Source organism: Ursus arctos, unplaced genomic scaffold (genome assembly GCF_023065955.2).
Source record: "Ursus arctos isolate Adak ecotype North America unplaced genomic scaffold, UrsArc2.0 scaffold_10, whole genome shotgun sequence".
Taxonomy (NCBI): Eukaryota; Metazoa; Chordata; class Mammalia; order Carnivora; family Ursidae; genus Ursus; species Ursus arctos.
The window spans coordinates 52,549,404-52,837,761 of NW_026622764.1; the positions used below are offsets into that span (position 1 = coordinate 52,549,404).

Genomic DNA, 288,358 nt, shown 5'->3' on the forward strand with positions numbered 1-288,358 from the left:
CAGAGACAAGGAATCACGTGGACAAGTGAAGTATCCGAAATGTAGGTACACGAGTCTACTGATAAGCCCAATATTGGCAATTTAGTTTCAATAAAACATCACCTAACATATGAAATGAATGTTATTAATTGGATGCTATTGACATATTTGTCTTATTTGCATTTAATTAGATTTTTTAATGGTTGTGTAACCAATAGAAGCATACAGAACTTAGTTTACTTTCATATTTTTGCATTTTTATATAACCCCCTATAAAAAGAATTTAGTCAACACTTGGAGTCTTTTAGAAGAATTTTTTAAAAGGTATTTATTACTCAGTTTTTCTGGATAACACATTATATGAACTTAAAATTTATTTCTTCATATATCAAAAGGAGATGGTAATTATTTTGTGGAGCTATTAAGGGGATGAAAAGAGGTCTGGAAAGTTTAAAATGCTAAGTAACATCAAGGAGATAAAACAGTATTTATTACAAAACAGACACGAGTGAAAAACTGAAACAGCTGCCCAGTATCTACCTCGCAGCCCACATAATCAGGGCTCTTGGCAAAACCGTTTTTATGGGTAAAGAACAATGGCTCACAATTTAGATGTGTTCCTTGGGGAGGCCGTATATGCAGCAAAACTCTACCTGCCTGACTGTATCATTATCCCTGTAAGTTCGCAGACACTCCTGAGTTAATCAGGGCTCCTTTGAGCCCTTTGAAACAAAAGCCAGCCCAGGGTAAATGCAGAGGCCAGATCATGAACCTGAAGCCTCGCAAAACTCTTTGCAAGCAGCTGGTGACGGAATGCATCTTGAAATCTAAGTTGGAAAGTCTTTTGACCGAGGCAGGTGGGCAAGATTTTCTATAGGACATTCTTTGGCATCAAGGAATCCAAATACGATGCATCTCATAAAACTCTTGATTCAAGCTGGGCTAGGGGAGGTGGGTGCATGCAGGAATCACAAGGCAGGCGTGGGTCCAGCTATGGACCTACGGACGGTCGGCGACGGGGCTGCAGGATTTCCGCATGAAATTGCTCACTGATACCCACGCACTAGTATTTACTGGAGAGAGGGGTATCACTGCCACCAGTGAAAATGAAATTTGGATAAATCAAGAATTAACTAGTAATTTCAGGAGTTTAAAATTTTATCTCTAGCACCAAGGTGGCAATTCTTTTTTTTTTTTTTTCCAAGGTGGCAATTCTTTATTCAAGGTGAGTCCATTCCCATTTCTCAGGAGTCCAGGGAATGACTGGTACTGAAGTTTTTGACTTCCAGTTGTCCTATTTCAATGACAGAGACATTTTCCTGACTGACAGAAGTTTGTAGAGTCTCCAAGACTTTTTTTGAACTTCACAATAAGGTGGAATTACGATTTTTAACTTGAGATAGATACTGCTGAACTATTATGCTGGGGATTTTTTTCCAAGTCGCTGGAGAAAAATCAGTCCTTAGAATCACTGTTTCCTTCATTCTTCTCAAATGCCTGACGGCTTGCTCTCGCTAATACACTCTCGTCAACCCGTGTGCTTTCCCAGTTCACCGCTGGGGAAAGTCTGGGCACCCGCACCACCACAGTCTGTCGGGGGCTGTCTACTCTCCACCTCTCACCAGGGCCAGGGGCTCCTTACGAGGTGGGCGGGAAGTGATCGGGTTTCAAAGCCCCTTCTCACGGCCTGCTTTCCTGGGCCACTCCTGGTACCAATTCTTGCAGGTTGGCAGTAATACTGGATTCTTCAGGACCAGACTTGGAAATGGGGTTTGGCATACATGGTATTTATTAGGGCTCAAGAGCTGTGGAAGTGAGGGGGAGGGGGCAGGATTGGTCAGAGGGAGAAGTCACACCAATACATGCCCAAGGAAACCTTGGCTATACCACTAGGAGCTCAAGAGTGTACGTGACCCATGAGGGAGACCCCTCATGGGGCTGGAATGGCTGGCCCTATGCCCCCCACAACCAGTCAGTGGCTAGGCTGCCATCGGATGAGGCAGATTTGCAATGATGGAGGCCTGAAGACATGGACAGCTGGGGAACCAGTCATTCCTCTTAGGGACCCAGGGGATCCTCAGCATCTCTCTCTTCAGGCACCCCTGCATGACTCCTCTTACCCACAGCCACCACATCGGTGGGCCCCTGTGGCTCACCTGGGGTCATGACCCAGACCCTCCTCCCTGAGGACTTTGAGTCCCCACTGTGGAGACTCTCTCCTCTTGGGCCTCTACTCCAAGCATTTAAACTTTGCCATCACGTCATCCTTTTCCAAAGTGAGATTCCAGTTTTCAAAATCCAGTTTGAAAAAAATCAGCCCTTAAGGTAGCACCCTGCCCCTGAGCCCCTTCCAACCTCTGCAATGATCCGTGGGTGTGGGGCTCTGCATTTCCCTCTACCTGTTTATTCCCGTGGCAGGCCCAGCCGTTCCCACCACGGGCTCAAAGGAGGCGAAAGGAGACCCAGCAGGATAGGAGAAGTACTATTTTCACTCCAGAGAACTGAAGAAACAAAAAGCTACCTGCATAGAAATTCATAAGAAATCCCGTAGAAGCTCTCTCATCATGAAAAATGTCTCATTCATTTCAGCATTAAAATAATGTTCCATCAGAATGGTTTATGGGAACAGTCTTTTATTATCTTTGAAATGCGTTTCTAGAGCACTGTTATATCTCAGAGTCCTCCCATCAGCTCTTTGAGGTAGATGTCATTATTTTGCCAACTTTTCAGAAAAAGAAACTGAAGTTCAGAGTGGTTCAGTCACTTTTTCACAGCCCATGCATGGAGGGAGTCTGAATACAGAGGCCTTACAATCTTCTGGGGACGATAGGGCCCTACAGAGAAGTCTCCTTCCGTGCCCTCCTGCCACCACTGCCTTGAAGGGCCGGGGTCTCATCAGTGGCCCCTCCAGGAAAGGAGATGGTGTAGAGTCCCTCCTACCTCTGTCAGTGCCCTCTGAGGGCCCCCCAGTGAGTGCAAAATAGCCTACTTGCTTTGGAAACCCAGCTTCGCCTGGAACTTACCTCCATGCCCCTCCTATGCATTGACAGGCCCTCTCTTGGGGTTTCACAGCCAGGATTTACGGCACCCTGTGATAGTCCCCACATGGGTGAAGGCTTGCGGAAGCTGAGACAGAGAACTCTCTCGATCCCACTCCTCAGCCACAGCCTACTGCCATGTAGCTGAGAATTTTCTCAGGAGACAAAACTGTTCTCACCTTGTTCCGTCCTTCCCACCTCTTTCATGGGCAGCTCAGTAAGCCCCGACAAATGTCCTGGCTCTCAGAGGCTCCCCATAGTTCTGGAGAAGTCCTGCTGGGGGTCCCACAAGCACCTGCTGGGAAGATGACCACCTTTTTAAAGATGCCTCCCTGGGGCCCCATTCCCTCCGCTGCAGCTCAGGCCCGAGCCCTGCGCTCTCTCCGCTGCTCTGATAACCTGCCCACTCCCCCGGGGGGAGGTCTCTTTCACAGTTTTATCAGCCGTTTTATTTTAGGATGAATACATTTCAGAATCTGTCCTGGGGATAGTTTTGACAGGAAAACTGCACATGCCCACAGAAAGAGAAACGCGTCCGGGGGAAAGGCAGAGCCGAGAGGAGTGGGGGGAATGGGGTCTCCCACTCGGGGAGGACGGCCCCTCAGTCCTGTTCGCTGCAGGTCTGGAGTTCTCTCTGGGAGGACGGAGCTGCCAGGGCTGGTGCTTTGCAAGCCCCAGAAACCGGGGTGGGCTCGGCTCAGCGGGAAGGAGTCGATGGGAAGGGTGTTGGGGAGAAGACCGAGGAAAGTGGGTCTAAGAAGCTGAGTGTGCAGCCAACCACCCACCACGGGGACGACGGAGTTAGGAGCTCGCTCTGCAAAGTCACGGGCGGTCCCCAAACTTCTGCACGCATCCCTCCCTGCCGCCGCCTCCACCGGGACACAGTGCAGGGGAGAAGCCCCCCGAGCGCCGGGCAGCGTCCTGCTGGCAAATGCCCCCCAGAAAGTGGAAGCTCTGCTCCTTACCTCTGTTCAGGGGGAGAAGCCGCACTGAAGAAAAGCTTCGCCTCTACCAGACCAGGGGGGCACCAACCTCCCGCACAAGCCGGTCCCAGTACAAGGCAGCAGACGTGGCACAGATTTAAAATCAGACAGAGGGGCTCAAATCCTGGCTCAGCCACTTACTGGCTGCATGACCTCAGGCAACTGATACAACGAGGGAGGGCCTCAGTCTTCTCATCATTTGATGGGGGTAACATTTTGTACCTCACAAAGTGGTTGGGGAGAGTTAAGAAAACAAATATATAGAACAGCTGGCCCAAAGCATGAATTCGATCAATGTTCTTTCTTCTTTCCTCCTTCCATATCCCCATTCTCTGCAGGTCATGTCGTGGGCCCATCACGTGTCCAGCCTGGGGCGCAGTGAGAACCGTTCTCCACAGCGATGAGCCGTCTTTGTTAGGTGGAGGGAGCGGGGCTGAGCCCACATCAGCCTTTCCGCAGCAGCCGAGGACTGGAATCCAGGACTTGGACCCTGGTGGTGCACAGGGGCCCCATATGACAACCTGACACACACCACCCCGGGGCCTCCCGGAGCCAAGAACACCGAGAACACACACCCCGGCAGCCCTGATGGCAAAGGGAACTCCGGTCCAAGTGACGGGGCTCTGTAGAGCTGACCACGTGGAGCTCGTCTTAGGAAGGCACAGAAACAGAATCAAGGGGGGGGCGCCTGGGTGGCTCATCCGTTAAGCGTCTGCCTTCGGCTCAGGTCATGGTCCCAGGGTCCTGGGATGGAGCCCTTGCTCAGCAGGGAGACTGCTCCTCTCTCTCCGTCTCCCCACTCGTGGTTCTCTCTCTCAAATAAATAAATAAAATTAAAAAACAAAACACCAGAATCAAGGAAGGACAAGTTACTTTTCCCAGTCCAGCATTCCTAACTATTTAAACCAAACAAAAGATCTACTTCTTAATTTTTTAACCTGGAAAATCGATTCTCTTCCCACTGGAAACAAAAAGGCGTTGCCTAGAGAAAAAAAGGCTCCTTTTCACATTTTCTTTGCAGGATGAAAGTCTGAACGTTAGCACAAACAGATAGAACCCTAAAGAAGCCCCTCAAAGGCCTCCCTGGTCGGAACATGTCTGGGGAGAAAACCATGTCCAAGACAATCTACAGGCCTCCTGTTTGAGAGCGTGGTGGTCACACCCCAGGCCTGAAGTTAGACGAAATATTTATATGTCTGCAGGTTTTAACTACAGTCCTGATCTCAAATATTCCATGCCGTTGCCCCACAAACAAATATTTGCCCAGGTGATAAATTTGAATTTAGAAAATGCGGCGGGGCAAACATAGGCCCGCTGTGCTCAGAGGCCCCCCTCCGTGCCGGCTTTCACTGTTGGGCCTGAAAAGCTCCTTGTCGAGTGTGTCCTCCAGGTGCTAACAGGACGCCGGCACCTCACCTTGGAGGGCGCTGCTTTCTCCACAGAGCTGCAGGCCTAGGCCTTTAGAAAACACACACACGCTTGTCTATGGGAATGTTAGTAGTTACTGCGTCCCCAAAAAAATTTCCAACAGACTAAACCTATTGGAACATTTAGTAGCAGTTTTTCTCTCGGTCTGATGTTTTGTTTTGTTTTGTTAATTCTCGTACCCAGCCTGTTGGGTCCTGTCATGGGAATAAGAGACAGGCGGGGAGGGGGCCTGCAAAGCCCTCTCCACTCTGAGGTTCAAATGGTACCAGGCCAGCCGGCAGGCCGCTGGGCCCCCACAGCCTGGATCGGGATTAGCTGTTCGGCTTCTAGTGGCTGAATGGCTCCCCTTGCAAAATTCAGTTCTCTTATCTTAAGGCTGTGTTGGTGCCCATTTCTTTGAGAAAGCTGTCCTTTAGCAAAACTTCACACACAAGTACAAATTAGTTAACCCGGGGGCGCCTGGCTGGCTCAGTCAGTGAAGCGTGTGCCTTTGGCTCAGGTCATGATCCCAGGGTCCTGGGATCAAGTCCCCCATCAGGCTCCCTGCTCAGTGGGAAGTCGGCTTCTCCCTTTCCCTCCTTGCTTGTGATCTCTCTCTCCGTGTGTCAAATAAAGTATTTTTTAAAAATTAGTTTACCCAGTCGTCCTTCATCAAGAACTATTTACTTCAGTCTTCTGTTGTATCCTTTTGCATAAATGATTTAGCTTTCATCTGAAATATCGTTTACGATTTCTTTACTAACCTAATCAGGATGCCGTCTAGGTACCCTTACCAGCAGTAACAATAGAAGCAGAAGAAGGTGAATAACGGCTCTTGAAGTGGGGCTTCAAGCTCTCTTCCTAGGCCTAGAAGTTTTCATTTGAAGTCCCTTTATCATCCTAGCCAGACAAGTGGTTGCTCAGTGACTCCACTTATCAATGATTTAGGTTTTCTCCTGATTGCCTTGTAAGAAGACAGCACCTTGGGTACTTTCTATTTCTTCCTTCCCAGCTGTAATGAGAAACGATTTTGTAAAAGGTCACTGTCCAGAAATACATTCTCATTTATAAGCACAGCCTCTCCCTCGCGCGCAACTGCATTGGCTGTCGTACAATTACTGTTCCGCTTCCAACGGTGGTTCTCAAGCCTTAGTACACATCAGAATCTTCCGGGGAACTTTTTCCAAGTACAAGGCCCAGGCGCTCTCCGATTTCGAAGCGCCCGAGGCTCGCCATCGTCTCCTCACCCGCCAGCTTGGAGAACCACCAGCGGGGCCCACGCACTTGCGGCGGGATCACCAAGTCCTGCGGTTCCCAGGCTAGCCCATGCCCATCAGAACCACCCCAGGGGCCGAGCTTCCACACGGAGCTCTAAGGACGCTTCTCCAGAGCGTCATCACCACCCCGGCCGGCACAGAGCCCTAGAGGCCCGTGTCTGCACGCCGCGGCCGCGGAGGGGCTCCGAGGACAGTGTTGGGCCGTGGCTCCCAGGAGCCGCGTTCTGCGGGACGGGAACCCCACAGGGAGCAAGCGAAGCGGCACCGAGGAGAACACGAGGCCCGAGGCCCACTTTGTCCAAAGCGGAGACTTCCGTGAGCTGGCAGAACTCGTTTTGCAGCAGGTGGATTCACTGAAATCCACGGCGAGCACAAAACCGCCCGGCCTTGGCTTCTCGGGCCGTCTCGGGGTCCGGAGGCCGTCTCTCCCGGGTCGTTTCGAGCGCAGATCTGGCGGCATAGACGTGCCTTGAAACTCTGTGACCTGCAGAGAGAATCGGGCTGCGTCCTGGAATGGTGTGGAACAGTTTCTCCCTCGGGCACTGGATCAAACAGGCCAGTCCCACAGAAATGCAACTTCTCTAGATACGCGCAAGAAATGGAAAATCTAGAGAAAGATGGTGGAGGCAGAACATAGTCTCCACCCTGACAGAATTTCTGCCTCCACCTTAATCTGCCCCTCCCCCCTGCAAAAAGAGCAAACTGATCCACCTTTTTGCTTTTTTTTTTTTTTAAGGAAAGAAGTTCACTGAACTATAGTTTTAAAATGAGGTGCCTAGAAAACGGGTGTCATCCTTCCCTCAGCTAGAGAGAGCCACAGAGCAGACACTCGCCACCACGCTGCCCCTCAAAATACAGAAGGAACAGGCTCTGGGTTCACACAGAACTGAGTCTGAGACCTGGTTTCGCCACCTTCCAACTGCCTGATCTCAGGAAACGTTGTTCAGCTTGTCCAGACCTCAGTTTGCTCATCTGTAAAATGACGCAGTGAAAGTATCTGCCTCATCCGTCGTTGGGAGGATTAAATTCAATGACATGACGCTGGGAACGTGGCACCCGCACAAAGAGAGCGCTCAGGAAGTGTCAGTCACCATTTTGGATCTATAAGGAAACAAGAGGACTTTATACTTTAAGCAAAATTCTTGAGTCATTGTGAAGAAAGAAAATGGAGTCATGGAAGGTGGTGGAAGTATCCTGCCTGTTACCCCGTCTAAAAATAAAACGTATAGGGAACTTCATTATCTATTGAGCATCTGAACTACATGCCCAGGACTATTCTTGGCATTACTGAGGAATCAAATATGGTCCCTGCCCTAGAAGAGGCTACAATCCAATTGTGTGGACAAACCATATCGCTGTCTAACAGTACAAAGAAAAATTAAGTACAAACTAAATGATATGCTCAGTAAAGAAAGAATGAGAAAAAATGAGATCAGTGCCAGCTTGGGAAATGCTTTTTGAAGGTAGTGGGTTTGGGGGAGGGCTGAGTAGTAATTAAGATGTCTCACATCTCTGTTCTCATCAGTCACCATGGGACATCCAATGTCCCACGCCCATCCATGCCCATCTCCTGGACAGTTCAGTACACCCCCACGCCGACTCAGTCTCACCCTTTTCCTACACTACCAAACCCTTGCCTTGTGCACTCGGATTTCATGATGTGAAACACAGAAATCTAAACCTCCTTTCTGATAGCCCTTGTCATCTTCTTGTCCGAACTATGCCTAGCTCCCTCCTAAGGAAGCCGCTTCCCCAGCAGCCCTCTCAAGCAGCAGCCCTTTCTCACATACACACCCCCCCCCAAGTTCCCTGCCTGGCTGGGGTCTTCAGGGCCCCTCCGGCTTCTCCCAAAACCCCAGCGAGTCTAATGCACAAACTCTCAGACCAACCCCCCTTGTTGCGTCACCTGCACGCAGCCTGGGCTCCTCCCCACTCCTTCAGGGTTCTAGCCCTGGGAGGATAGTTATTCTCCTCAACATTTCTCCTGTCGTAGAAGAATGCCTCTCCTACACACACACACACACACACACGCACAGAGTTGTCCATGTCCTAATTCTTGTAAATTTGTTACCTGATGATAGGGCCTGAATTGCATCTCCCCCAAATTCCTGTGTTAAGACCCAAACCTCTACTCCTCAGAATGACTGTATTTGGAGATAGGGCTTTCAAGAGGTGATTCCATTAAAATGAGGCACTCAGGTTGGGCTGTAATCCAATCTAAATGGCATCCTTACAAAAAGAGGAAATTTGGGCACAGAGAGACATCAGGGATATGCACACTAAGGAAAGAGCTTAGGAGGAAACAGCCATCTGCACGGCAAGGAGCGAGGCCTCAGGAGAAACCAAACCTGCCGACATCTTGATCTTGGACTTCAAGCGTCCAGGACTCTGAGAAATAAATTTCTGTCGTATAAGCACCCCAGTCTGTGGGATTTTGTGATGGGATCCCGAGCAGGCTAACACATATGGCAAAGTTAAGGTTGTAGATGAAATTAAGATTGCTAACGAGCTGACCTTAAAACAGGGAGATTATCCTGGGTTGTGCAGATGGGCCCAATCACAAGTGTCCTTACAAATGGAAGAGGGAAGCAGAGAGGGCAGAGTGATACCATGAGAGAAGGACACAGCCGGCTGTGGCCAGCTTTGAAGTGGAGGAGGGGCCACAGGCCAAGGGCTATGCAGGTGGCCTCTAGAAGCTGCACAAGACAGGGAAACAGAGTCTCCTCTGGAACCTTCAGAAAGGAGCACAGGCCTGCCAACACCTTGAATTTACCTCATGAGACTTGTGTTGGCTTTCTACAGAAAAGTCAGATAATCAACTTGTGCTGCTCAGAGCACTACATTTGTGGTAATTTGTTACCTCGGCGATAGGAAGCTGATTTTAACATCTGGGCTAGAGTAGACAATCCATCCAATATCGTCCGGTCCCTCTGTCCCTTGGGTTCCTCTCCTCCATAGGCCCCGTTCCCGCCATCTTGTCACTGCCTATAACTGTAAGTTGCTCACTTCTCACTTTCAAGCACCACACTCTCCAACCTCCACCCGTTGTCTTTCCGCCTCACTCCCTCAAACCCAGATTCCAAACATCTGGCAGCCGCACTCGCTCTCTCCCTCCCGTTCTTCCCAGCTGAGGGGCACTGGCCGTAAGCACGACCAGCCCTTACCATCTTCACTTGTTTTTCCCTCTTTCATACTCACGTGGAAGCGCCAAGCCCTGGAAAGATCCTACCCTCCACCTACTCCCAGCCTGTATCCACACATCCAAACATGGCTAGAAGACAACATTCTGTCAGTCCCAATCCATGATTAATAATCTCAAAAGGACCCGCAGTGCTGCCAGGCAATCCTACCACATTTCCCTCCATCTACTCTCACATTCTCCACGATGTGTATCTCATACCTGAATACTGACCTTGAGCCGTCCCCTCTTCTAGGAATTCCTCCTGACCTCTTCCCAGGCCACCCCAAGGCTGACTGAGGTACCACTCTGCAGGGGTCTTAAAATATTCCGCGAGTGTTATTGCACTTATCATCTTGGATTATGATTACCTATACACTCCCTGGATAGTGAGATCCCTGAGGACAGAGCCCAAGTGCTTTTCCAGGCCCTACAGGAAGCCTGGTGTCCAGAAGCCAGGTACTCAGGAAATGCTTGGTGAATGGATGAGGAAGTGAATGAATGAACCACCAAATAAAGTGGAAGGAAAAAGGCATGGAGTGAGCCAGGCGACTTGCAACATTACATAGTAGTTTTTTAAAACTCTGAACCACTTTTTCCCAAAAGAACAGAAGCCAGAGTGGCTGGCTGACCTCCCAAGGCCATTAGCGCACTGGGCAAACATCCTGAGACAGCCGTTGGAAAGCGAGTTGGATATATTTGTTTAAATCAGGATAGATTTCATTTGGAGATGTTCTCAAGTCTGGAGTCATGAAATCTTAGAAGATGATGGGGCTTTTGAGGTCATTTAATTTCATGCTCTGAGCTTGTCCAGCCTGACGTGAGGGGTGACCTTGGCTTCAGAGCAATATTGTTGGTTATTTTGGTGGGTTTGTTTTTATATCAATTATTTGAACCCAAGTTGTTTAAAACATGAAAAAGACACTGGAAAAGAAAAATATTCACCTTAAAAGAGGCCAACTGGCCACTTTCACACATTTTCCGGATTTGAAACATTAACACACGACCAGAGGCAATGGAGAGATGTGTGAACCAAAGTCAGGAAATCAAGGCCTCTAGGCTCATGTGTGTCCTTGTGCAAACCACTGAACCTTACTGAGGTTTCATTCCAGACAATGGAGGTTCCTGTACCTCCATTCTCCCCGCCAGACCTGACTGCATTAGGTAATGCCTGTGACTACACTGCGCTCCCAGGAGAGTGGGTATGAGCAAAAGTTATACTGCTGTAAACATTCCAGCAACAGTGAGAGGCGAATGGTCCTTTCGTGTAATTTTTTAAAAATCGTAAACCACATGATTTGACCCAGCCAAGTTGTGAAAAATGTCCCTCATGATTTGACCCAGCCAAGTTGTGAGAAATGCAGCTCACCATCCTAAGACTTACGGGATAACAAACGGAAACTTCAGGATTTTGGCTGCTTTTTACTAGAAAGAAAGTCAAATGCAAAAATACAGAACACACAATTTCTCTGAGCCAGGCCTTCGAGCTTTTCTTGGTGAACATTTATTTGTTAGGGGGAAAAAAACAGAGCAAAACAAAAACAACGTGTATTCAACAGCTACTAAGTGCCAGGCACCGTGCTGGGCCGGGCCCAGGTGGATGGGGAAGACCAGTTACAGCATCTTCTCTGGAGACGCGCGCAGGGTGATGGGGGTGGGGGTGGGGGGTCACAAGGGCGACAAGCGCTCCCGGAGAGCCACTATGGGCACGTGAATACCATCTGCTAACATTTCTAGTCCCCCTTCCAGGCCGGGGGCGGGTTGGTTCGGTCAATAAATGCTAGAGAAAAAGATACGGAGGAAGCATTTAACTGCCAGCGTGAGACTCGGCGGAGTGTCACCCAGTATCTTGGGGACCCGGGGGGGGGGGGTACAAGCTGCAATTCAGGGCAGCCCTGAGCAACGCCTGAGGTCAGCCCGTCCCCAGCCCCACAGCGACGAGCCTCAGCTGGCGCTCCGCGGTTGCTGTGCGGGACCTGGGAGGCGTGGGGAGGGCTTGCTGTCCCCCTACCCCGACCGCAGAGGGGCCCCCGGCGCAGGAAGGTGTTTGAGAGCAGCTCCGGGCCAGAAGGGATGCGAACCAGAATCCTAGCAGAGGCGCCAGCCCCACAGCAACTCGTGCTGCCTTTTGTCGTTTTGTTCCCGGGGTTCAAGGACTGCAGAGTGTCTCCGCAATCCGCCTGCGTCACGGACACTCTGTGTTGCTGCAGGGCTGCTTCTGTAACCTTCCGCGGGAAATAGGTCTTCACATGCTGAAGCAGAGGTGCAAAGAGCAGTCTTCTCTTCTTGGGCCCAAAGGCCCTCACAAATGCCAAAGGCCGTGACTCCATCCCTGGCGAATTGGAACCCAATGGCGTTCTTTTCAGTTATAAAGAGAAGACGACGTACGAGTTCAGTGGCTTCCTTGAGAGATTTCTCCTCCGCTTCTCCATATATGGTATCTTAAGAAATCCTCTTCTGCAGAAGTCTGGAAAACCGTGTACACCCTTTCCCTTCGGGAGTCCAGAACATCCCTAAGCACAATTGGAGGACACACAAGCAGGTTGATCCACTTGCGAAGATGTCGCCGCCGGACTACTAATGCAAAGTGTTGGAATGTCCTGGCGTGTCAGGTACTGGGCGCAAAGCTGTATCCCACAGAGTAAGATGACTTACAATGTGTTAAACACAACACGTATTTTTTCAGGGTTTACTGAGATGTAATTTAGATATTGTGAAATTGACCCTGGTGTAGTTTGATTATGACGCAACCCACACAGCTGTAGCACCGTCACCTCAATCCGCGTCTGGTGCAGACCTATCACCGAAACTTCCCCACACCTGTGTGCAGCTAATCCCCGCTCCCGGGCCCACTCTCAGCCTGTAGCTTTGTCTTTTCTAGAAATTTCGTATCAATTGAATCATGCAACACGGAGTCTTCTGTCTCTGGCTTCTTTCATTTGAAGTTTCACCCGTGTTGCTACACGTTTTTGTGGTTCGTGCCTTTTTAGGCCAAGCAGTATTCCGCGGTGCGAATAGATCATATTTGGTTTGCCCGTTCATCCGGTGATGGACATTTGGACTTTGGGCTGTTATGCATAATGCTGTTCTGAGCATTCATGTGCAAGTCTTTGTGTGGATAGATAGTAGCATGTCTCTGGAGTAGAAACCTAGAAGTAGAATCACTGGGTTGTAAGGTAAATTGATGTTCAGGGGGTTTTTTGTTTGTTTGTTTTTTGTGTTTTTTTAATAGGCTCCAAGCCCAACATGGGGCTCAAACTCGTGACCCTGAGATCAAGGGTCATAAACTCTACCAACTGAGCCAGCCACATGCCCCTAAGTTTAAGTTTTAAAAAACAGCCGAATTGGGGGCACCTGGGTGGTTCAGTGGGTCAAGTATCTGCCTTCGGCTCAGGTCATGGTCTCAGAGTCTGGGAATCGAGTCCCACATCAGGCTCCATGCTCAGCGGTGAGTCTGCTTCTCCCTCTCCCTGTGTGATCTCTCTCACTCTCACTCCCTCTCAAATAAATAAATAAAAATCTTAAAAAAAAAAAAAAAAAAAGCCAAACTGTTTCCCAAAGTGGCGGTACCATTTTACATTATTACCAGCAAGGTATGAGAGCTGCAGTTTCTCCACATTCTCTCCAAAACTTGGTATTGTCAGTCTTTGGGATTACCAACGTTCTAGCAGGTAATGATTGATCATGGTAAGCATCTTTTCATGCACTTTTTTTTTTTGGCCATTCATGTGTTTTCTTTGATAAAATGTCTATTCCATATCTTGCCTATTTATTTACAGGATAGTTTGTCTTATTGTTGAGTTGCAGAAGTTCTTATATGCTCTGGACGTCAGCCCCTCATGAGAGCATATGATCTGCAAATCTTTTCTCTCCGTCTGTGGTTTGCTTTTCATTCTCCTAGAAATGTTATTCGAATTGTCAAAGTTCTTAATTCTGATAAAGTCCACTTTATCCTTCTTTTTTCTTTTATGGATTGTATGTTTAATGTCATATTTAGGACATTTTTGCCTAACCCAAGGTTGCAAAGATTTTTTTCCTATAATTTTTTTCTAAAGGTTTTATAGTTTGAGCTCTAACATTTAGATTTGCGATCGATTTTGAGTTAATTTTTGTGTATAGAATGAGGTAAGGATCTAAATATTTCGTATTTGTTGCTGTTGTTTATTTTGCATATGGATATCTGATTTTTCCAGTACCACTTTGAAAAGACTGTTCTTAACTCCATTGTTGAGAAGACTATCCTTGCTCTTTTATACCCTTTTCAAAAATCAACTGACCACAAATGTGTGGGTTTATTTCTGAACTCCAGTGTCTACCATTGCCCCACGTGCTATCCGTATGCAAATGCCACGTGTATTTGATTACTGTACCTTGACAGTAAGTTTTGAAATCAGATAGTTTAGGTCCTCCAACTTTGTTCTTCTGTTTCAAAATTGTTTTGGCAATTTTAGGTCTTTTGCATTTCCAGATAAGTTTTAGGATAATCAAACACCTTTTCCCCCCCAAGCACTACAGTTTCTACCTTATGGAAACAATTCCGCATTTCTTCCATGTCTTTTTTTTCTGAGAGGTCAGAATTCAATCTGACTTGAACAAGAGAGATTGTCAGTAGTGTAAAGTGTTTAAGATGATGCCTAAAGTCCAACAGGCACAAAAGACCGATGAGTGCTTCTCCCTTCTCTCTTCCACCCCTCACTTGCCCTTCCGCAGAAGGTGGGAGTCAAAACAACACAGGTTTAGAGCCCGCTTCCATAACTTACCAAGTGAACAATCTTAGGCAATTCATTTAACTTCCCTGAGCTTCACTGTAAAATAGAGATTATAATACCTACCTCCTAGGGCTGTTCTGACAGCAACAATATGCCAGGGAATTAGAAAGGTTTGACAAATATGTTACAGGTAAATGAGTAAATAAATGGAGAGCTGGTGATTATTCAAGCTTTATGAAAAAATGAACCAAAAACAAACACTCTATGGCTTCATGATTAAAGAAATATTTGGGAGAAAGAACTCATTTCCTGGTTTCCCACTGATATTCCTGGTAGGAAACAAACCTATCTGATTCTACTTACCTTTGGCAATAGTAGAAAGGGTATTCAGCACTCCTCCCTCAAGGGTCCCAGCTGAGATGTTCTGAATCGAGGGATCTGCTTTTCTGTTTCCTGTGTTCCATACAATACCCTCGTGGCTCAGTACTGCCTTGAGTCCTGGGCAAGAGAGAGTACGCTCTTGGCCTCTAGGATGGCCAGGTTTAGCAAACATAAATACAGGATGCTGAGTTGACTTTGAATTTCAGATAAACAATGAACAATTTTTAGTATAAGTATGTCCCATGCAATTCTGAGGCTATACTTGTCCTAAAATGTTGGGCATTGTTTATCTGAAATTTAAGCTGCACTACACATCGTGTGTTGTATTTGTCCCAAGCTTTAGAAAGCTTTACATGATATAAATACATGTAACACAAACAAAAAATGTGGTAAATACACAGGCCCTCTGTCATCTGTTATGCAGACCCGGCGTTTGTCGGTGGCCCAGCATAACCTGTCACTATAAACCTTCTCTCTCGTAAGTAAACCATTCTCCTAGCGAACACCCTTCGGGCCCCGGGGAATCACGCCTCCACTCCTCTTGCCCTTTTGTCCTTGAAACAGAGGCCGCTGCGTCCAAATGCTGTGAAGTTTTGTGGGTCGAGCCACTGCCAAAGTCAGAGGTGAACACTGCTTCAAAGTGCCCGGCGTTTTTGAGTGAGAGAAGCATGAGGGTAAAAGACAAATTAACTTGCCAAGACCTTCCTTTCAGAGAGCACGGATGACATAAATTAAATATTGCCTCACAGTAGTGCCAGACGGCTCATCTGTGTTCCAGTGCACCTTCTGGAGGTACTTGCAAATTAGCAGGGCGCTCACAACATGCTGACAGAAAAACGTTTTGCAATATTAAACAGCTCATATTATGCTTACATTTGTGTGTTTATTAATATGCCCATGACATACATAAACCACGATGACCATTCTTTATGTTGGCAACTAAAGAGACATTTAACACTAGAAATACGAACAGATTTATTTTTCATAAAATATTTAACGGGACTCAAATATTTGAAAAATTAAATTAAAAACTCAGCTCCATTTAAATCATTTTGAGTAGAAGGGCCTCTTAATTTTAATTTGCCTCTTAACTGTAAAAGGTAACTGTGACTATTTTAGGAGAAAAATAACTATTAAAAAATGTATGTAAAATAAGTACAAATTTTCACATTTAATTCATTATTTTTTTAAAAGATTTTATTCATTCATTTGACAGAGAGAGAGACAGCCAGTGAGACAGGGAACACAAGCAGGGGGAGTGGGAGAGGAGGAAGCAGGCTCCCAGTGTATGAGCCTGATGTGGGGCTCGATCCCAGGACTCCGGGATCACGCCCTGAGCCGAAGGCAGACGCTTAACGACTGAGCTACCCAGGCGCCCCAATATAATTCATTTTTTAAATAAAAATATTTACTTCATCACCTTCAAATAATTACAATGCATTTTAATCCTGTATATCTTTATTATCAAGTGAGGATAAGTGATGTGAAAATCTTGACTACAACATGGGTGGTTGAGCTGAAATAAGGCAAGAAAAATAAAATGTATGCCATAATTGTATAATTTATTATGATTTAGGCCTCTACTTCTTATTTATCCAAACATTGCCAGCTCATCAAAAGATCACCCAGACATGTACTCTAACAATTAAATTCAGTCATCCTTAATATTTTGCCAACTATCAGTCAAGTAAAAACTATAGCCTTACGTGTTTTTTTTTTTTTTAAAGATTTTATTTATTTATTTGAGAGAGAGACAGCACGAGCAGGGAGGAGAGGGAGAAGCAGGGTCCCCCCCGCCCCCAAGCAGGGAGCCTGACACAGGGTTCCATCCCAGGGCCCTGAAGGCAGACGCCCACCTTACACGTATGTTTAAGGTCTGTTGCTGTTTTGCATGGTAAGCAGACACAATGTATTTTCTTTACCAGTTTGCTCGCGCCATTGCTGAGCTTTCTGGACACAGAAGTGCAGGCTGTGCTTCTCGCTCTGGGCCGGCGGCTGTCGGAGTCGGGCCTGCCTAAGCAGTTCAAACAATCGAGGCAGGGAAGGGTAGTGGGCCCAGTGCCTTAGCACCCCTGAAGGGAGAGGAAAAGAGAAGGACCCGTGGGCTCTTTCTGCGGCTTGATGTCAGGGAGGTCTGGCTCTCGTTCCCTCGTGAGACCAAAGACCCCCCAAGGTTGCGCTGCGGAGCCCCCGTCAAGGCGAACGAACACGGATGGGCGGGCCACACAATCGCCAAGTCCAGCTGAGTCCAGGGATGGTCCGACAGGCAGTCCTCGGCCAGGGCCTGGAACTTCTCCACGGCATAAAGTAGGGGGAATATGCCATGACACCCTGTAATGAGGATGCTGAGGTCTGGAACGTGCAGAAATCCAGGCTGAGGACGAGCCCAAGGCGGGTGGGGGCGTGTGATCGGAAGGACAGATGGGAGGCTCTGAGAAATGACTTCGGATGGACACCTGACTGCGTAGAAGAGCCGACTTCGCAGGGGTCAAGGTACAGAGGAGGTTCGCTTTACATAATTGACTAGAAGCCGTGGACTGGCCCGCATGACCCGATGATGGCAGAAGTGTCTGCTCCTGCTGCCAACAGCGGCCAACATCCCTTCCTCAGCGGGGGCCCCTCACCGCCACCAGGAAACCCACCCTGCCCTGCTCTCCCACCTCCCCGCTTCATCTGCCCGCCCCCGCTTCCTGGCGCCCCACTTCATGCTGAGGGTCACCTCCCATGCCGCTCCACAGCCAGGGGCTCTTCCCCACCTTGTCATCCCCTTTCACCATCCCTCCTGGTGGAGCCTGTACACCTTCCAGACCCAGAACAGTGCCGCCCCCACCCACTGCCATCCCACGCTGGGGCCGTGGCCTTCTGTGGGCCCTTGTCACGCAGGATGGACTTCGGTGTCCTGGCCATGCTTTAGTAGATGGAACAGAGTCTGTCCCCGGTCAACCGGGAGCATCTGAGGCTCAAGGACCCTCCCATCTTTCGTTCCCAGCACCAGCGTAGTGCCTGGCACATAGTCAACACCCGGTAAATATGTGTTGCACGAACTGAGCAATAATCTCACTTGAACTTCATAGCACCCGGTAGTAATTGACATACTGTCATCTTATTTATATGGGTGAAAACAAAGGCTAAAAAAAGTTAAGTTCTCTCACCAAGGATGTTGGTATTAAGTCTTCTGATTTCTAAGGCCACACACAGGACTTTCTACTAAACTGTGAGGGCTAAATCCAATGGCACTTTTTTTTTTTTTTTTTTTTTTAATTTAAGGAGGTTTCTGTAGCTGTGAATTTTGTTCGAAGAACAAGGGAACAAGTGGTTCTCACCTTTGAAGCTATGGAGCAATAGTTACGCACTTGGGAATATTCCTTGGCCAATGAGAATTGTGTTTGAACCTTCCCTTTGCAGGAAGTTGAGTTGGTATCCTTAGTTGAGAAATGATTATAGTACAGAACACTCAGCCCGCAAGAGCCTTTGTTGTTGTTGTTGCTTTTAAATCAAGCCTTTACAGGAAGCTGGTTTTCACCCAGGTAACCGCTGCAAAATATTTATCCAGGTAAGAGAAACATTCCTCAGCCAATCAGAGCATCTCTGTTGTGTGACCTCACCTACCTCATTACCATTTACTACACCGCCAGCTGCAATTACCTCCAGTAGGGAACACATCCTGCTTCCGCTTGCTCAAACTCCCAGACTAACATTTTCTCTGACTTCCAGAACTGGGCTGGGAAGTCTGAGCCAGGTAAATAAGTAGCCTGACTCTTGAAGCTCGAAACTCCTGCCTCCCATCATGTTGGGGCACAGACAAGCTTAAAGAAGCGTTAGAAGAGTTAGTGTCAACTCTTCATCCCTGAAGAGTTAGCAGCACAGGTAGCGAGGTCCTTGATCCTTCAGGAGAGCCGGTCACTGAAGGAAGAGGTGGCCCCAATCAGGGACTTGTAAATAATGCTTTGGGGCTCACACAGGTGCACCCCACCCCACCCCAGCTCTCCCCACGAGCAGACCTAAGAAGCGGTAACAATGCCAGAACATCAAGGTGGAGCCTTAGCAGGATGGACCCCAAAACCGCCCATAAGCTAATTTCCTCTCCTTCGACACAACATAACAAACACAAAAGGCTGAGGAGCTCCACAGGGCCGGCCTCAAATACCAACTCTGCCTTTTTGTAGCGGCGTGACCCGGAGCAAGTTATTCAACTTACCAAGCTTGCTTAACCGTTTGTAGTATGTATTTTGTAATTTGTACTTGAGGATAATAGCATTTACCTCACAGCTATTGTGAAGATTAAATAATACAGGGTGTGGAAAGTGTGGGGCACAAATGTCTGCCCTGAGCTGGCCCATCACCAAGCCCTACTTCTCTTCCCTCCTTCCCACCCCCATCCCTGGAAGCTCGGAGAACGATGGCTTAATCCGCATGAAGGAACTTGAAGACTGGCGAGCACAAAAGCAGGAGATGGAAATTCAGCTCCCCGCCAGGGCCAGGCAGAGGTGTCAATAAACACATCCAGTGTGCCGGCATGGGGGCTACGACCAACAGGAGAAAGTGTGCCCCATGGAGAAGGGCCTCTTGGGATTATCTTAAATGCATAGGCACCTGACCCAGTTTTACCAGAGCTTCAATTTTTTTAACGATTTGATTTGTTTATTTGAGATAGAGAGCGCGTGGGGGTTAGGGAGAGGGACAAGCAGATGCCACGCTGAGCACAGAGCCCCCCAGGTGCCCCCAGAGCTTCCATTTTTAAAGAGAAGCAAGAACCCATGATATGTATTTGAAAGTTCCCAGTTTTTAAAAGTTGAATCAAATTAAAATAAACAGTAATATCTTACAAGTCAAATAAAATACGTTCCCTCGGCCCTCCACTTTGCCATCTCTATTCAGGGTAAAAATACAAATGGCCCAGTACGTTATATAGGGAACTCGGAGACCAGTGCAAATCCCGTGGCACTCATGTCGTTTACTGTGACCGGTAACCCCAGTTATAAGTCTGAGAGTTATCACCACAATTCGCCAACATGTAATGAGCTCTTACTGTGTGCCTACATGACCTCACCTAGTCCTACCTAATGCGGCAGGTGTTCTCACGGTCCTCATTTTGCAGACGAAGAAATGCAACTCAGAGAGACATAACTTAGCCCAGATCATCTAAGCAAATGTGTGCCCCAAATCCCAGTTTCCTCAACACTACCAGGATCTAACACTTCGGTGAACTTGAAGCGTTAAGGAGGAGAGGCTCCGGGAGCATCACAGCCAGCAAGTCATGGCTCCCATGTCTACTTCGTCACTGTGCGACATAGATTCTCCAGAGACATGGAAGCAGAATGTTTCCTGCCAAGGGCCTTTGGCTAGAAGTATTTTCTGTCCCACAAGTTCACTGGGCAGAATGGCTCCTGAATGTAACCAACCAATAAACAGAAAGAAGCCTACACTTAAGAAAATTAGGGTCAGTGTTTGCTATGTACGCGCAGTCCTGTCAACTAACAGGACATGGGTATAGAAGCAGTCGTCAGACTCAGAGCAGGACATTCTTCCACACACACCACGGCCACACCCCGGCCTGCCCGCCCCCTGCCTGTCTGCCTCGGACACTCAGGTGAGGATGGAGGGTGGATGGTGTGAAGCCTCAGGAGATCCTCAGGAGAGCAGAGCCTCAGGAGAGGCTTCACACCATCCCACTCATCAGATTTGCAAGATTTGAAAAGTTTGACAACACCAAGTGTTATGGGAGGTGTGGGGGAAATGGGAATACTCCTACACGACCGGTGGGAGTGTGAATCGATTCAAACATTGCAGAACGTTTTATGAGGTTGCAGATGCCCACGACGCTGTGGCGCCCCAGGTGTGGAACCCTAGAAGAAACGCCCTCCGTGCGTCCAAGGAGCCACACACGACAAGGTTTACTGTAACATTCTAGGGGACAGCCCAAACTAGGGGAGCCTTAACTGGTGATAATTTTTTTATTATTTCTTCTTCTTTCTTTCTTTCTCTCTTTCTTTTATTTGAGCAAGAGCATGACCATGGCGGGGGGAAAGCACAGAGGGAGAAGGGGAGTCTTAAGCAAACTCCACCCTGATTGTGGAGCCCAATGCAGGGCTTGATCTCACGACCCTGAGATCACCACCTTGATATCATGACCTCAGCCAAAACCAAGTAGGGTACTCAACAGACTACCACCCAGGCACCCCTTCTTTGGTATTTCTTAAGCCCACCACATAAAGATATGTTACAGCAATGGGGTCTCTGGTTCTATTGTAGTAGTTCCTGACCTTTGTATTTCAAATAGTAGTTATGTGTAAATCAAGATAAATCAGTACATTATTAGGCTATTAGCTAATCTATTTTCCCAGCCCTAAGAAAAGTGCTAAGAAGAACTTACCTCATTTTAAACAGTCATGCCAGCCTCCTCAGACATAGAATCAGGTTCCCTCCTGGCCCTAGACAGATTGTATCTCTAAAATCAGTCAGTGTACTTCAGCCTACTTTCTGGATCTCCTGCAGGACTGCCGGCAGGACAGACAGACATCTCAGAAGAAAGTGTTATGTGCACAGTAACCATTGTGAAAGAGCCCCAAGCTCATCTTTTCAATAAGCAACGGACGCATTCGCTAAGCATTTCTGAGAGATGAGAGGGAATTTGGACAATTTTTGAAATAGTAAAAAAAACATAATTGGGAAATAAAGAGTAAACCCCGGAGAAATGTGTATAATAAGAACACATATTATGCTTTATATTTTTCAAAGATTTTTCATCCATTTAATGTGATCGTCACAACAATTTCATGAATTAAGAGAATAAATATTGTTATATTATTCTCATTTTACAAATCAAACAAATGAGGCCTAGAAATAAGTGGTTTGTTAAGATCACAGAGCTAGTCTAGCTAGAGTTGAACCCAGATGCTCCAATTCTCAGTCTAACTTCTGTTCCGTCAACTCTAAGAGCGGCCGGAAGAAACCTCTTACAAAGATTTTATTCTGTGATCTGTGATAATGCGCTCATATGCCAAATATTTTATTAGATTTGCTGCTCTTCTTTTTTTTTTTTTAAGATTTTATTTATTTATTTGACAGAGATAGAGACAGCCCGAGAGAGGGAACACAAGCAGGGGGAGTGGGAGAGGAAGAAGCAGGCTCCCAGCGGAGGAGCCCGATGTGGGGCTCGATCCCATAACGCCGGGATCACGCCCTGAGCCGAAGGCAGACGCTTAACCACTGTGCCACCCAGGCGCCCCAGATTTGTTGCTCTTCTGATCCTCCTTTCAACCTATTTCATAAGCAGTAGCAGCTGAATTACTTTTCTTTTTCCTTCTTTCCAACGTATGAATGCACACGATCATTTCTTTAAAAACATTTGACAGTGTGTGGTGAGCGCGCGAAAGCCAAAGAAGCCGCGTGGTCACATCCCAGCCTGGCAATTTGCCTGTGTCTCTGGGCACATATGAGAAGATGGACTTCCTTATAGCACTGAGTGAATTCCCCTGCCCCGTTAATCTGAAGTTTTATCTATCCAAGATGTCAACTTGATATCTTATTTCCCATCCTGCCTAACTGCCAGCAGTACAACACATCAAAATGGAAATGTGCCTCAAAAATGCGGGCATAAACGTGGCAAGTGTCTCACAGGGTAGAATTTTTTAAATACAGCTCAGATAGGATTAGGATATACGTAATTGAGAATACATCTGTGCTTTTATTTTTGAACCAGGAAAGTGAGATCCCAAAGGTTTTTAACGTAGAGATTTTGATCTTCAACGAGCTTGTGTTGGTGGCCCATCGCTAGTCAGTAAGTCATTATTTTCACATGCAGGAATGATATGAGAGATGAACTTGTACGCTGTGGAAACTCCAGTCAAACGGTTAAAAATAATTCCTACCTTTCACTGAATACCTGCTATGCACCAAGTGTTGTACTCTACCTGAGGAGATTAAGTACTATTAAGTTGGTTTTACAACTGGTGAAGTTGAGGTTTAGAGAAGTTAAGTAACTTGCCCCAGGTCTCCCAGCTAGTAAGTAGAAACTCAAGATTTGAACTCTAAACCTATCCCCCCTTAAACACTCTGATCTGAATTTAATTTGACCTGAAGTTTTGTCTTTAAAATGGGGTTTGAAGATTTGGAATCTGGAATTTCCATGGGATGTTGAGTGGCTCTTGGTATAATCCTATTAATATTAGTATGTTCCATCTTTCATATATTCAGTCTACTGATACCATTTCCTTCCTTCTTCTTGGTCATGGGATAAAATGCTAATAGCAGATATGGTATCTGTCTTCATGGAGTTTACACCCAGGAGGGGACACCAGCTGCTAATCAAATAATCGCACGAGTAAATGCCACCCTACCCTTCGACACGCTCCACCACATTTAATCTGATAGAGGTGCATGGTGCGTGTTCAGGGGGACCTGACCGAAGCCCAGAGGTGATGACAGGCTTCAGAGCAGGACGTATTGAGATTCACAACCTGCAAAGCACGGCACTTGGTTGGTCGTCGCTCCTAAAGCTGGGGAAACAACAGGAACGACAACAGGATTTCCAACTGAGTCCGGTGGTCGGTGCTCTCAAACCAAATCTCCTGTGTCCCCTACTGACTTGATCCCCTGGTATCCTCTTAGAGCGAAAGATGTCTCCAGTTCTTTCAGCTGAACCGGAGTATGTTTGAATAGCACACTCTGTTGGTGCCTCAGACGTGGAGGAGAGCGGGGAGAACAGAGTCAAGGAGGACTCTGAAGGTACAACCGTGGGTAGCTAGGACCCAAGCACTTCTTCACCAGCAGGGGTGGTGTGGAACAGCAGTGAAGGTCTAGGGGACGCTTGGATTGCAATGATACATACTCCATTTGAAGCTAAGACATTCGACGATAGTAAACTATCCAAGGGGAGACACCTTGCAGACTGGGGTGGGAGATAAGAACAAATGATAAAACGGAGCCTCAGATGAGAATTTATCTGCTTTCAGTAATAATAGCTCTTGATTATTACATAACCATCATCATCATTTCACATGGGGCTTACTCCATGTCTACACACATATTAAGACTGTTGGAGTCTTAGAGCAAACCTGTGAAGCAGATATTATCATTTCTGTTCTACAGATTGGGAATCTGAGACACAGACAGTTCAAGTGACATGGCCAAGGTTCAAACACAGGCAAAACGCCCCCAAAGCCACATCCTTACGTAGCCTTACAGGTTACCACGCACTTGTCCACCTGTCCCATGCTTATTCCCACAGCAAGCTGTTCCCCTGGGAGAGGAAGTATTGTTACGCTTAGCTTTACCGATGAGAACACAAAAGCCTCCCGAGGACGTAGGGTTTCAGAACCTGAACCCATATTTTCTGGTTCCAAATTCAGTATTTTTTCCATTGCCCTTGAAATCTCTTGGGCTCCCGCCTTAAGCAGCACGGAAGGGAGAAAGGGAATTCTCGCAGGTGTGGAGGAGAAAAGAGGGAAGGTGTAGGCAAAGAATGAAAAGTGAGAAAAACAAAGCCTAGAAAGCCAAATAAAGATATTTTCCCTTCTCGTAACAGTCTCACGAAATTGTGAATGATGGCTGCCTGTGAGCAAAGGGCTATGTTCAGTGGTTAATAAAAGCTTGTCCAAGATCAGATGCAATGGTAAACACCTTCCAGAAGACCCGATTCTTGTCCTCGATGAACTTGCTCTCTGTCCCACTGGGAACTAAGTCAGGCTTTAAACATGGGTAAAGAATTTTTTTAAGGCAATCGTACTGCAGTTTGAGTGACTCAGAAAAGAGCAGGAGGATTTCAGAGAAGGAAAAGTTACAGGCTGAATTGTTACAGAAAAGTTACAGAAAATGCTTCACGGGGGAACATGGGTCCTGAGCATTCTACACAGAGAAATGGTTCTGTGCTCTTGCTCTTCTGTTTATCTTTAATTACGTCCGCACATTTTGTCTTGATCCTTTCTGGACCAAGATGGCAGAAAACAAACTCATATCTTTTCCTCTATCCTTCCTCTCTCTCACCAAAAAATGAAAAATAGTGACAACTTCTCTAAACACAACATTGAGGTGGTTACCTGAGTGGCCCGTTCCAGTTCTGGAAGCTCTCTTTCCCATACTACAAGAATAAGTTTTATTTATACTCTTATCCCAAAGGAATTTGAAAGCGCTCTGAATGAGCCCCAGGGGCCACCCTCCAACCACCGTTAACTAAGTCAACAGTCCCTCGAGGAAGTAATTTCCCTTTTAGAAATCTGCAAGCCCCCACCTGTAGCCAAAGAAACATGTGATTCCTATTTCCTAAGAAGAAACTAACCCAGTATGGACATTTGTTAAAGTGGTTTCCTTATCACTCTAAAGAAATCTCAAAAAGCCAATCTATAACCAGGAACCTGGTTGTAAATCTCTCCTAGTCCACCTGTGTGAAAACAGATGCCTGAAATAAAGTCCAGAAGTTTAACAACTCCCTTTCCCCTTGATGTGAAATCCCATCGCTGCAGTTGAACAGGATTTATAGACATTGAGTCAATTAAAGGGAATTATATGCAGCACCTAGAAAGGCAAATTCATAAAGACAGGAAGTAGAATGGTGGTTACCAGAGGCTGGGGAAGGGGGAGATGTGGAATTGTTTTTAATGGGCACAGAGTTTTGGGGAAAGATGCAGATGTTCTGGAGGTGAGTAGCGAGTTGGAGCACAGCCATGGGAATGTTCTTAATGCCACAGAACTGCACACTTAAAAATGGTGAAAATGGTAAATTTTATGTTATGTTTATTGTGCCAGAATTTTATTTTATTTTTTTTAAAGATTTTATTGATTTGAGAGAAAGAGAGCCTAAGCAGGGGGAGCGCAGAGGGAAAGGGAGAAGCAGACTCTGTCCTGAGCAGGGAGCCCAACACGGGGCTCAATCCCAGGATCCCAGGATCATGACCTGAGCTGAAGGCAGATGCTTAACCGGCTGAGCCACCCACGCACACAATTTTAAAAAAGGAGTAAAGGAAATTTGTTTCAAAACCTAGAATCTAGACTCTTCTCCTAATAACAGTGACTGGGGCAACTGCCACCTTTTTATGGCAAACTAGTTTTTAGTAAACTATTTTTAAAATATCATAAATGAAGGGGAGACCGACATTAAGGCTTTTGAAGAGCATAATATGAAGAAAAGTCAAACTGTTCGCTAGCCATCGTATGAGTAGTTCAGGTGCGCCATCGGTTCCTGGATTATTCAAGGAACCACACAGCCTGCCAGATGGTCATTCCCCAGCCAATAGAAGCACATTGAGGCTTGGAGCCAATGATTACGCCTTTAAGGAAACTAAGACTTCAAAACCATATTTCAGTACCTAGAATAGGCAAACTCATAGAGACAGAAATAGAAGTTACCAGAGGCTGGGGAGAGGGAGGATGGGGAGTTCTTGTTTAGTGGGTACAGAGTTTCTGTTTAGCATAATGAGAAAATTCTGGAAATAGTGGTGATGCCGCTGAATAGTACATTCTAAAATGGTTAAATTTGTTGATATGTATATTTTCCCACAATTTTTTTAAAAAGGTAAACCATCCCAGCCCCTTGAAATAACAGTAAAATGAAAATCCTTTCCAAGAAAGAAGAAGTGAGTCCTAAGGAAAATGACTAATAAAGAATTGGTAGTTGGTAGACGATGGGAGGGAAAAAAAAATCTTTATTTCACAAGAGGGCTTCTCTGGGTGTGAGACAGCACTTAGCCAGTCTAGGGTAGACTACAGGGGCAGACATCTATCACGATCCTTGGCTGACAAGGCCCTATTCAGCCAAAAGTTTTCCAAGTGGCCCAGTCCCTCTTTCTCTGTCCTCCTGTCCCCTTCCTCCCCCTCCTAAACTATTCAGAGCCCTACCCGGTTATTTTCTTTCTTTTAAATTGGCAACCGCCCACGTTGGATAAACAAGATACACAGGACGGAGGGGGCGGTGAGGCGGAAGCACATTTCAGAGCTAAGAAAACAAATAGCCAATGAAGCCAAAGAAACCACAATTTGACTTAGACAAGTTCAGCTCTGGAAAGAAGTGTCAGACGAGTCAATTATTTCCAGATCCCTACAGGCCAGGGACGGAGAAAGCCAACCATACCATTTGTCGGAGTGAGTTCCTATGAGGTGGAGTCCAAGTCAAAGGGATGGATGGAGAGAAACAAGAAGGGGAGTTACGGTCCCTTTTCATTAAGTTGTCACTGGGAAAGCCAAGTCTGTAATAAAGCTTGTTGGGTACTGATTAGACTCTGTGGGTTTGGGCAGGGGAGGAAAAGGATAAAATAGCAGTCGTGACATGACACCTTCTCCCTGACGCTCACTGGAGCAAAGCAGAAGGATGTGGACCACACCAAGCCCAGAGGCCACAAAGCCACATGGCCACACACGGAGAGGTTCCCATGGGCTGCTCAGGTCTGAGCATCTCAGGAAGTCAGTGAAAGCAGCCGCAGGAGCAGATACGGGTCACAGGCAGGTGAACGGGCTCTGCTTCCTTGGAATTCTTAGCCATGGGAGATACACCCAGGTGGACCTTGCCCTTGCACGAGCTCTTCACGGAGCCATGAGCACAAAGGCATCTTAGAGCCTTAAAAAAAAAATCAGTTGTGGTTTACTGTAGATAGAGTTGAGTAGGGTCCTCCTTCTCAGATTAACAGAGCAGCAGAATGAACTAGACGAATTGTTTTTTAAGTCCAACCTACGGTAGCAACATAAATGTGCAGCTCTTTCTATCTCATGGAGTCCAAATGTGGGCTGCACGTTCAGGCGATCCTATTTTTAACATAGGCCAACTTTGCTGATCTGAACTACATTGCCTGCATGTCAGGGCCTTTGAAACGTCAACGGTGCAAAATGCTGTGAACAGCAATGCAGGGAAGGTGACCAGAGAGAGAGAACACAGATCATGCAAATACGAACCATGTGGATACACTCGCGGAATACCAATTATGACAAAAGATAATCCACCCAAGGGGCATCAAGGCACTAAGGGACCAGGGAAGACATTTAGGTGGAAAACAATCATGGGACTTTCCTGGAGAACCAGGCTTGCCAGTAAAATTGTGAAGTTTTATTATTAAAACAGAGACACCCATGTTAACTGCAATTGATCTGAAAGAAACATACTTTTGTTCCTTCAGAACAAAGGAGCAACAAAGCCCTCAGCCGATCGGTCACATTTTCTTCCTTCTGGACTTTGTTCCTTACATTGCCAAACTCCGTTTATGGCTTTTACTATGGAATGATGACTAGCCGTGTTCAAAAGAAGTAGTTTATTTTTACTACATGCCTTACATGTTATCGAAATGAACAGAAATGAACTCCAACCACCCCCCCACCACACACACATACATGCTCAAATTCTTTGGGTAAGTTTTTGCATATGAAAATGACCTGTCTCAGTTACAGGGCGCCCATCAGGATGAATTTTCCTTTTTTGGCATCTCCCTTGTATCCCCTTTAAGTGAGAAGTTGGACTAGATAATCTCCAAGGCCCTTTTCAACCCCAGAGTCCACGAGTCTAGGCAGGAGGTGGGATCGTGCGCTGTGAAATGGGGAGCTCTGACAAAGAGCAGAGAGCCCGGGCCACCTGAACCCCGACCCGATGCCACCACTGGCGTACCTGGGAGAACCCCCGCTGGCAAAGTCACGGCCATCACTGTGGCCAGTGGGAGTGCCAGGGATGCAAGTCGGGCAAGTCTGGGGTTCTCTCATTTGTCTACAAAATTTTTGCAGGCAGGACTTCAGGACACACTCCTACCACCACCCGCCCCATCCCTCTCCTGAGCAGATTGTTACCCCTAAGGCCCTCCCGCAGAGAAATTCAGTAGCGGTCACCATCTGTGTGCTGGTTTCTCAGCCGTAAACCTGGGATGATAATAATAACATTGACCTATCTCCCCACAGTGGTGTGGGGATTGACTGATTAAGCCCTGTAAAACGCCTTGAAAACTGGACAATAGAACTCTCGGCATAACTGTCAGAAAGAATTCACACCATCCCCTAGGCCTGACCCGAGGGTGATGGTGCAGCTCTGGTCACTCTCTGCTGGTATTTTGTCACACTTGGACGAAGGGCTCTGGGGTCAAAGGGCAGCTTAAACCACCCACCCAGTATCTTGCTCCGAGGAATTCCTGCGAATCCGCTTAGTGCTAATGATGATTGCCAAATGCTCTGAATCACTTCCTTTCCTCCCCCAGACTGGCTTTTTCTTGATTTCTGCTCCTGGATGAAAAGGACGTGCACATGGGTGTGGGACCAGGCCTGTGGCCCCAGGCTTGTACTTCCAGGTGACATGGTTGTTCTAATGCTTTCACAGTGACCCTAATAGGGATTCCCTGCAAAGCTTCCTCTTCCTTGTCCCTCTCTCCTAATCCGGGTTCAGATTGCACTTTGATATTTAACAACGGGAGGGCAGCCCCTGCCTGGCTTGCTTGCATTTCCACCCAGCGGAAGCTGAGGACACCAGCGTGGCCCGGGGCCCTCCACAGACAAAGATCAGGCAGGGACGTGGTGTGATTGAAAGCTGCTACGGTTTCGGTGCAAACAGCCTCGCGCAAACATCTGGGCCTTCCGCAGATGGTTTACTAATCCATACATATCATTGCCAATGAGCTCTTTGTGAAATCCTTGTAACGTATATCAGATGGGACAGGTTTCCAGAAGCTGGCATCCTGGGTTTAATGTGCTGACATTCACAAAAGCCAACAGCATTCCTGATCATTCAGGAAGCTCCTTTCAAGTGACTTTGGGATGCAGTCATTGAAAAGGCTGGACTTTTCTTTGAATCAGACCCGGCAGAGATAAATAATAATAATAATAATAACAACAACCATAACTATAAAAAGGAGTAAGTGAATTGGATGAGGAAAACATGAATGTTATTTAAAATGGTATAATTTAACTTTTAATTTAGATCCAAGAGAAGCAACAAAGGCAATTAAACGTGGGCTTACATTGTTATCTCTCTTAAGAAACCAGGGTCACGACTCAGTATGAATCTGTTTTGTGCACCTAACACAAGTTGATTTGCACTCTGAATGAGTGAAATATAAACCAGATAAAACACTGAATAGATATTTATTGTAATTAATATCCAACCCCCTCCCAAATCCTCGCAGTTTTCCACTATCCTTTCATTCAATACCCACTGAATACCTAATGTTTGCCGGCATCACAGCCTCCAGGAATACAACGAAGAGCATCCGTGGTCTACACCACGAAGGAGCTAACAGTTTATGAAAAGTAATTTCTGTGCAAGAAGGATTGTTCATAAATATAAGCCCTCTTTCTCTAAATTGTTTAGAGCATTATACCGAATATAAATGTCTCGCTACGAATAATGAAGCTTAGAAAACAGAGCAATATTATCACTTTTAAAAATTTAAGTCTTTCAATAATTCACCGTTAGAAAGATACACTCTTTAAATCCAGAAATGGTCAAGAATATTGCCTGCCTGTCCATTTTCTCCTCTAGTCCCTCTTGGGACTCACAGGCCATGGAAAGAACTAACCCTGATCAAAGAGCCAGCAAAGCTCATTCACTACGTAGTGGACAAATTCACGACCTCGGCCACATTAGCCTAGCCCTCAATCTAACTAGCAAATATAAAGAAACAAAAAGAAGCAATGCTACTTAACCAGGATTGTTTGCACGATGCCATACAACTAAGAAATAATGGACTGAACACGCTCATATACATTATGGAAGAAGTATACATTGATACAACTTCTCTGGAGGGTAATTTGGCAATATCCATTACACATTTATGCACATAACTTTGGATCCAGTAATTACACTTCTAGGAAGTTCTCCAACAAATATATGCATGCATATTTGCAAAACACATATACAAGGCTGTTCACAGATACACAGTAGCAAAAAAAAAAAAAAAAATCAAAAAAAACCTGGAAATACTCTAAATATCCATCAGTAAAAGGTTGGTTAAATCAATTATTATATCTCCATACCGTGGAATCCCATGCAACCATTTTATTTTATTTATTTTTTTTTAAAGATTTTATTTATTTATTCAACAGAGATAGAGACAGCCAGTGAGAGAGGGAACACAAGCAGGGGGAGTGGGAGAGGAAGAAGCAGGCTCACAGCGGAGGAGCCTGATGTGGGGCTCGATCCCATAACGCTGGAATCACGCCCTGAGCCGAAGGCAGACGCTTAACCGCTGTGCCACCCAGGCGCCCCCCATGCAACCATTTTAAAAGAATGTAATAGATCCAATATAATGATGTATATCAGCCTAAATGATAGACTAGCAAGTGAAAAAAACAAAAACAAGGAACAGATCATATTGAATAAAATGGTCCTACTTGAGATTTTTAAAGGGGGAGTAAAAGGATTTTGTAAAGAGCTTAAATATATTACATATAAATAAACATATATATATATGCATGTATAAAATGCATTTGCATATGTGCTTGAATTTACATAGAAAGACACAAAGTGGTTGCTTTGAACTTAGGTCAGGAATGAAAAAGACCAACTCTTCTCTATATGCCTTTGATATGGTACTTGATCTTTTTTTTCCAATTTTAAAATAATTAAAAAGAAAAAAATGACCTGGAAAGATCGTCCACAAGTCCTGTCTCTCAATTCAGTGGTTTCTTGTGTTCACCCGCAGCTACCAGTTGGGCAGTATTTAAGAACCGCAAGAAGACTCCAAACTACCTGAAGGCGGGGGCTGTTTGCTCATCGTCTTGACCTTCCTCGGGCAAGTTACATAACGTTCGTAAACCTGTTGCCTCAATGGTGTATGGAGATAAAGTGGTAGCTGGCATTTATCATGTGATGACCACGGGTCCAACCTCTGTGCTCGGTGCTTTTAACATAACATCTCAAAACAATCGTGTCTAATAAGCATTACTGCTTTTCCCATTTTATAGATTAGAAAAGAGACAGATCACAAAAGTAGTAAGTGGAGGGCCCGGGATTTGTCAGTTCCCAGGGTCCATGTACTTCATAGGGTTGTGTAAGAAGTGAGAAAGTGTAGGGAAAATACTTGGCAAGGTCTGGCTCTTCGGGAAGTGCATAGGAAATGTTTGATATTATCACCGATGTTGTTTCTTCCCTGCCAGGAAACTCTTCCAGCCATTAAAAACACGCACCCAATTGAACTGAAACAAGGTGGCTTTGTCCTGACAGCGCTGTGGCAATCTTAGCAAGGGCACGGTCACGAGCGACGCACAGCCAACAGGGGGGTTCCAACGTGTGGAAGCAGCTCACATCTCCTCAGCCGGGAGTGAACTGCCGTGGGAAGTCACTAGGGAAAGTACTATCGCGGGGTATGTGCTTTCCCCTTGGGATATGAAGGTTTGACTGCTATTAATAACAGATGTGGCCAGCCAATTACAGAGTGGAGATGGGTAATCACATCTTGCATTTTAAGGCTTAATCTGATCACCTCTGGGGTCAAGGAATTACATAGTTATCGTAATGGTTAAAGTCTGTTTGGGCCACCACTTATGGACCAACATTCAAGCCTTGGAGGTCGGAAATGGAGTTTATCATGCACAAGTGCTCATGTGTGTGTGTGTGTGTGTGTGTGTGTGTGTGTGCGTGTGTGTGTGATGTAGTTTCTGTGCACGTAGGAGCTGCTCAAAGCTCAGCCCTGTCACCCTGGCTCCCTGTCGAGTGTACCTGGTAAATGTTTCCCTTGAGAGAATGGGAAGCCAAGAGGCCTCGATTCTGCCTTCAATTCTGCTACAATTTCTTTGGCAATCCCTAGGCTTTAGCTCATTGATGAAATTAGGGCAGCCTCCCAAGGTTTGCTTCTTTGTCTCCTCCACACAACTGCGAGCTCCCTAGAGGCAGAAGTTCTTGTAGCAATCATCGACTTCTCGGCGTTGAAAATAGTGCCTGGCATACAGTAGATGCTCAATAAATACTGAACAAATGCCTGAGTTTCCTTCCAGTGACAATGTGGCATGACTCCACGAAATCAGAATCCAGTGCATTGAGTTGATTCCAACGCATACAGCAGATAACGTTGGCCGTCAGCCGTCTTCTCATTTTTCTCTGCCTACTGTTGAGACCCCTTCGTGAACATTTGCACCAGAACATCACACGTACGAAAGGAGACGATGTTGAGAGCCGCCAAATTGTTCTCTTCTCTGGCAGTCCTGGAAATGATTTGGATGAAGAAGAAACTGCAAGTATTGAAGTGTTGGTGATCTGCTGGCTTTATTCAAGCTGGTGGTCTGCCTACCGTCCCCATCTGTACTCGGGAACCAGCCACCCACAACACTTGTCACCAAGGCCTCTAGACTCAGTCCCCCTTGGTGAGAAAAGACCACTGGCTAACAATGTTTGAAGGCTTCAAGCAGTGACATGACAATCATTCTAGATTTGGAAGGAGAAATGACCAAGCAAGACCGTCTGGGTTTTTGTCTGTTTTCATGCACATGAGTCAGTGTTCTTGGACGTAAACACCACAAATAAACTCTGGCTTATGGAAGCAGAAGAGGAGTTTAAGAATTTCAGGTACCATGAAACAAGTGGGCTCTACCAACGCACCCCCACCCCCTCCACCCCTACCACCCCCCACCGCTGAATACTGCTTACCTTGTGGTACCCCACCACCAGGGTGAACATTAACTTGTCTTTTGGTTTTTGTACTGCTTGTTCAAAATTCAAGGTTCTAAAGGGAGCAGATGATTGGCCAAGCTGGGCCACACCCCCCAGCCAAGTACAGGAATAAACCTCGGCGATACCGCAGGTTCCATCCGGGCTCCTACAATAAAATGGATAAAGTGAGTCAAATGAACTTTTTTGTTTCCCAGTGCATATCAAAGTTATGTTTACACTGTCCTGTAATCTATCAAGTGTGCCACAGCATCACCTCCAAAAAAATGCACACACCTTACTTTAAAAATACTTCATTGCTAAAACGTGCTAAGTCGTGAGCTTTCGGTGAGTTGTGCACAATGATCACAGATAACCGTAGCAGATAAAATAATGAAAAAGTGTGAATATTGCAAGAACTGCCAAACTGCAGCACAGAGACCTGAACTAAGCAAATGTTGTTGGAAAAAAGGCACCCATAGACTTGCTCGATGCAGGGTGCCCAGAAACCTTGCTTGTAAAAACCATAATATCTGCCGTGATGCGTGATAATGCAAAGCACGATGAAACAAGCTCTGCCCTGTGTGTCCCATTGGGCTCCCACAGTGGGAAAGGAGGTCCTACCTCACACAGTGGGGGAGTCCCCCAAATAGAAGAGAGATCGGCGTGCTGGTCAGCCACAGACAAACGACGGGCATCTACCACATCAGCACTTCACAGTGTAGCATCTGTGCACTTCGATAACTCACCATTTGTGAAGATGGGTAGGACCAGTGTCTACAGTCGCGCCCCCCGTACCTAAGCGGCGCAGGCTCCTGATTAATGTAGGTAGGGCTTGGTAGGATTCTTGCTCTAAAGGTCGAAAAAATTACTGGCCAAAATTAAATCTTAAACATTTAGCCGCTTCCTGCTACTTACCCCGGGGCAATCTTAGAAGCTGTGCATAAACACCGCATGCTACCAGCGTGTTATAAAATTCCTGCGGCCAGCACAAGTCAACCCAAGGGAACTTTGAACTCTTGATCAAGTTTCCACTCCTCCCCGAAGTCCTCCCACCTCCAGAAAGCAAGATGACCACAGGTCTGGCTCCTTCTTAGCCCCGTGGTTACTCTGGAACTCCCCAGGGACACGGCTTCAGGCCCTGGCCCCAGCCTCCCTGCAGAAAGGCCTCTGGGATGAGCCAGCTCAACTTCCAGTTCATGTCAGGCAGAAGGCCAAGTAGAGGAAGGGACAGAATCCAAGGTGGAAGGGAAAAACCTCTCCTGGCTAATAATGCTGATGTTCAGGCAAGAAATAGGCCTGAAATCTACCCGGCAGGCCTGCCTACAGAGGGCAAAGGGCAGGTATGGGATGGACGGGTAAAGAGGAAGTCACGGCAGGTGGGCTCGTCCCAAACCAGCATCATCCTCTCTACCAAGGGACTTAAAAAGGTGCCACAATGTCCCTCACAGCTGTCTCTTGCGCAAGCACATAAAGGCAGATGTGTAGGGACGTGCACCGAAGCACTGTAGGCAAACACACACGCACATACACACTGCAAGTAACTGTCTAGCAATAATTCAATATATTCTGTATAATCACGCGAAGGGCTATTATGCACGTGTGAAAAAGCAGAAATGAATTATAAGTAGGTGTGATAGCACGGTCAATAAAGTAAGAGAGAGGAGTGAGTGACAGCGTACTTTGTATAGTATGATTTTGCTTGTTTTTAGAAAGGAAATATACCGGCAGCTATACATATGAATAAAACACACTGGAAGGGTAACCTAGGACCCATGGGCATTATTAGTGAGGGAGGCAGAGAAAAACCTTTAGTTTTCACTGTATACCCTGTTTCTGTTTGCATGTCGACTGCTGAGTACTCAGGCTATGTATAATTAAAACGAACAAATTTAAAATGATGTAAAAGTGAAGCGTAGCCAGAAAAAGGAGTAAAATTAGCCACTATCAAGCAGGAATCAGGGGTCAAGAAAGAACTTTTTACTGAATGGAGGGCTCACCTGAGCCTGTGGGAAGGCAGGCTTCTCTCCGTTAAGAACACGTTTCTGCTGGCAGGCCCAAAGGGACAACCATCTATGTATCTTTCCCTTACTGTTCCTCAGAGTCAGGCCTCTACTCAACTCAGGCAGGAATCCACCTTCTACCAGGCACTTGGGCAAGACCTGAGAAAGGTGACTCAGGGAGAGGCACTTTCCGGGCCTCATACTGTGGCAAGGCTCAGCACGTGTCCCGGAGGCAGGGGTGGCCCTCTCTGTTCTCCCCACCGAAAGAGCTAATCATTACTAAAGGCACAAGTCTTGCTTAAAATGGGCCTGCTTGGTTTGTGGTCCTGTAATAGTGGTGGTGATGTTGGTGGAAACTAGTTTGGAAACTTAACCGACCTTCAGAGTAGAACAAGTAATGACCCAGACTTACTAAACGATGCTGGGTGGATTCTGTCTTCTTCTGGGTTACCAAAAGCAGCCCCCAGACTGTCTATATTAAAGTGTGAACGACGGCATATGGGGAGGAGGGTGAGGACAAGCTTAGTAAAGAGCCCTTGAAAGCAAGAAGGAGCTCTCTCTAAATTCCTACTGACATCAGGAAATTCTATCCACACAGAACCCTATGGATACCTGCAAGGGAAGGCCCAGGGTGCGGTAGCGAAAGTCTAATACCCCAGTTGTTCCCCACCGTTTCCCACCGCCCCAAATCTTCCAGGCTGATGTTTCCCTTCTCCACTCTTCTGAGCTTCTAAGAGCTCACTTTAAGTCATGCAGCACAAGGAAAAGTGAGGGACTGAACCCCTTCCCCTTGCCCCGGAAGAAGCCATGTGTAGGGCCCTGACACCAGGGTCTGTGAGTCACATACACTCCCGTTTTTATGCCTCTAGTGCAAGGAACGCCCAGTTCACATCCCTCGGGACAAGAGTGGCTGGAGGAGGTTCAAACTGCCCCAGGCCGGTGGGGAGCCAAAGCCGGTCAAAGCCACCCAACTTAGGGTAGTGATGGTCAAATCTGGCTGGGCTTCAGCCCGGCAGCCTTCCTCCACTTTCCACTCAGATGGGTTGCTGGCAGTCCTCCTCCTCGTAAACCCCTTAGCTACCCAGGCAAGATGACCTACCCCAACTCCATCCCACTTATCCCATCCTCGGGAAGTTCCAGCCCTTTCTGCAGTACTTGAGAAAGGTCCTGCAATGGGTTTCCCTCGCGCAGGGCCCGTCTCCAAACACCTGAGGGGAGATTCTCTGGACTGTCCCCCAACAGCATGGGCCCAGCCTTGCCCTGGTTCTACTTGTCTTTTGAGGACCCCCCTAGGCCCACCAGCCGCCGTCTCCAGTGCACTCTCGGCCTGGAGTCAGCGGTGCAGGGGAAACCGCACGACCTGGCTTAAAGCGCGGCCGCTCCAATCCGGGCCCCGGGCCTCGGTGGGTCACCGGCCCTGGAGTCCCGGAGCAGTGGCGCCCCCGCCCCTATGAGCGCACAAAGCCGGGGGCCCGCCGGAACCCTCGGCCCCGCCGCGTTCGGTCCCGGGATCCCGACCCGGCGGCTGGGGCCCGGGCCGAGCGGCTCCGCGTGCTGCGCTCTGGCCGCCCAGTGCGGGGAGGACGCGCGGCAGCGCCAGCCTCGGGGCCGCGCTGGTTAGGTAGCAGGGGGGACCGGAAGGATGGCGAGGAAGTAGGAGAGGGTTTCCTGAGATGAAAGATTACTTCCGTCCGGGCTCTGGCCTCTCTCTGGAGCCGGCTCATTGGGGGCAGGGGAGCGGGGCGCGCGGGACTCGGGGGCCGCGCCTTACCACCTGCAGCGCCCGCAGCGGGCGGGACGCGCGGCCCTGTCGGGGGTCTAACGCGGGGGGATTCTTGCAGGTGGGAATCGAGAGCTTTTCCTCGAGCCCAAGCCATGGTGGCCAAACAGCGGATCCGGATGGCCAACGAGAAGCACAGCAAAAACATCACCCAGAGGGGGAACGTAGCCAAAACCCTGGTAAGGCGGGGGCGGCGCCGACCGGGCCGAGCGGGGCAGGGCGGGCTGGGGCGGGGCCGGCCGGGCGGGTGGCAGGCGCAGGGCCCCGCTCCCCGGCCCCGGCCCCGGCCCCCGCCCGCCCCTCCCGCCGGGTCCCGCAGAGTGGGCGCTGAGAGCCCGGCTCGGGGACGAGAGGACCTCGCGGTGCTCGGGTGGGCGGCGAGGGCCGGGGTGGTGGTGGCCCCTCTGGGAGTGGCTGCTGGGGCTACCACCGAGCCTCCCCAGGAGAGAATGGGGCCTTTGTCTCTGGGAAAAACGGAAAGTCACATCCTTAGGGAATAGTTAGACCAACTGCGTGACAAGGGGCTCGGAACCCAGTAGGTGCTAGAACGTTTGGTGAATGAATGAATGAATGAATGAATAGGTAAATGGACGCCTCTTATCAAAACCTCCTTCCGGGCTTTGACCCCTGAGCTTCACCCTCAACAGACACCCACAAGGATAAGGTTTTCTCTCCAGCCCTTTGTAGTGGGTTTGTATAAGTTAGAAGGGCTCAAAGTGCGAAATGAGGTTCAGACCCATGTTTCCCTCCATCCTCCTTTCTCCCCTTTGCCTCTTCCCTAGTGAGGCCTCTCACCACTGGGCTGAAGTTTAAATGCAACATTACTCTTGTTCACGCTGTGAGTTCTGGCTCATCCTGATGGTATGATCCAGAACTTCGGAGACTAGATTAAAGCTTTTATAACTGGACTTTAAAATAAAATCTGGGCCTTATGCACAGGGGGTTCTTTTAGCAAAGCAGAGTATCTTCAAGAGAAAATGCCAGGCCCGTGATTTTGCACATTCAGAGACATGCCTGGGATGAGTTGTTGGGCAGTGTTGGTCTCCAAGTCTGTGAGCCAAGGCGCCTGGAATCTTTTATCCTAGACACTTAACCAAAGTCCAGCTGAAGCTTGGGGTTTGGCTGGAAAAGCTTGCAGACCTGATGAGGCGACTCCTGTTAGCCAAAGAAATGATGCGGATTTGAGTGAGCAAAAAGCTAGCGCTGCAATCAACACAGCAGAATTCCTACAAAACTGAGCAGTACTATGGCAGAGAAGTCTTAGGTTCCAACTCCGCTGGATCCAGAGCTTCATACACAGCTCCAGACTTAAGCTACGCTTGACGGTCTCTCATTGGGTGTTAGATCATGTCGCTGTGACTGAGCAGTAAAACGCAAATATGCCATTGAATCAGAACCACTTTGCACATAGATCTGTTTTCCCTATTTGCTTTTACTCACAAAAACATACCTTGCTGTCCAAATTGACCTTGAAAAACAAATTTTAATTGATGTTAAAGCACTCGGGGTTTTATATTCCTAGGAGATCACTTCGTCCTAGATATCATACAGCTTAGCTGATGTACTGAGAATCTCTAGGTGTGTGGTTCTTTTTAATGGACCAAGAAACTAAAGAACTGATGGGTGCCTGGGTGGCTCAGTCGTTGAGCGTCTGCCTTCGGCTCAGGGTGTGATGCCGGGGTCCTGGGATCGAGCCCCACATCAGGGTCCTCCACTGGGAGCCTGCTTCTTCCTCTCCCACTCCCCCTGCTTGTGTTTCCTCTCTCGCTACCTGTCTCTCTCTCTCTGTCAAATAAATAAATAAAATCTTAAAAAAAAAAAGAAAAACTAAAGAACTGAGAAAGTTATTAACTGAACTCAGTTGGCAAGTATCACCTGCAAAAGTAGCAACTTGGGAACTGATCTGCAGAGCCAATATATCCATTAGGCTTGGTAAACTCAATGTCTTCCACCTCTAGCTTTTCAAGGCCATTAGAAGGTGTTTGAGACCTAGGGGAAAGAAAAAGTTACTGTCTTCAAAATAAAAGAAAATTTAAAAATTGGAGGAAAACGCTTAAATACCTAGAAAATGTACTTACCTTCATTTCAACTCAACTAAACTTTCAGAGCTACATTCAGATTTGTTTAATCTATGATGTGAGTGAATTTTAATAGGTTCTGATAGACCATGGAGTGGGCTCCTCAGAAGTGCCTGGCACCTATGAGGGTGTTCAAATGGCCCTATTACATTTGTAATGAAAGTTTTCCAAACCAAGCCATGATCTCTGTTTATTGTCAGGTGGTTAGAAGGGCTCTTTGGTTAACTTTATTGTAAATGGAGTGTCCAAAAAGAAAAATGAAATTTTCTTTCACTTTAAACCCTAAATCTCATTTTCCTAATTACAGATCAAACACAATTGTACTTTGAACGAAGTAACTTGCAAGGGATAACCTGTTCCGGATGAAATTGGGGACATATGAACAGATTCTAACTGTAAATTCGGAATAATCATTCAGAAATAAACCCCTTCAGTTCTATGCAGATCCTTCAGTATTTCCTTAGCTAATGGCTGTGGAGTGAATATTATTCTCCCAGATTTATCTTGGATAAATCCAGGAAACAAAGAAATAGAATAATCATTTTGTGATTACACAGTAGTAACTTCTCCAGAACGAAGGGGATTTAAATTTCTGAGTTCGGAGTTACCCTGCTGGTATATAATCACAGGGAAAGCCAGCCCCTGACATTCCGAAGCCTCAGGAAGTAGCAAACTCCTGCTTGAAATGAACCGTGTCATTTGCAGGATTCTACTGCTTTTCTTACCTTTCCCAACGATGGATTCAGGATTAGGCACATTGTTCCAATGGGATTGTGCTGGGTCCTGCTTCCAAAAAAGAGGAATTTTAAGCGCTCAGAAAAAGGATATATTGCTGTTCGTGAGCTCTGAAAATCCCCAGAGAATATTGATTCACTGGAAAATGTCATCCAACAGATTTTTGTGTTATATAGTCCGAGCTCTGCCTGTTGATAATATGTGTTTCCTGCAAAGGAAAAATAATGGACTCCATTTGGTATCCGCGCTAGACCAGTAATTCATTTACAAGGCTCCTGAATCCACTTGTTGGCTTCGCTGGAGATAGAGCTAAGTGAACTTTTTATATGGCGTCCATGGGATGAGAGCAACAGAGCTGGTTTCTGGTCAGCTGTGACAGATCGTTAGGGCGCTAGTGAAAGAGGGTGGGGAGGGGTAAGTGCCACACTCTGTTCGGGTCACTTTATTTCATATTTCGATTGTTTGCTTGATCTGCCCTTGATCTGGTGTTAAGGGCCCAAGAACGACGCGGGAACAGTCCTGGGTACAGTTATGCAGCTGCGTAAGACTGATTTCGTCCTTGTCTGGTCCGGAGAGGCCACCTGTTCCCTTGCAGTGTGCTTGGTTCCTGCAGGAGCGGTGTTAGATACAAGCTCGTCAAGGACAGAGCACTGAGGGGTTTTCATCTAAGCGTCTACCTGCCATTAGCAATTTAACCTGTACTTCCCTAGTAAGAGAGAGGCAGGGACAACCCTATCACCAGTTAGGAAGTATGTATTTAAAAAAAAGACGATATCCTTCCTAGACCCTGTCTCTACTCTACTTGACCTAAGAAATCAAATTTAATGAAGTTTGTATGCTTGTTCATTCTTCGGTGACCACGTATTAAGCACCTGCTATGTTTAAGCCCTCTGCCAGGCTCTGCCGTGCATTGTCACGGGAAAGAGACACGGTGCCTGCCCTCTGAGCCCATAGTCTGGCGGAGGGACAGACAGCACCCACGGCATCATGACAGTAAACAGATACAAGCTGTGATAGGTGCCATCAAGAAAAAGCACACGGCGAAATAGGAGTGGTCAGTGAGCCCACTTGAGGTAGAGGAGAGGAGGCTCTCTCAGAATGTAACAGGTGCGCTGAGAACCAGAGCATTGTTGCCTTAGCGACCATAAAATGAGTTCTCTAATTTACATTGGTGATGGCTTGGTTTTGGCTCACACACAAAGGAAACGTTAGGGAGTTCTTTATTTTTTTCACGCCAACTTCTCCCTTTTTATTTGAGAAATTCACCGCTTTTTTTAGATGCTTCTATCCAAAAATAGTTTTTCCATTGATCGATTAGATTTTAAGGACCAAGCCCTGCCTGCAAAGAGACCCAGAGGGGTTGTGGATGGTCGTTCTTACTACGTCTGTGCTAACGGTTTGAGGGGAGCAGAGGTGCGCAGGGCTCTGGGTTCGTGTGGGCACCAGAGTGCCCTTCCACTCCCCAGGGAACGCGGAGATTTCGCCCAAGGGCAAGCTTTGCTGAGGTTCAGGAGCTTTATTACAAAATGCTGCTTCCTTCGCGTATCCACTCACGGTCCTGCGGTGCTTTGGCCAGTCCAAGGATTTCCACGGCACCGACTTGCCAATTTTTTTTGGCACGTAGAAGGTTTTGAGAAAGTGGCTGTTCTGTGACCTTACTTGGAATCCACAGATTCGGGGAATGAAAGATGACTCTATTCATGGAAAACACCCAGGTTCTCTACTGGGGCAGACCTCCATCCCAGCCCTTGCTCAAGTGAACAAACTTCGGGTGTCCGTCTCCCAGCTACAAAGTGGAGATAATAATTTGCCTTGCGCGCAGCTGTGAGTGGTGGAGACGGGCTGTCGATTGCCTGGGAGAGAGCCTGGCCTACAGTGTGACTTCAACACCGAGTTCACTGAGTTACAGGAGTATTGACGAATCTTTTCATACCTGTCTGGACCCTTTACAATTGGCTTTTTTCATCCATCCACCAGGCATTGAGACTGGATCCGTCTGACTCACCGTGGCATCCCCTGCCTTTAGAAGCGTCTAGTAATCGCCCACAAAAGTTTCCTGAATCACTGAACCTAATCTTACTTCCCCCATTCCCTTTCAGAGGCCACAGGAAGAGAAATACCCCGTGGGACCATGGCTGTTGGCACTGTTTGTGTTTGTCGTCTGTGGCTCAGGTATGGGTTTTTTGCTGATCTCACAGCCCATGTTCCTCTCTGTCCTTCAAAAACACGCTTCCCAAGTAAATAGATGAAAAAATATATTGGTCTGGGATTGAAGTTAATCACTGCCTGAAGCCCTCATCTTAGCAGGTTTGATTTGGTCTCTAGTCCAGCGGAGCAAATACGAGTAGAGACAGAACTGATGTACTATCAAGTCCTGCTCGTAACGCGATTACCCTGAGCGATTCAATTGTCTGTGTACGCTTGAGTGTTCAGTTAAACATAGCCTAAAAAGGGCAGTTAGAACAGGAGCACCTGTCTGCCCAAGATAGATCCAGATTCCAGAGAAAGGGAGAGGCTTTCTGCCTTAAGAGGAAATACCACTTAGAGCTCCTGGATAGAACTGAGCCTTTGACCTGAGCCTCAACGTACAGTCACCTCATACTGGAAGGTGGTGAGGGCAGAGAGCGTTGCTTACACTCACGTGCAAGCACACACGCACTCAGGGGAGGCTTGAGCAAAGGATCGTGCGTTTGTTTCTAGTTGACCTGTTATTGGGAGTAATTCCTGGTCCCCACGGGTTGGGTCTTGAAAATAGTGGTAAGTGAGGGGAAGTGAGGTCACTTCTAACAAGGCAGGCCTTCCGAGGTTTCCAAGATCTCTCACCCAAAGAAACAAAACTGTACCCCATTCCCAAGGATGTGACTCGAAGGAAATCTTTTACCCAACATGGGGATCCCTTATCTTTAACAGAGGTTACCCAGTCTCTACTCGAACACTTCTGGGGTGGAGGGCTCGCTGCTTCAGAAAGCCTCTCCCATTTCTGTAAAGCACTAATTCGGTTAGAGACATCTCCCCTCTTTTGAGCTACACTGTGCTGTCTTCTCAGCAGTTCAGGTGTGAACTCCTAAAACCGCAAGGCATGGGCTCATTCTCTTCTGGACATCTTGAATCTTCGGCTATTTTAAAGATGAGTTTAAACTGCAAACTAAACTCCCCACCTTCTCTCAACCTCACCTCATGTGTTTTCTAGACCCCTCTTCTGGATACACTCCATGACTCTCTTAAAATATATAGCATTTGCAGCCGGGGTAGTGGGTCTAGAAATGGTGTGACTGTTACAGAGGCAGTAGGACTGTCACTGCCCTTGCTCTCATCGCTCTGCTCCTATTAATATGACCCGAGCTTCAGTTCATTTTCAACAGTCACAGCACATCCTAGACTCACTTCGAGCTAATGACCAACCCAGCACCACCAGGCTCTTCTTTATATAAATGTCCTTCCGGCTTCAGAGATGCGTCTCCACAGCTGCCCCCAATCCAAAGTTGTCCCTCATCCCCATCGTACATTGTTTCATTGTATTCAGAGTCCTCATCAACATATGAAATTATTTCGTTTGCTTACTTATTATCCATTTTCCTCTACTGCCACCAGCTCAGGGAAGGCAGTGTTTATTGCCCACTAAATCTGTGCCTTCTTGTATTTAGCACCCAGCGAGCGCTTAGTGTGGTTGGATGGATTCAAGGGGGTGCGGATGGATAAATGAAGCCAGATGGTCCCCATGCTGTAGACAGCCAGTTGACTTTTTTGAGACCTCATATAAAGCTTCATGAATATTTCTATTAAAATTTTATTGTTGGTTGTCAGTTGATTTTCTGCAGAGTAGCCACAAAGAGTAGAAACAGAAGAACAGACATAATGAACGGCTTGCCGATCTTACATTATACTGTACCATGTGGTCGGTGACCTCACATGATCTGGGCAGTGTATCCCCTTCACGAGCAGTGCGTAGCTCAGAGCACCGTACAAAATTGCAAGGAATATGGTGCATTAATGCCACATTTCCATCGGCACCTGCATATTCCTCTGTTGCGCATTGTCTCAGGTGATCTGTCTCTGATTTTCACCCCAAAACAAAACAAACAAAATACGCCTTTAGCATGCCACACAACTATCAAGAAAAAGAAATCTATATAAAAAAGTAATCTGGGGGCGCCTGGGTAGCGCAGTCGTTAAGCGTCTGCCTCGGGCTCAGGGAGTGATCCTGGCGTTCCGGGATCGAGCCCCACATCGGGCTTCTCCGCTGGGAGCCTGCTTCTTTCTCTCCCACTCCCCTGCTATGTTCCCTCTCTCACTGGCTGTCTCTCTGTCATATAAATAAATAAAATCTTTAAAAAAAAAGAGTAATCTGCATTTGCAGGCTTTATGGCCAGCCTGTACACTGTTCGATCGTGAACCTTGAGCCTTTTATCTAATCATCTTCCTCGGCCAGCTTTATAGTCTCTGAAAGTATACTATTCCTCCAAGTCACTGATCAAGTCTAGACCTGGAGAAGCCTACGGAATGCAGTGAGCAACAACTCCCTTCAGGTTGACCTTGAACCTCTCTGCAAAACTGGTGCAAACAATCACCACGTGTTGTGGGTCCCCCGTGTGCCTGGCACGGTGCCGGACTTTGGGAGCACAAACGCCTTCAGGAGCCTGCAGGCCCGGAGGGAGGCAGAGATGGAAGCTGTCTGTCGTACCTGGGGGGAGAGCTCTGCCATAGCAGCGTGCCCAGCGTGCTTGGTGGGCACGGAGAAGGGACTGTCTTAGTCTGTTCAGGCTGCTGTAACAAAATGCCACAGACTCGGTGGCTTGTAAACAGCAGAAACGTATTGCTCAGCGTTCTGGAGGCAGGAAGTCAGACTGGGGTGCCCGCATGGCCGGGTGAGGGCCCCCTTCCCGGTCACAGACCTCTCCTTGTACCTCCATGTGGTGTCCTCACGTGGCAGAAGGGCTAGGGAGCTCTGTGGGGTCTCTTTCATGGGAGCACTGATCCCATTCGGGAGGACTCCCCCCTCATGACCTGATCACCTCCCAAAGCCCCTCCCTTCCACCACCGTCCCGTCCCGTTAGACACTAGGATTCCAACATGTGAATGCGGGAGGACGCAAGCCACCAGACTAGAGCGGGGACTTCTAAACGATCCTGGGCAGAGGAGGAAGCTTCCCAGAGGACGTGCCACTTGCACTGAGTGATGAAGGACAAACAGCTTGAGATGGTATGCCAGGCTCCAGAACGGCCAAAGCCCCGCTGTAGGGAGCCAGGAGCCCAGTCATCCCGCAGCCGGGGTTGTCAGGGACTAAACAGATACACAGCCAATATTGTTTTCTTTTTTGATGTCAAGATACACGTTACCTGCCTGCATTATTAGCTGGCCCATTGGGGGGGGGGGCGGTTAAGTCAATAAAGTGATTTGGTCTGTTTTTCTCAAACCTGTGTTCGTTCTCAATACCCATCCTTTTCGAAGGGCTTAAAAACCTTCTCTAAATTACATTTTAATTACAATCTTGCCAGGCTGTTGGTCTGTATAGTGGGAACGGTGTCTTTTCCCCCTGGGTGAATTGGGACATCTGCTGACAACAATCTTTTGGAGCCCTCCCAGCCTCCAGTTGTTTTTTCAGGGATTAAATACATCGGCTCTGTTATCCTTTCTGTGGGTTTGTCCTGGGGCCTGGGATGGGAGGCTGCAGAGCCCTGAGATGCGGATTTCAAGTGGCTAAGAGGACACAGCCCCCCACCCTCCTTCAGGTCCCGTGCTCTTCCATTGAGGCTGTTTTTCATCTTTCTAGTCAAGACCGTGTTGCCTTTTTAGCGAGGCTAGTCAGGGATTGGGACATCTTACTTTCTCTGTGTTCCCTTAACATGCTACCATGATTCCTAAGTCTAGTTTTTAATCATAACTAAAAATAACCCACTACCACCACCTTCATTTTTTTTTTTTTTTTTTTTTTTTGCAAGCCTCAGCTCAAGCCAGGCACTGTTCTCACAGAAATGTGTCACTCTTCTCAACTTGTCCTTGGTACTGTGCCCTCCTTCTATCTTTGTACGTGTTCTTCTCTATCCAAACATGTCATAAAAAACACAATAACTCCTTTAGGTCTGTCCCTGTTGCCACCTCCCCGGGATGAGTCAGGATTCTGTTCGACTTGCAGAGCCCCGGTCCCTCTGGAGTTTCTCCTCCCGAGGGTTGCGGCCGGTGTGTTCTCTGCATGTGAAAAGAGGGCGATTTCTGCCAAGTCCAGCCGGGCCGGCTGTCAGGTCCTCTGCTTCGGGTCATGAGCCTTCTCGGTGTTGGGCTGATTCAAGCTCCCGGTCAGTGTTCTGAGTCCACGTGGCTGGTGGTTCATAGTTTGTATATTTTTATACAGGAAACTTACGGAATCTTCGAAGATGAATGAAGGCGCTGATCATTGATCTGATTCTCTTGAAAGACTTGCTCTCACTACCTCACTCTGTTAACCCACTTTTCTAATGATGGTTGGTCGGGCAAAGTGCTCTTTTTAGAAGTAGTGTCGGTATACCTAGGATAAATAAATATTCAGATCAGGCGAGTAATGAGGAGTGCACATCTTATCTGTTTTCTTAGCTAGACTGTGGGAGAGGATTAAGACTGGGAAGATGTCGGCATTTAAGTAGGTGCTCTCTTATTGGCCACCCTTACTCCATTTTATGTGGAAAAACAAATTCCCAAACCTCCAGGAGGTTCCCGGACCCTTTAACTATGGGGAGCTGTGTGTCACAGCAGTCTTGACCCCTTGCTTCTCGGCTTCTTTGCTGCGGCCTTCCTCATTCTCCACACATGCCTCTCATGCCTGCGGTGCTGATAAGAGCAAGATAATGAAAAGGAAGGGAGAGGAGTCAGGAGAGTGGGGAGGGTACAGAGCGCAGGCGCCCAGAGTCCCCTGGCACAAACACGCACCCCGCCAACGCTCACCCCCCAGCAGGAGATCAGATAAGCGCGCCAGAGCTCCTGGGGCTGCCCGGAGTCCAGGCACACGGTTGTAACGTCTAATACATTGTCCCGTAGAGCTGCAGTTGGAAGAGGCTCTCTAAATACACCCCTCTTCAGAGTGAGTAGATTTCCACTTTCCATGATTGCAAAAGGGCTCTTGGGCAAGACACTTCTTTGAAACCTGACCAATTGGTGGTAACAGGATAAGAGGTGAAGAGGCCTCGGCAAGGGGGGATGGTTCTGGAATGTGCCAGATGTAGGTTCAAAGCCTACATTCACTATCTGCTGGACAGCTTTGGACACATGATTTACTCTCTGTATCGATTTCCTTATTGATCAGAGAGGGATAATAGCAGCCCCTCCACCCACAGCAAACGTGAATCCTGCAGCTTCTGTCAACGCCCTCACTGTAGGTAGCCGTGGTGGGGAGGAGTGGTGCTGTGGATGGGACTGGGGTGCCACAGAAGGAGGGCTTGGCTTCCGTATGCCTTTCCTCCTTCCAGGCTCAGCCACTTGCGTCGGTCTGGATCTTTCAGAAAGCAGTAGGCCCTGCCTCTCCACTCCAAGGATGTGTCAGCAATTTAAGTGATAACATTCGGGTGCGTGCGGTGCTGTTCCCATGATAAAGCACCAAAATCTTTCAGACCTCCCCGCACAGGAAAAGGGAAGCACCCACGTGCAGAAATCAATGAATAGGGGTTTGTACTGTAAGTTGAATATCAGAAATAAAATATAAGTTGCATTTCCTTAACGCAAGCTGAATGCACCACTGTTCTGCCCTACAAGTTTTCTTTGTGAAGTACAAAAGCTTTGGGAACAGCGTGTGCTTTTGAGACACAGTATTCTCCAGATAGGACATCTCAGGGCCAGACTGTTCTTTGTTTTATTTAATTTGGTAACCAGCTCTATTGTTATTCATACTATATACATGCTGTCAGAAATCTAAAACCTGTTTCTCAGAAAGCCAAATACCTGTTTTGAGTCTCCTCAGAGGATTATTCCAAATAGGCCAGAAATTTTCTTGTTCAGGTCTTGGCCTGGGACTTTGTTTTGCTTGGGCCTTTGTAACTGCTCGCGTTTGTCTTTACTTTCCAAGGATCCCAGACGCACACTGAAGCCCAAAGCACTCAAGCACCTCCCCCCTTAGAGACTTTGCTGGGTTTTTCTCTCCCCAGTTTATAAAAACATTATCTTCCATTTCTGCAGGCGGTGGGGCCTCTTTCCAGATAAGCAGCTCGTCCTGGCTGTCCCGGTCCCCGGTGGCAGACCTGCTGCCCTGAGAACGGTGTGATAGCTTCTGAGGAGTGCTTGTTTTTTATCTGGAGACTCAGAGACAAGCGTGACCCAGAATGTCTGTCTGAGGCGGCAGAGATGTCGTCCAGATAGGCCGGCTGCTATCTCTGGGAGACACTTGCGGTCCTGGTGCGCTGCCCCAGACCATTAGTGAAGCTAGTCACCGCTGCTTGCAACCCAGAGCCCTCGCCCCCGGGGTTGTCCTGTCCCCTTTGTCGTCAGCAATTTTAAGGGCTTTACTGGGAAGGGTTCGGAGGCCACACCAAGCTCTGGGGGAAAGTACACTGCAGCTGACCAGTCATGTCCGCCATAAACCTGGTACGGACAGCAGGGGCCCGTGCTCATCTCTGCCATCCCTGGACGAGACTTTTCTAACATTGGGGCCACAGTGTGGAAAGGACAACTGTCTTCAGCATGTTTAGCTGTCCTCTTTGACTAGAAGGGCTCCTGGATTCAGTGAAATTAGATCTTTTCCGTGACGTGTTGGCTGTTCAGACAGTTTGGTTGCTTAGTCAGCGTCTACACACATCTTGTGACCCTGAGGCACTACGTACGTTTTCTGAGCCCTGGTGTGAAACCACGTTGACAGCAGCAGACTGAGATGGCGCTCCGTGCAACATGGCCGTACCCTTCTCTGTCCTCGCCCCTCACTGAGGTTTCCACTGGATTCATGGAGTCGTCATCTCATTCCCATGATCCCTTGATTCCCAGAGGGGAACTCTTACGCACCGGCCATGCCCCGGTCCCTCCCTCAGACTATTTCTCCCTCACGTATTTCTAATTTCAATTTTATTCCTCTCGCTCTGGCCAAGCCTGATATTCATTTCCTAATTAGAGATTATGAGAATTTTAATGGCTACAGAAGCCTGGGTATTCTTGAAACTGATGAGCTTATATCCCCCATCAAAGGGAAACCTCTCGGGTAATAGGATTAACCAATGACTGTTATTTCCCTCGGACTTTTCTCTATTTCCCAGTTTTGTCAATGAGCATATATTACTTTTATAAGCAGAAAAAAATTAAGTGTATTTGAAGAAGAAAACATCTAGACTAGTGGGTTTTAGCCTTTAAAAAAAAAAGAGCAGCTGAACTTTGTTCAAACGTTAGAAATAAATGAAAGAGCAGCTGTTCTTGTTGAAGTGGGATCTGTGTGTGTCTGTGTGTATGTTTGTGTGTGCATTTGTGTGTGTGTGACTGTGTATGTGTGTGCACGTATGTAGGGGGTACTTCCTATGTTGTTGGATATTCTGAGTTTTTCATCCCAGGAAGGGAGGAGACGTCTGGACCCTCTTTGCCCATCAAATAGGAAACTGCCTCTGGCCCAGCACTGGCCTCTGCCATGACAGAGCTATTGGCTCTCAGCAAAGGGCCTGCTGGGTTTATTGGCACATGAATTGTCAGTAGCTGCACTGTTTCTGGGCAGACACATTCCCTTTGTCTGTCACTTAACAGACTATACTCTCCTGAATCCTCCAGGGACCCAGCCTGCCTGTGGGCGCAGGGCGGGGGTTGGTGAGAGCATGTCACGGACAGGTCCGTGTTTCAGGACAGCCTACTCAGAACCGCTATGAAGAAGTGCTTCCCTGAGCTGTTCTTGGCTGGGCCTGAGCCCCTCCTCTTCCCCCTGCCTCATGTTTCAGGTGGTCCAACTGTCTCCCTTTACATAAGGCCTCTCCATTTCCGGAAGGGGCAATACCCCTACCCTCCCTAGGACTGGCTGCTTTTGCTCAGAACGGTGTGGAGAAGGGAAAGGGCCAAGTCACGTGTGTGCCAGCTCTGGGACCAGGCTCCCTGAGTTTGAAACCTGGCTCTGCCGCCTACTAGCCATGTGGCCTTGTTCAACTTCCGCCCATTCTAAGCCTTGGTTCTCCCATTCTTAAAAGACATGGGGATGGTCTCTAACTCCTAGGACCTTAGGAGCTTGTTGTTAGGGTCCTTATGTTGATGACCCTTAGTCACACTATCTCCCCACCTCTCAGCCTCCCAGGCAAGGTTCTGACCAAGATTCTGAACGCTTACAGAGAAGGAAAGAGAACATTTGGATCTTTCTAGTGACTTTGCTTCATTATGGTAAGAAAACTTGTACTGGGATCGACAGCTCTGAGGTCCTGAGGAGGCTGTGGCAGAGCCAGCCCCCCACTGGACAGGTGGGGGACAGGTTTGTCAGCCAGAGGTCGGTGGTGTCACCTCTGCTGGGGCAGCTCGAGCCTCTTCTCTATTTCTAGAAAGAATTCTTTACAACTGTCTTGGCTACCATTTCCTGAGTCCTTATTATAACACGAGGCCCTATGTGTACCTTTGTCTTCTCGCCACGTAATCCCTACAAAAAAGCTTTGGTGCTCCTTTTTCCTGGTCATGAAACTGAGGCTTACGGAGGAAATCAGCCGCGTCCCACAGCTAAAGAGTGAGAGAGCTGTTACCCAAACCTGAACTCTAAACCCATCCACTTCCTATTACCCCGCCTGCCTTCTCTCTCACCACTTCCCCCCAAAGTACAACCAAGCGGAAGTTTTCCACCAACCTTGGGCCTTTAGCGTACAACTGCATTTTGAAAACAGCTCCTGTTGCAACATCTCCTGCTTTCCCTGCCAGAGGTTCCAGATGCACAGCCATCCTCGGTCTGCTCCCAGGTGGATAAAACCTTGACCCAGCCACGGGCTGCTTGCTGACAGGGCTACCCGGCCCTCCATCACCTTACTCTTTTCTGGACTTTGCTCCAGGACAGATTTGAATTCACCATGTCTGCGGGTCAACCAATAAACACTGGCCTTTCTTGGACACCTCCAGAATGATCTGGAAATTGTGACACCCAAGGTGGTTGTCACACCCCCTGAGACTGACTGGCCAGCAGGGTGTTTGAGGGACAGAGCAGGCCTGGAGGAGGCCTTCCGTTTCACCACCGAGGATGGACTGAGGACATTCCTCTGCTCAAGAACTCCTGACTCTGGATCTGAGATGGACACTCTGGAAAAGATGTCTCATCTGCCACTGGCTCCCACGAGGTGACCTGTGACCTCCCTCACACTGTGCCGCCCTCTGCCCTGCGCCTCATGGAGCATTTGGGTTCGTGTATGGTCTGCCGCTCAGAAGAGCGTTTCTGCTGTCTGCCATTTTACTGGGGATAGAGGGCATCCCATTCTTTGCTAATAATATCCCTTCTTTCCACAGTGCCTTTCTGCCCTCACGTAGCACCCTGGACCTCTCTCTATCTTCCCTCTTCTCCGTCTGTGGAGAAGCTACCAGGAAATGCTGCTGGGAATAGTATCCTGCTTTTGACTCTCTTTGTGCTGACTCTTCCTGAGAGCTTAATGACTCACCTTTGCAATGTCTTATTTCTTGACATTTCTACTTGTCTTTCACAGACCCTGTAGGTTTTCTTACCAGCTTTTTTTCCCATTTTTTTAAATGAAAAATAATCAAAATTATGTCATTTCTAGGGTTGTCTTATCCTCCTAAAGATATTCTTCTGGCCTGTCTCAATCTCTCTTCTCAGTAACTCTCTCAATCTCGCTTATCATCAACCTTATTTTCAATACAAGTAGCCTTCTGAAGCTTCCTGCTATCTGGCAGGCAGCCCTCTGGCAGCCTCCTCTCTAGCTGTCCGACAGTTTCCTGGGGGATCCCTTCCTGTCATCCCCGTGTCCTTCTGGCACTCCCAATTAGCGGGGGTAGTTCAGTCCCAGGGTAAGAGAGGGGTGGGATGACACAGTCTCAGGACTTAAGGAGTTTATGGTCTTTCATGATTTTCCTTCTCCTTCAAAGACTGGGCTCTTACAACATTGGAATTTAAAAGTAGTCATTTGATGTTGACTCTTGGTTCACAAAATAATTGTTTGAGGTTTTTAATATGCGTTTTCCTCCATGCTTTTTGCAATTATTCACCTTTTGTTCCTCCAATAAATATTTACTGAGGAACTACTATGTGCCTGGAGCTGAGCTAGGCCCAGAGGTATAGTCGGGAGCAAAATCATCCAAGGTCCCAGGGTGCCTGGTTTGCTGAGTCGGTTAAGCATCCAACTCTTGGTTTTGGCTCAGGTCATGATCTCAGGGTCCTGGGATCGAGCCCTATGTCAGCCTTCACGCTCAGCAGGAGTCTGCTTGGGTATTCTTTCCCCTCTGTAACCCCCCCACTTGCATTCTCTCTCTCTCAAATAAATAAATCTTAAAAAAAAAATCATCCAAGGTTCCTGCTTTCCTGGAGCTCACAACCTAGTGTGGAAGCAAGATGAGTTCACCAAGTGGTCATGCTGAAACATGTGAAATTTCAGCCCTGACAGAGTTTGAAGGAGAGGCATGTAATATGTGAAAGCATATAACACAAAGTGCTAGTATCCTCTGGGTAAGTGGTTCTCCAAGTGGGGTCCCTAGACCAGCAGCCTCAGCATCACCTGTGACCTGGTTAGAAATACACATGCTCATCTCCCACTCTGGACGCACTGGGTTAGAAACTCTGGAGGTGGGGTCCAGCCTCTGTTTTCACACATCCTCGGGAGACTATCGTACACATGCAGCTTTGAGAACTCTTGCTTCAGATGGTCAAAGAAGGCCTCTCTGCAGATAAAACTTTTGGATTAGAAAGGAAAACTAGGCAATAGGGCAGGGTGGGAGAAGTCTTTCAGACAGAAAGCATGGCATGTGCAAAAGCCCTGCAGTAAGAGCAGAGAGCTTTTGAAAACACGAGGAATTACCGCAAGAGAGGGGAGTAATACAAGATGCGGCCGGAGAGGTTGATAGGGCCGGGATACGAAGGTCATGGAGGTCTCAACAAGGATTGGGCAATAGGAAGCTTTTGGTGTGCTTTAAACACATGGATGACACGATCTTACCTGTTTTCATTTAAAGAATAGTTCTAGCTACAGTATGGAGCAAGGACCGAAGAGGAGCAAGAGTAGACCTGTTGGAGGGCATCGCAGGGGTCTGGGGAAAGATGGCAGGAACTTGCACTAGGGGGGTTGCCGGATGCATGGAAAGAAAGGTGCACAATCGCAAAATCCTTAGGTAAAGTCCACAGGTCTTGGGGATTGGTTGGAGGTGTCAAGAAGGACTCTGGCATTTTGGGTTTCCCTGCAAGATGGAGGATAATGATCCTAAGTTTGGCGGTGGGAAGAGATCATGACAAGGTCCTGATGTGTTTGAAGTGTCTTTGAGCCACCTATGTGTGGATCTCCTTTAGATGGTGGAAGATGTGGGTCTGAAGCTCTGAGGAGAAGTCAGGGCTGGCAGGACACATAGGTGAGTCATCAAAAGCTAAGTGGCAACTAAAATTGTGGGCCAGGGTGAGGTCGCCCAGGGAGAAAGAACGTAGTGAATAGAAGAAAGCCAGAATGCTCATTGAGGAGGAATATTATTCTTGTTTACTGGTCAGGTGGATTTAGAATGACCCCTGTTGAACCCATGTAGTGTGAAGAGCCAAAGACAAGGGAGAAAACTAGAAGCCAGGGGAATACAGTGTCCCAGAGGCCAAGGGAATAGAGGGCTGAAGGGAGTTCTCGACAACGGCTAGTAGGGAAGGAAGATAAGAGGCAGCTGGAAAATGCCCACTGGATTAAGTGACACGGAGGGAGCTTTGTGGCTTTAGCAAGAGGTATTTCAGTGGACTGAAGAGAGCAGAAGCTAGACTGAAGACTGCGGTGGGGGTTGTCGGGAAGGGAAGGGAGTAAGTGAGCAGAAGCAACCTTCTAGAAGAGGTTGTAGGGCGGAAGGTTGTAGAGGGGAGTGTTGGCAGATGTGGAGTCAGGAGGATCGTTCTGGTTCATTTAATTGTTGGGTGTGAATGGCTCTTGCCTGCGAAAGACTGAGGATTTCATTGCAAGGGGATATGGTTAAATAAAAGAGAGACGTGACCGTCCAACGTCACCTACCGAAGATCGGGAAGCAAAACAGGTTGCAGAGGGCAGAGGCTCCGGGATTCCGCGGCTCCTGCTCTAGCCTGGATTTTTTTGAACCTCAGTGACCTGCCTGAGGCCAGATGCCCTGACCTGGAATGCCCGCCATCCCTCCTTTTCTTGGCATCTCTCCTCCCTGCTGTCTGGCTTACCCTCAGCCCCTTTGCTACAGCCTGCTCAGCTGTTTTCTCAGCTTTGTTCACCCACTGTTAAGTTATTAACTTGTCAGGCTCCAGACTCCCCACTTCCTTTCCCACTTGGAACCCACTGTTGGCTCCCTTCCTGTTCGCTGCCTCGCAAAGTCAGCATTTGGAAGCCCGGGGTTATTCGGCGGGTCATTACTGGCAGCCACACAGAAGTACAATTAACGTAATTGGCATAGAATGTGGAAGGCTTCTTAGAGACTTAACGCAACTGGAAAAGGAATAAGAAACACAACCATCTCTCCATTATCTTGAAGGTGGAGGCAAATGGTGAGTTTAAAATAAACTTTATTCAAAGTCATTTCTCCAGCGGGTTCAATTTTGAAGAGTCACCTGTAAACATGTCAAGGACCATCAGATTTTCACATGTTACTTCGTGGATCCCGTAGGGTCAGTGATCTTTAATTAGTTGTAAAGCAAATTCAGTAACTGGTAAGTTGTTTTAATACAAGTGAACTGAAACAAGAGAATTTTGTCTAAGATTCTTCAGAGTAATTTGCAACAGGTCCTTAAACAGAATTGAGTGGTTTTATCATTACCTAGCACTCTTAAAGTCATGAATTAACCTGATGGGGCCCTATGGACTTCACGCACAGAGTGTTTCCGATTTGTTGACCTCCATTTCTTCTCGAAGGATTAAATTAAGGGAGAAATACCATTTTTGAGCATTTCATGGTGCACAGATTTTTTGCTGATGTCATGATATTTCTCCCTTGCAGTCCTTTGAGATCCATATTATCTACAGGTGTACAAATAGAGAAATCAGGGCTCAGAACTGTTTGGGAATTTCCCAAAATGCACACCTGTAGAGAGTGGCAGATAGCACGTGGTGCTTGAGCTCGGGTCCTCCTGCACATGCGTGAAGAGGCGGTCGTTACCGTAGGCATGGTAACATCAGCCACAGCGCCAGTGCACCGCGTCCTCCACGTGCGCGGAGCCTTTGTCTATGTCGCATCAATGAATCCCTGTAACAGCGTGGCAAGCACCATGGTCCTCGTTTTACCCAAGAGGAAACAGTCTCGAAAAGGTTAAATTATTCCCCCAGTCGCACAGCCATTCAGGGAAGACCTGGTTCCATCTGACCCTAACATTCCACTGTAAACTTGTTTGTCAAGATTAGGGATGTTGCCCCAATCCCAAGACCAAAACATGAGGCATGGGAGATGTAAATAGTTTTTCCCTAACATTGTTGAATACACAGCTGCCTCCCAGCACTCCTGTTGAGCTGGAAGACAGAATGTTTGTTTAACTTATATTCCTTGTCAGCCTTGGGAGGGGAGGACAGACGTGCCCGCCATTTCTGGGAGCTTATCCATTTCCATCAGGTACTTTCTCCCCCATGTGGCAACTTCTCCCATCAAGACCCATCCCCAAACCCAGAAACAGCCAAGGAAACCTCTGAGCACAAGCAGAATTAAGTATCACAAGTTTTTGAATTCACTCCTTGGCTGGATCTGGAGAAGAGCCCCTCCGACCTTTGCACAGAATGGGCTCGCTTTAATTTTCCATGTAATCCCAACAGCCTCTGTGTTCCACTGGGTCTGTGGCAACATCATAATAGAAGAGGGCCCACCGCAGGTTGGTGTTGTAACAGCAGAGAGGTGAGTGGAGATCATCTAATGAAACAAAACAGAAGCAGAAATGAGCCCAGCGCACCCGGCCGGAGCTGTTCTGGTGTCGGAGGCGACACCTCCCGTAGACTCCACGGCAATATTACAACAGAGTCCAATCAATGACTGTTTTCATTAGGGTCCCGCTGAACGTCTATGAAAACTTAATATTCTGTCATGTTTGGTATACATCCCGTTCAGGAGAGTAGTGATGACGTGTGCAGGGTTTTGGTTTTGGTTTTTTTTTAGAAAAAAAAAAAAGCATCCATGCTTTATCTCTCCTTCGAATCTAGCTGTCCAAGAAAGATCGCCCAAGGCCCTGTGTGTTACTGGTCTTTGCGCACCCGAAGCACAGTGCTTGGCGCACAGCGCGTGCTCACTAACGTTAGATGATGAAACGCCAACGACTTGTTTCCTGAGTGTTCTGGAGGGCCTGTGTTCCTGTGGCCACTCAGCTGCATTCCTGTTTATTCTGTGTTTAGACATGATTCAGTGAAAGGATACCCAGCCTCCCTCAGAAAAAAATCCTGCCACACATGGTAGCTGCCGTGTCCATCCTTCCCGCCATCCTCACCAAGACTGACCGCCATTGCCCTCTGGAGAGGGTGTAAAATAGAAGCTGGGGCCTGGCTTTCCTGGAACGCATTTGACCACGATAGCACCAGGCTGGGGGAGCTGTCGAACCAGCCCTTGGCCAAACAAGCAAGGGTGCCCGGAGTTCTCTGCGGGCTTCCAGGCTCCCCACCCCCACGGAATAAAGCCAGTGTCACTGGGGATGAGAGCTCGCAGCCTTGCAGAAGTGTGCAGGCAGCCGGGAGATCTTGCACGGAGGGCTCCTGGCATCCAGGGGCCCCGCGCCTGTCGCATCTGCTCCAAGCGCCTGGCCCTGGCTCCCAGCTCAGGGGCTGCTTGTTTTCCAGGTCACTGCCGTTTGGAAAAGGCAGCCTCACTGACCTGTGAAATGAGTGCAGTGCCCGTATGGAAAGCCCTGTCCCCTTCTCCCCAGTGGCCACCGAACACTTCTGGGGAATGGGTGGCGGGGGGGAAGCTCTCGGCGCCTGAGGGAACTCTGGCCTTCGCTCCTGATGGAATTAGCAGGAGTTATCCATAAATCCCCGAGGCACCCATCAGCAGACAGAGCCAGGCTGCCTTTTTAAAGAAGTTCACTGACCTCTTGTTAACTTAACTCCTTGTTAGGAAATATCTAATCAGCTGTACGCTCGCACGTCCAGGGCCCGGGGGTCAGCAGGAGGGGGCTCGCTGTGGGCTGGGGTTTCCAGCTGCGTGCTGCCTGGTACCTGAGCTGTCTTGTTTTCCTCTTTCAGCTATCTTTCAGATCATTCAGAGCATAAGGATGGGCATGTGAGGAGGCCCGGGGCTTTGACACTGCCCCTCCCTCTGGAGGGCGGAGGACCACTTAAGCTTTTAGCCGGGGATCTGTGGGAAGCAAACAAGCCACACAGAATAGAAAAAAAGGCTCCCTCCATTGTTCCCTGATCACTTCACCGTGGATGTCAGACCAAACTGCCTTCTCACAGGACATCTTGGTACATCCGTGTTCTGGAGCGGAAAGGACATTTTGCTTTTCTGTCGGGGGATTGGTAGCTCCCAGGTGTCTGCAGCCGCACTGTCTGGTTCTGCCCCTGGTCTCACTGATGTATGCATGGGGTCCTCCGAATGATCAGCGGTTTACTTTCCATGGATACAACCTCTCCTCCATTGGGAATCGGTTTTACAAATAAATGTCTTTGTTCAACCTTATACCTTGTGTGGGCTACCGTGAGAATCCTGAAGGGAAGAAAATGCCAGAATAGCTCCAGGTGGAGGTGGGGGTGGAGGGCGGGGGAGGGGAGGAGAACTGGATGAGGCGACTGGGCCAGGGTCAGGAATCTGTGGCTGGGGAACCAGAGCAGATTTACCGTCAAGGTCTTTGCCCAGAATGAAGCCCTGGGCGGCGCTAATGACCTTGGATTTTCTACCTGTTTTACTTTTTTAAATTTTTTGTTCTTTTGAGGTTTTTTGTGGGTTTTTGTTGTTCTTTTTTTTGGTGCAGAAAAAGCTTCTACAAAGTGTGTTGAGTTTCGATTAGCTGTTATCTCCTCTTTGTCTGCCTTAGGACTTAGTGGGGAGCAGATGTCTGAGGTCTCTTTATGAAAACCAGCCAACGTCAGGGCCCAGCCCTGCCCTAATAGAGCACAGGACGGCAGGCGTCCCACCTCACTCTGGGTGCTCAGCCCCAAAGCTGGGAGGGAGAGGCCCACGGCTGGTGGGTGCAAACTCCCCTCCCTGGCCAGCCTCCCAAAGCCTCTCGAGGTGTGGTCTGCCTCCATCGGCATCCCAGCATGGCGAGGTGGGGGTGGGGAGACTCATCGCAGACTCTGGGGCTCCACCTCGAACCTGCTAGATGTGAAGTGCTGCAGGCGGAGCTAAGACTAATGTTAAGACCAAAGCTAAGACTAATCCGGGCTCTCTGTGTGAGGCTCATGCACCCAGAATTTTGAGGACCGCAATCCTGGGAAACCCCAGCGAAAGAGAGAGTGAGTTTTGATCCCTTCCAAGCAGCAAAGGCAGCCGAAACTGGCTCTTAAGCAAACGGATCCTGGCGGGGCGGGTGGTGGAGGAAGGGGCTAGTGGGCTTGCCCTTTTGTTGCCCCTGCCCGTGCGGCCTGAGGAAGTCCTAGGGGCAGCCACAGAGCTCAGCAACGGGATTAAAGATGTTCACGTGCAACTTGAAACAGGCCTGGGTTGCATTTTAAAATTCCTTCTTTGCATTCTTGGCAGTTTTTTTCATTCCTGAATATTGTGAGTGCTTTAAACACGGAAGTGGCAGCAGTGGCCAGGACCTCTCTCAACCCATTCAGGGCCTTTGCTGTAAAGGGCACGCTTGGAAGCAGGGGGTAGGGGGGCTTTGGGTCCACTGGAACCTTTCACCCCGGCCCCTTCAGTGATGTTCTTTAAGACCTGCTTTTCTCCTATCCTCCTCCTCTGCTCTTCCCACTGAGAAGAGGGTAGCAGGCTTGCTCCAAAAGTAGCAGCCCCAGGGACAGCCCCCCACCGCTGCCCCCCAAGGCCCCTCGCAAGAAGTCACCTGCCACCACGAGGGCTGCACACGAGATGCTCTGGGAGCTCGTCCCCTCATCCTGTTGGCTCCGCTGCCTGTTCTCTTCTAGGTCACTGAGTAAGACCAGTGAACTGTGAAAGATCAGACCTCAGGGTTCCTGCCAAGAGGCTGGAGGAAGAAAGGCCACTTGACGTCAGGTTTACCTGGTCTATGCTCTCGTACATGCCCTCTCTAATTCCCACGTTACCTAGACCTGACCTGAGTACGGCCTTGCCCTTCCTGCCCTGAGAACAGCATACCCACCAAACCACCAGGAGAAGCCATGGCTGGGCCCATGCTTTGGGGCTCCTCCTTTATTGGATAGAGTCTTCCCCCCGACACCAGTTTGGTCTTTCCCACAATAGTAGTAGTCAATGGGGGCCATTATCCCTCTTTCAAGGAAAGGGAAACTGAAATTCAGTCAGATTGGGCTCCGGATAAACCCAGCTGTCCCCAGGTGACAGGTGCGGTGGGCTGAGTCGGCTGCTATGGGTAAAACTTCCTGAGATTGATTTATCTCCCCAGGCTATGGGATCATGTACAAATTGGTTTTCTATTACTTTCCAGGTAGCCTCCCGGAAGTACTTGTGTATGGCATTCTGCCCTCCCCGGTGACTTCTATCACTCTTCTGAAAGAGGAGACAGGAGCTGCCCCAAGTAAATCAGGGTCATGGTTGATTTCTGCTGTGCAGCGGAGACTTACAGACATTTTGTGCCATGACACATAGTAAGAAATACATGGCAACCCAAAGCACAACACACCCACCCACACAAGTTTTCCAGAACCACACTTATCCCTAACATCTGTCACGCATTCTTCCCAGCCCCAGCACCCTTGGACTATTCAATTTTTTTAATACTGCTTGCATCCTGCTCAACGGTTCTTATAACCCAAGAATAGGTTCTAACCCACAGTTTGAAAACTCTGCTCTTCAGGCAGAAAATCAAGCTCTTAGTGGGAGACAGGTGAGCAAGTCTCACAAGGTAAGAAAGTTTGCATCTCACATTGCATTCTGGTGAGATCCTGAGTCACACCAGTCACGGCCCATCAATACCTCCCGTGGCAGGTAAGCGTTTTCTCACGTTGGCAGATCCCACAAAGAGAACACTAGCAACTCCTTGATTTCATTGAAATAACGTGAAATAAACACGACATTCCCTTTGTCAGCAATCACTTGTTATTCGTCACAATCACTTGGGGTGGGGATGGCTGGGTTTTATTGTTTTGTATTTATTATGTTCGGTTAGCCAGCATATTGTACATCATAAGTTTTTGATGTAGTGTTCAACAGGACGGCTGTTTTATAAAGCTGGAATCCACCCCGGGTCGGCTGAGAATCAAAGTCTCCAGGGAAGATGGGCATATGCATATGTATTGGTTTTAAGTGTCCAGATGATTCTGATGCTGCCCGCCCATCCATTAGCATTTGGGAAACAAACTCACCAGCTTAAACTTTGACTTCGTGTCAGCCAAGGCAGGGGCTCAGCAGTAGTACCCCTCAAACCTAACTGTGCAGCAACTCCGCGTGGGAGTTTCTCCCTCCGACGCGTGAAGCATTTGGGGCTCTCTGCAGAGCCCAGCCGCAATGAAACCTGATGTCTCATTTGGCCCCAGGTCTTGTGTGTCCTTGTCGTCTCAAGTAGATCACAGAGTGAAGTACCAGGTGCTTAATACTTGACTCCAGGAGCTCTGTAGAAGGGAAGTGTGGACGGAACAAAGGCTAAGGGCTTCTTCCAGGTCTCGACCTCCCAGGGCATAGAGGTCAAACACCATTTCTGGGAAGGCCAGTACACTGATGCAAGAGCTCGCTGGTCCAGGAGAGAAGGAAGCATGCGCTCATATGTAGGCCGCGCTTTGCTAAGAGACAATTCTCATCCTCTGCTGACCCAAGAATATTCTAGCTTAAGATCCGGATGCTGCCATGCTGTGGTAACAACTGAAAAGCTCAGTCACTCAGCCCACGGGTGTTTACTTCTCTCTCGCACGAGTCTCGTTGGAGGGGGCTGGCCAAGCTTCCCGCAGGGAGCGTCTGTAGTTCGGGTTACGCTGCCATCACAACCCAGGGTCACTGAGCCACAGAAAGTGAGGTGTAGTAGGGATGGCAGTCTTCGCTGCCCTGGCCCAGAGGTGACCTTTCCCTCACCGTGCTCACCGCGACATTGGCTCCTGCAAGTCCCACGGCCCAGCCCGTCTGCAGGGAAGACTGGGAGATGTTGGGGTGCACAAGGGTATTAGCAGAACTCTGTTTCTGCCATAACACTATATCTTGAGCATGTGTGACTGTGTGAGTCAGTGCTTAGTTGAGGGCAGTTTTCTAGCCATCACCCTGTCTTTTTCTAAATTTCTAAATCTCACTGTACTCCGTAGGCCTCAAGGGCCCGTCGTCTGTGCCCGGCTCAAACACGGTGGCTCAGAGAAGGCTTGCTGTGTGCCGTGGGTAGGTGACCATGGCATTTATTGCCCAGCCAGGGTGCTTGTAAGCACAAAAGGGGGTACTATTAATGATTATATTAGGGCACCAAACATAAATGGTGACTGTCCTAGGCAGATCAGGACATATGGTCAACCGCCCACGGACTGATGCACAAACCTTCATCTCAAGAGACACTAGGTTACGTTAGAAAGTTTTGCACTTTCACAAACCCATAGCAAAGGCAGGTTCTCCTAAGAAATTTAGAATTAAAACAATAAAATTGATACAAGTAATTGACTTGCCTAGGCAGAGCTGTGAGAAAACCTTTTGGGACCAGCAAGGATATCAATCCTTTCAGTGCTTCAGTGTGAGTGGGGAGGCGAGTGGGACGGTGGCCAAAGCCAAGCTACTCCCTTATTGGCGGGGTCGGGGGAGGTGCCGGGAGGCAAGCTCTATCTGCGAAGTAATGGAAAGTGTCAGCTTTGAATGTTCAAAACGCCATCTGTCAAAACAGGGGCATTGACTGCCTCGCTGGCATCTGGAGAGTCCTCAGGATACAAACCTGTACACGAAGACTCCGTTTTCTCCTAGTGGGACGGACACCGCCTTAAGGATTGCATTAGGGACCCAAGGAGAACTGAGCAGAGCTGCAGAGAGCTCCGGAAGAAAAGCCCAAGTGAATATTTGTTAAAACTGGCCACGAGATTGTCATAACTAATCCATTTCTTCTTGGGGGAGGGCGAAGGGAGGTGCAGAGAAGAGAAGGGACATCTCTGCTAAGACGAAAAGGCCAGAAAGAAATAAGCATAGAGTCATCGCCCAAATTTGACCGCGAAGCTTTCTTCAGCATTTCACAATCTCCACACATACTTGGTTTTCTGAGTCTCCTCATAAAGTCGGGAGACTCACAACGAGCACTTATGGAGGGCTTGCCGGGTGTCGATACTGCTCAGGGATTCGTTTATCCACTCGTGCACTCCTCACAAAACCCCCCTCAGGTAGGTGCCATCATTACCCTTGACTTGCTGAGGAAGAAACCGAGACTCAGAAGGTTGGGAAAATTTGCTGAAGAGGGCGCTGCTGGTGAGCAGGGGGCCAGGCTTCAGACCCCGCAGGCCGGCCCCAGCGTCCGAGCTCTTTAGCACGGCGCTGCCCGTCACAGGGGCCTGATCCGAACGAACAGAAAGAACTGGTTTTATTTCCGTTTCGTGATTATTTTCACTGCTGTATATTCCAGACATAGGCCAGTGCCTGGAGCTCAGTGATTGTTCATGAAATGAATGATCGCATGAGTCGGCAAATAGTAGACTCTTGATGAATACGCACTCTCAGCAAGACTGGAGTGGTGGGAAGTAGAATTGAATTGTAGAAATGGCCCAGGACCAGAAGTCAGGCCTCTGGCTTCTTGCCCCGGCTTCTGCCCACCACTTTTTCTCTGGACCTTGATGTCCTCAGCCATTTGAAGATATCCTGCCCTCCCACATCACAGAGCTGTTGTGGGAAGCAAATGATACGATGTATGGGACATTGCTTTGAAAAAACTGTAAAATGTATACAAATTATATATGTATGTAATTACATCTATGTATACAATTATGTGTGTAATTATTGCTGGCAACCATATAATAATATAATAATAATTGCTACTCAGGACAGGTGGGGACTGAATAAGGGGAAAAAAGAAAAGAAAAAACAACTCACATTCAAAATCCTACCCCTACCAGGACCCTGACTTACAACAACAGACTCTCAGCGGCAAGCATGCCCAGACAGGAAAGTGTGGCTGGGTCAACACAGTCCGTCCCAGCTGATGGAGAAGACTCGAAGTTTCTGTACTACTTCAGCGCCATGGTTGGCCGTATCACTGTTCTTTATAGTCATTCCTGAAGACAGAGTGTAGGTGAGACTGAGAATGGATCTGGGCTCTGGAGGACCGTCAGTGTCTGTTAAGAGGCTGACCGACGGCGAGTTTCATCCTGATTGTATGTTATCTTCAAATCTCCTCATATGTCACTCCTGAAGGGAAGGGACACAGGACCTGTGGTCAACCCACACAGCGCTGGAGATTCCAAGCCGGTGGGGGAGGGGGGTGGGGAGAAAAGAAAGAGCGAGCAGAAAGAAAGAAAAGTGGGGGTGGGGGGTGAGGAGGAAGGAGGAAAAAGAACCCAGAGGGAAGGAGGGTACTCTCTGCCACTTCCGTGATTCACTGTATCTGCCACTCGGACGGACTCCCTGGACATGCTCGGCTTGGGCCAGGCCCCAGGTCCTGCCAGCTCCACCTCACGCACTCAGTCTTCCCTCCAGAGCCACCTCCCAGAGGGCCCTGTTTCCCACAGGGAAGCTAGAAACTTGCCCAGTTCCCAGACCTGTGTTCTTTCTATGTGAGCAAAGGGCTTATTTCTCCTCCGTTTCTCATCTGACTTCTTATTTTGATAAGCATCTTCAGACTGGATACGGGCTGGTGGTGGCGGGGGGACGGTGAGAGCAGAACAAAGGGACACTTCCGGTGGTAAGGCGGGACAAGGATTGCCAGGGAGTGAGACCCGGGAGAGGGGCCCTGATTGCTGTGGACTGGGTATGTCTTCGGAGCTCAGGACGAGCAGAGAGCAGGAGGCTGGGGGGCTGCTCACCACTTCCTGGGCTCTCAAGCTCCTTTATTAAAGGTTTCACGAGCCAGAAGTCACGTTGCAGGGTCCACGGCATCTGGCGTCCTCTGCCCCCCCTTTCACAGTGCTGCTGGGGACACACTCTAACTGTCCTTCCAGGGAAGTCAAAGTGGCTGTCAGAACACAAGACTCTCAGAACGATGGCGGCACAAAAGGTATCTATCCGTGTATTAGGCAGACATCCCCTAAACTGGTGTCGGCTCTCTCTTCTGGAAGGTGTTGCAGGAAAATAAAAGGGGAGAGGCCGATGGCATTGTTCCATGCTCTGTCGATGAGAAAACTCGGGCGTTTTACGCAGGAGGAAAACACTCCATTTGTTCCCTGCCTAATACGGGGGAGATCCCAGCTGGGTGTTTCTTTGCCGCAAACAGGCAAAGGATGGGAAAGGAACAGGAGAGTTCAGTTCTGTGAATGAAGGTCATTCGCTGTCAGAAGTCACCAAACCTGTATTTCAAGGGACATCTCTCCAGCTCTCAGTCTCCAGGGCTGGCCTGCAGCCCTGAAGGGACTGGGCTTAGCTCCAAACCCTTTCAACCTGAGTGAAACCCTAAGATGTCTCTCCCCATTTTCTGCAGACGGGGCTGCTACCTGAAATGCTCGTGTGTTTGTGTTGGAAAAGATGCCTGCTGCCTTCCACCCTGGTCCAGGCTCCCCAGGGGCTGAGGAGGGGAAAAGTCGCTGATGTAATAGCCCAGCTTGGGATTTGCTGCCATTTGCCGCTGGGACGGGAGGAAGGCAGCACACAGCCTCTCCCCTGCACAGCAATGCCACAGGGAGGCTGGGCAGAGCGCCAGACGACCAGCCGGTAGAACAGTCTTGAAAGTGAGGGCTCGTGCTCTTCCCTAGTAAGCCACCTTGACAACACATCCCTGGGGGGTGTCGGGGTGCCTCTTTGTGCCTCTTTCTGTCCCAGTCTCTCACCAAGGAGCAGTTCCTGCTACTCTCCATCTAACAAGACTGCTTATACGCTGCCCCGGCCTTGGGTGTTCAATAGCATTGCCTCTGCAAGCTTCACGAACCATGCCCTGCTCGTTGGCCCCCAGCATCCCCCCACCATCCTGTGCCAGCCACACACTGTCCCCCCTTCCCCAGGCCAAGCTCTTGCATCCTCTCACCAGGGAGGCCGGACTCGCTTCGCCCCTTCCTGAAAGCTTCTTGGTGATCTCCTCCTGCCGCCCAAGGGGTGTGGGGCAGATGCAAACAGTGACTTAGTCCGTTGATCTGCTTGGGGCCAAGGTGGAGAGTTGCAGTCACCACCAGCTTGAGTTCTGGGGACAGCAGCGCTGCTGGGGAACGAACCCTCCTTTGGGCCTCTTCTCTGTCTCCACGGAGAAACGAGACAGCATTTTTAAAATGTGAACCCAAAAAGATCCCCTGTGAGGGCCTGGACTGAAAATCAACATGGACATTGTGGGGGCCTCAGGCACCTTGTCCCTTCAGAGCCATCCCAAAGCGGCGCAGGGCTTCCAGTCTCCAGAGGGGACGGAGCTCCTGCTGGTGTCTGTGGTCAGGGCCTGGACCCATCTTCATCCAGGGATCCGTGGGCTGTGTGGGACTCACCCTTAATCCTACACATCGGGGAAGCAATTCCCTCCTGCGGAAGCTGGGAGGAGACCCAGAGGACGTAGGGGGTAGGAGGGCAGGCAGACAGGGCTCAGGCACACAGCGGAGACTTTACTATGGGGGGGGTTGATATTCGGCCACCAGACCCCACTGTCCGGGTCCCTGGCACCTAGATGGCTGTTGCCGGCAGACTCTCAATGCACAGTGTGCTGAGGTTCTTCAGGGAATCCGGAAAATCATTTTCCTTTACACAATGGAGGCTGTGTTATGTAAATTCAAAAATACAATAGGGGAAAAATACAGTAGGGGAGGAAGGTGAGCACCGTCAGCTCTAGGGGAGAAGAGCCAGACAAGGGAGGTCCGCCCAGATTCCAGCTTTTGTTAAACTGCTGGGGTGTCAGGGACTAGCTCCTCCCGCCTCCCACCTTCCCTTCCTCTCTCTCCCCACCCACCACCACACTCCTGCCTCTCTGACACTGTGATGAGAAACAGCGGCCACACAGCTCGCACCCCGGGCCAGGTACGGTTCCGAGTGCTTTTCAGGACATTTAGCTCTCAGAACTCTCTGAGGAAGGTTCTGTTCCTTCGCAGCATGGTCTCCTTCCCTCTTGTTGCCTCTGTCTGTACTACACACACCCCCCACACACACACCTGGGGTTTCTCTCACACACACGCGTTTCCACACACACCCCACACCGCAGGCCTCTCTCTGTCCCTCACACGCAGCCAAGTCTATGGTCCTTCTCTCCCCGGGAAGGAACAGCTGCAGAGAACGAAGACCTTCAGCAGTTTCCCTCTTGCTTGGGCATCAGGAGACCAGCAGAGCTATCCTGAGCTGGGGTTGCCTGGGGGTCCCCCGGCGCTGAGACCCCCTAACTTGATTCAAACTTGTGAGAAAGGAAGGCACACCTCCCTGCTTTAGGGGATCCCTGCTGACTCCACGCTGGGCTGCCTGGCCTTGGGGGGGCCCAGGGCCAGGGCTGGGTCTGCTGGGGGTCTGCCCTCTCTTCTGAGGGAGGAGACAGGCCAAGAGCAAGGGGGAAACGACAGAAGACAATCTCCTTTCCTGGCGAAGGCCAGGTGGCAGCAGCACCGAATAGAGACCAGGGAGCCTGGATTCGAATTCTGACCGGACCCCTAGCTGCATCAGGATGCCTGGCGGGTCACCAGCCCTCTGTGGGTCTCTGATTCTCCCACAAGGAATTGGATTATAATAGTTTTTTATCTTAGGGGCGGTTCTTTCAAACAAAATCAGAGAAGCCCCATCTATGCCCCCATGCCGGCAGAGGCGGGGGGACTCAGCGCCCTCCTCTCGGCCACAGCCCTGGCCAGGTTTGTTCTTTTCATCCAGCTTCCAGAGGGCAGACTGTGGGCCTTCCCCGGCATCGGGGTGTGGGAGTGTGGAACGTGGGTTCCCTGTCCACCAGGAGCTTACAGTCCAGGGGGCAGAGGGACAGGCAGACAGACAATGGCAGTGCTCCTTAACAGGTGGCATGATTCTCACAGGCCACACACAAACAGCATTTGTTCAACTCAGAGGAAAAGGGGTCTACAATTGTTGACCCACTGCTGGATCTACACGCAGAAGAACTGAAAGCAGGGGCTCCAAGAGATATTTGCCCACCCCTGTTCAAGGCAGCATTATTCACAATAGCCAAGAGGTGGAAGGAGCCAGGGACCTTCGACAGATAAAGTGATAAGCAAAGTGTGGTCTATATGTACAATGGCACATTATTCAGCCTCAAAAAGGAGGGAAATATTCGGACACATGCTGCAACACGAATGAACCTTGAGAACATTACACTAAGTGAAATATGGCAGTCAAAAAGAGAAATACCATATGACTCCACTTACACGAGGTCCCTGGAATAGTGAAAGTCCTAGAGACAAGGTGGAATGGTGTTGCCAGGGGCCGGGAGACGGGGCATGGGGAGCTGTCAGTTCGTGGATACAGAGCGCCAGTTCCTCGAGACGACAGTTCTGGGGATGGATGCTGGTGACGATTGTGCAATAACCCAATGTATTTCCTGCCCATGGACGGTACACTTAAAAATGGTTAAGATGGGAAATTTCATGTTATGTGTATTTTACCACAATTAACAATAATTTTTTAAAAATTGTTGAGTCTTCGTCTCCAAGCGTGGCCAAGGTTTGGCATGGACTGGGGCGGAGAAGGGTGAAGATGGCTGCTCAGCCTGCTGTGACGTCAGGCCGCGGCCCCGCCTCTCCCCCGGGGCATAAAGAGTCTTCATGGTCTCCAGGCCTTTGCATGTGCTCTTCCTGTCACCAGATGCTTTTCCCCTGGGTGTCTCCTTGGCACAAATCCAGCAGGCTCTCTCCTCAGAGGTCACCGCCTCAAAGAGCCCTCAGTAACATCCCGAACTAAAATAATGTTCCCATGTGCGCGCGCACGCACACACACACACTCACACTCACACTCACCTGCCACCCTGCACCCACCTTAGTGGGATTTACTTGCTTCACGGGACTTACCGCCATCCCTATGCTGGTATGCAGGTATTCCTTTATTTGTTTCTTTTCTGATCCCCCTGCCAGAACACGAGCTTCACCAGGACGGGGACTCTGGTTTTTGCTCACTGTTCTCTCCTGCCCCCTCCCCCCGTGCCTGGCACTGTTTTAGGCGCCGATAGGAATCTTTTGAAAGAATGACGACGAGTAAACAAGTGAATGACAGCTTGCCTGTACGGCTCAGCAAGCCACCGCGTCGGAGCATCTGGTCACATGCCTGCCTGCCTGGAATTGTCTTTTTTGTATTTCTCTCTCTCAAGAACCTGGCAGGGAGGTGATGTCTGGTGGAGGACGGGCGTGGAGGATTTGATGCCGAATCACAGCTAAAGAATATCTATTGCCGTCTCCTCTTCTAACTTGGCTTTACGGTTCAGATACCAGGCGAATGACAGATGGCGAGCTGGGAAGGGAGAGTCAGTTTTAGAGAACAGAGAACTCAGGGTTTAAAATAGAATCCGACAGTTTTTGAGGTGGAGAGGGCCGCAGACTTGGGCTGGGCTTGAAGCAGTGAGACAATATCCAATCGCAAATGGACTGCGTGGGCCTGGTGACCACCACCCCCGGTGACGCGGACAGGCCCCGGGCTGCCCTCCGGGTCAAGCTCCACCTATACCCAGGGCACCAGGAAACACGTCCGCTGAGGAGGACAAAGAGCTGCTGGTGGCAACAAGGACACGGAGGAGAGGCCCCAGGAGCCTCGGGTAGGCACACAGAATGAGCTGTGCTCTCCAGGCTCGCTCAGGCCAGGGGTCCCTCTCAGGCCAGGGGTCCCTCTCAGGCCAGGGGTCCCTCACACCGACTTTGATGAATCAGATGCTCCAAATTCCTCATATACCTCAGCGTGTTTTAAGAGCTTTAATTTGCCCTTCCCCCCAAATTAGGCCAAACCTAAAAAAAAGCCGACTTTGAGTAAGAATTATATGAAAAACTGAAGAGAGAATGGCGATTTCGTTTGATTTTTCAAGGCCTTCAAGCCAACTCCCATTGGAGTGTCATGGCGTGCTCATTCGTGAGGCCTTGCGTCCCACCGCTGGACTCAGGCTCTCCAGAACGGAGGGAGTGCGGAAGGTCCCGGGGCCGGTGTTTCTTAAGCTGTGGGTTGCAATTATTTTTCAGGTCCTGAAATCAATTTAGCAAATCATAAGGAGAATTTGAACTGGAAACAGAACAGAATTAAATAGATGATATCACAGTGTATTGCACATGGTAAGAGTAAGCGTTGCTTCACGAAACTCCTTGTTCAGTTCTACACAAATATGGGTGTGTCTACGGCACTGCAATATGAGCTATGTTTCATAATATGAGTCCTGGCCAAAAAAAAAAGAAATTGAAAGCTACCCACCCGGGTCCATTTTCTGTATAGGGCTCAACACTCCTATATCCAGCCAATGTTTGATCATTCCTTAATTCCCAAATGTATTAAGTGCCCGTGGTATGGAAGGCACCGTTCTGGCCTGGGGAAACAGAGATGAATGGAGAACACTGTGCTAGGCAGGGTCCTGGCGGGAACCAGGTGGCATGCATGCTCTAATTGGGTAATACGAGAGTTTAATAAAGGAGCTATTTACCTGGTGGGCAGGGTATAGGGAAACCTAACGAGATAGTGCAGCACCCAGGGCTGTGAATTGCAGAGCAAGGCCGGAAGGGGTGAGGGAAGGGAGGTGTTCCCAGAACCCAGACCTATGCAGAGAGGATTTTCTCGCAGGAGGCGTCGCTCTCAGTTCAGGGAGGCAGCCTGTTCTCGGTAACCCGGCAGGGAAGGAGTCACAGGGATCAACATCTCGGCCTCACTCTCCTCTCTGTCCATCATCTCCTGCAAATGAGCCCCACCCTGGTCCACCAGGCCCAGGGCGCCATGATGCAGTCACGAGGGAGGGCAGGGTGAAGGGGCTGCAGGATGGAGTTCAGAGAGAAGATGACCTATACAAACAAAATCCCTCCCTTCCAGGAACTTCTATCCCATGGGTGGCCCGGTATATCACCCAAAAATCCCACAGGTGTTCGCAGGTGTTCGTGAAGGACCTCTGGAAGCACCTGGGAAGAAGTAATTGCGTCCTCAGGTAGGGTCAGGGCAGGCTCACAAGGGAGAAGGCTGCCCAGCACCCTTTCCTTGGGAACCACCTTCTCTGTTTCCCTCCCTGCAGAGGGTCCTGGTTGGTCCGAGACATGCCGCAGGGGCCAATCAGAGTGAGCCTTTACCCCATGGCTACAGTGATTGGCTCAGGGAAGCCCCAAAGTCCAACCCCACAGAATCCTCCATGAGGATCTTGGAGCTCGGGACGAAACCTGCCTCTCGCCTCTGAATTCAGGATGCTGGGAGGTTGTGAAGTTGGAACTGTTGGCTGGCGTCTCTCACCTTTCCCCAGTAAAGGTAAATATTCAACTTAGGAGGAAAACATGGAGGCCGGGCAGAGACTCTTTTGACTGGGAAGCAGTTTGTGTTCAGTGTTACGTTCTATCCAGGCTTATACTGCATGCGTGGTCGTTTCTCTTTTAAGTTAGTTGGAGTTGAGCTTCTGTGCTGTGCTCTGGCGCTGGCGAAGGGGGCAGAAATTGGATGAGGCTCTAACAGTGGCCTTGGGGCAGATGCTGGATGTATGAGCATTCATGAAGGGGGTTCAGCAGGGAGTGACACAAACAGATGTGCATCTTAGAAGGCTCACCCTGGGAGCTGCGTAGAGGACAGGTGGAGGTGAGCAGGCCTGAGGAAGGGGGGTGCTGTAGAGTGTGGGGTGAACTCAGCTGGGGACACAGGGGAAGGACAGCAGTGCTGGGATCCAGGAGGGACTGAGGGAAATGAAAGAGTCTAGAATTAGTACCTAGGCTCCAGTTTGGGGGAGAAGGTGGATGATAGCATAAATGGGATCTTATTTCCCACATCTCATAACTTTGAGGGCTTTCTCCTTCCTGGCCACCGCGTCCTGAGTGCATTCTGGGTTTATCCATCGCATATATAAGACATGGGGCCCAGAATAGAAAGTCTTACTCCAGACGTGGTTTGACCAGTGGAGGAAAGGGTCATGACACACGTTTATGAATGTAGCCCACCCATCTGGAGCATCTTCCTTGAAGTCATTGCACTGTGATGACGCATTGAAATTCATTATTGTCTAAAACCCCTAACTCATGTTTCTCATAGGCTCCACACCATTTCTGTAATGGGGGGGGGGGTATTTTTAAAAGTGAGTAATTCTTTTAACCTATCTGAAATGCCAGCCTATACCATTAAGTTTAGCATGTCTTCCCTACATCTCCAATTCTTTCCATCTGATTGAATTCAACAAACAAGTATGAAGTGAAGATTCTGGAATGGATACTAGGGGAAAGGCATGAAAAGGACATGTTCTTACTGTTTTCAAGAAGCTTAGGATCCAATGATAGATAATGAGGTATAGATATAATGATTAAAGATCTCTGGATCAGTCTCTAGTTGTGAAATGTTGGTATGGAGTGTTGACTATGATATTTAAGGCTCTGGAAATATCTACCATGGGGTTCACCATAGCATCTTCACAGGCCAGTAAGTCTGAATGTTTTCACCGTGTCAACTTCTGATTTGCCTGTTATCTGTCTACATTGTAGATAATTCAGATTAGTCACCAGCACTTCATCTCTTGGGACTTTGCCCTAGAATATGTCCCCTGAGTCTATGGGGTTGTACCATTCTCTGCTTTCTCTTTTCTGGGGTTGATCTTTTGTTTATTTCCCCAAATCTCACTCACTTCTACAGATATGCCTTACAAGAGGTGGTAACAGAAAGCAGGCTTCCTAATATGCCCTTTGCAGGTGTTGTGTAAATTCTCTTCAACTCACTCTTTCCTCCTCCCCTTCAGTAAACTCCCACCTACCTTGGTCCTTATCATCTGACAGCATGTTCCAAAGCAAGTCCTGCTGGAACCACTCCACCATCAGCCTCTCTCTAGCTCTCATGGGTCACTGCTTATTCAGTCCCAGGCTGTGGGCAGTGCAGTGTGCCCCCACACCATATGGTGCCCTGTATCTGGGGAGCTTGAGGGGTCGTGGGGGAGCCTGACACAGACGTCTCAGGACAGGGCAGGCTATTCAAGTTCCAGCAGACCCATTCATCCTACCACTACTTTTTGAGTGCCTAGTGTGTGCCGAGCACTCTGGGAGGGAGGGAGCCCCTGGGTGATGGGGGAAGGCAGACCTGCGGAGCCCAAATGACAGAAGGAGAGAGCGGGCAAATGGCTGGCCCAAGAAAGGGAGGAGCGTGGCTTCCCTGTGCCACAGATGTGTGGGCTGGAGGGGATAGAAGAGGCTGTCAGATGAAGGCGCTTGGCTTTTATCCAAGGGCCAGAGGAAACCACTGAAACATTTTAACCAGAAGAGATATGCTCAGACTTGTCCTACTTCCTTCTTTCTTTGATAGCCTAGAAGCTCAGAACTGAATTTGCAGCCCAGTGCTAGCAAGTAGAGGGCCATCTGTGTGCAATTTGGAGATTAATTTACCTTTCCTTCATCGTATTACCCCTTAGGCCCCATGTCCTTACTTACTAACTTCCATTGTACTCCAAGCGTCTCTGCAAGCCCCGCCGCATGGAAAGAAATCAACCCAGGCAGCACAGTCACTCTCATAACGCCCCCTGAAATAAACATTCGAATGCCCATTTTCTACAGAGTGAAAACTAACCTCGGAGAAATTCGGAACTTGCTCTTGACCTTCGCCTCATCTCACTCCTTCCGGGGACTTGTTCAGTATCTCGCTTCCCCCAACAGATGGCAAATACGAGGAGGCAGAGACCCTGTCTGCCCTGGGAGTGACGTGGGAGGGTGCCCGCCTCGTGCCCAGCGGCTCACGACGAGCGAGCGGGGAGGCCCCGGCCCGGACTCCCCACCACGGACGGACCCTCCCTGCTGAGGCTGCAGGATCCCTTGACTTGAGCGCCATCCACTCCCCTCCCCAGCACACTGTCCCTTCCCCTCCTGCTTTGGCTCCCCGCCGGCTGCCCACGAACAGAGCCTCTCCCCTGCCCTCCACTTACACGTGCTTTTAAAGAAGACCTGTCCTTTTGCTGTCAAGTACACGGGGTAACTAAGACCAGCTGGCTGCCTTTAGACCTGGACCTGCAGGGCCGCCGAGAGCTGAGTGATTCTGCTCTGACCAGCTCATTGCACGGTGCATCAACTCAGGCTCAGAGACAGTGGGGGGCTCCCCAAGGTCCCCCAGCTGGCTAACAGCAAGTGCGGGGTCACCCTGGTTCCCAGGCACCTCAAAAATGTTCTGCGTGGCATCTGCAGGGTCAATTCGTTCATTTGGAAACGTAAAGAGTAAATGTTTAATTTGGTCTGCTCACAAAACGAAGTCGTCTGATGTACTGAGAAGGGCGGGGGAGCATTTGTTTTTAAGAGATTCTAAGCCGCAGCTGCGTGGTTTGTTCTGGCCACCACTCTGCCTGCGATGTTCAGGAAACATCCTCACAGGCTCAGGGCCACAGCTGTCCTCCACCTCTCCCCACTCCCTCACGACTGCCTCCCTGGGCCCTCTCATCTGTTCACAAGGCTTCACCCCCCCCGCCCCGCCCCGGCACTTAAAACCTGGGGAGTCCCAGGGAGTCGTGAGCAGGCGCTGACACGCTTGGGGCACTCGTGTGCCCTAGACACTGTCCTCAGCACAGTGCGTAAGTGGGCCCATTTCCTCCTCCCTGTCATCCCAACCCGTGGGCAGAGCGGCAAACTAAGGCCCTTAGGGGTAAAGGATTTGTCCAAGGTCGCAGGTGGAGGCACTCCCAGCCCCCCCCCCCCCCCCCCCCGCTGCCTGACTGCTTCAGGTCCCCTTTAGCAGGACAGGACTGTCTGTAAAGCTCAGCTCTGGCCCAAGGTCCCCTCTCCTGAGCTCCACATCCCAGCAAACAACGGCCTACTGGGGTCCTCACCCGGCTGCCCCAGACCAACTCAAAACTGATCCAGCTCCTCGCCTCCGAACAGGCAGGGTGCCCGGTGTGCAATGGCTGGCCCTCCCTCCCTTCGTTTCCTTAGCCACCAACTGCCACCTGTTCATTTTATTCCTAGATACTTTCAGGCCTGCTCCCTCCTCCCAGGGTCCCGGTCACTGCTCGTGGCAGTGGTCTCCCAAGTGGTCTGCGTGTCCAGCGCTGGCCAGGGCCCCGCCCAGCGTCTCGCCCCCAGCCCCGAGCCCCCAGCCTGCCCTCCCCATGAAGTGTCAGCACTGGAGTTCTAAGAGCGAATCTGAGTTTCTTCCCGCCAGCCTCAGCTCGCGGTGGCCCAAGCGTGACCACGATGCTCTCTGTCGCCACATTGCTGGCCTCCACTGGGGCAGGCGGCCTGGCCTTGGCTGCAAGACCCAGTTCCCGGGCCAGACCATCTGCTGTCACCCATCTCTGCTCTCACACCCGCTCTTCCTTCCCTGGAATGCCCTCCTCCCCGTCCCTCGTAGACCAGAACTGGTCATTTCCTCCTTTGCTCCAAGCCTGCCCCTTAAACTTGGGCTCACCGGGCACTTTTTCTAGGTTGTAATGACATACTTTCCCATCGCCCCTCCCCCGCCAGCAGCAGGAGCTACGGTAGGTCGTCATGGCTCCACAGCACAGAGAGGATTTGTGTCCACAGATCTCTTTAGATGTAGGTAGATGGGTGCTGTGAGGATTCATAAAGCTCTGCCAATCGGTGCCACATATAAACCTTCAGCCCTGCCTGGGCCCCTGTGGGCCCCCGACACCCCGGACCAACTCCATCCTGTCTATACCTGCCACCTCCTCTCCCCAGTCCCTCCAGCCTCCCAGCACCACCCCCAGTGAGGCCCACCCCCACCAGCCCAGGACGCGAGTCCCTCCCGTCAGCCACCACATCCTTAGCCCAAAGGCCCTTAACCAAACTGGGAAGAATAGTCAGAATCTGCCAAGGGCCGGTGTCCAGAGCGCCTCCCCAGCCCCGCCCTCTGCAGTCCCAGCGGGAGCCACCCAACGTTCGAGCTCTCTGACGTGAGCACTCAGTAAATATTTGTGGAGCAAAGGCGTGTACTATAAATATTCGCTGCAATTGACACGCAATCCATCTCTAAAGGAAAAATCTGGAAAGCCAAAGCAGAGCATCAGGATTTTCAGACGTTTGAAGTTAGCAGATTTCAGAAGGCTGTTTTAGTGAGATGAATGTGTGTTCCCTGCCCAGAGTTGCCGGGGTCCCTGCCTCTTCTAGATGAGAAGGAGGAAGGAGCTGCTGAGCCCCATGAGCCCCTCACCACTCCAATACCTGAGTCCCAGCCCCAGGGCAGCCTCAGTCACCCCTAGGTAACACGCTGCTGCTCGTAAGTGGCAGAGGCCGGCGTGGACCCTGTTGAACCACCAAGCCACCAGGCCAGCTGCCACCAGGGCGGGTGGAGCCCCGAGGGGAGCGTCATGATGCTGACTCCCCCCAGAGATTCTGGCTTAGGCTTCAGATGAGGAGACCAGCTGGGACACATTCCTTTTCCTCTTTTTTTTTTTTTTTACTTGCCCTCATTGAATTCACACTCTTAAGAGAGAGATTTGAAATGAACTTTAATTTGGTGGAGAAATGGTTTTTTTGAAACCTGTTCAGTGGTCCTTCCGCCAGACACAAATTTACCAAACGTTTCCTCCAAAAGTGAACGTGTCTAACTCAGCTACATCCTACATCCTCCCTGCAGGAATTCTAGAAAGCCTGGAAGAGCAGGGGGAGAAAACAACGTGCGTGGGTAATCCCACTGGGCACAGGGGACCGCAGGAACACTTAGCATAAGCCCTTCTGGCAGCGGTCAGGGTCGATGTTGTGGCTCTCCCAGTCACCGTCCAACTGGGACACTCTTTGAGATCTGGCTACATTCGGTTTTGCTCTCTTCGCAATATATCACGAATGATTCCCTCTGGCTTGTTTAGTTTTTTAAAATCTTCTCTTGTTTAAAACATCGACCAAAATTTTGTCCACATCCTTTATAAAAAGCATATAGTTACTAAGAAAACCTTTTAGCCGCAGGATTGCTGGACCAAAGCCGATGCACACATTTAAGGTTTGGGGTCCATCGTGCCAAAGTGCCCCCAGAACTGTCAAAACATATGCAGAATGAGTCTTTCCACACACTTTCCTCCATGTGTGCGTTATTTCTGATTTGATACACAGCCTGAAAACAAACAAACAAATAAACAAACGAAACCCTTCCTCTGACTCCTGGTAACTCAGAGGCATTCGTGCAGCCCCCAGGGTCTCCCTGAGTTCTTGTCCTGAGGTGAAAAGGAGGAAATTTGGAGTTGAGGTCGGTTTGAAGCCTCTCGAGTCCTGCGCCTACTCCTCCGTGCCCCCCAGGACCCCGCATGCTTCTGTCCACGAGCCTCCTCACCTGCGAGGGCATCAAGCCCGGCCACTGTCCTGGAGACAAACCATTTCCACCTGCATTCAAAGGGCCAAAATTATTCCAAAGCACCAGCACCGTGGCTTCGCTGACCTCGGTGCAGCGGTGTCTGGCACCAGGCGGCCGGTCTCAGGCGTGCCCCTCCCCAGCGACCATGACATTGGCCATAGTAGCAGGTGCACTGGTAGCTGAGGAATGTGAGCAGCAGCTCAGGACCAGGGAGAGAGGTCAGTGGCTGCATAAACTGCGTGGGGAAGACATGCCTCTGCGTTTCGCTGGCCTCTAGTCATCACTTGGCAGTTTCTCCAGGAATGAATGCAGGCAACAAACCACCACCCATAGTGGTGACTTTATTATGGGTAGAAATCATAAATATTTGCAGATCTATTACGAATGTCACAGATAGTTCAAAATGCCATTAAGGTCGTCACTACTTGGAAATCACAGGAAATAATGAAAACTGCTACTAGGTTTTATTATTTAATGTGTGAATAAATAAGTGTTATTTATTACTATAACACTAATTTATTTTTTAAATATTCTGAGAATTGTATTTTAATATAAATGTTTTTATGATCCTGTATATTTAATTTTATTTTAAACTGTGTTCTAAAAAAATGAAAAGAATTAATCTATTCCCTGACAAAGACTGTAAAAAAAAAAAAAAAAAAAAGCAAACAGAACCGTGTTCTGAGAAGCGTTCACCATACCCCTAAGGGGTCCTAGATGGAAAAAAGGATTAAGAATCTCGGAGGAGTAAGCTAAGGTCTGGGTCCTGTTACCCACAGGTAACTAAACCTTCTGTTCTGTAATCCCAGAATTACAAAATATTCCTCTGGGGTGGAAGAATAGAGACCCTTTTCTGCTCATTCACTCAACATATATTTATTTAGCATCTATGAAGCAAGGCACACTGGGAACATGACACCAAGACAGCCCTGGAAAGAGAACTGCTGAGCCCTGCAGGTGAGGGGACTGGCAGGCAGGTGAGAAGATGGCAGGCAGGTGAGGGAATGGCAGGCAGGTGAGGAGACAGGCAGGCAGGTAAGAGGACAGGCAGGCAGGTGAGAAGATGGCAGGCAGGTGAGGGGACAGGCAGGCAGGTGAGGGGACAGGCAGGTGAGGGGCTGGCTGGCTGAGAGGAGCCAAGGCTCAGAGAAAATGCAGACCCCACCTGCTCATTGCTGTGAAATCCACTGAAAGGTGGAAATTCCATCAGAACAATTCCTAGCTCCCCCAGGATAGCTCTTATCACCATGTGACTCCCCATCGACCCTGTCAAAATCCTACCCATTCCTCAAGATTGTAACTCTGTCCCCCTTCCAGGCTGGAGTTAATCCCCCCCCAGCGCTCTCCCCCGGATTTTAGCACTGTCACTTTTTATTTGTGTTATTTATGAGCCTGACTCACGTCCGGGATGCGAGCCCTCGGGGTGGTGCCTGGCAGCTCGGGGATGCGGCGGAGCTCCTCCCGGAGCCCAGAGGCCTGGGTTTGAGCTCTGCCTCCTCCAGTTCTTAGCTGAGTGATTTGCACTGACCAAGCAGGGCTGTAACGCACACCCAGGCCCCTCTTTCAAGTTTTCTTCTCCATTCCCCACCAATGAAAAATGATTTCCGGACGCCTGGGTGGCTCAGTGGGTTAAGGGTCTGGCTTCGGCTCAGACCATGATCCCAGGGTCCTGGGATCGAGCCTCACATTGAGTCCTGCATCGGGCTTCCTCAGCTGAGAGTCTGCTTCTCCCTCTGCCTGCCCCTCCCCCGCTTGTGCTCTCTCTCTCTCTCTCTCTGATAAATAAATAAATAGATAGATAAATAAATAAATAAATTCTTTAAAAAAAAAAAAAGTGATTTCCAAGGAGAAGCACTCGCTCTTCAACCTGAGGGCTGCTTCGGTCCGGCGTGCTCTCTGGTCCGGTGTCTGCCCCTCCGCCCAGGAGTCTGTCCCATCTCGTCTGCCTCAGCTTTTAAGACTCGGTCAGGTTGCTTCCTTTGGAAGCTTTTCCTGACACTCATCAGGCACCGTCTCCAGCACGGTGGGCTGAAATGACTCTTCCCTCCTTGGTGCCCCGCCGTACCCTGCACACTTTATTCCAACAGCCGTCTCTGTGCCCTCTGGCTAGAAGTTCCTCCAAGGCGGCTACGGGTCATGTTCACGTTTGTGGCCCCAGCCTCTAAAAGGCAGTATGTACTTGCTGAATGAAGAAGTGAGTGGAGGAAGGAATGAATGAACGAATGAATGACTGAGTGCCCCTCCTTTCTTCTTCTCCCCTCCTCTCCCCACCTCTTCTCTTTCCCTGCCAGTCACTTGGTTCCAGGGCGTCACGGCCACTGAGTCTGTGACCACGGAGAAGTGACTTCGTGCCCCCTCTGTTCCAGGAGGGAGGGGGCAGAACTCTACCCCCTTTAGGGAACAGTGCCCCCCCAACTCCTGAGTAATGCGACTCTGTTGCCTAACCTTGTAGGAGTCAGTGCTGCCAGATAGAAGAACCTCCCGAGGCCACGCCCTCTGTCCCGACATCCATTCAGGACCAATGTCCCAACCCTCACATCTAGTTGGTCACGTGGTCCTCTTGACTCTACAGCTGGGGTTTTTGTCTTTAAGTCCCACACCTGCGTCCCCTTGACTCTAAACCACTGCTGACGGGCTCTGTTTCTCCCAAGTGCGCGGGCCTACCTACTGCCCCAGGGACGACCTCCCCAAACAAGTCCGCCCTGCCTTGGCGCAGCCCAGGCCACCTGATCCGGGGGCGGAGGCTTTGGCAGAGACCACCAGGACCCCCGTGAGGTCGGATTTGCTCTCAGAATTAACTGATGTCGATCGCTTCCCTGCACACATCTTCTGTGTGCTTCTGTCTTCCGTGCTGCTTCCCCTGCGCCCCCACCCCTGCAGCCGGGGTTCCCAGCTCCCTCCTCAGCCTCTCCTCCTGCGCTAGGCGTCTCCTGAGCGGCAGGTCCACCCGGAGGCTTCACCACCCCTCACGGGAATAACTCACTTTCTGCACCGTGTTAGTCAAAGCCAGCCAGCTGCTCTCACAAGCGCTCCCCGCGTGTCTGGGGCTGAGCCGCGCGTCGAGTTTACTCCTGTCTGCTTCGTAGTTCTGAGCTGGGAGGGAGCATGGGGAGCCCGGCTGCACAGTCACCTGGAGAGCCTGGCTCCTGGGTGTGCAGCCAAGCCCTCTGCCCCCCACCCCACCCCGCGGAGCCCTCGCATCAGCTCAGCCAGGTGGCCCCGGAGCGCGAGGTCCCGGGGCCAAGCCTGCAGCGTGCGCACCGGCCAGCTCTGCTCACGGTCCGGGGGCCACGAGCTCGCGGGGGTGCGCTGGAGGAAGGCAGAGGCGCAGGCGCGCTCTCTCCCCTGGGTCCCGGAGCGGCAGGCCTTCCAGCCGCTGGCTAGGAGAAACCCCCACGTGGGTGCTGACTGCTTCCTCACGCCACATATTCAAAACGGAACTTGTGGGAGCTCCCCAACGAGTTCTACCTTTCTAGTCCTGTCCCCTGGTGGCCCTACCACACACCCAGCCCCCCGGGCCACAGGATCCCACGCTCCCCCTCTGCCCCGCACAGGTCTTCTTTCCCGGTGTTTCTTGGATTCCTCTCTCGCACCTGATCTGTTTCAACAGCTCCGTGATGGCTTTCTCCGCAGACCCCTACTGCCATGGAGATCACGGCTGGTCATTTCTCGAATGGTCTCAACCACGATGACCCACTGAATACGCCATGGAATGCGTCCTTCGAATATGGTGTTAGTAACATTTGCACACACGAACACACTCAGTTTGAAACTGTAAGAGGTTGGCTCAGGTTATTTCTTTAGTACTCCTATAGAACTTCGGGAATTCAAAGTATGCAACAATAATTATTTCTTCTGAAATTCAAAGTAGGCCACAATAACCCCTGTGGAAAAAAAAAATAAACAGAATCCCAATCTGTTGACGAGGAAACAGAGAAAGGACATGTATAAATTAGGGATCCTCTACTTTGCAAGCCACAGAAAACCCACCTTAAACCAGCTCCAGAGAAAAGGACAATGTCCGGGGGCAGATCTGGCTTCAGACCTGGATGAATGATGTCACAGAGATCCACATCTCTCGGCCCAGCTTTCTTTAATGGACCCACATAATGACTCCTCTAGGAGCCCCATGCTCTCTGTTCGCGGCTGTGCACTTTTCACAGTTTCATTTTCAAGCTGCTGATCCCAGCAGGGAGAGCGAGAGAGGCTGGGACAAGTTTCTGAGCCCTCTGTGGGCTAACGTTCACGCTGACACTGACGGGACCAGGTTGGGCCGCCGTGGCCAGGGGAGGGGCAGATGTCAAGCAGGGCCATTTCTGGACCCACATCAGGGCTTCTCAAGGGAAGGAGGGAGAGTGAACGCTGGACAGCTAACGACATTACAACACTTCTTCCCAAGCAAGCATGGAAGGGGACAAAAAATGTCCTCTCGGAAGGGGTGTCTCTTCCCTCCCTCAGTGACCCACGTCCCAGACAGCATTAATTTTTCCCTCCCTTTGTTTCATGACACTTCAGTGTATAATGTTTTTGAAGGAGAGGGTCTTTTGCATTATAATAATTCTTAACATATCTGTTGTTGCCGCTGACTTGGGTGCCTTAAAAGCAGGGGTACCCACAGAACGTAGGGGGACTCCCTAAGCTTGGCACGTTGTGGGTGCTCAGTAAATAAGGTAGTTTTTATCTATGAATGACTAGTAGCATCCTCTATAGCTACATTTCATCCTCCAGCGCTGGTTTTCTGGGTCACGTGGCCATGACACTGGAGTGGGAAAGGTGGCTGTCTCCTCTATGCCATGGACCCGTCTGCCGCCATGCTGGACAGGGGGCAGGGGGGCCACTTGCCTTCGTGCTGTACGTTCACCTGTGGATCCTCTGACTTGATCTATACCTACTCTTACTTTTTCTTTTCTTTTCAAGATTTTATTTATTTATTCGACAGAGATAGAGACAGCCAGCGAGAGAGGGAACACAAGCAGGGGGAGTGGGAGAGGAAGAAGCAGGCTCATAGCGGAGGAGCCTGATGTGGGGCTCGATCCCACAACACTGGGATCACGCCCTGAGCCGAAGGCAGACGCTTAACCACTGTGCCACCCAGGCGCCCCTTCTGTTTTCAATGTCTTAAAGGACCTAAAATTCCACTGGGCCTGGCTGGCCAAGCAGTTTGATGGACAGGGAAGAGTTTGGGGGCAGGATGTTGTCTATTGCTATTTTCTGGAGGGGGTGGAATTCACACACCCGGACCTACTGCCACATGCCCACCCCCTTTAAGACACACACTGAGGGATGGACAGATTGCCAGACGTGCTCCACTGGATAGGGCTGCTTGGCGCCGGGAGTGGCCAAAATGGTGCCCAGAGCACCGAGAGTGTGTCAAACACACCTGGTTTGCCTCCGACTCATCAGGTCTTTCCACTTGACTTGGCAGGTTACTTAGTCTCTCTTCTGCTGTAACGCAGGATGACTTCTTCACCAGGTGTGAAGAATAAATGGGACGCTGTATCACGAGTGCTTAGCACACAGTAAGGGCTCAAACAATAAGTAACTAATAAAAACAATAAATGTGCTCCATTTTCCTTTCCCCAGAAGGAGATTTCAGGTCTGCCGGCTGTGGCCCAGTTCAACCATTTCACATCTGTGAAGGAAAAACCATTACTGCTCGTTTTCAACAGCTCGGATCCATGAAGCAAACTAAAACCTGATAGATAATAAAACATGTTCTAGCCGTTTCTTTCTTTAGGGACCTAAATCATGAGCATTTTGCAGACAGGGTTAAAATGAATTAAGCCACACGCTGTTACAACTCGGGTTAGAGCCTGGCTTTGGGACACAGCCTCCAGCACCTACCTGGGCTGGGTGTGGGACGGGACGAGTGAGGGGGGCTGGCCCCGACAGAGTGGGGCCGTCCCAGGTGCGGCAGGTGGGCGCCCAGGCCGGGCTCACCCCACAGCAGCTACTGCATTGTCCCGCAGGAAACAGAGAGACTCGAGGTTGACAGAACTTGGAATGATAGCCCCCCTTTCAGAAGGAATGTCACTGATTCGCTTCTGTTTTGTTTTTCGAATGTCGTGTAAACATATCTGAGAGCCAGCTCTGGTCGCTAGACTTGCTGGGTACAGTCCAAGCGTCACCACACGGTGACCTCTGACCCAGCTGACTCCTTGCCAATGGCGCTTCTCAAATTGGGTTACACCTTCCGAGTTCAGCAGGCCAGTTCTCACGCATAGAAGCATTTCTCAAAACTCTTCGGAAGATAATTTGTTCCTATCACATGGGAAGGCCATTGCTTTCAGTAACTAGATCAAAAATTCTTTTTGCTCATGTGTTGCTTTACGGGTCCTCCAAAGTCACCCTCAAGACTGACTTCTTCCAGGAACCCCTCTGTGATACATTCTCATCTCTTCACTGCTCCTTGGTCCTTGTATGCCCATTGTTTTTTCTTTGTTTGTTTTTATTTTGTTGCACTAGTGTTTTCTAAAATTTTAGTTCCAATATAATTAACATACAGTGTTATGTTAGTTTCAGGTGTACAGTATAGTGATTCCCCGGTTCTATACATTTCTCAGTGCTCATCACAATACGTGTACTCTAATCCCCTTGACCTATTTCACCCATCCCCCTCTGGTAATCATCAGTTCTCTATATTTAAGAGTCTGGTTTTTTGTTTGTCTCTTTTTTTCTCTTTGTTTTGTTTCTTAAATTCAATATATGAGTGAAGTCCTATCATATTTGTCTTTTTCTGACTGGCTTATTCCATTTACCATTATACTCGCTAGATCCATCCATGTTGTTGCAAATGGCAAGATCTCGTTCTTTCTTATGGCTGAGTAATATTCTGTTATATATATGCATCATATCTTCTTTATCCATTCATCAATCGATAGACCTTTGGGCTGCTTCCATATCTTACCTATTATAAATTATGCTGCTATAAACATAGGGATGCATGTATCTTTTTGAATTCGTGTTTTTGCATTCTTTGGGTAAATACCCAGTAGTGCAATTACTGGATCATAGGGTAATTCTATTCTTAATTTTTTGAGGAACCTCCACACTCTTTTCCAGAACGGCTGCACCAGTTTGCATTCCCACCGACAGTGCGGAAGGGCTCCCCTTTCTCCACATCCTCGCCAACACCTGTTGTTTCCTGTGTTGTTGATTTTAGCCTTTCTGACAGTGTGAGGTGGTAGCTCAGTGTAGCTTTGATTTGCGTTTCCCTGATGACGAGTAATGTTGAGCATCTTTTCATGTGTCTGTTGGCCATCTGTATGTCTTCTTTGTAGAAATGTTTATTCATGTCTTCTGCCCATTTTTTAAAAAGATTGTATTTATTTACCTGAGAGAGAGCAAGGGTGAGCAAGTAAGAGAGAGAGAGAAGCAGACTTCCCTCTGAGCAAGAAGCCCAACGCGGGGCTCGATCCCAGGACCCTGAGATCATGACCTGAGTTGAAGGCAGACGGTTAACTGACTGAGCCACCCAGGCGCCCCATCTTCTGCCCATTTTTAATAGGATTATTTGGTTTTGGGGTGTGGGGTTGTAAAGTTCTTTATATATTTTGGATACTAACCCTTTATCAGAGATGCCATTTACAAATATCTTCTCCTATCTTCAGTAGGTTGTCTTTTAGTTCTTAGTTGTTTCCTTTGCTGTGCAGAAGCTTTTTATTTTGGTGTAGTCTCAATGGTTTATTTTTGCTTTCATACTTCCCTTGCCTCAGGAGACATATCTAGAAAGATGTTGCTATGGACGATGTCAGAGAAATGATTGCCTGTTCTCTGTTCTAGGATTTTTATGGCTTCAGGTCTCCCATTTAGATGTTTAATCCATTTTAAGTTTATTTTTGTGTGTGGTGTAAGAAAGTGGTCCAATTTCATTTTTTTGCATGTAGCTGTCCAGTTTCCCAACACCATTCATTGAAGAGACTTTCTCTCATTGCATATTCTTGCATCCTTTGTTGACAATTAATTGACCATATAACTGGGGGGTTATTTCTTGGCTCTCTATTCTGTTCCATTGATCTATGTGTCTATTTTTGCGCCAGTATCATACTGTTTCTGATTACTACAGCTTTGAAGAAGATCCTGAAATCTAGGATTGTGATACCTCCAGCTTTGTTCCTTTTCAAGATTGCTTTGGCAGTTCAAGGACTTTTGTGGTTCCATACACATTTTAGGATTATTTATTCTAGTTCTAGTGCCCTTTGCTCTGTAATACTGCATCAGGCCGTCCATGTGTTTGGGCACCAGTGAAGGTAATGAACTAAAAAACATATCTGAAACATAATAGAAATGTATTTATTGTCCTCTTGTAACAGTCCTGAGTAGTTTCAGGTTGGAGGGTGTGGAGGCAGGAGAAGGGCTTTGCTCCACTCAGTCACTCAGAAGCGCAGGCTGTGAAAGCTGTCCCATCGCCAACCAGTTGGCTGAAGGGAGAAAAACATGGAGGATTGCCCATGGGAAGTTTTATGAGTCAGGCCTGGAAATGACAAACCAGCATTTCTGTCCACATTCTCAAGTTTGGCTAGGATTCCATCAAATGGGCTCACTGAGCTGCAAGGGAATCTGGGAAATGCAGTCTGTGTGCCCAGGAAAAGGAAGAGATTTTTTTTTGGTAAACACCTACCAGTGTCTGCCATGACCCCTCCCTTTGGATCTAAATATGCATACCATCTTCTTGACCTCACGGAATGCATTCGCCCTCCCAGGGGGCACCAGCCCCAAACCCCATCCAGCTCAAACTCCAAGATCTCTGGGTAAGACACAGGTCCGGATGTGGCTCCTGAAGGCCTGGAGCTTGGAGGCAAATTTATCATCCCCTCTACAGACAGTGCATGACGGGGGAGCCAGGGCGTAAGATCTGCCATAAACCCCCTAGCAGCACACCCAGTCCTCAGGAGCTACGAAATCCTACTGCTCAGGCATCGAGAAGACCCCCTTCGTCCTGGCAGTGGGTGCCGTTCCCTTATGAGACCCTGTTTCTGCCCGCTGGGGGGAAAAATCCCTGGCCCGTCCTTCTCCAACGTTGCAGTCTCCTTCCTCCGGGAGGTTTTCTTGTCTGGTACCCTCCGCAGCTCCGCGGAGCGGGCACTGGGGAGAACGCTCTCCTCGAGGGCGCTGCATCACCCACTTCCAGCTCCCGCGAGTTCCAGGGCCTGAAGGTTGTTTGAAGGTCTCACCGATGTTTTGTTGTAGGTGTCGTTGGTTAAGTCTGGGCTGGCTTATGTCTTCTTTGGCAATACAAGGCCGTCAAAACCTTGGTAGGCTTCTGCCCTATTTGTATCTGATCAATGTGTCAGGAGCAAGACCTAAAATATCTGTTCTGGACAAGACTGCATGATGCTTGAGTGCTTCGTCTCACCGCCTCTATCAGCTGACAGCACATCTGAGACCAGAGGCGTGTATGGGGAGTGCATACCGTCCGTAGGGGTGAAGCACCTTGTTTAACTGAAGTCTTAATGGGATCTAGAAACATTTCCAATACTAGACAGCCCCGCATTTCTGCACCTTTTATTCCCTTTCCTTTCTACTTACAAACGCGGCTAATTCTTTCCTGAGCTCACCAATTTCTTGAAAGTCTTTGCCAGACACAGGGAAGAGCCCCAAGTCCCTAACTTTCGGCTCCCCAGGGCCACGTGCTCACGCGGCACTTGGGCGGCCTTCTGAGTTACCACAGGCAACAGTTTTGCAAAATGCTTTCCCACTTCACAACAGGAGCCACAGCCTCTCAAGCCTCCAGGAGTTTCGTCGCCACCCACCCCCAACCATAACCAGTGCCGTGCATTTTAGGGTTCCTGCTAGCACCCTCCCACCTCGGCGTACTTCCGTCACATTCGCCAGGGTCGGCCCGAAGCAAGCAGATTCCCAAGCGCCCAATGGCTGAAACAGTCTTGCTCATGGAACTCTGCCGGCAGGCTCCAGGGTAGTGGGGAGCACACTCCACCGCCATGCGGGGACCCCGGCTGGCAGCGGGTGCATCGTGTCCGGGGCACCCGGTCTTCTGCATCAGGTCAGCAGAAGGGGAAGGAGCAGCAGCTCGCTAAGAACGGCTTCCTTAAGGCCAAGTCTGAGAGTGCTGGGTCCCTTCAGCTTTTGGTCCCTTGACTAAAATTGGGGCCCCTGGTCACCCCTAACTAACTTCAAGAGAGTGGGAGATGTAATTGAGCTGTGTGTCCAAGTAGAAGAGGATCCGGGGCCACCAACTTGTCCCCGTTTGCCTGGGACTTTCCTGGCATGAACACTGCAAGTGCCACTTCCCAGGGACCCCCGCAGGCCCAGCAAACAGTCCAGCTTGTCACCCTAACGCCTCCCTCACGTCTGTCTCCTGACGGAGGGGAGCAAAGTCTCATGTTGTGCGGCCCCCTCGTCTGCCAGGACTACAGACTCCATACAGAGGAGGGCATGAACTCAATGTGCTTGAGACGATAGGGAAGATTGTGTTATTTTCTTTGAAGATTTTATTTATTTATTTGAGAAAGAGAGAGAGAAAGAGAGAGAATGGGCCAGGGGAGGGGCAGGGAAGCAGACTCCCCGCTGAGCAGGGAGCCCAATGTGGGACTCGATCCCAGGACTCTGGGATCATGACCTGAGCTGAAACGACTGAGCCACACCGGAACCCAGGGAAGATTCTTTTAATTGAACTACAGGACATTCCTGGAAATTTGGAGCATGTGTGGTGTAAGCTTGTAGCACACACATCTGCAAAACACCGTTTCTGTCCCTAGATGAGTCAGTTCTAAAATGCAGTCATTATTGAGGGAGTTATACTACCACGAGCAAATGCCACCGATTTAACAAGAGTTCTTAGAAATATTTTTGCCAAAAGGTTGATCTGAGAAGGAATACAGAAGGAATTATTCAGGCATTATATTGCATAAGACAGAAGTACCTCATTTATTTTAAAAGAAGCCAGTGGGCTGTCCTTGAAGGCAAGGACTGTGGCTCGCTCACTATACTATCTCTGGCCTTGTAGGTCTTCAAGGGAATGTTCTCTGAAGGCATTTACACAGAGCTTACCAGATAGCCTCTGCTCAGCTTCTCTAATCAGAAAGAAGAGGTTTTTTTGTTTTATTTTGCACTGAAGGACGAGCTGCTACTGGGGGTAGGAGTCTGGCTCTGGAGACAGACACAGAAAGGGGGTGGAAACTCATGGCCCGTGGGCCACGTCAGCAGAGTAGGTGTGCTTTCGTTTGGCCTGCAGGGTCCGAAAACCAGGAATTTTCAGACAGAGCCTGGATTTCTGGATCTTGAAAAACTGGAAGACCTGGCAATGCAGTGTCTGAGTCCCCACAAAGAAACTACTGGACGGAGCTAAGGAGCAGCCGTCCGCATTGGATTGCACACGGACTCTCCAGCTGCCACCATCACTATCACGTCCCACCGTCTTACCCTCACTTCAGTCAAGAAATTTCTGTCACAGCCTATAGACCTCTGAGTCTAAAACACCCGGATGAAAGCACAGATGTATTGTGATAGTGTAGCAACTTCTCCCATTTTATAATGGCCACTGAACCTTCCATAGCTATCGATAAAGCCTGATCGCTCATCCCAGTGACTTTGAGCCTGACTGGCTTTCCATCGCACTGTTTTATATAGAGTTTTTCTTCCATAAGAAAATTATAGATGTAATATTCTCTATCTCTCTCTCTATGTATGCATCTCCCACCTCTAACTGTGTATTTACTTCCATCAATATTATTTTCAAACATCAACAATCCTCAACTAATCCCTTCTCAAAATGAAACAAGCTGCCTTGAGGTATTATTCCTGAGATAAAGAAGAAGAGATGGTATATTTCTGTCCATATTCCAAACGGCACTTTTCAAATTTTATTTTTAAGCCATCTCTACACCCAGCGAGGGGCTCGGACCCACAACCCCGAGATGAAGAGTCACACGCCCCATGAATGAGCCAGCCAGGCGCCCCCTAAATGGCATTTTTAATGTGTGTTTTTGTACTAAAATTTGAAGTCACTGTTATTACCAAATGCTAAGTCAAAAGCTAGTAGAAAATAAAACTGCCACAGCTTTATTCCTACAAAAAATACAAAATTAAAATATAGAAACAAAAGAACGCGCCGCTCAGGAATAAGAGAAAGGCTGGCATTCCTTGAGCACTGGCTCTGACTCCTGCTCTGACTACTGCTTCCCAGCATCCTCCTCCCAATAACCGTGTGGAGACCACACGTCCCACTTTGAGCATGACATCACAGAGAAAAGCAAGTAAAACACCCTGCCCAAGGTCACTCAGCTAGTAGCCAGCGCAGTTACAATGAATATCAAGTTCATTTTAGCCGAACAACTTCAACGGACGCACAACAGCGTGCTCCACCCCGCCCCCCCCCCCCCCAAAGGACAGTCATCTCAAGAAGCAGACGGCTGTAGCATCTTAGTGCAGAACTCAACCTTTGCGACCTGATCCAACTCCCTATTTTACGGCTGTGGAAGCGGGTCTGAGAGGTTCCATCTCGTGCACGGGCTGGTGACTGCGGACCCGGCCGGGCAGCCCGAGTCTCCACGCTCAGCCCGGGGTCCTTGTCCCCGCGCCCGCACGGGGCACAGGGAGCTTACCGCACAGCCTGCTTCCCAGGGCCGTGGCGGGGCGCGCTTCCCCGCGCAGAGGCGAGGCCAGATAAGGGGGGGGCCAACGTCTTCTAATCCTTCCGCCGCATGGATTTGCAGGGGACGGCTACACGCACTGTGTCGTCAGACTCCCCCCACCCCCCACCCCGGTAGCTGCCACTTACTTCTTGTACATCAAGCAAGGGCAGAGTCGTGTCTACTGAAATTAAGGTCCATTTTTGATTTCAGTTATAATGAACTTTTATACGTTTCTTGTATAAATTTAAAATTGATCCTGCCGTGGCATATTCATCACAGTGACAAATTTGTTTTTAAAGTATGTAAAAAAAAATAGCACAGAACTACTGAGTGTTCAACATTGTTAATTTGAAACAGAAAGCAGACAGTCATTAAAAATCATGTAAAATTCCTTCGGTGTCTCCTCCACTGGAACAGCGGTCTCTCCTGCTGCAAGTGATGACGTCATGAACACCCACTGCCGGTACAACTTTCCATTCCTCTTAAAAATCTTTCTTGCTCCACCAAACATAAGTGTGATATGATCAATTAAAATAATGACCCACAGGCCAACAAAGGCCTGGCAGCAAGTAGGAAAATGCCTTTTTAAATTACCTTTAACATCCTGAAATGTCAATCACTTAAAACATGTTTAGTAATTACTAAAATAAACATGAATGGAAAAACATCTTTTGATTTTAATAATTCATGATTTCACATACAATATTCAGCTCCCAAAGTGTCATGGGAGTCTCACATTTTTAATCAGAAGTCCAAATTTCCATTAAATAATGGAGAAGGAAGTTCTCCATTATCTTAATGATATATTGACATGAAACTTCCCAAATCTTCCACAATTACCACCTTTGGTGTTGAGGATCTTCATTAAAAGCAAACGATGAAATGGCTAAAGATTTCGGTTCGTTATGGTTTTCTTTTTAAAGGAAATGTAATTACTATGTAAGTATCCCTTTATTCAAGCCGAAATTATATAACCTTCAAAGTAAAATGACAAAGGCTTTTTTAAGTCCTCTCCAAATTCCCCAAACCATCTTCATGGCACTTGCCACCAGCCTGTGGCAGTTTACTGCTTCAACAAGAGCTCTGTGTCCCCACACGCGTCACGTTGAGCTCCGTAACACATGCACACCGTCCACTTCCTCTCAGGAAGCCCCGATGTTCCCGTTCACCTATCAATCTCCTACCAGCTCTACAGCAGAAAAACGAAGGATCCAAAAAAGTTAAGTCCTCGTCCGGCTAGGGTTTAAGTAAGCCTTAGAGCTCACAAATAAATGCCCGAGCTCACAAATAAATGCCCCAACTCCCATTGGGTGGAGGGGGCGTTGCTGAGGTCCTAGAGCACATTAGAGCTGATAAGCCCACCCTGTCCACACTGCTTGCTGCTATGACCCCCAGAACATGTCAGCCTCACATCTCAGATGCCAATTTGCCTTAGGAGTCCATCATGCTTTAAATTTCGACCTATTTTAGTCTTAAGGAATCCAAATGGGATGGGCTGACTGCCTTGTTCATCTGGTCCCACCTCAAATCCAGCAGCGGAAACACCTGGAATCATCTTGTCTTTTGCTTGGACATTTCCAGGAGCTGGAAACTCAATCCACGCTAGGAAAAACATCCAATCCAGGGTGACGGAGTTCCTAAAGTGGAAATCAGCTTAACTTCCACCTTTTGATTCTAGAGCTGCTTACTGGGATTATACACAGAGTTAGGGCTCATTCCCCTCCCAGCTGATAAACATTTGAAAATTAAGTCTTCCATAGACTCCTAGAACTTCAAAGCCACGGAACTGAGAGATTTCTCTTTCAATGCCCCACATCGGCCCGGAGAGGTGAAGCCACTTGCCCAGGTGATCCTGGGCTAAAGAAATAAGCTCTCGTCTCCTTCACTATGTCTCTCCTTCCCTTACTGGCTTGAAACAACACAATGTCTAACTGAAGTTCAAACGACTTGCACCCCTACTTTGTCCAACCTTCACACTCCCCTTTCAAGATTTTGCTAGTCAAACTGTTTTAACTTTACCTGGAAAGAGCTGCCAAGTGACTTCAGTGATGTTAATACTCTAACATGAAAACACTGTTTTATCAACATTTTATATGCTTTATTGAAAGTTGACAAGTGCAACAGTTAAATACAGTGACACCTTACAACTGTGTAGAGAACATGCACAGAAACGTATGCATAGAACTACTATACAGGTAATATGCAGAAACCCCTACTGCGAAATTCATTTCATTAGCTAGAACGGATCATTTTTCAAAGTATTCAACCAGCTCAATCAAAAGACTGCAGTGAACAGGAATTTACTTCAAGATATTCAGCAACTAGAAGATTTCAGATTACACAAAGTGACTGACGGTGCCAAATTCTTAAAATTTCTTTAGGTGTGGTTTTCTTCGTGTAGCATTTTTATGTAGATCTCTATATAAAAGACAATCCACACCTCTTCAGACAGCCAATGAAACATCTAAATTTCAATCTGTACAACCTAAATAGTAGTTACAGTCCTCTATTGTACAAAATAGTTACACTACATACACAAATATACAATAAGCAAAACAACCTTCATGTAAGAGAGCCTAGGTCCCAGCTACCTGTCACCGTTTTAGTCACTCTAAGAGTTTCGTGTCATCCACTGTTTCAGAGAGAGGCACAGTACTATTGTTTTATGGATTTTCGGTGACAGTCGTCAGTTTGTACGATGAACTACGTTTCCCCTCATCTTAGGTGAGACTATGCGTCAGTCTTTACTTTGACCTCCCTTTTAAGGTCCTCCTGGGGGAGAAGAGGAGAGAGGAAAGTCCAGTGGAGCCCCACTGCTTCAAACCCCATGAAGTACACTACGTGCAAGCAGGAGAGGACTCTCAGGAGCGGGGATGGGGAGCAGGGAAGGGATGGAAAGGCACACAGCTCCTCGGCATGAATGAAACCACTTCTCACATATCTGCCAAGCTGCATGAGGTCCCAGTATATCCATGCTAATTCTCTGATTAACCTTTAATTCACCCAACTAAGAAATTTCTTCAAGCCAAAAGCATATGAGTGTTTAATACTGGAAAAAAGAGACAATGGCATATGTCAGTCTCACTTCTCTTTCGCAGCGAGCAATGAAATGGGTGATTGTGGAGGCGGATCCCCCTAGTACATCTTCTCTGGTCTGTTCAGTTCAGACAGCAGCAGCCAGTTCTGCGGGGGCACAGGAGGCTACGCGGTTGGTCCTGAGCCCTGGGACGCTGGCTGGGCGGGGGGCTGTGTGGTCCCCTGTGGCTGTGTGGTGGCAGGGGGGGAGCCAGTCTGCAGCTGGGCCTGAAACTGGGCAAGCTGCTCAGGACTGGCCAGTGTCTTCAGCAGATTGTTTTCCTGCTCCAGCTGCGAATTTTTCTCTATTAGTTCTTTGATTTGCTCTTTCAGGACCTCCACTTCCTCTCTAACCGCATACATCAAATGGCTTTTCACCAGATCCTGAAAGGCAGAGGGAAAAAGAGGTTTAACTTATTACTTCCCAGATTCTGAATCTCTAAAGCATTATTTTGCAAGATTCTCCATAACTATTAACATACCCTGCCTTTAGCTTACTTAACCCGCCCTTGGAGCCATCTACTGAATACAACCACAACTGTACAAAATACTCAAGTTTAATGTATAAGGGGATCAGGCTTTTTAAAAGCCTATGCATTTTTCTGCGGCCGTTAGCCAGGGATGCACACACTCGCGTTTGCTACTCCAGACGGCAAAATGCACTGGGGTTCTGGAAGGCGGGGCGGGAGCCTGGCAGCCGGGATGTCCAGGCCCGCAGCAACGGTAGCCGCTTCCCCGCCCCCAAGTCCCTCCCTCCGCCCCCCGGACCGCCTCCCTCAGCACCGGCTGCAGCCAGTTCCTACAGAGCATGTTGCCGCATTTTCCTCCCTCCACCCCCACCCCCCCCTTTCGTGATTAAGCTGACATCACAGAAACCTGGGCAGACGTCGCAGCCAATGGGAGCTCGAGTTATTTATAGCTCCGAATTAAAGGTTCAGAGTTTGCCTAGCAACAGTGGGCAGAGAATCCCGTGAGAAGAGCCACAGGCGCTGCTCCAATAACAAAGAACAGCCAAGGCGGAAATAAAAAATAGGAGAAATCCAGGCATAGGCTGAGAAAGACAAAACTTTTCTCCGATTCTTCTTCATTGTGCAGTAGCCTACATCACTGAGGATCCGTTTGTAAAAGGTCTAGAAAGCCCTTGAGATCCCCACTCTGTACCCCTCCTTCCCTAGTAAACGGTAAGATTCCTAGTAAAGCCACATCGCTAGAGATGTGACCACGACCAAAGGACGCGCAGGGCAGAGCTTCCCTAGCAATCCCCGAGCAAAAGGGGACACCTCTGCAAAAATCCCGACGTGGCGTGAAACCCGTCGGGAGGAGAGAACATTTAATACCCTCAGGGCCCCGTTCTCTCTCGGTAGCAGCCTTGGTATGTGGCTTCACGCGGGCCGAAAGGAGACAGTGCCGGCATTTCTAAACGTATGAAGAGCAATCATCGTTTAACTATGGATGCACTGGTTCCATCCCAATCTCGCTTTTCGTACTGTGCCCACATTTAGTACAAATGATTTTTCATCAGTACATACCATAGCTTGCTCGATTTTGTTGTCAATAGCTACCACACTTGCACCAGAGGAGCTGGAAAAGAGGGGGGGAAAATCGATAAATGGAATTTTTATAACATCCAAAACAAAAAAAAGGACTTCCCAATTCTGTGATGTTACTAGCATCATTTTTCGAACATTCTACACCACTATGTAATATATCCTCCTCCAGAAAACACCAGCCACTCTCTTACTAACGAATATCCAGACATTTCCCTATTTTAGTGAGCCACAAAAGGCTAAATTACATAATGTGGTAAAAGCTTGCTCTCTGGCCAGACCTGCGAAAAGAAGGCTATTCTAAACATTTCAAAAAACAACATCCATGTCACCGTAGTCTCTCGGCAATGGACAAAGGAATTCGCCCGGCTATCTTTCACCTGCATTATTAGAAGTATCTCACGAGTAAATTTAAAGAAACTATCCCAGCCGACATTTACCTATTGTCAAGTCTCACAGAGGCGTTTTCAGTCCCCAGCAAGGATGACAAGAAAGAAATTGAAAAATGTCTCAGTTGGTAAACTCCTAGATCCATCGCCACTGGTCTACACCATTGGGATTTCATGCAATTGCAGCCAAAAACACGCTCGCGGAAAAAAAAAGGGAATACCAGCAGCCTTGTTTGAGCTAGATTTAAAAAAATCTTCTAGCTTTCTGCAGCCCAGGGAGAAACGGAAAACAGCAGCCCTAATTTAAAGAAACCCGGCTTCTGGGGCTTGGCGATCCGGGGAAGATGCTGATCCCACCGCTGTGCGGAGAGGCCTCCCAGTACGACAGCCAGGCTCCACTAAGGCTATGGACCAAGACTCGAGATCGCCGCAGAATATATGGAGGCGAGAGCCGCGCCGATTGGCCAGCACCCCATTGGAACCTCCCCTTCTCCCTTCTCCGCCCTCCTCGAGCTTCCCTGCCTTCCCGCCCCCCACCCCCGCCCCCAGCCTCCCGATCGGATCCCACTCTTCGGGTGGGCTGACCCAGGCCGCAGGGGACCCGCAGAGCTGCGGGGCCACGGAGGCCTCCATAGTCTCGGAAAGCCGGACCACTGCTTCGGCGGAAAATGTCAAGGGTCCCTGAAAATACAATTGGGGCCCCGCACGTGCTTACGTTTAAGGGAGTCAGACCCCGTCCCAGGAGCTGCCTGTCCCCGTGGCTTCCAAACGGTGAAAGCTTCCTACTTGCAACCAGAACCGTCTGAGCTACTGGGCATGCCCAGTCCCACCGCTAAGACTTGGAAGGAGCTCCAGTGTCTCGATTTCAATTATCTAGTTCTTACAGGCAACAGTAATAGGAGGATTTTATAGGCAGGTTTATTTATAAGGATAATAACCGCACTGTAATAACACTTTTTAAAGAGGTAGTGAATTTTGGAGGGAAAAATCACATTTGCTTTCTGAGAAATACTACCTTTTCATGGATCTATTAATTACTTGTAGAAACAAAACAAAAAACATTACATATTCTTTGCTAGGCATATATCTATTGAAGCAAAAAGGAACTCATCAGATGAAGAAATCAGGTAGATCTTCCCAAAACGTCCCTAGAGGCATAAGCCTTAAAATCATATCTCCCTCCTTCCATTTATAGCTATAAAACTCAATCCACAGGTTGAATCCTACATCGATCTATTTTCAGTAAGTTCCTAAAGCAAGTTTTTGGAAGTGGGTGGCAATTCCTTTAAGTCTCAACCCTATAAGTCTTCTTACATAAGGATTAAGTATTATAATGTATGTGTTTCATCCTGATGGCCATACTGACCAAGTAATTCCCTTCCCCATACCAAAATCAAGAGATCTGGGTGTAAAAATGACTAGCCCATTGCTTATTTCCTCTATTAATTTAAAATATTTGCAAGGATACATCAATTGAGGCTACAATTTAATACACTAAAAATCTAAGGCTTTAAATTTGCTTGATTATTATAAATTCTATGGTTTGCAAGTCAATAGTTAAGCAAATTTAACCTCTACAATACTGCCCTCTAATGGCACAAGCCTATAAAACCACAAACAAAAAACTACAAATAGAGAAGACTTCTCTAATCCATAGGCAAGTTGTACCATCACAAATAATTTCAATATAAAATTTGACCACAGAACATATATCTGTAAATACTCTATTTACACATACACACACACACACACACACACACACACACACACACACACACACACACACAGTCTTTTCTCTCTCAAACAGGCATTCTCTCAATTTTGCATCCTTCAATCCTCAGCATCCTTTAATTTAGGACATTTTAATTGCCATCAAAGCCTTTCAGGCATTCTTTTAAGTCGACCCAGTGCTGCCCGGGAGCATTTGGTTCTAGAAATGGCCTAAAGGAATTAGGGAGCAAATCTGGCAAATGTGGGAGATGATGACAAGGACAATTAATTCTCTTTTGGGTTGAAAACATAAGTCTGACTATGAAGCAGTAACATTCTTTTTTATTTTAAGGGTCATAATATTCTCCAAATTTTAAGCCTTGGCTTTTGAATAACAATGTTTGTTAGCATATTTGTGATTTACAAAACTTGATATATATACTATCTCAGATGAAAGAAATTCATTTGAGGAAGGCACCCATTCTCAGTAACAAGAAACAGAGTAAGTGGAAGTTAAAAATCAGTAATTCGGAAACCAGGGATGTGTCCCTCTGCCTGTGAGTGCTAGACAGAATTATTATTTACTACACAATAGCTTCTATATTTTGAAAGTTGAAGTTACCACAAACTATCTGTGTAATTAAATCTATCTACATATTTTAGCTGAACTGCACAGGACAAATTATTCAAGAAAGCATCATCTTATACTGTAAAAAAAAAAAAGCTTAAAAAATAAAAAAAAAATTTTTTTAAGATTTTATTTATTTATTTGACAGAGAGAGAGACAGCCAGCGAGAGAGGGAACACAAGCAGGGGGAGTGGGAGAGGAAAAAGCAGTCTCTCAGAAGAGGAGCCTGATGTGGGGCTCGATCCCAGTACGCTGGGATCACGCCCTGAGCCGAAGGCAGACGCTTAACAACTGAGCCACCCAGGTGCCCCCAAAAATAAATTTTTAATGTCATATGAAGAAATAAATTTAAAATTCCCAGATGAAGTTTAAGATTACTAAATTAACTGAATTTTATTTATTCATGATGTTCTTGAACACAAAGAAACAAGCTGGTTATGCTTCCGTTTCACTTGTTTCAACAGATCACCATTGGATTAAGCTACAGAAGCCAATATAAGCCATCACAGTCTGTTTAACCCATATCTCTGCAGAGGGACATTATGGTCATCTCTAATATTTTGCTATTTTAAATAAAATTGCAAGAAATATCTTGTATGTACATCCTTGACCATTTGTCATGTATTTCTGGAGAATTTGCAGGGCCAGAGGATATAAGCCCCCCATCAAACTATTAGAAATCTATCGCTCTCATATACATAAATGTGCTAGATTCCTTTCAAACTAGATTTTTATATGCAGAATGGAAAGACAATTTGAAAAAGAAGGCAAATTAACTGGAAGAAAGCTCCACGGAGGGGAAACCCATGGGTCAAAAGTATTTGAGGCACAAAGTCACTAGAATTACTCTCAAAGATACTTCTCTTTGTAAGACAAAACGTCTATGAGTCTGGTGCCTACTCAGAGCTCAACAAAGACTAGCTGATAGGACAGGGAAAACACTGTGCCTCCCTAAAGGCATGGATGACAACAGCCATTGTGAGGCACTGGGCAGAGATCAGGTCTCACTCCAATGGAGACTCTGAAGCATAGGAAACAGCCCGAATATTATAGGTTGGCGTGTTTTTTGTTGTTGTTTTTATTTTTGTTTTGTTTTGCCTAAGAGCCTTTTACCTGGATTCCAATTCCATGCCCTCTGCACATTGGTAGCATGCATGCTAGGATATAAGAAGAGGAGCAAGGGCAGGCCCTGTGTTCCTTAATTCAGTAATGCGTGCTTTTCTACCAAACCTCATCTGACTTGGCCAATATAGGTACAGTTCGGATTCCACCACTCAAATAGGATAACCTGTTTCTCCCTCTGTCCAAACTCCTTGCAAATCTAAAGTGACTGCCAGGGAAGACACTAAAGTATATCACCCCATCCCTGAACAAATCTCGCGGTCCAGGAACCGCCAGCTCACTTGCCCTTTCCTAATTTACCCTTTCTCAGTCCTGGAATTAGGTTATGAGGTATTTCAAATAAAACACAGGACTTCCAATTAAAAGTGAATTGCAGATAAACAACAAATGTTTTGTGTTGGGTCCCACATACTGTCAGAAGAAGAAACAATTCCAAAGACAACAAAACAAAATTCAGCCATATTTGAAATATCCCTGATTTCTGTAGAAAAGTTGGAAGATAAAGATGAGAAAAACCTTCCAAAAAGTAGGATAAAAGAAAAAGAGATGGAATTGAGAAATAAACTAAAAGGATAAATCTAGGAGGTCCAATATCAGAATCGGATGATTCCAAAACCACAGAACAAAGAAATAATTAAAGAATTTCTCCTGAACTGAAGGGCACAAGTCTCCAGCATAAACGAGATGACCAAATGGCCACCACAATAAATGAAAAAAGCCCTGGGATGCCTGGGTGGCTAAGTTAGTTAAGCGTCTGCCCTCAGCTCAGTTCATGATCCCAGGGCCCTGGGATGGCGTCCCTCATTGGGCTTCTTGCTCAGCGGGGAGCCTGCTTCTCCCTCTGCCTGCTGCTCCCCCTGCTTGTGCGTGCTCTCTCTCTCTCTGACAAATAAATACATAAAATCTTTTTTTAAAAACACAAAGAAAGCCCTACACCAAAGCATATCAGCATGAAAGTAAAGACCACTTGGAACAGAGAAAATCTTAAAAGCTTCCGAACAGAAAAAACAAGTTATAAACACAGGAAAAATAATCCGATGGTTTTTGCTGGCTGTCAGAGAACAATGGAGAAAATTGTGAGAGAAAACATTCTCATGTGGCCAAATCATCATGTAAGTGTAAAGGCAGAACAAAAACATTTTCAGATTTCAGACAACAAAATGGAAGAACAAATGAGGCAAAAGGGTTGAAATTTTTAGAAATAAAGAATACTGTATATTTCAAAAGGAAAAAAAGAGAGAGAAAAGGTGTAGGGAAACGTGAACCAGGGACTCAAATGCTGGAGAGAAGGGAGGGACTCAACAGGATGATGGGGAAGGAACTCTCAGGATGACAGCTGCTAAGCAAGCCTGAGCAGCACCTGATCTGTAAGGGTGCAGAAAGATGGGAGTCGCTGGGAGGGAGGGCTTTGGTGGGTGCGAATAAACAGAGAGATGATCCAATACATCGGAGCATTTGCAGGGGGGAGGGGAGCCACAGACAGGTGTAGGACACATCTAATGGAGCAACTGGATAAGTTCAAAGCAATTTTACAGGAAACAAAAGCAAGAAAATAACTAGTATGCTTGTCAATAAAATTTACATACTATATTAATTTTGAAATTTTTTACTGGTTTAACTTTAAAAAGGTAACTGCATTGGGAAGGTGGTGGGGAAAAAACCTGAGCCATAAGAATAGTTTAAAAGTGCTAAATCTGAATCTACGACAGCCTGATTATAAAATATCTAAAATTAAAAAAGAAATAACAGTATAAATAAATTACATAGACATGTGTAGGTATATATAAGAAAACAAAAATTTTTGGCTCTGAGGAATAGACAGGGGGACTGAAAAAAGGGGGAATATATATATATATTTTTTTTTTATTTTTTAATTTTTTTTCTATTCATTCTGTGTGATCTTTAGAGATGTAGATGTATTTTCTTAAAGTAAAAGAAAGAATGGGATGTGAGGAGGGTTCCTCTGCTCCCAGGCTGCAAATGAGTACTTATCAGCACAAGCAAGTGAGGAAACTACCAAGGCGAGGAAAGAGCCACCCAAAAGAAACATGCAGAAACAATTTTTGGAAATCACACAGGGTCAGGAATAGTTGGTGTTACCACCAGCCAGAGTAAAAACAAAACAAAAAACAACTTGTAAACACGGGGCATCACATATTCAGAAGGATACTGCCAGAGTCGTGGGGAAAAATTAGTTCTAGACTAAAGGGTGTTTTGGTCTTGTGCAAAGCATTTTAAAGGAAGCCTTGAAGATCAAACTGTTTCCAAGTAACTTAATTTTGTCCCAAAACAAAGCTCTAGGATATTAAATAAAATACAGTTAGCATCCAATAATTCACAGTGTCTGGCATCCAATGAAAAGTACCAGGCATACAAACGCAGGGAAATATAACTCATAACAAAGAAGAAAATCAATCAAAATGACCCAGATATGACAAAGATGATATAAATTATAGACAACGACATTAAAACAATTATTATAACCATATTTTATATGTTCAAGAAGATAGAGGGAAAATTAGCATATTAAGTAGAGGTATGGAAGGTATAATGAAATTCGATTTCTGAAGATGAAAAATAAAACATTTGAGAGGAAAATTACACTCCATGGGATTAACAGTAAATTAGGGCAGAATAAATACTAGTGATGTGTTAGCAATAGAAAGTATCCAAAATAAAACACAGGGAGGGGAAAAAAAACTGAAAAAAAGAACAAAACAAGAAAAAATACCATTGAACTGTGGGGCAATTTCAAGTAACCAAATATATCTTTAATGAAGTCCCTAAAGAAGAGAAGAGGAAAGGAGAGAGGAAAAATATTTGAAGAAATAATGGCAATTTGCCCTAAGTTTTATTAAAATAATAAATCCACAGATCCAAGAACTAAGCCTCAAGCGAGAGAATTGTGGAAAAACTGCAACAAGGGTGTGCAATAATCAGATGGCTTCCCACCAGTGATAATGAGAACATTTAACAGCAGCCCAAGAAAACAACTAGATTACACACAAAGCAACAAAGATAAGAATGCAGCCGACCTGTGGGTTGGAAACAGCTAGACAGAAGACAGTGTGGCAGTATTTTTAAAGTGCTAAAAGAAAAATTTCAAAACCCTGTCAACCTATAATTCTATGTCCAGTGAAAACACCTGTCAAAAACAAAGGTGAAATTCATTCTTCTACAGACATACAAAAGCTGCGAGGATTCATCACAGGCAGCCCTGCACTAGAAGAAATTTTAAAGTTCGCTCTTCGGACAGAAGGAAAATGATACCAGATGGAAATCTAAATCTACACAAAAGAATGAAGAATATCAGAAATGGTAACTACGCGGTTAAATACAAAAAAACTGTTCCCTAACTATCTCTTTTAAGAGATAAATAAGTGACTATTATTGACAGACTCATAGATAAGAGACAAATTCATAGATATGAGACTCATAGATATGAGGGGAGGGGTTGTGGGGACGGGTCAAAATAGATGAAGGGGATTAAGAGGTACAAACTTCCAGTTATAAAATAAATAAGTCATGGGGATGTACGGTGCAGCATAGGGAATACAGTCAATAATATTGTAGTAACTTTGTGTGGTGACAGATGGTTAGTAGACTTATCACTGAGATCATTTCATAAAGCATAAAAGTATCAAATCACTACGCTCTTCACCTGAAACAATTTTGTATGTCAACTGTACTTCAATTTAAAAAATTAAAATAAAAAAAGATGATTAACTGTTTAAGGCAGAAATAATAACCATGTATGGGGGGGCAACAACATATGTAGAAGTAAAAGGCAGGACAAAAATAGAACACAGGCCAGGAGGAGAGAATGAGCGTACTGCTGTACTGTTCTTACATTACTTGAAAATAGATTATTACAAGATGTGTGCTGCAAACTCTAAAACAATGACTGAAATAACTACAAAGATACAGCTAATAAGCCAATAAAGAAGATAAAGTGGAATCATAAGAAAATATACAATCTAAAATAAGATAGAATAAAAGGAGAAGGGGGATAAAGAACAGAATAAAAAAAAATACCATGATAGTAGACTTAAACCAACTATAGCAATAACCCATTAAATGTAAATGGTTCCAATTAAACACCTTAATTAAAAGGTAGAGGTTGTCAGACTGAATTTTTAAAAAAAGCAAGACAAAACTATACGTTGCCTATAAGAAACTTACTTTAAGTATAAAGGCACAAATCGGTAAAATAAGAGGATGAAAGAAGATATTGTATGTTAACAATAACCAAAAGAATGCTGAAGTGGCTGTATTATTCAAAGTGCACTGCAGAGCAAAGATCATTTCATAATGAATAAAGGGTCAATTCATCAAGAGGTCATAAAAATCCTAAATGTTTGCACAGTGACAACAGAGCTTTAAAATACATGAAGCAAAAATTGATAGAATTGTAAGGAGTTTTCAATAATCTTCTCTCAATAACTGAAAGAAAAAATAAGCAGAAAATAAATAGAGACATAGAACACTTGAATAACACTGCCAACCACTTGACCTAATTTGTTTTTGCAGGACATTCCATCCAAAAACGAGAGAATACACATTCTTTTAAAGCACATGTGGAATTTTTTCCAAGATAGAGCATATTCTGAGCTATAAATCAAATTTTAATTAATTTTAAACGATTCACATCATACAAAGTAAATTCTCTGAGCATAATGGAATTAAAATAGAAATCAACTACAGAAAATTATCTGGAAAATCTCCAAATGTGTAGAAATAAAATAACACATATCTAAATAACTCATGGGTCAAAAAAGTAATCAAGAGAAAAATTAGAAAATATTTGAACTGAATGAAAATAAAAACATGGCATACCAAATTTATTTCAATAAATTTAACAACTTAGATGAAATGGACAAATTTCTAGAAAGACAATATCAAAACTCACTTGAGGAAAAACAGGTAACATAAATAGCGCTATGTCTTTTTTAAAAATTAATTTGTAGTTTAAAATCTTCCTACACACACACACACACACACACACACACACACAAAACCCTCAGGCACAGATAGATTCACGGGTGAATCCTACTAAACATTTAAGGAAGAAATAATACTAATTCTACACAAACTCTTTCAGAAAATTGAAGAGGAGAAAACACGTCCCAGCTTATTCTATGAGACCAGCATTTCCCTAATACTAAAATCAAAGGCATCATACAAGAAAAAATAAAATAAAAGGAAAACTACAGGCCAATAAACATAGATATAAAAATTCTTGACAAAATTTTAGCAAATTGAACCCAACTAGACATACAAAGGATAATAAATACATCCTGACCAAATAGCATTTATCCTGAGAATGCAAGGTAAACAGATGAAAATCAATCAATGTGATTCACCCTATCAATAGACTAAAGAACAATTATAGGATCATCTCAATAGATGCAGAAAAAGCAACTGACAAAATTCAACATCCATTCATGAAAAAACTTTCAGCAAAACAGGAACTAAAGGGATTTTCCTCAACCTGATAAAGGGCATCTATAAAACACATTCAGCTCAATCATACTTAATGGTAAAAGAATGAATGCCTTTCCTTTAAGATTGTAATCAATCTGACCACTTCTATTCAATCCGATACTGAACTAATAGCCAGGCAATAAGGCAAAAATAAATAAATACATAAGTACATAAATAGCATCCAGATTGGAAAGAAAAAAAAAATATCTATATTCACAGATGATTGTCTATGTACAGAATCCCAAAGAATCCACAAATAAATTACTAGAACTAACAAGAAACGTGTTTATAGGGGTCACGGAATAGAAGTTCAATATAGAAAAATCAATCGTATTTCTTTATATTGGCACAAACAAGTAAAATTTAGATTTTATAAAGTTCCATTTACGATAACATAAAAAACACATGAAATAAGTATAAAATCTAACAAAATATATATAAGATCTTTATGCTGAAACCTACAAAACATCATAAAAGGAACAAAAGGAAACCAAATAAAACAGTGAGATATACCATATTCGCCGACTGAAAGACTCACTATCATGATGTCAATTCCTCCTCCCCTTAAATAATGTATAGAATCAGTGTGGTCCCAATTAAAATTCCAGGAAGACCTTTTGTAGAAAATGATGAATTGATTCTAAAATTTACATGTAGGGACACCTGCGTGGCTCAGTAGCTTGAGCATCTGCCTTTCCCTCAGGTTATGATCTCAGGGTGGTGGGATCAAGTCCCGCACCGGGCTCCTTGCTCAGCAGGGAGCCTGCTTCTCCCTTTATCGCTCCCACTGCTTGTGCTCTCTCTGTTTCTGACAAATACATAAATAAAATCTTTAAAAAAAAATTTCACTGTAAAGGCAAAGGAACTGGAATAACCAAAACAATTTTAGAAGAAAAAACTGAAGGACTAGTACTACCTTATCTCAAAACTTTCTGTAAATCTACTCTAATCAAGATAGTACAGTATTGGTGAAACAACAGATGTACACAGCAAGAGAACAGAAGAGAGGCGTCAGAAGTAGACCCCATACATATGTAGCAAATTGATTCTCAACAAAGATGTAAAGGTGATTCAATGCAGAAAGACAATCTTCTCTAATAGTGCTAAAACAACTAGATTGCCACATACGAAATAAAATCAAACAAAAAACCCCAACTTGATCCATTACTCCCACCATATGAAACACTAACTTAAAATGGACCATAGACATAAGAACTAGGATGATCAGTAGGGGAAGAAAGGGATAAAGAAAGGGGGGGTAATCAGAAGGGGGAATGAAACATGAGAGACTATGGACTATGAGAAACAAACTGAGGACTTCAGAGGGGAGGGGGGCGGGGGAATGGGATAGACCGGTGATGGGTAGTAAAGAGGGCACGTATTGCATGGTGCACTGGGTGTTATACAGAACTAATGAATCACTGAGCCTTATATCGGAAACCGGGGATGTACTGTACGGTGACTAACATAATATAATAAAAAATCATTAAAAAAAAAAATAAAATAAAAAATAAAAAATAAAATGGACCATAGAGCTAGGGGTGCCTGGGTGGCTCAGCCAGTTTAGCGACTGCCTATGGCTCAGGTCATGGTCTCCGGGTCCAGGGATCAAGCCCTGAGTTGGGCTCCCTGCTCAGTGAGGAGTCTGCTTCTCCCTTTCCCTCTAACCCCCTGCCCCACTTGCATTCTCTCTTGCTTGCTCTGCTCTCTCTCAAATAAATAAATAAATAAATCTTTTTTAAAAGGTGTGGGGGGGGGGAGGACCATAGAATGAAATATAAAATCACAAACCATAAAACTTCTGCAAGAAAACATAGGAGAAATCTTTGGGACCCTGAATCAGGTAAAGATTTCTTAGCTATAACACCAAAAGTACACTCCATGAAAGAAAAAAGAAAAAAACAACCAATAAACTGGACTTTATCAAAACGAAGAATTTGTTTTTTTGAAAGGCATGTAAAATTTGTAAGAATGTAAAGACAAACTATAGACGGAATTAAATATTGCAAGTCACATATCTGATAAAGGAACCTATTATCCAGAATATACAAAGAACTCTCAAAACTCAATAGCAAGAAAACAACCCAATAAATAGACAAAAGACACTTCATCAAAGAAGATATATGAATTGTAAACAGGCACATGGAAAAATTGCTAAACACCATTAATCATTACAGAAACAAATTAAAACCATAGTGAGATACCACTGCACGCCTATTAGAATGGCTACATTAAAAAAAAAAATTAAACCTAAAAATGTCAGTTGTTGACAAGAATGCAGAGTGACTGAAATGTTCATATATTGATAGTGGGAACGCGAAATGTTACAACTATGCAAAATAGTTTAGCAGTTATTTATTAAGTTAAGCATACTTTCCATAAAACCCAATAATCCCAACCCAAGTTATTAAGGGAAAGGAAAATTTATGTTCTCACAAAAATCTGCCAATGAATGTTTTGAGTGGTTTTATCATAATCACTCAAAATTGGAAGCAACCCAAATGCCACTCAACTGGTTATACAAACCATGGTACATCTATACAATGGAATACTATTCAGCAATGAAATGAAATTAACTACTCACAATGAAATGAAAATACCTCAAAATGAATCTCAAATATATTACAGTAAGTGAAAGATGCCAGATTCAAAAGGCTGCTAAATATATGATTCTATTTATATAACATTCTAGAAAAGGCAAAACTATTAGGGATAGAAAACAGATCACAGATTGCCAAAGCTTTGGGGTAAAAGAGGGGAGGTTTTTGTGGGTAACAGAATTGGTTCTTGATGGTGGTGGCAGTACACCCACTATATTTGTCCAAACTTCTGTAACTATATGCTAAAAAGGGAAACTTTACTATATGTAAATTATCCTCAAAAATGAAAGAAAAGAAAAAGTGGCTGCCTCCTGGGTAGCACACTGAGAAGCATGGGAGAAAAAGAAAGAAAAGAAAAGAAAAGAAAAGAAAAGAAAAGAAAAGAAAAGAAAAGAAAAGAAAAGAAACTACTTAAACTTTTTTTATTAGTTCTATTTGATCTTTATACATGTACATATACTTTTTATTGTAGTAAACATAAAATTTACCAATGTAACCACTTCTAACTACGCAGTTCAGTAGTGCTAAATATATTCACACTGTTCTGTGAAGCACAACTTTTCATCTTGCATATCTAAACCTATACCCATTAAACAACTCTCCTTTATCCTTTCCCTCCAGCTCCGGTAATCACTATTCTACTGTTTCTATGAAGATGACTACTTTAGATACCTGTATATATATATATATATATATATTATTTTGATTAAAAATATTTTAAAAATAAAAGCAAAAAAGAAAAAGCTACAAAAAGGTATAATCCAAGGACTTGAACACTTTCACTGAAGAGACCTAAAATGCCAACTTTATAACTAATTTCTCTATAATCATATGAAATGTATTATTGGGTTTGAATTTTAAACTATAATTTTACCTTGTTCTTAAAGCTGTAAGTTTGTTGGTGATTAATCTACAAGAGTTCTAATTCAGATATATTGATACTATTCCAAAATCCCACAGAGTTACATGTGTCATACAGTTCCGCAATCCTATAGTGTTAAAAAAAAAAAAAAAGGAAACACTGGGGCACCTGGGTGGCACAGTCGATTGAGCATCCAACTCTTGGTTTCAGCTCAAGTCGTGATCTTGGGGTCATGGGATTGAGCCCTTCCTCCGGCTCCATACTTGGTGGCGTGGAGTCTGCTTAAGATTTTCTCTCTCCTTCCCTCTTCCTCTGCCCTTCCCACTTGTGCTCTCTCTCACACTCTCTTTCTCTTAAATAAATAAATCTTAAAAATAAAAAATAAATACTTGCTTTTGAGTGTGAGAACTTCAAAAACCCTAACCAAATGTAATAAAATTTAAATAAAATCTTTTATATTTATTTATATATTTTAAATATATTTATATATATTGGGGCACCTAACTAGCTCAGTCACTGGAGTGTACGACTCTTGATCTTGGGGTTGAGTTTGAGCCAGCCCTATGCTGGGTGTAGAGATTACGTAAAAAAAAATAAAATCTTTTAAAAATAAATTCTTAAAAAAACAATTTAAAAGTCATGGGGCACCTGAGTGCCTGAGAGGTTAAGTTACTGACTCTTGATTTCGGCTCAGGTCATGATCTCAGGCATGTAAGACTGAGCCCCATGTCAGGCTCTGTGCTCAGCAGAGAGTCTGAGATTCTCTCTTTCCCTCTCCATCTGCCCCTTCCTCCCTCCTGCCCCTCAGTGGGCATGCTCTCTCTCTCTCTCTAAAGTAAATAAATCTTTGGGGTGCCTGGATGGCTCAGTCAGTTAAGCCTGCCTTTGGCTCAGGTCATAATCCTAGGGTCCTGGGATGGAGTCCCTCATCGGGCTCCTTGCTCAGCAGGGAGCCTGCTTCTCCCTCTGCCCCTCCCCCTGCTTGTGCACGCGCTCTCTCTCTCTCTCTCTCTGTCAAATAAATAAATAATCTTTTAAAAAAAATAAAATAAATGCACCTTTAAAAATAAACAAAAAATTTTAGAAATCAATGTCATTAAAAAGATCTTTTACTTATACACATATACAGTATATAAGACCCTCTATAAGTATATTATTTTCTGTATTTTTCTGTATATTTTCTTTCTAAACATCAATGATTACTTTTAAATTATTGTTATAATTCTAGAAAACAATCTCCCATGCATATACCTCTATTTCTTTGCCTTATTTAACATAACTACAAATTCCAAAAGAATGCTCACATCCTAAAAAGACTCAATGTCTTTAAGCAATAGGATTCAAACGGGCAGCATTCTTTTTTTTCTTTTTTATCTCTGTGACAATAAGGTCCTCAAACTCAAATTTCTTCATAAATTATCACTTTTCCTAATAATGATAGATTATGAAAATCAGGAGGCACAAGTAAAAAGGGCGTCTCAGATTTAGAAGCCAGATGATACTCTATATAAAATATCTGAAGAAGTAAAAAGTTGTCCTGATTACGATTTTCTATTTCAAGAACCTCATGCTAGTCTCCTATCAAAAACGAATACCATTCCTACTTTACTTTTGCACAACTATGGAAAATATATACTTCGAACTCTTCTTTTACTTTTTAAAAATAACTAGTTACTTTAAGCCACATTTTCATGTAAATTCCAGAAGATATCAACAATCAGCAGTACAGGAAGAAGGGCCAGTAGGGGTGGATTAGCCATTATTCTATGCATACAGAAACACTTAGGGCCATTAGAGTCAGCCCTTTGGTGACCCTAAAACAATCAGATAAAGCTCAACTGAAGAGTTTTATTTACAAAGGTGAATGTAAATTCAAGGGTATTACACGGCTACTGAATTTCTAATGCACTACAGACTTCAGTAAGCATTAACAAATTGGAAAGGTAACTCTGTATGCTGGGGACACACTGCGTGTTTAATAAGCACCTTCTGCTCTGATCAAAGGACACATTTCCATATTATGGTCTCTCTGCACTCCAGCTCTGTGACTTCAAAGGGCCTGAGGGTTTCTTCAATTGGTCTATTCAGTATTCTAGAACTGAAATGGACCTTAGAGGTCGTATAGTTCGAATTTCCTTTTTCCTGTAGGTTTAGAAATGAAAGCTCAAAGACATTGTCAGTTTTGTCCAGGGTTTATCTACTTAATTGTAGGATGAGGCATAAAACCAACTTTTGATTCAATATATTGTCTTCTAGACCTGCAGAACAGGAATTCTAAATCGATACATACTTTCATATTCATATACATGTTTATTTATATATTATATATAATATTTGTATATATATACACACACTATATATTATATAGTTCATACACACACACATATATATATACTAAGGAATATGAGAGCTGGAAGAGTATAGAGATGGCAAACCCCGATTACTGGGTCTCCAGGCCTCATCCTGAGTAAAGATCTTGGGCTCTTGGAGAGAGCCGGCCCTCTCAAGCTCTGGTTGTATTATATTATGATACCAGAGACGTTGACAGGCATTCAGGCCAGCCCAGTGCCAGTGAGTACCACCGTCTCCAGAGGTGCTCCCCAGTCCCCAGGAAGAGGTCCTGGCCATGAGGGGGGTCATCAGACACACTGACACAGCCTACTTACAGGCATATTACTTTGTGAACACGACTAAGAATGATTTTTAAACTGTGCTTTCCTAAGCCCTGGTAGTTCCTTGGAGAGTCCTCAAGAGCAGTAAGGCCAAAGGGAGCCCAACTGGCCCAGAGAGAATGAAGCAGGCTGCATTCTCCGGTCCTGTGGCCAGCGACAAGAGGACTAAGTGGCCTTCACAGCACGTCACTCTGAAAACAGATGTTACTCTTAGTGGTCATCACCTGGGATCTCCTTCCCATTTCTTACCCAGAACAAGATTCTGACATTAGCATGTTTTCCTCTCTTCACAATTAAGTAAGACAATATAATAAAAAAAAAAAAAATAATTACTAAGTGGACTACAAAGGTCAGTGGAGTGGGAAATACATAATTTGTAATGATTTATAATTTTTTGTAATGGATAGTTGTATAAACAACAATAAAAAATTTGTACTTTACAATGATTTACAAATATACAAGTATTTCAACTTATTGCCGACTACCACAAAAGAAGTGGCCACTCTGATATATCTTAGCTAAGATACAAACTAGAATAAAATAATTTCTTATACATTAGTTCTTCAGGTATTCCTTTTCATTTATTCATATTTATTCGGCACTAAGCACCCATGAGAGGCCAGAAACTTTATATTTGGCACTAAAATTATTAAGATGAATAAGTCACATTCCCTGCTTTCAGTGACCTGGGGGTAGCTGGTGGCAGGGAGAAGACATGTGATAACTGGTATCATTTGGGTTTATAAAAAGAATGGTGGTTAGAAGGAGGCCAGAGACATTTCAGAGAGCAGAAGACTGCCTCTGGGCCTTGAAACACAAGTAGGAGTCGTGCAGTCAGACCACAAAGTACAAAGAAAATGAGAACACTCCACGAAAAGGACACAGCCAGGTAAAACTAGGGTCGTAAAGCAGCAGGCTGAGTGTGCAACCTATCAGCTGAGTGTGGTGAGAGAGTAGGAAGCTGGGGGTTAGTGGTGGGAGGTGTAGAGAGAAGCAGAAAGTTAACAAGCTGAAGACAGGCTGGGGCCTTATGGGCCACAAGATGGAGACTGGTCTTTAATCTGAGAGCATGGGGGTCCGCACAAAAGGGTTTCAGCAGGCAAGTGATGCAACGGCATCTGGGTTTTAGCAAGGCCCCCCGGACCACAGTGTACAAGGTGAAAGGAGATGGGACTTGCCGTGAAAGAATGGAAATCGTGAGGGCCAGAATCACGAGGGCAGACAGAAAGAAGAGGAGATGAATGCAAAAGGTATTTGGGAGATGGAAGGGACAGGACTGCCGTGTGGGAGGTAAGGGAGGCCCACACATCAGTCCTGTCCATTCCATCGCCGAGGTCCCAGGCTTCTGGATTATGTGAATGGGTGTAAGGTGATGACATTCACCAGGGTGACACTGAGGTTGGACGCTCGTTCTGGAAAATGACATTGATGGGACACCGCAGGCAGTGGAAAACATGGCTTTGGCATTTCAGTGAGATCTGGCTTGAGGAAAATATTTGGATGCTGTGGAAGTGGATGAGATTACCTCAGGAATGGATATGGGAAAGAGACGGTGGGACTAAGGGGCTGCACACCGTTGGGGCAGTCATTTGACACAGCAAAGACATCCAGGTTTTCTGTGGACCTAGTGGACACCACAGAAGATAACTAGGCTTGAGCCATGTGGCAAGACCCCTGTCTGGGAGGGCACTGGATAAAGAGACCAGGAAGCAAGAGGGTGAAGGCGGTTTGACTGTGGAGGGGGCTGGGAATGAACCACCAAACTTGTCTCATGAGGGAGTTTGCATGTGAATGCCTCGAAGGAAGAGCCAACAGTCAGTCAGAGGTAGACAGAAAAGCAGCTGCAACCAGCACAGAGAAGCGGGACCAGGCAACAGCCGATACAGAGGCTTTTGCCTCTCTGAGCTCTCTATCCCCCAAAGCTAGGGCACTACTTACTGAGGAGAGAAGGGAAGCACGTGAGAGCCAAACAACACCCCCCCCAAAAAGGTGCCATAACCCAGACGAAGATTCTTTTCCTTTTGGGGGTGAGAGTGGACAGAGAAGAGAACTCTGATTCTGACATGACAGTCAAGTTTCCAAATGTGAAGAACTGAGTTTTAAAAAACTGTGACTGCTGGGGCACCTGGGTGGCTTAGCTGGTTAAGCAGCTGACTCTTGCTTTCGGCTCAGGTCATGATCTCCGGATTGGGAGATGGAGGCCCATGTCGGGCTCCACACTGCATGTGGAACCTGCTTGGGAGTCTCTCTCCCCCTCGCCCTCTGCCCCTCCCGCCCTCTCTCTAAAAAATTAATTTTTAAAAAACTGTGACTGACCAACATTTACTGAGAAGTGATGGAAGTACACTGATACACTGATAAGGAAGCCAGCTACCAGCATGAAAGAGAGATTCAACAGACACAATTAGCAGTTATTTGAAGAAATAAAGGCAAACCTTACATGTTTATTCTCCCCAGGGAGTGAGACACCTCAGTAAATAGTTATAGAGGGAGATCCAGAAGAATACAGCATAAAGCCAGCCGTGAAGGGGCAACTAGAAGACGAGGCCATGTCTCTGAAGGGACTGGCAAGAACTAGGTGAGCTACAGGGGGAGAACCCTTATGTTGGGGCCTGTTGGGGCCACCACAGGTCCATATCACACCCACAGATCACAAACACAATAGCCATGAAGTCTGACCAAGGAGAGCACTGCAAGGTCTGAGGAAGGGATATCCATCTTCTCCCTCTCCCCAGCCCCACACCAAGGAAGCTTGCTCAGGGAAGTGGGGAAGGGGTTGATAGATAGGGGAACAGACCAGGCCCCCCTGCATCTCCATTCCAAACTGCTAGAGACAAAAGCTTAGCCTGGCTTGGCAGAAGTGGACAGCTTTGAAGCAAATATGATATAAAGTCATTAAATAATAAAACTAAGTCTTAAGAATCCAAAGTTCCTTAAACAGTAAGTCAGAAAACTAACTTTAGTTGTAGAACTAAAGTGAGATACTGTGAAGCAGACCCATTAAACAGCAAAAACGAGGAGCTTGCAAAGGGCAAAGCTGGTACGATTATTAGAAAAATAAAACCACCACATATTCATACCCTGGAAAGTTGAGACTTCTCAATCAACTGGTTATATGTGCATTTTCTTATTTAAGCCTTACAACAACTGTGAGGTAGTAGGTACCCTTGTTTTATTCATTTAAAGAAAAAATGAAAACACTGAGGCTTAGAGCAGCCAAACTTGCCCAAGGTAACATCATACTTAAACATATTCCAGTCAGTGGGTGCTGGTATAGAGCACGACTCCACTACCACACAGAACCAAAAGGTGGGCAGTTCCTAGACACTCCAGAAATGCATGGTTAATTTAGTAAAAAACTTACACCTGTCCTTAAAGTCGTAAAAGTTACTTGTAGTCATTATGGTTAGACACTTTGGGATAATTTATATCTTAAACATACTGATTTATCAGACTTCAACTTGTGTTTCTAATAAAAAGGAATGGTCTTAATAGGCTTTAACGGTTTTGTAATTGGTTTGAAGGCAAAGTAAAAACACAAAATGATTTCTCTAATTTAGTCTAATGTGGGAAATTTAAAAATCCCTCATTCTAATATACAAATTAAATACTACATATATTTTTAAAATTCAGTGATATTATTTTGAATAAAACAAGATGTTTTGTAAAAGTCATTACAATGGTGTCAGTGACAAAGCATAATTCCCATCATTTACCCCAAGTCCGGATAATTCGGCATAAATTACATTAAACTAAATATTTCAAATAGACACTGTGAGTAAAAGCAGAGTTAATTAAAAACAACTCTTCCTTTAATAAATGGAAGGGACACCAATTAGGTTAATATTAAGGAACTTTTAAAAAATCAATTATCTTACCTAATCAAGTATTTAAAGTATACAAAATACAAGTAACGCTTATGAAGCATAACAGTAGAACAAATACCCACAAACCCACTACCAAACTAAGATCGTGATCAATGCCACTGAAAGCCCTGGGTGCTCCCACTGCCCCAGCCCCACTCAGAGGGCAATACTTCCCTAGCCTGAAAGCGTACAAAGTGTCATTCCCATTAGTTACTAGGTTTACTGTCTGCCTCCTTGCACTAGAAGGTTGGGGAGGGTAGGGACTTACTGTTTTATTGACCAGCGTGTCCCAAACACCTGGATCAGAACCTAGTATATAGAAAACGCTCAATATGGTGTTACTGAATGAAGGAAAATGAACAGTAATAATAATCATAATGATAATAATAGTAGCAAACACTTAATCGTACTTAGGACTCTTTAATCCCTAGTCCAAGCCCATTCCATGTAACTCATTTATCCTCCCAACAGCTCTCGCATCTAAGGTACCATTACTGTCCTCCTTCATATAGATGAGGAAACTGAGGCACAAAGGAGTTGTGGTACTTGATTAAGGCCATACTTATCACCACTAGGAAAAGCAAAAAATATTTCTGCAGTATTAACATAACAGATAACACCATATTTTGTAATCCCCAGAGTCTTGAAAGACTGGTTATCACTGGAATATGGAAACAGTTGAAAAAGTGGAGAAAATCCAACAAACATACACTGAACTCCTGCTCTGTGCCCGGCACTGGGGATTCAGCAGTGAACAAAATCCCTGCCCTCATGGAACCTACGTTCAGGTGTGCTTAAAGCACACGCACAGGACACGAGGTAGTGATGGTGCGGGGAGACAAACTGCAGAATGGAAGCAGGCACACGCAGTATCAGAGAGGGGTAAGCTTTAGACAAAGTTGTCAAGGAAGGCCTCCCTGAGAAAGCATGTTTTGAGTAAAGACCTGCAGGAAATGAAGGAATTAATCATGGGAGAACTTTTCAAACGGAAAGAACAGTTAAGAGACATGCTCCTCTGATAGTCAAGAGTCCCAACAAGGTCAAGGTCGCATGAAGCACCACAGGAACATGCAGTGAGCAATATATGATGCAGATTACCCGTGCTTCGGCTTCTTGTCCTTTTCCTCTGGGTGGAGAATGTTTACTAAGATCAGAATCATGATACACAGTGCATTTAAGAAGCTCTGCTGTGCACTTAATAGCAATATAGTAATAGGTCTTATATTGCACTTTGTATTCCCCTAGTTTCTTCAAAGATTAGTTTGGGGCACTTTTCACTTGTCAATAACAACTCAATCTTTTCCTGTGTGTGAGTATAAATAAATAATGCCCTCTGTAGAATCATCGGCCTATAAAGTTCAAGCACTAGATAGGCAATGATAGCTCTTTTCTGAGCCTTGGTTTGCACAGTTTCATGAAACCATGAGAAACTTACAGAGAATTTACTTTCTTCTACAACAAAGCTGTTAAGCTTAAAACTACTTCTGAGTAAAAGTAGTGGATAAAACACGCGCATTTTATCTGTTTCCACCAACAAACCATGAAGGAGATAGAGAATCCAGTTTAAACACCCAAGGGTAGAAAAGATAGGACAGACGTCAATTTCAACAGTTTGGGGGACTGGAAAAAAAAAGATGGTTTAATTCATTCAGCTGGAAATTAAGCAAGCCCTAAAGGAAGTCCAGGAAGATAGCTGATATGTATTAAAGAACTCAATACTCTAAACCACATGCTTCTCAAAGTGCACCACGCAAGTGAGATGAGAGTCTGTATGAAACACAGACCTTATCCCACCCCAATCTCACACAGCTGAACAACCGAGCAAGAGCCATCCTCTAACATAACCAACACTCAGAAAAAAGGAACCTGGAGAAAATGGGGGGAGTACAGGGGAAGGAGGAAACTTTAAAGATCCTAAAAGGCATGGATATAATGATAGCAGGAAGACAACAATAGGACACCAAAAGGAGCTCTTGGAAATAAAAAAATGGGTATCATGAGAGCGCAATGAAAATTCACCAGAATAAATGGAAAGCAAAGTTGAAGAAATATCTCATAACTAAAACAAAATACCAAAGAAGGAAAAATAGGAAGGAAAAGAAAGAATAGCAGTTTAGAAGGGCTTACATCTGAATGATAGGAATTTCAGCAACAGAGAATATGGAGGGGAGCAAAGTATCATAAAATAATTTGAGAAAATTTCCTAAAACTATAGATCATGCTTTTCTTTTTTTAATTAAAAGAGCCTATCAAGTACAATTTGTTCTGTTTGAAAGCTTGTTTGGAAAACACGAATTTGTTCCAAAACAACTTAAGTATGTTAAAGAACAATTTGAGTATAATGCACACTTCAATTTTTGCTTATGCTTAGGTCTTCAAGAAATATGAGGTAGGGGGCACCTGGGTGGCACAGTCGTTGAGCGTCTGCCTTCGGCTCAGGGCATGATCCCAGGGTCCTGGGATCGAGCCCCACATCGGGCTCCTCCGCTGGGAGCCTGCTTCTTCCTCTCCCACTCCCCCTGCTTGTGTTCCCTCTCTCCCTGGCTGTCTCTCTCTCAAATAAATAAATAAAATTAAAAAAAAAAAAAGAAAGAAAGAAAGAAATATGAGGTGGAAGCAGGAAGCCACACCAGCTGAACCAAGTCTCCTAGAAAAACAAACTCACACATACTCAAACGTGTATTTCTCAAATGTGTACCAGGTATGTCGGTCCACCATGTTTGTTGTGCTACAGAGATTATGTTTTGCTATTCTTTTGCAAATGTTAATCTTTTTACATAAAAAAGCACTCATTCAACATCCCAAACATGTCTAATATCACTCTGATTCAAAAACACCAGCAGTGCATGCAAAAGAAAAGCTTTTAAGTATTGAGGAGAAGGTAGAACAAGAGTGTTTTTAAAGGAAAGCACATGTAATTTCTTTAGCGCAAGAGGCATAAAAGAACCCATGTTGTGGACCACCAAAGATAACCCATGAAAATAAAGGAAACTTCTATGGCTTACAGCAACCTCAAGTGCTGTGAAGTCAGTAAGAACAACCTCTAAAGAAACAGAAGAAACGGGAAGATTGTTGAGTATACAGACTGAAGAGCAAACAGAAACAAACAGGAATGACCTTCCTCCCAATCAAAGAGAAAGCACTATCTATTGACCAAAACTTCAACTAGAAATCTCCAAATCCTGCAGAAGCTGCTTCTTTTAGTGCCAGTAGTGGCTGGCTTGGTAGTTTCAAACATCTTTATAATTTCCAAAGACTTCAGCTATCAGAAGAGGCAGAATGCAGACGAGGGAACTGCAGAATTTCCAGGAATGGTATGAAAGTTAAGAAGGAGGCTCTATATTGGATCAAATTTTCTATTTTGATGACACAGGTTATCTATTTTAAATGCATACATTTGATCTAGGTCTCCCCACGCTGTCTTATGTTATTGGTGGACTTGGAAAATTAAGTTTCTGTGGATTTCAAGGTCTCCTTATTTTAAAATAGAAAAAGTTCTAGGATCTACTTTCACCTTTTAAACAGATTAGTGAAGGCTTTGATTATTTCCGAGTCTATTTCTATTACATTTACCCTCCTAATGTTTCTCACTAAGATTCTGACATCAGTAAAAATTCTCCACGGTCTCTTAATAGCAAGATTCTACATGGCCTAAGAGATGTAAAACCAAAATGATTCTGGCTGCTGCTTCTTCTTTTTTTTTTTTTTTTTTTAAGATTTTATTTACTTATTTGAAAGAGAGAGAGACAGAGATAGCGAGTGAGAGAGAGAGAGACAGAGAGAGAGAGAGCACAAGAAGGGAGGAGAGGGAGAAGCAGGCTGCCTGCTGAGCAGGGAGCCCGATGCAGGGCTTGATCCCAGGACTCCGGAATCATGACCAGAGCCAAAGGCAGACACTTAACTGACTGAGCCATCCAGGTGCCCCAGGATTACTCTTTCTGATTCCAATTAAAACGTGGCTTCCAAATAACCCTTAAAAGTATCTATGATGTTATTTTGGTCATTTAAGTCTAGATATGTACTTGTAAAGCTCAGTCTACACCCTGCTTAGAACTGACTTTTTAAATGCAATTTTTTTTTAAGGTGGGGAGGGGCAGAGGGAGAGAAAGAGAGAGAGAATCTGAAGCAGGCTCCATGCTCAGCACCAAGCCTGTCGCAGGGCTTGATCTCATGACCCTGAGATCATGATCTGAGCCGAAATCAAGAGTCAGTTAACAGACTGAGCCACCCAGGCACCCCTTTAAACGCAACTTTAAAGAGTAACAAGCAGATTTTGAGCTTTGGAGTTAGACTTTAATTCAAATTTCCAAAACTTATTTCTTCCTATGTAAAATGAGGAGATAGGAGATAACACAAGCAGAGAACCTGGCGTTTACCGCAACAATAAGGTGTGCATTTAAGGCTGTGTATGACCTTGTGGTCTGGACTATTTTCAGCTTCAGTCATACTGGGTTTAATCAAGAGAGGTCAACACATTTCTCCACTTACTTTAATTTAAAGTAGAAAATTTATTGAAAATAGTCTAATATAAACAGTATTGTTACAGATTATATCCAAAAGAAAATGTTTCAGCTTTGAGAATCACCTCACACGACTTGCTTTATTTTCCCCTAACCATATAATAATTATCCTAAGAACAAATCATAATAATCATCCCAAGAACCAATGAAGATTTCATTGTTTTGGTAAAAGAGCAACTCAAGTTTTGTTTTAATCTCTGTGATATGATGAATTATTTCACAGAGTGATTCCTAATATTTTTGTTTTATATGATTAAAGAGAATCCCCTCTTTTTTTCCCTCACCAATTTACTTAATGTCCCAAACTATGTGATGCTCCTGGTAGCCTCCTTCAGAAAAGCTGTTTGTACCATCTTAGTCTCTCCTCAAGGAAAAGCTAAGGAGGGGAACTCCTCATCAGCTTCTACGTCTTCTTTTCCCATGACTGTGGTATGCCTGTTCCTCCAGCAAGAAATCAAGTGACCTCATGCCCAGAACAAGGAAGAGAAGACAGTCATTCTTTCCCATGATAGCTCCCTGGCACAAATATCTATTGCATATTCTTTCACAAATATTTTGTGCCTGGCATTGGGCTAGTCACTGGGCTCCCTTGAAGAGTAAAGCACCCCTCTTCTAAAAAACTAGAAATTTGTAGACAATGTTTTTCCTTAGCAGCAGGAGTGGTATCACTCATCATCCAGTTTTACCACAGAGCACTAGAAGGGAGAAATGTTATCAGATAAAAACTGCTTTCTTGTTACAGATTAAAGTTCAAAGAGAAAAATAAAAGGCAAGACAAAACTTTTAAACTGAATTTAACTAGGAAAATTGAACAACTATACACCAGGCAATGCAGTAAGCACTCTACATATCATCTCGTTTAGTAGTCAGCTCACCTCTGTTACCATCACATATACAGACGAGCAAACTGAGACAAGTAAAAGTTAATTTGACCACTGCTGTTAAATGACAGACCTGGAATTTGAATTCAGGTCTGTCTGGTTCACTGTATTTAAATTATTTCTTTAGTGGACCACCTGTGCTAAGCACTGTGATAGCTCCATAGTCCAGGAAGGGTGGTAGACTTGCAAGCAATAATTCAAGTACAAAGAAATAAGTATGATATCTCAGGTGTCACAGGTACCAAAGAGAGCATAGGACGAGGTAAACAAGTAAGGCGGGTGGGGGTGGGGAGAAGATTGTAGGTGTTGGGTAGTTAGGAAAGGTTTCACAAAGGAATTTTCTCCTAAATTAAATCTTCATTAATAATCTTAAAATCGTTAGACCAAAAAAAGAGAAAATATTTCAAGGAAAATGAAAAGCATGTCCAAAACAGGCAGAAAGGCAAAGCAGCTTTGTGAAAGCCAAAAAGTAGGGAGATCTGAAATAATTACGGTATGGTAGAAAATGGAGGCAGTAGTATTTAAAGATCTTCCAAGTACCCAAAATCTTGAAAACACTCCTAAGAAATCTGAAATTTATCCCACAACACATGAGCCCCAGGCAATCAGAATAGATGCTGGTTGTAAACAGCCAATTTCACCCTACTAGTGCAAATCAGCCAAATATCAACACTGCCTCTAGGAAATGAGAGCAAACACTGAAGGCATTACTACAGGGGAGTGTTATGGATTTCAGAAAGGTGATTCCACATACAGCATGAAGGCTGAAAGGAAGAAGGACAAAAGCAGAGACTAGGAAGAAATTCTGGTAAAGGGTCTTAACCCTTTAAGGCAGCTAGGCAGTGATTTTAAAGAAAGCCAAGTTACCAAAATATAATCATTACTTCAAATGATTCTATCACTATAACAAATAAGTATAGATATTACACAGAAACCATTATACAATAAAAATAATCCAGACTGGTGACTCCTAAATTGCTAACATACATATACATGACTGTTATTTCAGCAAAATAACAATTACTATCATTTAACTAAGCACCTTGTTTTGTTCAAGTCATAAAACATCAAACACCTACTTCACATACGAGCGTTTTTAGAGAGGTACTGCGTAACAGAAAATATAGCTCCGTAAACTCGTAAACTCTACAGCACAACGGCCTCCTGTAATCTCTTTTACAGAAAATAAGAGCAGACTTTGGACAACAAAAGAAAATAGCAATGATGTATTTCTAGCAAGGCTTCTGAGTCCTTCTCTCTGTGATCATCTCATAGCAAATGTTCAAGATATACTCTGGCCTGTACTACTTTTAGTTAGAGGGTCATCTCCCCCGACAAATCATTTACAAGCCGCAAATGCAATGAGCACAAGTACAACACCAAAATCCAAATAAAAATAAATCTTATATAATACAAAGATATATAAATGGGATTTAAAAGTCTATTATTACAAGATACAAGATACTGTAAGTTATCCTACTTATGGTATTTATCTGGGTGTTTAAAGACCTTGATATAGACTATTTCCACATGAAAAAAGAGGATGTAAAGAATTTAGAGAGAGCCTCAAAAGGACAAAAAATAACGTAAAAGTTCTAAAACTAGAGTGGAAGAGAGTAAGGAACAAGGAAAGAAACCAATGCAATTTAATGCAATCCAATATAATGTCCATTAAGATAGTAAATGTGTCTGGAAATACTTAGAAGCTCTGTTATCTGTGAAAAGCAAGCTTATGCATAATATATATAACATATAAAAAATTAATGTGTAATTATAAACAAGATTTTAGATGTACGTTATATTTATTAAGAGCTTGAGAAATTAAAATATAATTGAAATCATGTCATTCTTTTCGATGAAAGAGATTCACTTAATAATTTTAGACCTTCCTCTGACTGATCCTAAAACTAAAGTTGATCATATAAGAAAACACTGCACATAAATTCTCAAGTGTTTGACCAAAGGGATCAATTTTACTTGACAAAGTAACAAAATGGACTTCACCATCTGTGTATAAGCTTAAGGAAAGAAGTATAAATGGATATAAAACCTATATGTGGTTTCCTAAAATTAAAGAATTTCAGTTTAAAAGTCCATAAAAATTTCTTTGAAAAATGGTAATGATCTAACATCTATAAATCAAATTCAACTCACTTGACATATACACAAACTTCTGACATACCTGCATTAATCTTCAGTCTACCCAGAATTATAAAAACAATAGTTCTAGCTGAACTGCAGCTCAGAAACTGGGTGCACTTCTGACTCTAATTAAAAGTTAAGATGGTAAACAGCCCACGTATAAGAACACTATACATTTTAAGTCAGATATGGGTCAATGAGAATAAATTCAGATTAACTACTGAATTTCATCAGGAAGTTTATAGAAAGAAAACTGTTTTCTCTTCCAAGATGGCCTTCAAAAAATGTCTAAATCCTTAAATGTGTGGCATATTATTAGAGGATTTCATGAAAAAATCGTATTTGCAAATGTATATTCATTTGCTCTTAGATATAAGAAGAAAAAGTTTAAAAGAAACCTTACCTGCAATCCAGTCATAGTAATTGTCAGAGAACAACGCCAGAACAGTAGATTAAATCATGAAAGAAAAAAAAACCCAATCATTTTCTGTACTGCTTACTATACTCATAATTGAGGTATTTTATATGTATATACACAGTATACACGTTCATATATTCAAGAATACATTGGCAAATTTAAAATGCTTAGCTATGTACACGGAGAGTACTCAATGCCTGCTAAACTGAATTTTAGAAAAATTAAGTATAACTATTTTATCATCATGTTTAGAAACAAACTAGGAAGTTATAGTCAATGAAAAATAACAGAAACTCAGCAACACAGAAAATACTTATATCATGTTAAATGAACAAAAAGATAAAGACTATGCAAGATCTATGATGACACCTATAAACATGAATGCATATGTGTGGTAGTCAGCCTTCAGAACGGCCCCGAGTGATCCACCCGTTTTGGTTTTCATATCCTTGTAAAGTTCTTCCCCATACCGAATAGTGCTGACCTGAGAATAATACTGCACAAATGATGGTGTATGATTTCTAAGACTAAGTCACAAGGATTCTGCCTTACTCTCTCTTTGCTCACTCTCTCTGGGAGAAGTCAGCTGCCATGTCATGAAGACCCTCATGCAACTCTATGGTGAGTTCCACATAGCAGGGGATTTAGGGGCATCCTGTCAAGAGCCAGCATCAACTTGCCAACCATGTGAGTGAGCCATCTTAGAGGTGGATCCTCTAGCCCAGCATCAGGCCTTCAGATGATTGTAGCCCCAGCTGGCATCTTGACTGTAACCTCCTGACAGACCCTGGGCAAGAACCATCCAGCTAAGCCTCTCCTAAATTCCTGACCCTTAGAAATGGAGTAAGATGATGTTTATTGCTGCTTTAAGCCACTCAATTTTAGGATAATTTGTTACAATAGAGATCGGGGGTTATTTCCTCCTTTACTTCCTAAACTTTCTGTAAGGTTAGGTCACTTTCATTGTTCCATTTTTTAAAAAGCATACTCAATGCTTCTATCTCTAGTTGCTCCCACCACTTTGTTAGAAAAGTTCTATCTGAGTCATTCAGCAAATGCCTGCTGGGACCAGAATTCAGAACAGTTCCAGTCCTACCTCCTGGAGCTTATATTCTAGAGGGAAAGAAGGCCTAGGTCAAGTCATGTCACAAATTAGTCTAGGATTACAAATTCTGATACATAGTCCACTTTGCCATAACATGCATATGTTTCTGGAAAGCAAATTAATTCATGAGTGATTAGTAAATGGAAAAACGATGTCAGGATAACACAAAAGTTTTGTTGATTTGCAGGGATTTTTCCTACACAAGCGGAGCCAGAACAGCCAGTGAATTGCAACCTTTAACAATAAAGGAAAAAGCTCTCAACTCTGTTGCTATAGCAGCAGCAAGAGGCCTTTCATTTGTATTTAACAAAACTTAAAAGCAAGCGCTTCCACCAGGAGCCCCCCCAAGCTCTGTGCAGCTTTCAGCTCCTGCCAGCTGAGCTGCCTCTTGTACCAGCCTCACCACCGCCCCAACTGGCTTGGAGCTCCATTTCCTTCTGCCTTATCTTAGCACCTGCCGCCTCTGCTCTAATGAAAATATTGCTGGCATTTCACCCTACTTTTTGTGCGTGTATTTTTTATATCTACCATGAGAGCCCAGCTATATTGAGCTGGTACCGATTTTTTGTTCGCTTACTGCTCTGGTTACAAACCTGCCTTAGTATTGAGTGGTTGGCCCCAACTCTGTTTTCTCCATACACTGTCTTATTTTTTGCATGCAATTTTGTAAAATGAGGTTTTGATGAACATACATATCATGGTATAGAGGACATGCCTGCTCTATTAAGGAAAATTTTACAGTTCTTGGAGAGCATGTAACATAGGACCTTGACCTAATATAGGAATGGCATATGCAAAGGTCTCAAGCACAGAGACTGGGGCACACAGAGAGCCTACAGAGAGGCTTACACGAGCTTTCTCTTTATCTGCCTCAAATACTTAGCCAGACTAGGGAAGCTCTATTCACCTCAGATAGCTGAAGCATTCCTTTGTCTGACCAGACTATAGTGAGGCAGGTGATGAGATTGGGCCCAATTTCTCATGCTTTCTCAGCATTTCTCAGCCCAGACTGAACCTTAGAGTCAAGTGGGAAGCTTTTCACAAATATAGATACTCAGGCCCATCCTGATTTAATTGATCTATCTGAGACCTGAGCATTGGTAGGTTTTAAAATTTCCCAGGTGAGGGGCGCCTGGGTGGCTCAGTCGTTAAGCGTCTGCCTTCGGCTCAGGGTGTGATTCCAGAGTCCTGGGATCGAGTCCTGCATCGGGCTCCCTGCCCTGCTGGGAAGCCTGCTTCTTCCTCTCCCACTCCCCCTGCTTGTGTTCCCTCTCTCACTGGCTGTCTCTCTCTCTGTCAAATAAATAAATAAAAGCTTTTAAAAATCGTAAATAAAATAAAATAAAATTTCCCAGGTGATTTCAATGTGAAGCCAGGGCTAAGAGCCACTAAACCAGAGGAAGGCACCAGCAATAATCAAAGGACTGGAGAATAGGTCTTATAAAGAATTAAAAAAAACAACAACAACCAAAAAAAACAACAAACAAACAAAACCCTGGCATTATTTATGCATTTAAAAACTTTGCAATTGTAATTGGTAAATAATTAAATAATAAAAAATATTCATTTTCCCCAGTAAGATTTATAGGGATATTTCTGAGGGCACAGGTAGGGCTGTGTGTGAGGTCTAAGACCAAAGGAGCACTAATCTCAGCTTCTGGGAGATGCAGCATGTGGGGCTGGAACCTAAGAGCTAGGAGCCTCACTTCCACTCGGGGGACAAAGTGGGGAGAAATGGGAGTGGGGAAAGCTTGGAGGAATTTCCAGAGGGATTTAGGTATGCTATTCAAAAAGGAATTCCTGATGGAGCATGCTGCAATAGTAGCACATACCGTTTAACAACATGGCATCTCTGGAACATCAAAATAAAGGATAAAAATGGATAGAGTAGTTTAAACAGTCCTGTTATAGGAAGGTAGAAAAAGCATGTTGCAATGATCACACTTGGTGATCAGAGTCACAGACAGGGATATTTTAAAAATACAGATTCCTGAGCCCAATGTCAGATCCATACGGATTGCAATCTCCAGAGGTAGGAAATGATAAATTAATAGCAACAGCTACTACCATTTATTCAGCATTTACAATGTGCCAGGCAATCTCCTATGCACTTTTTATATTTCATCTGATTTAGTTCCTGGAAGGACCCTAATTGTTAGCTGGGACACAGAGAAATTAAGGAGCTTGCCCATGGTAAAGCGTGGATCCAGGTTTCAAACCTGCAGACCTACACATAGTCTGCGCTCTTAACCACGACATTCTAAAGCCTTTAGAACACCCTCCCCCACCCCCAATAAACCAAGTGATTTTCAGGCTGCTAGTATTTGAGAACCACTACACTATGATCTTTCAAAGTCACTTTTAGCCATATCATTCTTCGAAATCAGGCTCAAAATCAACAGTATCTTCCATTGTTGAGCTTTACATCAAGTAGCATTATCTCCTTTATAATGAAGAGTTTGAAATATGCTAAATGTACAGAAATAGTTTTCCTATAGAAGAGGAGCTTATGTCTAAGACTTCTGTCTCTGACAAAAATAGAAATTTTATATAACACTTTTTTTCTTAAGCACACTTAGCAATTTGCTAGGTCTTATCAATTCTTCCCTGATAGTATCTCTGCCTTTTCTGTCTCTATTCCCACTGCCACCATCCTAATCCAGACCCATATAAAACTTCCAGATTATCACCATATCATCTGGCCAATCTGGTCCCAATCTCTATTCAGCCAGATCCAAACAAATTTATCCCGTATACTGCTTCCAGGCTAATTTCTTAAAATTTTCTTAACTTTCTTGCCTGTCACCCATTCAGTTGAGTCCTTTAATGATTACACAGTACCTGTAGGATAAAATCCCACTCTTGAGCTTGGCATTCCAAGCCTGAAACTAACTACCCTAAACCAACTCTAATTTCTTTCTTAAAAAAGTCAACTACAATGCATTTTTTAACCCAAAAATCCTTCATCAAAACAAGAATTAAATATATCTTAAAACTACACTTAGAATGAGAAAAATACTTAAATTGTGGGCTAATTCTTTAAATCCTTTTAATGAGATTCTATCTTACAGTTAAATGTTCAAACTTGGTACCACTTCAGGTGAACTGCTTGCTAATACTTCTATGTTTTGCAGAGCATGTAAGAGGAGGTTAACACAGCTGAGCTCTCGCACCTGATCTTTCAGGTAATCTCAAAGTTAATTTAGTTTCAGAGTGTACAACTACACAAAAACTGTCCTGATGCTACAGAGAGGGTTTAGCCTGTTCTGAAAGCATGAATCTTTTATATAATCCACAAAAACAGTTTGCAAATCTTGAATAAGATTATTTTTACTTAAAAACATACAGTACCTTGCCAGGAAGAAAATGTATACGTTCTAAAATTACAAGCTGGGAAAATTTATCCATATATTTTAGTCATGAAACTTATACCTCTTCATCTACTATAAGTTAAAAAAAAAAAAAAGTTGTTACTACCAAGGAGAACTGAGAAGAAAGGATCAAGTGTCCATGCTCTAATATCCATTTCAGGTGGAGCTACTTTATCAGTCATTTCCGTGGCTTCTCTGGAGCACTTATGAGAGATCTCCAGTTACCCCAGAAGGGCTGAATGAAAGATGAAGGCAAAAACACAACCCTCCATGAATCGATGATCACTATGGAAAGCAGAAAAGTAGCAGGCAGGTAGTTGAACATTTGCCAGAGCCAGGGAAACAGAGGGCTGCTACTGGAGACCATGTCCTCTTCCTCTCCCCTAATCAGTAGAGCTCAACTACTGCTTTCTTAGTGCTTACATGAGGCTGAATTGATTTGTTCCGATATTTGGTCCAATGAATTCTATATATAGTATCTTTTGAAACATTTTAATAATATGCAAATAATTAATGAAGGAAAGAAATCCAGAAGAAAACCTCCATAGTCCAATTTTTTGTAACAGAGACACAGAGCAACTCTAGACCTGGAAGTATATGGGAGGGGACAGAAAAGCTGTGGCAAAAAGCAGCATCCAGAAATAAACCGCGAAGTCCAAGAGACTGAAGATTTTACCCAATGCTTATTTTATCACCAATAAAGACACAAACTGCCTTGGAATAGCTCTCCAATGACTAGATCAGAAAAAGAGTCACCAGGGAAAGCACTCATAGCTAGACACATCTTTTGTAATTGATATTATCTCATTCATATAAATTACGCACAATTCAGAGTCTAAAATATTATTATAAGAAATATTTCTTAAAGTTGTTATGCAAGTAGTTACATCAATTTCTAACATTCCTCCTAACTACAGAATCCTATTCCTCACTGTCTAGAGGGGCCACTGATGATGAACTTTCAAGGCCTCGTAGTTTATTTTCTTTCCCTCCTACAACCTGTCACAAAACCCCCTGGGAGAAGGCAATGTCTGCCTTCATTCACCATTTAAGTTTGCACAAAACAATCATGTTCTACTATGCCAGGGACACTTGACATGATTCACTTCACTTTAATAGGAAAAAATGTTGATAAGCAAAACGCAAGCTGACGTCAGGCACAGCTTTTTTTTTTTTTAATGTTTTTTTATTATATTATATTAGTCACCATACAGTACATCCCCGGTTTCCGATGTAAGGCTCGATGATTCATTAGTTGCGTATAACACCCAGTGCACCATGCAATACGTGCCCTCCTTACTACCCATCACTGGTCTATTCCATTCCCCCACCCCCTCCTCTGTGAAGCCCTCAGTTTGTTTCTCAGAGTCCATAGTCTCTCATGCTTCATTCCCCCTTCTGATTACCCCGCCTTTAGGCACAGCTTTTAAGAGCACAAAAATCCAGTCTCTGCTGGGGCCAGCCCTCATTCCCTCCACACCACCTTTACCTATCACCTCATCTTAACACAATCCAATAACTGTTACTCAAACGACTCACTGATAAAGGCAACTTAGCCTATCCTTCTGCTTACAAATTCAGGAAAGCATAGAATGTAGTTTGGAAAGTTTTCCACCAGAAAAGTTAAAATTTAAAAGTTCTGGTATATAAAATGCTTAACAGTTAATCACATGGAAAACTTCTGATTTTAGATAACTAAGGGTTTGCTGTACATCAAAGCAAAAAGAATCTGCAAAAATACAATCCTGCCACCTTGTGGTACCTATTCAAAAGCACTTCACTACTTCATATTTTAAAACAAAATTTGCTTTTAAAAAATGTGTTTATCTCAAAAAAAATCAAAATAATATAGCATTTTTAAATCTTAAATATTGATGTTAATCCCTGAAACTTACAGAAATTTATCAAATGGTCTATGTTTGACTTAAAGAAATTGTTTCTAAGGTCAAAACTAAATTTTCTCTTAAAACATTTTAAGTGTAGAAATGCAATCGTGAGCACTTGGAATGCTCAGTAAATTTTTTGTATCAATTATGGATCATGCTTTTCTTTCTGTAGTTAAATAACCATCATGTTATATAAATGAACTGAAAAATTTTTACTGCCCACAACACAGCATTGCTTGATTAACTCTCAACTATGAAGTAGGAATACATGTAAATTTCTCTTGTACCTTTACTACATATATTTTGTAATTCTTAAACTGTTCAGACTCAACAAATGTAAAATAAAGAATTAAGTTTCTTAACATGCTGACATAAATAAGGTTAGTTTTAAAATAGTAGATAAAAATGTAGGATCACTGGGATTTTCAGAGCACCATCTGTAACAATTAATGCCTTCTAGAAAACTAAGTCTCTTTTGACGTATAAAGATGAAAAGTTTACATTCTGCGAAAATTTGAACACAAATTACAAAAAAACACGATGACAGTAATATGAGATTGAATCATAGGAAATGCTATTTATGTAGGTCAAAAACTGTTGAATATTGCTCATTGAAATAACTAACATTTATTGAGAGCTTCCTATAAATCTGAGCTATGTACTTTGCCTGATCTATAGTATTTAATAATCCTCATGTTAACCTTGTGAAGGAGATACTCTTATTATCCCCAACTTATTAATAAGGTCATTGAGACTTTGAGGACAAATAACCTGTACTAAGTGTCAGAGCCTGCCCGCCTGAGTTTCCAACCACCATATCCAACAGAATAGAGATTTATAAAGATAAAAATAGAATAGCTGCTAAAATGTTTCTGAAAAGATAACCAGATCTTTTGGCTAAATTGTTTTTTTGTTAACGATGACTTTAAGCAGCATTTATACTATTAAAACTTTCAGGAAAGAGAAAAGGGCAACTACTGCCATTTTTGTGACCTAACATATCATTTGAATTTACTTCTTTGACAAATGCCGGTTATCTCTCTCACAACCTTCTCTTTTTTTCATATAAAGCAGCATTTTTTACCTCACATGCTGGTATTAATCCCTCAGATACTCATAACCATCAGCATATCCGATTTTTCTCTCATTTCTCATCCATTCATCCAATTAACAAGTATCTCTTTTTGTTCTTACCTGGCAAAAATAAAAAATTCATAATCTTTACCCTCAAAATTTAATATTTTAGTAGGAAAGACACAAAGAGATGATCTACTGCTAAGTATTTCACGACAAGTATATAGAGAGTATAACAGAATTTGAGAAGAAAGCAGCTAACTTTATTTCGCGGTACCTATTTTTGCCCATTCCTTCCATTTTCCCCAGAGAAGCTCCACGTTTAGTTACGCAGCTTTGCTAAGTGTTTGTAGTATAAAGTCTTGTACCACACAGAGTTGAGGCTGGCATTAATAAAAGAAGGTACAAAACAAAAAGTTTTATCAAGGATGATGAAACGATCAACTATTAAGTAAATAAATATTTCCACCATCTTTTATCTTTTCTGTCCATAAATCCAAATAATCCACTAAGTGACTACAGGAAAAACAAGGATATCGGTATCATCTATAAATTCTAAAAGTAAACTCAGAAAAAGAGAAGATTAAAGAAAACTCAAGGAACAAAGATTTGTAAGTTCATCTGCTTTAAATTCCATTGTTGTAACAAATCGCCACCTTTTAAAGCTCTATCACAGCCCTTCCTTTACTTCATTTCCCCTTTTAACCTTCTTGATAAAATGAACAGCTTTTCTTAATTTTCTCCCTACATGTCCCTAAAATTGGACATAAACTTCTCCAGATAACCTTCTTCACTCAGACTGTGTCTATGATCAGATTTTAAATTGCCAATTAAATATGATATCAGTTATATTAAAGAGATTTCTAATTAAATCTTTAATGAGTATATATTGTTTTATGATGAAGATTATTTCTGCTAATTCATTTGACAAATTTTACTGAGCACATTTTAAATGTGCTAAATATATATAAAAAACTCAGGAGCTAAAAGACTGGGACCTATTCTCACTAGCTATATGCTTCCTTAAGTAGCTATCTCTTGGGCTCAATTTCTTCACTTGTAGAATAAGGATAAAAATATATGCCTTACCTCCCTCACAAGTTATTCCAAGGATCCAAATGAGACAATACATGTAAAGGCACTTATAGAGGATTAAGTTACTCCTAAAGCCAATCATCAGGGAGGCAAGTCATATCACAAAATAGGTAGGCAAATAAGATTGCTTAATGCTATAATTGAGGTGAAACGTATCCTATATATCCAAAATATTTTCAATTACCCATTCATTTCCGTGGGATATTTATTTGTGAATCTAAGTTCTGTTTAGTTTAACTAAAGTGTGTCTTTTTTAAATCATCACAAGCCAGCTCTTAAGAAAATTACACCTTAAGCAATAACCCCTCACTGTCTATTTGTCAACAACTAAAATCTAAATTATTTTAATGTTTTTTTAAAAAACAATCTTTCCACCTACATTTATATTATTATAAAAAATATTATTTGACTATTAGTAATCAGATATTAAATGATTTCTTGTCCACTTAGTGCTCTAAAGTCATGTGATGACTTTATTAGAAAGTTTACAGAGCCCATTAATCAAAATAAATTAGAATTAATAAAGGAATTAATTTTTCACTAAAAATAATTAGAAAAATTTGCCATCCTATGCAAGGGTTAATTTAGGCGAAAAGCTTATTTCTCTTTTTAGATTCAGGAATTTTCATTTATGATGAGCAGAAATTTTCTATTTGCAATTTCAGCTCGAATGAATACCTTTTCTTCAAACTGTTAATATTTGTGAATCTATAGATGTAATTATGAAAGACTTAAAAGTTTATTTGTCCATTACCCTTTTGATTCACCTCCCTTTAAATAAAATGAACTTTACGTCTTTTCATAGTAAGCTAACTGCAAAAAATCCTATAAATATTTTCTCTAAGCCAGTTAACAGCTCATTTTGAAATCTAGATGGTTTTAAAAATGTAATTCTAAGTTCATTCTTAATTTGAAAAATTACTACCAACTCTCTTAAGTATTTTACATTTATGTAGAACTACAGGAGTGGATGGGTACTTTTTCCAAATTCAAATCAATTTATTTATCGAAACAGTAGACAAAAACACCACATACATACCGTATGTAGATACATATACATATGAATATGTATGTATAAATATGTGTATACATACATATATCTATATACACACTAAACATTAAGCTAGAATTTGCCAGCTCTAAGAAGCACTCACAAAAATTCCGAACATTTCAAAAGAACCACGCAACTGCCGCTTCACGTATAAATTTAAAGACCTCTATTTTGGAAACATCCTGAAGTACAGCTAACATCATTTCCAAGCATGAATAAAGGAAGGTACTATTTGGGGGCAGAAAAGCTCCACATACAATTCTGAAACATCGACGGTGTTAAGTCAGCTCACAAGGGCTTCACCTGAGGGATGAAACCAAAGACAGAGCTGCTACACAACTAAATTTTTAAAAATCATAAACTAAAACCGGACTCCATACAATTCACCTCAGTTAACACCCGAAGGGCAAAAAAAAATTCCTTCACAAAGCCCAGATAATCTTCCCAGTGGTTTTAGAAACAGCTTTTATAATGTCCCAACGAGGGCAGGAAAAACCAAAATGACGGAGCTGAACCTAATTCCAGCCTCCGGGACGGGGACGAGGAGCCAACTGCCTTCCCAGGGAACACACACTCTTTAGGGTGACGGCGGGGCCGTTCCTTCCGTGAGGCCTTGAACTACGGGGACGTCCTCACGGCAGGTCTGTCACTAGGCTACAGTAAAGGTTTCTAGATACGCACACCACCGTCGCTCTCCGGGCGCCTCTCTTCCCACTCGGGCCAACTGACACTCCTGTGGACCCAGCGCGGCAGGAAGGAGTCCCAAGGCTCCAGGGCCCCTCCAGGCAGTTTCCCCTTAAAGGGGCAGTGACCCCATTTATTTACGGTCGACTCACTGCTTCCGAGAGAACAAAAATACTATCAACAGAGTGATTCACTAGGTTTCTAGGGTTTAAAAGGGCGTCGATTTGTTTTCTTCAGGTTTTCTTAGCGTGTAACAACAAATCGATAGCATATGGCCTCCACGGATCACTTCACCTTGATCCAAAAGTCAGAAGTATCCAGCAGGGGATTCTTCAACTTTTGAAACATATTTGTATGTGGGAGCAAAAAAGAAAAAAAACAACGAGTATTCGGGAATGGAAGGAAGAAGTCTTGAGGAAGAGAAAGGATAAAGGAAGGGATTAGGATAGGAAAGGAGGGAGAAAAGACTGGGAAGTGAGGGAGGCTGGAAAACATCAAGCAGAAAAGCAAAGCAAAACCGAGCGAAGCAGATATCGAGGTCTCCGAGACAAATGGAGAAACTAGCAGCCAGCCAGCTTCCCTATTCCCCAAAGGCCTCATAGTACTTCCTGCAAATTGTGTCAAGGATATTCTACTCTGGTCCTACAAATACACCATTTTACTGCAGCAGAGGAGGGAAACACACAGTTCTTCATCTGTTTTTCTCCTGAACAGTCTGCAGTGCTACTGCAGAAGGTAGGAAAAGCCTGATAAAATCAACCAAAGTGAAAGGAACTGACATCACTAAAAGCAAAACGACATAAACTATGAAACAGACAATGGACATAAGTAAATGTAAAACTGGGCCTTTTAAAAACTGATTAAACTTCAGAAAATAAAGGAAAATGTGTGATAGAAAAATATAATACAAAAGAGTCAACATCACAGAAACAGACCTCTTTTCTGAGATTAAAAATGAACAATAACAAATATAGTACATATCAAAACTTCAGGATGCAACCAAAGTAACACTTAGGGAAAATGTACAGTCCCGAGCATTCGAATAAAGGCTAAAGAATAGTGGGCTACGGTTTTATCAAGAAAATTGGGGGACTCCCCAGCGAAGGAAGCCAGAATACAGGAAGAGAGGTAATAAAAATAACAGCAAAAACTATTAAAATAGAAAACAAACATGTCAACAGGTCAACAAAGTCAATTATTGGCTCTGTGAAAAAGACTATAAAAATAAACCATTAAACCTTCAGCATGATTAATTATGAAAAAAGAGAAGGCAGAAAAAAGCAATATCAGGAATGAAAAAGGAATATAACCATAATTAAAGAGATACCGATTAAATGGACAAATTGTTAGAAAAATACAATTTACTGAGACAGACTCATGAAACCTAGGAAATCTGAATAGTCCTATATTGCCATTAATAAAATTAAATCAATAGTGAAGTCTTTTCACAGATAAAACTCCCAGACTCAGCTTCACCAGTGAGCCCTAGGAATGGTTCAGTGACCAAGCCCAGCTGGCCTCCACAATGGCTCAGAGAAGCATCAGCAACACAATCCACCAAAAGTACACTGTCCACGGAACCTCAGTGGGTGGCCAGAAGGGAAGTAAATTAAAACTAATGCCAGGTGGCTGACACCAGATAGCTGCAGGAACCCATGCGAGACACTCTTTTGGACTCCCAAAAAATACTAAGAAGAGGGACTGGTGCCACACACTAGCAGGTGGAGGCAACTGCCACACCTGTATTATGCAGTCATTAACACTAATACTCTAGGCGCCTGGGTGGCTCAGTCAGTTAGGCGTCGGCCTTCAGCTCAGGTCATGATCTCAGGGTTCTGGGACTGAGCCCCATGTTGGGCTCCCTGCTCAGTGGGAGCTTCTCCCTCTCCCTCTGCCCTTCCTCCCCACTGGTGCTCTCTCTCTCAAGTAAATACATAAAATCCTTAAAGAAAACAACACACACTAATATTCTTACAAAAAATATTTAAGTCATAGGGATATGAAGTTTCTAAAAATTAACAGAAATGTCTTCATATATAACAATGGCTCCTTCCTGTCTCTGTCGGAAATGCGTGCCCTGCCACGTTCTCTCCTTTTCTAGTTAATGACACTGATCCTTCTTTGGATCTCAATCTAAGTTCCTTGAAGTGAGCCTTTCCTGACCCCTTAGACCCAGTGAGTTCTCCCTGTCAAATGCTCTCATAGATCTAAAGACCGGTGCTTAGTAGAATTTAATTACCCATGTGATTAAAGACAGCCTGACTCCCTTATTACACTGGATATATAGCAGACAGGGAACATACGTGCTTTTTTCACTGTTGTATCCCTAGGGCCTAACAGATGTTTAAAAGAGAGAAAAGAGTAAACCATGGAGAATACAAGGTCCTTATGTAAAAGGTAAAATAGCTTTCACAAGCAATCTGGTGAAGTTAGGACAAAACTTAAAATTTGAACTACTTTGAATTTTAATGCTTAAATAGTTAAATCACAACATTCTTTTGGAGATGTCAGAAGATTCCAGAAGTCCTAAGTTTGAAGATATATGAAAATTTACTTCCAAGTGTTTTCTGCAGAAAAAAATTTTTATACAGAATATTACTATTGAACTCCATACATTGTTCTAAATCAAGTATATATTATCTCATGAAATCCCCACGATAATTTTATTTTATCCTTTTTCACCAGGAAAACCCAGGCACAGAGACACTAAGTAACATGCCCAGGTTCTAGGTTTAAGTGAGCAACTTTTTGAGTCAGGCTTGGAGTCTGGCAGCCTGACGCCAGAATGTACATGCTCTATTGTCTCTACAAGAAATAAATATGACAGCTCAAATTTAGAAAAAGTACAATAATGGGATATTAGAATGTTTTCACATTTTTAGCGACAATTCTTTATATAATTAATATAAGGCAATGATAGAAAATTTATAACACATTCTAAAACATAAGTTAGCATCAAACCATTTATAGAAAACTCATGTTTAGCTTGTTTCCCACACTCCGCCACAGTACCTAGTCCTTCCTGCTGTTCACACTACCCAGCAAGAGAGCCCAGTATGCATGCACAGACACTAATCATCTTATAAGCAGTGCTAGACAGGGGCCTCTAGCAGTGAACTGACAGCAACAAGATTCATGCACATGTGCTATGGGTGTGTAGAGATTTTCAGTCAGGCCCTCTATCACCAAAAATTAAAGCTCCAAAACTGTAACAATCAAAGCAGTGTGGTACTGGCACCAAAATAGACATATAGATGAATGGAGCAGAACAGAAAGCCCAGAAATGAACCCACAACTATATGGCCAATTGATTTTCAACAAAGCAGGAAAGAATAGCCACTGGAAAAAGTCTCTTCAACAAATGATGCTGGGAAAACTGGACAGAAACATGCAAAAAACAAACAAAAAAACCCAAAACTGGATCACTTTCTTAATACCATACACAAAAATAAATGCAAAATGGATTAAACACCTAAATGTGAGACCTGAAACCACAAAAATCCTAGAGAACACAGACAATAACCTCTTTCACATCAGCTGTAGCAACTTCTTTCTAGATATGTCTCCTGAGGCAAGGGAAACAAAAGCAAAAACAAACTATTGGGACTACATCAAACTAAAAAGCTTCTGTACAGTGAAGGAAACCATCAAAAAAACTAAAAGGCAACCTACAGAATGGGAGAAAATATTTGCAAATGAAAATAAAGGGTTAGTATCCAAAATATATAAAGAACTTAAAAACCTCAACACCTGAAAAATGAATAATCCAATTTAAAAATGGGGAGAAGGCATGAATAGATATTTTTCCAAAGAAGACATACCAATGGCCAACAGACACATGAAAAATTGCTCAGTATCACCGATCATCAGGGAAATACAAATCAAAACTACCATGAGGTATCACCTCACACCTGTCAGAATCACTAAAATTAAAAACACAAGAAACAACAAGTGTTGGCAGGATCAATGTGGAGAAAGGGGAGCCATCCTGCACTGTCAGTGGGAATGCAAACTGGTGCAGCCACTCTGGAGAACAGTGTGGAGGTTCCTCAAAAAGTTAAAAATAGAACTACCCTACAATCTAGCAATTGCATTATTAGGTATTTGCTCAAAGAATACAAAAATACTAATTCAAGGGGATACATGTATCCCTATGTTTATAGCAGCATTATTTATAATAGGCAAACTATGGAACAGCCCAAGCATCCATCAATTGATGAATGGATAAAGAAGATGTGGCATATATACACAGTGGAATACTACTCAGCCACGAAAAAGAAAGAAATCTTGCCATTTGCAACGACGTGGATGGAGCTCGAAAGAATTATGCTAAGCAAAATAAGTCCATCAGAGAAAGACAAATGCCATATGATTTCACTTATATGTGAACTTAAGGAACAAAAGAAACAAGCAGAGGGGGAAAAAAAAGAGAGAGAGAAAGAGAGAGAGAGAGAGAAACCAAGAAACATACTCTTAACTATAGAGAACAAACTGATGGTTACCAGAGGGGAGGTGGATGGGGGGCATGTGTGAAACAGGTGATGGGGATTAAGGACTGCACTTGTCGTGATGACACAGGGTGACGTATGGAAGTGCTAAGTTACTATACTGTACACCTGAAACTAATATAACACCGTTAGCTAACGAATTAAAATAAAAGCTTAAAAAAATTAATCCCTCTTGCTCTGCCCCACATGGCTCCGTAAATGATGCAATGGATGTAGCAGTAGATGAACCATAAGTGAATGGGAAATACATCCAGTTATCTAGAATCTGCAACCCTAACCTTCAGGACGTAGTCTAGAAACTCAAAGACTAACTGAATAGCTGAAAAAATTCTCACAAAGCCCCTATGCCAAAGAAACATACTCTGTCCCTTAGAGCTTACTTGATAATTACTGACTCTAGTTTATCATACAATTCTTTTAAGATTTTACTTATTCATTTGAGAGAGAGTGTGCAAGAGAGAGCATAAATGGGGGAGGGATGCAGAGGGAGAAGCAGACTCCCTGCTGAGCAGGGAGCCCCCGATGCGGGGCTCGATGCCAGGACCCTGGGATCATGACCTGAGCTGAAGGCAGATACTTAACTGACTGAGACACCCAGGCGTCCCTATCATACAATTCTTGAAACATGTTTACCTGGCTTCCTGAGACTCCAGAGAGATTAAAAGCAATCAAATGAAAAGAGCAAAATATTACCAGCCAAACCCAGGCTCAAGAAGAGTTTTCAGCCTAACAAGACAGAAAAATGAAGCAGTAGTCACCATATGAGACAACTCATCACCCCAGTGCTGAACCTGAGTCATCATCAAACCACAATCATCAGAAGGTTCAAATAAGGTTAAAAGGTTACGATAAGATCAGGTATCTGAAAATTTTAGTTTTGATTATCTGACTATTTCTCTTAGGTCAGATACTAAAATCATTGGAAAACCTATGTAATTAAATTGTTACCAGAGAACTTGGAACACACTATCCTCTCTTTTGCTATTTATTCAGGACTGAAAGGACTGCTGTGTAATCTATTACACAATAGATTACACAATAATACAATCTATTTCAAAAAGGACAACAAATGGAAGGCACAGTTATACATTTAACAAAAATGTAACTAGAAAACCACCACTTGAGAGTATACAATGAACAAATACTGAAAAATATTAAATAAGAAAAATTGGATTAATAATAGGACGTGATAGAAAGGAAATTTATAGAAATAAAATTTTTCTTTTATTTTTAAGTAGGCTCCACACCATGGAGCCCAATGCAGGGCTTGAACTCATGACCCTGAGATCAAGACCTGAACTGAGATCAACAGCCAGATGCTTAACCAGCTGAGCTGCTCAGGTGCCCTTGGACTTCATTTTAAAAAATGAAGGGATTAGAAGTGTACAAGTTCCAAAATCTATCAACGTAACATAAAAAACTTTCTTTTAAATTGAGAAACTTAAAAAAAAAGATTTTATCATATATCCCTTTGATGTAACATTACCATTTATTAATATAACATTTTAAAATTAAGATAAGAAGACCTATTATTTTAGAGTGCTTTGACTTTTTAAAGACAATAAGACGATACTATTAATTCCTGGGGAACGAGGGATTGCTGATAAATTTATTTCTACATAGGAAAGTATTCGTTGAGCATTTACTACCATATAAAAATTATGGTAGATAGTGGAACATAAAATTTCTAGTGAAAGAAACAGACATTAATCAAATAATTATAATGAAGCCAAGTCCATCATAGATGAAAGAAATTAAGGCAGTAGTGATCCTGGGACTGGTTGGCTACTTAAGTTAAGGCAGAAGCAGAGTTTAGGATGATTTGGGGGTTTGGGCTTATGCTGCAGAGTACATCTTGGTACCGTTAAACTGTGGCAGCATGCTGTTTGAAAGGAGTGATACCTGAGGAGCCCAGTTTGGATGGTATGTCCAAGTAAATATGTTCACAGGGAAACTGGGGACGATCAAAGGCAGCTCCAGAATTTCTATAAAGAATAGTCCAGGGGCAGAAAGGATTAGCAGACACTTCTTGAGGCTGAGTTTCCATACCAGACATACTAGTTTTACTTGAGTTTTTGCATTGTTGTTGTTGTTGGTTTGTTGTACATAGATTGAATATTTGCCTAGGGAAGTTTTAGTGTGTTAACAAGCGATGGAGATTATGAGGGGCTAAAGCCCGTGTCCTCATCCCCTTGCACTACCCGCAGTTGGACTCAGGACTCCGAAGCCACAGAGCAAACTCAGGTGGAGGCACCCAACCATCAGCATACGGGTGATGCACCTGCAAGGCAAAGAAAAGCTTTAGAGTGAAAAGAAGGAAGGGCAAATGATAGACTCTGGAGAAACATCAACATTTCAGAGGACTGGGAAGAAGACAACAAACTGTAAATGGAGAAGAAAAAAGGAGAACTAGGAGTGAATGGTGCACCTTTCACTGGAGCCAAGGGAAGAGAATATACGAAGTAACAGGCACCACGCCCAAGACAGAGGTCAGAGGAGATCAGCTTTTAGACTTGAGACAGTTAGCAAGTTACTGGTAATATTTGCAAAAGAACAATTTCAGAAGCGTGAGTGGCAGCGAGGTAAGGCCACACCACAGCAGCACAGGTGAACGGGAGTGACGAAGGCAAGAGTCAAAAATTCAACGTAACAAGAGAGGACATAATCCTGATGAAGCAAAGTCCCAGAGGACACAAGAGGGAAGTAGCTATTTACAATCATACAGAGAAATTTATATTAGTATGCAATAAGTACAGTAGCTTTAGTTGGCATAACTGTGATGCAGAGGCTTTCATGGGTTCATTCCTATATTTGCCAGCAGCTCCCACGCTCATGAACAACATTCATCGTTGATCATTTCCCACCACATACACCTCATCCCCACCTTACAGGCTCAATACACACCAGCCTGGTTCCACTAAGCTGGTAGGTAACATGTAATCATAAATATTTCTAATAATCCATGAGTAGATTTTATCTTCTGTATATCCTCCTAGAATGACCTGGAATGTCCTACAACCACCATAATAATAATAATGACAACAACAGCAACAATAATAAAGTTGGTAGGGGATTGGTAAGCTAGATCCAGTATAGAAAGTATTCCTCCTTTGAACTCCTAAAAAACATTTCTGTATAGTTTATTTTAAAAATTGCATGCAAATATGATTGCATTATTCAAATTAATTTTAAACACCTTTCATATATGTATATCCCATCCCCTCAATTATACTTGAGGTTGTCACAATTTCTTTGTATCCTTCTCGAACTCCAACAGTCTTTCAAATACAAAGGGTGCTTAATATTCTACTTTAGTATGGGTAACAAAACTATAGAAATATGTACATGACCATAAACTTGTGGTAAGTTGGTACTGAAAGAGCGTTAATAGTTACGTTCTGTGAGTCTACTAAATGTCAGGAATGATGGCTTTATACATACATCCTATCATCTAATCCTCAAAACACCCCATTATTCAGATGAAGAAATGGAGCTTTGGGTTAAAAAATTGCTGCACATTACATGGCTAGTAAGCGACAGATCCAGGACCCAAAAGGCCTGTTCTTTTCACTTCGCCTCTACTCTAAACGATGGGCAGAAACAGTAAGCATTTTGAACGTTTATATTCTTAAGCTACATATTTTGTTCCTAAGTCCTAGGTTTCAAAAAAGGGATTAGTTACTAAGATAAAAATATATTTATTGAAACATTCACTTTGATTATATAAGCAATAACAAACATAGTAATAACGACAACAGTGATAGCAACTGACATTTGCTAAGTGTTTTTATGTGCCAGAAGCTGTGCTAAGTGCTTTAGGAGTATTCTGTTTATGCTTCACATAATCCTAAGAGGTAGGTATACTATTATGATTCCCACGTACAGATGAGAAAACAGGCACAGAGAAGTCAGGGTTAATGGTCTCAAGATCACAAACGGAACGGGTGATAAAGCCAACATTTAAGCTCAGGGAATCTAAATCTGAAGCTTAAATAGTACATTATATAAACCTATTTTTGCAATATCCTTTCCATTGACAAATTAAACTCCCAAGAAAGTGATCATATTATTTAGACAAAGACTTCCCTCTAAATTACCAACACACCTAATGCTGCTCCGTGCAGATTTGGACCTTCAGTTAATTAAGTAACAAGCAACATATTGAGAAATAGTTTCCCATAGTCTTTCAACTACAAATGGAACACCCAATTTAAATCCCTATTTTAACCCACCAGTCTTTTTATAACAATAGTAAATCAGTCAGCAAATTTTAAAACAAAAGTGCCACATGGAAAGCTAGCATAATTAGCTAGCTTTATTTTTAAAATCCTGAACTGTCAATAGTGGAGGAAATTTGCCACTGTTGTTTTGACAAGAATTATAGGCAAAATCTCCAAAAATTGGCCAAACCTGAACATACACAGGATATCATCTGAATATCCCAAAACACGTAGATTCTACAAAGTGGTCAACTAAGTGAGAATATCCCGAGAAATATGCAGAACTTAGAATATGGCACTGAGAAAAATCCAAATGTACACCAAGAAGTGATTATTCTTACTCAACAGTAGATGGCGCTAACACATCATATCCTATTTAAAAATAGCTGTCCATACTCTTCTGGAACATTTTTACGTACCCAACCCTGGCTATCTTAAATTAAGTAAAATTTATTTATTTAAGAGTCTATATAATTCTATCTCTAATTTTTAAAAATCTAAACACATAGGCATCTTATACACAAATCTGGGCCATTTTTTTAAAAAACGTATTACTTAAATATAAAATTAAGTCGCGAAATTTGTTAACAAATGTAAGACATACGGTCACATCTGAAAAATTGAAAAAAGAATATGAATAGGTAAGAGAAACTTAAAAGAAATAATATCTGAATGTTCTGAGGTTTGAGTAGCCTGTGATCTTGAAATTATTTCTACAGTCAACTATAGGAATGTTTAAACATCCCTCCAAAGTTTCTAGTATGTACAATATGGAATTTCCATTTCTTTCTATAAAATCCTTTAAGTGTATGCAGAATATATTAATTTCCTATGGACAAGCCAGGGAATACAGTCCTTCCCCCTCACCAAAGTAGTCTACCTTTTATACATTATAAATAATAGTGATTCCCAACCCAGAGGTAAATAATACGTCTGAATGTGGGGCTTAAAAGTATGTGTTAAGTTTTTTTAATTAGTCTGGAAAAGGAAAAATACAAAGTTATTTACTATGACTTGTCATGTTAATCTAGGACAGGAGTTGGAGCACAGGAAGGCTGGGAGTGATAAGGATAAAAAAGTACAAGTGACACCCATGATAAACATATTTAATGATCGTGGCATAAGACAGCTATCTCAAATCCTACAAGTAAACCTAATTATAGGTCTTTAAAGCTACACAGAATAAACAGTACAGCAATATTGTTAGTTGGGGGGGTTCTCTTTCGCATATCTAACATTAAGTTACACAGGTGGTTATCCAGTCCACCTGCTGATCTGCGTAAAAAGGACGGGTCAATATAGGACATCTTAACTTAAATGACACTAGAATTGTAGATACACATGAGCATTTGTGTTTTGATTCCTACTTCTAACACTTAAAGATGCTATAACACCTTGAGAAGTCACTTACCTTTCAAATTCAATTTTTTCTTTTATAAAATAGAAGGTGGGATTATAATAAGAACTAGAAGAAGAAAGATACAGGGTATATAGTGTGAGTGATACATAAAGATTCAACGAATATCGGACTCCATCCCCTTCCTTCTGCAGTATTATAAAAACAGCAAGAAGCAGGCAGAAATAGCAGAAGTCCACTTAAGCCGATGTAAATCAATACAATGGTTGAAAAATAAGATTTTAAAAGACAAATGCAGACAGTCTACCCTCTTACCGCCAAGAACTAATAAAGTATGAGTTTTTGAAAAATGAGTGCTTAGTATAAGCAAACAAAACCCAAGGCCATAAACATTAATAGGCACTATAAATAGTGACTCTATCCACAAACCCAAGGGCAGTTACCACACATGTGTATGGAAACTTCTTCTAATCATATTTCCACTTTTAAATGTATAGCAATTCTACCAGTAACCAAATACAAATTTTGTTCAATGTTAAGAGGCTTCTTAGTAAGATTATTTTCATTAAGCCTGCACATAATAAATATCAGAATCCTGATTATATTTTTCATTAGAAAGACATTTCAAAAATGTTCTGTTTTTGCAGGGAAAAAAAAAATGACCAGGATAACTTTCCACCTAGAACTGGGTACCCAGACCTTTCAAGAACTAGAGTAAAATAAAGACATGTTCAGAAAAGCCGAAATTAAGTTAACCGCCATTTAACATTCACTAAAGGAACTTCCAAAAAATATTCCTTAGGAAGAAGAAAAATGTTCCATTCAGAAGGTCTGAGTTACAAGAAAGAAGAGTAAATAAAGAAGCAGATAAACATGTAATTAAAGCTAAACATTGTCTATAGAAAATAATGTCAAATTTGTGAATCATTTAAAAATGAAGTTAAAATTGTGGACAACAATATGTAAATTGTAGGGATTGGGGAAGGTGGTAGTTAGTGTTAAAATGTGGTAAGGATTTTGTACTTTTTCTAGAAATGGTGAGTTTTAAGATATTGATTAACCTTAAATTTTGTAGGCTGATTAAGTTGATTAAAAGAACATAAGAAGAATATATAGGTCCCAAACAAGAAAAGGGGGAGGAATAGGAATGTCCCTCCCCTGACACAAATCCTGCAATACAGTATTTACAAGAGACACCCTAAAATAAAAGGACATGAAAATGCTAAAAGGCAGAAAATGGGAAAAAAGGTATCATTGGCAATACCAACTGAAAACAGGTAGAATAACCTTGTTAAAATAAGACAAAAGAGAACTAGGTAAGAGGCATCACTAGGGTCAAAGAGAGTTATGACCTAACAGCTTCAATGCACCAGCAAGTCTAAACTTGTATGCACTTAATACATATAAATAAATAAAGCAAATTTTGATAGAGCTATAAGAGAGAAAATGTCAATCACCTTTCTCTAATATGTTGGGTCAAGGAGATAAAATTAGATATTATAGATTTAAACAAAGAATTTTTTTTCTTTTAAAGATTTTTATTTATTTATTTGACAGAGACAGCCAGAGAGAGAGCGGGAACACGAGCAGGGGGAGTGGGAGAGGAAGAAGCAGGCTCCCAGTGGAGGAGCCTGACGTGGGGCTCGATCCCAGAACGGTGGGATCACCCCCTGAGCCGAAGGCAGACGCTTAACGACTGCGCCACCCAGGCGCCCCCTAAACAAATTTAAAAACGTATGTTAATGGACACATAGAGAACGCTCAACCACACAATTAAAGAACGGACATGCTCTCCAAGCATACAATGAAACAACTGAAGTGTTCATGTGCCAAACCACAAAGAAAGAGTAAATACATTTCCAAGAATCAGTGTCATACAACCAAGTTAGCAGATCACTATGCAATTCATTAATATAGAATTCACTAACAAAATGATAAAACGTAAAAACACCTATATTTGATGACTTCAAAACACACATTCAAATAATTTGTGGGTCAAAAAACAAAATCATAACGGAAACTTAAAACACTTAAAAAGAAATTGCAGACTTGTAAGACAGGCTGCCAAAGTAATAACGTGGAAGGAATTTTATAGTCTTAAATGCTTACAACATTACAGAAGAAAATTTGAAAATTGGTGAGCTAAAATTTCAACTTAATATGACAGAATAGGAACAAGAATGAACCTACAAATGCAGGGAGAAGGAGACAATAAATATAAAAGCAAAAGTTAATGAAATTTTAAACAAGAAAACAACCTCAAAGCCAAATTTGGCTCTTTGAAAAGATTAATAAAATAGGTAGAACTCTGAAAAGATCAATGAAGACAACGGGATGCAATATGAACAAAATCCAGAAAGCAAGGGGATAGAATCATAAATACAAAAAAAATTAAAATGTAACACAATACTATGAACTTTAAAGCAACACCTAGAAACACCCGATCTAGGTTTTACCTGTAAAATTCTATGTAACAGCCAAGTAACAGAAGATAACACTCTCATAAAAATGCTTATAGAGATTTTATATATATATTATATTATATTTGAATATATATATATATAGTTTGAAAGACAAATTCTCTCATTCTCTTTTATGAACAGTGTAAGAATCAATAGCAAACAAACAAAAATAAAGCAAATCTAGTAATAGTAAAAATGCATCACAACCAACTTAAGTTTATCCTAGCAATACAAGAGTGGTTTACCATTAGAAAATCTTTAAAATTTTACTTATCATCTTAACAGATTGAAGGGGGAAAAATCACCTCAAGAAATACGAGAAATTTTTTTTAACAAAATTCAATATAAATTATTTACTAATAATGAAACTTAGTAAACTAAAAATATAAAGAAATTTCTCTTCCCACATAAAAGATATCTGCCAAAACCTACAGAACACAGCCTTCTTAGTGGTGAAATGTCAGAAGTACGTTTCAAAATTAGGAACAAGATAAATATGCCCAGTATTAGCACTCCACTGGAAATTCTAGTCCTGCATGGTTCAGTACAGTGGCCACTAGCCACAAGTGGCCATGAGCACTGGAAATATGACTAGTACAATTTGAGATGTACTGTAAAGGTGAAATGCATACCAGCTTGTGAAGATTTAGTACCAAAAAAGGTAAAATATCTCATTAATAATTTTTATACTGATAAACATGCTGAAATAATATTGGGTTAAAATAAAGCATGTCAAAATTAGTTTCACCTGTGTCTTTATATTTTTTAATATGACTCTAGAAAATTTAAAATTATATGTTTTTCATATTTCTATTAAAAAAGAAAAAAAACAAACATTGACTGGAAAGGAAGAAAGAAAGCTATCATTAACCTCAGATAATATGACTGTCTACACAGAAAAACAATATACAGAGAATCTTAAAGATTTTGTTTATTTATTTAGAACACACAAAGCAGGGGGGAGGGGCAAAAAGAGGGGGAGAGAGCCGACTCCGAGCTTAGCGCAGAGCCTCCACAGGGCTTGATCTCCCCACCCTGAGATCATGACCTGAGTTGAAACTAAGACTTGGACACTTAACCAACTGAGCCACAATATACAGAGAATTTTATAATCAATAACAAGTTTTAGCAAGGTGGCTAATAATTCCATACATATCAACATATAGAAAACGTAATTTTCTTTTTTCTTTTCTTTTCTTTTCTTTTCTTTATGGCACCTGGGTAGCTCAGGTCGTGATCCCAGTGTGCTGGGATCAAGTCCCACATCTGGCTCTCTGCTCAGCAGAGAACCTGCTTCTCCCTCTGCCTGCCGCTCCCCCTGCTTGTGCTCCCTGTCAAATAAATAAATAAAATCTTTTAAAAAATAAAAATTAAATTAAAAAATAAAGATTTTACTTATTTATTTGAGAGAGAGTGAGCATGAGTGGGGGGCAGAGGGAGAGGTAGAGGGAGAAGCAGACTCCCCACTGAGCAGGGAGCCCAATGTGGGGCTCAATCCCAGGACCCTGAGATCATGACCTGAGCTGAAGGTAGACGCTTAACTATCTGAGCCACAAGACACCCCGAAAATGTAATTTTCAAAAAGCTACTACTTACAAAAGCCAACAAAATATAAAGCACCTATATATTAATTGAATTTAAATTAAAAAAAAGAAATGTAAAGCACCTAAAATTGAACAAAAGTAGAATTTTATTGAAATATAGGAGAGCCCCAAATAGATGGAGAGATTCAATATCATAAATCCCCAAACCAAGCCTCAGATTTTAGTGGTACTCCAACAAACTCCCACAATGGTTTCATAAGGAACCATAATATTCATATGGAAGAACAAAGACCCCATAATACTCGTGGCATCTTAAAAATAAAAAAGGTGTAATGACTTCTCTCCTGGATATCAAAACTCGTAACAAAGCAATAGTATATTAAACGAATAGACCAATGAAACAAAGAGCTGGTTTTCTGGAAGGACAAACAAAATAGATGAACTTTAGCTAGATTCCCCAAGAAAAAAAGAGAGAGGACTCAAATAAAATCAGAAATGAAAGAGGAGACATTACAACTGATAACACAGAAATATAAAGGATCATAAAAGACTACTATGAACAATTATATGTCAACAAATTGGACAACCTAGAAGAAATGGATAAATTCCTAGAAACACACCAAGACTGAACCATGAAAAGGTAGAAAATCAACAGACCAATTACTAGAAAGCAGATCGAATCAATAATCAAAAATCTCCCAAAAAAACAGAAGTCCAGGACTACATAACTTCACTGGTGAATTCTACCAAACATTTAAAAAATTACTATTGATCCTTTTCAAACTCTTCCAAAAAACACAAGAGGCAGGAGCACTTCCAAACTCATTTTATGAGGCCAGCATTACCCTGATAGCAAAACCAGACAAGGACACTACAAGAAAAGAAAATTACTGGCCAATATCCCTGATGATGCAAAAATTCTCGGTGAAATAATAGCAAACCAATACATTAACAATACATTAAAAGGATCATACACTATGATCACGTGGGATTTATTCCAGGGATATCGGGATGGTTGATATCCACAAATCAATCAAAGTGATATGCCACATTAACAAAATGAAGCATAAAAACCATGATAGAGCCATAGATGCAGAAAAAGCATTTGACAAAATTCAACACCCATTTATGATAAAAACTTTCAACAAAGTGCGTGTAGAAGGAACATACCTCAGCATAATAAAGGCTCACAGCTAACATCATACTCAACAATGAAAAACTGAGAGCTTTTCCTCTAAGATCAGATACAAGACAAGGATGCCCACTCTAGCTACTTTTATTCAACATAACATTGGAAGTCCTAGCCAGAACAATTAGACAAGAAAAAGAAATCCAAATAAGAAAGGAAGAAGTAAAATTATCACTATTTTAGATGACATGATATTTTATACAGAAAACGCTAAAGAAGACCTCAAAAAACTGTTAGAACTAATCAACAAACTCAGTGAAGTTGGAGAATATAATATATGAAAATCTGTTAAATTTCTATACAAAATAACAAACTATCGAAAAGAGAAAATTAAGAAAACAATCCCATTCACACGTACATCAAAAAGAATAAAATACCTAGGAATACATTTAACCAGGAAGGTCAAAGACCTGTACACTTAAAACTATAAGACATTGATGAAAGAAATTGAAGACAACACTAATAAATGGAAAGATAATCGGTGCCCATGGATTGGAAAAATTATTATTGTTAAAATGTCCATACTACCCAAAGCAATCTATAGATTCAACACAATACCTATAAAAATTACAATGACATTTTTTCACAGAAATAGAAAATCCTAAAATTTGTATGGAACCACAAAAGACCCAGAATAGCCAAAGCAATCTTGAGAAGAACAAAAAAGCTGGAAAAAAAAAATGCTTCCTGATTTCAAACTGTATTACAAAGCTATAGTAATCAAAACAGTATGGTATTGGCATAAAAAGAGACATCAAAGATCGATGGAACAGAGCAGAGAGCCCAAATGGGTGAAGGAGAATGGGAGATCAGGCTTCCAGTTATAGAATGAATAAACCATGGGACTAAAAGGCACAGTGTAAGGAATACAGTCAATGATATTATAATAGCATTGTATGGTGACAGATGGTAGCTACACTTGTGGTGAGCTCAGCATAATGTATATACTCGTCAAATCACTAAGTTGTACACCTGAAACTAACATAACAGTAAGTGTCAACTATACTCAAATTTTAAAAAAATTTTAAATAAAAATAAAGCCAAAAATAACAAAAAAAATAGAGATTCCCAGAAGTGAACCTATGCATATATGGTCAATTAATTTACAATAAAGAAGCCACGAATATACAATGGGAAAAGGACAGTCTCTTTAATAAATGGTGTTGGGAAAACTAGACAGTAGCATGCAAAAGAATGAAACTGGACCACTATTTTACACCAGACACAAAAATTAACTCAAAATAAATTAGACTTGAATGTTAAGACCTGAAACCATGAAACTACTAGAAGAAAACATAGGCAGTAAACTCCTTGATGTTGGTCTTGGTGATGATTTTTTGGATTTGACACCAGAAGCAAGAATAATAATCACAAGTGGGACTACAGCAAACCACAAAGTTTCTGCACAGCAAAGGAAACCTTGATCAACAAAATGAGAAGGCAACGTATGGAATGGGAAAAAATATTTGCAAATCATATACCTGATAGGGGGTTAACATCCAAAATATATAAAGAACTCATACAACTCAAGAGCAAAAGAACAAATGATCCAATTAAAAAATGGGCAGAGGATCTGAACACATTTTTTAAAGAAGATGTACCAATGGCCAACAGGTACATGAAAAGATGCTCAACATCACTAATGACCATGAAAATTCAAATCAAAAGCATAATGAGATATCACTTCACACCTGTTAGAATGGCTATTATCAAAAAGACAAGAAAAAAAAAGACAAGAAATAGCAAGTGTTGGTCAGGATTTAGAGAAAAGGGAATCCTTGCGTACTGTTGGTAGAAATATAAACTGATACAGCCAATACGGAAAAGAGTATGGAGGTTCCTCAAAAAATTAAAACTAAAATTACCATATGACCCATCAATTCCATTGCTGGGTATTTATCTGAAGAAAACGAAAACACCAACTTGAAAAGATATTTGCAAACCCATGTTCATTACAGCATTATTCATGACAGCCAAGACATGGAAGCAATCTATCTATGCATCCGTTGGTGGATAAATGGGTAAAGAAAATGTGATTGATACACACACACACACACACACACACACACACACACACACACATTCAGCCATTAAAAAAGAAGAAAATCCTGCCACTTGCAAGAACATGAATGGACCTTGCAGTCATTATGCTAAGTGAAATAAGTCAGATAGATAAAAACAAATACCACATGATCTCACTTAATGTTTAATCTAAACAACAAAATGAAATAAAAACAACCAAACTGATAGCCACGAAGAAACAGATTAGTGGTGACCAGAGCCTGGGGCAGGAGGAAGCCTTAGACGGGTGAAGGAGGTCAAAAAGTATAAACTTCCAGTTATAAAATAAATAAGTCCTGGGGGTATAATGTACAGCAGGATAACTGTAGTTAATGATACTGTATATTGGAAAATTTTCTAAGAGTAAATTATAGAAGTTCTCATCACAAGGAAAAAAATTATATGTGGTGATGGGTGTTAACTAGACTTATTGTAGTGATTATTTTGCAATATATACATATATAAAATCATTATGTTATACACCTGAAACTAAGACAACCAATGTTATATGCCAATTATATCTTAACAAAAAAAAATTTTTTTTAGCACTACAAAGTACCACAAAGAAGAGACAGGATGGTCTTTTCAAATATTAATGCTGAGCCATTAGCCTCCCTATAAGGAAAAAAATTACTCTTGATCCCGATTTCATACCATAGAAAAAAAAACAAATCAGATGGATGGTAGCTCTAAATGTGAAAGGTAAAACAATTTCTAGAAAATAACAGGAATATCTTGGGAATGTGCAAAGATTTCTTAAACAAGACACAAAAGCATTAACTATAAAAAGAAAAGGTGAACAAATTAAACTACATCAAAATTGGAATTTATGTTCATTAAAAGAGATCAATAAAAGAATGGAAAGATAAGTCATACTGTGAGAGGGGATATTTGTAACATATCAAAGAGCTCATTTCAGGAACATTTAACGAACTCCTAAAACCAATAAGAAAAGGTCAAAACAATAGAAAAGTGGGCAAGAAACATGAACAAGCATTTTACAAAATAATACATCCAAATAACCCGTCTATCTATCTATGTTCAATCTCATTAGTAATAAGGGAAGTGCAATATAAAACCACAATGAGGTACACTGTACATCCCCCAAGATGGCTTAAATTAGAAAGACTGACGAGTAGGTTTAAATCTAAGTGATGGGTGGAGCGCCTTGGTGGCTCAGTCAGTTAAACGTCCGTACCTCTGACTGACTCTTGATTTCCACTCAGGTCATGATCTAAGGGTGGGGTGTGGAGGCTGCTTAAGATTCTCTCCCTGCCCCCGCCTTCCTCCCCGCTCTCCCTCTCTTAAAAAAATAAATAAATAAATCTAAGTGACAGGTAGGATGTGGAGCAATCACAACACTCATACATAGCCGGTAGGTGTGAAAATAGGTACAACCACTTTGGAAACCGGAGATTATCTACTAAAGATGAACATACACAAACCAACCAGCGGTCTTTTTTTTTTTTTTAAGCAGTCTTATTCCTAGGAATATCCTCAACAGAAATGCAAACATATGTGCATCAGAAGACATACACAAGAATAGTCACAGCTGCACTATTCATAAGAGTCTCCAAAATGGAAACAACCCAGATGTCTATCAATAGAAAAATAGAATGTTCTACAATGAAATACTATATAGCTATGAAACTGAACTCCTATTAAACTCGACAACATGAATGGATCTCAAAAATATTGAGGAAAAAAAATCTAACACATAATTTCATTTATATAAAGTTCAGAATGAACAAAACTAACTGATACTGTCAAAAGCCTGGAGAATAGGTGCCTTTAGGGAAAGGAACGAGAGAAGTAATTAGGAAGCAGTTTGAGAGGGGATTCCAGAACGCTAGGAATGTTCTGGTTTTTTTTTTAAATCTGGATGAAGGTTACATATCCATTATTTTGTGATAATTCATCAAGTGATTTATGTACTTTCTCACAACTGGAAGGACTGGCAAGGTGCTTGTCTCTGCTTCACCTAACTCAGACTCTCTCAGGGTGGGAAAAGTGTCTATGCACAGGGCATTTCTCGAGAACGCTGAAAGGCAAATGAATAACCCACTGTTATCTGAAGGTAAATATAAAGCACATAAAAGATAAGCTGAAAACTGGGGAGAGAGCTTCTTTGGAAAATTAATACACTGAAAAGCTATCATATAAACTGGGGAATTTAGAATGCCAAAGTGTATGCCCAGGGCGGGATGTAAGAAGACCCTAAACTTTCACCCCTGGCTGATCTTTAGACTCCGTACAAGCAGGGAGAGAGAACTGTAAAGGGAGAACTGTAAAGAGCCTCGCTAAGCATTGAAGGAGTGTCCCAATACAGAGTCAGTATGCAAAGACTGAGAAAACTGGGGTTATTTGGGGGGAAAGAGGTGGGGTGGGGAGCTCCAGGTATTCAAGGAAATCTCTGCCAAAACACTAGCTGACCATAAGCTAAAGAAACAGACACTTCAGAGATCGCACGGGGCAAAGATCCAGAAGTAAACCCATACAACTCTGGCCACTTGATTTTAGAAAGGGGTGCCAAGACCATTCGATAGGAAAAGAAGTCTCTTCAACAAATGCTGCTGGCACAACTGGGCATCCACGTGCAAAAGAGTAAAGTTAGACTCCTACTCACACCATATACAAACTCGCAATAGACCAACGATCAAGATATAAGAGCCAAAACTATAAAATTCTTAGAGCAAAACATAAATTTTCATGACCTTGGGGATTCGCAGATACAACACCAAAAGCATAAGCAACAAAAAAAGAAATAAATTGGACTTCATCGAAATTAAAACTTTTATGGATCAAAGGGCATTATCAAGAAAATGAAAAGGTAACCTACAGACAAGAAAATATTTGCAAAACATGTATGTGATAATGGTCTAGGAAACACTTTACAGAGCTTTTGGGTAGATACCTAAAAGTGTAGAATTAAGAAGATACACAAATAGGGGAGCCTGAATGGCTCAGTCGATTGAGAGTCTGCCTTTGGCTCAGGTCCTGATCTCAAGGTCCTGGATTGAGCCCTGAGCTGGGCTCCCTGCTCAAAGGGGAGTCTGCTTCTCCTTTTCCCCCTGTCCCTGCCCCTGCTTGTGCTCTCGCTCTCTCTCTCAAAAAATAAACATTTAAAAAGAAGATACACAAATAGCTAACAAGCACATCAAAGATGCTTTAACATCATTAATCATTCAGGAAATGAAAATCAAAACCACAATGAGATACCACCTCATACCCAGTAGGATGGCTATAATTAAAATTAGAGAAAACAAGTATTGGTAAGGATGTGGAGAAATTAGAACCCTCATACACTGCTGGTGGGAATGTAAAATGGTACAGCCTCTGTGGAAAACAGTTTGGTGGTTTCTCAAAAAGTTAAACACAGAATTGCCATGTGACTCAGCAATTTCACTCTTACATATGTGTCCAAAAAGAACTAAAAACAGGTAACTCAAACAAATATTTGTACCCAAATATTCATAGCAGCACTATTTACAAAAGGTGGAAACAACTCAAATGTCCATTAACAGATGAATTAGCCAAAAGTAGTCAATACACACAAATGGAACATTATTCAGCCATACACATGAACTAGTGAATCGTGCTAATCAGGTAGACAGAGCTGGGAATCGTTATGCTAAGTCAAAGAAGTCAGACAAAAGAGGCTACATACTCTATGTTGTCATGCATCTGAAATATTCAGAATAGGTAAATCCAGAGAAACAGAAAGCAGATTGCTGGTTGCCCAGGGCTGGGGCAAGGTCAAATGAGGAGTTGCTGCGTAACGGGTATGGAGTTTTCTTTTGGAGTGATGAAAATGTTTTGGAACGTGATAAAAGTGGTGGTTATACAACACTGTGAATATACTAGATACCACTGAATTGTACACGTTAAAATGGTTAATTTACGTTTGTTTATGTTAAATTGAATTTCACCTCAATTTAAAATCAAATCAAAACAAAATAAAACCCGTGACCTGAATTAGAGAGCCAAAATTACATTCAATCCCATTTTTCCATCACCTCTCACATCCCATATGGCACTGAGTCAAAGTAGATTCTGCCTCCATTTCAGAATAGATTCTCTCCTCCTCCTTTTCCTGGCCACTGTCCCTGCCTTAATTCAGGTCTATCACTTCTTACCTGCTAATTACAACAGTGTCCCAGATAATCTAGTTGCCAACAATATTGTTCCCTATTTTTAACCGTTCACTAAATTGCCAGATCCATCCTTCCAAAATGCAAATCTAATCAATTTTTCTGCTCAAAATCCTTCCATGTTTCCTTATGGCTTTTAAGATAAAGTGAAGCTCCTTATCCTGGCACGAAAAGTCCTATTTAGCCCATTCCTACCCTCTGGCCTCATCTGTCATTCCGGGTCTCTCCTCCAGCTGCATAGGACATAGTCTTCTACTTCAAAGATCTATGCTGTTGAAGGTCCCTGTACTTCCTCTAACTGGGAAATCCTTTTCCAAGTGAGTAACTTCCCTCAAAAATTCAACTAAACATCTCATCCTCTAGAAAGGGTTATTCCCCAGCTCCCAATTCACTACTTTTACATATAGCAAGCATTTATCAAAGAACTTACCACACTGTAGTATAATTGGCTTACTTTCCTATAGACTAGATAACCCCCTAGTAGACCCTGACCACAGGGGCCAAGATTTCATCATATTTATATCTCAAGTACCTCCCTCAGCAAACATTCAATTCAGTCATGTGCTCTCAAACATAAAATAATTCATAGATCTTCTCACCTTTTGCTATTTGATCATTAGCTCTTCATGGCTGGCCAATATCTGAGAGAATAATTAGCAACTTGTTTGTGCAATATTTCTGCTCAGTAATCTATCCTCAAACTAATTAAACAAGAGCTTCTTGATTAATGCATTTAATGCATGAAAGAAAATTTTCTAATCCTTATTAAAAAATTGCTCTAAGTCAATCTAAAGAAATGTAAATTTTCTTTTTTTATTAAGTAAGACTACAGACAAGGTAAAAATCCCTTAATTAGTTTTGAGATGAAAACCTAAATATAAAAATTTAGCTAACCTCTCCCTCACTGGAAATACACAATCAATCTTGGTCTTTAGACACAGGATTATGCTCACTTCTATACCACTTCCTACCAATTCCCCTAATCACACTGCCCCGAGTTTTTAGGCCCACCAAAGCATTTGGTTGGTACTGGATAATATGATAGAAACCAGATTCTTTCAGAACATTTTTCATAGGAAATTGAAATTTCAAAGAATTGTTCAATTGTTTCTGATGAAAATACTTGATATCTGAAAATGCTTTGACAATCTAAACTTGAATGTACCCAGGTAAACTCAGGTAAGTAGGAATATAATCTCTAGACTGCCTTGATGATTCTGAAATATCTAAAATTTATAAATACTTCCTATAAAATAGTACTTGAATGACAAACTAGTCATGTATTTTCATTGTTCACAGGGTAATTTTTATTCTAATTGTTTTAATCCAGTCTAATTCTGTCCACGTAACAACATCTATAGATTCCCAATACCTAAAAAAACGAAGCACCATTATTAACTTACTTACTTTTCTTATAGTCAAGACCGATGTTTCCTAGGGCTATTTCTGCTGACCCAAACCATGTTCTCCATTTTCATTAAGTTTATAAATTCACAGAAAAGATCTCAGGCAAATATTTTCTCAGTGCCAACAATTCTTGCACTTTGCCTAATTAACTCATTTGTTTTATGTCTTACAGGGCTGGAATCTGCAATTACTATTTCCATCTCTACACTGGCTGCTAGAAAGCTCTCAGCTAATTTATGGCTCATTTCTAGACTTTCTCATATACAGAGTCTGGGTATTATTCTCATTCTGGGCTCCATCTTATCCTTTTCAACCTCTCTTCTTTGCCACAATATACACTTAGTTTTATTTTGTCACACTGGATATATATTTGTAAGCTGCCTTTAATCCCTTCTGGAATACATCCTTAAAAAAAAAAACCACATATATGCACTTGACTAATTGTTAGCCAGTCTGCTTCTGGCTAGACTTCTAAGCCAGACATAATCAGACTTATTCCACAGCTGTTCAACAATTCTTATGTTCATTCTTGGTTGATGACCTATCCATTCCCCCACATAAACCACTATATATATTTTTTCATTCTCTTAGAGCCATTATAATTTATCTCACTATCAACAAGTCACATCTCTACCTAAATTTCAGAGATGCTAGAGCCAATCAATTAAATTCCCTCACTCCTCCCCGCAGCCCACCTTAAAATTTCTAAATTATAATCTCAAGCAAAAGAAAGAAGTCTTCCATCTGGGTTCTTAATGCTAAAACTTTGTCAGTTTTTTTCCATGGACTTACTTGATCTCATATATTTAATGGCTTCCACTCAGCTGGTTCCTTCCTTCACCACAGACATTTTATAAAGGACATTTTTATCTCTGCCACTGTCATTTTTGGGGCACTGCCAGAGGTTCCTGAGGTGGGACTAGAACGGACAGGGAGTTGGAACTAGAAACTGGAAGGTGGTGAACCAACAGTAGGCGGTATGGAAAATTTAGTGGGTAAAACAATGGATAAAACCCTGACAAGCAACAGGTAATAATTAGGCAAGTGTCTGGTACCAGGAATTGTCACCACACGTGAACAGCTGCCCCAACAGCTAGCGCACTGTCAATGCCACACATCAGAGAGAGTCAGTCTCTGAGTCCCAAGCACTTATCAAGGCTTAGACTTAACAAAGCAAGCACTGTGCACAGAGAAATAAAATATCCCGGGCCCCTGAATTAAGGTGTGAGGTAGGGAACTGATGATTGGAACAAAGCAGTATACCAATTATAAACACTGAACAATCGTCAGATTTGCACTGTCCTTCCCGCTGAATCCCCCAATATTGAAATGGAACTCCTTAAATCCCCCCTACGGTCCAACTTGGTTCCAGAGGCTGGGCTGGGGAAGGGGTGCGTGTAATAGTGGAAGTCAAGTGGAACAGAAGACAGAAGATCTCCCACATGACATGCAGGGTAAAATGCAGGGAAGAGGAACTCAAACCACAGGAGGACAAGTTAGGGGTCTACTGTAGTAAAAACAACAGACAACTCCTTATGAAGCAAATAAGCGGTATCAAAGGCATATAAACTTACAAATACCATCCAGAAACTGTGAGAGCGAGCGAGTACTAACGCGTGCCTTGTGGAGCGATGCTCCACTCAAATGGCTCTCTCCCAGTGTTACCAATGATCTTTATACTCAACAGCCACTTTTTAGTATTTAACCCACCTAAAACTGTGCTTGCATGGCACGATAGACCAAACGAAATAAATGTCTCTCTCCAACTTGCCTTTAAAGGCAACAACAACACAAAATTGTAGCCACAGAAAGAAAAGTGTGTCAATTTACCTTTTTGGTACATGGGTAATTTCCATTTGCCATCACTTGCTCACTAAAAATTGTAGGTCTCTCATAATTTCAGTATATTTGTAAATTTACATGACTTTGATACAGATAAAAAGTTGTCGTTGTTGGTTTCTTGTTTTGGGGGGGGGGGTTATGATGTAGAACCATTCTTTCAAGTGTTCCACGTTTTCTGATTCAGGACTAAGTTGTTGATTTTCCAGGTCCCATCTTAGTCCTAGAGATACAAAGTAACTGTGTACCTGTTTGCGATGGAAAACACTCTCAGATAACCTTTAACTTCTCCCAGCCGGAAAAACTCTTCACCACTGGTTAAATACTCTTTTTCAGAGTCCAACAGTAAGAGCTAACACTTGCAGGCCCTGCTCCACATGATGTATTGTATGTTAACTTATTTAGTCCTCAACCAGGGTTCTTCGCTGGAACCACCGCAGACAGAAAATTATCTTAGTGGCTGTTTCTTCAAATCTCCCAAGCATACTTCATAACTAGTGCCATTCCAGATGCACAAAAGAGAAGTCAAGTCATTACTTAAAAATAGATGCTTTAGGTCATTAGGGCTTAGTCTTCTCAAGAAACCCCAGTTAAGAAAGGCCACAAATCAACAATCCCAGTAGGTAAGTTATATTACCATCCCCACTTGACATTTGAAGAAACAGGCAGAAATTGAGTTACTTGATCAAGTTCACATAGCTAGTAAGTGGCTGAACCAGGATTCAAATCCAAGCCGTCTAGCTCCAGAGTCCTTACTACTTCAGTAAGTCCAACCCTTTGCTCTGAATCCACTTAACCCATCCTCCATGTGTAGACTATGCCTGTGACCTTATTCTTAAGGATTCACTCTTTTTATAACTATTTTGCATACACACATTTTCTTTACAACAAAACTGTAAGCTATTTAAAATAAGGACTGCATGGGGCGCCTGGGTGGCACAGCGGTTAAGCGTCTGCCTTCGGCTCAGGGCGTGATCCTGGCGTTATGGGATCGAGCCCCACATCAGGCTCCTCCGCTATGAGCCTGCTTCTTCCTCTCCCACTCCCCCTTCTTGTGTTCCCTCTCTCTCTGGCTGTCTCTATCTCTGTCGAATAAATAAATAAAATCTTTAAAAATAATAAAATAAAAAAATAAAATAAAATAAAATAAAATAAATAAAATAAAATAAAATAAGGACCGCAACAAACTTTCCTTGTATTCCCATAGCCCTAGCCCCCCCCCCACAAAAAAAGAATATTGACTTGATCCGTCCAACTGATAATAGCCATAAGAAATTAAGAAACAAAGAGTGAATTTGGGTGAGACCAGGTTACTTGGTATAAGCCTGGCTGAAGCCAAAAACTATAGTCATCAATCATTACAGACACACTAATACGTGCTTATTGAACATAATGAAGTTTGAAGATTAATATTTGGACAAGATTCACATAGCACAGACATATCTACAATCAACAATTTTCAAGTCTTTATATAATTACTAATATGAAGGTTGCTATCTCAGCAATTCTATTCCCCCTGATAGTTTCTAATATTCCCAGGCAGATACTCTAAAATACATAGAAAACAGCAGAGGGCAGAGAGGTGATATAGTTGAACATAAAATCTCTAGAAATCTGCTGGGGCTCTCTTTTGGAATATACAAATCTAAATTAAAGTTAACATGGCAAAAGAGAAAGGAAAAGAAGTTATGTCCACCACAACTTAAGGATGCCATACATAAATAACCTTGAATTTTCATATTACCATTGCTAATAAATTTGTAAATCATCTACTTGCCCAAGAATTTTCTTCAGTCTGGGGATTGGGAAGGAGGCAGGGTGTGTGACCCAGAAGATACAAACCTTCCAGTATTTTCAATTCTAAAGCACAGAGAATAGAGAAGTTTACAGCATGAACTCCCAGTGCTTCTACCCGAAGTTTATAAAGACAAATGAAACAGAAATGGAGGTAAGACTTGGCAAGTGGATGAGCAGGTCATTCTACAGCTGGTGAATATTTCATTACAATTACTTGATACCTTTCCTCCTTCTACCCAAACACTGATCCATTACGAAACCTATTTTTATAGATTGTTGAATGTATCTGTATTTTATTTGGACTAGCAATACTTAGACTACCTTAATATTTAAAATATTTTAAATAAATCAATGACAAAATTAAGAGACATTAATCAGAGTATATTAACATAAAAAGATGGAAATTTAGTTCTTAACTCTGTTAAATATGCAAGATAATAAACCTAGACTTTATTATAAGTAATAATTGCTCAATGGGAACTTGAACTTACAGTAGTTCTTTGTCCAATGCTTCAAAATCCCTGCAAAACCTACAGAAGAAAACACTACTTCACTTGCTATCACCAAATAGAATAAAATATTGAAGTCTGAAAAATACTTTTACTTTCTTTGGGCACTTTACCAGGCTTCTGTTTACTGGTAAAGATTCCATTTTTCTCCATGTGAAGCCAGAAAAATTAAGCCCATATTCATGGATATTTCTTCCCTTTTTCCCATCAAAACCAAATATCACTCTACATTTCACCCATGGTCTAATTTTAGAGCTATGTTTAAGTGCCAATTAAAAGTCTCAAGCAGATTGATAAAACTAAATTAAATGTCTACCCCAAAGGTAATGTTCACCATTTCTTTAAAACCATATAAATAAAACTACCTGATGGAATGTTAAATATTTAAGCTTAAAACATCATTACCACAATTCCAATGTATTAAAATTTAACATACAAGACCAACAGCAAACATTAGTCCTGGACATCTCTTATTCAATCTGAGAAGTTACTCCAAAACTCTGTCCAATATTATGTTACAAAAGCCAAATGTAAATATAAGTTAAAAATCCTAGAATGGAGATTAAAACCAGTGTTCTTGAAAGAAAACTACACAAAACTAATTCTGAGAGGCTTTCACTTGGAAGATTGTCTCTATTGCATGCAAACTGTTGCCCAATATAATTCTTTGGTTTTGTCTTTGCCTTTTTTTTTAATATTTTTAAATTTTTTTAATGTTTTTTTAATTTAAAACACCAAAGCTTATGTTTAAAGTATTTAAGTGTTCAAAGATTCGCTATTTCATCATCTTCGTATAATTTTGTATAAAATATATATTTTAAAACTACATAGTTGTTTTTTTCCCCCCGAACCATATAATTAAACAAGGAAACCATATACTCTGCTATTAAATTATCCCGGAAAAACTCTGTGACCTCACTTTATGACTGCTGAAACTACTCTGTACAAGTTTGAAAAGCCTTATTTCAAAACCAAAAGTAGCTGTTATGGGACAACTGGATTTTTCAATACAATTCAATTTCACTCAATAAATAATTATTGAATGCTTACTCCACATAAGGTACCGTGATTGATTCTGTAGGGCATTCCAAGTGAGAACCAAGCATTCTCTACCTATAAGGAGCTCATGGAATAGGATAAATGTTTTCTTAACATGTAATGATAACAGCAAACATCTATATAGTACTGGGCAGTGTTTTAAACCTGTATTAACTTACTTATTCCTCACAGCAGCCCTAGGAGCTGGGTACTATGACTGCCCACAATTCATTAATGAGAAAAATGAGGCTCAGAGAAGACAGGTAATCAGCTCAAGGTGCAGGAGCAGTAAGAGTTGGAACTGGGATGTGAATTCAGGCTGTGCAACTCCAGAGCGTTCCTTATATAACCCCTCTGGCCCATTTCCCAAAGAAATGATTACGGTAGGGTGTTTGATGGGTGGCAAAAAACCTGCCACACACACACACACAAAAAGTCTTGAGTTTCCAAAAGCAGATCAGGTCTAATCAGGCAGAACTCAAAATGTGGCCCCAGGATAGGGGGAAGAATGAAGTGGGAATTCTAGGTAAAGGGGATACAGAAGAAAGAGCAAGGGGCTATGTTGAAGTAATGTTATTAAAAGTATGAGTCAGTAGTCAGCTAGAACAAGAGGAAGCGACTAAAGATTCTGAACTGGGTACTGAGACGGAATGTCTGAATGAGACTAATTGCATGACTAGGAAGGAGGGAGGTAGGCTTGGATGCTGGACGGTCCATATGGTATCTCCCACAAATAGTCCAAGAAGCAGTAATCACCTGGGCTGTGGTGGTGATAATGGGGATGGAAGGTAAAAGGAGAAAAAAAAGCAAGACCAGAATCAGAGATCACCCCGTGTCTGCTGTGGACCAGCACGGGGAACTTGGGGAAACTTGGGGACAAGCATGTGGGAGGCATACGAAAGTGGATGCCAAGGTGACTAAGCTTTGGAGCCTCGATGACAGGAACACCAGGGTGATCATGCACAGATGCTATGCGCTTAGGAGGAATTCAAACAAAATCCGAGGCCATTAGTCGGCTCCACTGGACGGGGCGATGGGAAAGAGACCCAAGGTTGAAGATAAGGAGTTGGGGTCCTCTGCAGAGTGTAGAGTTTAAGAACTGTGGCAAATGCTTCAGCAGGAAGTTGACAGAAAGAAACAGAACCAATGAGAGGACTTATATACCCACACCTAGATCGAGGGATGGAGGGTAAATAGCCAAGAAAGGAGATTAAACACAGCAGAAATAGACAACTAGAGCAGTGCAGTGTCAAAATCAGCAAGGCTCATCAGGGAGTGAAAGAGCAAGCTTAGCCAGGTCTCAGAAGGAAAGGAGTCAGAGCACAGGCTGTCCCAAAGAACTAAGGATCTGAATTCTTTTCAACATTTTACACCCAAAATAAATACATTATTTCTAAAAACTTACAAAGCCTAGTCATGTATATACTGATGTTATCCCCTAAAGCCAACAAAGGAAATGAACTTAAAGTCTACAAAATACTACAGAATTGAACTCCTCACCCTGGAGAAGGTAATAGGATGCTCACAATAGAGGAAGCCACAGGGTAAACAACAAGGTGGGCTCCCTGCAATGTCAATTTTTCTCAGTGTTAGGCAATTTAAAATATTATTTCATATTAAAACAAAACTGTACTGTGGTGTGAAATAGAAGATTCACAGGACTTTATAGAATTTTCACCCTTGCCTCAAGTCCCTCCTAGTTTGCCTCCCCCAATCCCCCCCTCCCCGCCCCCACCCCCGCGCCTTTGCCTTCATTGTCCCCAGTCTCAGTCTCTCCTCAGAGCCTTAGGATTCAGCCCGGTAAATGCTGAACAGAGAAGAAGGCATAAAGTACAATCAGAGCACAGAAGGGGCCTGGGGAATCAGATGCAGCTTCTCAGAGCACTGACACAACCTTTAACTTGGGACACAAAAATACGAAATGCCAAAAATGTGCACAAAACTCTCAAATTTCATTTACACCCTCAAGTTATAATAGATTTGGGAAGGAATTAAACTAAAAGCATGATGGTGACAAAACGGTGCTTGCATTTAAAAGAAACTGACAGATGTTTTGCTTTTTATTTCAGTCCTATTAATGACTGTACTTCCTGTTCTTCATATATAAAATAGGAATACAAGTATCTTTCTGAATTCACCAAGTCCTTTATAATTAAAGCTCATTTAACCTCACAGAGATGTTCAAAGATAGTTGACAGTGGGTTTTTGAGACTCACATGCTAACTATATTTAGCCGGGGGTTAGTTAGCTTGGTTACAGTATAATATTAATGAACCCATCACTTCGAAGTTCACATGTGCTGGTAAGTTTCAGTTTTCCGTGGAGGAAACCTGGCCAGTTATCTTCAGTTATGCTGCAGAAGGTCACAATATGGATTTAGTAACAAAAAGAGAAAGAGACTACCCATTTAACAGTGCCATCCGGATAACAGAAACAGCTTTCCAACACATCACCCCGCTTCTCCTCTTTTTCCTCTATAATCCAGTTCTCCATCCAGCCGCCCATATGAGCTTTTAAAAAACATATATTAGACTGTGTTGCCCCCTCCACCCTATGTCCAACTAAAATCCTTTCATAGAGTTCTGGTCACAGGGCCATAGGAGCTGAACTACCATAGGGCCCTACAGCATCTGGCCCCTGCTCACCTCTGCAGCACCCGTCTCATACTTCTGTCCACCTGGCTCCTCATGCCCAGCCACCCTGGCCTCCCTTCTGTTCTTTGAATAAGTCACACTCCTCCCACTGCACAGTGGGTAAAAATTTCCGAGTCAAGTATCCAGTCAAAAGGAACAACAACAAACCATATAAATATCGCATGAGGCCCTGTGTAAGAAGCATGAAGTAGCAGAGCACCTGTCTTCGTAGAACAACACATTCAGTTTAGGGAAAACGGACATGAATGCTAATAAGCCATGCCATTGAATGAGGGACCCTAAATTATTAGTAACAACCCAAAAGCCAACATACCCTGAAATCTCAGCTACTGCGCTCAGACAGCGTGCTTCTACACCTAGAAAAACCGACAAATGTCCACAAAATTACTACAGAAATATTAACCAAAATAATGGTTCACTAACGCGAAGAATGCTACAAGCAACACCGGTGAATTTCGAAGCCCACGGTGTTGTGCTGCAGGACTAACCAAAATGATCGAGAGGGTAGGGTGTGGTGATGGCTGTCTAACTAAGTGAATGCATTCAATGCCGCTGAACTGTACCCTTAAAAACTGGTTAGGATGGCAAATTTTATGTTATGGGTAGTTTACCACAGTTTAAAAAAAGGGGGGGAGGGGCGAGGAGTAGGAAAGTTCTAATACAATTTTAAGACTAAAAAACCTAAACCTCCTTGTTGTGAAAAGCATACAAGCTAAGGACATGATCTAAGTCTATTAAATGATGAAAGATACAGTAAGAATGTGCAACTGTTCACTAAATTAGTTACTAGAACTAAAGGGGGAAGAAAGAAGATAGACCATCAAAAGAAAAAATATAATTAGTTTTAACATGCTTATCTTCATTAATAACCCAAAGATTCACATTAAAACAAGATACTATTTTCACCCATGAAATCAGAACATTAGCAAAATTAGTAAAAGATAATGACAAGAGTACTCTCATATATCCTTACAGCAAATACAGCCAAGGCCCTTCTGAAAAGCAATGCACCAGTATTTATTAGGAGTCTCAAAGCTGTTGTACAGTACAAAAATGTTTGCCCAGTAATTTCGTATCTGTGAACTAACCCTAAGGAAACAATCCTAAACACATAAAAAGATAGATGTACAAATATGAATGTTCGTTTAAGCACTATTTGTAAGGAAAAAATGAAAAAAATGAAATGTCCGGCAATGAAAATAAGTAAACTCTGATTCATCCACATAATGTTTTTATATAGCAAGTAAAAATATCCCTGAAGAACCTGTGATAACGTGGGGAAATGTTATGTTAAAAAATTACGGGAAGTTGTATATACCAGGTAGAACTTCAAATATTTTCAAATATGAACAAAAATCTATGTCTAGGGTTTCTTGCTGCTTTTCTACAGGTGTGTTTATGTCACTCTAATGGTTGGGGGAGAAATAAGGTTAACTTAGCAACAAACTAGTTCAAATTTACACTTGGGAGGAGAGAATAAGGGAAATTGTAAACTCTGTAAAAACATCCACCCAGCTGTCTTACTTTCCACATTAAGTTCCTGGTACCCCCGGATCAGGAGCTGTGTCATATTTCTTGATCTCCAACATCTAGCACATAATTGACATATAGTAGTTGCTCAGTATGACAACCTAAGAACACCTACCCATCTAAGTGACAGTGTACCAAAAGGTACACACACACACTTTTTATTTTTCAACAATCAGGAACCAGTCAATCAAGCCAAAAATCTGGGATTCTACGTAGTATTTGATTGACTAAAGATAAATGCTACCAAAAATAATTGCCTTTTTTTTTTCCCTAAATTCTAGAGAAAGTGATAGAAATGGTTTCACGACGAAGACAGGTTTTAATTTGACTGCTGAAGAACTGATCAGGTTTGGTTAGGTGAAGAAGCTGGATAGCAGTTCAAGGAAGAAACGGCCCAACCAAAGGCCATAATGAGTATTTGCATCCCCTAAATGCTGAGGTTCCCAAAAGCTCTTCCTTCAGTTCTCTGCAATTACTTTACGCACACTTCCTGGATCATCACCTCTACTCTCATATCCTTGTTTATCAGCATGAGCATAACAGCTTCCCAGTCAACATCCTCCAGTTTCAGAACTGTATCCAATCTTCAGGCTCAACTGTGAATGCTCACTGGCCACCTCTACTTGGATATTTGTTTCAAACTCAAAATGCTTAAAAGTGATTTAGTCTTCCCCTTGAAAACCTGTTCCTCCTGTATTTCCTATTTCTATGAAACAGAATCACTTTCCACCTAGAAAAACAAGTTATTCTTAATTTATCCCTTGCCTACACCCACATCCATCAATTAACGAGACAGGAATTCCTAAGTCTATCTTAAATCAGTCTCTTCATTCCTATCGCGAAAGCCTCTGCCCTAGTTCAGACCCACATCAGCTCTTGCCTACGTCCTGAAATTGCCTCCTACTGGATTTTCCTGCCTCCAGTCCTGTCTCATGGATCCTCTTCAGAGATCAGCTTAAAAGTCACCTCGTCAGGCTGGTCTTCCCTGCTCCTCCAGACCAGGTTAGGTTTAGCTGTGACCCATCACACCATGATCCCCTACCTCTCCTCTAACACGTCTGAAATGTTCTATAATGGCTGCCTCCCTTATCAAGTCAGCTCCTACGTGACAGAAGAGACGTCTCTCTCACACCATATTGCTTTACCTCATCTAGGGCCTTCGTTAAAATGACTTAGTGCGTAGGATCTAATATGTGACTGATAAATAAGGATTGCCTGGGCCCTGTATCTTCAAACAAGAACCTATACACTTTTTCAAATGTGTGTAGATGCTTTTTGTGATCAATACAGTATCAACTTCAATCTCCCTGCAAGAAATGATAGGTTTTTGTCATGTCTGCTCTTAGTTACCATATACAAAAAATCACAACCATCTGGCTTTTTTTGGTATTAGAAACAGGTTTTCGTACTTGAAAAGATGAAGATAAATGGATTAGGAAGAAAGTAGCCTAACAAAATAGATTGAAATATTTGACAATAGAAAGCACTCCTGAAATAATGTGGACTAGAATAGAAATCAGCTTATAAAACCTCGTGGTTCTTTTTATTATTCAGAATTTGCAAACACCATTGGAAATCCTAATAGCTAACAGAGGAGACATACCCAACCATAAGTCACCATAAACAATACCAGACAGTGCTAGACTGAACCATAGTAGAATATCGTATCTCTTCCACCTTCTAAGTTTGCTCTCGACTTAACTACTTAAGGTCTTTGGTGGAAGAGAATTCAGGAGACTAGTTACAAAAGTATGAACAACCTCAGGCACCAATTAAAAATAGTTTTGTTAGATAAATCCAGACGATAACCTATACTAAACTCTAGCAAATGTAGTAGAAAAGTTTGGGAAGAGTTCCTTTCAACTTGTGGGTACCTACAGATAATTAAAGGTTTGGTAACTCAACTAAGGAGAGAACTAAAAATAGAAAATGTTATCTTTTCTATTACTCATTTTTTCATTTATCACCCTCAGATTCAAAACATTAAAGGACACTCTAATTAAACCCATTCTGAGTATGCTTGATCATCTGGAGAAAATATAACCATTAAATGTTGTCAGAACAACAGGAGCTTCCTGCAGAAAGGTAAAGTCAGATCTACTCAGTGAACCAAAATGAACTCCAAAGAGGTGGAAGATTCATATAGAAAAATATGAAACCAATCGCTAAAGAAAACATAACTTCTTTATACCTTCGGAGTAGTAGAGAGGGCTTTCTGACTCAAAATTTTAGTCATAAAAGGAAACTTTGATGAATTTGATTCCATCTAAATAAAAAACCTCTGCATGGCAATACACGCACACACATACACACACACCATCAAAAAACAAAGTCAAACTGGGAAAAATACTGGCTACTCCCTCTTATCACAAAAGCCTAACAACAACAAAAATTCAATAGAAATGGGCAAAACCTACGAACAGGTACATGGAAATAAAAATAAATATGAAAAGCTGAAAGTCACTCACAAGACATATGCAAATAAAAACTACTGTGAGATACAATTTTCACCTAACAGATGGACAAAAATCCAGAAATTTAATAGCACACTCTAATGACAAGCCACTGGGAAACAGGTACTCTCACCCGTTGCTAGTGGGAACATAAATTGGTAGAAACCTCATGTATGGCAATGTAACAATATTCCTCAAAACTACAGGTACTCTTTGACACTGCAACTCTACTCTTGGGAATTTAACTTATCAATAAACTTACGCAGATAGGAAATGACATACGTACAAGATTACTCATCACAGTATTAGCAAAAGACAACAACCTAAATATACACTCATCAGAGACTGGATACGTAAAATATGGTCTATCCATATAATGCAGAATTATGCCATCATTAAAAAAAAAAGAATGAGGAAATAGTCTATTTACTGTATGAAAAAAGGGACAAAACAGTGTGTATGGTGCGCTACCTTTTGCATTAAAAAGGTGAAAAAATAAGAATATAAATTCTGAATTGCTTGAAGATATATGATGTCTGAAAGAACAGTTAAGAATTTAATCATGGCTGCCTAGAGCTGGGTTAGGAAGGTAGATACTACTGGGTGAATTTGGAACAGAGATAACAGCAATACTTTGCAATATATATTAGTTATAAATCTATTAAAAATTTTTTAAAATAGCTTTTGGCAACTGTGACGCTAGAAAGATTTCAGCCAGGCCGAGGACGTCGGATCTCATTGTCCTCCTCCCCTTCAACTTTTCTCTGAACCTCCTCAATAAAATGGTTTGATCAAAACAAAACAAAAAATAAAACAAAACAAAAATTTTTTAAATAAACAAAACCTCTTCACTTCAAATAAGCTGTAACTTCACAGAGGGAAAAAATAAGGATATCAATATGAATAAAATCCTACACTTCAACGTATACTATTTCTGAGAGTCGATAAACACTTTTCATGTAGCCTTCTATAGTGCTTTGAAAGTAATGCCTGAAATTGAAAGTGAAGTTGATTTTAATATACACATGATCCCATTTCCAGAAAGTAGTTTCTAAATGTTTTAGCGAGCTGTTATCCCCAGAGTAATGCGTTACTTTACCTGCAGAACACCAGCATCCACACTATTAAAAAAGTTTTCTTGTTGAACATCATTAGTGTCCTTGGGAATTTGAAGGCACTAGAAATTGATCCTGAATGACGAGGGGCACCCCCTCCTCCCATTTCCTCTGCACTATGGATGCCCTCTCTTAATTCTGATGACTCTACTTTAAAAAAAAAAAAATCTCCTTAATAGTCTTAGTCTCTTAATAAGAGACTTGGATTTGGGCTCCAAATGATACCTGGTCATGGTTAATGGAAACTAGCTATATGGTAGCCAGTCGGCAGAAAAACCCAGGGCATCCCAACACAACAAACACACCCAGTGACTGTGTTACGCCAGTAATGAAACATTCTACCTTGCTTATAATGAGAAAATTTAATATCACAAGTGAAATACTATTTGACTTATGTTTGGTAAACGTAGCCAAATGTAGAAAGGGACACTTCAAAAACACCCCACCAAAAATCCACTAAGTAGAAAAGATGAAATCCAGGCACTTGAAATTTCTCCTCTCAAAGATAGGATTTTAAAAGTCAAGTTTTGTCTCTGTAATTCCCCTTCTTTCTCCCTCCTATTTGTGGAAACTGCAACACAGTTAACAGGAGCTTCTCAAAGGCAAACATAAGACATTTCAGCAAAAGCAGGTTGATTGCTACTAAAATGAAGAAAGGGGTAGCAGTCGTCTCCCCAGACCTATCCAGTGATTAGTCACCCCCTTTTCTTTCTGCCACCTCCTCATCCCTTAGCTCTAGAATACCACCAATTCTAAAAAAAACAATCTAGAATTACAGCTGCCTGATCTTACCATGCACCCTCTGGTCAGGGATCAACAAAGTGTTTATACACACATATGTACAAATGTGTGTGTGCACATTTTGTGGGTAACACAAATACATGTATACGTATGATATATAAATACGATTTGATCCAGATTATGTGTGCATACACGTATAAAATACACACAACGCACATCCCTTTTCATCATCAGAGGTAACAACTGAAATGGAAGCTAATTTTCAAAACCTTTACTCATCCTATGCTACAGCCCATTTCAAGAACTAATGTTTATTTTCTCACACAGTGTGTACTTATCTATGACCATTACACCTAAAATACAGGACAACAATGTAACACCACTGTTAAAAACAAGAATTAAAAAAAAAAAAGAATTAAATTTCCTCCTAAAATATCAGTAAAAGTTGGAGAAAAATTAACAGCATAAATCAGAAAATTTCCCAGAAGAAATTATTAGCCCCTACAATTTCTAAGACACATCAAATAACAGAAAGTAATCGTTAAATTTTCAAACTTAAAATGTGTGGGAACATTAGTCCGTTATCTATCAAAACCTGAGCATTTTAAAGTATTTTCCAGCTTAATGCTATTATTTTCTTTAAATGTCTACAAATTAAATAAATGCCAAGAATATGTCTGCATGTTCAAAAGTTTCAATGGAAAAAAAAGTTAAAAGTCCCCAGAAGAAAACTAATATGCTGCTTCAAGGTAGAGGTAAACAAATTATATATGTTAATTCACAAAGAGTATTTCTAATAAACTAATGGTCTCATCCCCCAAAAAAGGGCAAAGTTAAAAACAGATTGCTTACTTTATTTATACAGTCCTAATTACAGTATTTAGCTATCAAAGTATCATGGATATAGGTTATTACCTGAATCAAACTTTGCTTTAATATTTATCAAAGACTGTATGGTAGTTTAGTTCAGAAAGCTTAACATACCCTTCGAAATAAAAAGAATTTGAGGGAATTAAGGTGATGGAAAAATTGTGAACTGTTACGTAAGGCTGGAATTTTAAATAACATGCAAATTACTTTAATTTTCGAGGACTATAAAAGAAAAAAAATTTTTTTTAACCGTACTCTAAACCAGTAAATTTCAAAATAGGGTATAAAAGACCATCTATTTGGTGCAGGAAAAAAAATATTTTTAAAAAAAGTTTTTTTTAATCTTGAGAAGTTAAGAAAGACGCTGCACTCTGCTGGTGTTTAACATGCAAACCGATGCTGCCTACTTCGTCTGCCCCTTGGTCAGATGGTCTCCATCTGCCATAGTGTTCGAGGTGCGCTCCAGCGAAGGCTTCCTCAGAGGCAGTGCCGCTAAAGCACAGGAATTTCAGTAGCCACTCTTTCTTGTTATCTTCCATGTTTTAAATTCTACTGCAGTTTACGGGCATCTGATTAAATGAGTTATTTTATATTGTTTTATATAACCCACACCAAATGGAGAAACGGCTTTGAAATATTCCTGCAAAGGAACATACAATTAGGATATTAATAATGTAAACACAAGCACATAAAAGGAAAATGGTAGGGCTGAACACTTTTCCTAGCATGAACAACTGATTAACCACATCAGTTGGTCATGCTAATCGGATCTATGAAAAAAGAACCTGCAAAACTACCAAAAATTCATTATGAGATATAGATTTGTGTCCACCACCAAAACCAACAATCACAGTCCTAAATATATATTGTGCTGATAATTTATGAGAATATGGAGCCATCGCTATTAACAAGACATCTAAAACTTAAACATCCAGAACATAAAGACAAACATCTGTATTTCTTAAAGACCTATTTAAAGCCATGCAACAACACTCAATCCAATTCTTTCAACATTTTACAACACGCACTAAATAGCAATAACAAATAAAGTTATGTTAAATGGGAAAGACTTGCTGTTCTCCCTATAGTAAAAATGGATAAAAGATTTTTTTAAAACTCAGCATTGTGACAAATTAAAATGCAATCCTTAATCAGTAAATATTGTCAAAAAATTATAGGAAAAATTGCTTAATATATGAAGAAAGAAGTATTAGAGCAAATTACATATGGAAAGTTGGATAGAAGATAAAAGACACGTATCCTACATGTCTCTGCCCATGGTCTTTGCTAGATTCTATTTCCAAAGTAAAATAAACATTTTGTGTGTATATGTGAAGAATTCAAGGCAAGTTTTACTGGAGAACATGAAATCTCAACAGCAAATTTCTTCTTGAATAAATTCTGTGTGTAACTTCTAATGGAACAGCTACCTTACCTAGGAAAGGGATTCTCAGATAAATTTAGAGACAGCAACTCAGGGGAAAAGGACTCAACCAGTCACTCAGTCACCAGCAAGCTACTGCAAGCTACTGCAACAAAGAAGTTGAAATAAGAAGTATGCAGTAAATGTTCCAGGATATCATCAGTATGGTTAATTCCTTTTTTTTTTAAAGCCTTTAAAACAGAAGAACCATTAGAATACTTAATGAGATAGGGAGCAGTCAAAAATTATTTTCCCCTCTATAGTTCTCTAGTTATCTACTGTAAAGAACTTAGGAGTTGTTAAATTTAAAAGATGGGCCATGGATTTTTCTTTTATGGAAAGACATAAAAATTTGCTGACCTTCTCTATAGTGACAAAGCAGACTCTTCGGCACAATAAACACACTGAACTTGTACATTCACTGTAAAGGGAATGTTATTAACAGTTCATGAGAGAGTGACTGCTTCTCTGGGGTACTTCCAATGACAAAGGGATTTTAAAGATAGATGTTTTAGAACACCTTCATCATTTTGTAATTTGTTCTGAAATTTTGACAGTAATCTAAAAAAAAAAAAAACCCTCTCGTGTCTGCACAGAGTATGTACTTCTATTAGGGGTGAGCTTAAAAAAGACATAAGATTTATTGAGGTGAGCTATAAAAAAAGGATTTATGTAACAAATTTAGTCCTTTTCCTTTTTTTTCTTTTTTTTTTTTTTTAAGATTTCATTTATTTATTTGACAGAGAGAGAGACAGCCAGCGAGAGAGGGAACACAAGTAGGGGGAGTGGGAGAGGAAGAAGCAGGCTTCCGGCAGAGGAGCCTGATGTGGGGCTCAATCCCAGAACACCAGGATCACGCCCTGGGCCAAAGGCAGACGCTTAACGACTGAGCCACCCAGGCGCCCCTAGTCCTTCTCCTATCAAGAAGCCAAAATTAAATAGAAAATAAGATAATGCCCCAAAGCATAGCCAATAAATAGTACTCAATTTTTCACTGAAAAATTATAAGGTGAGAATTTACATATAAATATCTTCCTTCCTTATGGAACCTTCATGTCAAAATTACATTTTCAAGAATATAGAAGAGGTGATGAATCTTTTAGAATAACCTCTTCTCTATTACAGGTAACCTGACATTTTTAGTGGGCTCGATGAAAAAGGCAATCTAAATTTGCCAATATTGATATTGGTAATATCGACCTATTAAGAAACTCCACTACAGGAAGGCGAATTAATACATTTAAACAAAGGTTTGGAATTTAGACTACTTAATTAGAAAATGTGCATGAAATGGGTCTTCATTCAGATTGTCCTAGATCCACCACCAGCAGAAAGAGTTCAGGGGATAATGGTGACTTCTAGAAGATGATTATTGGTTTTCATTCTTAACGTACTGAATTTTGCAGCTAAAATACCAAGGCTCTGGTTTATATGAAAAGTGGAAGCGGAGCTCTTTAAAAAAAAAAAAAAAAAAAAAAAAAAAAAAAAAAGCCTGATAGGCATTACAAGATTGTTCTTAGTGACTTCTCAAAGACAACACTGAAAAACATAAGAGTTCATGATTATTAAGTCACATTTTCCGTGAAGAAAAGGCCTATTAGAAAACATAAAGAATGCCACCAACTTGAAAAAAAAAAGACTACATACTTGAAATGTTTGAATAAAAATTAACTTAGGAAAAAAATTACTGATTTCTTATAATTAAAACTTTACAAACTTTAGGAAGTATTTAATAAGCTCTTTTATACAGACATATTTTAGCCCATGTGATAATAGTGGCTTTTAACTGTTCAGTAAATATGAAGGTTCTTATCTGCTTTCAAAGGACTACTACAAATTAAATTTAAACAAAAAATGAAGTTCTATCTTTAGCAAAGGAACATGTTTATACGTTTTTGAGATGCCGGAGATAATTAGTTCCCTGTTAATTCAAACATATACATTTTCTCCAAATAAACTTATCAGTACCTCAGCAAGAAGATAAAGTTCTACACTTCGGTGCACTCTCGGGCTCCGCAGAGGACGTGTCCTACCAATCTGACCGGATGGGAACAGTTTGTTGTCCAGCAATATACTTTGGCACCACCCGATTTTGAGAATAAAAATGTACACTAAACTCAAAGCCGCCACAAAGCTGTTCTAAAGAACGTTAGGCAATTCAGGCAAGAAAAACAAAAAGAGCTATAATGTACATTATTTCAAAACAATGACTCACAGTTAATGAGTATTTTAAGTGATTGCAAAAGGCTGAAGTGATTAGTTTATTCCAACTACCAAATGCCAGGCTGCCAGGAGTGTTTATTATTCAGAACCTAGGAAAACAGGCCCTAAAATTACAAAAAGGTTTTTTGATACATTTTTGAAACTTTCCTTTGAGAAACATCCAGCGTTAAATGGCAAACTGAGTCTTTCCATGCTAAACTTCTCTAATATGAAGAATTGACTCAGGGCAAATATTTACTGTTATGGAAATGACCTTTTCAACCCCTTATAGGAATGGTGCAGAGAATGTCCTGAAGTGAGGAGTGAAAACAGAAATGCTGACAGTGGGTAATCTTCCTATAAAAAAGAAAAGCATGAGAAAAAAGGAAAGGATAAATTAATGAAGAGCTAGTCAAGCAAACAAGCAATGATTCACTACACCTCACCCTAAATTTAAAAATTCTTGTGATGTTCTTAAACTAAAATTATCACTAAATAACCCTTCCCAGATACGACCACAAGTCAGAATCACTTTAGAGTTCAGAAAGTCATCAAACCTACACTTAAAGCCGAATCAAAACTAACTTGAATATTTATCTGCAAAGTTAGAAGCAAATCTAATGTTTCTGTTTTGGAATGCCTGAATAGTGGAATAGTGCCAATTATTTTTACAAAGTATCAGAAACTAGAAATAGACTCCAGCACTTTTTTCTTAAGTAACATTTCTTTTACCATCATAGAAACGGAGGGGGCTGGGAGAAAATGTTACAGTTCAAGTTAACTCAGCTTTTATAGAAAATTCTTTGAGTATTGCGAGCTTGTTTTTCACTGGATTACTTTTTTATTCCTTAGTAAAAGAAAAAATAAAATTGGCACCGTAAGAATCACTGAAATGATGGATATAGGCCAGCTACTGTGCTAAGCACTGGTGAATGATAAGCAAAAGCAAACAAAATCCTTGGCCTCTTGGGGCCTTTTAGCTAGAGGGAGCAATGGCACACAAATGTAAAACCATGACTATAGGCAATGAGATAGCATGTTCATGGCACTGTGACAGCAAAAGGACGCTCATCTAACCTACCGAAGAACATCAGAGGAGGTGCTCCTGAGGTAAGGAAACGACCACTGAGCTGAGACCATGAAGGATGAGAGAGAGAAACAAAACACCATGTGACCAAAGGTGCAACTGGACAGAAAAATAGGGACTTGGTCATTCAGGGTTTCACAAATTGTAGTATTAAGTATTAAGTATATGTAGTATCTTTCCCGTGGCTCTTAAGAGCAATAGGAAGCCAACTGAGTGTTTTAATTAAAGGAATAATATCATTAAATTTGTGTCTTGAGAAACATCACTGCAGCTGCGTTGTGGGGACTGAATGTGATTAGCGCAAGGGTCTATACAAGGAAACAAATTAGAACTGTCGTAGCTCAAGTTAGGAAATAATGGACTGAGCCAGGCTGGTGAAAACAGAAACAGGTCGCGGAGATATTTTAGACACAAAAATAAACAAGGCTGGATGATGGACTAGGATAATATTCACTAAAATGAGGAATGGTAAACGAAGCCCAGATTTAAGGGGGAGGAGATCATAAATTCTTAAAATACGTTTGAATTGCTCTTGAAGCACACACACAGAGATGCCAAGTAGGTATTTGATCTACGAAGTTGGACCCGTGTTATTAAACTTGAATCCTCATTATAAAGGTACCGAATCTGCAGTTTGGACCCAGACGCACAATGAACTGAAATCACGACCAAGGATTCAACCTTAGAAATCCCAACATACAAAATAAAACCTCGGTAGAGTGAGAAGAATCTGCAAATGAGACTAAGAACCACCAAAAAGCTACAAGGAAATCAGAAGTAAAGACCCACGGAACCAAAAACATGAAGAGAATGACATCAACCTGTTGAATGCTGCTGACAAGGTAAGAGCACTGTCCATTTGATTCAGTGGCGAGGTCACTGATAACCTCAATAGTAGTATTTTGATGACATTATTATTAAGAGGTGGAAACAAGACCAGAGTGGGCTGAGAAGGGAGCGGCGCTGGAAGAAATAAATGGACAGAATGTTGTAAGTTTGTGTTTGAGTTTGGGCACGGAGATGAGGAGCAAGGCAGTAGCGACAGTTACCTTTTTTTTAGTTAGAGAGACTTGAACTTGTTTATAGGCATATGAGAAGGACGAGGGTAAATATGAAAAGAAGGGACACTGAAATGCTAGGACATCTAAGAAAGAAGAGGTGGTATGACGGAGCGCACAGGAGAGAGAAGGAAGAGTGTTACAAAGGCACGAGTGAGGTCTGCTATCGGGAGAATGAGAAGGAGGAAGCGAGGGGCCTGTGGAGCGAGCTGCATGTTACTCAATGTAAGCGTATCCTGAAGTAATAAAATTTTACTTAAATGGGGCCTTTATAGGATAACAGAAACACTTTCATTTATTGCAGGATCGGGCCCATAGTAAAGGTGAGATATACATATTCACCCATTTTATCCTCAAAACAATGCTCTAAGTTTATTAGCTCCTTCACAGATGGGGAAATTAAGGCACGGGGAAGTGAAGTGATCTGACTGAAGTAAATGGCAGCATTGGGTGTTCAAAAGCAAACCCCGACTCTACAGCCAGTGCTCTATCAATATGCCTCGGGCCTCTTGTTGGGCTTGAGACCGCCCCTTCCCCTACGTACCTACACTGTCCCTACAGAACGATGGGTTCTCCCAACACTTGAGATCCTAAGTCTGGGATTGCTCGGATGAGAGTTATGTTGACCCCCACATTAGCAAATAATAAAAATATAAATCAGTGGCTAAGAAGCCTCAGCAGTAAGACTTCATAAACTGACTTTGGTGATCACTCGTTCACACTAGTGAAAAAGAATCCCAGTCTTCCATCTCTTATTTTCTGGGACTACCACAACTGTCCAATAGCACTAAGATGGCACTGCAATTCATCTACGTACGTGTGGCTCTCCCTCACTAGATCTGGGTGTTTCAAAGGCTGCCCATGTCTTCTCCATGAAACTATGTGTTCCGTGCCTACTATGGGGCAACTCCTGCACCAGGTGCTAAAAACAAGATAAACAAGACAACCATGATCTGTGGTTGCAGGAAGTCAGGCAACGAACAAACAATATATGCTTTTAAATTGAGAAAAATACTAGGAAGAAATCAACGGAACAGAGAATGAAAGGCAAGACAGAGAACTGGATGATTACAATATACTAACTAGAGAAGGCATTGCTGAAAACATTTAAGCTAAGACCTAAAAGCAGGGAAAGAGGCACTCCAATCCCCTAAGGTAGGGAATAAATAATTTAAATAATTCAGAGACTAAATAAGCCCAAGGTTGTCTGGAGAGTAGAAGCAAGGGTAAAATTGAGGAAAAGTCAGGGCAAGACCATTCAGGGCCTAGTATATATATATTATATATTAATATAAAATGATAAAGAATTGGGATTTTATTGTTTTTACCCAAAAAAAAAGCAATTAGTATTAAACAGAAAGCAGACATGATCTTATTTATGCCTTAAACTTGTAATAAGTCAGTGGTGCCTGGGTGGCTCAATTGGTTAAGCATCTGCCTTTGGCTCAGGTTATGATCCCAGGGTCCTGGGATGGAGCCCCCCATGTCCGGCTCCCTGCTCAGCAGGGAGTCTGCTTCTCCCTCTCCCTCTGCCTGCCGCTCCCTCTGCTTGTGCTCTGTCAAATAAATAAAATCTTTCAAAAAAATGGTAGTAAGTCATATTTTGTGAAGAATGGAGATGTCAAGAGATAAAGCGAGAAACCGGTAAGGGCTACTGTTCAAGCAAGAGGGGATGGTGGCTTGGAGGAGCAGCTGATAGATGGAAATGGTAAGATGTGGACAAGTTTGAGAGAGACTTCGGAGGTAAGTCTGAGCTTTGAAAAAGAAGCAAAAGCAATTCAAAGGAGAAAAGACAGTCCTAAAAAAAGGTATTAAAACAACTGGACATCCACATGCAAAAAAAAAAAAAAAAGTTTTTTCAAAAAAGTTAACTCAAAACTGATCACAGATCTAAATATAAAACTCAAAACTGTAAAACCTCCACAAGATAACATAGAAGTTCTAGGCAACCATGAATTTGGCAGTAAGTTTTTACATATAGCACCAAAAGCATGATCCACTAAAGAAAAAACTGATGAAGATTTTGTTAAAATTTAAAACTGCTGCTTTGCAAGAGACACTGTTAAGAGAATGAAGACAAACCACAGATTAGGAGAAAATATTTGCAAAACACTTATCTGGTAAAGGACTGGTATCCAAAATATCTAAAAGACTCCTAAAATACAATAATAAGAAAAACTGATTTTTTAAATGAGCAAAAGATCTAAACAGGTACCTTGCCAAAGATGATAGACAAATGGACAAGCTTATGAAAAGATGCTTGGTATCATATCACCACGGAATTGCAAGTTAAAACAATAATACCACCATACACCCATTACAGTAGCTACAAACCGAAACACCAACACAAAACACCGACAAGAATGTGGAGCAACAGGAACTCTCGTTTGCCGCTGGCAAGAAAGCAAAATGGTTCAACCACTGTGAAAGACAGTTTGGTGGTTTCTCACAAAGCTAAGCATAGGCTTACCATAAGATCCAACAATCACATTACTAGATATTTTTCCAAATAAGCTGAAAATTTATGTCCACAAAAAAATTTGCACATGGATGTTCACAGCACTTTATCTGTAAGTGCCAAAAATTGGAAGCAACCAAGATGTACTTCCATAGGTGAAAAAACTGTAGTAGATCTAGATGGTGATAAAATGAAATATGCTATGGAGTCACAAAAAGACAAGGAGGAACATTAACTACACACCGCCAAATGAAAGAAGCCACTGGAAAAGAGTACATACTGTACAACTCCAACTATACATTTTGGAGAAAGCAAAACTACCAACACAGAAAAAGATCAGTAGTTGCCAAGGACTGGGATAGTGAAGGATGAAAAGGGGAGCAAAAAGGATTTTTAAGGACAGTGAAACTCTTCTGTAAGATTCCCTAGTGGATATGGGACATTATGCATTTAGCAAACCCCAAAGAACTGTAGGACACAGTGAGTGAATCCTAATGTAAACTGTGGACCTTAATGTGTCAAAACTGATTCAGCTGAAACAAATGTACAAAATGAATGCAAGATGTTAGTAGGAAAAGCAGGAGGGGGGAATCAATACAGAAACTCTGTACCATTTGGCCAATCTTTCTGTAAACTTAAAACTGCTGTAAATAGGGGGCACCTGGCTAGCTCGGCCAGTAGAGCATGTGACTCTTGATTGCAGGCTTGTGAGTTTGAGCCCCATCTGTGTCATAGCATTTACTTAAAATTAAAAAAAATAATAATAAATAAAAACTGCTTTAATAAATTATGTTTAAAAAGTCCAAAAGCAAACACTTGAACTAACGAATAATGAAGATACCGTATATGGGAGATGAGGAAGAGATCGCTCCATGGTTTTTCACATGAGATGAACAGTGGTGCTCCACTGAGGTAAGGAAAACGAAAAGAAAAATAGTTCAGGGTTGGACATTTTAATTTTTTTAATTATCCAAGTGAGTATCAGGACTGGAGCTTTGAGGAAGGGCTGGGGACAGGGGGAGAGAAAAATCTGGGCAGAGTTAAAAGTACTAAGCCATGGTAATGGATAAGATCATCTAAGCGTAGGGGCACCTGACTGGCTTAGCTGGAAGAGCATGCAACTCTTGATCTTGGGGTTGAGTTCAAGCCCCATGTTGGGTGTAGAGATTACATAAATAAATAAATAAATAAATAAATAAATAAATAATCTAAGTTTGTAAAGGGAGAAGAGGTTAAAAGAAAAGCTAGAGCACTGAGCACTGAACTACTTTCCATAGTTGGATGAAAGAGTAAGACCAGCAACAGCAACTAAAAAGTAAAGGCAGGGAGGAAAACCAAAAGTATATGCTGTTATGAAAGTAAGAAAAGGGCATTTCAGAAGTAGAAGTGTTCAACCACACTGAATTCTGTTAAAAGATCAAATAAAAAGGTGCAGGTATAAGTGTTCGGTGGATTTGACAAGAGCGAGGACCTGGGTGAATTTGACAAGAGCAGTCCTAGTGGTATCAGATGCAAAAGCCAGACTGGAGTAGATTGAAAAGTAAATAAAATTTGAGAAACTGTAACATTATGAGTAGACAATAAGAGTGAACAGATTGCAGAACTTAGAGGGTGGGGAAAGAATCAAAGTTCCTTTTCTTAAGATGATATATGACTACATAACCAGATACACTAAGGATCCAAAAGAGAGGGAGATTTGCTCATAAAAAGAGAAAATACTAAAGCCACAAAGTCCTTGACAACATGCAAGAGATACATCCAGGATCTAGAGGACAAGGAAAAAAGCAAAAGACTTTGAAAAGAGGTGTACAAGGGTACAAACATCTTAACTATCACCAATGCTTGGGAGATGCATGAAATTTAGTACGTGAAATGCTCAATAGGATTAAATGAACCAAATTAAATAACCGCAATGGCTTAGAAGTCTCCCAGTAAGGCACCAGTACTTGTGTAAGGACACAAACCAAACTGAAGGCAAACTCGAGTATTTAAAAATGCTCAGTGACTTGCAGTTTCCAGTCCAAAAAGTAAAAGTTGTCACTTCTGAGCCCACAACAAGAAAAAAGCTAAACTGAAAATCAACACCTCCTCTTCAATCCATCAAAGAACTGAGGTTACAGGACCAACGACCAGCTCCAAAGCGGAAGGACCTGGCAAATACAAGTAACAGCAGCTTTCCCAAGAAACCACCACTGGAGCCAGCTGGGTAGAAACACATGAATGGAACTAACTGCTAGAAACAGAGAGCACATAAACTTGAGAGATTAAAAACTCCTGGGAAATCAACCTTATGGGGCCTCTTATATTTTCAAGAATTTTATCTCCAGAAGCCCCATCAGGTTTGCAGGGTAAAGAACACAGTAAAATCTCTACTGCTGGAAGCAGAAGGAGGAAAAGTAACCATTTTGAAATATACCCAGAGCATATGGTTCTCCTTAACAAAGCGCTGCCCACAAGGAATATTATTTTATCAAAGCCTAACAAAAAGGAGAAAAGGAAGTATCCAAATCAGGCCCTTTCTACCCTTCAGTTCCCATAAGGGGAAAGGGGGGCACTTGTGAAGGTGAAAGCCAACAGCAGAGTCCACTAAAAGTCTGAGACCTAATGAGAGGACCACAAAGCACCTCCCTTAACCCCACATCTTACAGGGAATTACTAAAAGAAAGGCAAGGCTCAGATACTATTTATAAAGGAGTCTCTAAGAAATCCCAAAGAAAACAGATTGGTCAAAAAAAAGCATATTAGAGGTAATTTCAGCCTCTGACACATACGGGTAGAACAAACAATAAACAGACTAACACCTACCAGATCAACATAAAACCTCACTACAGACCTATTTGCCTAAGTTCCTTTTCCAATACAGCATGTCTAGCATTTAACAAAAAATGATAAGGCACTCTAAAAGTTTAAGCGCACACACACACACACACACACACACACAAATCTCAATACACAAAGCAAGCATCAGAACCAGATTTGGATATGGCAAATATGTTTGAACTACTAGACCAACAATTTCAAATAACTAATAATATACTAAGAGCTCAAATGGAAAAAAGGAATAACATGCAAAAATAGATGAGCAATATAACTCTAAGAAAGAATCAGAAAGAAATGTTAGGATCAAAATCAAATCAGAAATGAAGAATACACTTCATAGGCTCATAAGTAGACTGCACATAGCCTAAGAATCAGTGAGCTAAAAGACATGTCAACAGAAACTTCCTTAACTGAAAAAAGAGGGGGGAAAAGGTATATCCAAAAGCTATAGGACAATTTAAAACAATGTGGAATACCAGGAGGAGAAAAGAGAAAGGAACCAAAGAAATATTTGAAAAAAATAAATGGGTGAGAATTTTCCAAATTTTTTAACAGACAATAGAGCACAGATCCAGGAACTTAGAAGCTCAGAGAATATGACACAGGATAAATCCAAAATATCTACACTTAGGCATATCACAAACCATAGAAAATCAAAGACAAAGGAAAAATCTTCAAAGAGGCCGGAGGTAGGAGTAGGGGAGAAGAAACCTGACCTATAGAGGAATAAGGAGAAGAATTACATCAGATATTTCTTCAAACATCATACAAGCAAGAAGACAGAGCAAATAAAGTAGTGAAAGAAAAAAAAAAAAAAAAACACCTACCAATCTAGAATTTTGTATACAGCAAAAGTATCCTTCAAAATTAAAGAAGAAAAATAAATTTTCTCACACAAAAATGGAGGGAATTTGTCACCAGTGGAACTGCCTTGAAAGAAATGCTGAAATAAGTTCTCCAGAGAAAAGAAAGATTTATATAGGTCATGGATCTACAAAATTTCCTTTCAGAAGAACATCAGAGAAGTAATTTTCAAAAGGCAAAACAAAATATTTTCTTTTTAAAACTCCAAATTGATGTTAACACAGTTTGTTCAAAATGACAGCAACAATATTTTGGTTGATTACAGCTTATGGAAAAGTGAAATAAAGGACAGCAATGTTATAAGGGATGGGAGAGAAAAAGCAGTGAATGAAGTGAAATGAAGTGGTATGTATTATTTGAAGATAGATTAGTTATAAATGTATACTGCAAACTCTAAGGCAACAACTAAAAAAAGTTTTAGAAGTATGCTGAGAGAGAAAATAGAATTATACTCAAGATCAGAAAAAAAAGGAGAGGAAGGCAAAATAAATTTTAAAAGAATAAAGGCAATGAAAAGTTACAAACAACATTAATCCAACTATATCAATAATTGCTTTAAATGTAAATGGCTGAAATAGATCAATTAAAAGACAAAGACTGTACCAAGTGGATAAAAAAAAAACAAGACCCCCTTTAAATATAAAGTTATATGATTAAAGTAAAAGGATAAAGAAATTACACCATGATAACACTAATCAAAATAAAGATAGAATAGCTTCATTAGGGGCGCCTGGGTGGCACAGTTGTTAAGCGTCTGCCTTAGGCTCAGGGCGTGATCCCAGCGTTCTGGGATCGAGCCCCACATCAGGCTCCTCCACTAGGAGCCTGCTTCTTCCTCTCTCACTCCCCCTGCTTGTGTTCCCTCTCTCGCTGGCTGTCTCTCTCTGTCAAATTAATAAAATCTTTAAAAAATAAAAAAAATTTAAAAAAGAATAGCTTCATTAATTTCAGGAAACGCAGACTTCAGAACAAGAAAAAGTTACCAGGGATAAAGAGAGTCATTACCTAATGAAAGGATCAATTCTCCATGAAGACATAACAAGCCTTAATACACACTAGCCTAACAATAGCACATCAAAATATATGAGGCAAAAACTGATAGAACTAAAATAAGAAACTGATTAATCAATCCACTATTATACTTAAAGACTTCAACACTGTTCTATCCCTATCAGTAATTGACAGATCCAGCAGGCAGAAACTCAGTAAGGACATAGTTGAACTGAATAGCACCAATCAACTGGACCTAAGTGACACCCAAAGAATACTATAACCAACAATAAAATGTGCCTTCTCAATCTCACATGGAACACTCACCATGATTAAGGGCTATAAAACACATCATAAAAAATTTAAAAGAATAGAAATAATACTAAGTATGCTCTCAAACCAGTAGTGGAATTAAAGTCAATAATGAATAACAAATATTTACAGGTAGAAGGAAATCCCTAAATACTTGGAGATTAAACAACATACTTCAAAATAACATACTGGTGTAAAAAAAAAATTCTCAAGAGGAATTTTTAAATATTTCAAACTACAAGATGAAAACACAACTTATCAAAATATTGGGATAGTGAAAAAACAGTCTTTAGAAAGAAGAGCAATATAAACCTAAGGCAAGTAGAAGAAATAAAAATTAGGGCAGAAATCAATGAAACTGAAAGCTGTAAAATAGAGAAAAAAACAAAACCAAAATCTGGCTATTTTATCAATAAAATTGATAAATCTATGGCCAGGCTAACAATTAAAAGGAAAGAAGGAACAACTAATATTACAAATGAAAGAGTGATCATTACAGCCAGTCCCCTGGACATTAAAAGGCTAACAAGAAGTATTGTGAACAACCCTATCGCCACAAATTTGAAAACTTAGATGAAATGAACCAATTCCTTAAAGGATACAATCTGCCAAAACTTACACAAGAAGAAACAAACTGAAGAAGGTTATCTGTATTAAAGAAATTGAATCAATAATTAATAACCTTCACAAACAGAAAGCACCAAGCCCAGATGGCTTCACTAGTGAAATCTACCAAATAGTTAATGAAATGATACCAACTTTCTGCGATCTCTTTCAGAAAGTATAAACAAAGGGAACAATTCCTTGTTCATTCTGAGGCAAATCTAGTATCAAAATCAGACAAAGACATTACAAGAAAGGAAAATTACAGATCAGTACCTCTCATTGTTTCAAAAATATTTAGCAAAACCCAAAGAACTGTATGACACAAAAGTAAATCCTAATGATGTCTATCAATATTAGTTCATTAATTGCAACAAATGTGCCACACAAAAGCAAGAGGTTAATAAGGTAAACTACGGGAGGGAAAATAGGGTATATACTTGGCTGGGGGCGGGGATGGGCGGGACTCTCTGTACTTTCTGGTCAATTTTCCTGTAAAACTAAAATTATTCTTTTTTTAAAAAATCAATTTAGAAGTCCATACTAAGTAAAATATCCCTTTTATCTACCTTAAACACTGATGTTCTATAAAAAAATATTCCTGAGAATATGCATTCTTTTTAGTAAAGATATTTGTCAACCAATGGTGAAACAGTATTCTATTTTGACAGATCTTTCGAATGCCATCTTTCTTGCTTACTGATTATGTGCCCTTGGGCAGATTTTGAAACCCCTGGGCTTCAGCATGTGTGTGTGTAAAATAAAAAAATAAAAAATAAAAAATCACCTTTCTCACAGGTCAGTTGGATTAAATTAGGTAAATACACATAAAGAGGCTGGCCAAAGCTGAACAGAGCAGGCATGTGTGTGCTCTTTTCTCCCTCATTTGCCCTAAAATTCTAACTCAGGTAGGGTACTACACCCCATTTTAAACTAGTATTTCTCAAACAAAGGTAAAAGTGTACCTGTGAGGTACATGCAACCATTAAACAAACACCTTGTGTCTTACAGGAGCTCAATTTAAAAATTGGGGTGAAAAATGCTAAATATTTAATTGGTAATATAAAACACTGTTAGGTTAAAACACTGCTCTAGCAGAGTATTTGCACTATACTTCGAGAGGCAACAGAAGGACTATGCCTTCCTTACAACTTAGGCCACGTTCTCAGATTTCCAGGGCAGCTATTTCACCATCTTCCGCTGTTTGGGATATATCCCAAACCTTTCCACTGAAGCAGCTTTTTGTTTCTAATTTTAATTATGTTACTAAACACAAGTTGATTTTCTTCTGTCAGTCACATGTCAACAGTTTAGCTCCAATGGGCCTGGTTACCCTTAAATTAGCAAGGACAACCTGAAAAATAACATTTCACATTATACAAGTCATTTAAAATGGAATTGATAGCTAATCTGAGTCAGAACTAAGCAAGAAAAAAATGGAAGACTGTACTTCTTTTAAACTATGACTTCTCAAGTTCTTACATATTCGTTTTTGTTTCTTTCCCATGGAACTGTACACATTTGCCTGTACATAAAGACTACTAAGACTAATTTTTAGATAGCAAAATATTTTGCCTATCTCCATGGAACTTTTTTGTGCACCAAATTAAGCACCTTACTGGATATGTAAGGATAAATAAAGTGACGCGAGTATTCTAGGGCCAACCAGGCTGAACAATCCTGGACTGTGTTGGCTCAGTGTCACACATTCAGCACAATGATAAACTGAAGCATGTTCAGAGAAGACCTAAAAAACCTTCAAGGATTTCAAAACTAGGTGACATGAATAAGGGCAATAAAATGGACGTGCTTCATCCATTTAAAAATAAAAACAAGACGGGCTTGAAATTATTACAGCTATCTTAAAACATCTGGAGGCTGTCATATTTGAAGGAAATCAGACTTGCTTTATGTTGTCCAGAATGAGGATCAACATGAGGAGGCAGCACAGTCCAGATCTCTGAGCTTGCGGTCAAGAGCCTTGAGTCCTACAACTGTGTCTCCATCGTGTGGTATTAGAAATACAGGAGATACTCCTGGATATTCATTCCTTTGTATATAAAATGAGAGTGCTAAACCAGATAATGTCTACGGTAATTTTCAAATAAAATTTGACATGGAAGCAAATCCTGGATCAACTTCTCACCATTTAAGCATTCTGAACATGAAATCATCTACCCTCATGAAGTAGGGAGTTCTCTCTCTAGTTCACATATCAACATTATCACTTGCTCTACCATAAAGGTGAAAGTGGAATAGACAGCCAACTATTGTAACTAAACACCAAATGTCCACAAGCTGGTGTTCTTAGAAGAAAAATTAAAAGATAGGATGGAAGATTATTGTGGTTTCTAGGTTACCATCTATTGAATAAACTATACTAGTATTTCTAGGGGAAAAAAACTAAATCATTTTTCTAGATTTGTATTGAATATTGCATTTTCCTTTGATTCTAGATATACTAAATAGTATATGCTAACACTTCACTCTATGAACCTACTTAATATTTCTCAGAGAACAACAGCATGACTTTTTTCTCTAAATGATTTTATATACTAACCAACATTATTTTTAAGCCTTAGATAACAAACTCGCCTAAGTTACAGCATAAATGAATGCTTTTAAAACTCTCAAATTAATCTCTCAAACCAAGATAAACAGTACAACTCTTTTCTAAAATCTAGATATCATGTAACTAAAACAGGCAAGATGAAGCCAGACAATAATTTCATGGAATATGTACTCAACTTTTCATACAAAGTATAATATTTTAATAGTGCTCAGAGCTTAAGAAATACCCAATTAAAAATGAACGATAAACAGAGAGCACAGGTAAAAGATACCCTGAAATATAGGAGGCTAAGTACACCAAAGGTACAATGTCTGTGGATATCTGTATCTAAATGCACTTCAAAGTCCTACAAAAACAAATTGTGGTTCATCTTTTTCTCTTTTCTCGGAGAGATTTTTAAGAAAAATTATTTTCCTAATTCTACATCTGTCTGAAAATCCAAGGATATCTGTTGTAGTTTGACTTTACCATCAGACATTACGTTGAACACATTTAACATTTTTCTTCCTATGCCATACCTTACCTCTTGAGTAGAGATCCCTTTGATCATAATTCCTGAAAACTCCGAAGCATACTTTGAAGTTCCCTAACATTTTTACTGCAGTAATCTAATTACCTTAGATGATACTAGTGGAAAAGAATTTTAGAGCACCTATGTGCTTAGCTTTGAAAACAAAAAATCTTTCAACATTTTAGGACTACATTAATATGCAATCTTTTTAATGGGAAATAAAAATACCTGAATAAAAAGCAAGAAATTGCTTAGGACATCGAAGCACTGACATTTTGCAATTGTCTCAATATAGCAAAGTAAAATAAGAATAAAATCTGAGCTCATATTGACAACAAACTGTAAGGTCAGTACTTTGTCAGCCACACTGCTTATGTGACATTTACTTTTTTTAAACAAAAGCTATTTTGTCTCCTCACTAAAGATAAAACAAAATTTTATACTATAGTTAATCCAACGAATGATGGTGAAACAATAAGCCTAGGTTCTCATACCTCAAAGATATAAAGGTAAGCCATGTTTAACATTCTGTAATGTTTTTATTTTGAAGACAGTGTAAGGAAGAGTCCACATAATAAAAATTAAAGTACTTAAAACTCGCATTTCACCATTATTTTTATAGTATGTTTGAAGTTTCTGGTACAGAATTTTTATTTAACCCCCCACACCCCACTCTTTTATGCACATATATTAAAGCTTATAAATTTTTTGTATTCAAGTAAAAAATATAGCCTTCCATTGAAATATGTCTGTGAATCTTTTAATGGCTTTAATTCTAAAAACAAAATTTTATACACAGAATCTTAACTCCTTTTCCAAACTTACCAGAGTAATAAAGCAAAGGATTTTAGCTTCCTTCTACCCCCGCAACACAGTAACTATTCTAAATCATAATTTCCTTTTTATTTTTTCAGAGTATAATTTCTTTGGGGAGCCAAACAGTTTCATTTTAATACACAAGTTGTCATTAATTCAACTTTTATTTCTTGCCTAGGACCCCATCACAATGTTTTTAATTTTTGGAGTCCACTTCTTACATGTTTTCTTTGAATTAAAAGAGAAACCCCTCTTGCTTCTAGCAGACTGCATAGAAAAGGTAAATTGTTCCGTGGCTTCAATTAAAGTTTATGTAGCTATAAAGAATCATAAAAACCAAGTTTTATCCTTTTCCATGTTGTCTTGATAAGGTTAAAAGCAAGAGGCTCTGAAGTCAAGATTTCTCCTTCTGTGATTATCTGTTCAAACAGAACATTAAAATATGAAATATTTTTCTTCTCCTATTAACAGCTCTTGTGAATTGGGTAGTTCTCCAATAGGCCATTATTTCCAAATGTTCTTTTTCTGGGTCGAAGACTTGTCTTTTATCTGCTATTTTGTAAGGAGTTATATTTTGATCAGTCTCACTTTAAAAGATTTGACTGTCTTATTCCTGATATTTACAATATTTGCTCAAGAGTTTTAATGGTTTGCAAAATGGACACACCAAAACAACATCTAGAAAGAAAGAAAGAAAGAAAGAAAGAAAGAAAGAAAGAAAGAAAGAGAGAGAAAGAAAGAAAGAAAGAAAGAAAGAAAGAAAGAAAGAAAGAAAGAAAGAGAAAGAAAGGAAGAAACCCCACTTCCGGAAACAAAGATGAAGCTAATCAGGAAAATGGAAAAAAAGACTAAATAAATAGGTCACCTATTTCATACATTTGGCACTGGGTGACCCAACGAAGAATCATTTTAATTTACAGTTTTTTAAAAAATTTTTTCAAAAAAGGTTAACATACACAAGAATAGGATATATATTCAGAAATACTTAGAGGAAGACACATAAAATTAAAATACACTTAAAAATACTGTTGTTTTCATTGTCTATTCCTGAAACAAAAATAAGCCATTTATCAGTAAGTGCATTTTTTTCATGGAGAAAATATTTATTAGTTTTCAAATGATCACATAATACAAATATTACACAATTAGTCATTCTAGGAAAAAAATTAGCTTATACTAATAATCATAAAATAAACACTGAAAAATATAGGATTGCATAGTGACACGAAATATTAAAAAATCTGAAAGGAAAACGTATCAAAATAAAAGTTTAAATAAACAAATCAGTTCACATTAATATACAAAAAGTTTCACTTTTAAATAGCTTTTAGTGGCATGAGGTGAATGGAAATGCACTTACATTTCTTTTGCACACTTTAAGGAACAGAGCTAAAATTTAATCAAAGCATGAGGTTAAGAGATTAAATCACTTTTCATCTTTAAAGCCAAAACAAAAAGCTAATAATCGCACAGGCCATAAACTGGTTGATACTGTGGTTCAAAGAGTTCAACTTAATTTCCAAGCAAATTTCACTTTTATTTCCCGAGTTCTTTCTAAAATGGTGGGTATCTTTTAATTTATGTGTTTGTAAAGACTGTCTTATTCATATTTAACAACAAATCAAGCATAAAAAGCTATAATCATTCATGGGGATTCAGAGCTCCCTATGGAAATTTTAGTTCAAATTGATCTTTTAAACTTTTAAGTACTATACAAAAATTTATAATTAATGAGGGAAAAAAACAGGTCTCATGGAAAGAAAGACTAAAGGCCAGGTTATAACTTAGTAAGTGTGGTTCCTAAGACCTTCAAGATCCCTAAAACATTTTAGATGCTTCCGAACTCTAGAACTTCTACTCCTAAAAAGTATACCAAATAAACTGGCAGCATCAGGTAACTTTTAAAAACTTCTTTAATAGCTTTTGACTGACCAGTTAATAGGTACCAAAGAGAAAAACAGAAACATTTTGATAACTCCTTCCATTTGGGTAACTATTCTGTAATACTTATTCACATGTAAAGGCTTATTCTAATACTACTAACTGCCTTTGCTCTATAAAATACTTCTTCATTTCAGTATCATTCAAACTTTAGTATGCCTTCAATGCAGAACAATACCTCAAATTTAACAGGTATTTACTATTATAGGAAGACTGACCAAGCTACTTTGATCTCAAAAGATGTCTCCTCTACTTCATACTGGAATCTTTGTTGATTTGACAAATAAGAATTAAGGCTCAAGACCAGAAAAAGATAAGCTAAAAGACTGTATTCTAATACTAAAAGTAATTTGGGAATAATTAAGAAGTTCACCTTGTATTTACTAGTTTTCAGTGTCAGGCAACAAAAAACAGTTTCAGATGTTTTTGGGATCTCCTGTGATACTTAAAAAAAGGGGGGAGGTTGCCTGCTTCATTAAGGTGATCTTCAACCCCACAAATCTTAAGTGAAACAGAGAGCTGCTTTTAAAAGAAAGGAGTCTCTCATACTTCCTCTATTTCAGTCTTCTGAACAGAAAAGAATATCTGCATGGCCATGTAAAACTCCAATCTGAAAAAATTATTTCATTATTTGAGCCTTTCCATTTCCAGACCAAGAGTACACCAGAGTAAATCTTAAAGTTTATAAATGACAAGATCAGGTGGCTCTCTCATCCTTGTGTCTTCTAGAAATATTGCGTGGCTCCGTTCACCACTGCCTTCCAAACTGCAGGTGCTGCATGTGTGACAGATATCATCCATGAAGGCTCTGCTAGAAGAGTTCCTTTTGCTGAAGAAGTATGATGTTTACCAGTTGAAAGAAATCTGGGCAATTAGAGAACAAATAAACCGGTCTCCCATTATCAAGATACCTGGAGTCACAGAAGGAATCCACCAAGGAAAAATGAAAACTTGCCAAAGACACCAAAGTTCACGTTCTACCCATTGTAGATGATAAGAACTTCCTGGAATCAAATCCTACCCTTGGCATCAAAGAAACTAAGAGAAAACTATCTTAATGCCATGGGAAACATCTAGGACAAGGCTCTTTTGCCACAAATAACATTAGACCTAGGGACTGGAAAACTACTTATGAGTATATATTTAACATAGCTTTCAGGGATAATATATCCTGAAACTTATCATCATTCACATTTATCTTATTGAAGGATGAAGCCTCAATTTGACAGTAAAACCATAACGGTACTATTATCACATCTTCTAAAAGATCTAATTAATATGAAGTCCTAAAGTTTGAGGTAGGAAAAAGACCAAAAAGTTCTAACAGGGTAGGATAACACCTGGACATCAGACTGTATAAATTAGGAGAGTTCAGATGTCCAGCTTGCCCAAAGATGAAATACAAAAACTTCTTAATTACTGGAATATAAAAGAGCACTTTTAGAAGTCCACTAATACCATTAAAGGTTAAAATGGGCAAATATTCCTTCTTAAATTTCTGTGGACTACACAGGCAGTCACCAAATCTAGTGCCCCCAAATCATCCACTGCTTTAATTATCTGGAGAGAAAATTAAGTAAATTGTAGGTCTCTTTTTTGAATGGGCACTAGTTAGCATTCTTAGAAAAAACAAACAGATTGCAGCCCCACTTGGTTCTTATATGAACCCAAGGAGTATACCAATAGAATTAAATGGGCAATGGAAGGACACTCCAATCTATAAATAAACCCAAGTAAATAATGGAAAGCACCCACTTGTTTATTATCCTTTCCCACTCTCTCCAGAAGCTGGATATTCTGCCTCCAAGGGTTCAGTGGAGAAAGTGGACCCCTGACGTCAAAAGCTCTCCGTGGTCTTGGCTGTATCTGTGGTTCTAGGATCACTCCTTGCACCTCTGGTAGGAGAGAAGCACTGAAATAGAGAGCTGAATATAGATTTAAGAAAAAATTCTTATTAAGAAATTACATTCTCTGGTCATTTGAGTTTGTAATGACTTATCCTCAGGATAAAAAGGAGCTACCTTTGGGCATACTTTCTTTACTGCCTTTTTAATTTGAACTTTAGAAATCTGTTACCACAAATGATTAATTCTTCAGTAACTATTAAGAAGGGACCTATCTTGGTGTAAGCCATAACATACTCTGTGACAAACCACCCAACTTCGAGTGGAAGACTGAATCAAAAAATGATAAATTATGACTAGAAATAAGAGCACAGTTGTCTTAAAGGGACAGGGAAAGGCACTCGACCTCAGATATATCAAAGGAGGAGGGCCAGTTAATTCTTCTGTCAAAGAGAAGAAGATGGATTGAAAAGGAGAAACAGAATAATCAAGCATATTAACAGAAATACTACTAAACTTTGGGAATTGTCTAAGAAGCTGAGTTTGTTCTCATTTTTAAGTCTTCAGTAATTAAAAGAATTAATCAGACTACAGTCCCATATTATAGCAATACAAAGCTAAGCCTAAATTTTATCAAGTTATGACTACTATCACTGAAAAAGATTTATTCTTCAAGCACTCATATTTAAAAGTGGGAGGGCAGAATAGTGGACATAGGTAATACAATCTAAAAATCTTTTTTAAATGTATGATCATTTGGTTTGGGGTCAAGAAGGACCAGGAAATAAATCATTAATGGCTACAATGCAGAAATTAAAGCAGTAAGATACACTCAAATAATAGATGATGATAAAGATACTGAAAAATAGTTTGCTTTATTATAGGAATAAGGTAAATAAGAGAAGGAAGTTCAAAGCACATAGCATCTGATCAAGGAAAAGCTGAAAGGAGAATAAGATAGGCAGATATGTATTTAAAGTTATAGGGACTGCAGAATAAATTTTAATAGTGGAAAACAGATCAATTATACTTTGTGGTACAGAGTGATACGTCCCTATTAAATTTCAGATCTTATTCTAAATAGAAAGGTGCTGCACATTCCTGTTGTACAGAACACAGTCACACTATACCATTTCATGGACAGGTTATATTTGGGATAAATTAAGAAAAAAACACTAACAAATAATTTCTCTCACGCCAACTTGTTATCAGAAGGGTTCCTTACCTGTTAGTGGAACGAGGATTGTGCTCTCTTGTTCTCTATCAATCAACCAACAAAGGTTATAGTCTCAGCACTAAGAAGGTAACAACCAACCAAAGTTAGTGTTTTAAGCCTTCACTTCCTCCTGGCTCTGCCAGCCAGTTTGGAAATAGACCAACAGCTGAAAAGGAATCGTTATTCCATTACCTAACAATATTTAGACTCAATTTTTTTTAAAGCCTGAAGAAGAAAAAGACAAGCTAACCCTTCTGCTTTAGGAATATATTCAATTCTGTACAAGTGAGAAATGAAAACAGTTTGGGCTAAGAAAAGAAAACCTACGAATTTAACCATCAAATCTGTGATTTCCAAAATGTAAAGAAGGGAAAAAAGAAATCTAAAAGACGTCAAGGGGGTGAAACTGCCATCTAGCAAGAGGTATCAAATAAATAACTACGAAAGTAATGTACAAGCCTATGTGGCAGCTATTTTGTTAAGTTTCTAGTAGATTTTAAGTCCTAAAGTCTTTTAGTTTTGAAGACTATACTTTTTGAGCAACAGCCTGCAACAGTATTTTACAGTATAATCACATTGAGGAGGTATATGAGGGATGATGAGAGGAAAGGAGTACAAATTAGAAAAAGATCTGAATACTAAATATCTCAAGAACTGCACTCTAATTAGGTATTTTTCAAGAGTCAAAAAAAAACCCACTATAATCCCAAATAGATAACAAAGTATTCCACAGCTGGAGTTCTTAAGGGGTGGCTTTTTAACAGATGAAAAAGGCTTAGAATTAATACATCAGAGCTAGCTTATTCATGTATTCATTGTAGCTACTACAGTTGCCCCCACCTCCCATCTTAGTAGCACCTACAAAACCCCCCACGGTTTTAGCCTCGTGGTTACAGTTACCCTGTTCGACCATGATACGGAAGCAGATGATCCTCTGACACACCATCAGAAGGTCAACAGTAGCCTAATGCTACGTCACAATGCATATGTCATTCACCTCGTTTCATCTCATCACTAAGCATTTTATCATCTCGCATCATTACAGGTAGAAGGGTGAGTACATACAATAAGATATTTTGAAAGAGAGACCACATTCATATAACTTTTATTACCTAAAGTTCTATTTCTATTTTATTATTGTTGTTAATCTCTTGCTGTATCTAATTTATGAATTAAACTTTATCATAGGTATGTTATGTATAGGAAAAGACAGTATATACAGGATTCAGTACTACCCGTGGTTTCAGATATCCACTGGGAGTCTTGGAATGTAACCCATATAGATAAGGAGGGACTACTGTGCAAACAGGTGCTATAAAAGTATATTTTAATTATTAAAAAATCACCTTCTAGTCTTTTCTAATCAATTTCCTTGACAAATCATTCTTTTTCATGTCTGATATTTTAATATAAACCGTAAGATTAAAGATTTCCAAACTGATGAGATCTAAGTAAACCTTAACTACTTTAAGATACAGTTTTAAAAAGTAAATTCAGAAACTACAAAGATATGATTTTCCAAATTTCCCAGTTTTCCTTCATTTCTTGAATACTAATCAGTAATAACAGTACATCTGATTGAAAATACAGGCAAAAAGGGAGCATTCCATTTGGGAACAGGAAATACAACTAGTAAATTTTTTTTTTTAAGTTACGGGCTCACTTCACTTTGACAATGAAAAATAACTCCTAGCAAATCATACCTTCCTCAGATTAACAGTAGGCTACAATTTCTCCTACAGTAGGAGCTCTAAACCATTGATTCATTTACCACACCCCATGGAATTCATAACTTAAAAATACAAACATATTAAAAAGAAAAATAAATGTTCTTAGGATAGGTTATAGGGCTGGAGAAGTATATCCACTCATAAACTTCTCCCAAGTGAGATGACCTTCAGGAAATAACATCTTTATTTTGCCTGATATATCAAAACTTGTGGATTCAACATATTCATACTCAAAAATGAACAGATTTCCTTAAATAGAAATTATTTTGAATCATTGAGGAGAGCCAGTATCTCTCTTGCTTCAGGAGTTAATTATTTATGAAGCCTGTAGATTTGGTAATGTATCATTTATTAAGAAAAATGTAAAGGCACTTTCAAAATGAGATCATTATTCAAACAAGAAAGAGCAGCCTTTCTGAGACTACTACTGATAAAGGCTCTTCAGAATGACACAGTAGGACCTTACTTAATTCTATTTTAATAGACAGCATTCTTCTATGTGATATTTAAAGAGATGAAAAAAATAAGCACTCCACTGAAGAACTTGTATTTCAAACACTAGAGAATAAACTCCAAAACAAAGCTAACAAAATCACCGGTGCTAAAATGCCACAAAGGAAGTCAAGTGGATGTTAGAAGGTATTAATCCACTACACCTCAATCAAATCATTTGAATATTATCAATAATATTTAAATTTTTAAAGATTCTTACTGAAAATCCAGTTATATTCAAATCAGAAACAATAAATCTAAGTATTTGATATATAAATACCACTCTCAGAAATTCTCCCAAAATGTGCAAACTAGACTATTTGCAACATTTGTTCTCAACACTAAATTATTAAATGAGCATATACTGCTTATTAGTTTTAAGCATTTCTAATGCCGAAGAAAGAGAAAAAGCTAAGCCTAATCATTTTTAAGCAATGAAATAAGAGACAATACGCTTCTATAGAGACTATTTCTATTCCCTTGTATTATAACTGACTAAAATTGAACTTGCTAATTTACAGACTTATAAATTATCTTTAAAACAAAACATTCCAGGTTAAATTGGAAGCATGATATTTAACATATTCTTCTTACTCATCTTTTATCACTCATTCTCACTGGTTCTGAGGCAACGTCTATAAAGAAAAAGAATTTCTCACGAACCCCTCCAGGTGCCCAGAACAGTCCCAATTGGCAATAAGAAGAAAATCAAAGAACAGCCATAACAGAAACCGTGAGTCTCTCTCTCCAGATAGAAATACTTAGTGCAGTGAGTTAATTCAGTAAATGTTTCACAAGTGAATGAAGTCTACTGATCAAGAAACAAAAAGAAGAATTTTGTGAAGTGGCTGATATCTAAAGTAGACACTAAAAAGTTCAACTTTCTAATCCTAAAGAAAATAAAAATTATCAAAAGTATTATTTTCATGGATCTCTTGGGGGTCATCAGTTTCTCAGATTAACTTTCCAATATGGTCGGCAGAACTTCAAAGGCATCCTAGGATGATAAAATTTTAGCTAAATTCTAACACCTATTATAGATTGTCCAATGTTCTTTTCCAGATTCAAAATTAGTAAGAAAACAAACCAGATATTGCCAGAACATCTGATTTTAAATATTCAGTTTCAAAAAGTGAGATCTTGCCAAAAAGCAAGCAAAGGGATGAACAAACAAAACCAGCTACCTCTGAATTAGTTAGCCATAGTATTGTACTGACTCTGGAGGAAAAGATTACTTCTAATTCACAATCTTGTGTATACTGTCAAGTAGGATACACTTCAAAAACACCAAAATAAGGAAGAAAGCCTGAAACTTCAAGGAATGTATAGCATTATGAGAGTAGACACTTACATGGAAAGCAATTTTCTAAAAAAGAAGAAAGTTGTAATAAGAATGAAAAACCCTAATTATTAGAATGTTTCAAAAACTACCAAATTCCAAGATTTACCACTGTATTTTCTCTTCATCCTTTTGGAAAAGATACTATCCAAAAATGTTATTGGGATTCAAGTTACTCCACTAGGTTTAAACATCAGTTAACAGATAAACAAGAGATAAGTAATGTGTCTTCATGATTCATTGATTAAGGTATAAGACAAGGTAAAACAGATAAAGAAATAATGCAGAATGCATTTTTTAGTAGTCAATCCACTACAGAATAAAAGATAAAAGGCAATCATAAATATATCATATAAAAAAGGCAACTTCAAGGTCAAGAACACAAAAACATTTAAATTTGCCACTGCCTCCTCTGAATGAAAAAGGCCTTTAGATTTGACAAGAAAAGAAAACCTTAGTAGAAGTCTAGTTTAAGAAACTCTCTAAATTCCTCTCACAAATTCTTTTTATAATTAACCCAGCCCATTACTTTTACCTCTTTTTCACCTGTTTATTTTGCTAGTATGAAACATTTGGCTTTGTTCTTATAATGCCCAGCATATACTGAAGTATATACAAGGTACTGGGGGGGAAAAAAAAGGATCATCTTTCTATCACATTTTTTATTCCAGGATCTTGAGTTGTGCTACATCCCTAATAAGTGCATTTAGAAACAGATGAAAAGACTATAGAAAGAAAAACACTGACGTTTTAGGAGTTATGCTGCCTTTATATTAATTCCTTTGAGATGCTTCTCCATCTATAACAAGAAATACATCAACAACAAAAAGATGTTGCAGAATTAAATTCAAAAGGTTCTGATCAAGCAAGATTAATGGATGCTAAAATTAACGGAAATTATGATGAGAATATGAGAAATTGAAAACATGATGAGAAACAAGATATTTACAGTGTCTCAAAATACTTCCCACAAAACACTTGCTATTTCTGAGGGGAAAAAGAGTAATTTTAAGAGTATAAAACTTGGCAGACACCTCCTAAACCAAATGATCAAGATAATGTCATCAGTAACAGAACAAATCAATACCACATACCTCCTGATATAATGCACTGATAAGGACGTAACATTATTTCTGTGGTATCCTTGCCAAAAATGCATTATCCCAATCTGATCATGAAAAACATCAGACACACAAATTGAGGGACATTCTAACTAGCTAGTACCTTCAAAAGTGTCGAAGTCGTGAAAGGCAAAGAGAGAAGCATCCCAGATTGAAGGAGACTAAGGAGATAGGACAATTAAGGACAAGAGTATGAGATCCTAGATTAGATCCCGGACCAAAAAAAGGTCATTTAGTGAGTGAACAATGGTCAAAATCAAATAAAGTTTACAGATTGGTTAGTATTAATTCCTGATTTCTATATTTGTTCTATGGTTATGTAAAATACAACCATTAAGGAAAACTGGGTGAAGTATATGAGAATTCTATGACCTAATTTGCAACTTTTTGGTTAAGTCTAAAATTATTTTAAAATAAAGTAAAAAATAAACAGGTTCTGAATAAGGTACCATATTTGACACACCTATGGAATGTCCACTAAGAAATATAAATCTACATTTTTTAATATGAAAAGTTTATACCAATCTTTCTTTAAAAACTCATCCTAATGGAACTGACATTATGTCATGTTCTGTACTAATATCAGAAAATTAGTCAGATGGTAATAGTCTTGCTTGTAAGTTTTTAAATTTCTTTAGTAAACAGTTCTCTATAGAGAGAACTCTGATTCAGAAGAAAGTATGTGAGAGATTAAAAGAGAAAATCTTCTCACCCACAAACAGGAAAACTAAATTATGTTTATATTAAATAGTTGTAGAAGTTAACTTTAGACGACAGCAAACATATGATAGAAAAGGTGGATAAAAAACCGAAAGGTCTTCCAATTTAAATTGATAATTTAAATCATGTATAAACTTTTATTGCTATATTATAAAAATGGAAGGAATAAAATATTTGTCTCATTTTTTTCTTTAAAAATGTCCACAGGAAACCAAGTTTAGTGCCATAAATGTCCCTCTTGCATTTTTTTTTACTAAAAATCAAATGAAGCTCCCAAATATTTATTTTTTAAATTTAATTATTTAAGTAGTCTCTACACCCAACATGGGGCTCGACCTCACTACCCAAAAATCACATGATTTTCCCCGAGCCAGCCAAGTAATTTACTTTCACTTGTAAAATCAGTTAAAAATATTCATGACCTTTTATTTTTTTTTTACCATTTATTGAGCTTAGTATATAGCAAGTAATAGGTTATGCATTTTATATATACTGCCTCATTCAATTCTCACAATAACTGACATATACAATATTAAAATAATCAAAGTTTTTACTGATAAGGAAACTAAGGCACAAAGTAATGAAATAACTCCCCCAAGATCATACACCTGGTAGCTGTAGAGCAGGAAATTTAAAACCAGTTTGTCTCCAGGATCCTGAGTTTTACTAATTTTATACTTTTTTAAGTCATATTATTTTCATTAACAATTAAATATTTTCGTTTCAAACATCAGTATATGACAAACTGCTAAAATAAACACTATTTTAAGTAGAATTCTGAAATTCTTTCCTTTCAATTTCATATAAACATGGATCAGTTGATAGTTACTTGCCTTGTCATTTCTATCAACCAATGAAAGTTTGACAAGGCAATAAAACTTAGAAATAAAGTGTAACAAAACTCCCTATCAGCAAAATAAATAATCTAGAAACAGATGTTTCTATTGAACCTGAGACGCCTGTATCTAAAAGTAAATTAAAATGGTAATCAGAAATCTCTCTTACCTTTTTTTTTTTTTAAAGATTTTATTTTATTTATTTGACAGAGATAGAGACAGCCAGCGAGAGAGGGAACACAAGCAGGGGGAGTGGGAGAGGAAGAAGCAGGCTCATAGTGGAGGAGCCTGATGTGGGGCTCGATCCCATAATGCCGGGATGACGCCCTGAGCCGAAGGCAGACGCTTAACTGCTGTGCCACCCAGGCGCCCCTAGAAATCTCTCTTACCTTTTAAGTGTCTACAAAGAAGCAAGATGCAGAAAGGTTTTTTTTTTTTAAATTTGAATTTCTAGCTTACTTATCTATTGACTTATCTAACAAATGAATCTATAGGACAGTCTTTTAAATGCATTCACAAAGAGTTTAATGAGTTTAATTATCTTAATGTAATTTAACATCATATCTACAATTAAAGTCATCATTTCTTATGACCATGATTAAAATAACAATCTGGCAATAACAAATTAGACTTTATTCTCTACTGATCGACCCGCTCAATTCTGCTCCACAGAGAACAGTCTTTGGTTTGTAACAGAGTATATAATATTCTGTATGGATGTTGTAGTTGTCCGCCATTGCAATGTATTTTAAAAATTACTTATGGATAGCTTGCAATATATCTACTCAAATTCATAGATAGATAGACAGACAGATAGATGAGATCAAAGGTCATTTGCTTCCTCATCTCAATTTGAGTCTAATAAAAATCAAATACAATCATATAAATGTAAATATGACATTAGAAACAATATAACTTTATGTAACACTTTATATAAGACAGGGTGTTCTCCAATTCTTTATCGATAAAGTGGGGTAGGATTTTTAAAAGACAAAACAGATATCTTATTATAAATAATGCCTTTAATCTACTCTGTTATATATAACTTGTTTGGATATTGAGCCTGCAGTGACAAAAAGGAAAGTCATAAAGTCAATAGCATCCTCATGTTTTAGAGAGAGGGCATCCTTTCCATCAGAAATTAAGAAAGCATGTGTTAATCAACTACTCATCAGGTTATTTCTATACAGTTATGAGACTACACACCTGAAATATGAGAAATACCCAACCTGATAAGCTATCCTAAATTTAAATCCTGGAAAAATGCCTTAATCCTGGTATTTTACTGACCATTTACCACTTCCACAGCAGATTCTACTTTCCACACATTTTGGGAATAAGATTTTGCAGTCACAATCCATGTCTTGAAAAGGAAAACACTGCCAAAAATAGTAAAAAAGGTATGAAGGGAAAAGAATATCACCACCATCAAGCTAATAATTTAAAAAATATGATTTGTTATAATTTAAGAAATACGATTTGACATTAAAAGGTACACGAAGTTTAGTTAGCATTGTATAGGCTAGCAGTTTAATTTTGTAAAAGCCACAACAGATCTTGGATTAAGCCCTTCAAAGTGCCAATACTACTAAATTCTCAATTCAGCAAGTGAGCAAATTCACATATGGATGTACCCCCATTAAGAAATGAAATTTGTGTATATTCCTTCACATGTTTTAATAGGTCACTCCTTTAAATTTTATTCAGAAGTAATACCAGAGTTTAGTACTTCTCTTTCCATTACTCCTTCAAAACTTGAGTCAAATTCCTTTTTTTTTAAGATTTTATTTATTTATTTGACAGAGAGAGAGACAGGCAGCGAGAGAGAGAACATAAGCAGGGGGAGTGGGAGAGGAAGAAGCAGGCTCCCAGCAGAGGAGCCTGATGTGGGGCTCGATCCCAGAACGCCGGGATCACGCCCTGAGCCGAAGGCAGACGCTTACCGACTGAGCCACCCAGGCACCCCAACTTGAGTCAAATTTCTGAAACCATCAAATGCAGCTAGCAGTTTTAAAACTTCTGACTCTCCACAGTTTTACAGACATTCCCAAAAGAGCCAAAAACTCCTTCCTTAATCTACCAATATATCTTCAGAAACATCTCCAATAACCATTCTTTTCACCCCTTTGATAAATCTTTTATCAATTTCTCTCCTCAGAATTTGACATCCCCATTTGTACTTTCTTAATCCATTTCTCAAATAAGTGTAACGTAGGGAACGTATAAATGGGAGATGATAACGTTCAGTTGGCTCCTTTACTTTGTTAGCAACATCAAGCTTTAACTCTAAAACATAAGAAACACAAAGTTAGTAAAAAGTTCTACATTAATGGTAATCAAAGCACAGAAACTCAACAGCCTTCCTATCCCTGAATGTTTACAGAGTTAACTAGTTCTTTCTATCCTATTTACAGATTTCCCCCAGGAATATACTAACTCATACGAAGTCTATCCCTAAGGTCTGTAAACCATTTACAACGACAAGGCCAATTAAATGAGACTGCAAATATGTCAGTACTGTAGTTCTCAAAATATGTTCTTAAACTTCTGCCAGATGGCTCACTTGGTATATATACTCACATGACAACAATTTTACTTTTATTTCTAATATAAATCGAATACTTATGAAAAACAGGGTGGTATAGCAGAAAAGGAACTGTTAGGGGTAGAATAATAATTATAGAGATGGGATCCAGTTGAAGTCTGCCACCATCATTTAACTATAAGACCCAGAACATTTCTCATACATAAAATGAAGGAGATTAACCTTTTCCCAAGTGTGTTACAAAGAACACTAGTTCTACAGTACATTAATAAATGTTAGATGATCAAAAAGTTGGTAAGGTTAGTGGCCAATAAATAAAACTGTCTCTCTTCTGCAGAAATTCTCAGTCTTTAATACATTAAAATGCAATGTTAACCTCCAAGGTGTATATAAAAAAAGCATTCCCCGAGATTCCTGGGCTCTAGAAAATTTTTTTCTTTTTTGGCTTGAAGAAGTGGTATACCAAAAACACTAGTTTTGAAACTTTTATACTAGATTTCAAAATCCAGTTCAATCAATCTTTGAAACCTAAAAACCAGGTACTGACTCATTATCTTATTAAAAACAAACTGATTAATTCCATTCATTCTAAGGAGATAGTGTTCAGTCCCATATGGGACGGAGTATGGAACAGATGGTCTTCAGGGCACGATGCCCATCTAAAACAATCTTTATAATGAAAAAGTTTAAGAATCACTTGATTAGGGTAATAGTTCTATTCTGGAATATTAACAAACAGCCAGAAGACACTATATTCCTTGTAAGAAACCCCTACCTCATTAAGAAAGAGAGAAAGGTGTGCTTTGTAACAACTTCTGTTTCTGTAAATTTAAGAATTTCGAAGCACTTCTCGAATAGTTATAATACAGTCCCAGCAGCCTAAGACTCAGAAGAATTAATCCCTGATGCTTCCATTATAAGTAATAAACTCCCTTTGCTCATATACATATAGAATGGTGATACCAGATACATGAAATTCTTAGGAGGACTGAGAGAGAGAATAGTCACTCTTTTCCTACAGGGATTAATTCTCTTGTGGAGCCCCAGGCAAGAAAAGCTATACCAAAAATGTCACAAAGGTGCAGAATCACTGGTTTAGAAGGCTATCGCATGGAGAAAGTCTCCGACTATGTCGGCAAGCTTTTAATTTTAATTTCCAGTGCTTCTGAAAGGAATCATTCTTACTTGCACAATAATAAAAGCACTACCATTTACAAAAACTACTAAGAACTGAGCTAGGTGCATTACGGCCTTTACCCCCTTTAATCCTCCCAACAACAGTGCAAGGGTAGCTATTACTCCCACTTCACAGGTAAGAAAATTGGGCTTACATTTACATTTACAAAGGTCACACAATAAGAGGTAGCATAAACAAGATTAGATACTAGCTTTGATGCCAAAGCTAATACTCATTAAACTCTACCTCATTGTCCACTATGCTCCTTAATCCATAGCCTAGATTAATCAACCTACTTGAATCGAAAGGCTGTCATGCACACCATATACAGAACAATGAAGCATAATATAACTTAATTTGGATAATTCAGAAGATATATCAAGATCTTATGATGCTTTTTCAGAGTACCAGACAAAACTCCTGGAAGATCAAAAATATGACTTTTTTCTTTGTATCCTTAGTACCTTTGTTCAGTGCTAGCATACATAACAAGCATTCAAAAATTTCTTAAGTAAATAAATCATCACAATACCAGGAAAGATTAGAGATACTACAAAAAGCCTCACAGGCTAACAGACAACTGCTTAAACTAGCTTAGGTACTTTTTCTAAAATATTTTATATATTGTTAGATTTAGAAATGTAGGCAACGTAACTGTTCAATAATTCACCAATTACCACTAGATCCTCCTCTTTCCCTTCCAACCACTTTAACAGTCTTCTAGACCTTCCTATTTCTCTATTTCTGCTCCCTTACTCATGTGTTCAGTCTCTTAACTCAGAACACTACATGGCATTTAGGTCACATATTTATAAGCTCAAATACAGCACAACTTGGGTTTTGTTAGGCCAGCATGTCTACTTGTTAAAGGATTTTGTTTTTGCATATTGGATTAATTTCTTAGTAAGAAAATTTAATAAGCTACTGGTAGAGCCTCATGAGCTAAAAATCTAAGTACAACTAGAAACTAAACCTTAAAAAAAAAAAAAAAAAAGCCCAAAGTGGGTCTCTTTCAGCCTTCTATTTCACAAAAGGCAACCCCACTTTTAAACAATCTCCCTTCAGGGGCGCCTGGGTGGCTCAGTCAGTTAAGCGTCTGCGTCTGCCTTCAGCTGTGGTCGGGATCTCGGGATCCTGAGATCAAGCCCCTGCATCAGGCTCCCTGCTCAGTGGAGAGTCTGCTTCTCCCTCTCCATCTGCTGCTCCCCCTGCTTGTGCTCTCTCACCTGCACTCTCTCTCTCTCTCAAATAAATAAAATCTTAAAAAAAAAAAAATTCTCCCTTCATTGTGATTGCCTACATGGATGGGGAGAATGGCAAGTTTAGGCTGTCAAAAGCGTATCAATAAGTAAAACATCCAGAAATGCAATCAACTTGTACAAGATGTGAAAATACTGGCTTTCAGTAGCTTGTGGCTATTTCATATTAGTGGAAAGTGAAATTATGGAAAAAGTGAATAAGATTCATACTATATTACTATTAAATGATAAATTAAGTTACTATATTCATTAAGATCTTTACTATTAACTACAATTTTTTAAAAAAGTTCCAATTGCTTCTTTGTATACTTCCAAAGTTTATAAATCTGGAAACATATAAGGAAAATGAGGGAAAGCAGCACTACTGTAAAAACTTTGAATTAAGAGAATACCTAAGGCAATTGTCTCAAAAAATAAACTCCCTCTTCTAAGATAATAAGCAAAAAGACAAGATAAATCCTGTTCTTCAACTTACTATAAAAGTGTTCACATAAATTAGCATTTTCTTGTTCCAATAATAAGCATGAGATGCAAATATAAGCTATAACCATTCAAAATTAAAAGATCTGAGTCATAAAATGTGCTATTATGATTCAACTGACTTAAGTGAGTTTTCTACTTTAAGAAGTATCTTAATGTAATTTGATCATGTTAAGCATTAAAAAATATATATCCTAAGTATCAACAGCTTATTGTAAAAGCTCATTAAATGAGACCAACAGAAGGCTACTAATTTGACTTACTGAAAAGTTCATGTCATAAAACTATCTCTACACTCATTTAGTCTTAAAAATTGGACTCCAGGGGCGCCTGGGTGGCACAGCGGTTAAGCGTCTGCCTTCGGCTCAGGGCGTGATCCCGGCGTTCTGGGATGGAGCCCCACATCACGCTCCTCCGCTATGAGCCTGCTTCTTCCTCTCCCACTCCCCCTGCTTGTGTTCCCTCTCTCGCTGGCTGTCTCTATCTCTGTCAAATAAATAAAATCTTTAAAAAAAAAAATTGGATTCCACTTCAGCAAATTCTCCAAATCTAAAGTTTATTCTTTTGCAAAGATTTGGAAAATTTAATCATTTGGGGTAGAAATGTTTTCAAAATTAATAGTAGAAATTAGTAGAAAATAATATTAAGAGAAAATAATAACTAAGATTGAAAGGATCATCATTAGGAACATCAGTTACTGTACAGCTCTATAATGAGAATCCAATGAAATCGACAGGGTCAAATGCCTCCATCCTCACAGGCTGAAGACTGTATTTTATGGTTGTCAGTGGCCACTTCTCGCTGCTCATCAGTGGGCCAAGACAATCTCCAGAACGGTTAAGAGTACAAGCTTTGGAATCAAATCACCTAGCAGAATACTCACTCCATCACTTAGTATTATGTGACAAAGTTACTTAACCTGATTATATTTTACCTAAATAATATATCAGCCAATAATATAGTAAAAGAGAAAGGAATTTAGAATCATCTCTCTGTCATATAATCCTCAGGTCCCCTACAAATTTATCATTAATCTTATATAAATTTATCCAAAAAAGAGAGCTAAAGAGGTCGATAATTCAAACATCATGTTCCTTCAATAAGCATTAAATATACTTGTTCCTAAAAGGATTGGGGTTCAGTAGCATGGTTAATTATTAATGGGATTCAAGAACAAAAGCAGGAAACATTGTAAGATATCTAATTTGGATTTAACCCATCTCCCCATTTTGGATCCACCCTTCCTTCCTGGAACCTGAAAATAACTAAAATTCCTGATAATAAAATATAACAGTTGTACAAACATATAAACCCTGCTGTCATTTCAGAGAATGACTAGTAAATAATGTTTGGTAGATCCCCAAAGAAGAAAATAACACAATGAAGCTGAAGAACAGCTTCAAAGTCAAACAAAACTTTATTCCAAGATTCTACAGTAACAGGGAGCATCAACTGAAGAGACGACATGGCTCCAAGCTTGACTCTGAAAGGGAAGTTAAGACAGCCTACAGTAATAAAGCCTAAAAAGAGAAAGAAAAGGAAAAACCCAGACATCTCATGACTTATCAGCACCTGATCAGTGGACAGCACTACAGCAAAAACCCGTATTTTCTCAATCCACCTCACACCACCTTGCACCCAAAGCAATACACTTGAAGAAACAAAAACCAAGCAAAAAAGGCAACTTAAAAGCAGCATTTTTCTAAAATAAATTTGCTAATATGTTTGACTATCATCTTTAAAAAGTAATTTTTAAGACATGAGCTCTTCCTGAACAGAAAGAGAATCCTTGTCATTGTTGAAAATACCACAACAAAACACAACCAAGAAAAAAAAAATTAATTTAATATTAAGAATAAACAAAAACTTCCTTAGGATGTAAGTGGGTTAGGTTATCAATTTCATAATCTCACTTTCAACTGGTGAATCATTCAATACTATATCATGTTTCTTTGAGGTATTCTTAAAATTTCTAACTCCTACTTTGCTGTCAAGGCTATAAGCTACTACTTGCCCAATGGTCACCTTACCTGCCTTAGAATCCCATTTCTTTTCTTTCCCCTTCCTCATCTGCTTTAAGATGATAAAGCTAGCAAATACAAGACTTTAAAAGTCTTAAAAAAAATAACCAAAAATACTATGTAAAAATAGCTAGGGGGGGGGGTGTACCCACATGGCTTTATTTTGCGATAGCAATTTCAAGCAGTTTGGAGGCCTTTACATTCCAGAGATGTATTCCAAAGGATTAAGTTACCAGTGTTCAACCTCTGGATTAGTAGAGCATTACTATGTGTGGACTGGGTCCTTATCTCCTTAGCTTTCCTAATGAGGCCAAGGTCACTGATTCAAACCATTATCTCAGATTGTAACCACGAAGAGAATATGCCTCCATTTCCACCACTGACAGAAAAAGGAATTATGAGTTTCTCATACCCCATTAGGGAAAGAAGCAACTAGACATCCCAAATAAAGTCAGCAGTTCCCTAAAACCCAACACTGGGACCAGGCCACTACACAGCACAAAAATTAAAATGGGCCCTCCATTCCATGTCCAATTAAGTCCAGACTCCTCAATCCTGCCTTCAACTCTTTTCATAGTTAGCCTTATCTTCTATACTCCTGTACAGACACCATCACCTACCAACTTAGACTATGTCCTATGCTCTTTTCCATAAATACTCCCTGTACCTTGAACCTTCTTGGTCTAAGTTTTCTCTACTAAAATAACTTCTCTCAAATGTCACCTCTTCAAAGGCATGTGATCTGATCTTTACCTTTTGACTCTCAATACTGCTTTATTAATATCTCTCATGACACATATCCTACCTTTGTCATACTTTTTCCATTTATTGTACTTCTATCCCAAGTCATTCCCTAAAATGTTTCAAGCACCTTACAAAGGTAGATATAAATACTACAAAATAAATTATAAATAGGTGGAAAGAACTGAAACAAAGGACCATAAATAGGACAGTAGAATTTGGAGCCTGTTATTTATTATCTTTTTCTTTAATGTGTATGTATACACACACACATACATGCATATCTACATGTATAGATACACACTTATTCTTGAATAAGTAGGCTCTCTGTGAGGATAGAAGTAGTGCTGTGCAAATACTTATTAAATTATATCTTTCAGGGGCGCCTGGGTGGCGCAGTCGTTAAGTGTCTGCCTTCGGCTCAGAGCATGATCCCAGCATTCTGGGATCGAGCCCCGCATCAGGCTTCTCTGCTGGGAGCCTGCTTCTCCCTCTCCCACTCCCCGTGCTTGTGTTCCCTCTCTCGCTGGCTGTCTCTCTCTCTGTCAAATAAATAAATAAAATAAAATTTAAAAAATAAAAATAGAAAATAAATTATATCTTTCAAATACATAGGATACTTTGTAATCTAAGAATTTGAAGATGTCCTTTTAAAAATTATATTCCTTCATATGTATATACACACATATATGAATATAGTCTCAAAATTTAAAATGGCAAGTGAAGTGAAAAAAGGCACCAACATATAAAAGAATAATTTAGTTTTGTGGCACTTTAAATGTCAATAAAATAATCAAATTACTCACATTTAGTGTCAATGACAGCATTAATGCTTTTAACATTTTAAATAACTATATATACCATTTCCCTTTTGACAGAGACCTAAGAGTGCTTAGGGAGATAGGAAGAAATTATTCCTCCTCTTTCCACTGCCTGGAAGAGACTCGCAAGGGAATGAACGAAAAGAAAGGAGGGAAAGGTCTCTATGACCACTACTGTAAAGAACCAATCCTAAAATATTAGTTCACACTCAGATTTCTTTTCACTAGTAAATATATTTGGGACACATCTCCTTTGGATTAGACAGAGAGGAACCTCATGAAAACAAACTGCCAAAAATCCTACCTGAAGGTTATGACCACTTACCCATCATACCTTTAAAACTACAGCTATAGATAATAGCCTTTCTGAGAAATTAGGCTATTTTTGTCTGTTCTTCAAAATGAGAAGAGAAATATATTGCTTTGAGGGAAGAGAGGCTGGGAAAGTTAATACAGTATTTTTCTAAACTGAGAAATTTGCTAAACAAAGCACTTCTTTCTATACTGAATCACTTTACCAGAAGTCACTATTCCTTTATTTCCTTCATTCGTTTAAAAAATAACAGAAAAAACATAATTTCCTAACTGGTCCTTCCTGCTTCCAAGTGTACCCCCATTCCAATCCAAACTACAGATTCATTTTATACTAATCTTCCTTGAATGTGATTTAGTCAACAAGTGTTGAGCACCAGATCACTCCCAAATTCAATCTACAGTCACTTCCTATCACAGCCTAAGACAAACTTAACTCTATTTAAAGTCCAACTGTTGCCTTACTGATACCCTGAATGCATTTCTTATTTCTTCCCCTTTTCATTGATACTATCGTACCTGAAACGTTCTCCTTCAACCCAAAACTTCCCAAAAGTCCATTCAAATAACATTGCATCCCTGATCTACCAAAGGTCAATTCTATCCCATCTGTGAACTTTGAATGCAATTTCCTATGTCATTTTCAAGACTAGAGTTCCAGTTAGTCTAAGAAACATTTTCTGATACTATCTGAGAATTCACTTAGTCTTTCTGAACTTGTTCCTTCATCTACAAAGCAAGACCTGAACGAGATCTCAAGATTTCCACTTCTAAATTTTTGATTTGTTGATTTTGCATTTCATGTCATTTAAAACTGTCATTTAGCTTATTGTTTCCATATAATTTCACCATATGTACGTCGTATACACTCCCTAAGGACAAGAACCATGTTTGATTACATCTTTGCCTACACCATTACTATGTAATAATTTACACCTAGAAGGTCCTCAATAAATATACCCATTTGATAGGTTGCTGAAGGGGAGACAGAAGGAATTTAATATAACAAGTACAGCAACATATCTGGGAAGAACTGAAACTTACTCCTGTATATTAGAATGGCTATGCGCATAATGGTAACAGAATGGCAGAGTATCTGGCTGTAATGATATCCCTATTCTGAATGTTTATGGGGTTTTTTTCCTGCCACATGTCTGAAGGCACTCACTGGACAAATACTTCAAAACATACTATGAGCTAGGCACTATTGCATGCAGTGAGAATACAGAGGTAAACTGGATGGATAAGGTCCTTGTTCTCACAGGGCTTATATTCTTGAGTACAAGAATAAGAGTAGCATCCCCACTCAAACTTCCAAGATCAAAATAAGATTATTTGAGGATATAACAAGAGAAGAGATATTTGCAGTTCCCAGAGCCTTCCAATACATGAAAGCTGACTGAGAAACAACTCTCAATACTGCTGTCAGAACAGCTCAGTTCTGATCATATGCTACAGAGGCCAACAGAGTTCGAGGGTCGTTAAGAGTACAAACTCTGGAACCCGGACAGGCTGGATTTAAATCCTAGCTCCCACTTACTAGCTATGTGACCTTGAATAGGTTACTTGATAGTACTTTTTTTTTTATGTTAATCATTCTATGCCTCAGTTTTGTCACCTGCAAAATGGGGATAATGATGGTACTTACAACTTATATAAGATTTTCTGAGAATTAAATAAGTTGATATATGTAAAGTGCTTAGAACAATCCTGTACCTAAGTACTATAATTTTGAGCTCTCCTACAACTATGACTACTACTCTTACTGCTAAATTATTATAGAGTCTATGAACAAGCTAAAAACAGTACATAACACAGTATAACTCAATATTTAATCAATGACTGAATAAATGAACCAGACTATCTCTTCCTCTGTGAAAACTGAACAAAAGCATCCTATCAACTTGAAGACTGCTAGGACTCAAAGGGATATAATCTATTTCAAAGTACGTTGTTAAAAACAACCCCCCAAAAGTCATACAAGAGTAAGGTTTCATTACCAGTAGAAATGTATCATAGCCGTATCATAGCAATAATCTAGTGCTAGATATGATTTAAATTGTATGCTTATACCTTCAAAGCATTCCTAACTAGTCAATATGCTCTTTATTATCATGCAAATGTACACTAAGAAAGCCTAATACCAAAGAAATTAGATAATTAGATGAGCTGGGAGAGAATGAAGTCTCATCACAATGAGCAATTTTATAATCAATCCAACTACAACTTACTCAAAAAAGGAATACTCAGGTATGTACCCAAGGTATCAGAAGTTCCCCAACTTGAGTGGTGAGCTGATATTACAAAAATAATCTAGGAGTCCTGGGAAAATAAGATGCTATCACATCTGTCTTAACCACATGAAGCTCAGAGTAACTCTTTACTCTATGGCTTCATGGATGGGGAAGGGCGATACCATCCATACCATGGTAGATCCATACACACCATGATCTAAAGTTAATCCTTAATAAAAATCAACCACAGTAAATCTTCTCTCCAGTCAACCCAAATACGGTTTTAAGCCGGGCAACCAGGCTTAATATGGATAGGTCTCTCTCACAACTGATGATCATCATCGCACTACAACATCAGATTTTGCATTTTCCCTTCTGTTTTTAATTACCCCAACCTTAAAAGTAAAGACCTCATCTCTTAACACTTTTTTACACCCATTTAGTACCCATAGGTAAGTTAATTTATTGCTAATTTTGATCACTGCCAAACCTTTTTCATCTCCCTTTACATAATCCATAACTTGCCTGTTCAATAACAAGTAACCATAATAACCATAAGGAAAAGAGATCAGTTAGGAATGTTAAACAAGTAATTAACTCACTATTTACTTAACTGTTTAATAAGGAAAACTCTCAATACAAACAAATGACATTTTTACATGTTAAATGTTTGTATTTTCAACAGCTGAAACTGCACAGAAGGACTTCCAAGACAATACTTGGATACTATTTAAGCTTCATTATATGTTGAGTAGATGAACGAGTCAAAAGTTGATAAAGAATACTGATATTCTAATTTTGAAATAAGTAGGGGTTTTTTGGTCTTTATCAAGTTGGAGAACTTTTACTGGCATAAATATAAAATAAGCAGAAAAACACAAAACAAAATGCTTGTTACAAGCAATAACTAAGATTGCTTTTTTGGCTCAAACACAGCAAAAAGTAATCAATTAATTCTGATTCACCTCTATTAAAGGGGGAAACAGTGATATCACATGGTCATCTATACAGAACTTATTTACCTTTCAAATATACCATAATAGTGATTTTAAAAAGACAAGTTGTCCTTATCTTATGCCACTTTGCTTCATTTATTCACTAAGTAGATTTTTACTAATTACCTGTTAAGCTCTGAAATATACTTTGCATATGTAGTAGCAAACCAAACATCCCCGTCCATGAAGCCTAAAATCATGAGATAATCACACACACAAAATAACTACAAACTGTAATAAACATTATTAAAAAAAAAAAACAGTATTAACAAAGAACCTGAGTTTAGATTGCTATGTCAGAGAAGGCCTATCAAAAAGTGATGGTTAGTACACCTGTGATGAGCCCCGAGTAGTGTATAGAACTGTTGAATCACTATATTATACACCTGAAACTAACACACTGAAATACAAATTTTTTATAAAAAGGGGACAGTTAAACTGAGGAGGAACGGAGGGCAGGTGACACAGGGGATGGTCAGGCTGAAGGAACAGTGCGTGCCTAACCCTAGAGGAAGAAGAAAGAATGTATGGCAACGAGGAACTGAAAGGAGGCAGTTAGGACACAGAAAGTAAGGGGGAAAGTGGCATAATACGATGCCAGAGGTAAGCAAAAGCAAAAAGTAATTACTTTCAAAGAAATGAGAAGGCTTTAAAGGGTGTTGGGCAAGTGAGTGATCTGAACAGATTTTTATTTTAAGAATATCATTCTGACTACAAGATATAATACCAGAGAAACACAAGACTGTATGCAAAAGGCTAGTGAGGAAGCTACTGCAGTACTTTAAGTAAGAGGTAAATATGTTAGACCAGAGTTGGGGCAATGCCGGGGGGGGGGGGGGAGGGGTATGGCAGATGAATTCAGGATATATTTTGAAGGTTATGGTCAGGATGTATGGGGTGAGAAAACGGGAGTTATCAGGAATGGCCCTCAGGTTTCTAAAGTGAAGAACTAGAAAGAAATAATAATTATTAAAATGAAGATGAACAAAACAGAAAGAAATTTGAGAGGTTAGGTAATGAAAAGATAAGTTTATGCTCTGTTGAGATTATGAGAATGCAAGTGGAGATGCTTTATGAAGGCAGATAATGGTATCACCCGACGGCTAAGAGAAGTATGGGCTAGTGGTACGCATTCAGAAACTGATAGCATACACACTGTATTTAAAGCCACAGAGCAGATGATCACTCAGCGAAAAGGCAGTAAGGGGGAAGACGACTCAGTAATCCGAAGAAATTCTGATAGAGTAGGTGAATCTGAGAGAGACTGAAAAAAAGGGGCCAGAAAGGTGGGAAGAAACTAAAAAGGAGATCCCTGAAAGCAAAAGAGTGTGTTTCAAGAAGGAGGAAAAACAAAGGTCAACTAGGCCCGATGATGCTGAAAGGTCAAATAAGATTTCCATGTCAAGCCGACCGGTGAGGAAGAAACAATGGGGGAAAGGGCATGTGAATATGTAAGCCTAGAAAAAAAAGTCAACCTAGAATCTAAAATTAATTATAAACAGTTCTTTAAAATAATGTAAACATGTAATTTGTGTAATTTCTTTTAATGAGCCATTAAAGCATATTCTTACCATGAGATATTCAACAACACGGTGACACGGCAAAAACCAACCACCAGAGTTCCAACATTGCAGCATGCTTCTAATATTGCAGCACCAGAACAGGTCATGCTTTGTATAGTTTCATAGTTTTAAATTCAACTTTCTAAACAAGAACCAAAATCTACTTGTCTTACAATTCTGAAGCCAAAGCTACAAAGACTGAATTTAAATTAGAAAATTAAAATAGTTTTCCTGAAAAGATAATTTTCATACAACTTTCAAAAGAAAAAAAATACTAAAATTAATTCATTTAACATTTGCATGTCTACTGCATTCCAGGTACATCAGTGTGATGACTTGAACCACTTTTTGCTCACCAAGGGCTTATAGGTAAACATCAGTATGTTCTATGGTTAATTTTATTATTTGCATAAATACACAAATCAAAGAAGCCTCCCTTTTTTTCAGGTTTTCAGTCACTCTGATATTATTTATGGGCAACAGCCTTACCTCTTGTTGGCTTTATTAGTAGAAATACCAAAAGACTTTTAGTTGGAAAAATGACTTTTAATATTAGCTGTTTTACTACTGCTATGTATGTAACCGGAGACAACTCCACCTCTCTAATAAACTAAGCTTCAGTTTATTCATCAGTAAAACAGAAAAAACTTAACTCACAGCGTTGGTGAGTTGGTTTAATGTGATAATAAATATTAACTGAATCTAAATCCTAACATTTCTAATCACTTCAGTGAGTCAAAATACCGAGTTATAGACTATTCTTATTTCTACTTGATATAAGCCAAGCAATTCCACCCTTAAAATTTATGTACCTCGTTATAGATCAAATCTGGGAGCAAGGACTTTATTAAAATTAGCATCATTCTTTACATTTAATAGAGCAATATTCTACAGTTAGGGTAGATATATAATTATAAAAACACACAATTTATACTCCTTTTCTAAAAACCCACTAAAATTACCCCAAAAAATGAATTTTTAAGATATAAAGACATAAGCCCACAAAAACTGAGAGAACAAGTGAAAAGACAATAGCAACAAAAATCTGGAAGCTGGAAAGCAGATGGTTGAGTGACAAATGACTTAGCAAACACTAGAAAATCAAATCTTTAGCAAACAGTGGAGAAAGCCAAGAACAAACCCAATTTAAACTGTAAAATCCCCAAAAGACTCAGCAATTGGCAGTACCGCATACATCCGAAGTGGGATATGGGGGAGAGAGGCAGCTAAAATAAGGAAGATTGTTTAGAAGTCTTTTTAAGAAGTAACCAGCTCCACTGATCCCAACTGCCCTTCCCCAATCCCAACAAAAAACTGAAAATATATTGTCTGGAGAATATAAAACACCATATCCCAAGACTGAGAAAATCAGGTACAGCAATAGGCAGGAAAACATACTTAAAAAAGGATGTTGAGTGAAGAAATATATATATGGGGATGCTAAGACTCCAAGACCTTTTACCCAACTTCCCTCCTGTCCCCCACAACCTTCACCTCCAAGCAAGAAAGAGCCTTCTACAAGGAATCTAACCAGCTCAAAAGAAAGACATGAAGATACTGACATCAAAAGTCCTCCAACCAAACATCCCAGCCCGGATACTACACAGTAAAGCTAAAAGTCTCGCTAAGGATTTCTAATTAGCATTTTACCTCCCCATTCACAACACAACCACCAACCATCTAAGGAAAGGCTCTAGAACATGAAAGATAAAGACCAAAGCAAATACAAACTAAGAAAACAAATTTGGGGGACACTGATCACACAAGAAGAAATCTTTAAAAAAATATAATTAACATTTATATATTCAGACAGCTAAGAGAAAGTATTACTGTTATTAGAGCAAAATACTATTTAACAGGAGCCAAGTCAAAAAACAAAAGCTTTGGGAATATGATAACATATGAACTCAATAGAAGTATAGCAAAAAGAAAACGAGATGGAAAATAGGAAAACACAAGAAAATTAGAAAAGAAGTCAAGAAGATCCATTATCCCAATAAGAAGAGTTTGAGAAAGAAACAGAAAATGGAAAGAAATAATCAAGACATCATTCAAGAAAAAGTCGCAGAATTAAAAGATGTTTCCAGACTAAAAGGGCACACGAAGTACTCAGCAACATGGATGAAAAGAGACCTACACAAGGACCTATCACTGTAAAATTTCCAAACACTGGAAACAGATACAATCTCAAAAGCTTTCAGAGAATTAAAGAGAGAGGGGAAGAGAGAAAAGGGTAAACAAGGGGGAAAAAAAAGAAAAACGAAACATATACACACATAGGTCACATACAATATTTGAGAAATCAGAATTACTTCAGACTTCTCAAAAGTAATATGGAAGCTAGAAAGCAATGGAGCAAAATTATAAAACAATACAATTTTACATGTAGTATTCCTAAGCTAACCAAATAATCAAATGAATGTCAGGATAAACTAAAACCAATTTTTTTAAAGATTTTATTTTTAAGTAATCCCTACACCCAACATGGGGCTCAAACCCACAACCCTGAGATCAAGAGTCACAGGCTCTACAGACTGAGCCAGCCAGAAACCCCTAAAACCATTTTAAAACATCAAGTAAGCCAGGAATGAACACGACATGGATCACTGCAAAATGGAAATCCAACCACAGGAGAAAGTGAAGGGAATCCCACAATAATGGTTGTGTCCCAAGTCTAGAAGACACTCAGTCCAGCATGGAGGTCAGAGGGACATGAGAGACTGCCTCAGGAAGATAAAATTGATAACAATACCTGGTATGTCTGAACATCTCAAGAGACATTTGATGGAAAGTTGAATTAGTGATAATTACAGCAAAAACTAAGCCAGGGGTGGGGCAGAGACATTGAACTTCAGCCAGATCACCCTATGGTAAAGCTAACAGTCAACAAGTCACACTGAGACTAGATAAGCTCTTCAGTCTCCTAACGTGCAAGGAGCCGACCAAGAATTACCAGACATCTGAGGAAAGGCTCTGTCACAAAACGCAAAGCAAAAATGGGGAGAAAGGCATACAGAATGGGAGAAAGGCAATTTGGAGGAAATAGATGAAAACTTGGTGGGGGGGGGGTACCTACTAACATTTCTATATGCTAAGTAGTATATAGAAAAATATATACTATATATTCTAGTACACGACCGTACTACATAGCTGGGGTCAGGTAGAAGGAGGACGGCAAGTGCAGTACATTGTATAGGACAGGAAAAGTGATATTTTACAAGAATATTGAAGAACCAAGAGTGATGAAACCATAACTATTAAGAAGAAGAGGTACCAGAGGTAAAAGAGATCAGCTGAGGAGGTGATAAAAGTCAAATCTTCATTTTCTATCCAGGAAGTTAATAAAACCAAAACAAAAGCACAGAGCATTTTATTTAACACACACTATATACAGCATATGAGTTAGACACAGTTCTAACGGCTTTCCAAATTCACTTCCTATAACAACCCTATGAGGTAAATACTACCATCCCCATTTTTTTAAATGAGCAAAATGAGGCACAGAGAGGTTAAGTAATTCAATATTACATAAAGCTAACAGTTGACAGAGGAAGATTCAAACCTAAACAGTCTGATTTCAGAGTCCATGCTTCTAACCATCCAGCCATGTTGCGTATCCAGTAGCAATATAAGCTTGTTGTTCACAGACAAGGAGGTAAACATGACAATAATCATCTAAAATAAATCATCTAACCATGTAAATTATTTGACCCTTTAAACTGCGCAGGTACAATTTAAATAAAAATTAAAGCCTATAATTTAGTATTTTATAGTTAAAATATTTTATGTAATGCTACCATCCTCAGAAGTAGACAAAATGAGTATTACTCCTATTTCATAGATAAGAATTTCATTCCTCTTTAATAAAAATTTGAAAGCCTACTACATAACAGGCATTGTATTTAGAAAATAGGTATCAATTCACCTCAGTGATCAGGTGAAAGAGGCGCAAAAAAGCAAGTCTTTTTATTCTTCTCAATTTATTGCATAAATTATATGATCCTGCATCTCTAACAGTTGTGCTAATGATGAGACAATATAAATTTTAAATAGTGACAGAAAAAGCAGAGAAAAGCCTGCTCATTAATTCATTCAAAACTTATTTAGTTCTTGCGCTTGAGGAGCTCAGAGTCTTGTGAGGAAGACAGGTAATTATAATTGAATGTGTGCACTGCGTTATATAGAGGAACAACAAAAAGTGCTAGGAAAACATTGCCTGGGTAAAGGGAATGCTTCAGAGGGAACATCTGAGCTGAGTCTTGGAGGATGAAGAGAAGTATGATCAATTTTACATAAGAGGCTGTACTAATAGTTGCAAAACACAAAAGACTACAAATCAGTGTGAAATACCTATATCTTCCCTGTGTTATAAAGGTTAAGTTCCTGTTAAAAGCTAAGACATTAAGACCTTCTTAATGAGAATGAATTTTAAAAAACAAGATACATAATCTGAACGCCTGACCCATGTTTCTAATTTTTATCATCTTGCCCAATGATCAACTGAAAGCATTTTCCACATGCCTAATAAACATTTTAAATTTTAAAGTGTTAAAATTTGCCTTACCACCAAAAAGTTTCATTGTTAACATGGTTTCTAAGTCATAATACTGAAATTATAATGACCCCTTCCTCCCATGAGAGAGAAACTGGTGACCAAACCCCAAAAGATGCAAGTGACATGGAAGCTATCATGAGAAGCAAAGGTAAGAAGAATTTTTTTAATCATTATCATTTTTTTTTTCTCGTAGGTATTTTCAAATTCCCTTCCAAGGGCAAATTAAAACAAAACTTTTCCTAAACTTCAGGGATAAAAGAAATAAATTTGCAGTAAAACATCATAAAGAAAATAATATACATGGTTATCCTTATAGACCTTTATAGGTATTTTAGGGGTGACACATTTTGATTTTTCAGCATTTAAAGGATACCTACGAAACAAAAATTTTCTGGTTTTGATGACTTAACTTTGATGTTAACAAAGGTTCAAATATGTAGTAAATTCAAAACAGGCAGAGTCAACTCAAGTTACTTCACACCAATATTTAAGCATACTTCAGTATCTCTTTCTGTCCCTTTATTTCCAAACCTTTCTACATAATTTGCCCCAATTAATCTTCATCTCAGTTACTATGTGTAAAGATTAATTTTGTATTAAATAGCTTAAACTGGCCTCTATCCCTACAATTAAAAACCTAGTTCTAAGTAGCAACATCTGACTTTAATTGTCTAGAAAAGCAAGTTGTGGAAAGCTCTATCAGGCCCTGCCACCAGGGGAAAAAAAAAGGGAGAAAGTCGTGCCAGGAGACCACAAATGGTAATTAACAAAAATCATGGGAGGTTTCAATTTAAAATGGGTGGTTTTCACTTGTGTATTTCATCTACCTTTTATTTCTCTGAATTTAGCATCCACGTAATATGCCTCATTTTCAGGGGCTTCACTCAATCACACCCCTGAGACTTAAACACATTAATATTTGGGGTAAATAATTCTTTAAAATTATAGTGAATATTAGCAATTACAGGTGAATACTGGCATATGAAACAAATAAAGTTTTATCAATAATTATAATAGGACCATTAAGGAAACTACCTCCTAGAAGAGGTCTACCTCTTAAGTACAGTTTTGTATACATGATACAGAATACATTTGGTTAGGTAACAAGGTTTTCATTACACGACTCCTGGAAAAATTATAAAAATCTTGAAAGACAAGATTTTAAAGTATTTCAATTAACCATGCCTTTACAACTTTTAAGTAACTAAAAATATATATATCATGAAAATCTCACTGCAACATTTGGCTTTTGTTCTTTTTCTAAAACTGCAATTCTTTTGAAAAACCCTCAATTTTTCCGAAGTGAAAACCACAAATACACATTTAGAATATAAATTTCCAATTGGTTTGATGAAAGTTCAATCACAAAAATATCCAACTAGTACTAAAATAATTAAATGTCTTCAGAGCTTATTCAAAGTTCCATGGTTAAAATGAACAGCCTTTGTCATTAACTCCTATGATACTATTTTGATCAAGGTTAGTCACAGACCAGCAAATCTGTGAAAAGAACATTCCTTTAAAAATCAACTTAGTTTAAAGCAATGTAGAATCATTAGAGATTTCACAACTTTTCTAGGCAGTCAGCTTAAAAGGCACAATTTGATTCAATGGCATGTTTAGAGCATTATTTCTAATTCAATTACGAAAACACTGGTTTAATACTGTGTTTTTGGCTTTATGTATTTTTTTTTTTTTTTTTGGCAAAGAAAGGAGCAGGTGGAATAGATTATCAGGAGAACAAAGTCTTATTTTCATGCTTCTATAAATTCAACCCTCCAAGACTTTCCTTACTCTTTAAAATGGCTACCACCTTGATCTACTATACAAAAGGAAAACGCACAGGATATTACTATCAAAGATAAATCTGGTAATTTTGACAGTGTATACCCTCCTCCCCACGACATACTTTTTAAGATTTCCATTCCTGTTCTGTTCAGAAAAAATGACCATTAAATAAGTTCACAAAAGTTGGTCAATTACAGTATAAGGGCAACCTATATAACCCAGATAGGTCATCTTTCCTATAATGTCTGACTAGGAGAAGCAGGTAACATTATCTTTCACAGACTAAGATCAAACACAGAAGTGAAAAGGATTGTCCAATCTAGTAAAGGAGAAACAACCGTGGGAACCACAACCCCCCCCTTCAAGAGATGATCATAAGGATTTTAGCAATTCAGATGAATAGATTTACTATTATATGGTTAGCAAAAATTTTCTGTTCGTAATAAATCTCTTTAAAAAGCATTTTATAAGTAACAAAAACCACCTGGTGCCCCCCAGACCTATACTTAATGCTCAATAACTAGTCTGTCAAATAGTTTACATATTACTTACACCCAACTTGCTATCCACTCTGAAACCATTCCATAACACTCTTGCGCTAGAAAACTTACCACGAAAACGCATTTTCATATACAAAAAGAAAAAATAGGTAATGCTTTCGACAAATGTTGTGCATATACATAACTACCAAATAGATTAATTTTCAATCTGTTGAATGCCTGCAGAAATATGGCATGATCTTACCTCTCATCCTCGCCATCCACCAGGGGTGTCGTCAGCGGTAGCACCTTCAACGGGAAAAGAGAAGCAGAGGCTGCTAGGCTGCTGCTACTCCCATCTGAAACTGCTGACATTCCCCCACTGTCACCACTGATAGTCTGAGGTAAGCCAACTAAGGAGGGTTCCGCTGGGCGCCTGGCATCTTCAATTTGGCTTCCAATTGCCTGAGCTAATGATTGTGCAGAGAACTGAGTAGAACTTAGTGGGATCTGTTGTGCCAAAGGCAGATTTATATTAGTTGCTATCAAGGGAGGTTGACTAACACTCGGAACCAAATTACCATTTTGAGTGGCAGGGGTTTGTGCTATATTCTGTGGTGGAACCAAGTTTGTGGGGGCAGAAGGCATTCCAGAAGGACCGGTTGAACTAACCTGATTTGTAACAGAAATACTACTAGCAGAGGGCAAAGGACTAACTGCAGGCAACTGCTGCGAAACTTGAGCTACTGATTCTACTCCTTGTGGCTGGGGAGGCACAGTTAACAAGGTACTTTGGGGTGCAAGGACCAATTGCTGAGGAAGGCTTGAAGCACTAGTTTGAACTCCCTGATGAATAATCGCAGTCTGAGCAGGTGGGACTATCTGTGACGATGGAGGAGCACCTTGCTGGACAACTGAAGGTGTGACTTGGGTAGAGGGCTGCTGCACTGCAGTAGGTATGTTTGCTTGTTGACCAATACTTGCAATCTGACTGCCAGGAGGTACAACCGATACTGCCGTCTGAGCCTGGCCAACAGGCTGGCCAGAGGCCCCTGCAGGTTGTGCTTGGATTGCTGCGGGCTGCACTGGCAGCTGGATACTCTGTGGCTGGGCAGTAGGAATCACCGCTGTTCCTGCTCCCACTCCCACAGCACTGGGCTGTCCGGAGGACACCGCTGCTTGAAGAATCGGCTGCTGCTGTACGTACTCTGAAGCTGGATTCTGAGTCACTGGTTTACCGTGGCTTGGGACCATCTGTGTAGAAACAGCCGGTTGCTGCTGTCCGTACTGTAACTGTTGGGGTGGTGCCCCTGGAAGGGGAGCTTGCACTGGAGGAGCCGTCTGAGAATATGGCAGCTGGGGTTGAGCCAAACTGGAAATGGAAGGCTGCTGACCTAAAGCTGAAGTTACACCAACCACACTAACAGGTGATGGCTGGATACCAGTTGCAGCACTGAGAGTGGCTTGCAGAGGTACTGGCTGAAGACCTTGCTTTTGAGGATAGCTCAGTTCTTGAGACTGTAATTGTACTTGCGTGATCTGTGACTGAGAAATACTCTGAGGGCCAGAGCTACTGAAATCCATCTGTTGAAGAGCCATACCTTGAAGCGCCGGCGGCTGCTGCTGCTGCTGCTGCTGCTGCTGCACCACCACAGTGGGGGCTCCCATCTCTCCACTGCCCACGCTCTCGGTGTAGTGACTCAGTGTGCTGACACTACTGCTCACTGAACTCCCACTAGTGCTCTCCCTCTCAGAAGTCACTTCTACTGGGTTTTGTTTTACAGTTTCCACCACTTTATTTATTGCCACTCCTTCTGCAGCAGGCACGGCATTTTCTTTCTCATAGAACTCGGTGCAAGTCCATCTACCTTTTTTAAAGGGCTCAGAACTAGAATCTAACTTCACAACTCTGAACCTTGACGTGTTAACTGTTGGTTGTTGCTGCTGACTTGAAACTGATCCCACGGTCATCCCTGCAGCTGCACTGGGGGCACTGTTAACAACAGCGGAGGAAGAAATAGTACCATTGCCCATGCCACTCAAGATATTCACATTAACACCGCTGCTAACTCCAGGCCCGACACTCACACTAGCAGCACTAGGAATATTGCTTGCATGTATATTAGCATTACTAAGCATGCTGCTTGTCACACTAGGATTAAAACTCCCCACAGCAGTAATGTTAACATTATTCACTGTATTAGTGCCAGTAACAGAACTTATACCTATACTGCCGGTAGTACTTGGAGCACGGATATTAGTCATTACAGATGCAGGTGAGCCACCCGATGAGACAGCAGAAGTTGGTGCAGCTGGTATAACACTGTCAGAGCTTCCAGTGGCAGAGAGTTTTCTGGATACCGGACTTGAGGGTGGCCCTCCGGGAATGGATGTACTGGCCACACCAGCATGGGATGGATGGGGGTGCCCATGGTGTAGGTGGTGCCCATGATGAATGTGATGGTGGTGATGGAGGGGGTGTGGATGAGCATTCCCATTGATCACAACACTCTGCTGGGGAAGGTGAGGCAAATGAGGCTGCGGAAGGTGGGGCTGGTTGGGGGAGACTGCCCCAGGTGTCTCAGCTTCCTGGAAGTTATTTAGAGTCTCTTCTGAGGAGCTGCGTTCAGGCTCCCCCAAGTCAGTAGCCCTGGAAAGTGACACATCAAGGATCTCGGAAGAAGACAGATCTTCCGTGTGAGATTCATCCAGATCATCATAGCTCTCAGTGTCCTCTGCTATACTGTTGTTAGAGCTGATGCTGGCGGAGATCTGAGCCGGGGTAACGCTAGTTATCTGGAAGCCACTTTTCTTTTTCATTTGAGTTCCGCCTGGCATAAGAGGCTGTGCCTGCAGCTGAGCCTGCGAAAGGAGGTTCAGGCTTTGTGGAGGCGGAGGCTGTGGTCCCGACGTAGAAGATGCTGCAGGAGGTGGCGGCTGGAGCAGCGACGGAGGCGGAAAATCCTCGGAAGATGTGGCACTACTACCAACGCCGGTACCTGCTGCATTGAGAGCAGAGGCGCTGCCACTACCGCTGCCCCTTCTAGGGAACATTGCCGGGTGCGCCATCTTCCTAGCACTAATGTCTGCAGCGGCGGCGGCGGCGGCCGCGGCGGCGGTGGACTCAGGCGGCTGGTGCATTGTGTCGGGTACCGGGGGGCGGAGGAGGCGAGTGCAATTTCCTTCTGCACCGTAATCTTTGTATTCAAGACGCCGGGGAGGAAAACGGGACCTGACGCTCCGCCCGGCGCGGTTCCTCCTTCTCCTCCTCCTCCTCAGCCGAAGGCGCCGGCCGCTCCTGCCTTCGAGGGCGAGCTTCGGGAAGGGAGGATGAACGAGGGTGAACAGGGCGGCCAGGGACCCGAAGGGGGGACCCCTTCAGTCCTTCGCCATTCACTTTCCCCTCTAGTCTCACACCCCCCTTTATATTCCGCTTCACGTGGGGTGCGGGGCAGGAGGGAGGGGGAAGACAAGGCAAGGGGGAGACAAGGGGAGGGGGTGGGAAAACCGAGAAATGCCCACCTTCTCCGGACAACTCAGAAGCCACCTAACCCCTCCTCCCGCCGCCGCGGCGGCGGCCGCTGCAAAACCCTCCCGGTCGCTCTGCACGAAGGCTGCGCGGAGCTAGTGTCGCCTTCCCCTCGCCACCCTCAGGGCCGCCGCCGCCGGCAAGCCCCGAGCTCAGTGTCGCTCAAACCTCCCCTCCCGGCCCCGCTGTCCCCGCTCGGCCCTCCCCCCACGCCCCTCGGACCCTTTCAAACCCCCTGGGCTCGCGGCGGCTGTTCCGTGAGCAAACGCTGGCCGCGGCTGGGGCCGGGGCGGCGAGGCTCGGAGCGGGGCGGCGGCGGGGCGCCCGGTACGGTGAGCCCAGCAACGAGGCGCGGGCGGGCGCGCAGAGACGCCGGGTCCTCGCGGAGCACGGCCGGGGCGCGGCGGCGGCAGTGGCAGCGGGAGCCCAGGGACAGCTCCATCACTGGCAGCCATGGAGCCCGAGCATTTTCCTCCCTCAGGGCAGGCGCCTCGGCTCGGCACACGTCCTCGGGGAGGAAGGGGCCGGCGCCCGAGCCTCCCCGGAGGGCGGCGGGATGTGCGCTAGCGCGGAGGGGTGCGAGTCGCTCCTGTCCTCTTCCTCCGCAGCCGGCTCGTCCTCACCCTTGCTGCTCCCGCGGCCCGGGCGGGAGGGGGCCGCAGGCAGCGGCGGCTCCTCGGCGGCGTTGGTGGCCAGACGGGCTGGTGCAAGCGACTGCAGCCGACGCCGTTCAAAGGAACGAGAGGTGGGGTTGGTCGGTGTCGGCAAACGGGGCGGGTGAGTGGGTGGGTGCCGAGGGAGGGCGGCGGGCGGGCGGGGAGGGGGCTGTGATGGTTGTTACTAGTGCTCTTCTCCGGCTCCACCGTATCCCCCAGTCTCTCGCGGCATCGGGAGAGGAGGGACCAGCGCCCGAGCGCAGGAGGAGGAGGGGCGACCGCCGGCAAGAGGAGGCGGTGGCGGTGGCGGGGGGAGGGGGCAAGCAAAAGGGAAGGAGGGAAGATGGCGTCTGCGCATGCGCCCCGGCGCCGCAGACATAAAGCCGGGTCCGGCAGAGAAGGAGGCGGCGGGGCTTCGGGCCTTGCCGAGCGCTGAGTGTCCTGACGGAAATTGCCGAAGGCTCGCGGAGGCGCCGACGCCGGGGGGTGGTGGGGGTGGGGAATTTCGGCCGGGGGAGCGAATCCGGGTCGGCCTGTGAGTTTCGGCCTGAGTGGGGGTGGGGCAGGGTGCGGGGCGCGCGCAGGTTAGGTGTGTCCGCTGTGTTCTCACACGCGGCCGGTGCGCGCGCGCGTGCACGCGGCAGGGGAGGGGGCGCGGCGGGGAGGGGCCCGCGGAGGCTGCTGGAGCCCTGGGTCTCGGGTGTACGCGCCCTGGGTGGTGTACCCCCGCCTGCGGAATGGGTAATGAGGCTTTTCTCCGCAGCAACAGCATCACGAGTTTCAGTTCCCAGGAGCCCGCCGCCGCTGCCGCCACCGCCACGACACGACATGAGTCAGGCTTTCTTCCTTGGCGCGTGGCGGAGCCCTCCTCCCCCTCGCCGCACCTGGCTTCGCCCCCGGCCCGTGTCTCCCGCGCCCCTTAGGCGGAGGCCCCTGCGCCGGGAGCTGCGCGGTCCACTCGAGGCCGGAGTGTCCTCAAGATAGGTGCTGTGCTGCCTTTTGTGCAGTGCAGTTGTGGCTGCCATGCGGTCCCCTCGCCCTTCGACGGGCAGGGGTGAGCTAGCCAGGCAGATGTTGCAGCTGTTTGCTATCGATTGCCCAAGTTCCTCCGGGGTAGGCTCTTCCCTGGAGAGGGCGTGCTTGCAGTCCATCCCTACCTAGAGGGAAGAAGGCGCCTAGCCCTGTAAACTAATTGACCTCAACAGGTGGAGCTTATCTCCACCAGAGATGTCTTTTCGTTTAATTGTCCAGGCTATAGCCCCCGTAGATTTGACTTAACAAATCTTGGTGGCAGCACGAGTGCAGTGATAAATGTAGACCACCTCTTAGGGTTAAAAAGGAAAAGAGCCATCTGCAAATCCGGTTAAAACAAAACAAAACAAAACAAGCAAAAAACCCTGCATGGTCTGACCATAGTTCTACAGAAGCAATGTTAGGTTTGATTGGAGGCAATTTACTGGAAGTTGCTTCCCTAGCATTACCCGTCTAGCTCTAAGCTAGAATGTACTACGAAGCAAGAATGTACTTCTCGCCCAGGAATTAAACAACAAACTGATATGGAAAATCCTAGAGAGAAATTTTTATTTTTTTAATTTAGGCTGTTGGGGGACTAAACTAAACTTTTATGGTTAGACCTCTAATTTAGGAATCTCACAAATTCACAGATCTATAATCCTATTTCAGGAGCTTGTTCAAGCATAAAGAGCTGTAGTCTCTTGCACAGTTTGACAGACATCTACTTGTCAATTCGGTGCATTACCTTTAGGTTTCTCTATTGTCTTCATTCCATCCCTCAGCATGTCACCATTCTCATATTACTGAATAGAAATGCACCCTTAACATCTCGTGCATATCCTGTATCAAAGTTATGATATGTTGTTGCTTTTTCTGTGGTCTCCCTCACTGAACCCATACACAAGACTACATTTTTTTACTTTAAATTGCTAATGTGGAGCTCTGTGCTAGGTACAAAGTAGGTTCGCACAAATATGGAAAATGATATGATAATAAAAATGAACTAAATTTGAAAAGATCATACTTGTGTTATGATATTCATGAATATGTGAATGACTGTATTTTTACATACCCATGGCCATCGGTGTATTGTACAATAATTTTTTTAATACCCAACAGTTCTTGTTGCAGGTGAAATGGGTGGTTAATGGTCACCATCCCTTGTTGAAATGCAAATCTGAACTATTTCAACAGTTTGTGAATGGAAAATAGAAGCTATCCTAGCCAACTGAACCTGCAATGGAATGTAGACAGACAAAATGTGTTTCTTTCGACTAGTGTGAAAAAAAATGCTGTTGATCTCTCAAAATGTTGCATTGGGTCCAAGTTTCGAATTACCCCAAACAACAACAGTTCAACACCCCCTTGTACCCTAAATACCTCTGTGATTGTGCTGATATGGTTAGAAGCAGAAGATACATAATAAAGTCTTACCCGAAGTTGACAGAATGAGTTGAGATAGCCCTATAAAAGCAGATACTTGTTCTGATAACCAGTAGTAAAGGGTATCATTTTGGCTGTTTTGATGGGGTGGGGTGGGTGGGGGAGTAATATTATTTCTTTTAAAAGGAAGAGTTTGGAGAACGTAAGTCATAAGAAAATACGGCCTTTTCAAAGGTATTTCATTTTTGTTTGCCAAATCACTTTCAAATTCCTGTTTAGGCTGCATCAAGCCCCACTAAGCTATAAGGAGCAACTCCGCAATTTTGGAAACCTGAGTTTTAAAAACCTCTCTGTATCTCTCAGTTGCCAGCATTGCTGGGACCAGAAATACCTGAATATAAGTACATTAAAACAAGCAGAAGCACTTGAACAGCCAGGTGTTATGTTACCACCTTTTAATTAAAAAAAAAAAAAAAGAAAAAGTCTGGAGTTTTTTTACATTATTACTAAATGCCTACTGCCATGTGTAATGAAGTCATTAAATCCTTTGAACTCAGTACTTAAGAGTTATCCTTTGCCTTTTGAAAGATTGAATTTCCCGTTTGCATTCGGAAGGTGCAGCTCTGAATTACTCTCTATTGACTAAAAGATTAGTCTGTAGTGCAGTTCACTTAAATCTAGTTACTGCGACATTGCAAACCAACATGCATATTTGGCTGTGTTTAGTGTTTTTTTCCTACCATAAAATACAAAATTTCCTGAACATTATAACACAACTTACCTAATAGTGAGAACTGTGAAATAGGTCGGTATTTAAAACCAAGTGATTCTCCAAAAGTAGTGTCCTCAAAGAGCAGGAAGGGAATACTTAACCCTTAGAATGGCTGTGAGTGGCAAAGACAGATACTAAAAGAGAAATGTGTGGAGCAGTGATGCCACTGTTCCACTGGTAAGTCTAGCTAACCAGTGCTCCAGTCATGCAATATTACTTATCTAACTTTTAAATGTCATCTGGGAAAAAAAAGTCAAAGTTTTAAATGAGTTATAAACATGAAAAAAATCACACATTTTTACATATGCAGAAACTTATGCCTAGGGATGTTACAGCATGTTTATAAATCAATTCTCTCTCTAGAAAGTTTTTTAAATGAGACCGGAAGTAGTATATACTATTTGACTATTGTAAATAGCACAAAATGCTTATTTTGAAATTTCTCATTCAAATTTCAATGAGCCCCACCACTTGCCAAGTTGTGAGACCTCAACCTCTGGGCACCTCACTTTACTCATTTGTAAAATGGGGTAATTATAGTCCCTACTTTATACAGTTGTGAGGATTGAGATAAAACACTTAGCTTATAATTGATTAATTTTTGCAGCATTTGTTACATTTTCAATACAAGTATGTTTCTGGTCAGTGAAGCAATTTTATATCCTCAAGGGAGATATGCTTATAAAACAAAAGTTTGAATTCAGAAATTTTAATTTATGGTTCAGAGGGCACACTGATACGAATTAGCTCATTTGAAGGAGAAGACATTATCATTCTCCTTTTAGAAGTGATCACAGGGAGATTAAATAACTTGTCCAAAGTTTATACCTAAATCTCAGCATTCGGGTCCTCTTAATTTCAGATTCCATGCCTCTGTGTTGAGAGATTTTTCTAAAAAAGCAGCCTGAACTCTAGAGACTAGTATTTTTGAAAACTCTCTTGGAAATTAATGAGTGTTCTTTTAATGCTTTTGAATGCCAAGGAAGATATGCTGCACACACTAATTACATACTGCCTTTCTTCTACCTGCAGAGGGTGAAAGACTTTTTCCCTGTTTGACCAAATGTAAATGTTACAGATTCTGCTATGTTCAGTCTTATGAATGTGTTAATTTGGAGAATTTTCTCACAACTTAAAAAAAAAAATCATTTCTAACTTCTGCTACAGAACTGTGAAGTGACCTTGCAAAAATAATAATTTGTTGATTTAGTTTTTTTTAAGTCTATAATCAAATAACACTCCAAACTTCTCCAGAAGAGAGCTAGTGTTTATTTAATGCCTACTCTGTGCTACACATTGTTCTCAATGCTTTAAGTGTTTTATCTCAATCCTCGCAACTATATAAAGTAGGGACTATAATTACCCCATTTTACAACTGAGTAAAGTGAGGTGCCCAGAGGTTGAGGCCTCACAACTTGGCAAGTGGTGGGGCTGAGATGCAAATCGCTGTAGTGTAACCACCCCTCACAGCTGCCTCCAGACATACTGTTAGATCAGGCTCCTGCGAATTCTAGCTCCCAAGTTAAATTTCTACAGAATACTCATGTTTTGATTTTTCTAATGAGATATCGCCAAAGAATCTGGGAGCACCATTTTCTCCCGAGGTAGAGACATTCTAAGAAAGAGTATACATTTTACAGACTCTACTGTGGCCACATAGGAATTGGACATAAATGAACAGAACAACGATTTGATAAGTTGGATGATCTTTCACTGATCAAAAGCAGATGTCAAATGCTTGAAAAAAGGCATTAATCACACATAATTGAGGAACGCTGTCTATACAGGCCAAGATAAATGTTTTCCCATTTTAGCAATTAGCGTTTATTGAACCTGAGCGCCTGTAGAATAGAGACAGTAGTAACCTACCCTTTTCAATATGTTCTAAGGACCAATTTGTATTTGCACACCTTTTTGAATACTTAGTTATAGAAAGAAACACATTTATTATTTTTGTTTGTATCATAATTCTAATAAGACCTCTGTCCTTCTACCATATATGAACCAAAACCAGGTCAAGAAATACAAACAAATCATAGCAGCCAGTGTTTCTCTGTATTTAAAGATTAGGTTCATTAACAGTTGGGTATATCTCAAGTCTCAAAGCTCAGGGGGAAAGGAATGGCTGTTGAAGTCATTCCTTAGTATGAAGTCTTCCTCTGGTCATTCATTTTCTCCCTCTGCTTGGACTTTATCTTTTAGAAGAAAATTGATAAAGTAGTTTTTAGTAACATACTTAAATTGACATTTCCAGTTAATTTTATTGTAGAAGAAAAACAGGAAATCATTAGTCTTACAGGCCAAAATCTTTTCTTATTTTAATACCTTTAAGAAAAGAAGAAAAGAAAGTCTTAGATGCACACAAGATAATTGGAGTCAGAGCATAAGATAAAATCCGTTGATGTTATGACCACATGATGTTACAGGCAATAGTACTGCTTACGTATGGAAGGTGTTTACAAAATATTTCTATATGAATGATAGAATGATTTAAAGAGGAGAGGTTAGAATTTCAAAGAAAAGTGTGAGATGGAATTTAGGAGGAAAAAACCAACATAATTGATTTGTTTTATTACATGCTATACACACTTGTCAAACTCAAGAAAATTAAGTATATAACTGACTCGGCCTAACTGAGTTAAATATAAAATTAACTGCAAAGATGCCAACCAAGCTTTCCATCAAAAAATGAAGAGAAGGGGCACCTGGGTAGCGCAGTCATTAAAGCGTCTGCCTTCAGCTCAGGGCGTGATCCTGGCGTACCGGGATCGAGTCCCACATCAGGCTCCTCCGCTGGGAGCCTGCTTCTTCCTCTCCCACTCCCCCTGCTGTGTTCCCTCTCTCGCTGGCTGTCTCTCTGTCACATAAATAAATAAAATCTTAAAAAAAAAAAAAATGAAGAGAAGGTCCAGGTGCTATTTTGCCTTAGTTATTTATAGCTAGGAATGGGATCACATGACAATACCAACTCAGTGGTTTACCTTTGATGTTTAAAAGAGTTTCTAAACATACTCCTTATTCAAGTCATAACCAGCATTACAAAAATGGTTGTTAAATTACATCTATATCAATACATACTTGAGTAAAATGGGGTAATAGTCTGTATTAACCCAACATTGATCCAAAATTATCTGATAAAAACAAGAATCTTGAAAGGAATAGTTCCAATAAAAAGCATCTTGACAAAGGAGCTAAATTTTCTTTATTCTGTCAAGCATATGATAGGCACTCAACAAGTACTTATAAAGAATTTCTTAAATCCCACATTATGTAATAATGTTGTCAACATAATTTATCACATGAACTTCACTATGAGATTTTTCACAAGATATCTCTGAAGAACATTAAGCTCAGCAATTATGACATTAGGAAACAAGCTCATTATCAAAATTTTGGTCAAGGGCATTCATTGGTATTCAATTTCCTTCTCTGTTCTTTACTTGATCTCTGTAAAATTCTCCCTGTCCAACCTAAGCCTAGAACAACTTGCTGACTACTCTTTTTCATGGAACATCATGCCCAAAGCATTTTTTTTTTTTGTAAACAGCAAAATCCAGTGAAAACAGTAAGAAGATACGAGTTGAATATCTATCTCCTTTTCTGATAGCTTTGCATTTGTTTAGGGACAGGACATCATGTTAAATACCGATGAGAACTGGAACCTTCAGCCTTTATTCTGGAAATGCATTCTTTCCATCCTAGTTTAAGGATATGAAGAATTCATGTGCTTCCTCCAGTCGGATGAGCTCCAGAACTATTTTCTAAGAATTTACTTGACATGACTAGTCACAGACCTCCTACAAAGCCTATAATGAATAGAGTAATTTCAGATAAAATGATCCATTGTTTAAAGCTTGACTTAGTTAATACGTCTAAAAAATTTACTAGCTTTCTATTAGTCAAATCTTCCATTTTGAAGTGTCAATATCAAATGAGGGTTTTGCTATTATTTTTTTCATTTCTTCCTACGTGAAATATCTTTCTTTTATTTATGATTGTGAAGGGTAATAGGACATGCCACCACATGCTGCTTTGCTATATTGATATTTTGAGCTGAGCTACAGGCACTTAAAAAGCAAATGCAGGACTTTCTCTGAACTCCCTTTATCTGCCTGAAGACATATTCTCCAAAAGGAACTCAGGTGTCATAGATGCCCTCCCCTGGAGTTTTCTCAACCAAGGAACATTGACTCTTGTCACAGAGAGGAAACTTCAAGTTGACACCATACTCAGACAAACTTTGTCACAGACTATCATACCTCCCATCTATTCTTCTAATGGCCCATTCATCTTTCCTAAAAACTCATCCACACTCCCCTAAGAGGCCTATACCTCCCCTCCCCTTTCCCTATTAAGATAGCGTTTAATCCTGAATTCTAAAGACACATCGGAGTTACTCATTTTTCCTGAGTGTATCCTGTGTATACATGAGATATACATGGCAATAAACTTCTGTTTGTTTTTCTCCTGTTAATCTGCCTTTTATTACAAGGGTCTCAGCTAAGAACTCAGAAGGGTAGAGGGAAAATGATTTTTCTTCCCCTACAATTGTCAGAATAATAAAAACACCTTCTATTATAAAACTAAGGTTAGAATGAAGAAGCCACTTTGCTGATTATTATGGATATGTTTTTAAATACATAATATTTAGCACAGTATACAAGTGGTCAGTCAATTATTTTTCAATGGTAATGATTCTGTAGCTGAAGTAAATTCCTAGTGAATACATAGTAGCTGCCTGAAAATAGAACTTCTTTATGCTGTTCCTTTTTTTAGAAGAACAGGAAGATTTTGACCCCAGAGCCTTTCAGATCTGTAGGACCTTCAGAGGAGGCAAATCGCCATTTCTACCCAGCTCTGCATTATTAAAATGTCCAAAGAAAATAGTCTTTGGCACTGTTTCCAATGACTCTGTTCTAATAAGACACTAACTTAGCATTCATCTTATTACTAGTTGTACCAGATGAGTCACTCATGTAAGACTCAGGCCTTCACATATTTTCAAATGGCTTTGATCTACAAGTCAGCATTTTTTTTTGAATGTTGAGTAGATTTTATAGTGAACTCATTTGCCATTCCTCTCTCTTCCCTTCCCATTCACCCTCCAACCACCTAACAACACCACTTGCTATTCTGTCCATCCTAAGGACATGATGAGTTGTATTTCATGAATAATGCTGCTGCAAAGACAGACAATAAAAACAAATAAAACATATCGACTAATTAAAGAAAGAACATCCAACATCCCACAAATGCATATTAACAACCGTGGCTGATCTCATCTGAATTGTATTGCAGATTATTTTTCACTTCATTAGGTTACAATATGGTTTTTCTCTCCTGAAAAGTACTTGAAGTAGAATTAACTAAAAGTATATAATAATTTGTGGCTGCTATATTGGTAAGAACTAGAAGATAGGAAATGTGGGGTTTTGTTCTCCCTAGAAGAACTAAGGACGGGAAAGAAAAGACTGATCCAATTTCAGTGTAATTAATTGAATATCTACTGTGTGCTCTTTAGCGGGTGAAATTGCCTATGCGATGGTCTTTTCTATACCTGGGAAAGTACAAAAGGAGACCACCTTTCCCCACCCCTTCCCCCAGCTTAAAGGTATATTTGCATAACCTTATTGTAAACAAAGGGCAAATGGAAAGGAGCCGGAGAACAATTTGGTTTGTGTTTCACCAAGGACATTCTTCCTCCAGGTTAAAAGTAACCAGAGACTCCCAAATCATTTCAAACACTTCTTCTTTTTTTTTTTTTTTGTAAAGATTTTATTTATTTATTTGACAGAGAGAGAGAGCCAGCGAGAGAGGGGACACAAGCAGGGGGAGTGGGAGAGGAAGAAGCAGGCTCCCAGCGGAGGAGCCTGATGTGGGGCTCAATCCCAGAACGCCAGGATCACGCCCTGAGCTGAAGACAGATGCTTAACGACTGAGCCACCCAGGCGCCCCTCAAACACTTCTTAATCCCCCCCCCCAACTACATAGGCACAATATGGATCTTTGGAAATTAGAAAAGAATAATTTCAATGTGGGGCACCTGCCTGGCTCGGTTGGTAGAGTAAGGGACTCTTGATCTCAGGATCATGAGTTTGAGCCCCATGTTGGGTGTAAAGATTACTTAAATAAATTAAAAAATATTTTTTTAAAGAATAATTTCAAAGTAAAATAATAGCAGCATCGTAGTTTAGAAACTATGCTGCCTCATTGATGCATATATCTGCCAAGAAATGAGCATCTGGTAGTGCCCAGTACAGATGGAAAAAACTGCAATTATAGCTCCTTATTTTGATAATTCATTCTAAGTGTATAAGTATCGTTAGTTGTCTTAATTTTTTGTTGTCGTGTTTTTGCTTTTGTTTGTTTTTTTAATGGCGGACATTTGGGGGTAGAAAAGCCTCTATGTTCTAACAATATTACTAAGATGACCAGGAAAATACACCAAACATAGCAGAAAGCAGGGCTAGGAACAACACACTAAAAGATTCTTTGAGGCTGCTTGTTCCCCGATAAACATCATGATAGCAAACAGCCCTGCATAGAATAAAATTGAGTCCCTATGTATTTAACATTCTCCAATTTAATTCCTATTAAATTGGCAGCCTATTATCCCTACAGGGACAGATGGAATATTCCTAAGGAGAAAGACTAAAAAGTATGTTTTATGTTTAAAAATAAATAATAGTAATAAGTCATCAGCTCCACCTTTAAAGCATTAAAGTGAAGTTTTTTAAAACCTAAGCTTGAACTCCATTTTCAACAAGGAAACAAGGGAACATTTTAAAAGCTTAAACTTGCTTATGTTCAGGAAAGGCCCCCATTCCATTGACTTGGCTGTGGCTGTCCTGGGCCACAAGGGCCTAAAGGCTATCGCACAGATTGAATTGCATTTTGATCAGTATTTTAGGTACAATGTCCACCTCATTATTTGCATGTGATTTTCCCAAGGGCACTTTGCATTCCTAGACCATCTTGAACCTCTCAATCAACACCAGTGGGGTCCCATCCACAAGGTACAATGTGTGCAAAGGGATGTGAAATCATTAGCAATTTGGTCTAGACCAAAAGAAAATAAAAATAGTTTAGGCGGCAAATCCAACGGGGAAAAATCCATTAAAGTATTATACTTTATCTACTATTTTGGAAGAATTTCACCACTGCTTTCTTCTAATCGCAAAGATAATAAGAATTGATTGCTTTTGTTTCAATGAGGTCTCACTGCCCAGAAACGTGGCAGACTTGTCTAAATTGTAGCTCATTTTTAATGTGGAACTGAAAACTCCGCTTATGCCTACAGACCTTGTAACAGAACATTCTAGAATGATTATAATCTTATTTCAGTAGACAATATTACATTTTTACAGCCAGCAGAAATGTGCAATAATTAGGTCATGAAAGAATAATAGATTCACTAGTGGAGCAAGTACTTAGTTAGGGGTACTGAGGTAATGTCCAAAAAAGCTGCATGAGGATAGAATTTTATTTTATATTTTATTTCATTTTTATTATGTATTTTTTTAAGTAGGCTCCATGCCCAACATAGGGTCTGAACTCATGACCCTGAGATTAAGAGTCATGTGCTCTGCTGGGGCGCCTGGGTGGCACAGTGGTTAAGCATCTGTCTTCGGCTCAGGGCGTGATCCCGGCGTTCTGGGATCGAGCCCCACATCAGGCTCTTCCGCTATGAGCCTGCTCCTTCCTCTCCCACTCCCCCTGCTTGTGCTCCCTCTCTCGCTGGCTGTCTCTATCTCTGTCGAATAAATAAATAAAATCTTAAAAAAAAAAAAAAAGTCATGTGCTCTGCTGACTGAGTCAGCCAGGTGCCCCTAGAATTTTGAATTGTTACAGAACTCTCAAGTGCCTGTGATAGGTTGGAGAGCAGCTAGAAGTCTCGAGAAGATTAAGCGGGTCCACTCTCTTACCAAACCCTTTCGCATTTAAAAGATCCACTTCTTGGGGCATCTGGCTGGCTCACTCAGTAGAGCACGAGACTCTTGATCTTGGGGTTGTGAGATTGAGTCCCACGTTAGGCATAGAGATTACTTAAATAAGTAAAATAAAGGATCCACCTCTATCTCTGACTTGGCTCCTTTATTTTTATTTATAATGGAGGGAAGGTGGGGGAGGCAGGCACACCTTCAAGCAAAAAGGAAGCCCAGACATATAGAACCTGGACTCCTGGACATCATTTTATACAATTACTGTCTTCTCCTGAGGCCTAAGCTAGTTTCCGAATGATAATAACCCTGATATACAGGTTAAATGACAGATCTGCCATCAAATGTACATTAGGGACTTATTTCCTTTAACATTAGGGTTCATTTTCTATAAAATTCCTACTACTCAAATGATGCAATTCAAGTGAGAAATACAAACCTACTGCTACAACATTGTCCATTATTCAGCAAGAATTTACTAAGAAGTACTATAGATTGCATATATCAAGTATCCCATATGTCTTCGGCTGAGTTCCTCCAAAATGAGAGACAAGGCTTGCATGCAGTTAGTTTATTTGAAAAAATAGGGCCAGGAGGCAGGAATATCAGCTGAGAGGAGAGGGGGTGGAACTGGGAAGGAGGAAAAGCCAATACAAGATGTGTTCCTGAGCTGGCCATCATGGAGGAGCCTTAAGCATGCTTTCGAGGAGACAAAAAGGGTTAACATTTATCTACCGATTTCCATTCTCCATTGGTCAAGGGTGGTTCTATGAACTTCAAATCCGCTGCCCACCACCCAATTTTTATACACGCTCGTGAGTACAGAGCCGGTTCTAGAGCTGCTCCATCCCAATGGGTCAGGGAGGGCACTGTCCTATCACACTCATGCAAAGTCATATAAGGCTGGTGTGGAATTAGTAAGCTGTTGTGTAAGAGCTAGGTCCCAGAGGACTCAGCAGAGGCCTCCAGTTATTACAGTGTTTCAGAACTGATTGCCACGATTGGAATTAGCATACAATTTTCTAATTCTAAGCATATAAGCCTGACTCCAAAGAGCATTTTAAAATATTTACCTTCACCATCACTTCTATACACAAATTATATATTGGGAGTTACCTCGAAGACTAGTCATAGTGAACTTTTCTTTCTTTAGCTTCTTATTAAAGTAAAAATAAAAATAGATCATAACCCCCCAACCCAAATAGCAACAACAAAAACACATCATGAGCAAGTTGGTGTATGCCAGTATCTGTCAGCCTAATCTACTGTATTAAGAGATAAAAGGATCAATAGATGCAGAAAAATGTTGTTAAATTCAACACTTGAAATGTTTTTCTCTATGACTTATGTGGCTTTTCTTTCTCTTCCTTTTGGCCTCTGCTCAAATGTCATTTTATCAGTGAGGCCTTTTCAGACCACCCTGTGTGCACTGACACCCTACCACACCCTGTCTTCTAACCTTGCTTTAGTTTTCTTCACTTCCTAGTCATAAAGATAATGGAAGAAATGACAAAGATAAAAATAGACAAATTTGACTACTTAAAAAGGTAAAACTTCTGGATACCAAAAAAAAAAAAAAAAAAAAAAAAAACGATAAACAAAACTAAAAGACAAATTTCAAAATTGGGGACAGTATTTACCAGTAATATAACTGGAAAAGGGAAATGAGTTATAATAATAATAATAATATTAGTAATAATAATAAAGCATTTATAGAAAGAGTAAACAGATTAATTCATTCACAGAACATGAATTAGTGACTTAAATATTTAGAAAAAAACCTTCAACCTCACAGAGAGGCTAAGAAATTTAAATAAAGGGTTGCCTTTACATCCTAATACATAGTTCTCTGTTTTCAGTACTTTAATATGCTGAGCCTATTATTCTTATAATTGACAAACAATTAAAGTTGCATAAAAAAGATTTTCATTAGGAATGTCCATTTAGGGTTTATGTATGTGATTCTTTAAGTCTTTAAATGGCTTTATTTAATATTTTTACCTTGAAACTGAAATAAGATGATTAGTAGACAGCATACAGAACAACCATATACGTTGGTTGTAAAATATATAGGTTAACAACATGGGTGACCCTTAAAAGCATTATGCTTAAGATATAAAATGTCCAAAAGAGGGCAAATATATAGAGACAGAAAGCAGATCAGTGGTGCCTAGGGTCGGGAGTGGGAATGATGAGTGACCATAGTAGGAATGAAATTTCTTCTTGGGGTGATGGAAATGTCTTAGTGGTAATGAATGGTTGTCCAACCTTGTAAATATACTAAAATTCATTGAATTCTACACTGAAAACAGGGGAATTTTATGGTATATGAATGGTATTTCAGTTATTTAAAAAGATATAGTTTAAAAGACTTCAGCCAAATAGAACACACAATCTCAATTTGAAGTTACATCAAAGGTATGAGAAGCTCACTAGAGTTACTGGTGAGATAGCCAATAGAATCTTAACTGTTTCTATCCTTAAATTTCCCTTATTTTTATCAAGAGACACATCATTAATTCACACTTCCTAGAGGCATTTAGATGTAGAGAAACATCTGATTTATTGACTAATTCTCTAAAACATACTTTTATAAATTTAAAATACAGCAGTGGCTAGAATCAAGCTAGTAGTGGCTCATAGAAGACCCACTGCTTGATTAATGAAGCTGTTTTGCAACTACAATTTAAATTTTTCATTCTTTCAGCAATTGATTATTGAGTGTTTACTATGGTTTTGTTAATAATCTATATTTTTATTGTTTTTCTATTTCCTTACTTTCCACTGTTAATTTCATTATTTTCTTTTTCAACTTTGTTTTTTCCTACCTTTTCGAGATGCACATGTAGCTCTATTGTTTTCAATCTTGCATTTTAAATTCATTTACATACATGCATTTCATTCTAATTAATACTAATTACCTTTCTAATTACCCTTCTAATTATAATTTCCATTTTGGTTTCCTCTTGAACCCATAAGTTATTTAGGAGAGTATCTGATTTATTTTAGTTTGTGACCCCGAATTCCACTGTACAGATAAAGAAACTAAAGTCCAGAAAAATTAAATGTCTTGCTCAAAATTGTATAGCTAATGCATGGGCTGAAATTAAAGTCTCCTGATTACTACTCCATTTTACCTTTCTAATTTCTTAATTCATATTCTTACCCTATCAGAAAGTTTCCTAAAATTAAACCAATATTGTCATTAACTTATATTACACCGAGAATCCAATTTTTACTAGCCTTATATATTTTAAAAATATTTGCCTAAACCTTTTTCTAAATATATTGGACATTGTCCAAGGATTTATTAATTTCTAGCCATATCATTTGACATAGTGCTTAGCACATATTAGGCTCTCAATAAAAAATTTATTGAGGGAATTTTTGTTTAATGAATATTTTAAGAATATTATTAGTGCCACCTATGAGCTTTATTAAACATCAAATGACAAGTACTGAAATGAAAGAATCTTTCTGGCTTATCATAGCATGAATTCAGGGGATTAATGATAAAGATGAACAAGAAACCAGAATCAATGTTGAAATGAGCTATACCTCCATGATCAAAAAAAGTGGGGATGGGGGGGACTGAAATATATGGAAAAATAAAAATGAAGTTTAAATAACAATAACCAACTTTCATTTAATATCCTATAAGAAAGAGGATGTTATTATCTCCACTGTATAAAGGGGGAAAGGGAACCCCAGAGAATTTGAGTCACTTGCCCTGGTGACACAGCCAGAAGTGACAACCCTTGGATTGGAAGGCAGCTTCTGTCTGACTCCCAGCCCATTATCTTTGCAATAAGCCAGAGTCTTCTCGAGGGCTCTGTCCTCGCAGCTCTAGCCCACCCCTTGGCTAATTGGTAATTGGGAAGAGGGAGATAGCTCAGAAGCAAAGGGAGGGAGGGGCTGGTGGTATCTGGATCAATCTCCAGTGAACACAAAATACTTTGCTAGAGGTCAAATACTACCACACTTTTTTCTTATCCTTGGGAATAACCTTTGGCAGGGGTGGGGAGGAATTAGACAGTTCTGTCTTTAACATCCTGTCTACCTCTTTTTCTAACTCCTCACTGAAGCACAAAGGGAATCTAATGTCAGAACCTGCAATGCCATGTTAACAATATTATTCTTACAGTTAATGAGCTCCTTTTTGCATCTATTCTCTAGGCTTCTTTTTAAAATGTAGGCATTTCCCTTTTATTATTTAATAAAACTACATTAATTAATCTTACCAATATAATTCGATGACGCACAATAACAATCATTTTCTTGGTATTTATATATTATATATTAGGCCTTTGCTAATAACTATCTTTTTGTTATTTTATACATTTATCAAAGCAGCTTCATTCCTTATGTGCCAGTTCCTAATGTTTTCCTTGACCATCCCCCTCCATTACATTTAGGATCTGCAAATTGGTAATTAGAACAACCATTCCTCCGTCCTCAACTTTTAGATTGTTTACTTTTTTCCCCCTTCAGTTTTGTGGTTTCTCCTTGAGCTCTATAATCATTATTTTTTATATAATAGATGGTGTGTGGCGATTACAAAGAATGTTTTTATAATTTGGAGAAATGTTCGCATACAAAGTTAAAAAAAAAAAAGAAGTAAAGCAGGATTCAAAATTGCATATACAGTGTGACCCCAACTAAACGAACATTTAAGTGTTTTATTTAGGTTAAATTTTTGAAAACTATACCAAAATAGTGACAGTGATCACTCTGGGTGATGAGAGTATAAGCAATTTTTAAAAATCCTGTGTATTTTTCATGTTTTCTACAACAGGTATGTATTAGCTTTTGCCAGACCTGGGTCAGAGCCCAAAGTCAAAACTGAGGCCAAAGGGACAATCTTGCTGAGGACTCCTGCTGCTGCCAAGGGCTGTCCATCCATAGGAAGACTTCCCTTGACAGCCCTGTCCTGAGGCAGCTGGTTCTGGTGGGCAGCTGGTAGGTATGTGTGGTGTGCATGGGCTGTGGGAGTGTGTAGCAGGAGGGAGAAATCCTAGGGAGAAGTCTGACAGTCTGATTTCTCTAGGGAGAGACCAGAGCTCTCTTAGTCTGTGGTTAAAAGCAAATCCCACTTGGACTAGAATGGAAATAACATCTGAATCCAGATGAAAGCTGAATATCTAGTATCTATATTGTCCAATTCACTCTCCAGCTGGAGGTTCATTTCCTTGAACTAAGATATTTGAGCAAGTTCTGGTCTTTTAATTCAGATTAATAGAGTAATATTTAATATATTTTCCAGCATCCCTTTGTCTCAATTTTCTCAAATCATTAAGGGCCTAATAATAATATTCTCCCACTATCTCATTAAAGTGTCATGAAGATTCAGGAATAAATATCTTCTATTTACTTTGCCACTTAGAATACAGCTCTTTACCACAAATTATGTTGCCTTTCTAGGTTAGAAAGCTGTGGTGGGGGAAGGGTGCATACCCTTTACTTTCCCTTTTAACTCTCCAGACTTTATACCATTATTCTTCTTTCTGGGAAATGAGACAGAAGAACTAAAGTCCTCTCATCTTAAAAGGTTTGCTTAATGACCATCCCATGTGAACATATGCAGTCTCAGCTGAGAAGCATGACTGCTGCAACCATATAGGCCCCAAGACTGACTCATTTATCAAATATTAAAGAGTCATTTCATAGAATGGCTTTTCCAGGCACTTTTCAATAGAATTGAAGCCTGAGCAATTATAAGAAAAGCAAAGAACCCTTAGGTTTCTTACTGAAGGGGTCAGTCATCTAACCATTTGGGAAACCTGGCATAATAACCTATGTGATTTTTTCCCCCAAGCTAAGTTTTCCACACAGAACAAAAAAATATACCATTTCCCATGGTGAATAAACATAAAGAGAAGATATTTTCAAGGAGCTATTTTCTAAGAGTTAATATCTAGAGCACTGTTCTTGTCCATTGAATCCTATTCCCTCATTTCCAGCCTCCGGCTTCCCATGAGTTGTTAGATTAATAGACTGAACAACTGACTAATGTTGAGATCATAGAGTTCTGATAATATATCATTCTTACATGACCCCCCCCCTTATCATGTCTAAACTGACAATCAATTTAGTTTGGCACAACACAGGACTCCACACATCAATTGCCAGAATATAATATTAATGTAAGATATTTATAAGGTAGAGAGATTAAGGTGGAGGACTGAGAACAAGGTAATAGTTAAGGTCTACATTCTATGCTGTGGGTCCTTTTTATTTGTACTCACTGCTGTTTGCACATTGCTAACAACACCATGCCTTTCATGTGCATGGCTTGAGGAGAGAGCAATGGGTCTGTCCTACTAAAGCAATGTGGGATTGTCTTCTGACCATCAAGCTAAGACCTACTAAAACAGGATTAGGACTGAATTCTAATTCAGCCTCTATCTTGAATTGCTCACCCACCAACACAGAACTGGTATAAGTGGGCTGCTCTGAAAGTCTGGCCTGCTCACCAGATATTGGCAGCAAGCCATTCTCTATGGAGATGTTTGTTTGATGTTTAAAACATGCAAACTCAGCATCTTTGGTAAAGTAGAACAATAACCATTTCTTATTCAACATAAATGATGATCCTTTTATGACCAAAAAAAAAAAAAAGTCGATAAAAGACTGAGTTTGAAACCAGACTTTTTTCCAATATGAATAAGAGTTCAGTTATTTTCTCACTTAAAGCTTTGGGAGTGCTTCTCTCTTTTTGGACAGTTTCGTATCTCCTTTCCCGTACAGATGTCTATTGCCTTCAAGGCTTTCACAGAGAATTTAATCCTTGGCAGTGAAAAGAAAGAATCCCATGGGCCAAGTCAGGGGGGAGGAAGGAGGGACTAGCCAAGTTGAAGGATGTTGATTTGAATGGAAAAATCCTTTAGTCATGCCAAAGATGTGAAATTATCAAAGACACAAAGATCTTGTAACGTAAAAACTGAGGTAAACTCTGTCTTTCAGGAAACATATACTTTTTCAGTACTCCATATTGTGATGTCAACCCTACAACAGATTATCCTTGAGAAAGAATATTACTCTCACCTTTTGGGACCCTCTGCTACCTTATAGAGTTGAGTATATTTGCTTCTAGAGATCTAAGATGATTGAACACTAATTTGTACTTTGCTTCAGATTTAAACGAGGTTTGTCCCCAGTACCTAGTGTTTTGGGAACTGAAAACAGGCTCTCAATGGATCTCATCCCGGATCTTAATTTCAGCATTTATTTCCACCAACTTCTTCCTTGGCTGTATCAGCTCGTGTTCTTTGATTGCAAACAACCGTATTTGCCTCTGGTACACTTAAGCAAGAAAGGAATTTTTGGGAAAATCGGGGAAGCTCCAAGGATTGAGAAGAGGAGGCTAAAGACCCAATGGTGGAAAGAACAGACCCAAAGAGCTCACATGAATCTCCAAAGCATGAACTTTTCAAACAGCTGCATCCGAAACAAAGGATTCTGATTCCAGGAAGAGAGCATTTAACTGGTTTAGCTAGGTTCAACTCTTCACTCAGGGACTGGGGGAAGCCAGGGTCTCCGAACAACAGTCCCACCAGATGGTATCCAAAAGTGAGGATGGGATTACCAAAAAGTAAATGGGGATGCTATTCCTGAAAGAATGGGACTGAAAGCTGAGTAGCTAAAGGAAGTAAACCCACAACAACAACAAAACAAATGGGTGCCGCCCCCTTCCTCTCTCCACTTCACTGTTTTGCCTGTTTTCTGCTCTTTTGTATGTATTTCCCTCTCTTCTTTTTTCCTCTGTCTTTTCTGCCTTTCTTGCCTTTTCCTTACCCTTTAAAGTTTATCTGGTATTGTGGCTGAAATTTTTGTCATTGTTTCTGCTTTTTCCTGGTGATCCTAATATCAAAATTGTATCACCTAAACAACTGATCCTTGTGGGCGATTGGTGGTAGTGGAGTAGGAAAATGTCCACATTGTTTGATTTTTGAAGACATGTTCCTGAATCTATCCTTTTTAAAACCAGCAACTCCCCCAACTGCCTACTGTTATGCCTATAATCTAATTGTTATAACGGAATTCCTTTAATCAAAGCAAGGAGACTTCACGAATTGTCATTGAAAGGATAATAATCTACTATTTACTATTTCCATCTTATCATGAAATCAGTCAACCTGTTAGCAAAGGAAGCCAGGGAACAGCCCACCTGGTTGACATAAATGTGCCAGAGTAAAATGAGCCTTTACAATGGAGACAGAGGTTATAGGTCAGACCTCAGACCCACCTCTTTCTGGCTTTGTGACTTAGTTTAATTATTTATTTCCTTCAAGCTTCATTTACCTCATCTGTGAAAGGGGATATAATTCTTATCTCATTTGGCTATTATGAAAAATCAATAAAATTATATTTGCAAAATACTGTACTACCTGGCATATTATAGGTGTGCAGTAAAGGTTAAATTCCTCCTTCCTCCAACAAATATGAACACCTACCATGCCCCACACACCAAGCTAAATGCTAGGAACAGGAGCAAAACAGACATGCTTCCTACCGCTTGGAGGTTACTTCTAGTGGAAAAGACACACATTAAGCAAAATCCAATATAGAAAGTATTGGTGCCAATAAATACATTAATTAGAGGTTCACAGACAATGGCTGCTATAGACACAATGTTTGTGTCCCCCCAAAATTCATATATCGAAACTTAATCTCTAATGGTATTTGGATGATATTTGGAGGTGGGACATTTAGGATGTGATTAGGTCATGAAGATGGACCTCTCATGAATGAGACTAGTGCCTTTATAAAAGAGCCTTCAGAGACATCTGTTGTCCTTTCTCCCACAGAAGGACATCCATGAAGCAAAAAAAGATTCTCACCAGACACTGAATCTTCTGTATCTGGATCTTGGGCTTCCTAGCCTCCGGAACTATGAGAAATAAAACTTTGTTGTTTATAAGCCACCTAGACTGTTATTTTGCTATGGCAGCCCAAATGGACTAAGACAGTGGCACTCACACTACATAAATTAACTATAGATCTGGACTAAATAGAAGCAGTCAAAGTCAGTAGATCAGAGTAAACTCACTGAAGATATGTGACTGACCACTCTGGGTGTTCAGGGGAAAATTTCCCCTCTCTCATTTTGCCAAAAAGGATGTTATTAAAGAAATAATATTTCTATGTTTGCATAAGAAAAAGAAGACAAGTTGTTTTACTTGGAGATGTTTTGATTGTAGGATTTTGCATGGAGAATCTTTGGAAGATTGAAATCATGTATTTTAATGACGTAAGCATGAATGAATTAGTCTATGCAGTAGTTGAGATGGTCAAGATCAAGAAAAAGAGACAATCCAAGAAATTTTAGGGGGAAATGTACTAAGTGTTTGTAGCAGAGATTGCTAATTGCATAACAGTGTCTTATTTCCCCTTCCTTACTGAAAGTACTCAATTTTTTTTAGCGTAGCCCACTGCTTCTCAGCTAAAAGTCTGAGTTGCCCTTGTAGCTAGGTGAAGCCACATGACTGGCTAGGTAATCAGAAGAAAGCAGAGATGTTATGTTTTCTAAAAAGACTGCTAAAATGGAGGGGCACTCTTTTACTTCCCTCTTTCTCCTTACGGCTACGATCAGGAACTTTAGCACCACCTTAGGCCATAGATAAACCTTGGGAATGGAAACCATGCAGAGTAAAGCAACAAGATAAAAAAGCCTGGGTCCTGATACTTGCTGCCTTCATAACGCCCTTGTACTTCCTATCTCCAGACTTCTTCCATGTAAGTGGGAAATAAACCGTCTAGTTCAAGCCACTATTTTGGGCTTTATTTTTTTTTTATCATATATACAAATTTAATCATAATTGATATATTGCTTGGATAATATGCTAAATGTTATGGGGGTTATAAAATAGACATATCTCGTGGCCTTTCTACTTTAGAAGTTTACATTGAGTTGATCGTTAGATTTTTGGAAAGTTATTTGAGAGTCGGAGGCAATAAAGTTAGAAAGGTAGCCTGGATCCAGATTATATAGGCTGTTCTGGACCTCTGTAAAGTCATTGGACTTTCATTTTACTTATGGAGAGTTTCAGTGTTATCATTCGACTTATATTTTTAAAGGATCAGATTTTTCACTTCTGGCATGGTAGACTGGGTAGTTTGAACAAACACTCCCACTGAGAACAACAACAAAAACAAAAACCATAGACAAAATGTTAGAAAAAAATTCCTTGAAGGCATTAGAGAACCAACAAGTTAATTAAGAATTGCAGGGCCAAGTTCCAGGAGAAAACAAATCACAGACATAAGCTTGGCAGTTAGGGAACTTTTCCTATAGAGCCTTTACCAATTCTGGAAGAAGTGGCTGAGAAATTGAGAAATCAGTGTTTTTGACAGGCTTATAAAGCCGAGGCAAAAAAAATTAAATCACAAAGGGGTGGGGAATAAACCTGGTAAACCATTTAGGTTTTAGGTTGATACTTTGATAGGCTACATTAAAAAGTAAGGTGAACAGGGAGTCAACTGACCTTCACAGGGACTGAATCCCTGCTTCAAATCAGCTTAATCATGAAACTGGATTGCTAGAGCCCCTTGCTGCCTATAGAAGCAAATTTCTGTAAAAACATATCACACCGAAAATAGCCAAGCACACAAAGGGAGACATGCTGGAAACCTAGATAAACCAGAGAAAATAGAAACAGACTTGCTGAGGCTGCATCCAGCACAGATTTAAATATAGCTGTATTTACTATGTAAAACCAATAAAAAGACTGCGATTTTGGAAGAGAACTGAAAATCTAAAAATGAGCCCCCCAAAATTTATATCTGAAAAATACAATAACTAAAATTAAGAATTCAATGGAAAAGATTAATAATAGATTAGACAAAGCTAAAAAGAGATTTAGTGAACTGGAAGATGGAGCAGAAGAAAATATCCAGAATGTAGAGAAAAAAAAGTGTGGAAAATACAGAATAGAGGATAAGAGACACAGAGCTTACAGTGAGAAGGTCCAAGATACATATAATTGGAGCCCCAAGAGGAAAGAGGGAAAGAGAATGGGACAGGAGCCATTTTTGAAGAGACAATGGCTAAGAATTTTTCAAAATTTACAAAAAACCTTGAGCCCCATTTTCAAGGATCTCTATGAACCCAGGCAGGATAAATAAAAGAATTCCACCCTAGATTCATCATAGTAAAACCAAAGACAAAGAGAAAAAATCTTAAAATCATAGAGAAAAAAAGGAGCAATAAATTTCAAAGTGACAACAAACTTATAGCTAACTTCTTCATAGATTTATGGAAGCCAGAAGAAAATGGATAATTAAAAATGCTGGAAGAAAATAACTGTCAACCTAAGATTATATATACCCAATGAAAATATCCTTCAAGAATGAAACTGAAATAAATATCCAGACAAGCAAAACTCAATAAAATTCATATTAACAGGTTCATAGAAAAGAAAATACAAAGATATTTTTTTAGGCAGAAAGAAAATGGTCACAGATAGAAACCCAGTGATGCAAGACAGAAGAAAGAGCAATAAAAAGAGTAAATATGTGAATAAGCATAAATAAATATTGACTGTATAAAATAACAATAATTTATTGTGGAGTTTTCAATAAATATGAAATTAAAATACAACAATACCATATAAGTCAGGAGGAGGAAAAATAGAGTTTCGAGATTCTATGGCTCTTACAGTCTGGTGAGAGGGTAAAAATACCAACTAATATTATATTAGACTTTGATAAGCTAATACTGTAATCTCTGCAGTAAAAAAATAATAAAAGAATGTGTAACTAATAGAGGGAGGAAATTGGAATATTGACAATAATAACATCAACCCAAAAGATAACAGGAAATAATAGAAAATAGACCACAGAGCAGGAGAAACAAATAGAAAGCAAATATTATGATGGTAGATATAAACCAAAACATATCAATAATTATACTAAATGTAAGTGAAATAAATGTTTTAATTAAAGTACAAAAATTGTCAAACTGGATAAGAAAACAAAACTCAATTACATGTTGCTTACAAGAAACACATCAAAATATAATGATACAGAAAAGTTGAGAGTAAGAGGAGGGAATACGGTACATTATGCAAATATTTTAAAAGAATCATTCTAGCTGTCATGAGGGTAATAAATAAGAACTGTGGACAAGAAAGGCAACTTGACAGGAGCATGAGATCTATTTCAGGTGGGAAGTAACAGAGGTCAAGATATTGCAATAGTTCAGATGTGTTACAGGTGCACTTAGGTGCACGAAAGCACTATAGAAAGACTACAAATATGAAAGGAAAGAATGTATTCCTAAGAATGCTGGGTGCAAGAATTAATATCTCCCCTACTATATTTCTCCCTGTGTTACCTATATGCTATTATTAAGATCAAACTAAGGACAAAAGAGTCCTGGCAAAAGGACAGAGCACTCCTGAGGCTCATACAAAGGGGCCCCAGAGAATGTCAGAAACTCTAGGATAGAGGCCACCCCACTTCACTTTACTATTCCAACTTGCCTTAGACTGCATTCATTGTAGTGCTGCTCTTGCCATGCTACTCTAAAAAATCAAATTTAACCCAAAGATATTCTTTCTGAAAGACCTGTAATTGTTTAGCTTCAGCAATACTGGCCAAAGATCAAGATCCTTGAGAAAACTATTCTTTCATACCCATTGTTCCTAATCCCAGCAACATGAATATTGATATCCACGGTGAACGTTTAGCTCTCAATTGCCAGCACAGAATGGAGAATATATTGTAATTAATAAGATAGTCATCATTGGTAGGATAGTGAGGGGAATAAAGAAATTCTTTATAAATTCTAGTTATTTTCTGGCCGCATTATTAGGAACATCAAGTTGACTAGTTGATGATATCTTTATTAGCTCATCTGTTACATAACCTAGAAGGGATCATATATGACACATGCATAGATGTTTTAAGCATTATTTTGTAGTGATGCTGCTTGTTTATCTAACTTCCCTTCTGAACACCAGTATCTTGGTTGCAAAGTTATTTAGAGTCAATTAGTTCAGATGCCTCTCAATGAAACAACATATAAAGGAATTCTTGAGTTAGGACTTGAGAAAGATCTATGAGCTGAGAAGAGAACCCAAATTGTGGAATGAACTAGGCTCAGTTAAGTATAAATATGTATTAGGAAAATCATAATAAAAATATACTCTGCAACAGTTTTGATGAAATACCCAATATATTTCATTAATTATTTCAATTAGAGAACTCTTGGTTAATAAATAACAGAAAACCCTGATTTAAACTGGCTTGGGAGCTCCCCTCTACTTGATGGGGTGCTGCCTGATTCATGAACCGATTAATAAAGCCAATCAGATCTTCAACAAATAAATAAATAAATAAACTGGCTTAAGCATAAGGAAACATTATTTCACATGAATGGAAGTCCAGAAGTAGGGGAGGATTCAAGATTGGTTGATTAATAATTCAACAATATCATCAAATACTGAAGTTCTTTCCATTCACCCGCTCTGCAAATTTTTAGAAAAAAGGTTTGGTTGAGTATATTCCCAATAAAAGAAGAAAGTCCATCTCTTCCTCTAATTCTTTCTTAAGAGGGAGAAAACCTTTTCTAGAAGCCCCTCAGCAGACTTTTTCTCATTGGGTCACAAGCCCCTTTCCTAAGCCAGTTACTGGCAAGGTGAATGAAATTACCACAGTTAGCCTGGATTGATCATCTGGTGTGTGGGAAGGATGGTGAGAAGCCAACTGTAATGAACACCAGGCCAGGGCCCTACTGACAGAGGAAGCCATTTCTCACCTCATATTGTCCATGTCCTATGCTTCTTCTGCCCCTGGACTCTATCACTCCTGCTCCTCTGTCCACTCCAACTGGCCCATGCTAGAGTGTTTTCTTTCCAATGTGATGGCTGTAGAACATTCTCATTCTTTTCATTTCTTCATCTGCAGTTATTAAAAATACAGATTTTACAACCAACCCATGGTTGCCATAGGGGAGGTAGGTGAAACAGAACAAGGGGATTAAGAGTATACTTATCGTGATGAGCACTAGGCAATGTATAGAATTGTTAAATCATTATACTGTACACCTGAAATGAACATAACACTGGAGGTTATTTATTACGTCAATTAAAAAAATACAAGTTTTCTATGAGAGGATCTTCATCAATTTGATGTCTGTGACACATCGCTTCTGCTCTTATAAGCTGTTAAGATTTGTGCAGAACTCTACCTCAAGGAGGGGGAGGTCTTTGGCCTTCTCCTTAAAAATGGGCCTATACCATCTCCCTTTAAAAAGAAAATTCTCTTTGCCTTACTGTGGAAGAAAGGATAGGTGCTTTCTCAAGGATACTTCATTATCCCCCCAAAATATGTTTCCTATGTTTATTATTATTATTGTTATCATCATCATCATTATTATTATTATTTTGGCATACCACTTGCAAATGTGCTCTTTGGCCTCAGTAAATACAGCTACAACTAACCACTGGCTGCCTTACCCACTTATGTGTGGATTTTAAAGACAAAGTGGTTATATTTCCAATTGTCTCAATAAATTATAATTATATAAGATTATCAAATTATAGGACTTGAAGGAAGGTAGGCCAAATTATAATTATTTTTGGTCTAATTATGAATCAAGTTTGCCTAGAAAAAAAATTAATCATTTTGGGGACGCCTGGGTGGCTCAGTCGGTTAAGCATCTGCCTTCGGCTCAGGTCATGATCTCGGGGTCCTGAGATTGAGTCCTGTGTGGGGGTCCTAGCTCAGCAGGAAGTCTGCTTCTCCCTTTGCTTGTGTGTGCTCTCTCTCTCTCTGACAAATAAATAAATAAAATCTTTAAAAAAAATAATCATTTTCATTACTTAATAAATAAAAAAAATAATTCTTATTAAAGCAAATAAGCTGAAACTGGACAGTTTTCTCATATTTTGTATTTTACTTTATATATGATGTAACACCTATAAGAAATTAGTTAATGAGATTTTTCTCATGTTATTAACATAGAATATAATGTCTCTCTCAACCTCCTCAGAAAACAGATTTTCTCCAAAATGCTTCATAGTGTGAATTTAGGTCTGAAGACAGGCAGAAAAGCTTCTAAATTCAGAATAGGTCAGGAGAGTTTCTTTTTTATTGTCCCTTTCCACTGCTACTGTCTGTAGTCATTATTCCTTTTCCATTGTCCCCTTCTGGAAAGCAGAAAAAACACTGCTTCCCTGTAGGCCCTCAGGGAGACTAGGTTTAATTAAAGTCTGAAAAGCACATTTGAAAATGAGGACTATTAAACCAGAAATAATTTGTGAAGTGTTTGACCCCAATCTGCGTATTACCAGTAGATGAAAGAGAGAAGAAAAAAGTAGAATAAGAGAAAGAAAGAAATCGGGGGGGGGGGGGGGTACGCCTGGGTGGCTCAGTCCTTAAGCATCTGCCTTCAGCTCCGGGCGTGATCCCAGGGTTCTGGGATCGAGCCCCACATCGGGCTCCATGCTCTTCTGGGAGCCTGTTTCTTCCTCTTTCCACTCCCCCTGCTTGTGTTCCCTCTCTCACTGGCAGTCCCTCTCTCTGTCAAATAAATAAATACAATCTTAAAAAAAAGAAAGGAAGAAAGAAAGAAAGAAAGAAAGAAAGAAAGAAAGAAAGAAAGAAAGAGAAAGAAAGAAAAGAAAGAAAGAAGAAAGAAAGAAAGAAATCAGGGAAATATTAATGGTCAGTTACCAACTGCAATCAGGGGTGGGGTTCCCTGGACATCACTTGGTGGGAAGGGATGTGAGGCCCCGTTGGCCATTCATTAGCTGCTGTTCTGGAAAATCCAAATTAAACATTCTTATAGATGCTACAATGGAAAAAGTACGTGGTCATCACATGTAATTGACTGAGTCCTGCATAGACAGCAGTAAAATCGTCACAAACAAAAAGCATTTGCACTCACGTCACGTGCATGTGCAAGACAGCATTCCATGCCACTCAGCCACATGAGGCAGACTAATGAGGTAGTCATCTCCTGTTGTGGGCCATGTTTCTGGAATGGTCTATGTGTTCTGTTCTCCTCTATCTGAGATGCTACAAGCCATTTCTTGGAAATTTGTATCTTGTGCAATTGTCTATCTTTGTTTTCTCTTTGATTTTCTAATTGTTTGCCACTCTGCACAGAAGCTGAGCATAATTAATTTATCAAGCATAATATCCATTAGTGGGATTACCACGAGAACTGCCCAATTTTTCGGGATATTCATCAATCTGTTAATCGAAGAGTTGGCAACCATTGTACTTGAAGTCACTGTAGTACTGAACCCAAGGAAGATGCCATTATCAGATGAAATTTTCAAACCACAGAGGTTGATATTCAGTGTTATTTTTGTGGTAGTCATTGGTAGCCAGTGCCTACGGAAGGGTCCTGGAAACTTGGTTTATGGATCCTTTTTTGGATTTGACCCTTTTTTTTTTTTAAGATTTTAAAAATTTATTTATTTTAGAGACGGGGGTAGCAGATGGAGGGAGAGGGACAAATAGACTTCCTACTGAGCATGAACCTGATGCGGGGCTTGATCCCATAACCCTGAGATCATGACCTGAACCAAAATCAAGAGTCAAATGCTTAACTGCTGAGACACCAGGCGCCCCTGGATTTGACCTTATTTTAGGAACAATCCCAACCTATAGTTGGCAACTTTTCATTGGCAATATATCCTTGTCTGCAATCCAGGACTTTGTTACCAGGAGATTTAAACAGGCACATATGTTTAAATTAACAAAGATATAATAACCAAGAAAGGAATTAGAAGTAAAGGGCAATCATGGGTTAATACACAGTTTAGAAGAAATTATCTAAAATAGAGATTGACCTGTGCTCTAATTGTTCCTGTAGTATCCTAAAGTTGAAGTTGAAACCAAAGCAAAAGTTTAGAAGTCCTTGCTCTATTAAATATCTTCTACTTTATCCCTCTTTAAAGCCAAGTGAATAGGGTTTTCAAAACTTAATCTGAGGGTTTTTACTTTTCTGTTTTACATTAGAATGTTCTCATCTCTCACTTTACTATTGACACCTAAAAAACTGATACAGCTTACATGAAACAGCCCCTCATGAATTATTTACCCTATGAGGACAGAGAATATTCCTCATCTACACAGATGTACACCTTATAGCAACTGATTTAGTACCATATGCTTTAGGGACATTCATAAAATGTCCCCAAGTGTCAACAAAATATGGGTGGTAAAGATAATAAATGACAAAATGCTGTTGAATTTGTACAAGATTCTGGATGGTCTATCTGAATTCACCTTAGAATGACGGTTAGAAGGAAGATGATATTATCCCTCCTCTTTAAATCTGCAAAAGAAATCTTATAAGATGATTTATAGTTTTGAAATCTTGTGAGCATTTTAAGCAATCAAGATTAATTAGTACTATTCCCATATTACTATTTACCTCCCATATGCACCAGAGACCAAAAGTCTCTAAGAGGCTAGATAAGAACCAAGAAAGTACCATAGGGCACAAATGTCACCAGAGATAGGTTATCGAGTCTCATAAAAACGCAATTTTGATTTCTGTCCAAGGAACCCTTCTAGACTGTGAACTTGAAAATAGTTGTGAAGTCGACAGAGGAGTATGAATTGTCCAAGTTAATTAGCTGAATTTTCTCTGGGCTAATCCTTATTTTTTAGGCTAGAACATGTTTATCTCTATATTCTAATGAAGTCTCTCTAATAAAATAACTGGCTCTAACAAGTTACTTACAAAATCGAAGACTTTATTCTAAAAAACGACAAGCAAATGGTTACTGGGTTTTCCCCACTTAAATTGTGCCACAGAAAAGGGAAAAGAGTATCTCCCTGGTTTACACAATAAATTGTTCCCCATTCCCCTGGAAAAAAACAAAGCTGGAAATACGCAGTGTCAGGAGCAGCGGGAATCAGTGTGTAACTGAGACCCCAAAATTCTGGCTTGCATTTCCACTTGCAAGACTGACTTATCTCACAAGATCCTTACCCTGCCCGTCTCCCTGTCTCAATCAAATGTGGTTCTTTCCACTTGTTCAGATGTGGTGGCATAAGCTTAAGGCCTGGAAGTGCCAAACAGGAACCATGGCAACGTTGAGCGATGACAAGATTAACACATCTTGAACAAAAATGGAACTCCTCCTTTCGGCAGTTAGGTCCTAGAGGAAATATTTACATCTTGGATTTCGATCCTATGAATGCAAATATTGTCTAGTTATTTACCGGGTGTAACACATTTCATTTCCATTGTTATCTCAACCAAAACAGATTGGTGAATAGGGAAACAAACAATTGCAGGAAGGCAGGCAAGAGCGCGGTAGATTTCTGGAAGGATGAGAAGGGCCTGGCCCAAGCTTCGAGTTTGTCTAGAAGAGGAATAAGACGGGAGGTCTGAAAAGCAGATGCGAGAGACTACAGAGAGTCTTGAATGTCAGCCTGATCAAGGCGAGAAACATTAGCGAAAGTTTACACAACACTAAGGACGCATCAGGCATAATGCCGAGACTTCACGTGGCTTCTTCTCTTCATCCTTCACAACCGGGGCTGTGGATCAGTCTGTTTGCACCGTCACCATGAGAACTATTATTATCCCCCTTTTCACAGAGTTTGGAGAACTTAGATAACTTGCCCAAGGTTACATAGCTGGGAGGTGGCCAAGCTGGTATTAGAATCCAGGTCACTCTGACTCCATAGGGTGAGCTCTTGGACCGCCAAGAGTTTGGGTTTTATCTGACAGGTTTGGGAGTTCAAAAAAAAGAATTGTCAACATCATGTATGCAAGAAGGGTCAAACAGTTCTACAAAACTTATTACAAAAAACAATTATCTTCTCTCGCTGTCCCCACCATTATGTTTTTTTTCCTCCCAGAGACAAGATTAACTCTGATTGCTTCTTTTTTTAAATTCACCTCCACAGGCATCTGGGCGGCTCAGTTGGTTAAGCATCTGCCTTCGGCTCAGGTCATGATCCGGGTCCTGGAATGGAGCCCCACCTGGAGCTCCCCGCTCAGCGGGGAGTCTGCTTCTCCCTCTCCATCTCCGGCTCCCCCAGCTGTGTTCTCTTTCTGTCAAATAAAGGAATAAAATCTTAAAAAAAATAAATTCGCCTCTAAATCTTTAAATAACATTACTGGACTGCAACTGAAGTAACTACTTTATCTTGATTTTTCAGTATTACCTATTATCTATTTTTATTACGCAAGATGAGGATTTAGCTGTCTTCCTCCATTTCCCTGCCTGCATCACAATCGTACATTCTCCATGCAATATGTGATTTTGTTAAGCCATATATTTACATTGTTTTCACTAGGTAAATGCTATTTATAATTAAACCAAGTGGTACTAACTGACATTATTACTTTTCCTTTCTTCAGTAACCTTTTGCTTTTCCTGGATCTAATATATATATGTTTAATTGTTTAGTCTTTTGTCCCCAAACAGTCCTTGAGAGGTGTAACTCTTTTCTTACTATGTTCAAATATGCCAGGTGCAATAATCAATTTCATGCTCTTGGAGACATCTGTCCCAGGATCCTCTGACCTTATTTAGTTTGGACTGATTACTCTCTTCATCTCAGATGTGTCCTCAGATCTCCCTTCATTCTGCTAAGTATTCCCTCTGCCTGTCTCTGTTGTTAGGAGTCCTGGATTCCCAAATCCCCGTCCTCCCTCTCCTTTGTTTACTCTTTTTCCTGGAGGAGGGCATCCTTCACAACTTGCTGAGAAAAGGTGATTGGGAAGTGAACTTTAGAAAACGTTTATGTATAAAAACCCTTACATTTGATAGGTTTGGTTGGAAATAGAATTCTGGGCAAAAATATCATGTGTCCCCAGAGTTTTGAAGGCATCATTTTATTGCCCTCTGCTGATGCTATTGAGAAGCCTGAAGTCAGTCTGATTCTTGATCATTTGTATGTAATCTATCCCTCCTACTCACCGAAGCTTTACTGTCTTATCTTTGATTCCTTAAATTTCATGAAGAAATAACTTGGTGTGGATAGATATTCATCTGCTGGGCTGGGAACTTGGTAAACGTTTTCAATCTGGAAACTCATAACCTTTAATGCTCAGAAATGTTTTGAAGTATTTCTTTGTTAATTTCCCCTCCTCCATTTTCTGTTTTCTTTCTGGAAATCTTATTTAGATTTGATCCTCCTAAAATGACCTCTTTTTTCCCCCGCTTGTCAATTTTCCATCTCTTGTCATTTTGTTTTAATTTCTTAGAGATTGCTTCAACTTTATCTTATAACCCTCTTACTGGGTTTTCAATTTATGTTATAATTTTGATAATTTCAGGGAGCTCCTTTTTGTCCTCTAAAGCCTTTTTTCCCCCCTAATAGTTTTTCTTGTTTCATGGTCAAATTATCGTCTCGTATCTCCCTGAGAATCTTAATGATAGTTTTTTTGTTCTTTTCTTCTCACCACACTGTTTTTGTTTCCTTTAAAGGACTTTCCTCAGATGTCTAGTAATGCTGATTAACTGTTCTTTCTTTAGCATTGAGTATTTAGACAATCTTTTTGTTTTTATTTTATTACTATTTTCCTTAAGTAATCTCTCCACCCAACATGGGGCTCAAATTCACAACCTTGAGATCAAGAGTCACAGGCTCTATTGACTGAGCGAGCCAGGCACCCCTTAGCATAAAGCATCTAAAAGCTGACTTTTTAGGAGGTCTGTGCCATGAAGGGGCCTTGCTGATGATGGGCTTTAGTATTGGGGCGATCTGGTTGAGCAGTTTCACTGGGGAGTGCAAGGGCTAATTTTTTTTTTTAAAGATTTTATTTATTTATTTGACAGAGAGAGACAGCCAGCGAGAGAGGGAACACAAGCAGGGGGAGTGGGAGAGGAAGAAGCAGGCTCCTAGCAGAGGAGCATGATATGGGGCTCGATCCCAGAACGCTGGGATCACGCCCTGAGCCGAAGGCAGACGCCCAACGACTGCGCCACCCAGGTGCCCCTGCAAGGGCTAAATTTTATGTGTCACCTTGGCTAGGCTTGGCTCGGCCCGGTTGTTTGGTTAAATACTACTCTAGAGATTGTTGTGAAGTCATGTCATAGATGTGATTATCATCTACAATCAGGTGACTTTACAAGAGATTATCCTCAATAATACGGGTGGACCCCCTCCAATAGGTAGAAGGCCTGAAGAGCAAAAAACTTCCCAGAGAAAAGTAATTCTGCCTTAAGACTGTAACAAAGAAATCCTGCCTCAGTTTCCAACCTGTTGGCCTATCCTATAGATTTTAGAGTCAGGATTGCAACATCAACTCTTGCCCGTGTGGCCAGCCTACTGGGCTGCCCTGCGGAGTTAACGTTTTCTGGCCCCCTGCAATTGCATGAGCCAATTCCTTAAAATAAATCTCTTAATATAAATATACATATATCCTATTGATTCTGTTTCTATGGAGATCCCTGACTGGCACAGGGAGCCTCTGTTGTCTGTATATTTAGGCTTTGCCTTTTGGGCTAATCAGATTTCTTTAAAAAGACTCTTATGATCTCTTGACTAAAATGGCAGCCTGACTACCAGTGGGATGAGAAGCTGCAGGATTTTTCTTAATCCTCTGATTTCACGGTAGTACCCCAAACTTAAACCGTGCCTGGTAACTCCCAAAACAGAAACTCTGATTTATCTTCTCCCAAGATTAAACACCCCCTTCGCTCATTTATGAGCGATAACTGCATTAGTAGACTTGTGAAAAGTGAATTCTAAACCAGCAGTGAGAGAAGTCTGGAAATGACCTGATTTATACCATACCATCTCTGAAATGCTTAGGAATTGGAATCACAGGAACTTTGGACATTGACAGTAAACACGCAGCTAAAAACGAGTAGGTTGCTTGAAAGCCTGCATAAGAAGCCACCAGGGCCTTGGATCTCTTCTTCTCCTGCTGATTTTGCCCTCTCTTTTCTACACAGCAGCGGCAAAAGGTACAATGCTTCCCACTTTAAAACATGGCTGGTGATTATAAATGTACTCTTGTCAGAGTTTGGCAAGGGTTTTAGAAATATCAGGAAGATACTCTGCTTTGAGAGAACCAGTCACCAGGGCAGAGCAGGGCCTAGGGCAACTCTAATCCGGAAGAGAAGTTCTATAGTCATAGAACAAAGAATGGTAGTTGCTTAGCCTTCCTGCAGGCAAGAGCCGGTCCCAACGCTCTTGGTCAGGCAAGTGGAGGGAGGGGAATAACTGACTGAGGAGCAACCCGGAGTCGGTTCTCAAGAGCCAGAGCTCCGGCCTGTCATGTGTTCCACTTACACCCGTAAGGACTTCAGCACCTGGACTTGGTTGTAATAAAGCCCCGTTGGAGCCACTCTTGGGTGTCTAGCAGGATTTCTGCAAGACATTTCTTTGGCTTCCATTGCAATCCTATTTTTTGGTTCTTGTATCTACATCTGGCCTTCTCCAGCAAATATGCTGTCCTGGTCTGATATGCTTCACCTTCCCAGCTTCTGTCTGCAAAGCTTGCCAATTGCCCTTTCTGAGGTAGCCCTGCCTTACCTCCCTTCTCTTTGCGCGTCTTCACCATTTTGGGATGCATGGGTATAGGAGTGTTAACAATACTAACTCCATCTTTGACCTTCCATCTTGTTCATGTCCACCGTATGACCTCCCCTGGGGCTGCGCGTTCTAGGCCCCTTGGAGATTAATGTAAGCCCTGACCAAAAGGAAGGCTTGCGCTGAGCTTCCTCCGGCGCACAGAAGGCACCACTTTAGATAACTCGTAGATAACACAGTTTCTCCCCCTCCCTCCTCTCCCGCGCAGAAACGGCGCCACTTTAGAGAGCTACCCTTGACCTCACCACAGTGACCTCTGCACAGCCCCTGAGTCTGTCAAATCTGTGGATTAAGGTCCAGACTTCGAGGAAAATAGCTGTATAGCACCTGGATTGTTCTCCACCTGATCCTTCCCGTTAGTAAGTTACCCCGAATAAAACTCTATGTAAACGGTATGGAGCAGCTTGTTTCTTTTTCTGTCTCAAAGTCTTCTTGGTCTGAAAGATACTTCACTGTCCCTCCTCCACCTTCTAACAATGGGCCACAACAGAAGTCTACTTAGGTGAGGGGGAGTCAAGGAGGGACTCCCTGTTTTCAGCAAAATGAGTAGTGTTTGAGGAGAATTAAAAAGCTGTCAACTAACCGAATGTGGTAGGAAGAAAGTGAGACAGATTTTAAATATTACTAAGCAGTGCAAACATTCGGGCAAAGTCTGACAACTAAATTTCTAGAGGGCTCTAATTGGATGGTTTTGCATTTATCATCTGGGGAAAGGATTGGAGAAAGCAGACAGAATGATCCAGAAAATCCCATATATATGAAAAAAGTTACATGAAAAAAATCACCAAAATGCTAATGACAGTTATCTCAAGGATGGGACTTCAGGTGATTTTGCGGGTGGTTTTTTTACTTTCTTACTTATACTTTTACAAATCTTTAAAATTTTTGAATAGGCAAATATTATGTATAATTAGGAAAACAAGCTGCTTCAATTGAGAGTCAAAAAAAAAGTTTCTTAATAGGGAAAAAGGAAAAAAGGACTACAGGACTTGCAGGAAGCACAATGAGCAATACTTCAAGGCATCAAGGATTTAAAAAAAATGAAAATGGGGGTAAAGGTAAGATTGGATTATACTATACAGGCAATCAAATATCAGCAAAGAGAACTGATGGACTGAAAACTTTGGGAGACTGTCTGTCCCAGTCAAGGCAGCCACTAGGCTACACAACATGTTTATTGTTAACTAAAAAAAAGAAGAAGAAGAAGAAAAGGACTTACTTTGACCACTACTCAATCCCTTGGTCTGACACCTTAGTGCAGTGCATGACCTCCACAACTGTACCAGATGGTCCTGGATCCAGTGAGGAAAACAGGAAGTCTGGCAAAAGGATGATAGAGATATGGAGAATTAGCTCAATATGATGATGATGTTCAAAGAATTAAAATGAAGTTCTGAGAAGCCAGTGTTTAAAATGGCTTAGTTTTAGGGCACCTGGTTGGCTCAGTCAGGAAAGCATGTATCTCTTGATCTCCGGGTCATGAGTTCAAGCCCCACTTTGGGGGTGGAGCCTACATAAAAAAAATAATAAAATGGTTTAGTCTTACGATGTGAGAAATCCCAAGGCTGTTCCAGTTATCTTTTGTTGCATCCTGAAAGTTAGAGGCATAAAACAACAAACATTTTATTGTGCTCATGACTTGATAGGTTAGGAATTTGAGGAAGGCACCGTGAGAATGGCTTGTTTCTGATCCTTGAAATCTGGGGCCTCAGCTGGAAAGGCGTGAATGATTGGAGATGGCTAGGATATCTCTAATGGGGCCGTCTGTCTGGAACTTCCTTTCTTCTCGTTGAGGCATCTGATGTGAACAGAAAGTCTAAGATGGTTCCTTCACCAGGTTCCGTGCCTCCACGGGGATGTCCAGAATAGTTGGCAGCTGGCCAGCATCAGTCTCTCTCTACGCAGTGGTTCATGCAGTTGCAGTTCTTACACGACTGCTCATTTCCTGCCGAGAGAGTCCCAAGAGAGAGCACGCCCACCAGTGTAAATGGAAGCTCTTAAGACTTCTTATGGAAGTCTTGAACGTTACAGGGTGCCACATTTTTCTGTAGTTTTTATTATTAAAGTATAGTTGACATACAGTGTTATATTGGCTTCAGGAGTACAACACAGTGATTCAACAATTCTCTACATTACACTATGCTCGCAACGTTAGTGTAGTTACCATCTGTCACCGTACGATATTATTACAAAATTATTGATTGTATCCCCTATGATGTACTTTCCATCCTCATGACTTGTCTGTTTTATAACTGGACTTTTGTCCCTTTTAATCCCCTTCACCTATTTCACCCATCCCCCACTCCCTCCCCTCTGGCAAACACCAGTTCGTTCTCTGTACTTGTGAGTCTGTTTCTGAGCTGTACAGGATAATGACCACCTCAAATACAGAATCTTATCAGATAAGAAGTTGCCTCATGAAGAAGGATTAGATGGTCTGTCTGCATACAACACTGTGTACCTAAAATATTGTGATTTATAAGAAATATATTTGGTCATTCAGATGACCAGAAAAATATTTCTCATATTATTTGGTCTTTGTTTATGGTTCTTGGCTCACAGCTCCTAAAACCCTTTCAATTTCCTGTGATAAGAGAGAGCAAGGTGTCTTTTGTTATGTTAATGAAGTGATTTTTGGAGAGCCTTTAGGTAACCTAAGGATGGGGGCTGATCGCCCATAAAACCAATCATGTGATTGGAAGGTCAGTTCCACCCCCAGCCCCACCTCTGGGGTGGGTGTAGAGTTGCTGGAGATTGAATCAATCAATGGCCAACGATTTAACCAATCATACCTATGTAATGAGGCCTCCATAAAAACCCAAAGGATGAAATTCGGAGAGCTTCCAGGTTGGTGAACACATGGAGATTTGGGGAGAATGGAGAGGGCATGGACGCTCCGCACCCCTTCCCACATACCTCACCCTCTGCATCTCTTCCATCTGGCTGTTCCTGAGTCACATCCTTTTATAATAAACTGGTCATCTAGTAGCTAAAGTGTTTCTTTGTGTTTCGTGAACTGCTCCAGCAAATGAGTCAAACCCGTGGAAAGGGCTATGGAACTCTGGTCTAAAGCCAGTCAGGCAGAATCACTGGCGACAATCTGGGCTTTGACTAGCGTCTGAAGTGGCTGGGGGTGTGGGGAGGCCGTCTTGTCGGACTGAGCCCTTAACCTGTGGAATCTGAAGCTGTCTCCAAATAGATGGTATAAGAATTGAGTTGAATTCTCAAACACCCTGCCGGTGTCTGAAAATTGCCTGGTGGTATGTTGGAAAGACCCTCTCCCCCACCCCACCCCCCTGCTGGAACTGGGTCCAGGAACCCAAGTAGTACCGTAATGTGCTGTATAAATTAGGATTGCTTTTAGCTGCAAACAACAGAGTACCTCGTTCAAAGTGGCTCAAATGAACGGGCGTTTCTTTTTTCCTCTCTAGGAAGGCTGGTGGCGGTCAGAGCTTGGCTCCGCAGCTCAACAACAGCAAGTGTCTGTGGTTTTCTTGGTTCCTCACTTCTACTTATTTCCTCACAGTTGCAAGATGCCTGTGGCACCTCCAGGTATCATATCCAATTCAAAACAAGTAGGAGGGGAAAGGGGCAAGTGGTATAGTCACGTCGATTTCCTTTTATCAGGAAGGAAAGAGACTGTACAGAAATTCCACTCTCCCCAGAGTTCTACTTAGATCTCATTGGCCAAATCCGGCGTACATGGCCATATAGCTGAGAGGATGGGAAAGCTGAAATAACATTGTCAGGTGTGTGTAGAAAAATCTTGATCCATTGCCCTGGCTGGGGACATGGTTGTCCTGAATAGAACTAGAATTCTATCAGGAAAGAAGAAGGGAAGAGATTGGCTTTCTTCTCTGCAGTGGAGGCATCGGTCACATCCCGAACCTGTCCAATGGCAGAGGAAGAAGTTTTAAGGTCTGCATTGTTCCTCAGAGCCATCCCATTAATAAACACTTATTGAGTAGGACCATTTCCCTGCATGGCGCTAGGCACTAGATTCTGGGAGAAATACCTGTCAATTCCAAGCTGCACTGAAATACTGCGTCTATACAGTGCCCAGCAAAGTGCAGATATTTGTTTCATAATGAGTGAACAAAGCAGCGCCCATGCTATAATTATATAAAGCCATGCAAAAATATTATAGAATGAACTGAGTATTTTCCCCTTCTTCTTTTAAGGACTAACTCTACATTCGCTATCACGGTCTATCACGTGCCAGAATCTAGAGGAGCAGGGCCCAGCAGAACTTTCAGCAAAGACAAAATGTCCTATATTTTGCATTGTCCAGTATGGTAGCCACTAACCACATGTGGCTATTGAGCACATGAAGTGTGGCAAGTGCAATTGAGAAATTATATTTTAAACTTTAATTTTTAATTAATAAAAGTTAAATTTAAGTAGTCACATGTGCTTAGTGGCTACTTGCTACTGAAACAGACAGTGCAGTTTAAAGGGTTTGAGTGAGGGTGCCTGGGTGGCTCGGTCGTTAAGTGTCTGCCTTCGGCTCAGGTCATGATCCCAGGGTCCTGGGATCAAGCCCCGTGTCCTGGGATCAAGCCCCGCATCCTGGGATCGAGCCCTGTATCAGGCTCCATGCTCAGTGGGAAGCCTGCTTCTCCCTCTCCCATTCACCCTGCTTGTGTTCCCTCTCTCGCCTTCTCTCTCTGTCAAATAAGTTTAAAAAAGTCTTTAAAAAAATTAAAAATAAAAGTAAAAAAAATAAAGGGCTTGAGTGTTATTAGTTCTGTAGGTAAAATAAGTAATATTAGTAAAAATAAGAATCTGATGTGAATCCATTTCCTTCATTTTCATTGTTATTGGGGCAAACTGAGATCACCTTAAATCTTTCCTCTAATATTCCTAACATACATGCATGATTGCTTTTCAAATGAAATTATTTTATCAAATCTTTCAAGCTTAAAATTAATTACTTACAGATGACAAAAGTCGGTAACTAAGATCTGATAAGAAACATGAATCTGGCTTATGCGTTTTTTACTTATATGAAATTATAATTGTTTTTATACGATTATATCGGATTCCAATACAGCTCTTATCCCTGTGTGGGAAAGCTTATTTTCCATTTGCACTAAACCTACACACTGATTTTCCATCACCATTGCTAAGTTCCTCCTGAGTGATGCTTGCTCTCACCCTCTACGTTTGGTACTTAACACTTATTACTCTGTAAAATTTATTGAATAGCTGTTTGCATTGCCATCTAAATATTGTTTGGGTTTTTCCTTCTAAATGCAGGGATACCTCATCTCCCCAGTTTTCGATCCTAAGCTTCCTGCAGGCAAGATAGATTTCAGATTTTGATGGAAAAAAACCATGGACTTGGAGTCAGGTTATGGAAATGTGGATAATCTTTTTTGAGCCTCAGATTTTTTCATCTGTGAAATAGGAATAATAAATACTGATTTCACGGGGTTCTTGTGGGCACCGAATAGTGCACATGAAGTTCTGAGGTGGCCGGGGCCACTCGTGTGCATGGGTCCTGTGGTTTCTTTACCAATTTCCTGGCCTCTATATCTGACGAGCTGATCCCAAGCCTGGATGATCCTCTGAAGGGTGTGTCTGGTAGATTACCCACAAGCCGCAGAAGACCTACCTTCCTTAAGTGGTTTAAGCAATAACAGGCCTACCACGTCCATCACTAGAGCTCTACAGAGGGAGCAGGTCCAGCTTAGTTTACCACAGTGGCACCGTGATGGCATCAAGGACCCAGCTGCTTTCCTTCTTTATGGTCAGCAGCTTAGCACCCCCAGTGTGTGACCAGTGTCTCCTCCCCTAATCCCCCAGGGATTACAGCAGCTCCAGGTATCACATGCAGGTATCAAGATGTCCAGCAAAGGAAAGAAGTATGTTCTCTTGTGCAACTTTTTATTTTTAACTAATGAGGAAAAGCTCTTCCAGACTTTCTGCAGCAGACTTACCCTCCGGTAAGGACTGGGTCAAGGTGCCAATGCCTAAGCCAGTTACTGGCAGAGAGAAGACTATTGTGATCACCTCTGATTGATGTTTCACGCCCCAGAGCTGCAGAGTAAACACCAGAAGGGGTGCCACAAGAGCGGCACCCATTATTCTTTGCTAGCCATGCTGAACGTTGACTTTATACTGATGGGGCTCCAGAGGGACCTCAGACATGGGAAAGCAGCTCTTACCTTTACCCAGGCCTACGGTGGAACAGGCAGAGGAGAAGAGTTTGTACGTCTTACCTCTTAGCTTCCGTTGTGCTTCCTGGGAGGAAGGAGTCTTTGGCTTTAAGTCCGCTTTCCAGCTTTTCTGGGTCTAGGCAAAGAAAAGAGGAAATAGGGGAAATTGGGAATTCCTTGAGAGTAAAGACACATTATCATCATTACTATCACCTTTGTTGTCATTATCTTGTTGCTACCATCATCAGGGGCCCTTATGAGATTCCCACTTGGGGTGACAGTATTCCATGCTGGGCAGAATCACCCGGGTCAACATGGCCTCAACCTTCGTTCTAAAGGTGTGCACTTAACAGAGGACTTTTGCATGAAGGACCCACTCCCACGGGCATTCAGGATGCTTTAGGGGTCTAGGCACACCTATTCGGCAAGGCATGAGTTTTGCTCAGTCCCACCCACATCCCACTCCATGAGTCACGATCCTTTCCTTTCGCTCACACAGATGAGGACACATCAGTGGCTCATGATACCAGAGCTGAAAGCCACTGCTTTGGGATTTACGATCCAAAAGAATTAATAATGCAGATAAAAATTCTGGCAACATGCAGAGAGTAAGGTTTTTTTTTTTAAGTGAATAGAATCATCGAACAGTTCTATTATGTGCTGGTCATAAGCAGGTGCCTATGGGGAAGAAAGAATGGGCAAACATAGGATATCTCTTGGAATGTGAAAAATGTCACTTCTCCTCAAATAATTCCAGAAATGCCTATTTGTGAATATGTACTCCATGTTCTTAGACTGATTGATAATTTTTGCCATCAGTGACTAAGTCACTCCAAAAAATGTTGGATGTGTGTTTATATTAAAATAAACAAAATTCATTTCCCTACCACCATTGTACCTTACTCTCCTTCTTGTTTAAGTAAAGTTAGTCAGGGGGAGGGGGAATCTACCTTATTGAAGAAAAGATTTGTCGTATTTGCCCTATTAAAATGTCAGATTTATCCATTTGAAAACTATCAGCATAAGTACAGAATAACATTCATGGGTTTGGTGCAATGCTCTTTGCACTGCATGCAATTAACAAATCCTTCAAAAATTATAAATACTAAAATTAAAGCAAGTTTCTCATTGGGAGTCACTCTGTGTTGGTACAATAACTATATCTGATGTAACTGTGTATTACAGGATTTTGTTTTCTAATGTGTCTTCACTCCCAGCTGCACACACTGTACCACAAACAAAATGGGAACATGAGTTCCTTAAAAATTGGAATTAAAACAGAAAAACTATGAACTATGGAGTAAAAACTTCATAAATGAAATTATTTTTATTCAGCTTGATTTTTTTCCTGTGCGGTGGGTCAGAGAAGAGGCTGTTATCAGTTAGAGACAGAAACCCTTCATTTGGGTTTATGGTAGAAGAGAGGAGAGTGGGAACTTCTTTTCTTCTCTTGAGACAGGCAGAGCGATCTCATGGCTACCCTCCCTGCTGTCCCTCGGTGGTACCGCCTACTCAGGGCCCAGAGGGAGCCGTTGGCCTTAAGGGTGGTGGGGCCCCTTGTTTGGTAATGTCTCTGAACTCGGAAAGGTTTACGTCTCCTGTAACACCGCCAACACCTGGGTAGCACGGTGTGTGTTACAGGGAAGGGCTCCAACACGCACCGCAGTGGCATGAAGATTGTTTCAAGCTACAAGCATCTGAGCAAACAGCTGCCACAGAAAGAAACCTTATCAGGGGCGCCCTGGTGGCTCAGCCGTTTAAGCGTCTGCCGCTTGATTTCAGCTCAGGTCATGATCTCAGGGTGGGGAGATCGAGCCCTACGTGGGGCTCCTCACTCAGCACAGAGTCTGCTGGAGATTCTCTCTCTCCCTCCCCCTCCTCCCTTCCTGTTCGTGCTTTCTCAAGCACACTCTCTCTCTCTCTCTCAAAAAAAAAAAAAAAAAAAAAAGAGAGAGAGAGAGAGCAAGAGAGAAACCTTAACTTAAGCAGGACTTCGGAAAAACACAGCTCATAAATGCCCTCTCCAGGAGATTCACAGCCAGAAAGCAGTCTAACATTATCGCCTAGATGAGTAATTGCTTAACAAACTTTATTTGAAACTGTCATACCTTCCATCTGTTTTCGCGAGAAGCCCCTTCTCCCTCCTCCCTTCTTCCCATTTAGTATATAAGCCCCCATCTCCGGCTCTTCCAGGAGCCATTGGATCCACAGGCTCCCGTGAAATAAACTTCTCTTTTCCCCTGATAATCTGTACTCAGGTTAGAAGAAGGAAAGTTCTTCCTCCCAGCAACATGACCTCACTTAACCCTTACAACAACGCTATTGTATTTCCATTTGCCAGGTGAGAAAATTGAGCCTCGGAAAGGTTCAGAAATTATTCCTAGGGTCACAACGCAGTTAAATGGCAGAGATGGGGTTTGCATGCTTATGACTTGAAAATGGAAAAACACTGCCAATTTTCCCAGTATGCTAAGTACCCAGGGATGGAGGCCTGGAATAGCCAGGCTCTAGCTCCCTCTTTTCCTTGGACGTTTGCTGCCACGACTGGAGCCAGCTGGGCCCAAGACAGCGCAGGGAGAGTTTCGGAAGGAGCCCCTCTGAAGCATGAGCACTGAGTGCACGTTGTGTGTTGTGTACCTGTGGTCAGACTGCAAAGTGAGAAGGAAGAGAGAAGGAAGAGGCCACAAGTAAGTGCGCTCACGGACCAGCTTCGTGGCCCGGAACTCCCCCTGAGAAATTGTCCTGGAACCCGCAGTTCGCCACCTTATTCTCACCGTGACACCCCACGCAGAGAGGTGCCTGGGCACCAAACACTGAGGAGAGTAGCCGTGAAGTGATTTCCTATTCTTCCTGGCCCATTAGTAACCCCCTCCAGCCTCAGTCTCTCCCCCAGGGAAGCTCATTGGAACGGACAGGAGTGCGAAAGACGTTATTTGAAGAGTAACCATTCACGGGCTCACATGTATCTCATAATTATAACGTTGCTACTAATACAACTGGACCTTTATTGGTAGCATTGTGTGGCGACACATATTCTGCAACTGATCCCGACACCCCGGGTTGGCTCAGCTCACTGGGTTATAGAAAACCAGGAGTTCGGTCCACCAGGAAAGTGCCGGTTTGCACTGGGACTGATGCCGTACCCTAAAAAAGAATGAAGAGCCACAAGTGTGGCCGTCATGCCTCCTCTCCTCGCCTTCTCTGTGTTTCTCAGGTCTGATCTCCCGGGTCTTCTAGCTCTTGCTCCTTCCCACCTTGGTGCGCAGAGATGAACACCAGCGAGGAGATGCCCCACTGTGCAAAGAGCTCTTACCTGCTTTGCTAGGGTTGCATCTGGAGGAAAGATTACAGCCCTCAAAATGAAGTTATCAAGCTACCAACGTATGTGTGAACCAAAGATCAGATTTCAGTAATAAGGAGGGAAACTGGGGAAAGTCTTCAATTGAGAGACGGCTTCCGAGGCCCTCGGGGTTGCCTCCGCAGAGGCAGTTAATCATCTGCCTGAACAATCGAATCAATACCCATGACCTTTCCTTCGGCTGTCTGTCTCCTGCTGTTTCTCCTCTCCTCCTACAGTCAAAAGGAAGATAATAGGATCATTTCCTTTAGAAAATAAACATGAATATGAAGCCAGTTCATAAACTATTTGTTATTAAAATGAAATCCTCGAGGGAAATTATGTTTAGATATCAAAAGTATAAGGCTGATATTTGGCATTATTTATGGTTTATAGCCTCTTCACATGTGCCTGTCGATCTGATCTATTACAGTTTCTATTACATTGTCTTATAGAGAATGCAGAATAAATTTCTTCTGGAAGAAGCAAAGTGTTCATTTCTGAATCCTGGATGCACTGAGACGGGAAGTATAAGTTAGCTGATTAAATTTTCACAAGTCAGTTCACTGAGCAAAATATCTAGTATCCTCCAGAGCATAGTAGAGTAATATCTCTATTGACCTGTCCTGAAATTAAACTCGAACTACTCAAAACTTGGGTGATTTTCTAAAGTTCTTTGATATCCTTGAAAACCGAAATAGACTCCGTTAGATAGTTGTTTCTCAGACCCATCAAGAATTCATTATACCTGCAAAGAGGCCCACACTGTTCGCCTTCTCAAGTTTCTCTTGGAAGAAACAATAAACAATCCCTCCCTGAAGAGAGGTAAGAATGAGTTTGCCTCTCAAGTTCAAAGGAGATGGGACGTGTGAGGTGAGGTCAGGGAACACAATGGCAAAGTCGGTGGCTGACCTTGAAACCCGTCCAACAGATATGTGTCAATGTTGACCGCACTTGAAAGACAGAAATCCCAAGCCTACAGGTCCTCAAATTTCAGGGAAACTGAAGCACTTTCCTTATTTGCCTTTAGCAATTTGCTGTTTTAATAGCAGCATGAAACTTTCTTATGACTAAACCTTTCTTGGCCATGAACAACCATGGCTGAGGGGATAATCCTCAATTGAAAAGGGCTGGTCATCTATTTTGTGATTTTCCAGGTGCTTTCCTTGAGGAAACCTTGCACTTCTAGCAGGGACCGAATTTCCTAGCGCTGGGGGCTCACCTCTACGCACTTAGGACATCATCCTGGGATTATCAGTCCATGGGGTGAGTTTTGTGGGGAAAGAGCACTCCGTTGGCAGTGCAGTGGGAGGGGGCCCAATGAGAAGAGCAGATGGAAAGCTCTTCCAACAGAGTGAAATGATGAGGCAGCAGTAGTATGTATGGAGAGGAGATGAGCAACCAATCGAAGAGAAACTCAGGACCTAAAATCCACAGAACTTAGTTACTGATTGTGCGTGCAGACGTGAGGCAAGGAGGGCTTCGGATGATGAGTGCGTGCCAGTGCCACATGCTGAGGTAGGGAATATCGAGAATAGGGAACTTTCAGGGTCGAGGCCCTTAAACGGGTTGAGTGTTGGACGTGCTGAGCTTGATGCTTCCTGAGATTGGGGTAGACGTGGGAAGCGAGCGGTTGAGTATAGGACTGACGATGGAGACCGGAGCTTTGTGCTAACAATGGAGGTGTACCGCCCGGTGTATACTGCTCAGGTCTCCCACCCGGAGACCCTGCTGTGATGAATGCAGTCGGCAGAGAGCCTTCTGCTCCTTCACTGCTGCCCACTGCAGCTCTCCCTGAGCCCCACCTCCCTGGGCCTCTCCTGCCCCCCGTGACTGAGCACAGCACACCCTGGGGGATTTCTCCAACACGGAATTTCTCAGGGCCACACTGCCATCCGAGGCTCTCCCTACCTGATCCTCCTCTGTCCTCGCTCTCCTTTCACAGATGCACGATTGGCACGAGGGTCCCGAGGCTCTCCCTCTCTCCTTTATCCCTTACAGGCATTTCTCCCAAGTCTCTCCCACACCCAGTTCCAGTTTGGTGTCTGCTTCTTGGTCTGAACTGACCCAGGCGTCATCCATATATAGGTAGGCAATCCTTAAAACCTGGAAGTAAATTAGATCCATCTGGGAGAACATACAGGTGAGATCAAGATAAGTGAAGTGTTAAAATTAATCAAAAGGGCTGAGGGGAAAGCCAACATTTAGGTGCTGAAAGGAGGGGCTTCCGGGGCTTGGCTCCCTGGGTTGGACTGAGGCCCTAGCCCTTACCAGTATGTCACTCTGGCCAGATGGCTTAGTGTTTCTAAGCCTCCCATTTGTTGTGAATAAAAGGGGGAGATACTAGTACTCATTAAAGTTTGTTGTGAAGACTAAAATGCAATCATTTATGTAAAATGCACAGAAAACTACCCACACTGAGGTTTCCATCATCAGTCATAATGGACGAGGAGCCCCTGGAGTTGCCGGGAGTGGTCAGGGCAGAAAAAGGAGGACCAACATAGTAAACCACACCGCCAAGGGAGTAGCAGTTTCCAGAAGGAAGGCAGTTTCAAAAGTCATAAAGAGCTATGAAGAATAAACTGAGATAAAATTCAATCGGCTTGGAAATGAATGATAACTTTGGCACGAGCCATCTCAGCGGCATAAGGAAGACAAGCCAGAGGATGGTGGCTTGAGAAGTAAACAGTGGGTGAGAAAGTGAGCCATCTCCGGTCCTTCCAGAAGCTTTGAAGTAAAGAAGAGGGGGCCATGCTCAGAGTGGGGCTCATGAACCTGGGAGGAGGAGGGTCAAGCTCAGAAAGCACACCCTGGGGGATTTCTCCAACACGGAATTTCTCAGGGCCACACTGCCATCCGAGGCTCTCCCTACCTGATCCTCCTCTGTCCTCGCTCTCCTTTCACAGATGCACGATTGGCACGAGGGTCCCGAGGCTCTCCTTCTCTCCTTTATCCCTTACAGGCATTTCTCCCAAGTCTCTCCCACACCCAGTTCCAGTTTGGTGTCTGCTTCTTGGTCTGAACTGACCCAGGCGTCATCCATATATAGGTAGGCAATCCTTAAAATCTGGAAGTAAATTAGATCCATCTGGGAGAACATACAGGTGAGATCAAGATACACAGAAAGCACAGAAAGGAATGTACCCGAGGACAGGAGGAGAAAGAAGTTTTGGGTGGCAGGATATCCTTAACTGGGAAGGAATGGGCTCCAGAACACAGAATGACGAGTTAATGGGTCAGCAGGAAAGATGGTGATCCTCTGAGACCATCTAAGTAAAGAGGAGAACAGACCGAGAGGTCAGGAGACAGAAACATGAAGGTGTTCCCAAGCAATAACCTCTGTTTCTTCCTGAAGAAGTCCTCAAAGTTCCATCTCTTAAAGGTGAAGAAGGCGTGGGGGTGGGGGGGATGCAACTTGAAGAAGGAGGGAAAATTTCAACAATATGTTTGTCCTGGTGCACCTGGGTGGCATAGTCAGTTAAGTGTCTGACTCTTAGTTTTGGCTCAGGTCATGATCTCAGGGTCCTGAGATGGAGCCCCTCACCGGCCTCCACTCTCAGCTCAGTCTGCTTGAGATTCTCTCTCCCTCTCCATCTGCCCCTCCCGTTCATGCTTTCTCGCACATGCTCTCTCTCTCTCTCAAATAAATAATCTTTTTAAAAGATTATATATATATAATTTGTTTTTCCCTTCTCCCCTAGCAGTGACAGGAAACCACATTTACCAAGTACCTCCCCTGTGTGGGCCCCGGCTGGGAACTTTCACAGAGCTGCTGTCCTTAATCTCCACCATCATCCTGGGAGGTAGGCATCATTATTCCCATTTCACAGATGAGGAAAGCTGAGGCCTAAAGAGACTGAGACATGGGTCTAAGATGCACAAGTTCTAGCAGAGTACTTAGTACATATTTGTTGACTGAATGGACCCCAAAGACCACGTTCCTTCAGATTTCTAGTTGGTGGCATACTTGTGTGGTATTTTTTCCAACAACCTTTTTGTTCTTGAGAGTATTTACATCGTTAAGTCATGGATCAGTCATAGCCTTCAAAAATGTCACAGTAATGAAAAATGCAAAAAGTGGCTGGACAAGAAAATGCCTATGCTACTTTATTTACCCCAATACAGAAAAGCTACTTAAAAGATTATGACTGATTGGGAAATGAGATTTGGTTGGACAAAAGCACTTGAAACTCCTGTTGCTAACATTTCCATCAAGGACCTCCCTGAGAGTCAGAATCGATGTGTGGATTGTTCGAGTTTTGTTAATAATATCTGGATGAAAATGCCTGCCAAAACATTTCACTGGAGGATTTGGAATATGCTTTCCAAGTCTACAGCGGAAGGGCAGCCACCGATGTCAATGTGTGCCCGTTGGCACCCCCCAGTTCATCTGGCTGAATAAAACCCAAGCGACTGTGTCTTCGAGAACCCTGTGTATTCTTGATACTTTAGAGTCAAAGTCTAATTTGTGTTCTTCTTGTAATTATACAAGTCAAAAAGAGAATGTTTCAAATAATAATTTGAGGTAAGGAATAGATCACTAGATTCTAAGTTCCTTATGGACAGGGATTGGGTCTTATTTACATTTCTGATATTTGTTTTAGAGGATTAACGCAATGCTTGGCACACAACGTGTGCTAAATAGATTCTTCTGGATTACGTTGAAGTGCATCAACCCTGCAGACAACAGAGCGGGCAGGGTTCGTGAACCATTTGAATCTGCTTCCGCTTTCTTCTAGAACAGAGCACAGAACTGTCACACAAAGATGCTGTGTCCACGAACACTTTCACTCATTATTGAGGTTCAAAATGAATTATTAATCCCCGAGAATAATCCACGGCCAAGGTTGTCTGTCACTGTAGCCAGAGGAGAAGGAGTAATCTTCCTAAATTATCCTTTTTTGCCTCTTCGAGTCTGTTTTTGCAGCTCTTTGGAGCTATGGTTCTAATTCTCATTCTATCCCTGATTTACTGTTTGACCTCAAAATGAGTCACTTAATCTCAGTTAATAGCTTAAGTTTCCCCTTCAATGAGAGCCAAAGGGGCCTGGCTACATGGTTAGCAAATATCAAGCCTCAAACATTGGATGTGTTTTTCGGTGCCATCCATCATCTCTGTAAGGCGAGTGGAAATGAGTCATAAATACAAAGCCCCACTCAAACTCCCTCAACTCCTCCCGAATTAGCCCTTGGAGGTTGCTCAGTCACTGTGTCGTGTCGTAAGGGGAGAAAGGTAAGGAAGCCGGGGACGGCTGCCCCAAACCCCAAAGAGAAGACGCGCTGGCAACGGAGGGCAGCAAGGAGAAAGCTCTGCGCACTGGTGGGAGCGACTGTGGTCTCCTGATCGACAACTCGCCACCTTGACAAAGAGTCAACTAGCCTCTGCTTTTGGAAAATCAAGGACAAAGACAGCTGTGCACCCCAGTGCCCCATGTTTAAAGTGAAATAAGATGCAAGTTTACACGGTAAAACAATTAGGTTGTAATTATTCACATTTTTCCAGGATTAGCCACTTACTTTCTTGAAACAGTAAATACTCCCAAAAGACTTTCAATAAACTTTAAAGGTTAGGGGCGCCTGGGTGGCACAACAGTTAAGCGTCTGCCTTTGGCTCAGGGCGTGATCCTGGCGTTATGGGATCGAGCCCCACATCAGGCTCCTCCGCTATGAGCCTGCTTCTTCCTCTCCCACTCCCCCTGCTTGTGTTCCCTCTCTCGCTGGCTGTCTCTATCTCTGTCGAATGAATAAATAAAATCTTTAAAAAAAAAATAAATAAATAAACTTTAAAGGTTAGGTTTACATCCCATACTCAATAATAATCTGAAAGAAAAAGGAATGGACACCTTGTTGCAAAGGGTCATGGGCTATGAAGGGGGAAGCCGAAGTGGAGGCTGCAACTTTCTCCACAAGGCTCTAGGTGCTCTCCTGCTGCCTGAAAATGTGTTTCCTTGGGAAGAAACAGATGCATGGAGCTGAAAGCCCAAGTCCCTGCAGGAAAGATCTGGAAGCGCCCAGGTGGATGACTCATCTCTGCTACATTAGAGCTGGGAGCACTTCATCCAAAGGGTGTGATCAGTTGCGCTGGCCACAGTCACGTGGCACGTGGTGTTCTCCTAGGGGCCCTGGCCAGTCCAACACCGGATACACTGCGTCACTAAAGTCCTCTCCAGCACGGGGGCTCATGCTGATTGAGGGTGTCAGCCCTTGGATTTGGCTGCTGCTTTTTTTTTTTCTTTAAGATTTATTTACTTATTTGAGAGAGAGTAGTGGAGGAGCAGAGGGAGAGGGAGAGAGAGAATCTCAAGCAGACTCCCCACTGACCTTGGAGCCCTGTGCAGGGCTCGATCTCATGACCCTGACATCATGACCTGAGCTGAAACCAAGAGTCAGATGCTTAACTGACTGACCACCCAGGTGCCCCTTGGTCGCTTCTTCTACTCTGTGGCAAGCCCACATGCTGGCCTCTATGGGCACCAAGATGGTGTCTTTGGTCCCCACTCACCTTTCTACTCAGCACACAGCACCGTCTGTGCTCTTACTGGGCAACAGAATAATGGATGGACACTTCAATCACATGTGACAACCTCTAAAGCTCCACTTGCAAGGACTGTAAATCTTGTACATAATATTCCTAAGTGACTGATGAGATGGGCTTCTCGCAGAATCTCTGTGATAACGGTAGTTTATAAATTTGTTCTCTTGCGACAGTATTTACATGCTTCATGATTTACCACAGAACTCGGTAAATAGTCAATATGATAAAACATCAAAATTGGAAGTAATGACTTGTACATGGATAGAACAGAAGCCGCTATTTCTCAATGCTTAGTGAGAAAAATTAAACTATGAAAGAGTCTATTTGAGAACAACTATGTACCCTTTAAAAGAACAATTCAGTCTCACCAGTAACAAACTATTCCAACTGAATTGTACCCAGTATTGGAAGCTGGATGTCCTCAGTGCTCCCCTCCCAATAGCACAGATCCCATAAGCAGCAAGATGATTGAGATTTTTATCCCATTTGTATGTCAAGGTCTACTGCAAAGGAGGTCTTCTTGGCCTCAGGCACAGGGCCAGCAAACGGCTCCTTCAGATGCCATTTTAGAGAACCGAGGTTAGATCCAATGTGGTGCTTTCCTTCTCAGTGTGCTCCTCATCTTGCAGTTGCTGAAGGGATAAGTTGCTTTTCACCTTCTTTCCCTCTAACCCCATCCACAGGCAGTGACTGTTCTGCTTTCTGTCACTCTAGACTAGTTTTCATTTTCTAGGATTTATATCAACGGAATCCTATGGTACGTGATCCTTTTTGTCTGGATTTTTTCACTCTGATTGATTTTGAGATTCATACATGTTGTGTGTTTCGGCAGTTTGTTCCCTTTTATTGTTGAGTGGAATGCTACTGTATCTCTCTCTTGAAGTCTGCAGACTCATTGATTTTTTTTTATTCAACATGTTATGATCCGTATTATTTTTTATACTCAACTTGTGCCAAATTTGGCTAGCAAGGAACTCTGAAGTTTATTCCTGTGCTATTTTGACACTAACTCCCTCAGAGTTCACGTATTTCTTTGCTTTATGGAACAAGATACTCCACGTTTACCTTAAACTTCTATTGTACCAGATCTGAAATGAGCCCTTTCTCAAGTGGCCCTTCCGTTCAGTGGGGGAATGGTAATTAGAAAACAAAATCTGGGTGTTGGATATGCTCATTTCTACTGTGATGTCACTGGGTTTAGTCCCTTTCGGTGGACAGTTTAGGAAATCTCTTTATTAAAAAAAAAAAAGAATTTCTACTGATATTTTAAATTTGAATCCAATGTTACAGGGTTTTCCCTCATTTTCCATAATTTTAGAATTACATCTTGCTTACTCCACAGTGTGAACTCTCTCCCACTACCAGTGTAATTACTCATTTATTCTCTTCTACAAGAAATGCACAGTTTCAAAATTACAACATCAATATAATTGCTGACAACAACCTTACTAAAATTTTTTAAAGATTTTATTTCTTTATTTGAGAGAGAGAGAGAGAGCAAGTTGAGAGGAGAGGGGCAGAGGGAGAGGGAGGAACAGACTCCCCGCTGAGCAGGGAGCCCGATGCGGAACTTGATCCCAGGACCCTGAGATCATGACCTGAGCCGAAGGCAGATGCTTAACCAACTGAGCCACCCAGGCGCCCCCTAACTTACTAAACTTTAAGATTTACTTGCTTCTCTTTGACCTTAGAACATTTCTTACTAACTGTGTTGTCAGAGTCCTGGCTTCAGAGCTACCTGGATGATTTCTTTTCTCTCTGTGGTTAGGTTACCAATTTGATACGCAGTTTTGTTCATTTATTTATGTCTGCATTCAATTCGAATGCTTGATTTCTTCCATTATTTTAAATTTGGTTTCATTTTTGAATATGTAAAAGACTTATAGGGTTCAAAAATTAAAACTTTTTGATGCCTTGCTCCCATCCCTGTCACTTCCACCTGTCCCCCACCCCCACCCCATGATTCTGTAAGCAGCCGTTTTCATTGATCTCTGGTTCACATCCTGTCTGTGTGTCATCATGCAAAAACCAGCAAATAGAATATTGTGTATTTTTCTTTCTTTTATAGACAAAAGCTAGCACATTATGTACACTTTTGTACCCTTTTTCTCTGGGATGGCTGAGCTGGGAGGCTGTGGTGTGAGGCAGTCATAGTGGGGCTGCTCGCCTTGCCGTGAGAGCCCCGTGCAGGATAAAGCTTAGCTGAGATAGGCAGAGTGGAATGCTGAGGGGACAGACAGAGCTCTCACCATCGTTAAGGCGCCTGGGCCCACCCATGCCTGAAGCAATGGTCCCTCCTGACTCACCAGTTATGTGTAAACCAAACGCATTCTGGTTGTTGTTGTTGTTGTTGAGAGAGAGAGAGAGAGGGTACAAGTGGGCAGGAGGGAGGGGAGGGGAAGAGGGAGAGGGAGAGAGAGAATCCTAAGCAGGTTCCATGTCCAGCGCAGAGCCTGACATGGGGCTCGATCTCGCGAGCCTGAGATCATGACCTGAGATGAAATCAAGAGTCGGCTGCTGAACCGACTGAGCCACCCAGGCGCCCCAAACGCATTCTCTTTGTTTAAACTAGCTTGAGATTGGTTTCTGACACTTTGATTTGAAAGAAACTTGACTGACTTGTAAGAGACCTGATTTCATCCCACAGATCAAAGATTCCCAATTTGGATTCCTTTGATCACTGGTCCTCGAAACCCTTCAAAAAAGGGATTTTGTGGTGAAGCTAATTTAGGAATTCTGCCTCCCTTAGCCTCCTTTGTAGGGTCATTAATGCATTAACATATTCAATACTCTAAGAAGCGCTCCTGTGAAGTAACTGTTTAACCGTGCTGGAAACCTTCCATTCGTCCCTCCACATCCTCTGAGCGCCTCCTCCAGCCCGCCCTGGTCCCTGGAAGGTGACTCGGGGCTGTCAATGGATTGCCTGGACTTGGGGCCAGCTAAGTTTGACCAGGAGGCGGGGGAGGGGGAGAGCGAGGTGGGGAATATATTCCCCTGACTCTGCCCCACCGAGTCATCGGGCTGGCGCGTTCCTCAGCACAAGGACACAGGTCCTGACAGTCGTCCCCTTGCAGGTGCAGCAGCTTTTCTATACCTCACCCTTCGGCTTAGGGATAGTTAATGGCTCCCTGCTGCTACCAGCCCTTTGCGGTTTCCTTTTACTAAACTCTCCTGAAATTACTCACTTTGGGATGCCACTTGTTTTCTGCTGGTACCTGACTGAAATCTTACCATCAATTAACACTGTATTTCCTAAACTTATCAAACCTATAACTTTTTTTTTTTTTTTTTTACAAATTGAGGGACACCTATCAATGTCCTATAGAACATAAGTTTTGGTTGTGTTTTATCTTAAGATTTTATTTATTTATTTGAGAGAGAGCGAGAGAGTGAGAGAGAGCATGAGCGGGGTGAGGGACAGAGGAAGAAGCAGACTCCCCGCTGAGCAGGGAGCCCGATGCCGGACCCGGGGATCATGACCTGAGCCCAAGGCAGATGCTTCACCGACTGAGCCACCCAGGTGCCCAGAGAACACAAGTGTTGGCCACATACTTTGGTAAATGCCTTCCTAGGTGGTAGCTTTGATGCAGGATTCTGGAAAGTTGAAGGTAACCTGAGAGAGCATTCCCTTACAAGAACCTGGTGTTTCAGCCCGACTGGCAATCTGAGGGCTTTCCGTGAGGCCTCAGGCTTGACTACCTTTGTGTAAAGCAACTTCTTTCTGTGGGAACCCCTCTGTCTCCTGTTCTCCTACAGAAAGCCCACACTTAAAAACAAACAAACAAATAAACAAACAAACAAAACCCAGCTCACATCACCACTGACCCATAGACATTCTCAGAGTGCGGGCACTCACTGTGGCCTCTGTCCCTCGCGTGGCCACTACAGTTCCCCACCCGCACAGTGGTCCCCATATAGTGAAGATCATCTTTTAAACTTTTGCCTTGATAACTAATTTTTCTCAGGTTTGATCCATGCCTCCGAAGCTCAGTTGTAAGCTCCTTGATGACAGGAACAGTATCCCTTCTTTAGATATCTCGAAGTTTCTAACAAACGCATCCCGTTTTACACACTGCAACACCCCTCTTTCTTCTCCTGACTGACCGCATGGACTATGCTGTTTATCTCCACTCAGTTTGAATCCCATCACAGTCGAAGGCGTTCCCTCCTCACACAGCCAAGTGTGGTTTTCTTAAGTTTCTAAAGGGTTAGCTCTCATTATCCGCCACAGAAAACACTAATGCACTCTGACATAAAGTGTCATCTAGAACTATGGCTTATGTCCTACTAGTAATAAACGCTTTGTGTATTTCTACCTTTGAACCTTCACAAGATTCTAAGCACTGTTATGGGTTCAATCGTGTACCCCCCCCCAATTCATATGTCGAAGGCCTAATCCCCAGTACCTCAGAGTGTGACTTCATTTGTAACCAGAGTGATTGCAGATGAAATTAGTTAAGATGGGATCATCCTGGAGTAGGATGGGTTTATAATCCAAGATAACTAGTATCTTTATAAAAAAGGAGGGGATTTAGACAGACGCTAACACGGGGAGAACACCGTGTGAAGATTGGAGTTATCCTGCCACAAGTCAAGGAATGCCAAAGATTGCCAGCAACCCCCCAGAAGCTAGGAGAGAGGCATGGAACAGCCCCCTCACCCCCACATCCTCAGAAGGGGCCAACCCTGCCGACACCCTGATCTCGAACTCCTGGCTCCCGGAACTGTGAGACAAATCATGGGTATTGCTCAAGCCGCTCGGTCTGTGACACTTTGTTTCAGCGCCCCAGCCCACTAATCCGAGCACCTGAGGGACTATCTGGGAGCCCCACAGAGGAGGGTCGTTCTTATGTCACTTCTGGTAATTCATACTTTTCTCTGTGCCTCAACTTTCTCCTCTGTAATGTGGAAATAATAATATCTACTTTGGAAAGTTGCTTAAGAGATTAAAGATAATACATGAACATGCCAGGCTCAGTGCCTGACACAGTGAACAGTGTTAACACGGGGTTAGGTCCTACCATTACAATCCTCTTATCTTACAAATGGGAAACTGGGATCTAGACCCGCAGAGTGCTCTCTAAACCCACATCGGGGAGTAGCAAGAAGTGTGCCAGAACACTTCAACTATATTTGCTTCACCTCCCATGTACACTATGTCCTGCCTCTCATTGATGACGAGAGTAATTAGGCTGGTGGCATTCATTGGGTGGCAGTTTGTGTCTGATTTTCGCTGTGCTACAGGGGGGCCTTGAATTTGAGGAATAGAAACCTACATGGTTTGTTCCGTCTGAGATACTCTGTACACTGTTATCAGATGATGCTTGGATTAATTTTAAATCCATATTCCTCCAAAGGCACAGTCTTCGTCCTATGCACATCTCTTAATACCCGTCATTCTGGTTGCAACGTGGTCCCCTCTCATTTTGAAATGACTGAATGTGAAGCCTGCCACAGAACGATTGGTTTCTTCACAGGTTAATTTGAGGAAACACATACTATCCCTGCCCCATCATTTTACTTCTTCTGGTGACATAAATCAAAACTGATGATGTCTATTAAAACACAATTTTCTTACATAATTGATAATCAATGAGTGTGCTTTTTATGCACCAACATGCTGCTGGTCAAACTGTCTGTCTCTCAGCTTGTTGGGACATCCATCCTGAGCTGAACTGGTGGGGCCCAAGGAAGGTTCAAGGGCTTCTAAAGAGATTGAGGATCCTGTTTCAAAGGCTGATTGGATCCTGGTGAAACTACCACCGTAAAAGAGAAGGCGAGCAAAAAGAGTGAAAAGAAAAAGAGTGTGAGAGGTGAGTGAATCCCGAGATCTCAACAGATTTTTCTGTCCTCTTCCATCACGCTATGACAACTTGCATCAGACAAATTTCTTATTTCAAAATTGCAAAGGATATGGAAATATCTTCTCTTGAAACAGGAACTTGGAAGCCCTTACTTCTGGGATAAAGCTGTCAGGAAATTAAACTAGAATCAACATTTGACAGGTTAACTTCATTTTTTATTTTTGAGGTCCTAATCCCCCTTCTCCTAGCAACCTTTCCTATATGTCAGATCCACACACTATTTTGAAACTGAAGGGATGGGGAAAGGAATCCTCAAAGAAAAAAAAGGGGGGGGGTGCTTCTCAGGCTCAGAATCAGCCCTTGCTCTCAATATTTCCTCAAGGACAGTGAGAAGCTCCCAGGAGGCCCCGGGGCTGGGTGGAGAGACGTGCTCTCTTTCATCAGCTGGCAATTTCAAAAGCACCTGCCCTACATTTCCAGGCTTCAAGAGTGGTCACGTCAGCCAACCCTTCCTTGATTTCTATAATCCCATGATAGAGACCATTGTTGACAAGAGCACAGAATATATTATGCCCTGCCTCCTGCCTATTTTCTGTTTTCAGTTTCAAAATGGGTATTGATGGACTGATTCTCTGCATTCCTGAATGCCAGGTGGCAAGGCTGAGGGGAGAGTGAAGGAGAAACAAGGGAGAGCCTTCTGGCTGCGGAAAACCTTTATCCTTCTCCAGCAGAAGTTCTAGGCTTGACTTTCATCAACTTTAGGGGCCTGCAAGGGCTCTAGGGGATTCCTGAACCCCTTGAAATCAAGCGCAAGATGGCGCACAGGTGCATTTGTGGGGAAGAGGTGCCCATAGCTCTCACAGAGTCACAGAAGGTTTTCTAGCTTAAAAAAAGTACTACTTCAACCCTATAGTAATAATTAATGGGAAAGGTTAAATAAGTTGATTTTATAAGAATATTTTAATCAAGAATAACTCTGAAAAATAACATAGGAAGAAAGACATTGTCTTAAATGTTCAGGATATTGATCATATAATGACTTATAATGAACATAGATGATTCAACAAATAGTTACTGAGTGCTAACCTTAGCGAACATATAAAACTTGGTAGAACACCGCCTCTATCCTCAAGAGACTTGCTTGCTCTGATAGAAGAGAATATGCAAATAACTAAGGCACAAACCGGAACTAATCCTGTCGCTGTGGGTAGTATGAAATGAAGTTGGGAGGGACTGGAGAATTGGAGAGTCCCTTTGGTTTGCTTGAGAAATAATGAGGATATGAACTTGTATGGCTGCCAAGAAAAAGGAGAAAATGGCTATGAGGAGTGTGGATAAATTACGTGATCTGCAAATTGACTTGTTTCATTCATTCATTCATTTGCACAACCTCACTTTGGCTCATCTCTTTTACTGTATCAGGTAATTGTTAGAGGTACTCGGCAAAACATGAATAGAGTTTCTGCCCTCACAAAGCTCTCCAACCAGCCCTGAGTAGCTCCTTTAATTGAGCAACTCATACATTAGTGGTACCCCTTGTAAGCATTCTCACAATCTCCCCCCAAAACCACCCACCCCGCATCCTTTCAAATTCTGCTTCCTGGACTGTTCCCAAGCCTCCCAGTTTCTGATCACATCTTATTCTCTTGACTATGGCTCCACATTACTCCAGGTCTTGTCTCTGGCTTGACTTCTTAGATTCGCTTCCTACTTCCTGTTTTGGGTTAAGCCGACTTCATGTGCTTGGGGTAAATACTTACCTGGTCCCACCAAGTCTTGTGGTCTTGGCAACCAGGCACAGTCCTCGTGACTGCCTCTCTTCCCGCAAAGAGCCTAGATGGGACACTCAGAGTCTAGCCCTAAAGACGGGTGGGTATAAGCTAACGAGGATGTGGGCTCCTGGGTGGCTCAGTCGGTTAAGCGTCTGACCCTTGATCTCAGCTCAGGTCTAGATCTCAGGGTCATGAGTTCAAGATCCTCCTTGGGCTCCACATCCACACTTAAAAAAATAAAAATAAAAATAAATAGGGGCGCCTGGGTGGCACAGCCAGTTAAGCTTCAGACTCTTGGTTTCGGTTTAGGCCCCGATCTCAGGGTCATGAGATGAAGGCCCTTGTGGGGCTCTGCCCTCAGTGCAGAGTCTGCTTGGGTTTCTCTCTCCCTCTCCCTCTGCCCTTCCTCACCCTCTCTCTCTCTCTAAAATAAATAAATCTTTAAAAAATTTTTAGAATAAAAAAAATAAACAAATGAGGACGCAGTACCGTCATGCTATTCTTATGGGTTGAGTAGTATCCTGGGAGCACAGAGGTGGGAGCAGACTCTGATGAGTTCAGCAGGGTTCAGTATTAAAAGGACAGCCTTCCTAAAAGAGCACCTGTTAGTTTAGGCCAGTAAGAATTCCTCCAGATGATTAAATGACCAACTGTCAGAATCATGAAAGGTTAGAGCAGGAGGCAGCTCCAGAGATCATCAAATTCAGCCTTGTCGTTTTTTACTGAGAAGGAAACTGAGGCAGACTCCTAGGGCGTTTGGGACACATTTCTCATGCCCAGTGCATTTTTCCAAACAATGCAGTTCCTGGCCATTCTTCAGTTATAATCGAAAGGAGAAGATGTGTGTCATTTTGTTTCTAAAACTGCCAGGAGGGAACATGTCTTGAACATATTCCTTGTGAGATCTATGAGAGTCCTAGACACTGATGGGCTTCCTTGAGGATTCCAGAGGAAATAGCAACGAGGCCAAGGAGGAAAGTGAAAGTGGGTTTGAGAAGATGTGCCCATCGTATTGAGCAAGTAAGGTGGAGACGGGCTTGCACAGGAATCTTGGAAAGATGAAGTCTCAATTCCCATTGGCGAGAATATCTAATAACCTAGATCATTCCTACTGAAATTGGGTCTGGTAACAGCCACAGCAGAACATCTGGGAGCCTACTCGAAATGCTGTTTCCCGGGCCCCCCTCAGACCTACTGAATCAGAATCTGCACTCTAACAAGACCCCTGGGGATTTATATGCCCAGTAAAGCTTGACAGGCAAACAAAGAACTGCTGACTTTGGCTTTTTCCCTCACTCTTTTAAATTACATCGAATGTTGGACAGCAGAAATTGAAAAGTAGGACAAATGAAATTTGCATGGGTACATGCGTGAGGGCATGTAAGAAAGCACAAGAGAGAGTCAATGCAAGATCCCAGTAAGAGCTCTACTTTTTAAAGGGAGTATGTACCTTTAAACAACTCTTTCCCTCTGAGCTTTAATTAATTGTTTTGCATTAGTACACTACATTGCGAAAGGGCCTGTGTTTGCAATTAGGTGGCTCTGACAGATGGGGCAGTGATTAGGTGCTTCTGCCCAAGAGACAGGAAAGTTACCCGTGCCCAAGGGTATATTTCTCCCATATGAGATGCGAACCCCTTTTAAAGAACACAATAGTGTACTTTGCTTCCTGATGAAATTCCTGGCAAACAGTTCAAATCTTTTTTAAAAAATCATTTTAAAGAATAAATGTAAAAATGGGACAGTGAACAAACAGAAGCTGGATATTAGCTGCCATCATTCAGCTTTGTATGTTTCATGGGTAATTTACACTTTTCCAGATTCAAGGGAGGAAACAGAGACAGGAGTTCCAATCCTGGATGTCCCTCTGTAAACCGGCACAGTTTAAAGCTTCTAAATCCCAATTAGGCTGCTTGAACCAACGGAGATGCCACAGATGCAACCTAGTGGCTTTTCCCATGGGAAGTCAGAGAAGTGGAAAATATTTCAAGCAATTTGGGCATGCTTGCATAACCCTTTTGTGGAAATTCCTGCACTAACAATTTGCAATTAAAGTGAAAGTGAGTAAAAATAGAATGACCTCTCATTTCAACAATGACTATATTTTGTAGACTCTGCTGTAGAAATGTGCTTTACGTCTGACCCATACACAATGACAAAGAAACCAAAAATCACCAACTTTCCACATTCCTAGCAGTATAGAGCATATATCAGGAAGCAGCTTCCTGGTGTAGCATTAATGACGATCTTTAGCTAAGACAGAAGACACGACCACATAAAATGAAAGCAAATCAATAGCCAAGTGGGGCCGGAAAAACACATTTTAAGTCCAAATTAGAGTTGTAAATTCATATTAAAATTCATATTATAAACATATATAGTCTCCCAGTCAGACTGATGCCTGAAATTCCCATGCTTTTGAGTCACTCCCCTGTTTAGCATTAGCTGCTTGCTGTCTGGGATTAGAAATTAATTTTTCTCGATCTAACAAAAGCCTCCTTTGAAAAGTCACTCTGCAAGATGGAAAAAATATACTGTATTATACAATAAAATACTTTTATTTCTATACTTAATGCTGTGAGTTATTTGTGCTATTTCCTCCCCATAGCTTGGGTAAATAAGCATTCGATATTAATGGGACGAAGTTTCGAGAATCGTTCTGCTAATATCATTATGCCATGTTCTCTCAAACATTTCTGAGATGCCATGATATAGTTATAGGTTTCCTTTGAAATTTTATAAACTCTAGGATTAATGTGTAGAGTGTTTATGTCATTTGATGACTAAAAATATCCACGCAAGGATATTTTCTGGGATTGAATCATCTACATATGCTAAACAATTCAGGCAGAGCGGAGCTATTTGGCAGAGGAGAAAACCTGTGAGTGAAAAGTAGTTGATCAGTTGACAAAATGAAATAACAAACAAAACAGAGGCCATGTCCCACTCAGCCTGGGTCCAGGGGGCTTTTGGCAAGGGGTGAGCATAAGAGAACAAACCGGAGCCTGATTCCGAAGGATAGGGAATGCTTTACTAACGATTTTGGCAAAGGAGACTTGTCAAAGGCGGTTAAGCAGGGTGGCAATGTGAATTCTCTAAAGATAGCGGCCCCAGAGTGCGGGTGGTGAGGAGGGAGGCCAGTTTGGGGGTTATTGAAATCAGATAAAACATCGTGAGAGTTTGAACTAAGCATCGTGAAAAGAAGTAAAATGGATAAAACGTGGAGATGGCTGAAACTTGTAGTTGGAGCAGTAGGTGACAGTAGGGCTGGTGGTAACTGAATTTTCTGCCTTGAGTGGAGGCAGGTGGGTTCCCCATTGACAGAGTTAGGGAACACAGGAGGAAGGAAGGGGACCAGAGACTCTTGGAAGTGTATAGTTTGAAGGCCTTCTGGGTCTGGAGTTAGGGAAGGCTAGACTCACGTCATGGTGATTGGGTATTACTAGCGAATAGGGAATGAGCCCGCTCAGGCAAGAAGAGTGTATGACATCAGAGGGGCTCTCAGAGCGGGGTGTAGGAAGAGGCAGAGAGACAGGAGTTTGAGGACAACCAGTTACAATAGGAGAGATTTCAAGAGCCAGTCCGTAGAAGGATGCGCTGCAGGGAGAACAGGAAACAGGCTCAGCACCTAGGACAGTGGACTTTGACCTTTGAAGAGTTTGGGTCCTAAGGAATGGGTTGATAAATCACAACCTATATAACCAAGGTTTGAGATGTTATGTGTCCTGAAGCGGACGGTGGGGTGGTCCACTCACTTGGATGAAGCGGAAACTATGGAGCTACACCCTACCGGGGAATCCAAGTGGTGTGCGAATGGAGGGTGCTGGGTGGACGTGCAGCTGGGTCTTCGGCGCAGGTGCACAGACCAGTATGTCAGTTGCGGGGAGAGAGCTCCATGCACAAGCGCAGCTCAGGGTGGACAGCGGGGATGCAGGACAGGCGGGGGGGACCTTGGGGGACAGTGTGAGAGTCAGTTTTCTGTAGTCAGGGGGAAGTTAGCCCTAATAAGAGCTACCATTTCTTGAGTGTTTTTTATGTGGCTTCACATCCATAATCTCATTGGATCTTCAGAACAGCTTTGCAAGGTACGGTTCAAAAATGAGAAACAGGCTCCAGGTCTAGGGGAAAAGTCAAGCCTGAATCAAGTGAGGCCATGGGACCCCCAGCCCCAGGACAGGGGACAGTTGGTGTTCTGAGGGAGATTGTGGCGTGAGGAAGGGGCACCTGCAGAACCAAGGAGACTCCAGGACTTCTACAACAGAGAGGAGGTGAGGCTAGGGCAGCAATCGTTTCCCAGGGACCTGGAGCCCCTGGTCTGGTCAATAGCAATGACAGGTGGGGAGCAAGTTGGGAATTGCCCTTGAAAGTTGGTGTGTTTAATTTAGGAATGGTGGAAATTCAACATGCATATGGATTAGAGAAATGCAAGTGAAGAAAGAGAGAGGAAGTGATTGGAGATGAGTGATAAATCAAGACTCAAGACCACAGGGAGATGGATTAGCCCTGGAAAGAATTAAGGATGATGCTTCCTCTGAGACAGGAAGGAGGGAAGGATGGGTAAAGACATCATTAATTTCAACAACAGAGGGGATGGAAGCTGAAGAGGTGTAGACCAAACAGCTTCCATTTCCCATTGAAGAAGGAGGATATATCATTTCTGGAGGGTAGGTGATGAGGTTGTAGAAGATTTAAGGAAAAATGATAAAATGCAAATCAAAGCATCAGGGAATGGGAAAATGAGTTGTGTGACCAGAGATCCAGCACTGGGGAAAAGCAGCCACTGGGAGGAAGGTCAATTCCAAGCCCTAAGAGTTGGTGACATATAATTCTTGGTACTTTACCACGTGCACACGGAAAAACACTCTGAAATGCCACGCACAGAACATAGTCACTCATCCAAACAGTGTGTTTAGAGACCCATCATTTCCTTGTTCCATAAGCTGACACCCCTTTGCTGTTCTGCAGAGCGAGTGTATGTTTTTGTCACTGTACGTATTGATGTAGTCATCTACTCTTTTGTCATTTTTAAATATCTTGACACTACACTTTTTTTTTCAAATTTTTATTTAGATTCTAGTCAGTTAACATGAAGTGTAATATTAATTTCAGGAGTAGAATTTAGTCATTCATCACCTACATATAACACCCAGTGCTCACCCCAAGTGCCCCCTTAATGCCCATCACCCATCTAGCCATTCCCCACCCACCTCCCCTCCAGCAACCCTCACTTTGTTCTCTTTCATTAAGAGTTTCTTATGGTTTGTTCACTCTTTCTTTTGTTTTCCCTTCCCATAAGTTCATCTGTTTTCTGTCTTAAATTCCACATATGAATGAAACCATATGGTATTTGTCTTTCTCTGACTTATTTCATTTAGCATAATACACTCTAGCTCCATCCATGTTGTTGCAAATGGCAAGATTTCATTCTTTGTGATGCCTGAGTAGTATTCCATTGTATATATATATGCCACATCTTTTTTTTTTAAAGATGTTATTTATTGATTTATTTATTTGAGAGAGTGATGGAGGGAGACAGAGTGTGTGCAAGTGGGGGAAGGGGCAGAAGGAGAAGGAAAGAATCTTCAGCAGGCTCCATGCTGAGATCATGACTTGAGCCAAAATCAAGAGTCGATGCTTAACTGACTGAGCCACCCAGGTGCTTGCCATATTTTCTTTATCCATTCATCAGTGGATGGACATTTGGACTCTTTCCATAGCTTGGCTATTGTTGATAATGCTGCTGTAAACATCGAGATGCATGTACCCTTTCGAATCTGTATTTTTGTGTCCTTCGGGTAAATACCTAGTAGTGCAATTGCTAGATCATAGGGTAGTTCCATTTTTAACTTTTTGAGGAGTGGCCGCACCAGTTTGCATTCCCACCAATAGTGTAAGAGGGTTTCCCTTTCTCCTCATCCTCATCAACATCTGTTGTTCCTTATGTTGTTAATTTTAGCCATTCTGATAGGTATGAGGGGGTATCTCATTTTGGTTTTTTTTTTTTTTTAAGATTTTATTTTATTTATTTGACAGAGACGGCCAGCGAGAGAGGGAACACAAGCAGGGGGAGTGGGAGAGGAAGAAGCAGGCTCCTAGCGGAGGAGCCTGATGTGGGGCTCGATCCCAGAACGCCGGGATCACCTCCTGAGCCGAAGGCAGACGCTTAACGACTGCGCCACCCAGGCGCCCCTCATTGTGGTTTTGATTTGCATTTCCCTGATGATGAGTGAAGAGCATCTTTTCATGTGTCTGTTGGCCATCTGGATGTCTTCTTTGGAAAAGTGTCTATTCATGTCTTCTGCCCATTTCTTAACTGGATTATTTGGTTTTGGGTATTAAGTTTAATAAATTCTTTATAGATTTTGGAGACTAGTCCTTTAATCAGATATGTCATTTGCAAATATCTTCTCCCATTCCATAGACTGTATTTTAGTTTTGTTGACTGTTTCCGTTGCTGTGCAAAAGCTTTATCCTGATGAAGTCCCAATAGCTCATTTTTGCTTTTGCTCCCCTTGCCTCCAAAGACGTGTCTAATAAAAAGCTCCTGCAGCCAAGGTCAAAGAGGTTGCTACCTGTGTTTTCCCTAAGATTTTGATGGTTTCGTATCTCACATTGAGGTCTTTCATCCATTTTGAATGTATTTTTGTGTATGGTGTAAGTAGGTGGTCGAGTTTCATTCTCCTGAATGTGGCTGTCCAGTTTCCCCAACACCATCTGTTGAAGAGACTGTCTTTTTTCCATTGGATATTCTTTCCTGCTTTGTCAAAGATTAGTAGACCATAGAGTTGAGGGTCCATTTCTGAGTTCTCTATTCTGTTCCATTGGTCTATGTGTCTGTTTTTATGCCGGTACCATACTGGCTTGATGACTAGAGCTTTGTAGACACTACCCTTTGGAAGTTTTTTTCAACCTTTTACTATCTGGTTCATATTCTTCGCAAATGATTTGCTAATGAAATGATTTTTGTTCAGAAGGAAGTGCTCCTATTTCACCAGGATCACCTTCATAAGCATTTATCAAATGGGAACATTTCGTATCGTCCAAGTAAAGCAGGAAGTTTGAGTTCCCCTCAGTGTGGTCTTAATTTATTATGTCGGAGGGTTGGGATGAACTCTGATTTTTAATTCATAGCTTTTCTCTCTTTCCACAGAAATTATAGTCTTTACCCTCTGAAAGTATTTAGTAAAAGACACTATTGGGGTTGCCTTCAGGGAAAACTGAGGGGCAGATTCCGTTTCTCTTTAGTTTCTTACTTCTTTGTTCAGTGCAATTCCTTTGCAATTCAGCCACCGCTCCTTCCCCAGACACTAGGTTTTCCAAGCTATCCTGGAGTAGGTTCCCTCAGTGCAACATCTCTTTGATCATACTTGGGGTTGGGGTCAAGCTCTATATAGGGACCGATAATGTATGCAGACTCCACCCCACCTACAGCTTCCGGTTTAAGGGGCCCAGATAAGACCCCTTGCTTAAAACTCTCTCTTTTATCCAGGTGCCCCAAGATCTGAACCCTTTGCTTTCCAAGTCCTATTTCTAAATTCTTTCCCCTATCTTCTTTAAAACACAGAAACTTCTGGAAGAATAACTCATTAAAATAGATCTCAAAAAGATGTCATTGTATATTTAAGTAGGTATGAATAGACTTTCTCCATTTATTGAAATTACAATCTGAGTGATTACAGTTCACTACTTCAGTAACATAGATCCTAGACACGGAGGAGAAAAGACTCAAAATATGGCTAAATATGTCTTATCCTGTTTGAGGCTAACCTCTGGGGGTGGTGGGGGCCAGGCCAGGAATTATGATCTAGAATACCAGCATCCTGTGTGGCAGCACCTGAAGTACAAATAAATGAAGAAATCCATTTACAGGTAAAGCCTAACATCATAACAACAGCCATCTTAGTTCTGCAAAAAGGTAAGAAATGCAGAACTCCTAGCAAAACTGGAAAACAAGAGGCTCTCCACACAGATAAACGCACAGGACCAAGTGAACTCTTCCTCAGAAATAGTCACTAAAAACCTAATGCTTATAAGCAGAATTTGAAATTAAGGACAAAGTCAAGAATCCATGACCAGTTCAAACAAATATATCAAGTATGTCAAGTTTAATGCTAAGAACTAATGGATCATTTCAAAGTGTCAAAATAAAGAAGAGG

At 41.7% G+C, this 288,358-nt stretch overlaps 2 protein-coding genes across 8 annotated transcripts; one reads left to right on the forward strand and one right to left on the reverse strand.

Moving 5' to 3' along the window:
* Positions 1–37,273: 37,273 nt before the first annotated feature.
* SERP2 (stress associated endoplasmic reticulum protein family member 2) lies at positions 37,274–57,733 on the forward strand. Its single transcript, XM_057306636.1, has 3 exons — positions 37,274–37,452; positions 42,186–42,258; positions 57,336–57,733. The coding sequence occupies exons 1-3, from the start codon at positions 37,369–37,371 to the stop codon at positions 57,374–57,376; spliced, it is 198 nt and encodes a 65-aa protein (XP_057162619.1). The 5' UTR covers positions 37,274–37,368; the 3' UTR covers positions 57,377–57,733.
* Positions 57,734–91,301: 33,568 nt separating this feature from the next.
* On the reverse strand, positions 91,302–222,748 carry TSC22D1 (TSC22 domain family member 1). 7 transcript variants are annotated; one of them, XM_026493307.4, is made up of 3 exons: positions 219,042–222,748; positions 93,830–93,881; positions 91,302–92,684 (listed from the first exon to the last, which is right to left on the reverse strand). In XM_026493307.4, the coding sequence occupies exons 1-3, from the start codon at positions 221,915–221,917 to the stop codon at positions 92,427–92,429; spliced, it is 3,186 nt and encodes a 1,061-aa protein (XP_026349092.2). In that variant the 5' UTR covers positions 221,918–222,748; the 3' UTR covers positions 91,302–92,426. The 7 variants fall into 7 exon arrangements, with proteins under 7 accessions (XP_026349092.2, XP_048071494.1, XP_026349099.1 ...); XM_048215537.2 differs by lacking the exon at positions 219,042–222,748 and adding an exon at positions 131,405–131,482; XM_026493314.4 differs by lacking the exon at positions 219,042–222,748 and adding an exon at positions 94,952–95,025.
* Positions 222,749–288,358: the final 65,610 nt, after the last annotated feature.

Coding starts and splice junctions, on each gene's coding strand:
- SERP2 (XM_057306636.1), top strand. CDS start 37,369: ATGGTGGCCAAACAGCGGATCCGGATGGCCAACGAGAAGCACAGCAAA. Junction 37,453..42,185: donor GGAACGTAGCCAAAACCCTG/GTAAGGCGGGGG, acceptor ATTCCCTTTCAG/AGGCCACAGGAAGAGAAATA. Junction 42,259..57,335: donor GTTTGTCGTCTGTGGCTCAG/GTATGGGTTTTT, acceptor TTCCTCTTTCAG/CTATCTTTCAGATCATTCAG.
- TSC22D1 (XM_026493307.4), bottom strand. CDS start 221,917: ATGCACCAGCCGCCTGAGTCCACCGCCGCCGCGGCCGCCGCCGCCGCC. Junction 93,882..219,041: donor GTGGATGGCGAGGATGAGAG/GTAAGATCATGC, acceptor CCTCTTTTCCAG/CTCCTCTGGTGCAAGTGTGG. Junction 92,685..93,829: donor ACAAAATCGAGCAAGCTATG/GTATGTACTGAT, acceptor TCTGCCTTTCAG/GATCTGGTGAAAAGCCATTT.